Source organism: Camelus dromedarius, chromosome 24 (genome assembly GCF_036321535.1).
Source record: "Camelus dromedarius isolate mCamDro1 chromosome 24, mCamDro1.pat, whole genome shotgun sequence".
NCBI lineage: Eukaryota > Metazoa > Chordata > Mammalia > Artiodactyla > Camelidae > Camelus > Camelus dromedarius.
The window spans coordinates 1,737,178-2,007,764 of record NC_087459.1 but is presented as its reverse complement, the minus strand read 5'-3'; the positions used below and the strand labels follow the sequence as shown (position 1 = coordinate 2,007,764).

The 270,587-nt window shown below is 49.4% G+C and overlaps 6 protein-coding genes, 1 long non-coding RNA gene, 2 other non-coding genes and 1 pseudogene across 11 annotated transcripts; 1 reads left to right on the top strand and 9 right to left on the bottom strand.

Moving 5' to 3' along the window:
• Positions 1-2,328: 2,328 nt before the first annotated feature.
• On the bottom strand, positions 2,329-11,847 carry LOC135319176 (uncharacterized). Of its 2 annotated transcripts, none has more exons than XR_010377630.1 (2): positions 11,593-11,847; positions 2,329-2,572 (listed from the first exon to the last, which is right to left on the bottom strand). It is a non-coding gene; the product is annotated as an uncharacterized LOC135319176 (long non-coding RNA). The 2 variants fall into 2 exon arrangements; XR_010377629.1 differs by lacking the exon at positions 2,329-2,572 and adding an exon at positions 10,314-10,599.
• Positions 11,848-20,664: 8,817 nt separating this feature from the next.
• SOCS1 (suppressor of cytokine signaling 1) lies at positions 20,665-25,236 on the bottom strand. Of its 2 annotated transcripts, none has more exons than XM_064478177.1 (2): positions 25,108-25,236; positions 20,665-21,805 (listed from the first exon to the last, which is right to left on the bottom strand). In XM_064478177.1, exon 2 carries the CDS (start codon positions 21,753-21,755, stop codon positions 21,105-21,107), a length of 651 nt encoding a protein of 216 aa, XP_064334247.1. In that variant the 5' UTR covers positions 21,756-21,805; positions 25,108-25,236; the 3' UTR covers positions 20,665-21,104. The 2 variants fall into 2 exon arrangements, with proteins under 2 accessions (XP_064334247.1, XP_031289105.1); XM_031433245.2 differs by lacking the exon at positions 25,108-25,236 and adding an exon at positions 22,377-22,495.
• Positions 25,237-34,298: 9,062 nt separating this feature from the next.
• On the bottom strand, positions 34,299-34,799 carry TNP2 (transition protein 2). Its single transcript, XM_010980044.3, has one exon. The coding sequence runs from the start codon at positions 34,797-34,799 to the stop codon at positions 34,299-34,301; it is 501 nt and encodes a 166-aa protein (XP_010978346.2).
• A 3,765-nt stretch (positions 34,800-38,564) lies between these two features.
• Positions 38,565-38,831, bottom strand: PRM3 (protamine 3). Its single transcript, XM_010980043.3, has one exon. It carries the CDS (start codon positions 38,829-38,831, stop codon positions 38,565-38,567), a length of 267 nt encoding a protein of 88 aa, XP_010978345.1.
• Positions 38,832-84,355: 45,524 nt separating this feature from the next.
• Positions 84,356-88,990, top strand: RMI2 (RecQ mediated genome instability 2). The gene is made up of 2 exons (XM_010980042.3): positions 84,356-84,680; positions 87,828-88,990. The coding sequence occupies exons 1-2, from the start codon at positions 84,365-84,367 to the stop codon at positions 87,974-87,976; spliced, it is 465 nt and encodes a 154-aa protein (XP_010978344.2). The 5' UTR covers positions 84,356-84,364; the 3' UTR covers positions 87,977-88,990.
• Positions 88,991-115,878: 26,888 nt separating this feature from the next.
• LOC105089063 (uncharacterized) lies at positions 115,879-246,669 on the bottom strand. The gene is made up of 71 exons (XM_064478760.1): positions 246,599-246,669; positions 246,084-246,134; positions 245,646-245,777; positions 238,762-238,913; positions 235,333-235,386; positions 233,855-234,015; positions 233,063-233,133; positions 231,149-231,314; positions 230,938-231,072; positions 230,108-230,288; positions 226,985-227,130; positions 220,450-220,553; positions 218,179-218,344; positions 214,079-214,264; positions 213,824-213,976; positions 212,148-212,292; positions 209,561-209,719; positions 208,712-208,836; positions 206,518-206,712; positions 202,302-202,457; positions 201,601-201,785; positions 200,499-200,681; positions 199,330-199,421; positions 197,741-197,904; positions 195,879-196,038; positions 195,584-195,663; positions 191,266-191,452; positions 190,215-190,370; positions 189,706-189,839; positions 188,347-188,505; positions 183,804-183,984; positions 182,650-182,861; positions 180,828-181,016; positions 180,248-180,387; positions 179,065-179,227; positions 178,870-178,956; positions 175,862-175,999; positions 175,650-175,766; positions 174,371-174,463; positions 171,046-171,263; positions 169,048-169,241; positions 166,402-166,710; positions 165,507-165,736; positions 165,289-165,430; positions 164,339-164,363; positions 164,165-164,237; positions 152,610-152,817; positions 149,784-149,950; positions 148,246-148,358; positions 147,037-147,118; positions 142,717-142,854; positions 140,975-141,137; positions 138,681-138,802; positions 137,974-138,114; positions 136,273-136,386; positions 136,045-136,173; positions 135,264-135,425; positions 133,879-134,043; positions 133,219-133,387; positions 132,614-132,798; positions 132,291-132,383; positions 131,911-132,115; positions 130,431-130,615; positions 130,254-130,351; positions 127,289-127,473; positions 125,511-125,716; positions 125,215-125,383; positions 124,482-124,591; positions 124,094-124,210; positions 123,811-123,952; positions 115,879-117,617 (listed from the first exon to the last, which is right to left on the bottom strand). Exons 1-71 carry the CDS (start codon positions 246,667-246,669, stop codon positions 117,613-117,615), a joined length of 10,293 nt encoding a protein of 3,430 aa, XP_064334830.1. The 3' UTR covers positions 115,879-117,612.
• On the bottom strand, positions 220,943-221,015 carry TRNAS-ACU (transfer RNA serine (anticodon ACU)). The gene has a single exon. It is a non-coding gene; the product is annotated as a tRNA-Ser (tRNA).
• Positions 246,670-246,992: 323 nt separating the features above from the next.
• Positions 246,993-247,074, bottom strand: LOC135319261 (U4 spliceosomal RNA; annotated as a pseudogene).
• Positions 247,075-259,104: 12,030 nt separating this feature from the next.
• Positions 259,105-267,083, bottom strand: LITAF (lipopolysaccharide induced TNF factor). The gene is made up of 3 exons (XM_010980040.3): positions 266,858-267,083; positions 264,138-264,294; positions 259,105-260,845 (listed from the first exon to the last, which is right to left on the bottom strand). Exons 1-3 carry the CDS (start codon positions 267,075-267,077, stop codon positions 260,737-260,739), a joined length of 486 nt encoding a protein of 161 aa, XP_010978342.1. The 5' UTR covers positions 267,078-267,083; the 3' UTR covers positions 259,105-260,736.
• A 2,633-nt stretch (positions 267,084-269,716) lies between these two features.
• LOC116147269 (U6 spliceosomal RNA) lies at positions 269,717-269,823 on the bottom strand. The gene has a single exon (XR_004130802.1). It is a non-coding gene; the product is annotated as a U6 spliceosomal RNA (small nuclear RNA).
• Between the last annotated feature and the right edge of the window lie 764 nt (positions 269,824-270,587).

Genomic DNA, 270,587 nt, shown 5'->3' with positions numbered 1-270,587 from the left:
CTGGACGCTGGTGACACTTCCCCTGGGTGGGCGGGGTTAAGGGGGTGCGGAGGACACGAAGGTCTCAGCCCTGAACAGCATGTCCTCTCGCCTGTGGTTCTTGGTAGGCTGGGAACAGCCTGTCCTGACGAGTTTCCTGTCGCCTCTCTCACTGCCTTCTGGCCCCATGGCTGCCACCCTCTGCCTGGCCCCGGAGAGGCTGGTCTCTGGGACTCCCAGCTTGGAGGAAGGTGCTCTCGGGGCCTTCCTGAGCTGAAAGCCATCACAGCTTACAAACCACCTCCCCTCTCAGATCACCTTGAAAACATTTTTTTTTCAATCCAAGTGGTGCATGGCAATGTGATAAAAGCATGCAATACAGAGAAACAGAACAGATGCCCCAAACCTGGAAATAACTCCCTCCTTCCTTCTTTCCACACACATTTATTGAGCATCTGCTGTGTGCCAGGCACCATTCCAGGCACTAGAGACACAGTAGTAAATAAAACCAAGTCTCTGCTCTTGCACCATTTACACTCTGGAGGGACTTTCCGTGTGTGTGTGTGTGTGTGTGTGTGTGTGTGTGTGTGTGGTGGTAACTATAGTCGGAGATAGTGGAGAATACAAGCTGAGATGTTTGTTGAGCACTTTCTCTGCTGTTCCATGTGCTTTACATATACCCACTCAGCTAATCCTCAGGACATCCCCATGAAGTCGGTGATGTCAGCAGAGGCCCAGAGAGGTCAAGTGACTTACCTAAGGTCACACAGCCAGCCAATGGCAGAGCCAAGATTGAACCCAGATGCTTAACCACTGCACTGAACTGCTGCTGGAGACAGTGGCAGCTGATGGTGGAGATATTAATCAACAGGTTTCTCTTGGCAGTGCAGGCTGGCAGTTCAAAGGCTGTTTTGTCTTGATGGGTTTCGCTGGCCCCCAAATCCTCTAAGCTCATAGTAATGGGTACAAGTGATGTCTGTGTGAAGTCAGCTGTGAAATCCTCTCCTCCCTCAGATAACCTCTTCTCCCCCAGTTCCATTTCCATAGTTTGGAGCATCCACCCAGGCCCGCCAGCCAGGTGGGGGCTGGGAGTGGACGCCACCCTCTCTCTGGGGCCCAACCTGGTTTCTGTTTCTGGCATCATCTGTATCCCCCGCTTCTGTCACCCGCAGCTATTCTCGGCCTCTGGCCCCTTTCACTTTCTGCTCTGCCTCTTCCTGCCTTGGTGGTTCCCCGACATCCCCTGCTCCCCTCTGCCTGCCCTAGCCTTCCCTCCATGCCCCCCTCTCATCGTGGCTAGCCCCAGCTCAGCCTAAAAATCATAGAGGAGGCCAGACGCAGAATGCAGTGAGGTCTGGGTTTGAGTTCCCACTCTGTCCCTTCCTGGCCGTGTGGCCTTGGCAGACCTCTTCTCTGTGAGCCTCATGTCCCCATCTGGAAAGTGGGGTGCTGCTTCTGCCTGCCTCACAGCGCCGTGGGGAGGATGGCAGCTCCCAGGAAAACTTCCCAGGAATCTCATCCTAGCACAGGACCTGGTGCATAGTAGGAGCGCAGGTAGCCCTGCCAGCCCTGGATTGCCATGTCCCACCCCCTATGGGCTGTGGCCCTGAGGAAAGGAAAGCAGCAAAAACTTCAGGAAGGGCAGCAGAGACAGCCCTGGGTGGGGCTCCAGCTTGGCTCTGCCCTGGGCAAGTCAATTCTCCTTTCTGGACCTCAGTTTCCATATCTGTGAAGTGAGGCAGCTGGACTGGAGGATAAAGATTCATAACGCAGAGTGATGGAGGCAGGACTAGAGGAAGCCTAGGGGATTGTGGGAGCCCCAAGGGGACTCTTGACTTGAGTGGGGAGTGATTCTGGGAAGGCTCCTGGGAGATGGGACACCTGAGCTGAGTCTCAAAGGAGAAGAGTGTTTGAAAATCATTGAAGGTGGGCCAAAGCAATCCAGAGGGAGAAATCAGCAGCTGCAAAGGTCCAGGGGCAGAGGGTTGGGGGAAAGGGGGAGGAATGAGGCTGGTCTGCAGGAACCTATCACACAGCCTGCTAAAGCTGGGTCAGATCCTGCTCCCAGGCAGTGGGGAAGCATGGGAAGGCTATAAGCTTCAGCTGACAAGGCCATCTCCCACCCAGTCTAGGGACTTCCTGAGGCAGGGGCCAGGCCTCATCGGTCTTTGAGTTGCCTGCATTTAGCACAGAACCTGCACAGCATAGCCAGGAAGATGCAATCAATCAATCAATGACATTTCCTGCTCCTCTGAAAGGACTAGCCTCCAGGGAGTAGTTAACTGTGTAAGGTGGTCCATTCCCTGTATTGGTTAGCTACTGCTGCATAACCAACATCCCCAGAACGAGTGGCTTAAAACAATCAGCATTTACTATTGCTCATAGTCTGTGGGTTGGCTGGATGGTTTTTCTGGTCTGGGCAGGGCTAGGCTGATCTTGGTTGGCGTACTGTTGCATCCACGGTCAGCTGGTGGGTCAGCCAGGTCTGGCTGGTCTTGGGTAGCCTCAGCTAGAATGGTTCTTCTCTGCTTTGCGTGGCTTCTCATCAGCCAGGAGGCCAGCCTGGGCTCCTTCTCATGACAAATGCAGAATCCTAAGAGAGCAAGTAAAGCCAGAGGCATCTTGAGCCCTAGGGTAGAAAGCAGCATGTCCCTTCTTCACTTTCATCCCTTCCTGTTGGCTAAAGCAGCCCAGGTTCTAGGATGGAGACACGGGTTTCTTAATGAGAGGAACAGCAAAGCCGTATCGTCAAGGGCATGGATACAGGGAGGGAAGGAAAATTGGGGCTTTTTTTTTGCCAATCAATCTGACACCCTCTCCAACACTCATTCCACATCAGTTAAGGAAGTTACAGTCCCTGGTCAGTGATTGTTTCAACAAGGGAGAGATGACCCAATTCTGGCTGATGAGACAGGAGGAAAGCCCACTGGGGGTTTCTAGGAAAGGTTTCCATGCTCCTAAGGGGGAGCCCTGAGGAGAGATGGTTTCTATTTTTCTTCTGGATGGACACCTGGAACTGCACCTGCCATCCAAGGACCAGCCTCTGGTGAAACCAATGCCAAGATGGCAGAGCAGAATGATGAAGGAACCTGGGTCTGAGGTGTCCTTGTGGGGCTGCCGAATCAACCAGCCCAGAAACCTACCTCCTTCTGGACTTCCTATTGAACAAGATATTACATTTCCAGCTTATTTAAGCCAGTTTACATCAGGCTTCCTGTTACTTGGACCACAGGCATCCTCAGTGATGCCCTGGGGCGTATTTTGGTCTCTGCAAATCTGTTCTGCCTGAATGAGCCAGGTCAGAGCTGGGGGCTCCAGGCTTTTCTCTTCAGTGATGTTCTAGGCTCCCAAGTGCAGCCCCCAGGCTTCTGCCTTTCATTTTGCACAGGGACCACCACCTGCCCACTGCAGCAAGGACTCTCAGCCCCAGTGGCCAAACCAACAGTCATCAGCCTGGATGCAGAAGACCTGGTATCTGGTGAGTAGGGCTCTGCCCCTTTTCACTGTGCAGTACCAGGCAAGTCTCATTACCTCTCTGAGCCTTAGGTCACTCTTCCATAAAATGAAGAAATGAAACCTGCCTTTTGCATGGTTAATGCTTAATGAGAGCATTTGAAAACATTTTAGAAGCTCTGTCAGGCAATGAAAATTTGCATCCCTCTAGCTTTTTATAGTTTCCAATTTGCTTCCTAGTACCTAAATAATAATAACAACAGTAATAATGACAGCCAGCAATTATGGATCCCCTACTGTGTGCCAGGCACACTACTGAGTGCTTTATATGAATGTCTCATTTAATCCTCCTGGCAGCTCCTCTGCTCAGAACCCTTCCATGCTCCCTTCTCACTCTGAGTAAAAGCCAAAATCCTTTCAAGGATCCACAGGTTCCTACCTGATCTGATCCTACCCCCATGTCTCTGACCTCATCTACTCTTCACTTCCTCACTTACACTGTACCAGCCACACTTGCCCCGTTCCTTGAACATGCTGTCTCAGGGCCTTTGCACTTGCTCTCACTACTGCCCGGAATGCTCTTTTCACATCCAAATGGGTAACTCATTCACCTCCTTTAGCTTTCTGCTTCTCAGAGAGGCTTCCCTGACCATCCAAATAAAATAGCAACCCATGCTGGTACCTCCTAGCCTCCCACCTGCTTTTTTTCACTCCATCTGACATATACCTTAGCATGGTTTGTAGTTCTGGTCTGTCCCTCTACCTGCTAGATTGTAAAGTCTGAGGACAGGGGACTTGGTCTGTTTTTGTCACTGCTGAGAACCCAGAGGCAGGAAGAGTGTCTGGCACATAGTAGGTGCTCAATAAATACTTGTTGAGTGAGTTAACAAAAACATGCCCCTATAGGAGGTAGATGCCAGTGTTACTCCCCATTTTCTAGCTGGAGTATATGATCTCAGGGAAAGACACGTGCTCTGGTCATGCAACAGAAGGAGCCATGCCAGGACTCTAACTCGGAGCTGGCAGAACCCAGGCCTTGAACCTCAGGGCTGGGACTCACCCTAGCACCTGCCTTAGGTCACTCCCCTCCTCTCCTGACTCTGCTCTTGAATCTATCAAATGGGGCCTGACACAGGGCCAGACTCCACCCTACCCTTCCTGTTGGCACCTCTGCAGTCTTGTGTCCTCTAATAGTGGCATGTGACAGGGAGAGCCATGGAGGCTTGGAGCAGAACCAGGGATCACCAGGGGCCACCCAAGTGGACAAAAACTTTTCTGAGCATCAAGCAGATCACAGGAGGGAGGGGCTGGACCAGCTTCAGAGAGGACAGCATCCCTCACACCTCAGGGATCAGAGTGGAGACTGTTCCATGCTCAATTTAGGCCCCAGACCTTCCCTGATTCCCAGCTCTGGGCTCCTCTTATTTGGGTCTAAGATCTCAGGGATGATTTAGACTTGTGTATTAGAGTGGGAGATGGAGACAAAAATAGGATTCCTCAAAGCTAAGAGATGTGTGCTGGGTCCTGCAAAGGCTGTTATTTTTATTTCATCTGAGCTTTATCTCATTCTTATCCTTCTGGTGGAGAGTATCTCCCCATTTCACAGATAAGGAAACTGAGGCTCAAAGTGGTTAAGGAACCTTCCCTGGGTCACTTTGGCTAGGAAGAAATAGATTTAGGTTGATGACAATGATAATAACAATGTGACTCCCAAGGCCAGGTCATAAAAGGCATGTGGCTGCTATGTTGCCCCCTCTTGGCCCACTTGCTCTGGGGGAAGCCAGCTGTCATGTTGGGAGGGCACCCCAACAGCCCCATGGCGAGGTCCTTGTGGTGAGGAACTGCGGCCTCCTGACTGCAGCCGTGTGTGTGAACCCCCACTGGAGTGGGTCCTCCAGCCCAGGCTGACATCTTGACTGCAGCCTCCTGAGAGACCCTGATCCAGAGCCCCCCAGCTGAATCGCTCCCGGACTCTACACCCACAGAAACAGGTGTGAGATAAATGTCCGTGGCTTTATGCAGCTCTATGGGTTTTTCATTGCTGTGCAACAAACTACCACAAAACTAGTGGCTTCAAGCAACACAGATTTATTATCTAACAGTTTTCACAGGTCAGAAGTTTGGGACAGCACAGTGCAATTCTCTGCTCAGGGTCTCATTGCGCCAAAATCAAGGGGTCAGCTGGGGTTTCAGTTCCCACCTGGAGGCTCTGGGGAAAAATCTGCTTCCAAGCTCATTCTTGATTTTGGCAAAATTCAGTTCCTGTGGTTGTAGGTCTGAGGTCCCCATTTCCTTGCCAAATATCAGCCAAGGGCTGCTCTCAGCTCTAGATGTGACCCACATTTCATCCACATGGGGCCCCTCCTCCTCCACTCCAGCAACAGAGCAGCAAATCTCTCCTGTGCTTCAAATCTCTGACTTCCTCTTCTGGCACCAGCCAGAGAAAACGCTCTACTTTTTCAGGGCTCATGTGATTAAGTTTGAGCCACTGGGTAATCTCCCTTTTGCAAAATCAACCATATAAAATAACCTAATCACAGGAGCGAAATCTATTATATACACAGTATATTATAAATCTTGGGGATTAGTCAGGGTGGTGGGAAATGATGGGGCTATCTTAGAATTCTTCCTACTGTAGCATGAAGAGCTGGGGTAATCTGCACACAGAAAACTAATGCAGTAGTTGATAAGCTTTTGCAATATGGATGCTTATGTCCTTCAGTTTAAGGAAAAATTTTCCCTCCATCTTCTCTGTTCTCTCTTTAGCGCCGATGAGCCAGATGTTGTATCTTGGGGAATGATCCTGTAACCTCCTTATCTTTTATGTCTTGTTTTCAGTCTCTGTCTTTCTGGGATATTTCCTAATCTTTTCTTCCGAAGCTAATCCTGCAGTTTTTCTTTCTGGTCTCACCTCTCTAGTTCTTCTTGTTCACTGAATGTCCTTTTATGCAACCTCTTGCTCTTGTTTTACAGATGCAACATCTCTCATTTCTCTGAGGGTTTTTGTTGTCTTGAGGTTTCCTGCACTGGCCCTGTTTTCTAGGAGTTCTTCTCCTCTGCTGATTTTGATCTCTGATCTCTGACTGTCACTGTACAGACTTGCCTCAGGTGTCCAGTGATCCTCGGCTCTGAGTCCGTGAGGAAGACTGGCAAACTGAAAACAGATCATCAGAAGCTCCATGCTTGGCGCAGGGCGTGTGGGCAGGTGAGTCTCATCCGGGTGACTGGGCAGGATCTGACGGTCATGGTTGAATCCTAGAGTCAGCATCTGAAAGGTCCTCTCCTAGGCAGGTCAGTTTCTCCAAAGAGGATCCCCCAACCCCCTGCCTAGGGGAGGGAAGCGGGGTGGCCAGCTTCCAGGGACCACGTGGAGGGATGTGGAAAGGAGTGTCTCACCGACAAGCACATGGCCTTTTCCTTTACTGCTTGTGGCAGCCTGACCCACCCCCAGTTCAGGCTACTGTCCTCAAGTTCCAGGCCTCCAGCACAGTTTTTATATAGATGGTGTGTTTATCAGTGGTGTGGAGCTACGGCCTCCCAAATTATCCAGATTACCCCTTGGCACCTCCGCCATGCCAGGTGGTGGGCTATAAAAATGAACCAATCAGGGTTGAAGACCTACTAATTTCTAAGCACCTACTACGTACCAGGCACTGCATCTAGATCAGGGTTTTGTCCCTCAGGGAATATTTGGCCATGTCTGGAGACGTTTTTGGTGTCACAGTGGGGGAGGGGTATGGGTACTCCTGGTGTCCGGCGGGTAGAGGCCAGGGATGCTCCTTAATGGCCTACCGTACATAGGACCGTCCCCACAACAGAAAAGTCAGTAGTGCCGAGGTGGAGAAGCCCTGCTCTAGAACGATGAAAAACACGTTCCCTGGCTTCATGGGAAAGGAGCAAAGAATTTCTATCTCCTCAGCACCTACTGTGTGCTTTCACAGCAACCCTCGGGCCCAGGGGTCCTCCGCTCTCAGCGCCAGCAGGTGTGCTGGGTGGAAGCGCATGCCTGCCTTCCTGCCCAACCCCCGCCTCCCCGCCGGGGAAGAGCAAAGGGTGGCAGCAGCTGCCAGGGTGCGAGCTGGCCCAGACCTGTGGCCTTGCTTGACGTTGGTCCCCACCAAGCCATGTGACGAGACCAGGCCACAAGAAAGAGGTTTCAACAAGCGTTATCGCTTCCTGGAACTCCGACTCGGCGACTTCCCCGAAGACCGGCTGTGCCTGGCGGGCGGGCTGTGCATGGTGGGGACCAGGCTGCTCCCTCCTCCTCCGCTGTCCCCGCAGCTGCCACCCTCTATCTCTGTCTGACTACCTGGAAATACTCCACCCCTCCGGGCCCAGCGCCCCCTCAGCTTGGCTGTTAGTTTGGCAACATCTCCAGGAGTGGCAGGGCAGGGCTGATCCAAAGCATCCTTCCAATAGCCCCTTGGATGCCTGGGCTGAGCTGGGCCAAGCTGGGACCCCAGATGTTAGGAAACCCACCCCCTCTTCTCTACTCCTGTTTAGGGCAGTTGGCAACCAGGCTGAGCACAGATTTGCCTCAGTGTTACTGGCAGCAAAATGGACATAAATCTCCCACTCCATTTCATCTGCCCACCAGACAGGGGATACTTGGTCAGCAGATGCACAATTTCTGTTTCTGTCTTACTGGTTTGAGCCTTGGAAATCCAGAGGGGGGAAGAAAAAGTCCCATATTGGCGGGGGCGAGGGGGGCAGTCAGAAACTGAAGGTTTTTGAGTGCCATTATCTCTGGGTGTCTGTGATGACTCTGGAATAAGTCACTTCCTTGAGTCTCCACTTCACAGAAACCCAGGCTGTAAATATAGACCTGGCCGCAATGGGGCGGGGTGGTGGGGGCACGGGTAGCCAGAAAGAGAGGGTGGGTGAAGAGAAGGGAGGAACCAAGGACAAAAATCTGCATCCTCTGAGCAGGCAGACACCTCCACGCCCTGCCAGCCAGCGGGGTTTACTTAATCTGTAGAAATGAAGATACTGTTAGGTTGAACGATATTGCTGATACTCTTGTGTTTTTGACCCACAATAGCAGCAATTTCATGCGATTCAGCCTAACACGATCCACTCGCAAGACTGTTTCAAGAATTAAACGAGTTAGTGTCAGAAGCTGAGCCCAGTGCCTGTATGTAAGCAGTGCTCAGTAAGGAATAGCCCTCATGTCATATGATAGTACGTGCTTTATATCTCCTATTTAATAATATTTTGCTGATGAGAATAGTGACCCTAAATGTTACCCATTCTCTTCCCAATCCTCCCCTCATCAAATCCACAGCAACTGCCATTTATTGAGCATGCAGCGTGTGCCCAGGATGGGTGGAAGTGTTCTTCGTTGTCACCAACCCTGAATGTGGCCTGTGATTTCTGAGCATGCGCCATGTGCAGGCACGAGGCGAGGGCTCAACATGCGTGTACACAGGTGTGTAAGCCAACACTGTCACTACGTGTCACTTCTCATCCTGAACACCCTTGCTGGGAAGGTCCTGTTGCCAACTTGCGCAAGCTGCAGCCAGTTCAGGGGCCGTCTTGAGTTTCCACTCAACCATGGCATTAAGGCCAGAAGTCATCCTGCATTGAGGTGATTGCTTTTCGTAACCCCAGTGTAGGACTTTACATTAATGTCTTAAATTTCACCTTGGCGTTCACTCAATGTCTTTATTCAGGGCTCATTTGAGATCCTAACTCTTTTGCCCAGTGAGTTCACCATCCTTGCGATAAGCAGGTCATCTGGATTCTCCTGAAGGAATCTGGGAGTGTGGAATAGGATGTAGCTGAGGCCAGAGCTCTGTAGCACACCACTCAAGACCTCTCAGCCAGTTGGCGTGCATGCGTGCATGCGTGCGTGCGTGCATGCATTGTTAACAATTTACAAGGTCAGAGACCCGACCGAGATGTTGATGCTTCTGTCTGGATTCAGAACTCACCAAGATCCCATTTTGGTTTTGCCACATGTCAGCTGTGTGGCCCTTGGCAAGTCATTTCACTTCTCTGGGCCTCAGTTTCTTCATCTGAGAAATGGGGATACTAACAGTCCTACCCTGCCGGGTGGTAAGAAAGGTACATGTGATGCCCCCAGCAGTGTCCAGCACACAGCAGGTACTCGGTATGAGCACAAGCATGAGAATTAGCCAGAGGCACAAATGGTTTCTGCACCGGATGGACCCTGGAAATTTCAGGAGTTCCAGCTGAGGCAGGGGTGAGGGAAGGCTGGAGGGACACCTCAAGGGCTCCTGGGAGGGTGAGCTTCCCTCCCCTCACAACAAAGCTCCCAGAGCCCCTGCTAATGTCCTCGCTGCTGGTGAGTGGCCCCTCCCCACCTGCCCAGGGATTTGGGGCCCTTGACCAGAGCAGCTTCTCCTCTCTGAACAGTAGTTTTCCCATCCATGAAGAAGGAACAAAACTTCAGTGGACAGTAGAGAGCATCCAATGGAATGTGGATCACAAAGTCAACATGGGCCCCTTCCCTGCTCCCACTGGGCTTCGGCTTCCTCACTGATGAAATGGGTACCATCATCCCTACCTTGTCAGCTGATGACCTGGAAAACTGCTCACAAAATTCTCAGCGGAAAAGGTGGGTTCCGATATGGGTCATAAAGACCCATACATGTATCTTTTTTAAATACCAGATACATATATCTGTAGAAATCAGGAAAATATATATAATGTATTTCATACTAAGACTATTGGTAGATTCTTTTACAAATTTAACAACAAACATGGAGAGTTAAACACGTGGACTGATGTGGGCTGTTGAGAGTGGAGCGGGGAGGCTGTATGTGTGTGGGGGCAGCGGGGATATGGAAACTGTGCTTTCCACTCAATTTTGATGTGAATCTAAAACTGCTCTAAAAATAGTCTCTTTTTAAAAAGAATGGGAAGGAAAATTTTTTTTAATGTGGAATTTTTTTTTTCCAGCGCAAAACAAGTCAGTTATTAACAACCATGAATCAGGAGGTGTGAAAATGCCCACATTCCAGCTTTCCTTGAGGGCAGACGTCAGCAAAAGAGGAAACTTGTGGTATGTGTAACAGGTAAGTCCAGAGGTGGATTTCAGGCATGGCTGGATGCAGGGGCTCACACAATGCATCAGGGCCCTGTCTGGTGCTCCTTCTCTGCCACTCTTTTGATCCAGTGGGCACAACGGCTAACTGGGGGCCTCTGTTTAGAGGAAAGAATTCCTGTTTGTTTCAGCAGAAAAGTCCCAGGAGGGTCTCAGACTGGTCTAGCTTAGGTCATGTGCCTCCCCTGAACTGAGGCATGGGGAAGTCCGATTGGCCAGGTCTGGCCCACATCCACCTGTGGCCAAGGCTCTGTGACTGGCAGCCCCTTCAGAACCATACAGAATGGGGCAGAGAAACTCCTGAGAGCAAAGCTCTAGCTCACAATACACCCCATGTGGACCCTGCTTTCCAGCCACTGAGGCTTTGTACTTGCTGTCCCCTTCATCTCTTTAGAACATGGGGACAGAGACTGTCAGGTCAGGTCTGTGTTCTGCGAGGGCCTGGATGATTCATATAGAGGAAGGAGGGGGCAATTTGGGGTCCCACAAACCTGAGTGTGAATCCCTACTCTGACCTAGCAGGCTGTGTGATCTAGGCAGGTCACTTTACCTCTCTGAGCCTTATTTTTTTTTTCTCCCATCCACATCACCCTACAGAGCTGTGCTGAGAATTTAAATGAGGCAGAGGGAGCACTCCAGTGAGGATCCATGGTTCTAACTAAGGCTCACTTAGAAGAGGCTAGGCACGGGGGCTGCATTCAGATCTCCACTCTAGCTGTAAGGTCTTGGGCAAATAAATCACCACACTTCTCTGACCCTTAGTTTCTTCAGCTGCAAAAACCAGAGGAACATGCGTACTTCAGGAGCAGTTACACAGATTATGGGAGATACCAATAGGTCACTTTGCACATGCTGTTCCCTCTGCCTGAGATTCCCTTCCCCACCTCGGCTGCCGAGGTGAATTCTTTCCTACTCACTCTAAGATTCAGACAGTGACACCTCCAGGGAGCCTCCCCTGACTCACATTGCCCACCCTCCTCCCCATGATTCCTAGGCTAATTAGCTATTCTTTTCTTGGTGCCACACCCCCCTCAACAGACCCTCCAGCCAGCTTCCTGCTGGGGCCTGGATCAGGCGATACTGAAACCTACCTGAGTCCTTTTTCTCCTAACTCTCTGATGGACTCGGATTTCTCTCTTCCCCTGGCACCTGGCACACGGCACACAGGAAGGGATGAAGGCATGACCCCTGAGCTTTCCGGGGGCTCCCCTCAACTCCAGCACGGGCCTCTGCTCCCGTCTCTGTCGACAGCATGGCACCCACCCGGGGAGGAGGCCGTCAGGTGAGGGAGGAAGTCCAGGCTGCAGCTGACAGCCCTGGCAGCTGATTTCTAAGAAACCAGCTGAGGGACAGGAAGGCTGGGGCAAAGCTCAGGATCACTTTTACTTTCAGTTTTCTGGGGCTGCAGCGGAGTAGGTGCCCAAGGTTCTCGGTTGGGCAGGGAGGGTGTTGCCGGCATGGCATTGCCACCACTTCAGGACGTGGACCAGGCCCGGAGCCCGGAGAGGTACCGCACGGCCCCAGCCTCAGCCATTAGGGTAGGAACGGGGGCTGCCTGGGACAAGAGCCTGCCACGCAGCCTGGCCACTGATACTTCCTCTTCATTCATTTGCCCTTTATTTTGTATGTACTTTGGGTTATTTATTTCTTCACCCACTCATTCATTTATTCATTCACTCATTCATTCATTCACCCATCCACCCATGTGTCCTTTTTCTCATTCCCACGCCCTTGCTGTTTTCTTTCCTTCCTATTTTCCCTTCTGTCTTGCCTCTCCCCTCCCCCCTTCCTCTCCCCTCTCTCCGTCTCTCCATCGCTGTCCCTTGCTCCCTCTCTCTGCCTCTGTCTCCATCCCTTTCCTCCTCTCTCTGACTCTCTCGCCCTGTTTGTGTCTCTCTCTCCCCTTCTCTGCATCCCTCTGGCTTGGCTCCCATTCCTGCTCTGTCGCTCTCATTTTCTTTTCTTTCATTAGTCGAGCATTCTTCAAACATCATCATTCACCTAAGACAATTTTTACCACCTTTGCTAACCAAATGGCCCTCTCCTAACTTTTGAAAAATCTAAATACCTACTTTAATGTCATCTCAAGCAATCATCGGCATGTCTCAGGTTTTGATGTGATAAGTTTTCCCTAACGCGTGTTGAAATAAACATGTATGAGAATTTTTGCCAGTCTTATTCCTCCTATAGCCGTTGGGAAGGAGTGGCACACCTACACCTCGGGGAGGAGCTGCACTAGAACCTCCTTCACCCGTGAGCCCTGGTACATCCTGCTGTCTCCCCTGCTCCTCTGTTTAGCTCATCATCTGCACTCACCATGGGACTGCTATTCCATTTCTGGAGAACTTTGTACCAGGCATGCTTCTAAGCACTTTATAGATATTAACGCCTTTACTCCCCCTAACAGTCCTGGGAGATACTGATGATAATAATGGGGAAACTGAGCCACAGAGAGACTAAGTATCTTGCTTGTATCGCACAGCTAACAGGATAGTCCCTTGCCCTCCTGGCACTCAGAGTCTGGGAGTCAGAGCCTGCCTCTGACTCTGATGCGGGCTTGAACAGAGGCAATGGGGGCCCAGCGGAGTCAAAGAGGGGTTCCCAGGGCAGGTGACAGCTGAGCTGGGAGTTGAGTAGGAGTTTGCCAAGTAAAGAGGAAGCAAGAGAAACATCAAAGACTTTCCCAGCATTGCTCAAAACGCCTAGGGAATGATGAGAAATTGGGGATGATGGAAGCAGATGAGGAATGTGAAGGGAATGGTGAGAGGCTAGAAATGTATATTGGGGCCAGGCAGTGAAGGACCTCAAATTCCATTGGGATAGTGGTCATATTTTAGTATCTAGCAGCTGAGGGCTGCTAGAATGCTCTGGGATCATCTTGCTTGGTTCATATATACTTTTATCAGCTATGAGATCATAGACAAGGAACGTACGTAACCTCTCCTGGCCTCAGTTGCCTTGTCTGTAAAATGAGACAATAATGGGCTAAATAAAGGGGAGCCAGTGACAATACTCATCTGCAGTGGGAGCTAAGGGGTGTGTGTGGTAATCAAACTGGCAATTCAGATAATCACACCCAGTTCCCTCTAGTGCCTGCAAAGGGGCCCAGAGCCCACATCCTCAGTTTCCCTGTCTCGAATCCAGTGAAGGGGAGGCCTCCTTTAAGGCTCAAGCATGCTTTCCCCACCCGGCCACCACAATCCTGGAGGAAGCCTGCCAGGTTGGACATGAGGTAGTTTCGCTTTGACCCATCTTCCAGAAACCGTGGCCCTTCCTGTCACCAGGTTAGCACAGAGGAAACTTGTCAAAAAATAAAATAAAGGGCACATCTGGCTTTCATTTTCAGTGTCCCCAGCCAGGGATGGGAGCAGGACCCCTAACACGGCCCAGACTGCCCTGCCAACATCATGCCTCTTGCTGAATATATCTGTGTGCGTGACAGTTTATAATTACTTCCTTTTAATATTCTATACCCTGTGAGATCCAGACACTTCCCCCATTTCACAGGTGAGGAAACTGAGGCTCAGAGTCAGTGCCCACGGCATGCAGCTGGCAGCCAAACTGGGCAGTGCTTCCCAAGCATGGGATGGAGGGTCCCTGGATGATGGTTTTAAGTGGGACACAGGGACATTCTGGATAAAACATTGAGCCCACCTCCTGCTGTGAAACAGTGATTTTCCTATTTTCCTTCTCTTGTGGTCTTTCTGTTTAAGTCAAGAAGAAAGTCTCATATGGGCGCTATTGTGTCTTAAACACCTCTCTGACACTTAACACGTCTCTCTCTCTCCCTCCCTCCCTCCCTTTCAGCCAAACACAAAGCAGACCTCTCAGAGCAGAGCAAGACACTGATCTCTGCCTAGAACTTACTAACATTGTTTGAATTTCATTGCATTTTTCAAGGGTTACCTCTTTATGTCAGATGATTCTGGCTTTCTTTGTATAGTAATGATATGTTTCCCTCTGAATAAAACTTACTTAAGGAAACCAAGTAACTTGATTTGAAAAATACAATTGAATAACATAACAGCTGGCATTTGGACAGAGCTGGCAAAATCATAAAAGTGGAGCTCTAGGGTCTGATCGTTTGACCACCTCAGCTTAAGAGCTTAAAATGAGGAAATCGCTGTAAAATTGGGCTGCCTGTATTGGAACCCCCTTCGTTCTGCCACTTATCTGCTGTGTGACCCTGAGCACTTTATTTAACCTCTCTGTGCCTCTGTTTCCTCATCTGCAAAATGAGTATAATAACAGTAATACCTGGTTCACATGGTTCGTGTGAGGGTTAAATGCGACATTATGCATGAACTACATGGAACGATGCCTAGCGTCTAGCGGGCATTTGGCATGGATGAGCAGGTAGCTGAGAATGGAACCAGGTCAGTCTGGCTTCATGGCTACTCTGGTTCAAATACCTCTAGGCAGCCCAGGTGATGCAAAATAATAATTGTTATAATAATTCCTCTGTTTGGGTGGTGATCCATTTTGTTTCCACTTATATACAATCATTTGATCCTTGTGTCTCTTCTGAAGCAAGGCAGAGTGGGTCTAATTGAATCCAATTCTCATTTTATAGATAATCTCATTTTATAACAGTCACACAGTTGACAATCAGGACTCGAACCCAGGTCCTGAGTTCCAGCTCTTTCTGCACCTCTGTGCTGCCTCCCACAGTGAAATGTTGGCTAGGAGGGGCCCTCCAAGGCTGACTTATCCAGGCCTTGCCCCCTCCCCTCCGTCATGCCTCTGTATGCCCCTCCCAGCTGCATCCAGGTGTGGGAGGTATGGGAGGGAGTGTCTCACCACACAGGCCTCTGCAGTTCCCCAGGTGGGGCCAGCCCTGAATGCCAACCTCCCAGCCCTGCAACCGCATAGAATCCAGCTGTCTGGTTCACACCATCCTTGTCCTTGCCCATTCTCATTTGCATCCACAGCCCTCCACCAACTGCCAAGGCTGCCCTGGAGCCACTGCCCCAGGGTCCTTTCTGATCAAGCAGCCTGGCCATTCTCTTGGCTGAATTCTGGTGCAGCCTTGAAGGTAAATTACCAGCCTACTGTCTTGCCTGGCTTCCCAGTCTGTGTTGGGGGGAAAGGATAGGCTAGTGAGGTGCTCTGAGCCCTGGCTGGTTCTATGCCTCTGAACATCCTTCAGGATGGTCCTAAGTGTCAGAAGCACATCAACCCTTGAACCCTTGAGCATTGTAGTGGGTAAGATGACCTTGGGCTTAAACACCTGGATTCTAGGTCTGGCTTTGCTGTTTACACATTGTGGTGGCAATTCCTTCACCTTTCTGAGCCCATCTCCTCACGATGCAACCTGGGTGAAGTATTAGCTCACTTTAGGTGCTCAGTAAATGGCATTATTTTAAAACAGCATCAATGGAAAAATCAAGGAGCAGAGAGGCCAGTCCAAATTATTGGATACTTATGTATTAAGCACTGTACAGTCACTCTCTTACTTAATTTTGTCCATGGGGTGGGTACAGTGGTTAATCTGATTTCCAGGTGAGGAAAATAGGATTCAGGACCTAAGGGCTGTGTGAGTTGGGGCAGCAGGGGTCTGTGTGGACTGGGATGCGGTGGAAGCGCTTTTTGGTCTCTCAAGACTGGAGGGGTGGGGAGAGCCAGCTATTATGGTTTTGACCTGACATGTCCTTAGGATGTGCGCTCTCTGCGCCAGGATGGAGGGGTTTGGAAGATGGAGCCTCCAAGCTGGCAGCACGCACGAGGAGGCTTAGAACCACGCGGAGGCCAGAGGGGCCAGGTAGCCCTCAGTGGCTCAGAAAGGCCGAGGGGAGGGGAGCCGAGCGCGGGCCGAACGGAGCCGAGCACTGCCGAGCAGCAGGAGAGGGCGGGCTGGTGACGTCATTAGCGCGCGCGGCACGTGGCGGCCTGGGCGCCCAGCAGCTGCGAGGAGCGGTGAGGCGCTCCAAAGCAAGGGCAGTTGTACTTGTGTAAGCCCTTCACCTTGAAACTGCATGAGGCGCGGGAACAGCATGTGCAAAAGCCCAGGGGCAGGAGGGAGTACGGTGAGTACTGAGGCCAGGAGCGTGGCCAGGGGCCCCGTGCGGCCTCGTGGGTGGTGAGCCTTCTCTTGAGTGTGGCCGAGAGCCATTGGAGGACTGGGGCTTGGAGATGCCGGACCTCACACGGGGTGTGTGTGTGGTGGGGAAGGTAGGGGGTTGTATTGGGGCCAAACATTGGGTGTTGAGCATGGAACCCCAAATCTTCTGAAGGCTGTGTCAGGTCCCAGGTCCAGGACCAGGTGGGAGGGGCAGTTGAATGCCCACACTGGGCACCATTGTCGCTGTGTGAATTTGCTTTGTTGAAGACTGCACTCCCCTCTCTGAGGGATCTTGAGACACCCTCCCCTCAGTCAGGCCAGGTCCATATTATTCCTTGGAAGTCTCCAGCTCTGGGAAGTCTCTGGATGATGGTAGTGAGGGGGCTGCCCAAGTGAGGCGGATGCAGAGCAAGCCTCCAGGTGGTGCAGGTCACACCCACCATGTGTCAGGTCCAGTCTACCTCCATTCAGGTCCTGTGCATCCTTCCCCAAAGTTGAGGCCAGCTCTGCCCTGCACAGGTGACCACTGCTCCAAGAAGCCTTTCACTGGAGTCTGGGGGGCCATGCCCTGGGGCTCTGTTGAGACCAGAGCTTTGGGTCTGGTCATAGTTGTGGTTTCCTGCCCCAGGGCTGGCCACTTCAGGCCTGCCCCACATTTGGTCCCAGCATTGGGCCAGGCAGGTCCTGTGGCTGGCCCTGCCTCACTGTTGGCCTGATTGGCTGGAGCTGAGGGGTCTGGCCAAGAGTGAAACACTCCTTCCATCCCAAAATACACACATAAGGCAAGAAGCCTAAGGCCATCTCACCAGGCCTACCTGCCTTAGTCTGTCTCTACCTAGCAGTCAGAAGATCTGGTCCTACAGATTAGATCAGGTCATGCCCAGGCTCCCAAACACACTGCAAATCCACATTCGTCTTCACAGCCTACAGGGCTCTGTAGGGCTCTGGCCCACGGCCCACCCATTCCACTTCATCTCCTGCCACTTGCCTCCACTCAGTCCCCTCCAGTTTGGGCTGACCTCATTCCCAACTGTTGACCTTTGCACTTGCTGTTCCCTCTGCCTGGAATGCCCACCTCCCAGGCTGGCTCCATCCTGTCATTCCAGGCACAATTTCAGTGTCACCTTAGAGGAGCTTTCCTGACAATAGCCCCACCCACTGTCCAGCCACCTTGTTGAGTTTTCATCTGAGTACTATCATTACTTGGAATGTTCCTGTTCCTTTAGTTTCACACTTAAGTTATTTATTTACTGCCTTGGGCCCTGAATGTGAACTCCATGAGAGCAGGGACCAGACTCTCTCAATTTTGTCCATTCCTGTATCCTTTGTGCTTAGAGTAATGCCTGGAATATAGTAGTTGCTCAGTGAATGTTATATGAACCTCATTATCATTTACTGAGCACCACATCATTCAGAGATATATTGCCAGGCTCTGTGCTAAGTGCTTTATGTGCATCACCTCAGGAATAGGCTCAGCTCTCTACTTCCTGGCTGTGGGACAATACCAGTTCCACTCATTAAACTGGAAGGATCACACAGGCTGAGCTGAGGCCTGGGACTATGCATCTTCACGGGATTTCTCCCTCTTCCCGCCTCCACTCTTTAAGAAACCAATTGGTGTAAGTCTTGGCTATCATTTTTGAGCTGTGAGTAAGTGACTGCACGTCTCTGTGCCTCCATTTCCTGATCTCTAAAGCAGGGTGCAGAGTCCCCAGCTCAGAACGGCTCTGATGCTGGTCAGAGGCTGTCCTTGCACCTGCATGCAGTCCCCATTGTTCAAAAGAGCTGCCCCTTTCCCATTCTGCACGCCCCACTCCCCACTGCCCAGCTCACCCGCTGTCAGTGGAGAGGATACCTCAGGGGCACCTGGGCCCCCAACTCAGTCTCTCACACACACACAAACCCTCCTCTCACTTTTCATTCTTGTAAATTGACGTCAGCGCTGCTGAATCATGAAGCTGAGGTTTGAGAGAATCTGTATCTCAGGGAAGCCACACAGTGCATACTGCTCCCCCCACCCCCACCCCACAGTGTGTCTGCACTGGTGTGTGCCTAAGATCTGTCACACAGGACCTGGAGTGCAGCTCCCGGGGGGCTTTTAGGTCACTGTATGTATGTTAGTATAGATTTCTTCTTAAATGACTCACAAAGAGAAGGGGCCAGCACTGGGGAGTGTGATTAGAGGAGCCTTTATTCTTAGCTGTTTTGCTAAGGGGAAGGGGTTTGTGTATGAATTTGTGTAATGAAGATGTGACTTTTGAGCGTTTTTTGAAAGGAGGAAAAAACCCTGAAAATACTATCAAGTAACTGCTAATTTGTCCCTGTTTAGATGAGGACCTGTTTCCTCATCTGCAAAATGGGGGTGTTAGTAGGACCTAATCCTAAGGCTAGGGTGAAGGTTAGGTGTTTAAATATAGGTATCTAGGCACTTGGAACGGTGTCTGTACAGTAACGCGATATATAAATGTTTGCGGCTGCTGCTGTTATTATTATTCAAACATTATGCCCTCTTGAGTTGCCTAGTGGTACCCAGCCTCTGAAGCAGTACTGTCCAAGTTAGAAACTCCGGCTCCACCACTTGCTGTATGCCCTACTTTGCCTCTCTGAACCTCAGTTTTCCCATCTGTAAAATGGAGAGGTTTCTAACTCACAGGCTGCTTGTGAGGATTAAACAAGGTAGCACAGGCCCAGCATACAGTAAGCACTCACGAAGTGTCTGTGGTATGCTCAAGCACTCCTTCTTGGATTTCTCCCAGCACTGCCCAAGCTGGGTAGGAGACAGGAAAGTCAGAACAAGGACAGGACCTGATCCACACAGCAGAGAACAAAGGGCAGGGAGATGGTTGCAAAAGAAAAACCAGTGATTCCTTGGAGGCACAGAGACAAGACGTCACCTCCTTCCCTCCCACCCCACTTCATTTAAGGATGAAATTGCCAAAGCTCTCTGAGATCCTAAATCTCTCCTGGCCATCCCTTACCTTGAGACCTAGAACCAATTTAATCCCCAAGACAAGCCTGGGCCTCTCCAGCTCTCTGACTATCAAGTTAATTTTATGCGGCACTTTCAAGTCTGAAAGGTATTATTAAAAATTAGGACACTCCATTATAAGCATGTCCAAAGCTGCAGAGGGCCATCCTAACTTCTAAAAAGAAGTGTGATGTGTCTGCGAGGCTGCTTAACCCTAAACCTGAAAATGGCTCAGTTTCACCAGGTGCAGCAACACAGCCCTGAGTGGCCAGCAGGCTGGCCACTGATATAGGAGTAACCATAAAACTCTGGCATTCTCTGGTGATGCTGGCTCCTGAAAACATCACCTCCTCTATCCACTATGCATCAGTGCTTACTACTGAGGGTTACAGCAAAGCACCTCTCCCAGCAAGCCCATTGTAGAGGTAGCCACTGAGGCCCCGAGAGGCAAAGGGAATTGCCCAAAGCTGTCAGCAGGGCCCTTCTGCCACCACAGACCACAAAGCGTCTGTCTCCAAGTTGTGGGTTCACCAGAAAGTCCATGAGACAGAACAGGGGAGGAAGAAGTCAGACCCAACCCTATATTCCCATCCCATCTAAAATATGCCTCCCTAGATGCTGAGTTTCAGAATGTGCCACTCCTCCTTCCAAAAACTCATCAAGCCCCCACCCCCACTCTCTTCCTGGAAGAAGTTGTGGTCATAGAATGAAAGAAGTTTCCTCTCTGTCATCCATTTCAAACAGATTTCTGGGAAGACAGCCAAAAAGGCCCAAGTGTCTTCTCTGACACAGGAATGACCACAGGCAAATTTACCCTGCCTCAGTTTTCTCTTCTGTAAAATGGGGATAAGAGCCTTGCTTCATAGGGTTGTCTTTATAGATTAAGTAAATTTAAGCACAGAATAGGGCCAGGCACACATTAAGTGCTCAAATATGAGCTGCCATTTTACCAAACACACCATACCAAAACTAGACTGATGGTTCCTCTCCCCCTAAGAACTGTGAGTGGAGCCATTCAGGTTCCCAGCCACAGAACATGGGCCACACACCTTCAGCCAAACGGATCAGTCTTAGGACCTTGGACACACTCAGAACCATGGAAAACCTTTGACCAAAGCACACTCTCTAGAAACCTTTTCTTAAAAAAAAACTTTTATAATAAAGTTTATTACCTAAACTGGTGGTAAAAAATATAAAATAGGATTCTGCACAGCAGAAAAATAAAGCCAGAGACCCTCCCCCAACCCCTGGTTTGTGCAAAGATACTGGGTATATGTAAACATGAAGAGGTAGGAGGTACGAGTTCAGGTCCTGGCCCCAGACACAGTTAAGTTAAGCTGCTACGACAACCAGGGGAACCCAGAGGGAGCACCAGGAGGGGGCATCCCCACAAGAGGTGGGGAAGGGTCTGCAGCCCTGTCTCCAGCCCAGAGCAGGAGGCGCCTCGCCCCCTACACCAGCTCCCTCCAACCCAGGTGGGGAGGGCACCCACGTGGTTCCAGAGAAATAATAATTAATAATAGAAAATAAGAAGGCGCCCCAGTTAATGCTGCGTGCGCGGCGGGCGCGGCCGGTCAGATCTGGAAGGGGAAGGAGCTCAAGTAGTCACGGAGGACGGGGTTGAGAGGAATGCGCGCCAGGTTCTCGCGGCCCACGGTGGCCACGATGCGCTGGCGGCACAGCTCCTGCAGCGGCCTCACGCGGCGTTGGCGCAGCGGGGCCCCCAGCATGCGGCGCGGCGCCGCCACGTAGTGCTCCAGCAGCTCGAAGAGGCAATCGAAGCTCTCGCGGCTGCCGTCCAGGTGGAAGCGGCCGGCCTGGAAGTGCACGCGGATGCTCGTGGGGCCTGAGGCCATCTTCACGCTGAGGGCGAAGAAGCAGTTCCGCTGGCGGCTGTCCCGCACTAGGAAGGTGCCCACGGGCTCGGCGCGCAGCCGCTCGTGCGCCCCGTGCACGCTCAGGGGCCCCCAGTAGAAGCCACAGGCGTCGAGAAGCGCGCTGGCCCGAGTGATGCGCCGATAATCCGCGTGCGAGCGGAACGTGCGGAAGTGCGTGTCACCCGGGGCCGGGGCCGGAGTCGGGGCCGCCGGACAGGGCCGCGGGCGAGCCGGGGCCGCAGGCGAAGAGGAGGAGGAGGAGGAGGAGGAGGAAGGTTCTGGCCGCCGTCGGGGCTCTGCTGCCGTGGAGATTGCATTGTCGGCTGCCACCTGGTTGTGTGCTACCATCCTACACGCAGGGCCGGCCGGAGGAGTGGGCCATAGCGTCCGGGGGTGCGCTGATGGGGTAGACAGGCAGTGAGCGAGGAGTCTGGGTGGGGCTGGGCAGGTGAGGGCCCGGAGGCAACTTGGAAGGGGTGGGGCTGGGGCTGAGCCGCTCCTAAAGGGTGAGGGCGCAGGATCAAGTCGGCGCGGCCCTTTGAGCCTCAGTGGGCTTATCTAGAAAATGGGCTTCCCCGTCCGCGGAGCACTTCCAGGTGGGAGCTTGGTGGGGCAGAGTGCAGCCTTGGGGTCTCTCGGAGTTCGGGTAAGAGAAGGGGGCGTGGAGAGAGGTGCTAGGGAGAAGCCTGCCCCAACTCCGGCTACCCGGCCCTTGGCTCACTGCCCCGCGGCCGCCGCCTGCTGGCCAGGCCGGGGACTGGAGCATCGTCAGGGAGATTTGGGCAGAGGCAGGAGAAAAGCTGCGCTGCGGGAACCCCACGCGCGGGGTCTGCCATGGTGGGGCCAGCGGGGGCCAGGGGCGTGGCGGCTACGACCCCACCACGCAGCCCCGGAGCCCGCCCTGACACCCGGCAGTCCTGTGCTTTCCTCCCCTCTCCCTCCCGCTTTCTCACCCACTGCCCCGCTCACCTGGCGGCGGGGCGCGGGGCGCCGCGGGCGGGGCGGCTGGGGTCTCCGGGGCGGCTCTCGCGCATGCTCCGGGGCCGGGAGCCTAGCAGCTGCCACGGCCGCAGCTCGCTCTGCTCCGCGCCCGCCCCCTGCACCAGTCTTTTAAACTGGCTTGGAGGCGTGGCCCGCATACGGCTCCGCCCCCGCAGGCCCCACCCCCCGCAGGCCCGCCCTTCCGCGCCACTTTCGGTTTCTTTTTCTGCGCGCGATGGAGACCAGGCCGGCTCGACCTTTTCCAGAAAATCGGGGAGCCCTTCCCGGGAGGCCCCCTACCCTGGCCTAGCCTCTCACCTGTCCTAGGACCCCCTCCATCAAGGTCTCTAGCCCCACCCCTGAATCCCTTGGGCCCTTCTCAGACTCCCCCTTCGAACCTGGCGGCCCTACTTTTGCCCCCACTACCCTTGGTCGCAGATTTCTGCATCTAAGCCCTTTAGGATACTCTGGACTGACCCTGACACACCCCTCTCCCCTGCACCCATCTCAAGTAGATTTCTGTCCTCTACCCTGGAACCAGACACCTCCACCCGACGCTGGAGTCCCGCCGTGGATCCTCGGCACTGCTCGCACCATTGTCCTGCCTTCGTAGTCCTGGGCTCTCTAGATGGCCGCCTCTGCACCCCTCCCTGCCTGTCTTGGGCTTCCCAGGAAGCAGCATCCTGACCACAGGCTTCATAGGAACCCTTTGGCGGCACGGGAGGGGCACCTCGACTGCAGGCCCAGTTCCTCAGAAACCGGGCGGGGCCTGGTAAGGTCCCCGGTGGCCTTGACTGGCCCTCTCCACTATACAACATCTGGAGAAACTGAGGCCCGGGGCTGAGGGGCTGTGATTTGCAGTGACTGGCAGAAGGGGAGCCCTGAACAAGATGTGCCCTCTTCACTTTTATTTTGGGAAGAGAAGCAGCTGGGCACCTCTAAACACAATTTGGAACCCAGTGAAAAGATCGTTCATTTTCAGATTTGATAATTCCGAAAACCTACTTTGAGTTTTCCTGCTCAGCCCTCCTTTCTCCCCCATCTCTACTACTTAAGATTCCCCTCCCACTGCTTGAATCGGGCCCCCTCCCCACACTCAAACTTCGCGCTTGGGATGATGGGGTACCAGCTATGACTTGTACACTTGTGTGTGATCCTGTCTGTCTTGGAGAGGTACGGAGTAGGTGCCTGGCTGCTACATGTATTTTTGAATGAAAGAAACAACAAATGAGCATTGGGACTGGTTAGTGGTGAGTCTCAGAGCCTGGAGGGGTCATGGGAAAGATGCCAGGCTTGGAAGCTTGGGCCACACACTGGCACACACTGCCCTCTACAGGCAGCTCTCAGACTGCAGCCCAGCTAGCTCTGCTCCAAGCCTTGGCACCAGGTCCTCCTGCCTGCCTCTCTGGTGCATTCCTTCCCTAGCCCCAGAGAGCCCGGGCCCCCTGTGTTTCCTCATGAACACAAGGGGGTGGCTCAGAACCAGCCTTGCTTAGGAACCCATTGGCTGCCTGAATTCATGTTGATAACAGCTGGTATTAGTCATTGATGTAGTGGTCCTGGAGTGTGTGTGTGTGTGCGTGTGTGAGCACACAGGGGAGTGAGAAGATGCAGAGCCATGCGTGTGCCAGGGGTCAGGTGCTGTGGTCATTCTGGAGTCACAAAATATAAAGTAGCACTTAAAAGCTGGATTTTGGACCCAGAATTGGTTACCGATTCTGCAACTTTCTGTCCTTGTGACCTTGAAAATGTGGTTAACTCATTCGCCTTGGTTTTTCCATCTATGAAAGAGGTTAATAGTACTATCTCCCTCATAGTGCAGGGATTAAATGAGTGATTACGGGTCAAGTGCTTAGAACAGTCCCTGGGGCATAGTAAGCTGTCAGTAGGTGTTTGCCATTGTTGCCGCTCTTCCTTAGCTGCTGTCTGTGGGTGTGGCAGGGTATTGGAGCACGCAGACACGTGGCTTCATTTGAGAAGCCCTGGTCCAAGGAGTGCAGGCCATAGAAGGCATGGGTAGAGTAGAAGGAGAGTTTCACAGAGGTAAACCAGGCCCCTGGATGCTGGCAGTGGGAGGCATAGCACCTCCTCACTTGAGCTGGGAGCGGGTGGTCCAGACCCAGCTAAGGAGGCCAGGCCAGGCTGGCTCCTGCATGACTTGTCTTCCTGCCAGCATGTCTCTTTGGCAGGCCTCTGGGCAGAGGGAAATCTATAAATAGCTGATGGCCCATATCCCCTCTGCACCCCCCACTGACAGCCCAGATGGCTACTTAGGAGAGCCACCTCTTTTCCCCAGGGGCTAGGGCCTCGTCCTCTCCGCCCCCCACTTGCTGGCACACTCCCACCCATCTGCGTGGAGCCCCCTCATTTATTTCATTTACTGACATCTGTGATGTATTGGCCTAAACTGACTGTATGCTAAATGCTTTATACTTAGACCATTGGGTTGAACACAACAGTCCAATCTGCCCATTTTACAGATAGGGGTTAGAGGGGGAGTCACTTGCCCAGGGGCACATAACTCAGAAGGGGCAGAACAGATATTCATACCCAGGATGTAGGACCCCAAAGCTTTTGCCCTTATCAGGTGTGCTATAAACTCCCTTCTACCCCCACCCCCAACCCCCAAGATCCCTGGTGATCTCAAATCCCCGTCCATCTTCTAGAAAACAGTAGATGCCAAAGAAATCAGAGAGATTCATTTGTGTCCTGAGCCTACCTGGGGAGGAGTGAGGACAGTTCTGCCGACTTCCCTCTTCTTGGTAAGATGGGGAGGCTCCAGGTCTTGCCAGGCAAGCCTCTGTCTCACCCTCTGTGGCTCTGGGCCCTTCGGCGTCTCAATTTCCTAGCCTATACAATGGGCCTGGCCTCATCCTCCACCCTGACCAAATCCTGGTTGTGCAAGCCTTGGTGAGTGAGGCACAGTTGCTGAGAACACGTGGGTTTTCCTTACCACCAGCAGTGACAGTTACTATAGCTTTGGTTTCATTTTCTGAAATCCTGAATTCAAAATGAAACCAAACCCAGATGCCAAAAGGGAATAAGAAATCTGCTGATTGACAAGCATCTGTCTCCTGGCCCTTTCTCCCTGGAGGAGTGGCACTGGACTCATACGAAGCTAGGGAGCATGAGAGCCCTGAGGAGCTCAGACTCGACAGATGTGGAGCTCACAGGCAAGCAGCTTGCCCTCTCTGGGCCTCATTTGCCCCATCTGCAAAATGGGCTTTGGACGTTTTGTACCTCACAGAGCAGCAATGGAAGCAAAGCCAAAAGTGAAGTGCCAGGCACAGAGAAGGTGCTTAGCGTAGCTGACTTCTTGTCACAGGGCAGCTGGGTCAGCAGTATGTCCACAGCTAGACATGTGGGCTAGTTCTTCAGCTCTGGCAGCCCAGATGTGAGGGGCCCAGCCAGCAGCTGGGGAGAATCAAGATCTTGACCCTTGGCGCTGGTTTTCAGTTTCTCTTTCCAGCTTTGGCAAAGTCCTGCTGGGAAAAGCAGCCCCTGGTCAGGTCGTGTAATCCTGAAACTGCCCTCTTCCCCAGTGCTCCTCCGTGTTTTTCATAGCCGAGGCTCCCAGGGGACTGTGCGCCTCTCAGGAGCCCCAAGCTGCGGGGCTTAGCACAGGGATTCTCCCCTCAGCCAGCCTGGGTTTAAATCTGTCGCTTAATAAGCACATGGCCTGGGGCCAGCTTTTTAGCTTCTCTGTGCCTCAGTTTCCTCATCTGCAGAATAGGGGTAATAACATTTATTTCACTCTTTCAGTTTTTATTCAGTAGGTAATTATTGAGTGCCTACTGTCTGCCAGGCACTGGGAACTCACGGGTCTTCAAGTAGACATAGGGGAAGCAGACAATGAATTCATAGGATCATTTCAGATCATGGTTTAAGTGCCATGGGAAAATAAACAGGGGAAAAGGGAGCAACACGATGTTTGTGGGGTGGGGGCAGGTGTGAGGTAAGGCAGTCAGGGAAAGTCTCTTGGAGATTAGAGTTGAGGCCTTTCTAAAAGTGGGATGAAAAGGATTCCAGGTAGAGAGAACAGCCACTGCAAAGGCCTTGTGGCGGGAGTGATTGGCATACTTGAGGATCAGAAAGGAGACATGTGCAGTTGGTGCAGAGAGCAATGGGGTGAGTGCTGGGGTGAGGTATAGAGGTTGATAGGGGTCCAATTGATGGGGCAGGGCTTTGTTGGGATGTGAGAGGGGTTAAGAGTACATCCTGATTGCAGGAGACATTCCTCCAAGCCCAGGAGACACTATAAGACTGGGTGTAGAAAAAACCCTCTGGCTGCTGACTTTCCGGACAGCTGGGGCTATAGCCACAGTGACCTATAGTGGGGGCCTTGGAACATACCTCATGACTGTCCCTCACACACGAGCTCCCCACCGCCCCCTGCCCAGTTCACCACACTAGCCCCTGAAATGGGTGCAAAGACAGTCCCAAGGGAAGCCAGGACATTCATGCTTTGTCGTAGAGAGCACTGCTTGGGGAGCCCAGGGCCTGAGTTCTGGGGTCAGCCCTCACTCCCTGGAGACCCTAGAATAAGAGCCACCATTTGCTGAGCTTCCTCTGGGCCAGGTCTTGATCATTGTCTCATGTGAGGTAGAAGCTGTGTGTTGTCATTTACGAGATGAGAAAAGTACTCCTTGGGGAGCTGGCGGAACTTGGTGAAAGCAGTTTGGAGAGCTCTGGGGCTTGGTGGAACGCCAATTAGAGGCCTCTGTCCAGAGAGGTTGCTTTTTTGTGTGAAGTGGAACCTGGTCCCAGCTGGTCCCAATAGCAGGAAAGACAGTGTGTTTTGGTGGTGGGAAGGGGTGTGTGGCTGGGGACACTCAAGCCCAAGGACAAGGCTCTCGTCGGGGACAGAGGGGGAGTGATGACCTAAGCTGGTGGCCGGACTCCAGAGTCCTGGGGAGACTTGGTGAGAACATTCCAGCAGGCCTATTATCCCCATGTGACAGGTGAAGAAAGGAGAGATTAGGTCAGAGATTATGTGAAGTATCCAGTATGAACCAGCTTTCAGAAGGCAGTCGCTGGTATTGTGTTAATAACTCCAGAACAGGAGGTGCAGGAAAGAGGAGTTCTGAGAGCCCTGGTTGTGGGGTCCAGACACACCAGATCCCAGGCCCCCTGCTCCCACCCTTGCTGTGGCTTCAGGCAAATTGTCTTAATCCAGTGGCCAAAAGAACTGTCACGAAGCCCAAATACGGCAGACCCAGCACCTTTCATCAATAAGTCTCTCAGGACCTCGCTCAGAGCCCATTTGTTCCGTTTTTCCACACTGTTCTAATAGGCCAGTCTGGTTCCCACCCTACACCATCCCGTAACTGGCAAAGTAGGTCCCAGCAGCTAACAGCAAGTTCAGTAGCAGTCACATTCGGCAGGTGACGTGGCAGGGAAAGGAACTTGCAGGAGCTGTGAAACTGACATAGGAACTGACCAACAGCGGGTAGGAGCACTGAGAGCAGGGGCAGGACGACACCCCTCCCCTCCAGCCCCGGCTGTGAGAAAGCTGTTGAGAGTGGAGGTCAACTGTGTGCCGGTTCTCTCGGCTTAAGGCCTGTTGTTTCAGGGCACACAGACCAGTAGTAGGCTTGACTGTGGCCCAGGACGTGGGAAGCCCAGTGTCTGCAGGCTCAAGAGGAGGCACCTACCTGGCCAAGCTGGCAGGGCTGAGCAGGCTCTGGGAGGAGGTGACATTTGACCTGAATTTTAAAAAGCACGTGAGACTTAGCCCAGGAAGGAGAACAGTGTGCACTCCTGGCAGAGCATGGCCCCAGCAAAAGCCTGGAGACCAAAATTTGAGGGCCCGAGTGGTGGGTGGCAGGAGATGACGCTCAAGGAAGTAGGGGTGGCCCTGGTGCCGCCCTGATGGGGAAGGCAGTGGGCTGGCTGTAGCCTCCCCTTGCTCCAGGGCAGTGAGTCCCTCTGGAGAGAGCCTTCTGGGTCACCTTTCCTGGACCAGCAAGTCCAGAAAGGACGGATGCCCCTGAGAAAAGATAATAACAGCACTTCGCTGACAGAGTTTACATTCAACACTCTTATACTGTATTTTCAGAGTCAACAGAGCTTTGCTGAGCACTTATTAGGTACTTCACTGATGCACATTCCTTTTCTCCTTAATTTACTTTTTCCTTTCTTGATAAAAAAGCAAGCATTTCCCCTCCCCAGACATACCCCCAGGAACCAGCTTAGTCTATGTCCTTCTAGATTTTTTTTAAGCACTCACATAACCTGCATTCTCCCACATAAAAGTATCATGTTGCTTTGTGCAGAATTTTTCCCTCCATCAATGGTCCATCTTTCTCCATCTTTTCCTTTTCACCCAACAACACATCCTGGCAATCTGCAGAGATTGCACAGAGATCAACCCCATTCTTTTACAAATGGCAAGACAGTCCTCAGTGAACCTGTGGGTTCATTTAGCCATCCTGTGGATGGACACATAGATTGTTCCCAGTTTTTTGCTCTTGCAACCGTGTGACCCTGAACCCTGGCACACATGTGTGAGAAACGTCTTGCACATTTTAAACGTTAGACACTTCCACTTGCCTGCCAACACGCCTCTGCATCTTTGTCCCCTTGGAAGCTGCATTTGACCATGTCTGCCTCCCTGTGCGCTCCTAGTACATGTTATGAACCCTTTTCCGGTTGTGCCCGTTTAGTGGGCACACGAGTGGTGTCTCACTGTCGCTGTGCATTCTTTCATTTATTCAGCAAATATTTACCGATCTCCTAATGTGTGCCGAGCACCGTGCTAAGTACCAGGGATGCGGCTATCAGGAACAGCATGGCGCCTAGGACCTCTTCACAAAACCCAAGATGCAAATAAGGCTCTGGGAGGTTAAGAGACAGGCCTAAGGTCACCCAGCGAGGGAATGAGGGAGCTGGGGGGTGAATCTACAGAGTTTGAGGTATTCTTCTTCCTGAATCGTGCCTCAAATGGACATCTCAACGCAGGTTCTGTCCCCTCTTCCCTGGCTGCTTGCCCTCCCCCCAGGACTGCTGGGTCCCCTCAGTGACTACTAGGGCTTGCAGGAGTGACAGCTGAGAGAGCAGTCCCCCCACAGGCTGGGCTGTCTTTTTCTCAAACCTCACTTCACTCCAGTATCCCACTGAGATTAAGTCTCTTGGCCAGAGAGGCAGGTTAGGTTGTGTTCAGAAGATGCAGAGCCTCTCGGTGGCTGAATTTAGCATCTATTTCTCTGTGTTTCCTGAATTTGGGTTTCCAGCAGGCCTGTCCCCAAACTACTGCTGCCCTACCCCAAACCAAGGAAGTGAAAGAATGAATCTGTGGTTTGATTTTTCTCCTCTTTTCATCATGTGTCTGACTGCGAGAGGGGAGCTGTGTGCTTGTAAGTGCTTGCTTGTGCGTGTCTCAGTGTGTGGGAGGGGAGGCATGTGAGAGCCTGCGTGTATATATGTGTATATGTGGTGGGGGATGTCTGAGAGTCCGCACCTGGCCCTTGGGCTTTGTGTCTGAGTGGGTTTGAATGGCAGTGTCTTTGTATCTGTAACTGGGTGTCTGTGTGTTTGTGCCACTCTTTTCTAAGTGTTGGTTTCAGGGAAGTGTGGGCTTAAGGATGGGTTCATAAAAAACACAAATGACCCAGTCTGTCTGCTTCCCAGTTCACTTCCTGTTACAGAGATCGTGACTCCATAGTAGAAGTGCTCCTACCTTCAGTGATCATATCATAAAAGGACACTGTCCAGGGAATTGGGAAGTCCTTTGGTGAGTGGGTCTCAGAGTCCCTGACTTATCCTATGACCCTCTGTCTCCACCTCCTCCCTCAAAACATGCTCTCTAGAAGCACTTCCCAAATTCTTTTGTACTGAGGTGTCGGTGCCTATCATGGCATTATGTGGCCTTATGTTTTTAAACAGGGAACCAGGAGGTTTGGGGCAAAGCATGAATCTCTGATCTCAGAAGATGATTTCTGCCCTCCAAGAGACCTTGATCAAATCACTTCACCTCTGAGAAATGCAAATCAAAACTGCAATGAGATTTCACTTCACACCAGTTAGAATGGCCATCATTAAAAAGTCTATGAACAATAAATGCTGGAGAGGGTGTGGAGAAAACAGAACCCTCCTACACCGTTGGTAGGAATGTAACTTGGTGCAGCCATTGTGGAAAACTATATGGAGATTCCTCAAAAAACTAAAAATGGACTTACCATATGATCCACCAATCCCACTCCTGGGCATGTATCTGGAGGGAACTCTAATTCAAAAAGATACGTGCACCCCAATGTTCATAGCAGCACTATTTACAATAGCCAAGACATGGAAGCAACCTAAATGTCCATCCACAGATGACTGGATAAAGAAGTTGTGGTATATTTATACAATGCAATACTACTCAGCCATAAAAAAGAATAAAATAATGCCATTTGTAGCAACATGGATGGACCTGGAGATCATCATACTAGGTAAAGTAAGCCAGAAAGAGAAAGAAAAATACATGATATCACTCATATATGGAATCAAAAAAAAAAAAAAACATAAATGAACTTATTTACAAAACAGAAACAGACTCATAGACATAGAAAACAAACTTAGGGTTACCAGCCGGGAGAAGGGGTAGGAAGGGCTAAATTGGGAGTTTGAGATTTGTAGATATGACTATATATAAAATAGGTACCAACAACAAGGTCATATGTATACAGCACAGGGAACTATATTCAATACCTTGTAGTAACCTATAATGAAAAAGAATATGAAAACAAATACATGTATGTATACGTATGACTGAAACATTATGCTGTGCACCAGAAACTGACACAACATTGTAAACTGACTATACTTCAGTTAGAAAAAAAAATCATTTCACCTCTGAGTCTCAGCTGAGTTTCCAGGAGGTCACAGGACCCACCAAGGGCAGACTGCATGCCAGGCTGTTGACGCATGCATTATTTCAGTGACCCCTCAAGGGAGGCACTTCAGTCTCCCATTTTACAGAGGAGGAGACTGGGGCTTGGAGAGGAAGTGACTTGCTCAGGCCCCATCAGCTGAGATCTGAAAGAGGACCTTGTACCACACGCCATTGCCCCGGGGCCGGCTCTGCTGAGCGTAGAGTCCTGCAAAACTCAGCCTGCCTTTTTTGTTTACTTGAGATGTAGTTGACCCATAACATATGAGTTTCAGGTGGACAACTCAATGATTCGCTAGTTGTGTATATTGCAAAATGACCATGCAATCAGGCCTTCCTCCAAGGCTCCCCTGCGCTGTTTCTCATTCCCCTCCCCTCCACCGCAGATACCCATCATTTCCTCGAGTTCCACCTACTCCTTTAGCCCAAATGCCAAGTGTAATACAAAAGGGAATAAAAAGGCCACTGAGCCCTCCAAGGTTGGAATCATTACCCTGTTAGACAGAGGAGGTGCATGAGTCTCGGACATGACTAGTCCCCCAGCAAGAAGTGCAGGAGCCAGTGTGAACTTGAGTCTGACCCTAAAACCAAGGCTTGTGGGTTTGAAGATTGGAAGGCAACTTACCTGGGACCCTGGCCATTCCCTAATCCTATTATCTGACAGCTAGAGTTCCTTCAAAATAATCTAGCACTTTATATGACATATTAATAACAACAAAGTCTCATTGAGTGCCTGCCATGTGCACTGGGCCTTGACACCACTTCACTCGCATGACCTCATTGAGCTTTCCCAGCCCCCTGCAAGAGCGCCCATTTTACAGATGATAAGACTGAAGTTTGGAAGCTGTGTGGGCCCAGGGCTCTGTCTACTGTTGTCTTCCCTCTTGGCCTGTAGCACAACGCTCATACGAGTAGGTACTCAGTGTTTGCTGGGGGAGGAACTCTGCCTCGGAAGATCTCCTTTGCCACCCTCCGGCCAGGCCACACTCCCTCCTTGCTGGCCATACCCTGCCCACAGCTTTTCCTCTTGTCCCTTCTGTCCCCATGCATCAGACACTAGACCCTCCTGTCACTTGCCTGATTAAGACCCTCCTGTGACTTACTGCACCAAATAAAATGTCCAAGCTCCCCATGACCTGCAAATCCTGTGTGGCCTGGCCCCTGCCTGGTGCTCCCATACCCTGGCTGGCCACCTGTGTGTCCTGTGCCAGCCACTCCAGTGTTTGGAACACCGCAAGCTCTTTCCCTCCTTGGGGCTTTCATACATGCTGTTCCCTTGACCTGAAATACGCTTCCCTCAGGTCTCCACTGGGCCTTCCTTGCCCTCCCTCCCCACCCCCAGTCCTGGCCCATCAAAGTTACTCTGCATTACATCATCTTGCTCCTTTGATACCACTCATTGTGACTGTCAAATCTTGTGCTTACACATTTGTGTGTTTTTTCCTCTGGACAGAGCCTGTGTGTCCTCTGTGTTCCCAGAGCCTAGCACAGCCTCTGAAAACACTTGGTCCCTTATTAAAGTTTGTTGAAATGACAAGTGAGGCTCAGGGAGGCTGATCACAAGCCCAGGGTGACACAGCAGGGAGACAAGGTGAGCCAAGTTTCAAATTCAGGATGCTCTGGACTGCCAAATGCATATTCCTAGCCCCTCTTCCTGCCTACCTCCAGCCATGCTCCCGAGCTGCCTCCTGCATGTTGGATCACATGCACAGTGTGTGGGCCCGTGGGCATCCCAGGTGTGTGCACACATATGGGAGCATATGGGGCAAAGGAGGCTCTGCTCCAGCAGAGCGCTGCCTGTCTACTCCAAAGGCTTCTTGGTGGCTCCACCTCCCGCCATCTCTGGCCCTGTGCCAGGACTGGCCCTTTACGCTTTCATGAGGCCCCATCACAAGGCGTGTCCTTCGTCCCTACTCACCCTCTTCCCTGCTTTGTGCCTCCACACCAGGCCCCAAAACGCACGGCACCTTTAGTGGAATCAAAATGCCGACCCAAGGATAAGTCATCCAGCGTACAAGCTTTAATCGAGGTTGCATAGAAGTCACTGTAGTAACATGTTCCTGCAAGGAGTTTGCCTTTTCCTTCTAGTGTTCCATGTCCACTGATGGTGGTTCTCATGTGGGTGAAGCTGGCACAGGAGCGAGCAATGGGGTGCCACCTCAGCTGTGTTTTCGTCCTGGGATAGGAATGGGAAAGGGAGCCTTTAATAGCTGAGTGCTTCATGAAGCTACTTAACTGGCTTCTCTGGGTTCTGGACTACCCATGTGTAATTGAATATAGGGCGTGGATATAACTTAAGACAATCAAAGACCTTATGACTTGTGAATCCATCCATTCATCCCATTCATTTCTCATGCATCTGTAAATTCACCCAATCCAACATTCCACCAGTCTACCAGCCCAAACATCTTCCTTCCATTCATTGGTCCAGTTATTCCATTCATCCATCCAGTTTGCCATCCATTCAGTTCATTTTCCCGTTTATCCATCCACTATCACTTGATCATTCATCCACCTCGACAACCATTATTTAACCAATTCATCAAACCAACCATCCTCTCAACATTCATATCTTTGGATATCCAACTGTGTTCAACCAATTCACCATCCCTTCACCAACCACATCCTTCCAACCATATCCAACTAATCTACTCAGCCATCTACCCGACCAGCTGAGTCATTTACCCTACCAGTGCATCAGTCCATTTCATCTAATCCCATCCATTCTGCTTTCCAGTCATTTAACTGATGCATTCCATCCCTTCTTCCTTCCTTCCATCCATCCACTCAAGCAACCATCTAACCCTCTATCACCCTTCCCTCTACCTAACCAACCTTCTATTTAGCCACCCAGCTCATCTTCCCATCCATGCTTCCATCCAGCTAATCTGCCATCTGCCCATCCTTCCAATTAACCTGTCCAGTTTATTGGAAGAACTAATCATCAGTGCATCATATGTACAACTGCTAGAGTTTCTTCTCCCTCACCCTTGCCTGTCCTTCCTTTGTGCTCTGGCTTAGAGGCCGCAGTCTTCACCTCACTGCCCCTCCTCAGGGTCCAGCTGGGCTGCTCTCCTTAGTCTGGGGGCCCCTGTGGCCCTTCCCCCACTAGCTTGAAAGATACCTGAGCTCCGCCTCTTCGCTTTGTACACCTGCCGGCTCCTCTTGACCAGTTTCCTCTTGTTTACCTTTCCTTCCAAGTTCTTTCTGTTCTTGGAGTGGCTGCAGGAATGGGTGGTGAGCCGCATAGGGCAGTGGTGGGAGTGCATGGTGTGTTTGTAATGCCTCACTGGTGGGCTAGGGCTTGGACTCTGGCTCTGGTAGCCAGGTAGGCTGCGGTGGCCTGTCGGGCTCTGGCTGGAGGTCCGGCTCTGGCTGGAAGTCCGGCTCCGGCTGCAACTCTGGCTCCGGCTGCAGCTCTGGCTGCAGTTCTGGCAGTGGTGGCTGCAGCTGCACTGGTTGCAGGTGTGGCTTTGGGGCCAAGAGTTGCTGCGGGGCTGGGTGTGGGTGTTGGAAAGGCTCTGTGTCTTGGTGTCCATGGGAGGACACGCTTGGAGAGGCAGAGGCCTCCTCCTCCTCCTCCTCTTCCAGCACACCCAGCTTTACAGAGGCCCCGGCAGCCCCTGGTTATATAGTTCGGACCGATTGTGATGGCATAGGCCACAGGGGTGTAACAGATGTGGCCCACCTGGGACAAAGCCCCTACCCTTACCCTACCCTGCAAGGTGGGGCAACTTTCAGGGAGCACTCTGGGGTAGTCCCATCTGTTGGTTGAGAGTAGGGACCCCTGGGTCAGATCCAGTTGGGTCCACCTCCCAGATCTGCTGTTCCCTTCCTTCTGGTCACTCCCCTGGACATTCTCCTCTCCAAGTCCCAGTTTCTCTATTCTTTGTTGAATGGGGATGTAAGAATATCTACCTCCACAGGACATTGGACGAAGTCAGTGAGAGAATCTATGTCCAGCAGTTGCCTCAGGGCCAGCCCACAGTGAGAGTGCAATAAACATTGTCCAAGCATCCTCAGCTCTTGTTCTTATCCCCCACAGACAGCCTCGGAGCCAGGAGCACAGCCCTGACCCCAGCAGAGTTGTCTGGGTGGGTGGTCAGCAAGGCAGAGGGCTAGCGTGTGGGTGGGTGTTGAATGACCAGATGGCTTATCGGATGGATGAATGATGAGAGTAACCATATGGACTGATGGTGGTCCTTCCTGGCAAGCCCAGCTCCCCAGCAAGATTTAAAGCTGGGAGATTTAGAGCCAGGTTCAAATTCCACTTTGTGCTGATGTCCAATCTTAGGGAGATCATTTAAGTTTTCGAAGCCTGGTTTCCTTATCTGATAAAGGGATGTCACTCCTTCCTTCCTGGTATTCTTGTGAGCCTGAGATGCCTGTCAAGCCGCAGGAGGCCCTTGAGAACTGTCTTCCTGCCTGCTGACTCCACTCCTCTCCCTGCTAATGAGGCCCTGCCATGTGGTGGGAATCACACTCCATCCCTGCTCGGACCTCCCAGCACATGTTGAAGAAAGTCTACACCTGGGTGTGTGCATGAGGCCAGGTCAGAGCGCCCTGGATTCAGGTGTTCTCTCCACGGCCGCCCACCGCTCCCCACCCCTTAGCCAATGCCCTTGGTCTTAGCTCTTGGCCACTCTCAGCCTGCCCCTCCCCTCATCTACCCTCAGGAAACTCCATCTCCATCTCCCCTCCCCCGGCAGTCTTCCCAGCCCATTTCTATGTCTCAGTCCCTGTTGCTCATGCACAACTTTGCTTTCATCTGCTTTTATTGTAGTTTATTTCTTAATAAATGTGTCATATTGCTCACGGTGAAAACTGCCCTCATTTGCAGAGTGCTTCCTACATGGCTGGGCTCTGGGCCCCATATTTTCTAGGCAGCTTTCTCCCTGAGCCTTGCAGTGATCCTTTCTAGTGAGCTGAACAGTGGCCCCCCAAAAGTTGTGTCCACATTCTAACCCCTTGAAACCTGTCTGTGTGACCATATTTGGAAAAAGCCTCTTTGCAGGTGTAATTAAGGATCTTTAGAGCATCCTGGACTACACAGGTGGGCCCTCAATCCAATGACAAGAATCCTTACAAAAGACAGGAGAGAAGGCACAAGGAGAAGAGACCATGTGAAGGCAGAGTTCAGGGTTAGAGCCATGTAACCACAAGCCAAAGGGCACCTGGAGCCACCATGAGCTGGACAAGGCAGGGAGGATTCTCCCCTAGGGTCTCTGGGGGAACTGTGGCCCAGGTAACTCTCCCTGATCTTACACTTCTTGCCTCCAGAGGGTGAAAGGATAAATTTCTGTTGTTTTAAGCCCCCAAGTTTTTATAATTTGTTACAGCAGCTCTGAGAAGCTAATGTACTCTGTGAGGTAGGTACAATTGTTACATTTTACAGAGAGGGAACTGGCTCAGAGAGGTTGAGTAACCAGCCCAGAGTACCACAGCTACTTAGTGTTGGAGCCAGGATTCACCTCCAGGCCTGGCCCCCTCTAATCCAGCCTCGTGGTCACTAAAGGATCTGCGGGGATTAAGGAGGCATGTGCGGCCCTGCCTTGTGTGGGCTTAGTAGGGCTGGTGGGGGCAACACTGTGAGGACTCTCTCTGGGTCTCCATACCCTGGGCCCTCTACCCCACCCTTCCCCACCCCTCCACTCTGACTCCCCTTTTCCCCACCCTCAAGTGCACTGGGGGACAGAGACTGTGTTTTATGAATTCTGGGACCCATAGTGACTGGCACAGTGCCTGGCATATGTCAGGGACCCGACGAATGTTTGCCAGGCAAATGAAGGGATGGGTGGATCTGTAGGACTTGGACAAAAGGACAAAGCTGCTGACCAAGTGGCTTGGTTGGGGTGGGGGAGGGTGGTCACAGACAGCTGGGCCTCCTCCTGTGGACCTCATCTGCCCTGTGCCTCTGCAGACCTCAGTGGTGGCCTCCTCTTTGAGTAACCCAAGGCCTCTCCTCACCCCTTACAGAACCCCCAAAGAAATGGAGGCTTCCCTGGAAATGCTGCCTCCCTGCCCCTCCCAGCAACCCTCTTCAGGTTCCTTCCCAGATAGCCAGTGCTTAGGGGACTATGAGGGAAGAGGACGGAGACCACAGTTGTTATTTCTGTTGGAAAGAAATGGATTAAGGGAGCCAGGCCCAGGATGGGCAACAGACACATTATGATGCTTCTGGAAAGAGGCCAGACTGAGTGGACACAGGGAGGGCCTGGGTTCCGCATCTGTCTCACCCTTTCTCTGGGCTTCCTTTGCTCCTCGCTCTAATGAGGGCATTGGCTCTGCTCTAACAGCTGGACCCATTGACAAGGCAGAAGTGAGCCTCTGGTTGGGGTACAGATGGTCACCTTGAGTGTGAGTATGGCAGCAGAGGAGTCAGTGGCTGAGAAGGACTCAGACCCCTCCACTTGCCCTGACCCCAAAACCAGGGTCTGCGAGTTGGATGGAACCACCATGCCTCCAGCAGCAATGCCGGTCTCTGTTAAACACTCACTGAGGGCCAGGCTTGGCCCCACCCAGCATTTCGGTTAGTTCTCCCAACCGACTGACCTGTGGGAGAGCTGTTAATCTCACCCTTAAATAAGGAGGGCAGGTTGAGGTCCAGAAACAGTGACTCACTCAGTGTTACACAGCTAGCACAAAGAAACTGGAAGCAGGTCTGCTGAGCTCCCAAGCCTGTGCTCTTTAAGGCTGGCCATGGGAAATGGTATAGCTCAACAGGTAGAGCACATGCTCAATACCCCAGAGGTCCCGGGTTCAATCCCCGGTACCTCCTCCAAGCCGAAATGAATGAAGAAATCTAGTTACACCCCACTCAAGAAACAAACAGTACCAGTAAGAAAAGACTATCCATGGTTAGAGCAGGAAGATGGGGGTTTTACTAAGGGAGGTTATGCTGGTCCATTGGGTGCTCTCAGCCTGTAGGCTCAGACTGGGAGAGGAATCTTTCCAGAGATGGAGTGGCTAAGATGACTTTCTAGCCCAGACTACCACGTTCTCCACCCCCCAAAGCAGGGGAGGGCAGCTGAGAAGTCGTGGGGAGTGGACCTTGTCAGATAAATAAATTTTGGCCAGAATTCAGAACAGAGGTCACTGACTCCTGCTTTTCAACCTCTACATGCTCATGCACACACACACACACACGCATGCACACACGCACACACGCACATTACCCCAGCCATGGGGATGGGGAGACCAGACAGGAGGAGAAGAATTCCTTGGAGACTTTTTATTGACTCTTTTCTGAAAGTTCTTCTCTTTGAAACAGCGGCAGGCACCTCTTCCTGGGCCGTCGTCATGGATCAAGAGTGCGTCTGCTCGGGCTCGGGGCCCTGCTGGACCACAGCGTCATCTTCGGCACCTTCCTCCTGCTGCTCAGGCTCCATCAGCAGCAGCTTGCCCTGCACCGGGAGCTCCTCTTCCTCTTCCACTCCCTCTCCCTCCTCCTCTTCCTCACTCTCCGACGACAAGGAGAAGTTGTCCTGACTCACGCAGGCCACAAGCTTCTTCATGGAGGATTCGTGGCCCCGGCCATGGCCTGTGCCGAGCTTGGCACAGCGGGAACCCATCACCTGCTTTGGCTGCCTCTCTAGACTGGGAGGAAAGGCCACTGGTGGGGAGCGGAGGGGCCACTGAAGGTGGTAGGCAGGATGCTGATGTCACAAAGCCCCTCCCACTCTGGAGCCTCCCACCCTCGGATACCTGAGTCTGGGCCGACACCCAACTCAAACCTTGGCCACCAACTGTCCCACAGAGCCCCTGCCACCTACAGGGCAGGCAAAATGCCAGGCCTGTGCCCAGGAAGCCTCATCCTGCTGTGTTGCCTCCTCCATCTGGCCTCATTTGCCCTGGCAAAAGTCCCCCTTTTAGCTGAGATGAGAGTTGGGGATAGAATTTCCAGAAGTAGGAGAGTACACAGACTCCTCCCCACATCCCTGTAGTACACAGCCCAAGAGCTATTGACAGTGTGTGTGAAAGGGACCCACGAGGGAGCCTTCCAGGGAAACTGAAAATGTTTGGTTTCTTGACCTGGGTGGTGCCTTCTCTAGCAGACTTAAAACCAGTGCACTGTACTTTTATAAAACTAAAGAAAACCAACCGTACTCACTCTTCCCTGTCCTCCAGAGTCACCCTTTAAATGCAGTGGATCCTAAGCTTTTGGGGTCCCTAATCTCTTCAGCCACATGTGCCCATACAGCACAATTTCAGCCTGAGAGAGGGACTCAAATGCCCTTGGTCATTTCTGAGCACTAGGAATCCGTTTTCTGACACATAATTCAGATCTTGTCCCAAATCCTCAGTAGCTGAATAATGACCCTCCAGGGACCCTGAGCAGGAGAATATCCTGGATTATCCAAGTGGGCCCTGAAGCAATCACCAGTGTCCCTACAAGAGTGGGGCAGAGAGACTTCATACAGGAAGCAGAGATTGGAGATCTGGCCACAGCAAAGGAACACCAAGAATTACAAGGAGCCACCAGAAACCAGAAAGAGGCAGGACTGGCTTCTGCCCTAGAGCCTCCAGAGGGAGCATGGCCCTGTTGTGACAATGAGGGTGCTACCTCAGAATTCTAGCAGCCCACAAGGCCTCACCAAATTCAGCCTCTTGCTGGAGCATGCCAGACCTGCTTCCCATCTCAGCGCAGTTCACACCTTGCCCAGCTTCTTCAGGTTGGGAAGATGGAAGTGGGGCCAACAAGGAAATGGGAAGTGGCCTCTGGCATGATGGCTCCAAGTGACAGGACGCCCAAAGCCCACAATGTCACAGGGTAACACACCAGCACTGTACTTGAGGGTGAGCCCCCTGACCTTGCCACCCCCCCCCATGTTTGTGCCATTTGAATAAAGATCACCCTGACAGGCCAGCAAGTTTCTTATCTCAAGCTTTATTTGGCAGATGACTTTTGCTCATTTTACCCAAGATCTCATGGGCTCCTTGCAAACTCGGGGCTTGAGCATCCGTGGAGGGTTGCCATGGTCTCGTGAGGTGGTTCCTGGCAGATGACTTTTTCTTTCCCTTAATTTCCAACCTGGGGTGTGATGGGCCCAGGAAGGCTTACAGCCGCCTTCTACATCTTCTCCTCCTCCTAATCCTCCTGCAGCCTTTTGGAAAAAGTTCTAGTTACCATCTAGGGAACCTGGGTGGGTATGGGGTGTGAGGGCTGTCGGATGGGGTGGGGTCCCAGCGCTTCACGAGCCTCCCGCTGCCCTTCTGTGCCAGGGCCCAGAGGCAGCGGGGGTGCCCAGAATGGGGGCGAGGTGGGGGCTTGCCAAACCTCTGCGGTGCCTCCTGTGGCTGCGGGCACGTCTCCGGCGCCTTGGGCAGGAGCAGCGCCGTCTGTGAATCCTGTGTCTGTAGCGATAGCGGCCTCTGTGGGTCCTTCCGTAGATGCGGACGTCCTCCGGCCTCAGCTCCTGCTCCTGCTTCTGGGCATCGCTTTCTCGCTGCTGCCTGGTGTCCTGCTGTGGACTTTCACTGGGACTCCGTGGGCGGCACCGGACCATTGTGTTTGCAGGTCAGGAGGCTTAGGCTGAGGCTGCAGCAGACCTTGGGGGTTGGGGAGGAGGGCTCAGGCCTGCCCACCTGCTCTTGCTGTTAGTAGTGTTGGCTGGGTCTGTCAGCCACTCCTTGGGGACTTGTATATAAAGGGGACCCCCACTGTGACTTGGCAGCCCCACCCCACCATTGTCCCCACCTGGTCCCTTCTGTGAAAGCAACACAGAGCATGGCAGCCACCTCTCACCTTGCCCGTAAAACGTGTCCCTCATCCCCCCCAGCTGGTGGGAATCCACAAGTCATTCCCAAATCTTCCTCACTGCCTTTGCAGCTGTGCTGTGGTCTGGGGTTTTACAGAGCACAGGGGATGGGAGCGGGACTTCTCTGTCCACAGTTATCTAGTGCTTACTCTATGCCAGAAATTCCATACATTTACTCATTAACTGAGGCCCAAGAGGTTAAGTGACTTGTTCATGGTCACCGCAAATAAGGAACAAGGCCAGGCTTCAGAGTCCATGCCCTTGGCCCTCTGCCCCTTTCCCAGCCCCGGGGACACTTCCCTCCCCAAAATGAGTCGTCTTCCCTCCACCCATTAAAATCCAGAATCAGAATCACAGCAACTGCAGGGAGGATGTGGTAGACAGTTGAAAGCCTCCCTCCCAAAGACATCCACGCCCCAATCCCTGAACCTGTGAATGTTACCTTAGGTGCAGAAGGGATGTGCTGGATGTGAGTAACTTGAGATGGATGGATCATCCTGGATTATCTGTGTGTGTTCAGTGTAATCACATGGGTCCTTATAAGATGCAAGAGGCAGGCAGGAGAGACAGAGGGATGTGAAGATGCTATGCCACTGGCTTTGAAGATGGAGGTAGGGGCCCTGAGCCAAGGTTTGCAGGTGGACTCCAGGAGCCGGGAAAGATGAGGAAGATGCTTCCTGAGAGCCTCCAGGACTTGTCCACACCTTGATTTTAGCCCCGTAAGGCTCATGATAAATGTGTTTTAAGCTATGAATTTTGTGGTAATTTGTTACAACAGCAATAGGAAACTAACACAGAGGCTTCTTTATCAGTGTTGTCAGATTCCCCCCAGGGCACTTGCTAAAAATATGAAAGCCAGGCCTTATTCCAGACCCTGCTAAATCAAAATCTCATGGCTAGAGCTTGCCCTGTTTGTAAAAAGCCTGCCCAGGGGGGTCTGTGTTCAGCCATCCTGCTGAACTGGGTGTGGAACCAATCTAGTAGTGGGGTGAATGGGGCCATGGAAGCAAGTTCAACTCCCTGCTCAATGTCCTCACCTGCGAAGACGGGGCCATCAATACTGGCCTCACAAGTCTGGTGTGAGACCTGGATGGGGCGCCCGCAGAATCCCTGTGCTCCACGGTGGTCACTAAATGGAAGTCGTGACCAACCGCCACTCTTGGGTACTGGGTAGGTTCCTGGTCACTGATGAAATGCCCTGGGCTTTGCCACCACGAGTTGATTGTGACCCAGGCTCATGTCAAAGACCTGAGCATTCTCTTTGAGCCAAGGGGATGGAAGTGTTTTGTGAAACACCTTCACATCTCTATCATATGGGTTGAGTTACCTTGTTTCCTCAACTAGGGATGATATTGTACCTGAGAATTAAATGAGCTTCTGGTCAAGTTAATATCACTGTGCCCAGACAGAGCCATCTTTTTAAAGTGAGAATTTCAGCTTTGGGCACTTTGGGGATTGGTGGGATGTAGTGGACTGGTAAATTAAGCTGGTAAATGTTTACTGGCTCTCAGGGGTTAGGGGTGGTTGAGCAAGCCCTGATTTGTAGCATTTGCCAATTTCTGTGGCCCATTTCAAGCTGCCAGCAGAAAAATCACTGAGCGCAGAATTGGGGAGAGGTGTGTTCAGAAGCTAGCACGGCTTGGCTCCTGTGCCCACTGGGTAGGAATCTGTAAAAGGAGTGGCTGTGAGAGGCAGATTTGAGTTGGGACTTGGGAGTAGTCAGGAGTTTGGAACAAGATCCAGTGCAACAACCATCACTCACGTCCCCTCTTCCCAGCGTCCCCAAGCCCTCCTCTCCCTAAGTCCCTCAAGGCAAAGAGATGAGAGAGAAATTTTTTTTTCCAACATTTATTGACAGGCGGCGTTGTTCGTTAGCAGGCTCCTGTTCATTTCATTGGAACGGTGGCATGTTCAAGGTGTGGCAAGAGGGTCTTGAAGGCTGGTAATAGTTCAGGCAGGAGTGTGGTGGTCTTGCTGCTGTGCATTTACCTTCTTCTACACCTTATGATGGTGTAGCGGCGGCAGCACACTGCAGAGAACGAGAGAGAGGAAATTTCAGCACAGGCTGAACCCCCAGCTCCGCCCCAGCTCCCCAGCCCACACCCATAGGGTGGACCCTCTACCTCTCCTCCGCCGCCTCCGACAACATCGCCTCCTTCGTCTGCGACATCTTCGTCTCCGGGGGCGGCATCTGCTCCGGCTATGGCTGCGGCAACATCTGTATCTGGCCATGGTGATAGGTGGATTCGGCCTGGATGCTCAGAGCAGGGGCTACCACCTTGGTCGAGCCAGCCAACCTGTGAGCAGGTGGAACTTTGTGGGCTGTGAGCCAGGGGCCGACTCCTGGGCCTCTTATAGACGTGGGGAGGGCCCTGGTCATTGTGAGGTCGCAGAGGCCTGGACCTCACAGACCAGGGCCAGAGCTGGCCTGCATCATGTCCATATATGGGCATGTGGGAAGTCCTTGGCGAGGGAGGGAGGGGCCGTGATGCGCTGGGGCCTCCATGTCACCGGCCGAGGGGAGACAAGGTGATTTCTCTGTAATGACTCACTCATTTGGGCAATTTCCAAAGTACTACTGAGCACCTACTATGTGTCAGATTCTGGGGCGGCCCCAGCATACAGTGATAAACAAGGCAGATATACTCCTGTCTAATAAATGTTGTAATCTAACTACAGGAAACATGACTGAAATTACCACATAGAGTAATTATAATTGTGAACAATGCTGAGGAGAGAAACTTCGGGTTTTTATGAGAGTGTATGTTGGGGGGGGGGGCTTGACGTCAGGGGAGACCCTAGGAAAGCCTCCTAAGGAAGTGCTGGTGAAGTGAGGATGAGTCAGAGTTGGAGGAGGGAAATTCATCTGGGAAGAGGGAACAGCTGGTGCAAAGTCCAGAGGCAGCACGTAGTGTGTGATTCCATTTATAGGAGGTATCCAGAGGGGGGAGTCCCTAGATGGATTGGTGGTTGCCCCAAAGCGGGTGGAACGCAGAATGACTGTTCGGTAGGTACGGGGTTTCCTTCTGGGGTGACGAACATGTTTTGGAACAAGAGAGTGGTGATGGTTACCCAATATTGTGAATGTACTCAATGCCATTGAATTTTCACTATAAAGCGAGGAGTTTTACATTACGTGAATTTTATCTCAATTGAAAAAATGTTCGGAAGCTGGACAGGCCTGCAGGAGCCAAAGGGAGGCCCAGGTGATGGAGCCGAGGGCGTGGGGGGGGGCGGGCCAGACCACTCGTAGCTTTGTCTGACCTTCCCCGCATTCCCGTGAATTTTTGGGATAAAGAGGTCAAAAGTTAGAATTAGATTTGGTTGCTTATAACAGAAAACCAAAATAACTGACTTTTGGTAGAAGTTATGTTTCACTTAAGAAGTCAAGTGATTCAAATGGTCAGTAGATTGTCCTGTTTGGGGGATCTACACACTGGAGGATTTGGGGGTAATGGGCATCATGTTTGCCAACTGCTTTCATGTGACTCAGAGAAGGAACGTTAACAATGGGTGCATATTTACATAGAGCAGGAGGGAGAGGAGGGGAGGAAGAGAGGAGGGTGGAGTAAATGGAATAGAATGTTAATCGACCAATCTGGGCGAAGGAGAGTTCTTTGCATGGTTCTTGCAACTTTTCTCTAACTTTGAAGTTTTTACAAGATAAATTATTAAAAAATTTTTTTTAAAAAGCAAAAGGAAGAGAAGTCAAGAGGAAGGCCTTCCTTGCAGGGCTGGTGTAGGGGCTCCACCCTTATCAAGGGCCCAGACTTCTTTCATCTTTCACCTCTGCCCAAGGCAAATGCTTGCCATCTTCAAAGTTGCCTCATAGTCCAGAATCAGGGCTGCCATGGACCATTGTGCAGGTCATGTACTGCTCAAAGCTCTGAGCCAAGGGATTGAATAGTGTAGGCCAGGCCCAGCACCCATAGGCATGCTTCTGCCGACGGGAGCTGTTGTTTTTCTAATTCAACTGCTCACAGTGGAAGTCTTTTTCTAATTTGAACAAAGGCACACCAAGGGCTAGCCTCAGCCCTGCTGGAAAATCAGCTATATCCACTGTCCAAGAAGGAAGAAGAAGAAGCGGGGGGAGCTTCTGGGGGGGAGCAAAGAAGTCATAACCCTAGCAGGGAAGGTATAGCTCAGCGGTAGAGTGCATGCTTACTTAACATGCACAAGGTCCTGGGTTCAATCCCCGGTAGTTCCATTAATATGCAAACAAACAAACCTAATTATCACCTCTCCCCCTAAAAGGAGTCATAATCCTGTAAAGAGCTTTCACAGAGACCCCACCCAGCAACTTCTGATCCTTTGCCTTACGGCAAGAGCTTGTTAGTAGTCTTTGCCTCAAAGGGGATGTAACCAGAAACTCCCAAGACCCACCCCCCAACCCACAACGAGGTGGGAAAGCCATGGCTTTGAAGCTACAGTCCAGTAGGTTACGAGAGGCCCACACCTGGCGCCTAGCATGTTGGCAAGGAAGTCTCACCTATGACTCATGTCTTGATCGATTTAAAATTATCAGCCCCCAATTCTGTGACACTTAAGACTTCCTGAAGATAACCTACACAGTCCCAGAGGAGCCCCGTGAGATGACAGAGATGGGGATTTGCCCTGCTTTGCAGACGAGGAATCTGAGACATGCAGGCCAGATCCCTCCCTCACTCAGTTGTTTATTACGACCTGCCCTGTGCCAGGCGCCCTTCTAGGTGGTGGGAATACAGCACGAGCAAGAGGGGCCAGACTTCTTGTCCCCACGAAGTTTGCGTTCTTAGGGCAGACAGTATTCAAGTGAACAGACAAAGGAACAAAAGACTTTGAAGTTTATTACGAATATGCATAGAATCGGTTGATGTGACCCAGGCTGACTAGAGGGTTACTTTAGGGTGCTGGGGAGAGGCCTTCTTGAGAAGGCGACATTTGAGCTGAGAGCTGAGTGATAAGAAGGAGCCAGCTGTGCCAACATCTGCCCAGTGTGGATGTCCCCACTGGGGAGGGAGTGAGTGGCTCTGCTCCACACAGTCACTTGGGCCCAGGCGACCACAGTGCTGCCTTCAGGGTCACCTGGCTTCCAGTGCGCCCTGGACATCCCTATCCTGCCTCTGCACGGAGGGAGAGGGGATAAGGAGGGCGCCTCTGCTTCTTAACTGCCTTGGCCTGGAAGTAACACACTCCACTCCTGTTCCCACGTCATTGGTGAGCCAGTCCCGTGACCCCGTGGATGCAAGGAAGGCGTAGAGGCCAAGCTCATGGGCTGCGTCTCCCAGCAGTGTCATGCTGTAGAAGGGACTGTGGCTCTTTGGAGTGCTTCTCTCCCTCTGCCACAGAGCTGGAGGTGCCACAGCGGCTGGCAGGAACTGATAAAACAGGGAGATCTGAGAAAACCGCTCTGAGGCAGGGATGTGTGAGCTGAGACGTGGCTGGTGGGAGAGGCCCGTTTGTTTGAGGACTCAGCAGGGAGGCAGGAAAAAGCTTGGGACGAAAGGAAGGCCCCTGTGGCTACAGAGGAGGAAGCAAGTCTTGGGCTTAAGGTTTAGTGGAGGAGACAGGCATTAATCAAATCATCACAGAAATGGGTTGTAAGGGCTGGCAAGAGGAGGCCTGAGATGGGGCGTTCGGCCCGGTCTGGAGTCAGAGGACTGCGGTAGCCCCAGCAGTGCTGGGGTTTGTGGGTTCCAGCAGCTGGCTGTTACCCTAGATAATGCAGCACTTGCCACTAACTCATACTTACTGCGTTTATTATTTGTCTCCAAGCAGAATAGAAGTGCTGTGAGATCAGGAGCTTAGCTTTGCCCACTGTGGCAGTCCTAGCCCTGCACGTCATCAGTACACAAAAGAAATCCAAATATTTGTTGAAGAACTGAACGATAAATGGACGCTTTGTATGAGAAAATGCTTTCATTGTCTCTTCCAAATATGAAATCATGGTATCGTATTATGATTTTTTTTAACATTTTTTATTGAGTTATAGTCATTTTACAATGTTGTGTTAAATTCCAGTGCAGAGCACAATTTTTCAGTTATACATGAACATACATATATTCATTGTCACTTTTTTTTTTGCTATGTATTATGATTTTTGAAATGTCACACACCCTCTCCCTGGCTGCTGCCCCAGGCTGAGAAATCTTTGAGACTTCTGCCATCTCAAACACACGCTGACTCTCAGAGGGACATCCAGTTCTGTCCCCTGAGGTCCTGGTTGGTCAATCACATGGTGTGTCCTGCCCTCCCCCCACCACACATCCATGATGTCACAATGGCCACCCATCACCTGGATCAAAGGAAGATGTCACCAAAGAGATGAAGGGAGGGGAAGGGGCTACGTGCTCCCCTCTGCCTTCGGGAAGGATGGAGCCAGGCAGTTGATCCTCAGGGTAATAACGATTGGCAGTAGGAAGACAGCGCTTTAAGTGTGCCGCTGCAGCCACAGTTCTGCAGCCAGGGGTCTGTCCTGAGGGAATTGCCGCACGTGTTCATGAAGGTGTGTGGAGGAGGGTTCTCACTGGAGCATTGTCTGTGGGAAAAAAATTGGCATTACATTACTGTTCATCTTAAGGAAATGGTCAGTTGTTACATCCATATTGCAGAACAGCTTTCGGCCGTTCAGAAGAACAGTATGGAGTGATGTGTGGACAGAGAGATGTCCACAATGTATCAACACTAAGCAAGTCACTAAAATGTAGGATGTCATCTCATGTTTGTAAAAAGCTTTTTTATGTTCACACATGCATAGGGAAAAGTCCAGAATATAATATATTGACTTAGCAGTGAGGAGTGGAATCATGGAAGATTTCACTTTCTGTTTTATTCATTTTTGTATCATGGAATTTTTTACCTGTGTGAGGGCCATGGCTTTGCTAAATATTGAATGAGTTATTTCCATCATCAGAAAAAAAAATGGAAAATCATAATCCCCATTATCTTGTTATCTGAGCAACTGCTGTGATCCCATTGAGTTGTCAGGTTATTTTTTTCTTTAATAAACTTAACTTTGGGGAAAAGTGGAAAAGTTAGTTACAGAAAGCTCCCATCTACTTCTCACCCAGTTTCCCCCACTGTTAACGTTCTACACCACCATGCACATTTGTCAAAACTAAGGAACCAGCGCTGGTGCGTTACTATTAACCAAACTCCAGGCTCCATCTGGATTTCACCAGTTTTCCCCCTAACGCCCATTTTTGTTCCAGGATTCAGTTCAGGGTGTCACATCCAGTTTTCCTTATTAGCAACATCTTATTTGGGATGGTGTGTTTGTCACAATTAATAAACACATTTTGATGCATTTTTTTTAGTAACTTTTTTTTTTAATGGAGGTACTAGGGACTGAACCCAGGACCTCATGCATGCGAAGCACGGGCTCAACCACTGAGCTTTATCTCACCCTCCCTGATGCATTATTATTAACTAAAGTCTATGCCTTATGCAGATTCCCTTAGTTTTTCCTTAATATCCTTTTTCTGTCCCAGGACCCCACCCACGATCCCATTTAATCATCATGCCTCCTGAGGCCCCTCTGGGCTATGACAGTGCTCAGACTTAATTTGTCTTTGATGATTTTGTGACAGTTTTCAAGAGTACTAGTCAGTTATTTTGCCGAATGCCTCTCAGTTAGGATTTGTCTGATGTTTTCTCATGATTAGATTGGGGAATTATGTGTTTTGAGGAGGAACAGCACAGGAGCAAAGGGCCATTCTCCTCGCTCCTAACCAGGGCACACGCTCTCAAGCTGACTCATCACGGCTGATTTTGACCTTGGTCACCTGGCTGAGGCACTGTTCCTCAGGTTTCTCTACTGTAGAGTTATTCTTTTTCTTCATCCATTTCATGCAATATTCTTTGGAGGGAAGTCACTCTGTGCAGCCCATATGTAAGGGCTGAGAAGTTATGCCCCACTCCCTTGAGGGCAGAGTATGAACATAAATTATTTGAACTTCATCCGCACTGGAGGTTTGTCTGTGCGCTCTCGTTTATTTAATCATCTATTTACATCAGTGTGGACTCATGGGTATTTCCTACTGTGGGCCATAACCCAATACTCCTTTGTTGAATTGCTCAAGTTGTTCCCACTTTGCCATGAGGAGCTTTTCAGCTGGCCCCCGTGTCCCTTTGACACGCCCCAGCATTGTGGGTTTCTGAGTGCCTCTTTACTTTCTGGCCCTGTGGGATGCCCCAGGCCCGTCTCGTATGTTTCCTGCTTTAGACCTAGAATCGGCCATTTCTCCAAGGAGCCCTGGTTCCTTTTCTTGGAGAACGGTGTTAGAAACCAAGACCTGGGTGCTGGGTGTGTGCATTGCTGTGGAATGCTGTTGCTTCTAGGCCCTCTGAGAAAAACGTGTGTCCGTTAATCTGTGTATGTATATAAATCTGTATTTCTACCTGTAGCCGTCTGTATCACCATTAAAGTGAACGTGAGTTCATGCTGATGTCCCCAACTCTAATTCACCCCCTCATGGATCACTCCAGCCTCTTCCCCTGCTTAGCTGTAACTTCCCACCCCAACAGTGGGAGACCTGGTTCCTATTATCCACCAGCCATTTTCTTTTCTTTTCTTTTTTTTTTTTAATTGAAGTATGGTTGATTTACAATATTGTGTTTGCTTCAGGTGTACAGCAAAGTGATTCAATTATACATATACATATATGTGTTCTTTTTCAGATTCCTTTCCATCATAGGTTATTACAAGACAGTGAATATAATTCCCTGTGCTCTACAGTAGGTCCTTGTTGTTTATCTATATATAGTAGTGTGACTAGCCGTTTTCTTAATCATTCAATTCTGGTATACATGCATAGCGGTTTTAGGATTGTTTACCTTTACCTGGATACCTTTCCGTTTATGAATTTATTGAGTTGGTAATCATTGAATGCCCTTTGTGCTGAGCACTGTTCTAAGCACAGTAAACAAAACCAAGATCCCTTCCCTCATGGAGCTTATATTCTAGTTCAGGTGATAGAGCAGTAAGTATGATCACTAAGCAGATTGTGTAGTATGTTGAAAGGAAAAGAGAAGAGTAGAGCAGGATGAGGATGGCTGGGCTTACAGGGGGTGGCTGGGACAAGTGGCAGTTCGGGGTGATCAGGGCAGACCTTGCTGATAAGGTGACATTTGAGCAAGTCCTGAAGGCAGTGAGGGAGACAGTGATGTGGATATTTGGGAAGCGTCTCCTAGGCAGTGGGAACAGCCAGTGCAAAGCCCGGGGGTGGGGCAGTATCTGCTGTGTTCAAGGAGCAGTAAGGAGGCCTGCGGCAGAGAGAGGAGGGGTTAAGGGGAAACGAGGTCACAGAGGTGGGGGGACTGCCACATTATGGACGGCTTTGTTGGCCACACAAAGAATCTGGCTTTTACTCTGAATTTACTGGGGACCACAGGTGTGACGTTCTCTGACTTAAGGGCCTCCCTGCTGCTGTTGGGAAGGGGGACAGGGGTGAAGGCAGAGGACCCAGTTAGGAGGTTGTGTCCGTCATGCAGATATGAGAGGTGATGGTGGCTCAGCCCAAGGTGGTAGTGGTAAGCGTGGTGAGGAGGGGTCAGATTCTGACCCAGTTTTGAAGATGGAGCTGACAGGTCTCACCAGCAGCCCTGAATGAGGGGAGCAAGAGAGAAAGAAGAGACAAGGACGGTTCCGAGGCTTCTGGCATGAGCACCTGGAAAGATGGGAGTTGCCCCAGGTGCTCAGATGGGGAGGCAATGAGTAGAGGAGGCTTGAGGAAGAAAGTCCAGAATTCAGACATTTAAGCAGAGGTGCTGAGTGGGCAGTTCAATACCTGAGCCTGTCATCTGGGCTGGAGGTGATACATCAGGGCGTTGTCAGTGCTTAAATCGTGAGACTGGATGAGATCGCCGTCTTCGTTTCCCTATAGCTGCTGTAACAAAGTGCCACACACTTCAAAGCTTGAAACAACACAACTGTATTATCTTACACTTCTGCACTTCAGATTTCCAAAATCGGTCTTATGGGGCTAAAGTCAAGGTGTCCGGAGGGCTGTAGTCCCCTCTGGAGGCTCCTGGGGAGAATCCATTCCCTTGTCTCGCGCAGCTCCTGGCCGCCCACTTTCTTTTACTCGTGGTGCTTTCTTTCGTCTTCTTCAAAGCCAGCAGCGTAGCGTCTTCAGATCTCTCTGACTCTACTTATCCTGCCTCCCTCTTCCCTTATCTGGGCCCTTGTGACTGCACTGGGCTCAGCTGGATCACCCAAGATAATTGCCCCATCTCAAGATCCTTAATTTAATCATATTTGTAAGGTAACATGTTCACGGATTCAAGGATAGGATGTGGACATCTTTGGGGGCCCAATACAAGCACCGAGTGGGTGAGTGGAGATGGAGACGAAGACCGTCCCAAGCACTATGCTGGGGCACCCAGTGTTAGGAAGCTGGGGCTCTGAGGAGCAGCCAGGGAGGTCTGAGGGAGCCAGGAGAGTATACAGGGGCCTGGAGAAGGGGCACTGGGGAGGAGGGGAGGAGCGGCTGCGTTCTCCGTCAGAGGCAGACAGAGAATTCGCCCATGGAGCCAGCAACGTGGCGGACGCTGGTGACCTTCAGAAGAGTTCGTGTGACTGGTTGGGTGGGGAGAGCCTCATGGGAGTGGGGTTTAGAGAGGAGAGGAGAGGAGAGGAGTCAGAGAGTGGGTACTTCCATGGCCAAGGGGGACGGGAGAATTGGGATGGAGCTGGCAGAGGAAGTCGGGCCGGGACAAGGCTAACTTGGGTTTGGTTTGGTTTTGAGATGGGAGAATAGAATATGATTGTTTTCTGGTAGGAATGAGAATGAAAAATAGAGACTGAGGAGAGGGTGGCTGGGCCCCTGTCCCAGAGCAGGCGGGAGGGAGGGGCTTCCGCAGGACACAGGTGCTGGGGCTGGCTCTCAAGGAGCGGGAGGGGAGGGGCTGCGGTGGGCTGGTGCAGTGTGAGTTCCCTGCCAGAGGCCTCACTTGCTCAGTGAAGGATGCAGATCGCAGGTTGAGCCTGCTAGCACCGCTGCCAGGCCTCTACCTGGCTTTCCAGCTTACTGGTCAGGAAGGATTACTACCCTCTTAACAGTCAAGGCAAATGAGGCTTGGGTTTAGGGAGCTCCCAGGTCTCACAGAGTCAAGGTTCAGGCTCAGACTGAGTCCAGCCCCTGCCCTTGGTTCTGCGCCCACCTGTCCCTCCTGCCACCAGGACCCAGGTGCCCGCCTAGATCTTCCTGCTTTGGAGCGGCAGGGACTCCACTTAGAGAACCGCTGCCCAAGACAGGGAACTCCACCACCTGTTAAATGCATGTATCTTCTAAGACAGTTGTTACTTAGCAAATCAGGACAATCTTGTTTAAATGAATTCATACCATTCAGAGAGAAGCAGACAGCAGTGGTCCCGATTCACCAGCCCTTCTTCCTGGGGAGCTGGCTGAATAGTTTGGTGGATCCTTCCAGACCTTTGCCGGTGTGTTCATGTTCTCTCTCTCTGTCTCTCTCACACACGCAAGCACACACACACACACACACACACACGAGATTGGTTGTCTTTAGAAAGAATAAATAAGTAGACCCTACCCCATTTCTGTAGCTTACTTGTGTTCACTTAATCACGTATCTCAGCAAAATTTCCATAGGCATTATTGCCCTGAGCAGTTCCACGTGCATAAACCCATCCCCTCAATCAGGGTCAGCCAACAGAGAAATAACACAAGCCACAAATGTGGGGTGTGTGTCATTTTTAATTTTCTAGGAACCACCTTAAAAAAAAGAAATGAAGAAACAAGTGAAATTCATTTTAATCTTTTCATTAACCCAGTATGTCCAAAATATCATTTTAACATGCCATCACGATAGAAATGGTGAGATAATTTACATTCTTCTGTTTGTACCAAGCCTAGGTAATCCAGGTAGATTTCCCCTCCCTGCGCATCTCAGTTCAGACAAGTCACATTTCAGGTGCTCACCTGCCATGCGGAGCTCACGGCTCCCATGTTGGAAAGTGCAGCCCGCAGTGATGAGCTGAGAGCTCTTATGGATGGGCAAGGACTAGGTGACAGGTCATCACAGCCCTGCTGGCCAGAGTAGGAGCCAGCCTCAGAGTCCATTGGCAGGGGCTGGCTGGACACCTACAGCTGGTGAGTTGGAATGCTGTGCTCTGAGAATCCTCCCATGGAGGGTGGGCTCCGTGTGTTGCGAGAGCTGCTTTGCACTTAAAAAAAAAACATTAAAACATCCATCAGAGAAAACATTCATTTGGGGGTTAATTTATTTCTTTAAATTAATTGTTTATTTTTAGAGCAGTTTCAGGTTTATAGATAATTGATCAGAAAGTGCAGGAAGTTCTCATATACCCCCTTTCCAACCCCTCCCTGCCCCCCCCACTGCCTCAGTTTCCCCTGTTATTATTAACATTGGTGTGGTATGCTTGTTACAACTGATGAACCGATACATTGTTATTAACTACAGTCTGTGGCTTCTATTAGGGTTTTGATAAGAGACATGTGTCCACCACTACAGTATCACACAGAATAGTTTCACTGCCCTAAAAGTCCCCAGTGCTTGGACTGTTCATCCCCCCACCGATCCCTCACCCCAGCAACTACTGATCTCCTTACTGTCCTCAAGTTTTGTCTTTCCCAAAATTTTACATTATTTTTGAAGGAATACATAGACCCAATCTTGCAGGTATATTCACCAAATATTCAGAGTAGATGGGTTGAAATGAGCGGTCCTCACTTTTAATTTTGTGTGGGTGGGTCTCTATGAGTCACTTTTAAAGAGCATGCACTCATTAAAATGTTAAGGAAGTCTCTCAGGCATGCAAATTATCTCATCTCCAATCGCTGGCTTAAAACATAAAATGTTTGAGGTAGATCAGAATTCCCCCTTCAACTTCTTCTTTCCCCACCTTTCTCTTTCTCTCCCTGAATATTGGTGTCTCTCATCCCTGGGCCCATCTTTAGATCCATACGTGTCTGTTCCCACCCAGAACATTTTTGGGTGCTGAAACTTTTGGCTGGCCTCATACCATATGTATCTCGTAACTTGCCTTGTTTGTGAGGTTATGTGTGTGAGACTCACCCCTGTGGACACACGAGGGTGCAATGAGTGGTACTGAGCCCCCATTGCACTGTGGACACTGCCTTTTCGCTCCTGTCTTCATTTCCTCGTGATGGACACGTAGGCTGGTTCCAGTTCTCTTTGTGATCAGACTTGAGGATTACTCTGGAACGCATTCGGGGCACTAGCAGCTCTCAAACTTCAGCACACATCAGAATCACCTGGAGGGCTTGTGAAAACACCCATTGCTGGCACACAACCCAGGGGTCTGGGTTGGGATTTTTGGTTTTTCAGTTTCTCTGGGGCGGAGCCTGTGGATCTGCATTTCTAACAAGTTTCCAGGTGATGCTGATGCTGCTGGTCTGGGAGCCACAATTCTGAGAGGCCCCGCAGGGGAGTGTGGGGTTGCTGGATAGGCCGGTTTTGAACTTGACCCCAGGTGCTAACTGGTTTTGCAGGATACTTGTTGCACTTCACACACACACACACAGACACACACAGACACACACAGACACACACACACACACACACACACACACACACAGACATACCTGCTGTTCTCCGTGTCCTAAGAGACGTTTGGCATTATCGGTCTTTATCTTTTTTACCAGTCTGATGGGTGGCTTGCTTTTCTCTCCTTTTTCTTTAGTTTTTTAAAACCAAACTTCTTAGATTTATAGGAAAGCTGTCAGGGTAGTACAGTGAGTTCCCATAAATCCCCTCACCCAGTTGCCGCATTGTTCACATCTTACATCATCACGTGACATTTATGACAGCTAGACACACAGTGTTGGGACATCCCTGTTAACAATACTACAGACTTCCTTCAGACTTTAAGTTTTTCCACCAATGTCCTTCTTCTGGTCCAGGATCCAAACCAGAATTCCACATTGCATTTAGTATTCCTTTTAAAATTAATATAATAATAAGCAAACGTGGGGGAACCCCCACAAGTGCAGATGTGTTCAAGTGAGGAGTGAGGAAGGGGCAGTGCTTTGGGGCCAGGGGCTTGGCTTCCTTGGTCCTCTCCAGCCAAGGGGCTCTTTCCGTGGCTGGCTGGCTGGGACCAGGGCTTTGTCATCCCCACAGGACCTGGGGTGAGTGGGCTCCCAGTAGACTAGAGGAATCAGCTTTTAGATCTTGGGAACCTAGGAGACGTGGAGGGAGGGGACTCAGGGTCCCCTGTGTAGGAGGCCACGGCGGGGGATGAGGCTCGGAGGGGCTGGACTTGGAATCCAGGTCTTTCACTCCTGTTGTAAAGGTGGGGCCAGCACGGTGCTGGTGCTGGCGCCGGTGCAGGGAAGATGGCAGGGTGCATGGGCCTCCCGGGGCTCCCATGTGGGGGGACCCTCGGTAAACAAAGATTCACACAAATACATACGTAAAATGAGTTACCAATTGTCTTAAATGGCACAAAGGAAAAGGTCATGGTTGTAAGAGGGAGATTGAAGGGAGGACCTAGTTTAAACTGGGGGATGCAGTGTGGGAGCTGTCTCTGATAAATGACATTTAAGCTGAGACCCCCACAGGGAAGGTAGGAATTGGCTGGGAAAACATAGAGAAATGTGTTCTTGACCTTGGAGCAGCCCTGAGGAGGGAGAGAGTTTGGGGAGTCAGAGGACGTACAAGAGGACCAGCAGGCTGGGGTGCAATGAGGGAACTTGGCACAGGTTGCCAAAGGACCTTGGACAAGCCACCTGCCCCTTCTCTAGTCTCCCACCCATCCGGAGGTGTGGGCAACACCTTGGCCTCTTGGGTTGGACTTGGAGGTACCAGACTGCTGCTATCCAGAACTTCGCAACCCTAAGTCCCATGGGCCCCCACAGCTGGCCTGAGACCAACCGCCCCCCCTGGCCCCACACACATCCACCTTCACCTCCTCCACTCTGCATGCTGCAGACACCCAGGATCCTGAGGGCCACCTGGCCAGCCTTCCAACACTGCAAGGTGTCCCAGCCTCAGGACCTTTGCACTGGCCATTCCATCTGTCTGTAACACTCTGGCCCACAGCTTTGGCTGGCTGCTTCTTGTCATACAGGTCTTTGGTTCTTCAGAGAGGTCTTCCCACATCTCCCTGTTTCATTTGTCATACCCCTGATATGATCTGAAGTCATCTTTATGTGTTTGCTGTTTACTCCTAGACCTTGTCTGTCTTGTTCACATCCCTGGGACCCAGTGCAGGGAGCAAAGGTGTACTCTAAATGCTCATTAAATGAACCCTCTCTGTTCCCTCCCTTGTTCTCCATGGTTACAAGTCACCTGTATTCTCTCCCAGGGAACACTCCTTCCAGGGCCATCAGAGATTCTCCCCCTCAACTCTTTGGGGGTCATAGACAACTTCTCAGAGAATTAGAAGAAAGCCACAGCCTTTGCTGCTAGCACTAACATACATGTTCAAGGTGGTACCAGCTCCTCTGCCACCCAGCCCTGCAGTTCTGGGAAAGGGCACCCGAAAGGGACAAATCAGATCAACAAACGTGTGCCAGGCATCCAGGAAGGTATGAGGCAGGCCCTGTGCTCCAGACATAGGCTCCTCAGTGCACTGACCATGATGGTGCTCAGGGCTCTCCTCCCAGGGGGCGTGACATCAGGGTCACACAGCAGCCTCTGGACTTGGGGAGGGAGATGGAGCGAGGCTGCAGTTGTCTACACCTAGAGGCCTTCATGGAGGTGTGGACCTTTGAGTGGGGCTTTGAGGGGTAAATAGGTGTTCACAAAGTGAGGAAGGTTAGGACATTCATTAGGTGCTAGATGTATTATTCATAAAAACCTCACTGCAAATGAAAACCAGTTGTCTCCTTTGTCAGACTGCCCAAACATGATTGCTGAGGAACTCCGGCTGACCCCACAGAGCAAGTGAGTTACTCAGAGCCAAATAATTTCAAAAAGCAGAATTAGAAAAGCCTCTGAAAAATTATTTTTTACTCAAAAAAAAAATGTTTAATGTAGTTCACAGGCTTGCTGTGATGTGGAGTAGGGTCTCCTCAAGACGTCACGCCAGGGCCTCTGAGGTCTTAAAACAGCTCTGGGCAGCCAGAGAGGAAGACCTGTTGGCAGTCTTGTGTGAAGCTAAACATACACCTACCTTATGACCCAGCAGTCTCACCTAGGTATTTACCTAAGAGGAAAGAAAGCCTCTGTCCACACAGAGACCTGTATACACATGTCACAGCAACTTTGTTCCTAACCGCCCCACGCTGGAAACACCCCAAATATCCATCAGCAGGAGGCTGGATAAACAAATTGAGGTACATCAGTGACACGTCTCAGCAGTAAAACGGAGCAGACTCTCCATCATGCAGCATCTCACATGACCCTCACCCACATCACACTGGGCGAAAGAAACCAGACGAGAAAGGCTCAAACCATGACTGACTGCTTTGTACACAGTTCACAAACAGACACAGGTAACTGGTATTTCTAGAAGGCAGGGCGGCGGTTAACTCTGCTGCAGGTGTAGCGGGAAGGGGCGCAAAGAAACTTTCTGGGAGGCTGGGTACGCCCTTGATCTTGATTCGAGTGGTGAATGTCTAAAAAAAACTCATGGAGCTGGACGCTGACAGTTGGTACAGTTCATCCACTTCATGATGTAAATGTTACTCCTCAAGAGAAGCAGAAGCAGCCCTGGTACCCACTGCACCCGTGGCCCAGGACGATAAGGCACTTGTGTGGCAGGAAAGAGAAACTCAGCCGCCAGCCAGGGCTTATTTTCACTTTCCCGCCTGGTCTGCGGTGTGCGGCGGTGCAGCTGCTGGTGCGCCGCTGGGGCAGGGGAGGCAGGCGCGTGAACCAGGTCCCCAGGGGAGGGCTGCAGGGAGCCCAAGAGGGCCAGGAGGTCCCGAGATCACCTCCTCCGTGTCCTTCAGGCAGCGCCTCTGCTGGGACTCACTCCAGATTTGGCCTCCGTTTCCCCTAATCCCCTCCTCCGTGCTCTGTGTATCCACGTTGCGGGCTGTCAAAAAAAGGACGCAGAAAACGTGAATGATTATGAGCCTCTGGGTTTTTTTTAATTAAAAATTTTAAAACATCAGCCATGAAAAAACGAAATTTTGCCATTTGCAGCAACATGGATGGACTTGGAGGGCATTACACTAAATGAAATAAGTCAGACAAAGACAAACACTGTATATCACTTATAGGTGGAATCTAAAAAATACAGCAGGTCGGGGGAAGGTATAGCTCAGTAGTAGAGTGTGTGCTCAGCATGCACGAGGTCCTGGGTTCAATTCCCAATACCTCCATTAAATAAATAAACACATAAATAAACCTAACTACCCTCCCAACAACAAAAATAAATAAATAAAATTTTTAAAAATTAAAAATACAACAAATAAAAATACAACGAATATATCAAAAAAGCAGACTCACAGATACAGAGAACAAACTAGTGGTTACCAGTAGGGAGAGAAAAGAGGGGAGGGGCAAAATAAGGGAAAGGGATTAAGAGACACAAATTATTATGTATAAAATAAGCTACAAGGACATATTGTACAACACAGGGAATGTGGCCAGTATTTTATAATAACTATAAATCGAGTATAAACTTTAACAATTGTGAAGCACTATATTGTATACCTGTAACTTATGTGATATTGTACATTACCTATACCTCAATTAAAAAAAAAAAGACTAGAAGAAAGAAACCCACATTAGGTCCAAATGTGTTCATCTGAGAAGAGAGAAAAGTGTGGAATTTGTATTACACTGAGCTGTTCCTCTTGCTTTTTCCCAGAAGTTTGGATTAAAGGGAGGGAGAAGGTGAGCCCTTCAGTGTAGCTGCCTGGTCCAGAAAGCCCTCGGGATCCTTGTCCTCATCCCCTGTTTAAAGGTGAGGACACTGAGGCTGGCCCACACTGTGTCTTTTCCCCAAAGCTCCCATTTTACAGATGGATCAACTGAGGCTGAGGGGCATGGACTGACTTATCCAAGGTGAGGGCCAGCTAGGGGAATTTGAGTCTGATGTTCTTTTCATTCCCTGGGGAGAGCCGGGCGCAAGGGGAGCTGTGGCCCCACCCCCTCAGTCACCTCTCTCTTCCCTGCAGCCTGGGAAGGCATGGCCTGAAATTCAGATGATGGCCCTTTGGCTGTCAGGACGAAGGGGGGCCAGTAGCCATCCCTGCCCCTGCCTTCCGGACCAGCGGGAGGCCTCCCTTGCTTTCCTGCTGGGATAATGGGCGGGGGTCAGTCTGCTCTGGGCAGGCAGGAAGCCAAGTAAACACCGAGGCTCTGCTGCCTGGACAGGTACTGCCACTCGTCCCTCCCGGAATTTTGGACCAAAGGACGCTGCAGAGGGAAGGAGAGGAAGCCACTTATGGAGTCAAGTGGAAACTGGACAGGCATGTTTAGCCCTCTGAGCCTCAGTTTCCTCACCTGGAAACAGGGCTGATAAGAGCAACCTTTAGGTTCCATGTAAGGATTAGGAACATCACCAGAGCAGGGCCTGGCTTGTGCACTAAAAGGCAGTAGAAGGTGGTGGTTATAGCTGGGGCTCTGGAGCAGGGCTGCTCTGGTTCACATCCGAGCTCTACCCTAACCAGTCTTGTGAGCTTGGGCACAGGACTTAACTTCCCTTCTGGGCATCCAGTTCACACTCAGCAGATATTTACTGAGCGCCTACAGTATGTGCAGGGACTCCTAGGCCTCGGTTTCTCCATCTGCCAAATGGGGATAACAATTCTGCCTCACAGGGTCGTGGGGAGGATTAAATATCACTGTGCCTGTGAGCACTTGGTTTGCTATTCCAGGAGCAGCAGCCCTCCCGCAGTGGTGGCCCGATGACCGGTGGGCAGGGAGCCTGGGCTTGGCCTGCGTGGCTTTCAGAATCAGGCCTCTCTGCTCCCTGGCCGGTCAGGGTCCTGAAACTCCGTGCTTGGGCCACCCGTGCCCTCTCATTGCTCAGCTTCCACCCCTCACTGGGGTCACTTGCCCAGGGATGCTTTCTCCGTAAAAAAGAAAAAGTAAAGCCATCTATTGTGGCTGCATTTGGTATGCAGATGGCTGTGATGCAGGCTGGAGTCTTTGTTACATATTCATTACCACCAGTTTTGTTTTTCCCTCTTACTTTAAAAACACTCAAATTTAAAACAGTTCAGTAGGCCCCCAAGAGTATTCTGGCCCCGGGTGCTGCTCCCGCTGAGCCCAGTGGGGAGGTCGGCCCTGCTCAGGCTTTTCCAGACCATAGATCACCTCCTCACCTCCTCCTGGGAGGCCTCCATTGCAGGGCTGGAAACCGGGCCCAGAATTTTCCAGGGAACAACATTCCCTCTGTGGAATCCCACCCAGCTTTACGCCATCACCCCTGAAACGTGCTCTCTCCACTCCTTTCCCGAGGGAGCAGGGTCGAGGCGGTGGACAGGGCTTGCAGAAGCCAAAGCCACGACAACAGACCTCCTAGCAGCTGGGGACGGAGGCCTCCTGCATGCCTGCTCGCGGGTCACCCTCACATCCAGTATTTCATTTAACCCACTGGTCACCTTGTTGGACAAATGAGGCAGCTGAAGCCAAAAACCAAAGAACTTGTCGAAGGTTACCCAGTGAGGAAGATTCAAAATCAGGCTGGCTAAGCAAGGGATCCCCAAAAGTTTTTGACCTCCGTCCCCGTATCAGTATAAAACACCAGCAGGAGCGCCTGTGTGTACTTGGTAATAAATCACATGTGCTGTATTCTTTCCTCGGGCTGCTGTAACAAATGACCACAGACTGGATGGCTTCAACTGCAGGAATTTCTTCTCCCATGGTTCTGGAGGCCAGAAGTCTGAAACCAAGGTGTCCTCAGGGCTGGTTCCTCCCGGAGGCTCTGGGGGAGAATCCCCAGGTCTCTCTCCTTGCTTCTGGTGGCCGCTAGACGTCTTTGGGGTCCCTTGGGTTGTAGATACATCACTCCAAGCTCTGCCTGCATCTTCACATGGCCTTCTCTTTTCTTATAAAGACACTTGTCCCTGGAGTTAGGCTCACTTGAGTCCAGGATGATCTCATCCTGAGAGCCCTTTTTTTTTGCGTCTTTTTTTTTAAGTACAGTCGGTTACAATGTGTCAATTTCTGGGGTACAGCACAATGTCCTAGTCACGCATATACATACATTCGTTTTCATATTCTTTTTTCATTAAAGGTTATTACAAGATATTGAATATAGTTCCCTATGCTATACAGAAGAAATCTGGGTTTTTTTAATCTATTTTTGTGTGTAGTGACTAACATTTGCAAATCTCAAACTCCCAAATTTATCCCTTCCCACCCCCTTTTCCCAGTAACCCTAAGATTGTTTACTAAATCTGTGAGTCTGTTTCTGTTTTGTAGATGAGTTCATTAGTGTCCTACTTTTTTCTTTTTTTGATTCCACATATGAGTGATATTATATGGTATTTTTCTTTCTTTTTCTGACTTCACTTAGAATGTTGATCTCTGGGTCCATCCATGTTGCTACAAATGGCATTATTTTATTCTTTTTTATGACTGAGTAGTAAAGTAGTCCATTGTATAAATATGCCACAACTTCTTTATCTAGTCATCTGTCAATGGACATTTAGGTTGCTTCCATGTCTTGGCTATTGTATCTAGTGCTGCAATGAACATTGGGGTGCATGTATCTTTTTGAATTAGAGTTCCCTGCAGATATGTGCCCAGGAGTGGGATTGCTGGATCATATGGTAAGTCTATTTAGTTTTTTGAGGAATCTCCATCCTGTTTTCCATAATGGCTCCACTAAACTACATTCCCACCAGTAGTGTAAGAGTGTTGCCTTTTGCCCACACCCTCTCCAGTATTTATCGTTCATGGACTTTTGAGTGATGGCCATTCTGACTGGTGTGAGATAATACCTCATTGTAGTTTTGATTTGCACTTCTCTAATAATTAGCGATATTGAGCATTTTTTTCATGTACCTACTGACCATTTGTAGGTCTTTGTTAGAGAATTGCTTGTTTAGGTCTTCTGCCCATTTTTCGATTGAGGTTTTTTTTTGTTGTTGTTGTCATTAAATTGTATGAGCTGTTTATATATTCTGGAAATTAAACCTTTGTCAGTCACATCATTTGCGAATATTTTCTTCCATTCTGTAGGTTGTCATTTTGTTTTGCTTATGGTTTCCTTTGCTGTGCAAAAGCTTGTAAGTTTAATTAGGTCCCACTTGTTAATTTTTGCTTTTATATCTATTTCCTGGATAGACTGCCCTAGGAGAACATTGCTAAGATTTTTGAGAGCTTTAATTACATCTGAAGACCCTATTTCCAAATAAGGTCGTCTTCACAGGTTTTGGGGGTTAGGACAGAGACATATCTTTTTCGGGGCCACTATTCAACCCACTCCACGCGAGATGCAGACAAATGCCAAAAGGACTCAGAAGCAGCTGTCTGAAAAATGACAAGGCTATGAATAATAGTGATATCTTAGCATATGGCCCAGTGTCAGGCACAGAGTGGGTGCTCAAAGCTATATATGTTTATCTACTTAAGAGAAAATGTTTGTCTCAGAGAAAACATTCAAGTGCTCTGGTTTTGCCCAGTTTAGAAGTTTTAGCCAACACCAGCAGGTCTGAATGCAGCTGGGACCCTTTCTCACGGGACTTGGTTGAAAACACCTTTGGTCTCCTTTTCTGCTTGGCAAACAAGCACTGTTCCAGCTTCAGGTTGGTACAGGCCCCTCCTGTGACACTTTACCTGCAAATGGACCTTTGTTTGCCCAGCCTCAGGCCTCTACTCCTGCCTACACGGTGCCCCTGCCTTCAACCCACCGGCTGTTGAGAATGTGTTTTATAAAAACACTCGCTCTGTTCACCTGCAGCCCTAAGAAGACTTGGCCTGTTCACTGCCACATCCTCTCACCTAGAAAAGAAGCCAGACACAGACATTTGTCCATTGAATAGCTGAGACCTCTCCCCCTGCCCACCTCTCTGACTCTGGCCCCCACCCACCCCCTCACCCATTATGTATTGCCCCCTTTCAGTTCCTGGAATTGCAATCACATTCCTGCCCCAGGGCCTTTGCTGGGCTATTCCCTTTGCCTGGAATGCCCTTCTAATCACTCAGATCTTAGCAAAATGTCACAGGCCTGCCCTGCCCTCCCAGGCACAGCACAGCCTTTCCCAACCTACTCACATTCTCTGTCTGCCCCACACCAGGACCGTCCAGCCTCCTCGCCTGCCCACCTGCGCCAGATTCCAGTGCCCTTGAAAGCAAGGATGTTGACATGTTCACGGCTGCAGCCCCAAGTCAGAAATGCTCAGAAAAGAACGTGTTCAATGCATGGTTACATTGTTACTATGAACCAGAGAGCTTCAAAGGATGGAGAATTCCCTATAATTGTGGCAAAACATGGTCCCTGGGAAAGCATTTCGCATTGTGTCCATCAGATCTTCCGTGGGGTGGGCACTCCCCAAAGACTGAGCTGCATCACTTTATTTTAGCCACTGATTAATGCATCACCTGCCCTTGTAGTCGCTCTTCCTTTCCATCCGCATTTCACTCAACTTGCGGTTAAACAGAGGCCAGGCTTTCTGTGCTGGTCCAGGACACTAAACAACATGAAGGCCTGTCTCGGTCATTGGGTTATTTGGATCTTATAGTGCCAGGCATACAGTGGTGCCTCATTAATGTTGGCCGCTTGGAGGTAGGAAGTCACATCCTTTCAGCAGTTCTGTCTGTGGCACCCTGGGCTGGTGATGTTCCCTCTCTGAGCCCCAACTTCCTAGTCTATGAAACAGTGCTCATAAGGCCTTCCCTGGAATCCTTTTATTTTTAATTTATTTTTATTGAGGTAAAATTGGCTTATAACATTAGATGTTCCACGTGTAAAACATTGTATTTCTGTTTCGTTATATCCTACAGCACGCTCACCACCAAAAAATGTAGTTTCTGTCCCTCACAATTGATCCTATTTGCCTGTTTCTACCCCCACCTTCCCCTCTGGTAACCGCCACTCCATTCTCCGTAACTACGCGTTTGTTTTTGTTTGTTCATTGGTTTTGTGTGTGTGTGTTGTTGTTTTTTAGATTCCACATATGAGTGAAATCATCTGTTTTTCTCTGACTTACTTCACTTAGCGTAATACCCTCAAAGTCCATCCACATCGTCACAAATAGCAAGGTTTTCTCTTCCCCCACCCCACATTGGAATTTTGAATGAGTGACAGCAGGAATTCTCAGCCAGGCTGCAGACAGCCCAGGCTTTACAAATCTCGTCCAGTCTCCACCCCTCCAACTAATTGGATCAGTCTGGGGTGGGGCGGCCACATCTGTTTGTTTTAAAAGTTCCTTGGGTCTATGATAGAGTATCATTTGGCGATAAAAAAATGAATGAAGTTTTGACACTTGCTACAACACGGATCAACCTGCATGGAAGAAGCCAGACACAAGAGACCGCATTTTGTATGATCCCATTTATAGGCAATGTTTAAATAGGCAAATCCGTAGAGACAGAAAGTAGATTAGTGGTTGCCTAGTGTGGGGGAGGGGAGATGGGGAGGGGCTGTAAATGGATGCAGGGTGTCTTTTCGGGGTGATGAAAATGTTCTGAAATTGATGTGGTGATGGTTGCACAATTCATACACTAAAACCACTATTTTTTTTTCTGCAGACACTAAAAACCACTTTAAATGAGTGAAGTATATGGTATGTGGGTTGTATCTTAATAGAGCTGTTATTTAAAAAATTTCCAGAAGAGAAAAACTTCTCACCATGGCTGAGAACCACAGAGCTGGGGCAGGTGAGCACGGAGGTTCCGGCATCCACAGGCCCCCAGGGGCAGAGGAAGCTGGGGTGGGGTGGGTGCCGTGTAATTCCAAGTGTGGACTCTGGCCTCTCCTACAGTTCTATTAAAATACAGATTCAGGGTGGGGGGGTCCACCCCTGCATCCGATGCTGTGGAGAAATGGGGCTGGGAATGTGAATTTTAACCTCCATGTGAAAGGACTAAACCCTCTGGTTTAAGACAACTGTGTGCGAGTGAGGGGGCCGAACTACTGAGCATTACAGATCTTCTGCCCAGAAACTGCATGCTGCCGGGGGGTCGGGGGTCGAGGACCCCTGGGCCCTGGGGACACAGGACACAAACCATGAGTAACCCTGTGAGAAATCAGCTGAGTGGTAACAAAGGATTGGAGGAGAAATAAACTAAAGCTAAAACTGTCTCATTTTAAATGACCCTCAATACCTCACTTAGTTCCTAGTAAGGGGCCCTTCCCCCACTGAAAAAACAGATCCTAACATTTGGGAAAAGAAGGCAGCCTTTGCATTTTGGGTTTTTTGGGGGGAATTTTACACGTGTGCATGCTGGGGTGGAGGCCGTCAGACTGAGGCAGGGAACATGCAGTCCCAGCGGCTCCCACGGGCCCTGCACACCAACACCTCTCCATATATAGGTCCCCCTGGGATCAGACTCTGTCACCAGAGTCCCTCTCCCGTTCATCATATGAATAGCGCTGATCTGAGCACTCCTGTACGTGCCTTTTGACAACCACACAACTGCATTGCTCTTGGGCGCCAGGACTCAGAGGTGGGGTTGTGGGATCATAGGCCATGCATGCGTCCAGCCTCAGAAGATGCTGCCAGACAGATTCCCGCAGTGTCATATCGACTTCACCTCCAGCAGCAAGCAGTGGCTCTCTGTCCTCAACACACAGGCCGTGGGGTGGGGGTTGGCACCCATAAGACCTTTCTCAAAGAATCCCTGGTCTCAGGGCCTTGACCACCAGCTCCCACCTACAATATCAGGAACTCGAGGTGGGGCCCAACCCCTCAGGGGCTGCTGGAGCTTGTCCACGTGAGAGCCGCTGCCCACAGCTTCACGGTGAGGACGAGGGCTCTGCCCCTCACTCGCTGCATCACCTTGATGTGGTTCTTAACCTGTCAGGCCTCAGTTTCCTCATCTGTGGTAACCATACCTACCCCACAGTCTGATTTCAAGAATTATAATGAGCTAATGTCTGGACAGTCATTGGAACTGGAAACGGTCCTTGGCGCCCAGCTAGCACTCAACAAATGGTTGTAAAACTAAAAGACAGATCTATGCCTGGCCCAAGGGAGTGGGTACCAACGTGGCCTGCTGCGTCAGTGCCCTGTGACTATTGGTTAAGTGACACACAGAGAATGTGCTGCTGCCTTCTTGGCCCTGGTCCAAGGGAAAGGTCAAGTCTGAGGGGCTTCAAGGGATGTGTGTGGGGTCGGAATGGGGCAGGGCCATCACCCTGGATGTTCATGGAAAGGGCAGCTCCAGACCCTTGTCTCTGGAGAAGTAGCTGCACAGCCAGGTCCCTCTCTCTCGAGGGGCCTGAAGTGCCGCTAACACCTTTCTCTGGTTCCACTTCAGTTTCTTGGAAAGTACTTACCTTTCCTACTTTGGCCCCTCCCCTCAACCCCACCCAGGATCTGGGCACCAGAGGCGCCAGGCATCTTGAACATTGTCCAAGGCTGACAGATAAGAAGTGCCCCTTGTATCTGCCAAGGCTGAAGTGACACACACCCAGGGCTGGACGTTCCACCTCTGGGTGGCATCGCTCATAGAAGCTCCAAAGAACTAGAGTGTGAGGGGACTTGGCACAACAATGCTGTGGTCATAAAAGGCTGAAGATAGCCAGTGTGCCCGGCAGTCTGGAAGCGGCGAGGTGAATTACAGGCAGCCCATACCATAACCCAGGTTTTATGTGCTGATAGGGAGATGAAGTGCGGGGTGAGAAAAGCAAGCGGCAGGTCTGGATGCAGAGTATGCTTTCGTTTGTATACGTGAGAAAAAACAGTGTGTGTTTCCATGTGCTGGTCCATGCAGAGCATCTTTCTGAAACAGGGCATATGAAATTGATCACAGGAATTGCCTCCAAGGAGGACAGCTGGGAGGCTGGGGATGCGGTGGGAGGGAAGCCGACTTTTTTCTGCAAGCCTTTGGATGCTTTGAATTTTTGTTCAAATCATATGCATGCATTGTTATGGTAGTTGGGTTTTGTTTTGTTTTCTCCCAAAGGAAGAAAGAGAAGATAGAAGCTTGCTTTCTTAAACTAGGTTGCTGGAGGGACATCCTCTGTTACTCATTTTCTGAATGATTTAGGTCAACATCAATTAGGGTTCTGGACTCAGACAGTCTGGGTTCAAATCTCAGCTGCACCACTTCATAGCTAACTTGGGAAAGTTGTCTAACCTCTCCAAGCCTTGGTTTTCTCCCCGTAAAATGGCCCATTATTGATACAATATATTCATATCGACTTGGTGTTGATATTAATAATAGTTCCTGCCTTACACTCTTGTTGGCTTAAATGAGGCAGTGCACAGACATGCTTGAGAAAGTGCCCATGGTGTGGCACAAGGCCCCAGGGTTAAAAGGTTCCCACTGCAGTGGGAGGCAGGTCGAGCAGATATCATTACACCTATCTGCAGATGGGTAAGTTGAGGCACAAAGTAGCAATGTCCAGGGCAAGAAGCCTGGTTAGGTGACTGGTGCCCTACACCCGTTAGTCACCTGCTGTGTGACTGACTCCCTTCCCTCCTCAGTGAATCCAGGGTAGGGAATGCAGAGCGTGGAAGGGCTCTCTGAGGAGCCCTGAAATGCTGGGCCTCCCACTGCCCGGTGTGAGAGTGAGGTCCGGGCACGACTGAGCCTGCTTCCAGGCCGGGGACGTGATCCCCTGGGGTCTTGTTCAGTGGAAGCAAATTCTTACCCAGGAGATGCTGGTGGGGCCTGCAGTTCTGCATTTCCAAGAGCTTCCTGGAGAAGTGAGTGCTGGCAGCCTAAGGACCACGCCTGGAGGAGCCAGCGGCCAGAATCTTGATCTGGGTCATGGTTTACAAGCATATAGGTATGTGTAAAAATTCATCAAGCTGGACCCTTTACTGTATGTAGGTTGTGTATACCTTGATGAAGAAGATCACACTCACACACACACACACACTCACACGAGATTTTAGGCGCTACGTGGACAGGGAATCAAACAACATTAAATAAGAAGAAAAAAATCCAGCCCAAGAGTGATGTCAAGAGGAACTCAGAATGGTTAATGAACACTGCCTGAGCCTGGCCACCCACAGTGCCCCTCAAACCCTCCGCCTTCCACTCCCCCTTCTCCGTCCTCTCCATGACCCCCACCTCGCCTTCCCCCTCCATCGACCCTTCCCACCAGGTGCTGGGGGCTGGGCCACACCTCACACCCCAGCAGCCTTGCCTTTCTCAGGAAACGCGTGTGGTCCCTGGGCTGGCAGACAAAGCCACCCTCTTAGCAGCTTAGCCCCCAGGAGGAGGAAGGGGAGAATTTCCTTAGGAGAGTTTCCAAGAAGTGGGATTATTGCTTCGAAGGGAGTGCACAGTTCAAGGCGTCTGATAAGTGCGGTGCTGGTCTGATAAGTGCGGTGCTGGTCTGATAAGTGCGGTGCTGGTCTGATAAGTGCGGTGCTGGCCTCAGGAAGGGGCCCAGACACACCCTCCTTTGTGGCCCAGGCGCGGGCTGGTCCTGTAGCAGGGTCCACTGTCCCGCTGTCCTCCCCTCCCTTGCTGTTGGAGACCCCTAGGGCCTTCTTCCCACCCCACTGCTCCCTGCCTTGGCCACCCTCGCTGTGTCCCGCTGGCTCCTTCCCTCACCCGCCCCCCACTGCCTCTCTCTATTCCTTTATTTCCTCACTGAGTCCCTGGTCCCCTAGGGCTGCTGAGCTGAGTGGCGCAGAATGTGGGCTCTGGAACAAGCATGTGAGGTCAGAATCGCTCTGCACTGACCTGCTGTGTGAACCGGGGCCATTTATTAACTTCTCTGTGCCTTGGTTTCCTTGCCAATAGAAACCCGTTTGTGAGAATGAAATACACAAATACAAGTGGAACCCTTAGAATTCTCAACACATAGTAAGCGCTCAACAATCACCCAGCTGGTGTCCACGTGGTCAGGTGACGTGCTCCCCTGAGGTTTGGCCACGCCCCATCCTTCATCCATAGTTCTGGGAAGCTGAACTCATCCCAGCACTTCCCTCCTACTGGTCCCAGCCCCCCTCCTGTCTGTGGAGGCCAGCAGCTGCTTGACAAGGATGTCCTATTCCCAGGAGACGCCTGGCTGCATTCCCAGCACCCCCACCACCTGCCCGCAACCTCTGAGTCGCTCCGCCGTGTTCTCTGGGGACCACAAGCAGAGACCAGAATGACAGTGGAATGGGCGTTGCCTTTTCTGTGGCTTCCTAGAATTCTGAGACTCCCAGGTCGGAAATGTGAAAGCAGAAGCCAAGGGCTGAGGGGTCTGCCACAGACCCGATAGACATGCCCTTCAGTCTCTGGGTCAGGGGACTGGCACTTGGTCATGTGTCTGAGACTGTTGTGTCTGGGTGGCCTGCCCAAGAATCAGATGGGGTGGCAGGACCCCCAAATCCCCCCTGTGATAGACGATGAATCTGCCGAGGCTCTGCTCCTCTCTTCTGCCTCTTCTGTCTGGTGGAGAGGGATGGAGGTTGGGTGTTGGGACCAGCCTGGTCAGGTCAGGGGTGGAGCTTTGGGAGTGGCAGCTGGTACCCTGAGGCCCCCAAACCCAGCCATCTCTGGGCTGTGAGGTTCCACACACCCAGGTTTGAATCCTGGCTCTGCCACCTAGCAGCTCTGTGACCCCAGGCCCCTGGCTTTAGCTTTGAGCCTTAATCTCATCTGTAAAGTGGGAGTGTTCCCCTGCAGAGGAAGCGGTATGAACGGCATCTGGTATTTCTGCTATTATCATTGTCATCATCCCTGCAGTGCCTCCCCAGACCCAAAGCTGGCTGTGTTGTGGCTCTCTGTGGGTTTCTTCTGCCCAGGTGAGGCTCCTGGGGTTGGCCTCATCTCCTGGAACTACCCTTTCCTTCCAGGGGCAGCTCAGGGAAATTTCCATGGAAGCCACAGGTTACTTCCTGTAGAGATGACACTCCAGGAGAGGCCCAAGAACAAGCTCCCGGGGGAGCCTCGGTTTACCCACTTATTAAAGGGCTTTACTGACCTTTGGCCTTAGAGCACCGGTTCCCTGATTTTAGGATTTCAAGGATCAGAAGACTTAATTGATAAGATTAACTACCGACTTTAAAAATGTATCAAGTATGGAGTTTTGGAGAAACCAACTAGTATCTACAGTTCTCATCCTTTCCTAAAAGGAAAGATGTTCCATGGGCATGTGTGCATACGCATATACACACACACACGTGCACACGCACACAGAAGCTCACAATGTCAGATGCAGGCTAGTCCCTAACAGAGAACAATGACAGTGATCAGTGCTTGCATGGTGCCAGGTCTGATCTCACTGAGGCCTTGATGCAGCCCCTGGAGCCAGACTCGACCTTCCAGCTGAGAGGTGGATGCCCAGGGATGTGAAGAGATGTGCCCAAGGCTATAGAGCTGTCAGGTGCTGATCCAGGATTCTACCCGAGAGGGGCTGGCTCTCCATCTGCATTTGCACCGCTAGGCCAGTGGTCCACCAGCTTCAGCAGGCATCAGTAGGGAAGTGCATTCCTAGCAAGTCCCCAGGTGGCACTGGCTGGGACCACCCTCTGGGAGCCACTGGTCTTCGTCATGCTGGCCCTATGGTTAGTTTTACCTCTAGGAAACACCTACTGATTTATCCTGCTTTTCCCTTTTTGCTTTGAAGACATTGTCAGACCTAGTCTGGGAGCCAGCATGTGGGACCCTCAGCGGGGCGAGGACACAGGTTTGGGCTGCCCCTTCCACCAGGGCTCAGTGTTGCCATCTGACAAGTGGGACTGTGGTGACTTTCTCTGCCTCTCTCCAGGGGCAGGGGAGTCAGGAGGGGAACCCAGGGAGATGGTTGGTGAGGATTCCTTTTAAGTAGCTGCCCTCAGATGATAGTGTTTACCGAGCATTCACAGTGTGCCAGACATGATTTTATGTGATTTTTTTTAAATCAAACATTTATTAAGAGCTTTCCAGGTCCCAGGCAGGCACTGTTCTGAGGTTCTATGTATATCAACCCATTCAATTTCCATTACAAGGTAAGGACTATCTTATCCTTGTTTTACAGGTGAAGAAACAGGGGGACAGAGAGGGTAAGTTACTTGCCTGAGGTCCCACAGCAAATAAGAGGTAAGGTCAGGATTCCAAACCAGGCTCAAAGACTGCAGAATCTGTCCCTTGTCCCAACTGTGATCTTGGTAATGAGAGCCTAGATCAGGGCTGGGATGGAAGGAGGGCTCTGCCTGGCGCTAACCCTGGCTTACTGGGTGTAGCGGGTTAAAAAACAGTGTCCTCCACAGAGACAGGTTCGCGTCCTAACCCCCAGAATCTGTGAATGTGACCTTACTTGGGGAAAAAAAAGTATTTATGGATGTAATTAAGTTAAGGATCTGGAGATGAGGACATCTTGGATGTAAGGTGGGCCCTAAACCCAGCAACAGGTGTCCTTATAAGAGAAAGTCAGAGGGAGATTTGAGACACACAGACACAGGGGAGGGGGAAGTATGAGGCAGGTGGGCGGAGGCCATGTGAAGGTGGAGGCAGAGATTAGAATCATGCAGCCATCTTGATTTCAGACTTCTGGCCACAAGAACTGTGAGAGAATACATCTCTATTGTTTTAAGTCATCAAGTTTGTAGTACTTTGTTACAGCAGCCCTAGGAAACTGACATGCTGTGTGACCCCGGGCAGGTCTCCTCTTCTCTCTGGGCCTCTCTCTTCTCACCTCAATCCTACCGTGTAGCTGCCAGGCCCCCTGCTCACTGGCCCCTGACGCCAGCCGGCCAGGGACCCCTTCAGGACCTGTGGGGAGTGTGGTGGGCCAGGGAGTCTCCCCTGGGACGGCACTGGGTAGGCCCCGGTGGGTTTGTGCCTGGACCTGCCTCCCATGCAGACACGCGAGGCTGGGGTCAGAAGATGTGGGATCTGCTGCAGACCTTGTGACTGGGACAAGACACTCTTACCCTAGGTCTCCTCTTCTGTGAGCTGGGAGCCCTCTGGCCTCCTGGGGTTGCTGCGAGCGTTCGCAGGGCTCCACCTCGACATGGTGGCCCTCGATCTGCCATGAATCTTGTCCTCAGTCCTTTAATGAGCTTTAACCAAGCACCTCCCACCTGCTTGGCTGGCCACGTGCCCCCCTCAAGATGAGGGTTGTCGTTATGATTATAATCATCTCCACTTTAGCGATGAGGGAGACTAAGGTCCAGAGAGATCACATCCTTTGTGGAAGGCACCAAACTCACAGAGAGAGAGACAGGACCCCAGCCCAGTTCTCCCCCGACTTCTGAGCAGCCGTGATTGCCAGAGGGGCTTCCTGGTAGGTGGGGGTGGTAAGAGCTGGCCATTTGGATTGGGGATGGTTTGTGCAGAGAGGAGCATGTGTGCCTTGTGTGTGCATGCCTGGGACCATCTGTGTGTGTGCCTCTGTGTGTGTGTGTGTACACATGTAGGGTGTGCATACAGGTATGTGCCCGTGTGCATGAGTTTTGCTTTCACATTCAGTGCTGCTCAGGGGCCCTGATTCCTGTAAACCCCATGGTCTGGTTTCCAGCAGACACTGCAGAGCAGCGGTGGTGGGCACCTGACCTTGGCTTGGTCTGATTTGCGGCTTCCCATTCTTACTGCTCTGGCTGCGGTGTGTGGAAGGGATGTAAATGAGGGCAGGGCTTCTGCCCCCACTGCCAGCTGCATGCCTCACCGGCTGTGGCATCTGCGGCATGAACCCAACTGTAAGAGCCTGAAGGAAGTCACGCACTCCCCGGGGCTGGTGAGGGCAGAGCAGCCTCAGGAAATGTGGGTCCATCTCAAGGGCCTCCAGGGCCGAACTGGCCAGAAAGAAAGATTGGTGAAGAAATTCACCTACAGTGTATCCAACTGTGTTGTCCCAGGCCTCAGTTTCCCCTCCTGTAAAAGAGGGATAGTAATTTCCCCTGTGCAGGGATGCATGCAATCATTCGTGTGTCCATCGGCGAGACCTTGGAGACTCAACCATGAATGGGATGTCCTCGTGGGCGCCAGCCTCTTCATATGCTCATAAGTGCTTCCCCCAGTGAGCAGAGGTCCGAGTGCAGAGCATCAAAGAGGGGTTGCATCCTCACGCCACTCTGTTCTACTCAGAAATAACAAATGAATTAATGCTGCTTCGTTAATCTTGTAACTACCTCCACGTGGTGGGTACTTTTATTTTCAACCTATTTTGTAAATGAAGAAGTTGAGTCCTGTTAAGGAATTTGCCCAGGGTCCCGTGCTAGGAGGTGGTCAAGCTGGAATTCCAGTCAAGGAGGGACTGGCTTTAAGCTGCTTCAGAGGCCTCCTTAGAGGCAGTGGGGCTTCCACTCAGCCCAAGGAGGAGGGAGGGCCCTCAGGCAGGAGGGACGGAGTCAGCAGAGTTGAGGAGGTAGGACCAAGCATGAGCACAGTGTGTCCAGGGAGAGAGTGGGGCAAGTGCCTTGGGGAGCAGCATGAGATCAGGATGAGAATGGAGGGGCCAGAGGAGGTAGGAGCATAGGGGTCCTTGAATGCCGGGGTGAGCACTCTGGGCTTCTCTCCGGGGGTGACGGGAGTCACAGTGGGAAGGGTGGGTAATCAGTTACTGGCTGGGCGACCTTGCTCACATCTTCTCAGTCCCCCAGTTGCTCAGCCCCCAAACCAGGGCATCTTCCTTGACTCCTCCCTTTGTCACCCCTTATCAGGCCACCAGGGAAGGTGGGCAGTAACCAGCCACTGTTTCTTATCTCTTCATACCCCCCTCCCCCAAGCCTCAGCATCTCCAATTACTGCAGCTACACCTCCTGGCTGGCCGCCCTGCTCCTCTGCCCCCACAGCCCATTTTCCACATAGCAGCCATGAGCATCTACTAAAAATGACAATCAAAGCACACCTCTCTTTCCTCTCTCTCTCTCAACCCTCCAGAGAGAATCCCCTTTGCGTTTAGAACAAACGTGAATCTCTCCCTGATCAGGCCCCCACCAACTTCTTGACCCCGCCGCCCACTACCCCTTCACTCACCTCATTCACACACAGGGTCATTCCCACCTCAGGGCCTTTGCACCTGCCAATCCCTCTGCCAGGAGTGCCCTTCCTTGAATCACTGATTCCTTCTCATCCTTCAGGACTAAGCATCACCAGCTGACAGAGCCTTTCCAGATAAAGATGCTCTCCCCAGCCCTGTGCATACACCTTACCCCAAACAGCCTCTGTCTCCTCACCCTTCACAAGCTATACATTTCATAAAATCAGAGTCGCCGTCTGTTTGTTTACTACTGTATCCAAGTGCTGGCATGTAGCAGGCATTTGGTGAAGTATAGTTGATTTACAATGTTGTGTTAGTTTCCAGTGTACAGTACAGTGATTTATTTATACACATATATGTTTATTGTTTTTCATTATAGGCCATTATAAGCTATTGAATATAGTTCCCTGTGCTATATAGTAGGACCTTGTTGTTTATCTATTATGTATATAGTAGTGTGTATCTGCTAGTCCCAAACTCCTAATTTATCCTCTACCCCCACTTTCCTCTTTGGTAACCTTAAGTTTGTTTTCTACATCTGTAAGTCTGTTTCTGTTTTGTAAATAAGTTCCTTTGTGTCACATTTTAGATTCCACATATAAGTGATATCATATGGTATTTGTCTTTCTCTATCTGACTTACTTCACTTAGCATGATGATCTCTAGGTCCACGCATGTTGCTTCAAGTGGCATTATTTCATTCTTTTTTATGGCTGAGTAGTATTCCATCACATATATTTATATGGCATATATATATATACCACTTCTTATTGAATGAAGGAATGAGCAAAGAGATCAGACTCAGTCTTTCTCTCTGTAGAATGGGGTCACACCAGACCTCCCTGTTAGGGATGTGTGGCTCAGAGGTAATGCTTGCACACAGCCAGGGTTCCTCTCCCCTCATCCAAGGGCTCCCCCACCATGCCTCCTAGAGCCTGGCTTCCTCCAGCTCCCTCAAGCTCTCTGCACTGGCAGCAGGTGCCTGGGCAGAAGGGCCATCCTACGAGATCCTGGACTGGCAGTACCCAGCCCCTCTGTCCACAGGTCCCTGAGGATGGCTGGGGGCTTGGCCCCCACAGCCCAGCCCCAGGCTCATGCAAATTCTGTCTCCCAGCACAGCAGCTGTGGCACCCAAATACAGCCTTTTTAGAAGAATCTCTTGGGGTTGACTCACACTTCCTTTGTTTCCAGCTGGGTTCACTCAAGAGTGTTGCTGTTTTGCAAGGCTGAGGTTTGAGTCCTTCAGAAGCAAGTGCCCGGGCGGGAGTGCTGTCTGCCTCAGTGAACCTATAAGAGGGTCACGCCCCGTGCCGAAAACCTCAGTCTCAAGACAGTTGGGAAACAACTCTTTCTGGCAGTTGGGGCATTCCGGTTTGGAGAAACTGCTTTGAGGCTTCCTCAGACGGTCATCATGTGCATCTCTTTGCCTCCCAGCCTAAGCCTGCCCGAAACCCACCAGAAAAAGGGACCTGCTGCCCTTGAAGGGCCATTTTATCATCTTGTGTCCACCAGGTTTCCTTCCTGCCCTACAAAAGATGGCATTCCTATTCCCTGCCTTGCTCAGCAGGTTTTCCTTTCTGTGCACACATGCACAGTGGTGCTCGGTCTCATTTTTCTAGAACAGCCCCACTTTCACAGAACTATGATCCGTTTGGGAAAAGGGTTCATTACAGGTACAATATATCGACCCAGGTTTCTTGTTTACAACCCTGGAGGAATTTTCACTTAAATCACGTCACACAAGGGAAAAGGAATCCTGGACTGGACTCTGTGTCCCCATTTTTGGTTTGAAAATATGTTCTTTGAAGCCACATATATACTGATCAGAGGTCATCTTTGGCAAAGGAGAAAAATCGGCCAAAGCTTCTAGGTAATAACCAGCCACCTTTTTTGGTAATGTTTAACCCATTTTATCACATCTGCACATGGAGAGGACTCAAGCTTTGGAGGCAGACTGATTCGGGGTCAGCCTCCTACTGGCTGTGTGGCCTTGGGCAAGTTACTTAACCTCTCTGAAGCCTGGGTTCCTTGAGGGTAGATTGAGGGCACAGTGATCCCTGGATACTTTTATTTTTCCTGGTTTGAAACTTTAAAAAAAAATAAAGATGAAATTCACCTAACATAAAATTAACCATTGTAAGGTTAAAAATTCAGTGGCATTTAATACATTCACAATGTTGTACAATTACCACCTTCATCTAGTTGTAAAACATTTTCATCAGCCCAAAAGGAGACACTGTACCCATGAGCAGTTACTCCGCACTCCTCCTGTACTCTTTAGGCATTAATCTGTACTGCTGGACTTTCCTGGGTCTCCTAGGCTGAGACCTCTGAAGATGAAATGGTGTTTTCCAGCAGGACCACAGCCAGTGACAGCAGGGAACCTGCTGTTATTTGCATGGAGTTGTCTACCCCAGGTCTGGGATTCTGCTCTGGGTGTGTGCGTGTGCGTGTGCGTGTGTGTGTACAGTTCTACGAATTTTAACACAGGTAAAGACTGATGTAACTATCGCCACAACTAGCACACAAAATAATTCCAGAACCCCAAAAAGTTCCCTCCTGATGCCCCTTTGTAGTCAGGCCCCTCTACCTCCCCCAGCCCCTGGCAACCACTCATCTGTTTTCGGTCCCTATAGTTTTAGTCATTCCAGAGTGTCATATAAATGGATTCCTCCACTGTGTGAAATTTTGAGTCTAGAACTTCTTTTGCCCATAATGAATTTGAGATTCATCCAAGTTGCTGCAATTTTCAGTCATCCCTCCGTCTTTATTGCTGAGTAGTAATTCATGGTGTGTTTGTTTCTCCATTCACCTGTTGAATGACATCTGGGTTATCTCCAGTTCTGGGTGATCATGAATAAACTGTCATAAATATCCGTGTTCTTGTGTGAGCCTAAGTGTTCCTTTCTCTAGGGTAGATACTCAGGAGTGGGAATGCTGGGTTGTAAGGTGAGTGTATGTGATTCTTCCTTGTTGGATCCTGGGTATGTTAAACCACACTGGGCCTCAGTCTCGCACATCTGTTAAATGGGCATAATAGCAGCGCCTGCCTCATCAGGTTATTGTGAAGATGAAATGAGGTGACGTATGTAAGACAGAATAAATGGTCAGTCATTATTGCCTCTAGCTCTTTTTTGGGGGGTGGGGGAGGTCATCCATGTCTTTGGCCATGTTTTTGCCTGCAGTGAGTGGGGGTCACCAGCCAGGGTTTTCATGAGAGGTGAGGTATGAGAATTTCCTTGGGACCAGAGGATATCCTTTCTGGAGCTAGAAGTTGAAGTCCTGGGAAATTTATTATCAAGTCTGGTGCAGACAGAGGTCCTATCTACAGGGGAGCTCTGCATTAGGATGACCTAGCTTTTTAATTTCACAGAAGGGGAAACTGAAACTCAGAGAGGAACAGTCTTGCCCAAGGCCACCCAGCCAGGCAGTGGCAGAGAAGGACCTGGCCCCAGGGTTCCTGATGTGTCAGCTCCCCATTTGACTGTTGCTCCTTTGGGGCAGGGGCTGGTTCTGGCTTGTAGGTCTCTATAGCCCCAGAGGCCAGCACAGTGTCTGCCAGATAGTAAGTGCCCGTTACATGCTTGGTAAGTGAACGCATGCATGTCAGTGGGAACTGCATGTGGCTGAGCTGAACTGAGCAGTCAGGAGGGAGAGGACAAATTGCCCGCTGCAGTGGCCACCTTGGTGTGTGCCTGGATCTGCCTTCTGGACTGAGGTGCTCGCTCCTCAGCTGCTGAGAGAGTTGGCATCCAGCTGAGTCCCTCTCCAGGAACGACCCTAATTCACATACCCCATTCCAATGGCTGGTCCGTGTGGGGGACAAAGACCCAGCCCCCATTCCCCCAGGTAGGACATCCCTGTGGGGCTGTTCCAGCTAGACCAGCACTCATTCATTCAGGAAGTATGTACTGAACAACTACCGTGTCCCAGGCGTTGTTCTGGGGTCCAGCAGTGACTCCAAACAGACCAGGACTGTTTGTTTGAGGGGCATTGGCTTTCACATTTTGGGATTTCACCGGGACCAACTCATCTCGCAGGCCCACCATTGCCAGCTCCCCCACCAGCTCCTGGGGCTGGCCCTTAGAGGTCTTTAGGCGCTGTGGGCTTACATTGGGAGAAGGAAGCCGACCCAGGATGCTCAGGTCTCTGGACAGACACATCCAGGCTCAAATGCCAGCTTAGTGCTTCTTTGCATTTCTCTGATGACTAATGGTGTTGAGCATCTATTCATGTGCTTATTGGCCATTTGTATATCTTCTTTGGACAAAATTCTATTCAAGTTCTTTGCTTTTAAATTGGGTTGTCTTTTTGTTACTGAGTTGCAAGTGTTCCTTATATATTTTGGATACTGGACTTCAATCAGATATATGATTTGTAAATATTTTCTCCCATTCTGTAGACTATCTTTTCTTTCTTTATAATGTCCTTTGATTAAAATGCCAGTATTTTAAATTCTGATGAAGTCCAGTGTATTTTTTTCTTTGGTTGCTTGTGCTTTTGGTGTCATTTCCAAGACTCCATCACCATATCCAAGGTCATGAAGATCTACCCCTACATTTTCTTCTAAGAGTCTTACCTCTTTCATGTGGGTCTTTTATCCATGTTATGTGTGGTGTGACGTAGGGGTACAACTTCTTTCTTTTGCATGTTGTTCTAGCACCATTTATTGAACAGGCTGTTCTTCCCCCACTGAATGATCTTGTTGGCCCTTGTCAAACAGCAGCTGGCCCTGGATACATGAGTTTGTGTTTGTATCCTCAATTCCATTCCATTGATCTGTATGCCTCTCCTATGTCAGTACCACATGGGTTTGATTACTGTAAGCTTAGTACTTTTTGAGCCTCATTTCATCCTCTGTAAAGTGGAAGGTAGGTCCCTGGCAGGGGTTTGTGAATGAAATGAGCTGATGTAGATATAGCAGCTGGCAGCACGCCTGGGCTGGAGTGGTTGTGGCAAAAGAAGTTGCTGTTGTTATTATTATTCGCCTGGAAGGATGGCTCTTACTTCCAAAATGTGGGTTGTGCTTCGGGGCTCCCCTAGGAAGCTGGAAAGGGGGATGGGCACCTTGAGTGTGCAGCAGTGAACAGACATCACTGTTGGTGCAGGGGGCCCAGCAGTGCCCGCCATTATACCCTGAGGCACAGAACTCCACATATGCTACTGATCTCCTCTGAGCCCAGCCCAGGGCTGGCCTGGGCCTGCAGCTTCTGTGGCTGGGGCCTGTGGTAAGGAGAACCCCATGCTCTGGCGTAGAGTCATGAAAAATGGGCATCAGAGACAAAGAAGCAACAGTCTGTCCAGCGACCTTCTGATCACATTCTGTGAATGAGAGAGTAGGACGCCTGCTTGTCACTGAGTTGGGACGGGTGTTGGCTGGGCCTCAGAATCACTCTAGGGTCCCACTCCCCAGATCCTGTGTGGGGAGGCTGTGGTGCGGCCCTGGAACCTAGAATCATCCTTCATCATTATATTATTAACAGAACTGTGCACTGCCTCTCCATGCATCCACCACTTAGATTCTACAATGAAGTTTACTCACCTTATCACACATCTGGTCTCCTGTCCTCCCCTCCCTCCACTGTGAATCTACTTTACTTTTTGTTGACCTTCAAAGCACACCCACTCATAATTCGTCCTGCATTTTGTTAACCAAAGTTCAAGATGTGTCTTTTTTTTAAACTGAAGTATAGTCGATTTACAATGTGACAATTTCTGGTATACAGCATAGTGATTCCTTGATACATACATATTTATATTCCTTTTCGTATTCTTTTTCATTATAGGCCATTAAAGGTATTGAATATGGTTCCCTGTGCTATGCAGTACGAACTCATTGTTTATCTATTTTATATATAGTAGTTAGTATCTACAAATCTCAGTTCTCCCCCAACCCCGTAAGTACAAGTTTGTTTTCTGTGTCTGTGAGCCTCTTGTTTTGTAAATAAGTTCATTTGTGTCCTTTTTTTTTTTTTAGATTCCACATATAAGTGATATCAGATGGTATTTTTCTTTCTCTGACTTACCTCACTTGGTATGATAATCTTCAGGTCCATCCATGTTGCTGCAGATGGCATTATTTTATTCTTTTTTATGGCTGAAGGATATGTCTTTTTGATCGAACCTGTACTTGAAAACATTTCCCCAGGAATTCATCCTGGTGATGACCTAGGTTAGTGGGTAAGAGCCCACCTTACCTGGGGCACTGATTAATTCAAAGACGGGAGCGGGACCTCCATGTCCCCAGGTCCTGATATGCAACAGGGCTTACTGTGCCATCCAGCACATGCACAGTGGCCTGCCAGCCTCGGTCGGCGGGGGACCAGTTATCCGAGGCCAGTGGAGCCGGGTCCTGCAGCTCTGTCCTACTGTTCCACCTGGGCAGGATTCAGTCATCATCCACAGATGGTAGCTTGGCCCCATTGGCTCCTCAGCCAAGCACATACACCAAATGTCAGAACCTGCACTTCATCCTACTGAGCAGGATTACCATGGCAACAACACATCGTCAGTGGGGTAAAACTAACCTGTCTCACGACGGTCTAAACCCAGGTCACGTTCCCTATTAGTGGGTGAACAATTCAACGCTTGGTGAATACTGCTTCATAATGATAGGAAGAGCCGACACCAAAGGATTGGAATCCCTGGCCTTACTGTACCTCACCAGCTGTGTGGTCTTGGGCAGATCACATCATCTCTCCAAACCTCAGTTTCTCCACCTATAAAATGGGCTTAAGAAAAGCACTTACGTCATAGGGTTGCTCTGAGGAGTTGCAGACTCTGCACATGAAGCACCTGGTATGATGCTTAGTATGTAGTAAGCGCTCGGCTAATGACAACTTTTGCCATTTTGAAGATGTTACTGCATGGACAGTCTCCCAGAACAAACCCTTTTCTTAGCCACTAGGGTTTGGTCTTTGTTCTTGGCAACCAGGAGCGTTTTTGGCCTGATCTGCCCGGGAACTGGTGAATAGGATGGTTGAGTGCGAGGCCAAGGCCCTGAATTCCCCTGGGCTTACCTTTGCCCTCGGTGGCAGGAAAGCCCCTTCCAAGGGTCTTTGATCTCACTTGGAAGCTGGGGCCCAGGAAGGCCTGCACAAGGGTTGCTTCCAACCCAGGTAAGGGGGGGCAGGTGGGAAGGGGGATGATGCTCCAGAGGGGAGGCTCACCCATCGTGTGAAGACAGACCCCAGTTGTCTGCTCATGACAGTCATTTATGATGACAATTTCGCAACTCCTGGAGCTGGCAAAACACGCAGCTCCCTGGCTATTTTGCGGAAGGTACCGAGGTGCTTCCCATTAAGTATCACACACCTGCTCAGGCACCGGGACAAGAGCTCGCATTCTAGGGACCACACTTGCTGACTGGCTGCCCGTGGGCCAAGGTCACCCACAGGCTGCTTTCAGGGACACACAGCCTTCATTTATTGATTGATTTGAGAATTGAATCCATTGCCAACATGTTTTAAAATATGGAGGTTATAGGTCAAAATGCCTTAAAAAATCAGATCTGGCAACACTGGGCCCACATTCCCATGGGGTAACCATTGGCTGAGTGTGACTGGCTCCTTGATGGGGGTACACGAAAGCCAGTGTGTCCCTGCTACACCAGGGTTACTTGCCTGGCTGCCTGGCATGGTAGTTTGGACACCTGGTCTGCTGGTGAGGCTGACTCAGACTCAAGTATTGATGGTTAAAGACAGAATGTGATGAGTATGTAGATAATGACAGTGGCTCTCAGCAGGGGGTGATTACACCCTCCAGGGGACATTGGCAACGTCTGAAGCCACTTTTGGTTGCCACCTTGAGGAGAGCGCTACTGACATCTAGTGGGTGGAGGCCAGGGATGCACATCCCACAATGCACAGAGGACAGCTCCCTCAACACAGAATTCCCCAGCCCCAAAGGTCAATAGGGCTGAGGCTGAAAAACCCTAGATTAGGGGTGCCAGCCACCTGGTCTGGAAGAGAGAGTTTAACTCCAGTTGTGGGCTCTAGAATGGCTCCTTGAAGAGAGGGGATTTTGGCGGTGGCAGGCACGTGGTGACTGAGGTAGGTTTCAGCTGGGAGAGATTGGGGGAAGGCACTGGGGGCAGAGAACAGCATGAGCAAAGGTGTGGAGCCATCTTTGGTGGGGAGGTGGGCGATAGTGTGGACAGTGAGATGGGAGGTGTGGTTCAAGGAGCACGAAGTTTGGGGTCAGATGGACTTGGGTTGAGTCCTGGCTCCACCGCTCACTAGCCGTGTGGCCTAGGCTTGTCATTGGCCGGAACCTCAGTTTCACATCTGTCAAACGGGGATAAGAAATGAGATTATGTTTCTATGTTATGTTTCTATCACCACTCCTCTGTTTGTACTCTGTGTCCCCATTCTGAAATGCCAGCAATTTGCTGAATGCCTTCTGTCCTCTCTCTCCTCTCTGGGCCTTCCTCATATGGTTCCTTCTGCCTGGAATGCTTACATTCCAAGTGTATGGATTGCACCATCAGGGGGTTATAAACCAAGCACTGATAAGTTTAGATTTGTGTTTGTTTTTTTAATTGAGGTACAGCCTATTTATAATGCTGTGTTAATTTCTGGTGTACAGCATAATGATTCATTTATAGGTATATGTTCTTTTTCATTATAGGCCATTACAAGGTTGAATATAGTTCCCTAGTAGGACTTTTCTTTTTTGGTAGGCGGAGGTAATTAGGTTTATTTATTTATTTTTAAAGGAGGTACTGGGGATTGAACTCAGGACCCTATGTATGCTAAGCATGCACTCTACCACTTGAGCTATACCCTCCCCCCAAAAAGGGCCTTGTTGTTTATCTATTTTATATACAGTAGTTAGTATCTGCACATTTCAAACTTCCAATTTACCCCTCCCCACCCCCAGGCTTGTGTTTTGGAAAGATCACTCTGCCAGCAGCACAGCTTGAGGGGTGTGTGTTTGTAGAGTACGAGAGAATGCATGTGCAAATTTGAAGGCCAAGAGAATGGTGGGTAATTCCTTGGCCTTTACTCCATCACTTCCCTGGCCTTTGGGTGACTTGGGGAAGGCCAGTCATACCCAGCAGGCTTGAAGGGGTGGGATTCTCTCTTGGTTAAAATCCCTGCTTCCTTTTCAAGCTAGGACTGGTTACTCTATAGGTTAGAGTTGAGGCATAGAGGCCAGGACTCCACAGAAGCTACTGCCAGAGAGGCCATGGGCAAGCCACCTAGCTTCTGTGAGCCTAGTTTCCCCATCTTTGTAGAACAATTTTTATAGGGTGTGGGGGTACATGGGACACTCCCTACAAAGCTTTTAGGACAGAGCCGGGCTCAATATGTCTTAACTGTTTTATAGAAATTGAGCTCTTGCTGAATACCTTCAGTAAGCCTCATACTACAGGAGGCCCTGGGAGTACAAAGTCTCCTCGAGACTGGTCTTGACTAAAAGAACTGCTTGGTTTAGGATTTGTGGATTTTACAGATTAGAGACATGCAATTTTTAAGGGGCAATCCCATTTCTAGAAATTTATCTGAAACATATGCACAAAGATTTAGCTCTAAATGTAAGTTCACAGTAGTGATTTATAAGGTGAAAAATTGGAAATAGCCTAATGCCCACCCACCTCTAGGATACTGGTTAGATAGGTGATGAGACAAATTAAATCTTGTGCAGTCATTCAAGAGTAAGCAGGTAGTTGCTGATATGAAAAGATGTTTATTATAAGTGAAAGCAATATACAAAACAGTATTTGTGTATAAAACACACATACGTGTGTATATATTTTGAAACTTGGACACTAATATACCCAAACGTTAACAGTGAGTTGATATCTAAGTGATTTTTACCATTTTTTCTTATCCTAGATTTCCTTTTCTAAGTTTTCTACAATGAATGTGTATGTCTTTTCTGAAAAATATAGTAATGTATTTTATGAACTTTTAAGTTATTTTGTTATTAAAATGTAATAAATAAAAATAGTAATAAAAGAAATCAGTTTTATTGGCTGTCCCTGTCCCTCTTTCCAGCCTTATCTCTCGACTCGATTCTTGATCACTCCCAATAAACATGGGCTTATCAATACTACTATTCATTTCAGTATTTTCTAGTATTTATCAGCTTCAGAGAACCGTACTATGCAAGATGATGTAAAGATGAATACTCACATTCTCCAGGTGATTTGCGTGCACGCCAAATTTTGAGGTGCGTGGAAACGGAGTTCGTTACCTCCCTCCTTCATTTGTTCTCTTTTAATTCATTTCATCCATTCATTCCTAGCTTGGGGGCGTTTATTTACTTTACGTACGCATGCGCACTCCTAGAGAATGGGAGGGGCCGCTCTCTTCAGCGGTCCCGCCTCCCGGCGCTGACCATTGGCCGGCTCCGCCAGCGCGTCCCTGATTGGTGGTCGCAGGCCGAGCCTCGCCGATCAAAGTTGGCGGGAAAGGGACTGCCGGGCAGAATGGCGGCGGCGGCGGCGGCTGCATCTCCCGCGGACTCGATTTCCGGCGGCGGCCCTGCGGCCGTAAGGCTCCCGCGGTCGCCGCCGCTCAAGGTGCTGGCGGAGCAGCTGCGGCGCTACGCGGAGGGCAGCCCGGGCTCGTGGCAGCTGTCGCGGGCGGCCGCGGGCCGTGGGCCGCTGGAGCTGACGGCCGTGTGGATGCAGGGCACGGTGGTGGCGGCGGGCAGCGGCGAGGCGCGGCTGCGGGATCCTAGCGGGGCCTTCTCCGTGCGCGGCCTAGAGCGCGTGCCGCGTGGGCGGCCCTGCCTCGTCCCAGGTAACGGCCAGATTCAAACCCGAGGCAGACCCTCGGTTTGTACCGCCCGAGGGCGGGGCCTGGCAGTCCCACCTCCCGGTCTTTGCCCAGCTGGCCCCCCGCCTGGATACCCTTCCTTCCTGTCCCCTCTCCAGTCAAGCGCCACCCAAGATGATCCGATGATAAGCATTACCTGCAGCCGTTCGAAATACACAGATTCCTACCACCACCAGCCCTCCCAGATGGAATCTCCTGGGAAGGGACCACCAACTTCTGTATTTGTAACAAACCCCCGTCCCCACGGGTGACTTTTTCCCCCATCGAGTTTTGGAAAATACTGTGGGAAATTTTTGTTCATTCTTACCGTCTGGATTCAAATATACCTTCCTTAGAGGAGCTCTCCCTGATCCCCAGGAATGGGGAGCCCTGCTGTACCCCTCTTTCATGGAATTGCCTTAGGCTGTAGTTCATTCCTGTTTCCTTTTAAAACAATTGTGTTCAGACTTGAGCCTGTATCAGACTTACCCTAAGGGCTGGTTAAAACTCACACTGCTGGGCCACAGCCTCAAAGTTTCTGTCTGTTTGTCTGGGTGGGGCTGAGAATTTGCATCTCTAACCAGCTTCCAGGTGCTGCTGGTGCTGCTGGCCTGGAGGCCACACTTTGAGAAGCCCTGGGCCTTACTGCAGCAGGGTGGGGACCGTGTCTTTCTGACAACTATTCTTAGGGTTAGGTTGAATTCCTGGCACTGGCTCCATCCGGCTGAGCTCCGTGGAGCGCTTTTCTTAACCTTTCTGGAGCTGTCCTGCCTCTTTCTGAAGGGACCAATAATTCCTGCCTGTGGTGTGGATTCAATGCATTTTTTTAAAAATAGCTTTAACACAGCTCCTGGCTCACAGTGAGGGTTCCAAAATTTGTGACTTTTGTTTTTAACTATGCAATGCTCCTGCTCCCTTCTCACCCCACCCTTGCCCCATCCTTTCAGCCTCCCTCTGTCTGCCCTCCATTGCAATGTTAGTCTACCACAAAGTCTGCAAACTACAGGCTGCCAGCCCTTTTTCCATGGCTCGTGAGCTAAAAATGTTTTTTACATTTTCAAATGGTTGAAAAAAAATCAAGACAATTTCATGACATGTGAAAATTTTATGGTGGGAGGATATCGCTCAGTAGTAGAGTGTGCTCAGCATGCACGAGGTCCTGGGTTTAGTCCCCAGTACCTCCATTAAAATTGATAAAATCAATAAATACCCAATTACCTAAATACCTAAAACCTAATTACCTTCCCCCTCCATAAAAATGATTTTTTAAGGAAGTTTATGAAATTCAATATCAGTGTCCATAAGTAGTTTTATTGGAACATGGTCATTTAGGTACTGTCTAGGGCTGTTTCCCACTACAGCCAGACTTGAATAGTTGAGACAGAAACCCCATGGCCTGCAAAGCCTAAAGTATTTAGTCTCTGGCCCTTTACAGAAAAAGTTTGCCGACCCTTGGCATAGATGTGGTCCCTTGCTGTTTGGGATCTCACCCCCCAGACAGTGCTCTTAGAAGGCAGGCTGTGGGGAGGGGGGAGCTCCCATATGGTTGGCACCAGTAGGTATCCTTAGTGGGCATTCTGTGTTGGTGAACCCATCTGATTCACCCACTGGCCTGAATGCCTGCAGGCTGGGGTCTTTTGCCATTTCTTCTTGCTGCTTAATACCAAGGTCTGACTGACAAATTGGTTACTGCCTTCAGGTAGGGAGGCAGAATAGTAAGCAGGCCACTAAAACAAAATAATGTCGTAGGCTTGGGCTTGAACACAGGGAGCCTTGGGCCCAGAAGAGGGACAAATGATCCAGGCCTGCTGGGTCAGAGGGTGAAGGCCTGATGGAAGGGAGGGGCGTGGTGGGGAAGGAGAAGGGGAGACAGTGGAGAGGGGAGGGTGTGGGTAAAATGAACAGGACTAGTAACCAGACTGTCTAATCTCAGGAGGAAAGAGCTCAGGCCTTTGAGTTCATCTGTCTAGTTGTGTTATGCGCCATCGTGTGTGTGGATTTCCTGTGTGTGGATTTCATGTGGATCTCCTGTTTACCGCTCCTGCTGGGATCTCCGTGGGCTTGTTCTTCCTTTCCTGGGTCTTCAGTCATTTTCTGAGGGTTCCATCTCCACCAGCAGGTTAGGGCCATTCACTGGGTGTGGCATGTGTATTTTTAGACCTAGCCTCACTGAGGAACCCCATGTTACTTGCCCAGGTAGAATGTAGAGATGGGTTCAGGAAAACCTAAGTACATGGTGCCAGACATTGAAGACCAGAGGGTATGGTGTCGTCTGGCCTGGCTTCCTTCAGTCAGTGCCCCAGGGCCCAAGGGCAAACCCAGCCTTGCTGTTGGAAGCAGTATGATTAAAGTAGCCTCACAGGGGCATGCAGTGGGGGCTGGCAGCGTGCCTGCTCTTCCTGCTGTGTTTGGGGTTTTTTACACAATTGAGTTTTGTGTGGTTAAGACTGGCCAAGTTTTGCTTTCAAGGAGAGCCACTTCCCTAAGGGAATGGGAAGAGAGTCGTGGTTAATATGTCATTAGATCATTGTGATGGCAGCCTGCCCTCTTGTTGATTTGCTTGCGTGTGCCCAGCTGGTGGCAAGAGGTGGCAGGGATCCGTCCCAGGCAGTTGGAACAGCAGGGTGGCATAGGGCAGCTCCCGCCTGCCCAGCTCTTTTGGCAACATGAAGGGAAAATTGGATTTGCTTTGGGGCTGTCAGGGTGTTGTCTTTGCAGGAAGAGGACCAGTCCTGTGCACAGAAACCAGTCACAGACACTGACATTGAGCAAGGAACAAAAAGAGAAAAGCTGGGGTTTTCTGGCCCTGTCTTAGAGCAGTCTGTCTAATTACAAACTCATCCTTTGATGTGAGAGTCTCTTCCATTCCTTGGACATGTAGCTTTGTACAGCAGCCTGTGGTGATTTTGTTCTAACATTTTAACACCAGAAACCAAAGAAGATGCAGAGGTCATCCTCCAGGTTCAATGTGGAACTCACTTGGCATTTTGATATCTACTCTCCACATTTTTCAGTCTCCAGTTTGCCTCTCTGATAAAGTTCAGCCCTCTCAAGGACTGCGTTCTGTTTTGTTTTTTTTGTTTTTATTTTCTCTATCAATGTGAACTTTCTACTGGGCTTTTCTTCTTCTAGGAAAGTATGTGATGGTGATGGGAGTGATTCAGGCCTGCAGCCCTGAGCCATGCCTCCAGGCTGTGAAGATGACAGACCTCTCCGATAACCCTCTCCATGAAAGCATGTGGGAACTGGAAGTGGAAGATCTACACAGGAATATTCCTTAGATGATGTTGGAGCCCTCGATAAAAACAACCAACATTCTGAAGCAACTTAGGTTCTTATACCCTGTGGATTTCATGGACATTACTCAATATATATTTCTCAAAAGTTGATTAGAGAGCTTTGCTCCAAGGAGCCCTGATGTAGGATTTCTAAATGCTGGGACCCTCCAGTGAACTCAGCGCCTGCCGCCCCTTGCTTTGACTATTTGCTGATGAAAAGCAGATGTTTCGTTTTGCTCTCTCTTTCTCCTCCCCACACACTCCCTCCGTTTTTTTGTTCTTTGTTTTTTGTTTTATGTGTGTTAATTCCCTTTCTAAAGCACACAGAAATCTCACGTTGCATTTTCCAGGTTTGACAAGTGATGATACTTTTTCCGTTACTACCGTGACCCTATTTTACGATGCAAAATTTGTATCTCAGTCATTGCCTGCAGAGATTAAAATGTGGTTATGGGCAGGAAAACAGACTGTGTGAAAAAGGAATGATCTCATGGCTCGAGTCTTCTCCATCAACAACTTCCAAATTATTCAGTTTGCAAGCCGAATGGCATCTTCTAACTGCAGGCACAGCGCCTCTCAGAGACAGCCCCCTTTCTGTTTCAGACGCCACTCAGCCCTTGAAGGTCCATTTCCCGCTGAAATGGACATGCCCACCGTTCCCTTCTTCCTTCACTTGGGGATGTTGAAACACTTCCAGAATTTCTCGTTGAAACTAAAAATCAAGATGAATAACGGCTTCTAGGCATTAATTAAACTTCTGTCTCATCACTCGTGTTAAGACACTGCAAGGGAGCGACCTCCAGAATCAGTTTGTACGTTGTTTTTGGTACAGAATGCTGTCTAGCTGTGATTGCACTGAATGTGGGGCCGCTGCTCCCTGCTTCTTACCTAACCTTCATTTTTCCTTAGATTGTAAATCTCAGGTGGGGGTCAGGTTAGGTTCCTGATCGCTGGAGAGTTTTGCTAGATTACTGATCTCTACCACTAATAAATTGTTTTATTGATCTCTACTACTAACTAATTGTTAATTGTTTTATGCTGTGTTTTAAAAAAAAATCAGATTTTATTTTTTTAGACAGCTCAGATTTATAGGAAAAAAAAAGAGCAGGAGGTATGGAGTTCGGATACAGGATAGGCGCCCTCCCTCAGTTTCCTCTGTTATTAACATCTCGCCTTGCTGTGGTACATTTGTTACAATTGATGACCCAGCAGCACTGATACATTGGTAACTAAAGTCCATAGTTTACCTTAGGGGTCACTCTTCGCAATGTACATAGAGTTCTATGGGTTTCACAAAGGCATAATATCATGTATCCCCCATTACAATATCATACAGAATAGTTTTGTTGCCCTAAAAACTCTTCTGTGCTCCACCTAGTCATCCTTGCCTCCCCTGGCAACTACTGATTTTTCTACTGTCTCCATAGTTTGCCTTTTCCAGAATGTCATGTGGTTGGAAGCACAGTCTGTAGCCTTTTCAGACCGGCTTCTTTCATCCAGCAATATGCATTTAAGGTTCCCCCGTGTAGTTTATAACTTGGTAGCTCATTTCTCTTTATCCTAATACTCCACTGTCTGGATGTACCATAGTCTGTTTATCCATTCACTTACTAAAGGACATCCATCGGATTCCAGTTTTTAGCAGTTATTAATGGGGCTTCCGTAAACATTCGTGTGCAGGTTTTGTATGGACATAAGTTTTCAACGTACTGGGGTAAATGCCCAGGAGCACGATTGGTGGGTATATGGTCAGCCTATGTCTAGCCTTGTAAGAAACTGCCAGACTGTCTGTCTCAGTCCATTCAGGCTGCTGTAACAAAGCACCATAGAACAGAGTGCAAGTGAGTGGGGGGTGGGGAAGAGGGGCTTAAAAACATCGGAAACGTACTTTTCACCATGCTGGAGGCTGAGAAGTCCACGGTCAAGGTGCTGGCAGATTCAAGATGCCGCTTTCTTTCTCACAAATGGCTGTCCTCTCACTGTGTCCTCACATGGTGGAAGGGGGCAAGGTTGCTCCCTGGGGTTTCTTAAAAAGGCATTAATCCCATTCACCTCCTAAGGCCCCACCTCCACATACTATCACACTGGGAGTTGGGTTTCAACATATGACTTGGGGGGGGCAGTCTGTAGCACTTTTGGGGGGGACCTATAGTCTGGAGCACTGACTTCCCAAGCACTGCACCCTTTTGCCTTCCCCATCAACAGTGTCTGAGAGTTCCTGTCCTACAGCCTCCCCAGCATTCGGTGTTGTCAGTGTTGTGGGTGTGTTCTATTTTTAAACTCTAGCATTTTCTTTTGAAGGTGGGGAAACTGGAAAGTGCACACTTTTTATTACCGATCTGGGTCTGTTGACTGCTTGAAGCTTGTCTCGAGCTGGTTTATGTTCAGAGTTTGGAGATTTTCAGGCAATGTTGCTGAACTTCATCGGGTGCTCTGTGAGCCCTTCACCTGTTGTTAAAGTTGCTGTGTGACCATAAGCAAGTTGCCTACCTTCTCTGTGCTTTTATTTCCTTGTCTATAAAATGCAGATTATACCGAGCTCATAGCACTAGTGTGAGGATTAAGTGAAGATGTGTGTGCATGTTCCTGGCACTTGGTAGACACCAAATAATTATTGCTGGGAGTAAGTTCACACTCATATCCATCAGTTGTCTCTTAAAAAAAAAAAAAATATATATATATATATATATATATATATATATATATATATATATATATATATATTTAGAATAGTTTGAGAGCCACAGAAAAATTGCAAAGAGGGTCCGAAGGGTTCCCATATGCTTACTCTCAGTTTCCCTTCTTATTACCATCTTAATGAATAGGGAACATTTGCTACAACTGGTGAACCAGCAATGAGATGTTGATATTAACCACAGTCTATTATTCTTTATTCAGATTTCTTAGTATTTTTTCTCATGTCCTTTTTTGGTTCCAGGACCCCACCCAGGATACCCCGTGACATGAAATCATCGTGTCTCCTTAGGCTCCTCGTGGCAGGGACAGTTGACCAGTTGTTTTTGATTACACTGACTCTTAATTTTGTTATACTCCGTGGAATCCCTGTTATTGGATTCTTAGGTCCACACTTTATTCCAAAATTATTATGGGTTTCCCAATAGTAGCCCTGGAGCTGAGTGTGGGGTAGACTCCCGGACACCTTAAACCAAAATCAGACTTACTGAGATTCCCTTATCTGAAGCCTGCTCTTCTGCTCGAAGACCGACTGCCAAGAACCATATCCTGCCCACTTTGTCCTCACCTAACTTCTGGTAACGAATGCCTGATTGAAAATCGCTGATGGGGTGGATATTGTCGCCTGGGCAGGGAACTATCTCAGGCGTGTGGGAGGTGGGAAGATGAGGGTGCCCCGAATTTTTCCAACAGTCCCCGCAGACTGCCGATGGCTCCCAGTGGCTCCGAGCTGGACGCGTGCCACCTCAGCATGTTAGCTGTTAGCTGAGCTGTTGTGGTTTCCCTGAATATTAATAACTCTCACTGTTTCGGCTCGCGTTTCCTCCTTGACATCACCAAATGAAAACGCATCTCGGGCGGGGGTTTTAGTGTTCTGATGCCAAATCAAAGTTGGTTTATCAGCAAGCACCCCTCTCTAGACAAGGGCCAGCTCTGTGCTCTGGCTGCAAAGCTTCCCTTTTGAAATTGGCTCTTTTCTAAGAACTGAAAATAAGCACCCTGGGCCGTGACTTCACTTTTCTTGGAACTGCTTTACATTAGAAGAAAAAAAGAAAAGAAAAAACCCTCATTTAGCTGGTCTTGGATCACTGAGTTCCCTAATTCTTTCTGTTGCATATTCTTGTAAAGCTGAAGTTTTACCGCAAAATTCTTATGCATCAGGTGAAGCAGGAAGAAGGAATGACCACGTGAAATAATCGGGTGTTTTGTCCCCTGGCCTGTTTGTGTATGATTTAATGATGAAGAGGAAAAGAATCTGGAAGACAGTCTGGACAGAGTCATCTTCAAACCCCAGGGAACCACGGCCCTGAGATCTGTTGGGCCACCAAACGGACTGGGGCCAGTGTTGCTAAACCTCAGGCCACAGTACAGACTCACTGGGCAGCTGCCTGTGTGTAAGGATAAGGGGGAAACACGAATCTTCGGCCATAGTGACCTACATCTAGCAGACATCTTGGAGCCTGTGTGCAAAGGACGACCCTCAGGGACCCCTGCCCACTGAGGATGAGGGAGAGGCTCAGCCACACCTGGGCTCCAGGTGGTCTGACCTTGGGCTTGGAGGCCGGTTTGTGAAGTGGGTGGTATCTGGTAGGGTCACAGGAACCGGATTAGATGGCCCCTCTCAGTGTGGATCTGTAGACAAGCACATAAATTATTCTGAAACGTGCTAGTATCTTTGTCCCCATCGGAGGGGCCTCCAGTAATGTGACAATGTCTTACTTACAGATCTCTGTCTGTGCCTAACACACACGGGCAGTCAGTAAATGTTCTGTGAGTGGCTGGTTTTTAGATAGAAAGGCAGAGGAAATACACACACAAAGGCATGATGTTCTTGAGTTTACACTCGGCTTGCAAGAGCTTTCAAGTGAAAGGAGACCCCTCACAGGCCCTGTGTAAGAGGACATTTTGAATCAAGCATCCCCGGGAGTTTATAAGCATCCTGAGGGCGCTTGCCAGAATGTTTGAGAGCATTCTGAAGTAAAGCTAGGGAAGACTGTGTAAAAACATAAAAGGCTGCAGGAAAAGGAAAGAGACAGCTGAGTCAAAATAAAAGATTCATGTGATTTGGGCAGAATTTGAAATTACAGTCCTGTGAGAATCATTCAACATCTCTTGATAAAGAATGCAAATTCAACCAAGAACTACAAGCCAGGGACAGTGCTTTCCCCTGTTACTGCATTTTACTGTGTCAAGGCCCCTGGGAGGTTCTTTCCCCCTCCTCAGGGAGGACTGCCGCCAAGGAGATGAAGCCCTTTGCCCAAGGACATCTGACCCACAGGCTGGAGCAGAGATGGGTTTCCAGCCAGTTGGTGTCCCGCGCCGTGGGGGAGGCGGCCAGGACCTTCATTCTGAGAAACTCCTCAGACCCTCTGGGAACTCCAGGTCTATACACTTGGATACTAGCGCCCCCTGCTGGTCTGTCCTGGGCACATTCCGTCAGAAATGGGCTGACAGCCAGTGACCAGAATGGAAAGCCGCGGAAGGAAGCAAAGGAACAAAACGGACCACGAGAGGCTTCACGGCTATCCACCCCGGGGGTTTCACCCATTATGGCCAAGTCCTAATGGGGTGGGGGCTGGGGTGGTGTAGGGTTTGGCAACCAGATGGGTTCTGATTTTTGAATCTCAGCCCTGCTGTTTATTAACTGGGTGACCTTGGGTGGGTCACTTCACCTCTCTGAGACTTATTTCTGTCATCTGTAGAAAAGGGATGGCTTGGAGTCAGAGGGTAGCTTGTCTTCGTGGCTGTTATGGGATCCATGCAGTCTTAGCAGGTGCTCAGTGTTCACTTCACTGGTCTTTCTGTCACTAAGCACTTCCTGCTGGGTTCCAGGCTCTGGGGACACACATGGTGAACAAAAGTCATGTGGTTGTCTCTCTGACCTCCCACTCTGCCTCATGCCTCATGCATCCTGCTTACTGTTCAAGAAATTTCTCTGCTTTTAAGGACTCTTGTGATAAGATTAGGCCCACCAGGATAATCTCGTCATCTCAAGGCCCTTTTGCCATGTAAGGTAGCATGGTCCCGGGCTCCTGGCATTAGGACCTGGACACCTTTGGGACAGGACATTCTGCTTACCCAGTCTGCCCTTGGGCCCCCACAAAGATGCACGTCTGTCCCAAACGCAAAACATATTTACCCAGTCCCAAGGTCCCCGAAGGTCTCATCCCTTTTACAGCACAATTCAGAAGTCCCACAGCAGAGCTGAATCTCACTATCTAAGTCACCTGTGTCCGCTGTGGGGCGGGTCTGAGTGGAGGTCCTCTCCATCTGTGTAATCCCAAGGAACAAGTTAACCTCCCAAAATACGATGGATGGCAACACAGAGCGGGTGCAGGATGCAGTCTGGCTCTGTCCCTGATCCAAGGGACCAGAGACGTGATATAGGCTAGAAAGATAATGAAGAAGGAAAAGACCACGAGGCTCCTCTGAATAGGTGAGTATCCTCAGCGCTGGGCTGCTGCTAAGGGTAAGGTAGCACATGGAAATACCAAACTACTATGCTTCCCATTCACCTGGGCAAGTAGGAAGGGGAAAGGAGGCTCTCAGAAGGGTCTGTTAGCACCTAACTCTGTGTCCACTGAGGAAAGAGCAGAAATAGAAGTTTTCATCAGTTAGGTAGCACCTATTTTAAAAAGTCAGACTCAGACCCTACCCTGGGGTCTTCAGTGCAGACTTCGGCAGAGTACGGCCCAGTCTTGGCCTCTTGCTGGTCAGCCAGCCTCAGGACTGTCTAATGTGGCTGATTATCAGCTCCACTGGGCTGACTTGAACCTGCTCCATTTGAATCCGTGTGGGTGGGGCTCAGGGAAATAGAAGCATTAGAGAGCTCTCCAGGTGAGCCTCATAACCAGCCAGGTGTGGCCGCTGCAGAGCTACAGCTTCCTGGTCCCGAGGCACCAGGCGGGAGTCAGACCTGCCCCGGCACTGCTTGAAGGCTGAGCCCTTTGCCTCCTCTGATGGGGACACTGGAGTCCAGAGGAAGCACAAATGAAGAACTCAGGAGCCCACAGGACCAGGACCAAGAGGGCCACTCATGCCCCGTCTTCCCTGAGGAGGAGGAGAAACAGAGGATGGAAAAAGCCAACAGGGAGGAACTGGGGGCCGGACCACCTACCGGCACTCTTGGACGACCTGGAGTATCCTCGGTGCTGGACTGCTGCTAAGGGCGTCGCAAGGTACTGATATCTGGTTGCTTTCTTTCTTTTTTAAAGTGAGTCCTTTTTCGGGGGGCGGTGGTTTGGGGGTGGATTAGGTTTATTTACTTAATGGAGGTACTAGGGATTGAGCCCAGGACTTCATGCGTGCTGGGCATGCGCTCTACCTCTGAGCTATATCCCCCCACCCCAGAGATCTGAATAGAGTAGGCATTTTAGTTAATATCAACATATTAGCATTGGTCCATTAATTGAACAGATGTACCATTTGGATCAAGATATTAATAATGGGGAAACCGGGTGTGAGGTATATGGGAACTCAGTGCTATTGCCACAATTTTTCTGTAAATCTGAAACTTCTGGAAAATGAATTAGTTGAAAAATAAGGCTGCTTAGTTAAATTTGAATTTGATAAATTTTTTTTTAGTTTATCTCATGCAATATTTGGAACTCAGTTATAATAAAAAAAAATCATCTATTTATCTGAAATTTAAATTTAACTGGGCAGCCTATATTTTATCAGGCAATCCAACTCAGCAAACAATTTTTAATTCTACATGACTTTCATGAATTTGGATTTAAATAGTCATATGTGGCTAGTGGCTACGGATAGTATTTGGTGTCACAGGTGTAGAGCTGTCTGGCTTGCCCCAAGGTCAGCAGTTAAGAAAGCAGGCGAGGCCCTGAGAAGTTCAAGGCTTGCTCAGAATCTTCTAACTCCAAGGCCAGTCCTCATCTCACTGCACTTACCTGGTTCCTACAGAGAATAACGGTGCTCTAAGGGCCGGTGGGAGCCCAGTGGGGCAGTGTTGGGCCTCTTGGAGGCCTGGAGAGGCATGAGGATGCAGAGTCTGGTAGGTGTGACAGCCTGGACTGATGCTTGAGACCATTGGTCAGGCACTGTAGTGCATTGTGATAAATTGGCCCAAACTTAGCATCCTGCCTGATGCAGTATGGTTGGTTCTCTGCCCAAGGCCTCAGTGGCTGAAATCAGAGTGTCAGCTGGCTGATTTCTTTTCAGGAGGCTGTGGGAAGAAGCCATTTCTAAGCTCACTCAGTTGGCTTTTGCAGGATGAGGTCCCTTGCTGGCTGTAAGTCGGGGATGCTTTTGTGATTTTCTTACCCCAAACCTATGACCCCCAGTCTACTCTTGAGAAAACCCCGAGGCCCCCTTCATTCCTTGCCATGTATTCCCCCTCCATCTTCAAGCCGGGAACAGTGTCAAATTCTTGTGCTTCCAGTCTGATTTCCTCATCTGTCCTCCTGGCCCCAGTTTAAAGGGCTCATATGATAAGGTCAGGCCCATCCATCTCAAGGTCAGTTGATTTGGGATTTTCATGACATCTCCAAATTCCCCTCACAGCCACACCTAGATTAGTCTTGGATTGAATGACTGGGAAAAGATGTGTACATGCCAAGGGTGGGACTTTTGGCAGGAGGCATCTTAGAATTCTGTCCACCCCAAGGACCCGCGAGACACAACAGCGTAAGGGGTAAAGCAGGTTCTAGAGACAGGCAACATAGTTTCAAAGCCCAGCTCCACCACCACTCAAGGTGTGTGTGGCCTAGGACACACAGCCTCTTCAAGGCTCTGTTTCTTCATCTACAAAATGGGAATCAGAATGACCTTGTCAGCTCGCCAGATGGCCTGTATCTGACAGATGGATGCTCTGGGCTGTGATGATGCACCTTCCTGCTGTTCTCACTTCCTGCTGCCAGAGCCACCCTGCCCATTGCAAGACCCACTTTGTCTCTGTAGGCGTGAGAATGGCGTTTCCCCTGCTATCCCCACATTCCCTGCCTTTCTGGCTTGTGACAAGTCTCTTTAAGGAGCATGAGCTCATGGTTCAGGATCTTGGTCTCCCCTCGTTGGCAGGCTGGATCAGACTTGGCAAGGGAGAGAAATGTCAGCGGAGAAAATCTTTTTAACATGTTGATTGCCCAACACAAATGGGGTGTGTTTCCTGCGGGGCCCAGAATCACACTTCACTGCAGTGTGATGCACTAATAGTATATGTGCTTATAGTTAACTGTTTTTCTAGTATGATTGGAGTTGTTTTAAAAAACAATTTCTTTTTTTTTCGATTTTTGATTTTTTATTACTTTTGTTTTTGTTGTTGTTTGGGGGGGAGGTAATTAGGTTTATTTATTTATTTATTAAATGGAGGTGCTGGGGATTGAACCCAGGACCTCGTGCGTGCTAAGCACATACTCTACCACTGAGCTATACTCTCCTTCCAAAAAAACAATTTCTTATTTTCAATTTTCAACCTCTTTACAGTTTTATTTCTTCTTGGGATGTCATTATTCTGCATGGAATAAATTCGGATAACGGAATAACGTGGGATACTGTGGCGTTACTTTGATATTTGTTAGTTTTGTTAGGGAACTTTTAGTTAAGGAATGGTTATAGTCTCTGAATTTTAGGTCCAATAATACGCAAAGGGATAAAGGAGAATTGATTCACAATTTACAAATTAGAAAAAACTCCACAAGGCAAAACAATCAGAAGAATGTGCATCCTCTGTTGTCAGAAAAGCAGGCAAACTTTGAAACAAGAAACTAGAAAAAATGTAAAAAAGACAGGAATATATTGTTCTAGTTGTCCCCAAACACCACAGCTTTGTATAAATTGTTTCAGCAAATATTATAAGAAAGTAACATAGTATTAGATAGTTTTGTTCAAAAGGAAATATTTTTATCTGTGTATATACTTATATGTTGTTACTATTAAATACTTGGGGTTTTGTTAGTTGAAATGCAGTCAGTTACAACGTGTCAATTTCTGGTGTACAGCACAATGTCCCAGTCATGCATATACATACATATATTTGTTTTCATATTCTTTTTCATTAAAGGTTATTACAAGATATTGAATATAGTTCCCTGTGCTATACAGAAGGAATTTTTTAAATCTATGTTTATATGCAGTGGCTAACATTTTTGCAAATCTCAAACTCCCAAATTTATCCCTTCCCACCCTCCTACCCACCTGGTAACCTAAGCTTGTTTACTATGTCTGGGAGTTAGTTTCTGTTTTGTAGATGAGTTCATTAATATCCTCTTTTTTTCTTTCTTTTAGATTTCATGTATGAGTGATATCATATGGTATTTTTCTTTCTCTTTCTGGCTTACTTCACTTAGAGTGATGATTTCTGGGTCCATCCATGTTGCTGCAAATGGTATTATTTTATTCTTTTTTATGCCTGAGTATTATTGCATTGTATAAATATACCACAGCTTCTTTACCCAGTCATCTGTTGATGGACATTTAAGTTGCTTCCATGTCTTGGCTGTTGTGTATAGTGCTGCTATGAACATTGGGGAGCATGTATCTTTTTGAATTAGAGTTTCCTCCGGTTATAGGCCCACGAGTGGGATTGCTGAATCATATGGTAAGTCTATTTTTAGTTTTTTTGAGGAATCTCCAACTGTTTTCCATAATGGCTGTGCAAAAGTACATTCCCACCAGCAGTGTAGGAGGGTTCCCTTTTCTTCAAACTCTCTCCAACATTTATCATTCACGGGCTTTTGAATGATGACCATTCTGACTGGTGTGAGGTGATACCTCATTGTAGTTTTGATTTGCATTTCTCTGATAGCATTTTTTCATGTGCCTCTTGGCCATTTGTATGTCTTCATTGGAGAACTGTTTGTGTAGATCTGCCCATTTTTGGATTGGGTTGTTGGTTTTTTGTTATTAAGCTGTATGAGCTGTTTATATATTCTGGAAATTAAACCTTTGTTGGTTGCATCATTTGCAAATATTTTCTCCCATTTTATATGTGGTCTTTCTGCTTTGCTTATGGTTTCCTTTGCTGTGCAAAAGCTTATAAGTTTAATTAGTCCCATTTGTTAATTTTTGCTCTTATTTCTATTGCCTGGGTAGACTGCCCTGGGAAAACATTGCTAAGATTTATGTCATAGAATATTTTGCCAATGTTTTCTTCTAGGAAGTTTATCGTGTCTTGTCTTATATTTAAGTCTTTAAGAGATTTTGAGTTTATTTTTGTGTATGGTGTGAGGGAGTGTTCTAACTTCACTGATTTACATGCTGCTGTCCAGTTCTCCCAACACCACTTGCTAAAGAGACTGTCTTTTCTCCTTTGTATATTTTTGCCTCCTCTGTCAAAGATTAGTTGACCATAGATCTGTGGGTTTATTTCTGGGCTCTCTGTTCTGTTCCATTGATCCATATGTCTGCTTTCATGCCCGTACCACATTGTTTTGATTACTGTAGCTCTGTAGTATTGTCTGAAGTCTGGGAGGGTTATTCCTCCAGCTTCATTCTTTTTCTTCATTATTGCTTTGGCAATTCTGGGTCTTTTGTGATTACATATAAGTTTTAGGATTAGTTCTAATTCTGTGAAAAATGTCATAGGTAATTTGATAGGGATCACATTAAATCTGTAGATTGCCTTGGGCAGTATGACCATTTTAACAATATTGATTCTTCCAATTCAAGAGCATGGACTAACTTTCCATTTCTTTAAGTCATCTTTAATTTCCTTAATCAGTGTTTCATAGTTTTCCATGTGTAAGTCTTTCACCAGCTTGGTCAGATTTATTCCTAAGTATTTTATTGTTTTGGATGCAATTTCAAAAGGGATTGTTTATTTTCTTTTCCTGCTATTTCATTGTTAGTGTAAAGAAATGCAACTGATTTCTGTATGTTAACCTTGTATCCTGCTACCTTGCTGAATTCTTTTATCAGCTCTAGTAGTTTTTGTGTGGAGCTTTTAGGGTTTTCTATATATAGTATCATGTCATCTGCATATAGTGACACCTTTACCTCTTCTTTTCCAGTTTGGATCCCTTTTATTTCTTTTTCTTGCCTGATTGCTGTAGCTAGGACTTCCAAGACTGTGTTGAATAGATGTGGTGAGAGTGGGCATCCTTGTCTTGTTCCAGATTTTAGTGGGAAAGCCTTCAGTTTTTCACTGTTGAGTATTATGCTGGCTGTGGGTTTGTCATAAATAGCTTGTATGATGTTGAGATATGTTTACTCTATACCCACTTTGGTAAGAGTTTTTATCATAAATAGGTGTTGAATTTTATCAAATGCTTTTTCTGCATCGATTGAGATGATCATGTGATGTTTGTCCTTTCTTTGGTTGATGGGGTGTAGCACGTTGATTGATTTGCATATGTTGAACCACCTTTGTGTCCCTGGGATGAATCCAACTTGATCATGGTGTATGATCTTTTTAATGTGCTGTTGGACTCTGTTTTCTAATATTTTGTTGAGGATTTTTGCATCTATGTTCATCAATGATATTGGCCTGTAATTTTCTTTTTGGCAGTGTCTTTGGTTTTGCTGTCAGGGTGATGGTGGCTTCATAGAATGAGTTTGGGAGTATTCCCTCCTTTTCGATCTTTTGGAAGAATCTGAGAAGGATTGGTATGAGTTCTTCTTTGTACGTGTAGTGGCATTCCCCAGTGAAGGCATCTGGTCCTGGACTTTTGTTTGTAGGGAGGTTATTTATTGCTGATTCTATTTCATTTCTAGTGTTTGGACTGTTCAAGTGGTCTATTTCTTCTTGATTCATTCTTGGTGAGCTGTATGTTTCCAGAAACTTGACCATTTCTTCTAGGTTGTCCAGTTTGTTTCCATGTGTATTCCATGTTCCATATATTCCATGTTCATAATATTCTCTCTCTTTTTTTTTTAATTTCTGTGATATTGGTTGTAATTTCTCCATTTTCTTTTCTTATTTTGTTTATTTGTGCTCTCTCTTTTCTTCTTGGTGAGCCTGGCCAGAGGTTTGTCCATTTTGTTTACTCTTTCAAAAAAACAGCTCTTGGTTTGATTGATTTTTTTTCTATTTTTTAATCTCTATTTTATTTATTTACTCCCTGATCTTTGTTATTTCCTTCCTCTGCTGACTTTAGGTTTGGTTTGCTCTTCTTTTTCTAATTCTTTCAGTGCTGGTTAGGTTAGGCTGTTTACTTGAGATTGTGCTTGTTTTTGAGGAAGGCCTGTATTGCTGTAAACTTCCCTCTTAGGACTGCTTTTGCTGCATCACATAAATTTTGTGTGGTTGTGTTTTCATTGTCATCTGTCTCAAAGTATTTTTTAATTTATTCTTTGACTTCATCATTGACCCACTGGTTTTTTTAGTAGCATGTTGTTTAATCTCCATGCTGTCGTTTTTATCTCTTTTTGTGTGTGTGTGGCTGACTTCTAGTGCTGTGGTCAGAAAAAGATGCTTGAAATAATTTCTGTCCTCTTAAATTTGTTGAGGCTTCTTTTGTGCCCAAGTATATGATCTATCCTAGAGAATGTTCCTTGTGCACTTGAAAAGAATGTACGTTCTGTGTTTTGGAGAGGTAATGTACTAAAAATATCAATGAAGTCCAACTGCTCTATCGTGTCATTTAGTATCTGTTGCCTTATTGATTTTCATCTGGAAGATCTGTCCAATGATGTTAATGGGGTGTTAAAATTCTACTATGCTTGTGTTCCCATCAGTTTCTCCCTTTATGTCTGTTAGTATTTGCTTTATGTATTTAGGTGCTTCTATATTGGGTGCATATATGTTAACGAGTATAATATCCTCATCTTGTATTGCTCCTTTAGTCATTGTATAGTGTCCTTCTTTATCTTTATGGCCTTTGTTTGAAAGTCTGTTTTGTCTGAATCAGTGTTGCTACTCCTGTTTTCTTGTCGTTTCCATTTGCATGAAATATCTTTTTCTACATTTCACTTTCAATCTATGTGTGTCCTTCACCCTAAAATGGGTCTTTTGTGTGCAGCATATTTGAGGCTCTTATTTTATTATCCAATATGCCACCCTGTGTCTTTTGATTGGAGAATATAGTCCACTGACATTTATGATAATTATTGATAGATGTGTGTTTATTGCCATTTTGAACTTAGTTTTCCAATTGATTTGGTATTTCCTCTTTGTTTCTTTTTCTTTTTGTGGTTTGGTAAATTTCTTTTGTATTATCTTGGCTTCTTTTTGGTTTTTGTGACTCTTACATGCTTTTGATTTGTGGTTACCCTGTTTTTAAAGTATATTAATCCATTACTATATCTGTTTGCTTTAAACTTATCGTCATATAAGCTCAAATATATCCTAAAAAGGAATGAAAAAAAGAAAAAAAATCTATATATTCTTGCCCTTATCTTCTATGTTTAATATTTTTGATGTCCTCTTTTACATCTTCATATTTATTCTATTGCAACTCATTGTAGTTGTCTCATTTCCAATTATGGTTTTCTCCTTTCTATAGCATCCTGCTTCTTTTCTATTTATAGTAGAGCTTTCAATATTTGTTTTAGTATAAGTTTAGTATTGCTGAATTCTTTTAGGTTTTAAATTTTTTAGTTTTTACTTGTCTGTGAAATTCTTTCTCTCTCCTATTCTAAAGGATAGTCTTGCTGGATAGAGTATCCTAGGTTGCAGCTTTTTCTCATTCAGGACTTTGACTATATCTTCCCACTCCCTTCTGGCCTGCAGTGTTTGTGTTGACAAATCAGCTGAAAGCCTTATGGGGATTCCCTTGTAACTATTTTTCTCTTGCTGCCTTTATAATCATTTCTTTATCTTTAATTTTGGCCATCTTTATCATAATATGTCTTGGTGTAGGTCTATTTGAGTTCTTGTTTAGGACCCTCTGTGCTTTCTGTACTTGGATATCTGATTCCTTCTTTAGGTTTGGGAAGTTTTCAGTCATGATTTCTTCAAATACCTTTTCAATCCCCTTTCTCTTTCTCCTCCTTCTGGGACTGCATACCAATGAATATGGTGTCTTCTCCTGAGAACACGCCAGTGATGGTGACACGGGTCTGAGGAGACAGTGGCTACGGTCCAGCCACATTGCCCCTCCTCCCATCTCACACCAGCAGTGTTGCTTTTTGTTTTAATTGGGGACCCAGGCTATTCTATTCTGTATACGCTCCCAGCCATGGCCCACAGCACACTCCAGCCCCATGAGGCTGCCTCTGTGCAGTCGGCCGCAACCTTCTACCCAACTCGGGCAGCCAGTCCTGGTTGAGGAATCTTGGGTAATGTAAAAGCAAGCTGCAGTTTTGCAAAAGTTCCAACATGAGTGGTTTATAACTAATTGGAAAAACATCCCTCTTCTCAGTTGCTTAATCCTTTTTGCAGTGCTCAGGCCTTAAGTGTTCCCAGAAGGTTGAAGGGGGTGTGATGGGCTCCCAGAGTGGTCAGCACAATGACAAAAAGGGAAAAGAGCTCATGCCTGCACCTGAGGGTCCTAAGGCTGCAGCCAGCTTGCTCTGGGGGAGCAAGGATGCAGTGGGTCATTAGCCTTCCTGGCAAGGGCAAAGGGATAAGGGTCAGGCATAACAGAGAAGAGGGATTCATTCTGGCTTTAAATTTAGCCTCTGGAACTGAAAATCCTAGAGGCAGAGTTTGAGACCCAGACAGAGAAAGGAGACTGCCAACAGTTAAGTCCTCTCTGAGCTGAGGAGCCCCTGAGCCTTCGATGATAAGCACAGCACTTGGCTCCTTCCATTCTGTTATGAAGTTATTTTCAGAGACACAGAAGTTGATGGTCCCACGGTCGCTTCCTTTTTGGGTTTCTCTGTAAGAGAATGTTCCCAGGGACAGATGATCTGGCTGGGACCTGGTCCCACCAGTGTCCTTAAGAGGGAAGCCTCCGTCAGGAGACTGGAACTCAGCCCTGGCTGACACCACTGGCTCCTCTGTTCCAGGTGCTGCAGAAACAAATGGCTGACCTCAGGCCCCCAGGTCAGAGAGACCCAGTGTGTGTCCCCGTTCCAACTTTGCTGGTCTCTCTCAGTCTCTGGACCTTGTCTCTCAGAGCTGCTATGGTGTTGCTTATAAGATGGGAGAATGATACCCTCCCCTCCCCGGGTGGTTTCAGGATGAAGGACAGCACGTGCAGCATCTCCCCCACAGCATGTCACCTGGAGGGGGCCTTGGGCCAAAAGGTGGCCCTGCTATTAGAGTTATAAGCATTTGTGGTTTCCTCTCTCTGGCTTCACTTCCTTCCTGAAACCCCAGAAGAGGCTTCTTGGGAAATGAAGGGACTTTCAGATCCTGGCGCACAGCTGGGAGCTCAGGTGACTGGGCTGGGTGGTGGGATTGATCCACCAGAGCCACTGAGGCACAGCTGACCAACTGTCAAGTGCTGCCAGCCATCCTGCAAACACTACCTTTGTTCATCCTGGGCGGTGTGCCACCACTGAACGAAAGGATTGTGAGGTCTTGTTCTGCTCAGGACAGGCCACTTATAATAACACTGTAGGGACAGACCAGGTCCTGTGCCTCCCAGGAATTTCTAGCACAGAACGCGTACAACAGGTCCCAGCCCTTTGGCACTGGCCCCTCTTGTTACTATAAATGCCACAGTTATGTGAAATGGACCTTCTCTTGCAGAAGTGGGCTGCCAATCTTAAAATAGTCTCAGGGCAGGTTACCAAGCTGTTTTAAGGCTCCATTAGAAAGAGGCTTATTCTAGAGTCAGGGATGGGTCTCCCCATTGGGATGGGCTCCATGGTTGGCTAGCCCCTTTTTTTATGGAAATTCTGACCTGTTCCAGTCACCTGAGAAGCTGCACTAAATGGCTTCAAAGCAGGACCTGCTACATATTCTGGGGGGACCCAGGATAAAGTGAAAATGCAGGGCCCCTCATTCAAAAATTAAGATTCAAGATGGTGACAGCAGAGCATCCTGGAAAGTGTAGGGGTGCTTCTGAGCGCAGGGCCTGGCTGTATACATTGCACACCTATGAGGCTGGCTGTGGTCTAGAGAGAGGGCACGAGGCGGGCGGCTGTTCCACGGCACACGGGAATTTGGATGAATTGACTCAGCTCTTTTCTAGACCATTGGTTGGGGAAGGCTGGTGAGATGAGCAGAGCTGAGAGGTGGGCTGAGTGTGACATGCAGTGACAAAGAGGGGGCAGGCTCCAGGCAGCATCTTTTCTCTAGAACGGGAGGTTCCTAAGTGTGGACACCTGATCTGATCGTCTGTCACAGGGCTCAAAGCGAAACCCAGAAGACCAGGCAACGATGCGTTACAACTGTCACTCCCCAAGTCCAAAACCATATTTTTTTCTAATTTATCCTATCTGTGGTTTTGGATTATGCATCTCTTGTTATTGCTGTTGGAGAAAATGGACCAAAATCCATCACTGCCAGACCTTACTAGCCGTGGGCATGGAAGGATAAACTGAAAGATGGTGAAAGCATTTACTCCTTGTTTCCTGGGCCTTTGATCGTCAGCCCTGGGCATTCCTACAAATACTTTACCCATGGCCAATCTTTGTGAAAAACCCAAAATTCTCTATTTTAAGTGATATTTCAAAATAAACTTAGACTGGCTGGAAAAGGACAGTCCAACTGGAGAGCAATTTGTACCTGAAGAGAATGGGTCAGAAGTTGCTAAGGAAACTATTGTTTACAAAGTTTGGCTTATATAAATTATTGGTGAAAAAGAAGAACCAGTGCCATTTGATTCTTTCTCCTAGATGGTAAACAGGAAGGGAAGGCTGTTACTGGGTAAAATGAGTCATGGAACGTGGGAGGCTCAGATCCAATGGGCCGAAGGACTCTCTCTTTCCCTGGGGCCCATTTCTAATTTACCTGCCAGGCTCCAGATTAAAAGGCAAACAAAAGCCCTTTATCTGGTTGGGCGGGAGCAGATGAAAGATTCTCTGGGTGGGTGGATGGGTGGAGTAAAGAAGTCTGCAGAGATTGAGATTTTTTTTTTTTTTTAAAAAGAATCCCTTATTTTATTATGAAACCAAAATATCATTTGCAGTGTGTTCCTTTTCATACTAGTCTTTCTTAAAGAATTGAGATGTAATTCACATAGCATAAAATTAACCCCCTTTAAAGTGTACACTCCAAGGTGGTGGTTTTCAGTGTCTTCACAAGGTTGTGCAACCATCACCACTGATTCCAGAACATTTTCATCACTTCCAAAAGAAACTCCATACCCATGAGCTGTCACCCCCACCCCAATCCTCCCATCCTGCTCATGCTCTGACAACCAGAATCTACTTTCTGTCCCTATGGTTTTCTCTATTTCTCTCTTTCATATATATGGAATCATATAATGAGGCATTTTTTTAATCTGGCTTCTGTTGACCTAAAACAATAAAGCAGTGAATTATTTTACCGGTAAAATTGCTTTATTTGGGAACAGCAGAGAATTGCAATTCAGGATATGCAATCTATGCAAACCACAGGCAGGTGTGGAGAACAAAGGAGAGGCGGATTCTTTTATAAGAGGGGAAAGGGGAGTTGGGTGGGGCTGTTATATACAAGGAGTCCATTGGAGGAAACTGGGAATTTGAAGTGTAGTGGCTTTTCATTGGCTGAATTGGGACAGTCTCTCATTGGCTGGAGGAGAATATCTTCCTTTCTCCTGCAGGAGGAGTAAAGTAGTAATGTGGAGAGGCAAGGTACATTTCTTCCTGTTGGGTCTGAGGTTGATATTGGGTGGTGGGATGTGAAAACCCCCTCTTCTGGCCTCCCAACTCCATTTCAAATGAGGTTTCTGTTTTAATTTTCACACTTCTTTCCTTAGCATAATGTTTTCATGGTTCATCCATGTTGTAGCATGTGTCAGTGTTTCATCCCTTTTTATGACTGAATTATATTCCATTGCATGGAGAGACCATATTTTGTTTATTTATCAGTCAATAGGCAGTTGGTTGTTTCTGTTTTTTGAAAAAAGAGACTTCCTGATACCTAATGAAACTGTAGGAGTCCCAGAGCTGGGCCAGTCCTAGGAAACAGAAATACTTATCTGGAAGTTAGGAAGAAGACAGCATGGTATTTGGTATTTCTCATTTAACAACAACAAAGCCTTTTTCTCAGTGTTTAATCATTATATCCAAAACTACTGAAAGGTAGCAGATATGTCATCTCAAAATATGTTTCTTTGACATTGGATTATTTTGAGCTGATTATCTTGAGAAATAATAGATTTACAGAAGCTCTAAAAACAGAGTAGAAGTTACTCTTTTGTAAGGGAAATTTACATTTTTAAAGGAAGTCTCTATTTATAAGGGTGTCTCTCTCTCTGTACCTGAATAGAAAGATGACTAAATCACAAGAGAGTCTTTATCAGTGGACAAAGTCCTTAAATCTGCATAGCAAATCTTACCCTTGTTAACATGCTTTTCCTGATAGCCTTCCCATAATGGCTTTCCCACATCTTTCTTTTGTCTTTGGTATTTAAGCTGATAGCTTAGGCCACCTTTGGTGTTAACTTGTTTTTCCCTGGTATCTCCCATGTTTACAAGAGGTAGACATGTTAATAAACTTCCATTCATTTTTCTGTTATTAATTTGTCTTTTATTACAGAGGTCTGAGCCAAGAACTTAGAAAGGTAGAGTGAAAATTATGTTTTCTCCCTTTGTTTCTGGTGACCCATATATTACCCACTGGGACATGCTACTTGCTCTGGAGCCTGCAGTTGGGATCCTGAGTAAACTGGCAGAAGCCAGTGGAGGGTAAAAATTCTTAGCAAAGTCAGCTCTCCCAGATCCCATAATGCCTGGTGGAGAGAGGAGAGTAAAAAAAATTCTCATCGTTTCCTTTCCCAACTTAGATTAGTGGGAGAAAAACATTTGTAAAAATTAGTTATTTGGATTGTTTTTTCATCCCTTTCTGCAGATTTAGGCTTCCACATAGCCTCATTTCTCTTAGGTGTGAACAACTTCTTTTAATGTCTGTTGCATTGAGGATCTCATGGTGACAAGTTCATCTTTGCCTGAAATTTTCTTTATTTTGCCTTCATTTCTGGTGATGTTTTTGTTGGATGTAGAATACTAGGTTGACAGTGTCATTCGATTTTCTTCTGGCTACATTGTTTCTAATGAATTCAACTGTCATTATTATGGTTATTCCCATGAATGTAATGTCTTTGTCATATAGCTGCTTTTAAGATTTCTTTCTCTCTCTCTCTCTTTTTGTTTTTGTTTCCATTAGTTTGATTATGATGTGCCTAGGTGTGATCTTCTTTGTATTAATCCTGTTTGGCATTTGCTGAGCTTCTTGGATCTGTGGATTAATATCTTTATTCAATTTTGATAAATTATTGGCTATTATCTCTTAAGATATTCTTCTGCCCTATTCTCTCTCTCTCTCTCCTGCTTTAAGAACTCCAATTACATGTATATTAGACAACTTGACACTGTTCTGCAGGTCTCAGGCATTTGTTCTTTTTTCTTTCTTCCTTTCTTCCTCTCTTTTTTTCTCTTGTCATTTTCATTTTTCATTCTTGCTTCTTTCTGTGCTTCAGTTTGGATAATTACTAGTGACCTGTCTTCGTAGTCACTGATTCTTTCTTGGGCTGTGTCGTCTGCTGTTAAATCCATTCAGTGGATTTTTCACTTCCAATAGTTGTATCTTTCAATTCTTAAACTTCTATTTGGTTCTTTCATAGAGTTTCCATTTTCCTTCTAATTTTCCATCTCCTTATTCATTGTCTGGTTTTATTTCTAAATTCTTTAACATATTTTAAAGTCCTTTTCTGCTAATTCCAACATCTGGGTCATGCATGGATCTGCTTTTACTAACTGTGTGTTCCTGTTTCACATAGCTAGTAATTTTGGATTTTATGCTGACCATTGTGGTTAACATGTTGTAAAAATTCCAGATTATATTATCTTCCTCTAAGGAATATTAAGTTTTGTTTTTATAGACAATTAAATTACTAACTGATCACCTTTGAACATATCAAGGCTTGGTTTTCAGCTTTGTTAAAATGGGCTTTCCACTACACCTCATATAGTCTCATCCTATTCATGTATGGTTTAAGATTTGGCCAAGGATCTGAGGTGAACCTCTGTGCAGATTTCTGGAGCTCCTTCTCTGTGGCTCCTTCCCCTCTTGTGCCTTGTCCTGAAAGTCCCAAATACCCTAGCATCCTTGAATTCTGATCTCCATTTCTCCCAGTTAACAAAACTGCTGCTTTCTAAGCTATACATCCTCACTCAGCAGTTTGGAAACTGCTCCTTTCCAAAGAAAGCCATGGTGAGATTTCATCTCAAATACTTCCCTTCTCTCAAGTATTGCAGCTATGTGCTTCCCTGCCCAATTCCTGCAAACAATTGTTTTATATATTCTGCTTAGTTTTTGAGTTCTTTATGATGGGGGAGGGGTAATCTTTTGGGGCTGGCCATGCAGATTTTTAAAACTTTTTATTAGATCATTATATATTCTCTCTCTCTCTGTCTCTCTCTGTGTGTGTATATGTGTGTGTGTGTGTGTATATGTATGTGTGTGTGTGTGTGTGTATATATATATACATATATATATATATATATATATATATATGGATTTCTGCATTTTGAGTCATGCTTAAAAAGGACTTTTCCTAACAAGAAATGGTTTTAAAAGTTTCTTTGGGTTTTCTTCTAGTACTTTTACTGTTAGTTTTTTTTAATGTTTAAACCTTCTAGCATTCAGAATTCATTTTGATGGAAGAAATAAGGTAGAGGGACCTAACAATTTATTTTCCAGATACTACCCATGTTCTAATACCATTAAGTAGAGAGTGCTTCCCTCCTACTGATTTGAAATTAAGTTTTTAGTTATAACTAAATCCTAGAGTGTATTATGTATATTTGCCTTTTTCTTCTGTGCCACTGATTTGTTATACATATGTATACATATACATACATATATATTTGTTGGTATGAAATTGTTTTAATTACTGTAGTACAATCTGACATGGTATCTAGTAGGGTTAGTTGTTCTTCATTATTCTTTTCAGAAATGTCCTGGTTATTGTTGTTGTTTAAAATTTCATGAACTTTAGAATCAGTTTGTCTAGTTAAAAAAATGCATGTACATATACACACACATTCATGTATATCCTTGTAGCGTATTTATATTGAGATTATGTTACTTATAGGTTAAATTTTAGAAGCTAAATTTTTTTCTTCAGTCTTTTTTTTTGAGGAGTTACTTTTTTAAAATATTTTTTATTGATTTATAATCATTTTACAGTGTTGTGTCAAATTCCAGTGTAGCACACAATTTTTCAATTATACATGAACATACATATATTCATTGTCACATTTTTTTCTCTGTGAGCTACCGTAAGATCTTATATATATTTTCCTGTCCTATACAGTATAATCTTGTTTATCTATCTACATTTTGAAATCCCAGTCTGTCCCTTCCCACCCTCCGCCCCCTTGGCAACCACAAGTTTGTATTCTATGTCTATAAGTCTGTTTCTGTTTTGTATTTATGTTTTTTTTTTGTTTTTAGATTCCACATATGAATGATCTCATATGGTATTTTTCTTTCTCTTTCTGGCTTACTTCACTTAGAATGACATTGAGAAGTTACTTTTTTAATGGCTTTATTTTTATATTATAAAAATCACTCAACTGAAGTGTACATTTCAGTGATGTTTAGGGTGCTGCCATCTTTACAGTAGTTTTAGAACATCTCCATCACCCAAGAAGATTCCCTTTGCTCATCTGCAGCCACTTCCTGTTCTCACCTCCAGCCCCAGGAAGCACCTAACCTGTTTTCTATTTCTATCTAATTTCCTTTTCTGGACATTTCTTATAAATGGAATCATACAGTATGTGGTCTTTTGCCTCTGTCTTCTGTCACTTAGCATCATGTTTTTGGGACACATCTCTGTTGCAGCAGGTATCAGCACTTTCTTTTTATTGCTGAGTGGCATGCCGTGGTATGGTCGTACCACAATTTGTTTATTCACTTAACAGCTAGTGGGCATTAGCGTACAAGTCTTTGAGCATACGTTTCCATTTCTCTTGGGGAGACACCTACAGGTGGAATCACTGAGCCATCTGTAAATTCATGTTTCACTTTTTAAGAAAGTGCCAGTTTTTCAGAGTGGCCACACCATCTTATACTCCCATCGTCATGTGTGAGGGCTCCTGTTCCACGTGCCCCCAAACACTTGGTATTGATAGTTATATCTTTTTAGTGTTGAACCTTTCTAGGTCAGACTGATGCAGGAAAAATGGATTTGGGGCGTGAGAAGGGCTGTGTCCCAGGCTTCAGTTGAGCCCCTGGGATGTGCCCTGCCAAGTGTGGGTCCTTGGCTTGGGGCAGGAAAGAATTCAAGAGCGAGCCACAGTTGAGTGAAGGTAGATTTATTCAGAGAGATACACTGAAAGGCAAGAGAAAGGCCACGAGGTGTGGGGGTTGGGTGCTCAGATTAAAAGTAGGTACACACTCCAAGAGTGTGGGCCCTCTCTGAAGAGGGAGAGAGAGTGAGCGGGAGGCTGCAGCTGTGAGGCACTGTGTTGCCAGTTTTTATAGGCTCAGTGGCTTCATATGCTAGTAAGTGGAAGGACCAGTCTAATTAGTCTGGGGAAGAAGGGGCTTGGGTTCCCAGGAAGTTGGCCATCTCCCACTCTTTGACCTTTTGTGGCTAGCCTTGGGGCTGTCATGGCGACTGTGGGCATATTATTCACCGTGTTAATATATTACAATGGGCCTATAATGACGCTCAAGTTCTACTAGAAGTCAAATCTCCCACCATCTTGAGCCTCAAGGCCGACTAGGGGTTGAATCTTTCACCATTTTGATGTTGATTGCTGTAGCCTTCCTTAAATGGCTGTGCTCTGCCCCCTTCCTGTCTCAAGATCATACGCAGTATGGCTTTCTTTGCATTTGAAATGTTTTACATCTCTCACAGCTTTTAATATATTTCTTCATATAGATTGTACACATCTTTGTGCATTTATTTCTGGGAATTTTATTGGGGCGGTGCTGTTGTAAAGTGGGATATTTTCTTCTGTTAACTTTTCCAACTGCTTGCTGTTTGTACATAGGAAGCCTAGGTGTTTTGGTAGGTTACTTTTGTATCTGACCCCTTAGAAAAATCTCTCACTGCTTGCCACATTTTTCAGTTGCTTCTCTTGGAGTTTTCAGAGTAAACATAATTATTTTGCCTCTTTCTTTCTCCTTAAATTTCTTATTTTTTTCTCTTGCCTACTTTCATCAGTTAGAAGTTTTCAAACAAAATAGTGGTGATAGAGGACATTTTGTTCCAGAGTCTCATGGAAACTTCTGTTGCTTCCAACCATTACAAATGATGCTCATTTTGGCCTGATGTGTATGCTTGGGTCTCTGTATGTTATTTTACCTTGTTAAGCATCACTTTTCTAATTTGATAAAAAGATTTTGTAATAAATGGTAGATGTCAAATGCCTTTTTTTTTAATGATTTTTTTTTCTCTTTTTTCTTTATGGGGGGTAGGTAATTGGGTTTATTTATTTATATTTGGAGGAGGTACTGGGGATTGAACCCAGGACCTCGTGCATGCTAAGCATGTGCTCTACTGCTTGAGCTGTACACTGCCCCCCTCAAATGCCTCTTAATACCTGTTACGATCATGATTTTTCTCCTCCAGCATGTAAATATAAAGTGGATTAAAAGATGTCCCAATACTGAACCATTTTTTCATACTGTGCAAGTCTCCCTTGGTTCTGGTGATGCTCCCTTTCAATGCTCTTGTGAATTTTATTTGCTAATATTTTACTTTGGATTTTTGCGTTGATTTTTTTACATAAATGAAGTTCACCTATGGTTTTCCTTTGTTGTGTTGTAATTGTTGGCTTTTGACATCAATGTTCTACAGGTTCCTGATATAGAATTTGGAAGTGTTTCTTATTCTAGGCCCTGGAGCAGTTGAAATAGCATTGGAAACCATCCCAGCCTGAGGTCAGGCTCCCTTCCTCCCCACCCCCACCTTGGGAGCTTGGGAAGTGGTGGTATCTTTCTCACAACTTCCTCAGTTTCTTCTGGTCTAGTTAGGTATTTTCTCCTTTGGTATTTGTTGGTACTTTTTTCCCCTTAGAAAATAACCATTTCCTCTAGTTTTTCAAATTTGTCTGCATAGACAGGCTTGCTAGTCTCCTTCTTAACTTGATTAGCTCAAGACCCCCAACCCCACCCCAAATAAAACTTTTGGGCTGACTTCAGGTCATCATTTTCCTGTTCACTTATTAATTCATGGAAACTTTTACCTTCAGGAAATGCACACCTGCTTCCAAGGAGAAACAGGCTAAGGCACACATCACACCCGAGAGCCCCCGAGGCAGCGGGAACTCACTGGAAAGCATCCTTTGCATTAAACAAGGGTCCTGCTCCTCTCCGGGCAGCTGAATTCCAAGTTTTACTGGCCAGAGTGCTTCCCTGTGACCTCATTTCCACCCACTCCTTCCCTGTCTTTAAAAGATAATTGACAAGTGAGGTTAGGTAATAAAAACTGACTCGGTTTTTCCTAAGATGTGTGTTGACGGAGTCACTTCCCTCCTCACTTTGACGAGGGTCAACATGAACTGGTTTTCCTCTTCCACTTCTGCTGTAAAACTCAGGCTCACACCTGAATTAATGGCCACACTATAATTTGGTCGTAACCCCAACATATGGCAAGAATGGGACTGATGGAGGTAAAATATGCCACGTTGGTGTAAGGGTTATTTTGAGCTGAGGTCAGTTGAGAAGATGCAGATAAAAGAAAAGCTCTGCCCTCCCTCTATTTGCCTAAAACCAAGACATAATTTGTAAAGGTGCCCCCTCCCCCCGCCTTTCTCTAGCAGGACAGAGGCTAATCATTGGAGGCGATGCTAGACCCTTGTCCACATAGACAAATTTACCTAACAAACCCTGCCCCAAATTAGCCCTTCTCTACCCTTAATTCCCCATATATTTACCTTCCCACCACAATTTACTTCCCCTAGAAGCTCCAAGTCCTATCCCTTTGTCTTGTCACTTCTCTAAAGATGTATTGTTCTTTTTCTTTTATTGAAGTATAATTGATTTACAATGTTGTGTTAGTTTCTGGTGTACAGCATAGTGATTCAGATAGATAGATAGATAGATAGATAGATAGATAGATAGATAGATAGATAGATAGATTGATAGATTCTAGTTCATATGCTTTTTCATTATAGGCTATTACAAGATGTCCTGATTGTTCAAGTTCTCACCACCGCTTGGAGTTACTCATCGCTGAGTTTTCCCATGTGCATCCGTGAGGCAGGTGCTCATGTACTTGTTTGTTTTTCTCTTGTCAAATCTGTCTTTGGTCGGTCTCCTTGGCAAGCCCCCAGCCAATGAACCTAAGATGGGAAGGCGAAAAGGATTTTTTTCCCCTCCCCTACCGAAGTTTCTTCCAGCTTGCATGTTATTCTCCCTGAAGCTAAAACTCCAGCCTCAAGCAGGAAAGGGGACTTGCCTCCTCACCGAGGAGCACCCACCTCCTTCCTCCTCTTCCTCGCTCACTGCTGTCCCCACCTTCGCACACCCTCTGGGCTTCTGTCCCTATAAACATGCACTGCTCACTCCTCCCCTATGACTCGATTTCAGAAAAAAAATTCTTTGAGTCTCTTATTTCCTTTCTTTCAGAAAATTGTAGTAAAATACATATAACATAAAATTTACCATTTTAACCATTTTTAAGTGGGTAATTCAGTGGCATTAAATACCCTGACAGTGTTGTACAACCATCACCACCATCCATCTCCAGAACTTTTTCATCTTCCTCAACTGAAACTCTAGACTCATTAAACCTTAACCCCCCACCCTCCCTCTCCCCAACAACCACCATTTTATCTTCTGTCTCTATGAGTCTGACTACTCTAGGTGCCTCAGAGAAGTGGAATCCCACAGTATTTATCCTTTCATGTCTGGCTTACTTCACTTAGCATGTCTTCAAGGTTCATCCATGTTGTAAAGATAGGTCAGAATTTTCTTCCTTTTTAAAGGATGAATAGTATTCCATTGTCTGGAGAGACTTTTTTTTTAAACCCATTCATTCATTGATAGACATTTGGGTTGTATCCTTCCTTCCTCCCTCTCATCCCCCTTTTTAATTTTTAAAACATCATAATTATAAAGGAAATTTTAAAAGAAAAATAACCAGCTACACGCCACGCCCTTCCTATATAAACTCTTTCCATTTTCCCCTATTCTCTACCAGTTTTTTTCCATATGCAGTCATTCTTAGTGCAGACTTTTATTCAGTCTTGTCTTTTCTGTTTTACTTGGGGCCGAATCCTTTTTTTTTTTTCCTTCGTGTTAATACACTGCCTCATGCTGAACTTTTTGACAATCTTGAGTTCAAGACAGTGTTGGCAACTAACACACCACAACTTTAAAAAATCATCTGTTGACTGTTTTTAATTTTGTATTATCTTGAGTAATGAAATTATTTTGAAATCTCTTGGAATCATTCATGTCTCCCTTCCCTCCTTTGTTTTGGACAAAGGCCCAGGAGTGGGCTTGTTAGGTCAAAGGAATAAATGGTTTTAAGACTTTTGAAACATACTGCCAAGGTTGTACCATTGAAACTGTCCTTTACAGGATTTGAAGGGAGGGGTTTTTTGACCGCCTCACCCATTCTAGGTATAGTCATTTATGTACCTATTTTGCAATGTAATAGATTATAAAGAAAATTTTCTGTACTTGTTCTTTGTATGTTGTAGATATGAATATTTATAGGTATTTTTTAACGGAATCATTCCCTTTCTGTTTCTCTTTAAACTCCGCACATACGTGTGCACACTCACTCACACACCCCAGATTGCCAGGCGGTGATGTCAAGGGAGACGTGCCCTCCCCCCGGGGTCCCTGCCGGTGCCCAGCCCACTGCTGGGTTCCCGGTAAGTGTGTGAGGGACAGAGCTGAGAGGCAGGCTGGGAAGTCTGCAGTTTCCTCTCTGGACTGGAAATCACTGAATCGTCGCACAGATTTAGAAACTTACAGGAGGTGTCATTGCAAACTGTGGGTGCCCCAGTCTCCAGCCCGCTCAGGCCCCTGCATTCCAGAGATTTATCTTTCGTTGTGAACTGTCTCCTTCCCTCCTCCTCCAGAGTTCCCAATAACAAGGCCTAGCACAGAACCTCAGATGGTTGTGGGTGAATTTCCGACTGGGTGTGACATGGCTTATGGGCCATTTTGATGCGTATTAGGACAAAATGAACAAGCGCTACATATTATGGTTTGGGACATGGCTGAAGTTAATTTCACTCTTTCTCAAAGTAAATGGCAGACTGCAGGCACACCTCAGAGACAGCAGGGGCTGGGTTCCAGGCCACCGCAAGAGAGTCACACAAAGTTTTTGGCTTCCTACTACGTATAAAAGCTACGTTTATACTATACAGTAGTCTATTAAGTGTGCAATAGCATTGTGTCTAAACAAACAATGTGCATCCCTCAATTAAGTACTTTATTGCTAAAAAATGCTAACTAGCTGTCATAGTAACATCAAAGCTCACAGGTCACCATAATACATATAATAACAGTGAAAAAGTCTGAAATATTTTGAGAATTACCAAAATGTGACACAGAGACATGAAGCAAGCAGTGCTCTTAGAAAAGGTACTGATGGAGTTCCTTGATGCAGGGTTGCCACATGCCTTTGATCTGTTAAAAAACCCGCTGTATCTGCAAAGTGCTGTAAAATGAGGTGCACCTGCGTGCGGCACAAGGCTAATGTGAAAGCAGAAGAGGGAAGGTGGAGGCTGGGCAGCCTTGGGGGCAGACAGGCCCAGATCATGCCAGCCTGGCCGTCTGCTAGCTGTGTGACCTTGGGTAAGCCCCCTGGGCTCCCTGAGCCTGCTGCTTCTTCCATTACACGGGATCATCCACCCCTCATCAGGTTATTAATAAGGTCTGAGAAGAGAGCAAACATCTTTCAAAGAGCAGTGCTTGGACTCTGGGGTCTTTTGGTTGTAGCCATGGCAACACGGTGCAAGCTCAGTCATGGCACCCCTTCCCCCTCTCTTCCTTCCGGAGTATGGGAACGGGCAGTTCTGGCTTCCCCATTCCCATTCACTCCGGAAAACGCTAAGAGTCTCTAGAGTTCCTTCTTCTCATCTTCACTGAGCACCTGCTGTGGGTCAGGGAGGCCAGGGACAGCCGAGCCTCGCGTCTGGCCTTCTGGTCACCCCACTCCTCGAGGCTGACACTTCTTCACCTGTCACTCTGGAATCTGGACACTAGAACTCAGTTTCGAGAGGGCTCTGGGGGCCCCCTACTGGCAGGAGGTTTCACAGCCACTCAAGGCCCACCCCGCATCTCGCCAGTGGATGGCTGACCCCAGCAATCTAATGGATGCCTTCTTGGATTCTGCCAGCTTTATTTTTCAGTTGAAAACTCAAGGGTAAAGCCTCCCCCCGGCCCCCCCCCCCCAAAAGTGAACAGCTTTGAAGGCTGCATACTTGGGGTCTGAGTGCCCAGGTGCCCATAGCATCCACTGGCCCTTCTCAAGTGCCCCCTGAAACAATGAGACCGAGAGTCAGGATCTAACCCAAAGAGGGAAGCACCCAACCAGCCTTGGGATTAAGGGATTTGGGACCATCAATTCCCTCAAGGAGCCTCAGGCCTTAGGGGAGACCTGTGCAGAGGGCAGGGGAAGCCAGTCCTGGTCTAGAAAGACCCTGGGGCAGTCTGGCTCATACAGCAAAGGCTTTGGAGACAGCAGCTGAATGAGTGAATAAACATCTTGGACAGGAAGAGTTGCTGGCATGGCTCTCTCCCTCCAGAGGTGGGTCCTGCGGGTTGGGCTGTCTCCTAGACCACAGTGCAGGTGCTGAGGAAGGTGGAGAATTATCCAGACCAGTGTGGGCTTTACTGCTCCCAGAAAGCATTTTGAAATCATTGACTAATGGCTCTTCTTTCCTGGATCTGTATTTTTCCTGATCTTCTCTGAGCTTCCTGTTTTTTTATGCTGGTCATTCTGCCCCAGACAAGAACTGTGACCTTGGTGATGGAACGGGTTTGTGGTAGGTGAGTCTGAAATCCTTGGCAGCCTGGTGCTGGCTCAGGCAAAATCTCAAACTGCAAAGAGAAGAGAAGAGAAGTAATGCTTTGCTTTGGGCCCAGAAGGCAGGCAGTGCCCTCTGTTTCCCTGAATTGAGCTGGGGGCTCCTGTTACAGCCCCTGGCACTCTGCAGGCCCAGCAGTGTCAGGCCTAGAGTGGCTCTCACTGAAAGGACATCTCCCCCTTTGGAAGAGCAGCAGGTGTGGTTAGATGGCTCCCTGTACCTGCAAAACAGAGAAGCAAGATGTGCCCCCCCCCCGGGTGCCAGGAGTCCCCAACTTGGAGGAAGGCTGATCCCTAGCACGTGATGCTTTGGGAGCATGGAGGCTGCACCCAAATTAGGGGGAAAGGGGAGTTCAGGGGCTGAATCCTGATGGAGAGAGGGTATCCAGGTCATGAAAGTAGCAGGGACATTCAAGTGTTTCCAGAACATTTGGTGACCTCTGAATGACTTCTCTGCACTTTCAGAAGGAACCAGCCTTACCTCTTGGATCTTCAGCCCACACTGGAGCATGGACCTTTTCAACGTAGGGGTCATAGACCCAGGCACCCTCTGCACCCTCTCTGGGCAAGTCAGGTGAGTTTTAATCCCTGTATGTCATTTCTCTTTTTCTTTTTTGATCTTATAAAGTGGGATGGGGTCATTAATACAGTATATAATAGAAGCAGAGACAGAGTCTCTTTATCTTCTTGCTGACCTTAAAGGGACTGCTTCTGGTGTTTCTCCATCAACTGTGACGTTAATGGCTGGATACCCAATACCTTAAGTTATCAGGTTAAGGAAAGTCCCTCCAAATCCTCATTTGCCAAGAGAATTTTTAAAAAAGAAAATATGAGCATCAGAGAATTTCATTAAGTGCCTTTTCTGTCATCTGTTGATACTATATTTTTGGTTCTTTTCCAGATATGATATTACACTTCTAATAATTTCTAGTTCCCTGCCAGCATTTACAGTCTGTGTTAGATAAACCCTGTTCTGAATTCCTGTGGGTGTCTATTGTCTGTGCTGGTTCTCGCTCTTAGAATTTTGTCTCTTTAAGTGTGTTCATTTTTTATAACTACAGCGTTTGTAAGTACAGTGTTTATAGTTGTATTACCACGCCTAGCATATGAAGTAGATGCTCAGAAAAAGTTTTTTAATTCAAAAAGTCCTTGGTTGTGGCAAAATATACATAACATAAAACCTACCACTTAACCATTAAGTGCACGGGTCAGCAGTGCTAAGTACATTCACATGGTTGTGCAACCCGTCTCCAGAACTCTCTTCATCTTGCAAACCTGATCCCCATTAAATAACTACCATTACCCACTTAGACTAGCCCGTGGCAACCACCACTTTACATTCTCTATGAATTTGACAACTCCAGGTACCTCATATAAGGGCACTCATAGACTATTTGTCCCTTTGTGACTGGTTTATTTCGCTCACCATATTGTCCTCAAAGTTCACCCATGTTGTAGCATGTGTCAGTATTTCCTTCCTTGTTAAGGCTGCGTAATATTCCATAGTGTGTGTATACATACACACACATTTTATTTATCCATTCAGTTGATAGACGCTTTGTAACTTTTGGCTGTTGTGAATAATGATGCTATGGTGAGTGTACAAATACCTCTTTGAGATCCTGCCTTCAGTTCTTTTGAGTGTATACCCAGAAGTGGAATGGCTGGATATGGTAATTTAATTTTTAATTTTTTTGAGGAACCGCCAACATGTTTTCCATACTGGCTGCACCATTTTACATTGCCACCAACGGTACACAATGGTTCCAATTTCTCCACATCTTTAACACTATTTTCTAATTTTTTGATAGTAGCCATTTTAATAGATGTGTTTGTATCTCATTGTGGTTTTGATTCACATTTCCCTAATGATTAGTGATGCTGAGTATCTTCTCATGTACTTGCTGGCCATTTGTACAGCTTCTTTGGAGGAATGTCTATTCAACTCCTTTGACCATTTTTAAAACAGGCTGAGTTGTGGAAGTTCTTTATGTGTTTGGAATATTAACCTCTTATCAGATAAGATTTGCAAATGTTTTTTCCCATTCCATAGGCTGCCTTTATACTAAGAAATCATTGCCGAACCCAATGTCATTAAAATTTCTAAGAGTTTTATAGTTTTAGTTCTTACATTTATGTATTTGATCCACTTTGAGCTAAGGTTTTTATATGGTATAAGGTAAGGGTCCAACTTAATTCTTGTGCATGTAGATATCCATTTTTCCCGACACCGTTTGATGAAAAGACTACTTCCTCCATCGAATGGTCATGACATCTATGTCAAAAATCGTTTGACCATATGTGCAAGGGTCTACTTCTGGGCTTTGCTATGCCTTTGGTCTGTATGTCACCAGTGCCACACCGTTTTGATTACTGTAGCATATGTTACAAGTTTTGAAACCAGGAAGTGTGAGTCCTCTAACTTTGTTCTTTTTCAAGATTGCTTTGGCTATTTGGGGTGCCTCTGAGATTTCGTATGCATTTTCGGGTAGGTTTTTTTATTTCTGAAAAAAAAAAAAAAAGCCATGGGATTTTTGTCAGAAATTGCATTAAATCTCTAGATCACTGAGCAGTATTCATACTTTAATGATATTAAGTCTTCCAATTCATGAACATGGGCTATCTTCCCATTTATTTGTATCTGCTTGAATTTCTTTCAGCAATGCTTTGTAGTTTTCAATGTAAGAGTTTTTCACCTCTTCAGTTAAGTTTATTCCTAAGTATTTTGTTCTTTTTGATACTATTATAAATAGAATTATTTTCTTAATTTCCTTTTTGGATTGCTCATTGTTAGTGTATAGAAACGATTGATTTTTGCGTGTTGATTTTATATTCTGCAACGTTGCCAAATTTGTTTACCAATTCTAACAAGGTTTTAAAATTTTTCAATCTTTATGGTTTTCTACATATGTATAAGATCCTGTCATTTGAAAACAGAGAAAACTTCTTCCTTTACAGTTTGGATGCTTTCTGTTTCTTTTTCTTGCCTAATTGTTCTGACTAGGACTTCCAATGCTATATTAAACAAAAGTGGCAAAAGTAGGCATCCTTGTCTTATTCCTGATCTTAGAGGAAAAGCTTTCAGTCTTTTACCATTGAATATGGCGTTATCATCTGCAGGCTTGTCACATGTGGCCTTTATTATGTTAAGGTAGGTTCCTTTTATTCTTAGACTGTTGAGTATTTTTATCATGAAAGGGTGCTGAATTTTGTCAAATGTTTTCTCTACATCAATTTCAGAAGATCGTGTGTTTTTTATTCCCTTTTATTCTGCTAATGTGGTATATACTACATTGATTTTCCTATGTTGAACCGTCTTTGCATTTCAGGAACAACCCCACGTGGTTGTGGTGTAGAATCCTTTTCCTGTGCTCTTGATTTCTGTTTGCCAATATAGTCATCCCTCAGTATCCATGGGGATTGGTTCCAGGACCCCCCCCCCCCCCCGAGATACCAAATCTGGAGATGCTTAAGTCCCTTATACAAAATGACACAGTGTTTGCATATAACCTATATATATCCTCCTGTATAGTTTAAATGATCTATAGATTACTTATAATACCTAATATAATGTAAATGCTATGTAAATTTTGCCAGTATGGATTTTTTTTTTTAATATTTCCAACCTGTTGTTGGTTGAATCTGTGGATGTAGAACCCATAGATATGGAGGGCAAGCTGTATTTTTTTTTTTTTGAGGATTTTTGCATCTATGTTCATCAGGGGTATTATTCTGTAGTTTTCTTGAAGTGTCTGTAGCTTTGGTATCAAGATAATTCTGGCCTCATAAAATGGATTTGGAGATGTTCCCTCTTCAATTTTTTGGTACGAGTTTGAGGAGGCTTGGTTTTAAGTCTTTAAATGCTTGATAGAAGTCACTAGTGAGACTATCTGGCCCAGGGCTTTTCTTTGTTGGGAAATTTTTGATTACTGAGTCAATTTTCTTGCTAGTTACAAGTCTGTTTAGATTTCTGTTTCTTCATGATTCAGCTTTGGCAGGTTATATATCTCATCTCTAGGAATTTGTCCATTTCATTTAGGTTGTCCAATTTGCTGTCATACAAGTGTTCATAGTACTTTTTCCTAATCCTTTTTGGTTCTGTAAAAATCAGTCGTAATGGCCCCTATTTCATTTCTGATTTTACTGACTTTTGAGTCGTCTTTTTTTATATTAGTCTATCTAGCTAAAGATTTGTCAATTCAGTTGATCTTTTAAAAAAAAAACACAAACAACTTTTGGGATCATTATTTTCTTTCTTGTTTTTCTATTCTCTACATTTATCTCTGCACTAATCTTTATGATTTCCTTCCTTTTGCTAGCTTCAGGTTTGGTTTGTTCTTTTCCTGGATCCTTAAGGAGTAAAGTTAGGGTGTTGATTTGTGCTCTTCTTTAATGGAGGGATCTACAACGATACATCTCCTTCTTAGCACTGCTTTCTCTAGAGCCCATACTTCTGGTATGTTGTGTTTTTATTTTCATTTGTCTCAAGATATTTTCTAATTAACCTTGTGATTTCTTTGACTCATGGGGTGTTTGAGTATGTTGTTTAATTTTGTACAATTTGTGATTTTTTTTTTCCCAGTTCTGCCATTTTTAGTTTCCACTGTGACTGGAAAATAGTTCGTATAATTTCAATTTTTTAAAAGTTATTTAGATTTGTTCTGTGACCTAACATGTGGTCTATCCTGAAGAATGTTCAGTGTGCACTTGAGAAAAACAAGATACCCTGCTGTTGTTGGGTGGAGTACTGTGTACATCTCTGTTAGGTCCACTCAATCTGTCATGTTGTTCAAGTTCTCTAGTTCTTTATTGCTTGCCTCTCTATTCATTCTTGGACTGTGCTTTTACTGTTACTGTTTTTATGGAGTATCTTTTTCCATCCTTTCACTCTCAACCTATGTGTGTCCTTAGATCTAAAGTGCATCTCTTGGAGGCAGCACAAATTATTGTATTTTTTAGCTCCAGAATGTTTTGGGTTCTTTGTAACGTCTTTGCTGATACTCTCAATTTGCTCAGATACTGTTTTCCTGGTTTCACTTAGTCGCCCACCCATCCTTCTTCTCCTGCTGACTGAACATATTTAAGATGGTTATTTTAAAGTCTCTGTTGAGTCTCAAGGCCTCTATTTTTTGAGTTTGTTTCCAGAGATTTACTCTGTCTGGGCCCTGTCTCCCTGTTTCTCATTTAATCGGGTTTTCCAGTTAACAGAATCAACAGCAGAAGAGAACATTAGTTAAGTTTTAAATCTCAGGGAATATTTTCATTTCTAGAAGTTATCTTTGATAATCCCTAATTCTAGCATCCAAAGATTTTGGAGAAAGATTTTCTCCTTGACCAAACTCTACTCAGGTTTCTTAGAACTCCTCTCAACTAGGCCCTGATTTTTAGGCTTCCATTGTCATCTCTGCATTGTCCAATTTTGGCAGGAATTCTGTTAAGTCAGTTTAGCAGAATTCCCACCCTCCACAGCTGATCACCTCGACATCTGATAGGAGTCCTCACCTGGTGATGTCTCATCACCGTGGCCTGCCTTCAGCAAGAATCCTGTTAGGCCAGGTTAGCCAGAATCTCCCTCACCCCTGATGTTTCTTCTTAGTAATTTTCCATCCCCTGATCCCCACCCTGCTCCTGGACTATAAATCCCCCCTTTTCCCTGTTGGACTAAGAGCTGAGCCCAGTCTTTCTCCCCCTACTGCAGTGGACCCCTATACCTATCACCACAGATCCCCGAATAAAGCCTGCCTTACTGTTCTTTCATGAGTGTTATGGGTACTTCTAACAGGGTTACACTGCTGTGGTCTGGTGCAGTTGCTGACTTCCGTGTCTGTGTAGTGGGGCTTTAGCCACAGGAATCATGCATGACATTGGGGACCCCTGGGCACACATGCACCCATTGTAGAGTGTACATTCAAACCTCCTAATGGCAGGTCTGTGGTTATAAGTTTTCAGGAGGTGACTATCTCTTATAGCTGCCTGACCTCCCAGAGCTATTGTCTCCTGTGCCAGAGGTCACAGGGCTTGCTAGACGTGGCTGGACCTCTTTTTCTTAGTAAGTACTCCTTTGCACATAGCTTTGTTTTGACTCTTATTAGCTCACTGTATGACAACTGAGTGCCTATCCCCTTGGCAGGAGCTAAGAGAAAGGACCTGGTTTTCCCTCTGGGCTGGAAGGCAGGGGTCCTAGTGCTTGCTGGCCATGCAGCTTACCACACTGTGGAGGAGGGTCCATGGGCACGAATCCCCGGGCACACAGGTGAATGTAGGTGGCCGCCAGGGTGCAGGCAGTTTGGAGCTCTTGGGTGCCACAGGTGTCCTGGAGGCACAGGTTGAGGAAGGGTGTGGGGTCCACCTGAAATCGAGCTGCAGTCAGTGTCCTTGCCCACCACACTCTTGGGAGTAGCACAGAGGAGGGGTGTAGGCTAGACGGGGGCAAGGGCCTTCTTTGTCCCGTGGTCCACCTGCTGAATGGCCACCACAGCCTCACACTCACCACCCCGAAGCAGTTCCCCAGGCTGGAGTAGGGGTCCTGGAAGAAAGCCTGGCAGGTGGGGCTCTGTCCTAGGCATGCCAGCTGAGTCTTCTCCACGGCCCTGCAGTCACTACCCACCTGGCGGGATGAACCCAAGACTCAGGCCTCTTGCCTGGACCTCTTTCCTCTTGGGCAGCTCCACCAGGTGCAGCAGCCTTGAGAGGGGACAACCATCCCTCGGCTCGGATGGGGGCCACACCTGCACCCTGCTCTGGTCCATGGCCCATCCACACAGACCCTTCCTGCTCCAGGGCACACCTGACCACACCTGTTTCCAATCTCCACCCCCAGTGGCGTGCCCTAGTGATGACGCCCAAGCCCGAGGGGGAAGGGCTGCCAATCGGCTCACCTGCCAGGCAAGCGTGAACTCCTCCAGGCTGTTGGCCACCGAGCCGTCCGGCAGCATCAGCTCATTGTCTGCCTCATTGTCATTGGTGCCCAGGAAGCCGGCGGACAGGCCTGTGGGGCAGGGAAGGGAGGGCAGGCCATGAGAGCCTGCTGGACAGGGTCAGTGGTGGGTCTGGCTAAGCCCTACGCCCTCCACGCCTGACCCCTGCAACACCAGCCCTCCGAACCTTCACCAGAGGGAGAGGAGAAAAGGGACTGAGGAAAGATTTGTGCTCCGCCCCAGGCCTCCCCTGTCCAGCATCCCCATCCTGAGTGGCCGGGAGGTGTTCCCAGAGAAGGGGGAGAAACGCGGGGCCACAGCCCTGGGCTTAAAGCCCGGCTCTGGGGCTCGTGGCCGTGGGAGCAGGGGCCAGTAAATTAACCTCGGTCGGGCCATCTGTCCCAGGGGACGACAGTGGGAGGCTCACGCAGAGAGGCTCGGACTGTGTGTATTATAGCGCCTGAAGCAGGGCCGCAGTCACCCAGCAGGGCTGCATCAAGAGCTGCGCTGCCCCTGGAGTAAGGAGTGTCCCAGTGCAGGAGCTCAAAGGTGGGAGAGACAGCCTTTGACTCTTCCGGTTGCGAGCCCCCAGCCTCCCAAGGACACAGAGTGCTGTCCACCGGGATCTGTCGGTCTCAGCCCTGGAAGCTGACCCCGCCCTGGCTTAAAGCTGCCAGCAGGGGCCCAAACCCACCGTGCTGCCAGACGCCCAGAGTCAGGCTGCAGAGGCCGGCTTGGACGTCACAGGCGATGGAGACGCCGTCCTCACTGGTCAGCTCGATCCTGGTCTTGGCAGGAGGCGGAGGCAAAACCAGGTCCAGACAGCTCTCCCCAGGCAGGGAGTTGTTGTACAGCCTGTAGGTCTGTGGGCCAGACAGGGGCTGAGCAGGACAGGTGATGTGCTCCACGGGGCACAGGCATGCGGGCGTGACAGCCCACAGGGCGGCCTGTGTCCTTGGTGGCCGGCCCCTCCCACTCTCGCACACTCACCTTCAGGCTGGGGTAGAAGACCAGGGTGCTGCGGTTCAGCGCTACAGTCAGGGACGTGAGCCCTGAGCCTGCCCGGCTCAGCGTCAGTGAGAACGTGTCGTGAGCGAAGTCCCTGGCCAGCAGCAGGCTGCCACAGTGGGTGCTGAGACCCCACACCCGGCCGTCAAAGGTCACCACGTGCCTGGCCCCAGCCACCACAGCATGGTCTGGGGGAAAGAGGCCAGAGGCAGGTGAGCAGGGCCCACTGTGCCCACTGCATGGGGGCCCTGAGCCCCCGGGGCACCCCAGGGTGTCCAGGTCCTGCTCCTTGGCCTGTGTGTCCTCAGGGGCAGTCCCATGTGGGGAGGGGGGTGTCTGTTCCCAGGAACCCTGGGCTTCAAGATGACTTGAGGTCTAGAGGTGCCCCAAGATGAACAGTCTACAGCCAAGCTGGCAATAAAAAGGGACCAAGGACTGGTACACCCTCCAGCACGGTAAGCCTCGGAAACTCTGCACTGAGCGAAAAGCCCATTAGAGACGAGCACGGTTCCGTCCACACACAGTGTCCAGAATAGGCAAACGCTATCAGACACAGAGACAGAAAGCAGGCTGGGGGTAGCCAAGGGATGGGGGCACTGAGAGCTAAGGGATGTGGGGTAATGACGATGTTCTGCAGCTGACTGTGACGGTGGATAGACGCCTCTGTGAAGAGACAGAAGCCACTGAATCGGTGACTTTACATGGGCAACTTGGGTGGTATGTGAATTAGATCTCAATGAAGCAACTGCAGGAGACAGACATATTCACCGTTAAAAATTATATATATACACACATATATGGGGCAAAAGGCTCCATCCAACAGGAGGAGGTGCCATGTTGGCTGGGCTCTGCCCTCTTCACCAGAGAGGGTTGGTTCTGAGCCATCACCGCTGCTTAGGTCGGGGGTGGGGAGTGGATAAGAGAATCACCACCTGTTGAACACACGCCAGGACCAGGTACCTGCCACTTACTGGCCGTGATGGCTTCTCAGGGTGTCAGAGCCGAAGGTCACAGGCCAGCCCGAGGTCACACATATGGAACCGAAAGGCCAGGCTGTTTCCAGTCAACGCTTTGCATAGTGGATAAGTACCCTGACTCTAGGAGGGCACCCCCCCACCCACCCGAGCCGCCGCGTTCCCACCTGGGCGATCACAAGACCCCACACTACACACCAGCCCTTGCCAAGGCCTGGGAGCCACGACGGCCCACCGACTTGAGACCCTCCCCGGCACCCAGGGTACATGCTTGGTACCACACGAGTGAGCCACGCTGCCTGCTCCAGTCCCAGAGAGGTGCGAAGGCTCACCAGAGCACACCCAGGGGAGGACCGAGGCAAACTCCCAGGGCCTCCAAGCCCCCTGAGCGGGTCCCGGCATTGCCTGCAGCTCCAGGCCTTGCCTGACGACAGTCTGGACTCAATAGTGGCTTCTGGCTACAACTGGAGGGTTGCCTCTTGCTTCTCCTGCAGGGTCCGCCGGGAGGAAGCTGGCCTGGAGCCCTCAGCCACTCACCACACCTCCCTGCACGCTCCAGGCTCTTGTTCTGGATGAAAGCCTGAATCTGCAGCCCCACCCTAGTCCTGTTTGACCTTGGGAAGCCCAGTACCCTCTGGGCTCAGCTGGGGACCAGATGGGCCCAGCACAACAATGCTAAGCCTTCCCTGGGTGACCGAGGAACAATCCCACTGTCCGTCTGCCCTGCCAGGTCCTCCTCCCGCATCCCGCAGGGGCTCCCAGGGAGGAGGGCGGCGCAGGACGCACATCCAGAGGGGCTCCCCTGCAGGTGGCGTCTGAGCCGGTGGTACCCAGCCAGCATGCTGGTCCTGTACAGCTCTCGGAGCGGCCGCAGCAGCTTCTCCTCCACCAGGTGGCTGGTCACGCGGGCCACATCCAGGGGCTCGTCTCCCGCAGGCAGCAGCGGCAGCGTCACCACCACTGAGCGGTCCCTGGAGGGAGCACGGAGGAGCTGGGAGACCCCAGCCCAAGCTGAGCCTGTCAGAGCCTTACTTTCTGCAGCTACAGAACAGCCACGTGGAAGTCTGGCATAAGCTTGACCTCTGCAGACCATCAGCCTCTTAGGGAGGAAACGGGCTTTGTTTTGGGCGGGGGTATAATGGGGTGGAGGTTGGCCATCCTATTTTAAGGATGCAGGTGTCTGATCTCGTGCTGGGGCCCGAATGTATGTGCTGTCCCCGAGAGCCTCGGATCAGCACGGGAACAGCCTTGTGTGTGGATCCCGAGGGACCGATGAGGGCAGCAAGGGTATCGGCAGAAGCAGGAGGTCAGAGCCAAAGGGAACCTGGAGCCAGAGGTTCCGCACTGAGGGAGGACACTGGCACTTTCTAGGGACGTATAAGACTGGTCCCATCGACCCCGGGGATCTGAAGGTGCAGGGAGACCCAGGCCACCTTGGGGTTCCCAGGGGACAAGGGATGCGTCACACCCTCCTGTAGGTGGGCCAATGGAGGGGGCAGGAGACATTTACCTTCCCCCCGAGCAGCCCAGGGAACCTGCAGTTTGGGGCAGGAGGTGGCCTGAATTCCTCTTATGGCACCAGCATCCGGTTGTGACCCTGTGCTGGGACACCCCCAGGGACAGGATCCCACTGTGTCCCCAGCAGCCCCTTCCCTTTTCAAGCAGCCTTGTCTGGTCCATCATTCTGCATCTGAACTAAAACACTGCCTTGCCTGCAGCGCCTCACCAGTAGCCTACGTTCTGACAGCAGCCTGGGCACCAGCTCCGGGGCAGGAATTTACACGCCCCACCTTTCCTATCTGGAGGGGAAACTCAGACACAAGAGCCGATCCAGGGTTGCCCCAGTTAGAGCTGGATTCAAGCTCAAGCTGCCCGCTGTGAGGCTGCCAGCTGTGGAGGAGGGACCTGTCACGGTTCTAGGCCCCCGTTCCCGGGAGGGCCTCCCCATGACCTGTCACTGAGGCTGGCTAGTAACTTCTCTAACAACTTCCAAACTGCTCTACGGCCCAGGCTTCCAAGTCAGCTGCCTAGGAAGGTCTTGATGGCTTCTCACACTCAACAAGTCCAGAAAAAAGCTCACCCACTCCCACCATGGTAGGCTGAACAACGGTCCCAAAGACACGCAAGCCCCTGTGACTGACAACTGCGTTCTTAGATGGCCAAAGGGACTTTGCAGGTGTGACTGTGTTAGGGATTTTGGGAAGGATTATCCAGGTGGGCCAATGGAGTCACAATAGACCTTATAAGAGAGGCAGGGGGGTCAGAGAGGAGATATAAGGACAAAAGTTAAAGGCGAGAAGGCGTTGCACTCTAGGCTTTGAAGATGGAAGTGGGGCCACGAGCCAAGGAAGGCAGGCAGCTGGAAAAGGTAAAGGAATGATTCTCCCCTGAGCCTCCGGGAGGAACCTGAAATTCATTTCAAATTTCTGATCTCCAGAGCGACACAAGAATAAATTTGTTGCTTTAAGCCACTGCACTTGCAGTAATTTGCTAGAGCAGCAATAGAAAACTAGCAAAGCTCTAGTCTGCACCCCCCCACCCTCATCATCCCCATTGCTGCATAAACAGATCCTCCATCCTAACAGCTGTCAAAGCCAAAACCCTTGGAGTCATCCCTGGCTCCTCTCTTCCATCACCTTCATTCAGTCTGTAAGGAAATCCTAGAGGCTTATCCTGAAAACATCCAGAACCTGACCACCTCATACTCCCTCCACGGCTGCCATTGCTCACAGAGCCACTCTCCTGTCTCGCCTGGACAACCACCACCAGGACCATTCTAAATTGGGCTCCCTACCTCTATGCTCCCCGTTCCTGTCCCCAGTCTTCATTCTCAACACGGGGGGCCAGAGGGATCTTTTTAAGTGAAAGGTAGATCATGTCCTTCCTCGGCTCAAAACCTCCTAAGAGTTCCCACTTTTGAGTAACAGACAAAGGTCTCGGGCTGCCTGGAACCCCATTAACTCTGAATCCTCCACCCTGCACTTCAGCCGTCCTGGTTTCCTTCATACTCATCAAGCAGGAGGTGCATCCCCACCCCTGGGCCTTTGCACCGGCTGTGCCCTCCTCCTGGAACTCTCATCAAGTGAAGAACACACGGCTCGCTCCCTCACCCTTCAAGCCCTGGTGCAAATGCTATTTTCTCCTTGAAGTCGACCACAGCCATGTTCCTTACAGCGCTCCTCCCTCAACCCACTTGTCCTGTCTTTTTTTTTTTTCTGTAGCATTTGGCACCTAACATACTAGCTGAGAGGCTGGTAGCCTACAGCCTGTGGCCAAATCCAGCCTGTGTCCCATTTTTGGACAGCCTGCAAGCTAAGAATATCTTTTACATGTTTAAAGGATTCTTTAAAAGACAAAACCAAATAAACAAGGGCTATGTGAGATACCATCTGGCTACAAAGCCGGAACACTTCACTCTCAGGTCTATTATAGGAAAGGTGTGCTGGCCCCTGGGGTCAATAACCTGGTCCCTGTTTTCAGTGACCATCTCCCCAGTCACCTGTGGACTCCATGATGGCCAGATCTGTCCCGTTCACCACTGCATCTGCAGCACCTAAAACAACGCCTGCTTAGAGGGCATACTCTTAAGATAACCTGTGGAATGAAGTCTTAAGTCTCAGTTTCCTCATCTGTAAAATGGGTACTGGGAAGGCCTCTGTAGCAGGGCTTTTGGGAGGAGCGAATGAGATGGAGGCATCCAGCAGGTGCCTGGGGTGGGGCAGCCCCTCAGGGAGGGACACATCCAAGTCACCTGGCCGAGAAGCGGTACAGGTCCAGCAAGGGTTTGCAGAGCCTCCTCAGTGCCTGTGAGATCACAGCTTCCATCCAAGACAGCATCTGCTCAGCGGCCTGGAGGGGTCGGGGTGTGAGAGCCAGCAGCGCCATCCCCGCCTGCAGGGCCGCCTTCCGCCCCCTCGCCCCACCTCACCAGCTCCAGGGCGCCCCTCACGGACTCTAGTGCTGCCCCGATGGGCCTGGACACCCAGGGCCCCGGCATCCGGGACACCCAGGCCTGCAGCCACTGCATGGCCTCCTCGGCCCGCTCCCGCCACACCTCGTCCAAGGGCCGCAGTGTCACCTCCAAGTAAGCGTCCTTCAGCGTGGCCAGGGGCCCTGCAGAGGCAGCCACAGCCCACCGTGAGGCCTCCCGGGGTCTGAGGACAGGGAAGATGCCATAGCCTGCATCCCAAGCCCAGACAGGAAAACCAGCCCCCTGACGACCAGGGATTCCAAGAAATAAAGAGCCTGTGACCTGGAATGAGGTGGCGGCACTAGAGATGGTGGAAAATAGCCCCGTGAGCCTGGGACTTCCCGCCACAAAGGCCTGTTCACAGGGTCGGCCCTGGGCTGGCGTCTGGGAGCCTGGATTTCAGGAGGGTCCCCATCCTTCCCAGCACGGATAAGGGGGCCTCGCTGTGCCTGGACGGCACAGGCAGTGTGGTTTAGGCTGAACACCCCTTCCTTCTGCGAGTCTGGAAGGTCAGTCTGTGCCCAGCAGAGGCTCCTGTGTGACCAGCCGCCCCCCCGGGAACAGCCTGGGCATGGGGTCTCCAACGAGCTCCCCTGCTGGACATTTGACAGGTGTTGTCACAATTCAAAGCTGGAGAGTTGAGGCCATCCTGTGTGCCCCCTGGGAGAGAAGACTCTGGAAGCTTGTATTTGGGCTCTCTCGGCCTTTGTCCTGCACATGGTTCTCTGCCAACCTGGCCCTGTATCCTTTCCCTGTGACAAATCACAGCCTTGCTGAGAACTGGGAGTCCTAGTGAATCCGCTAGGCTGGGGGCGGCCCTGGGATTCCGAAACAGAGGCACAAGCAGGGATGAGAAGACATTTAACAGCCAGTCTGGCCCAAGCACCAGTCAGTCATAAGGACACCCGCCCTGGTGCCAGGCAGGGTCCTGGGGGCTCCACGCTGGGCCAGCCGTCAGCCCTGGTGCTCCTGGACGGGGGAGAGGCCGGAGGTTCCAGCACCGCCAGGAGGGCTCAGGACAGCAGCTAGTCAGTACCCAGGCAGAATCCCTAGCCCCCTGCATGGCCTCACTGGCGCTTATCATCACAGAGCCCGAAGTAGCCCCGGAATGCTACAGCGGCCAGCCTGTTAGAAATAAGGCTGTATCCCCAGAAGAAATCAGGTGGGGACTGGAGAAACTCGGGTGGCAGTCCCAAAAGAAATAAGGCAGCGGGCATGAGGGATAAGAGCTTGGAGACCTACAAGAATGAACACGTTGTACTTAAAGAGAAATACGGCAGAGGGTCCATGAGAAATAAGGCAGAGGGTCTAAATGAAGTTGGGCTGCAGGCCCACCAGAAATCAGGTGGCCTTTCTGATTGAACTAGAGCCCCCGGCCAAGTGTGAGGGGACTGGGGGCAGGGGCCCTGGGGTTGGGCATGGATTTGGGTGCACTCACGTTCCAGCTCATTCCGCAGCTGCTCCAGCCCCTCCTGCAGCCTCTCCAGGTAGAGCGGCACACGTTGTATCAGCGTCTGCCTGGCCTGGCTCTGGCCCCACAGTGTGGCCACCGCCCGGCCACTCCCCCACACGGCCCCCAGGCCCTCCCGGGACAGCCACGGAAGGGGGCCTGCTGCACTGTCCAGGGTGCCTGTCGGCTGCATCTGGGCAGGGAGATGGAGGGTCAGTGGGAGGGTCTAGAGCACAGAGAGCTCCAAAGACCGTCTTGTGTCTGAGGGGCATCCAGGATGGGCCAGAGGGGTAACCCCATACAGAGGTCCCTCCCCCCCGTCCTCCCTCACATTCTCCAAGTGTGCCCTGATGCCCAGTGCCACCCACCAGGCGCTGGAACCTTCTCACATAGGCGTCCAAGTTGCGGATCTTCTCCTCCAGCCGAGCTTGCACCTGGGACCCGAGAGCAGCAATCCGGGACTGCGGACAGAGGGACGGGCTGGGGCTCATGGGAATGAAGGACAGAACACACTTGGTGCCAGCAGTAGGGCCCAAGGATGTTTGCCACACTACTGGACGTCTGCCTCTGGTTTTCCCAGCATGGCTGGGCCCAAAGGGCTCAGGCATCCTGGCGCTGTGGCCTCTGCTAGGCGGGGTGGGGGAAGGGGTTGGGTTGGGGGGGCAGTAGGAGTAGCCTCCAGCCCTCTCACCTCCATGTGGCCCAGCAGGGTCCCCTGGCAGCCGAGTGCGGCCAAGCGGAGGCTCTGGTTGGCAGCCTGCAGGGTCAAGCGCCCCAGGGGCTGGACAGGCCGCCCACTGTCCTGGAGCAGGGCCTCTACCTCAGCCGTCCACCGGTGGGCACAGGCCCGCAGCACCACGCTCTCCTCTTGGCTCCCTGGGACCAGGACGGGACCTGCTGCTGCACCCAGGACTCATCCATCTGCCTCCCAGCTGCCTGCTCCCCCTGCACTCCACAGCCTTCTGTAGCTCCCCACTGCCCTTGGGCAGTCTCAAAGGCCCTAGATTTGAGGGTCTGCCTAAATCAACCTCCCCAACCCCCTGCAGCCTGGCTTCTTCCCTGTCCCCAGCCTCTGCCCACCTCTGTCCACACACCTGGACCTCGTCCCCCCTCCTGGCATCACAGTCAACGCAGGCGGCCACAGGGAGCAGCATCGCCTCCACGCTGCGGGTGCCGTGAAGCCCTCCCAGGGTTTCCTTTGTCTTCTAAGCTCTCAGCACCCCAATCTCTGTCCTCCCTTGGGCCAGGCTGGGGCCCTGCCCCAGCCACTGAGCCACACCAGGCCCCCCCACTCACCTTGCTCTTGGGCCACTGAGGCCTGGAGGCAGTTCGGGGCCTGGGACACCGACAGCCTCACTTTCTCGTCCCCATTGTCCACATTTCCCTCCAGCTGGATCAACCTTTGGGAAGCCGAGGTGGACACCCGGCCCAGCAGACCAAGCCTCTGAGCCTTGGGGCCACGGAGCTGGGAGGGGGAGGGCAGAGGCCTGAGTAGGGCCGGGCCCCTTCCCCTGGCCTCTGGCCCCTGCTGGCTCCAAGCCCACATATTAACATATTTAACCCTGCAATATTAATCCCACCGGGGGTAGTGTAGGTGGAATGACTACACCTCACTTTATAGGTACAGGAAACCGAGGCACAGAGGGGATGCAAGTTGCTAGCTAGGAAGAGGTTAGGCTGGGATTCAAACCCCAGCAGTCCAGTCAGTGCCTCTCAGTTATAGAAAGGGCTCATGCTGGGGCAGCAGGGGCGCTCTGTCTCAGGGCTGGGGCCTGGCCCCGGAGGGTCCCACCTACAGTTAAACTCTGGTCTCTACCCGGTGTCTGCCTGCAGTTCCAGGAGTGGCCACGAGATGGCAGGGCCGCCCAGGCAATGGTGGTCCACTGGCCAGACAGGGACAGAGGGACACCAGGGCATCTTGACATTGGGGTGGGCAGCTTCGACCCAGCCACCCACCTCTAATTCCCCAGAGAAGTCAGGCATTCGGGGCCTGCTGTGGTTGCGGAGGGTCAGGCTGAGGTGCAGGCTGTGGTCTGGGTCTGGGGCAAGGCCCAGCTGGCATTTGGAGTGTAGCAGGAGCCTACCGCCACCCAGGGTGTGCTCCCCAGAGACCAAGAGGGCCTAGAACGAGAGGGTGAGGTGTCAGTGGTCAGAGAGGTGCAGGTACACAGCGTCCTCTCCTCAACATGCCCTGGTCTCATGCTAAGACTCAAAATAGCCTCCACTTCTGCCCCAGCTTCTCCACTTGGCAGCCAGACTGACCTTAAAAAAAAGCAAATCAGACATTATCCCCCTGCTCAAAGCCTCTGCCTTCCCACTGCACTCAGAGGAGAAACCAGTCTCTGGCAGGTCTTATGGGTCTCTGTTATCTTCCTAACCTCACTTCCTTGCTCTATGAGGGCCACCCTGTGTTCCTCAAACACTGGCAGTATGCTCCTGCCACAGGGCCTTTGCACTGGCTGCTCCTGCTGCAGTTTGCATTTGTCAGCAAGGCCCCCTGCAATCCTTTGTCCACTCTCCCTGCTTCATTCCTCCACCACCTTCACCACACCTGCCTGCATATCATGCATCTTGTTTATCTTCCTCTACCCGCTGGACTGTGAGCTCCAGGAGGGCAGGCACCTGGTCTGTCCCTTTCACCATCCTTGTCCCTGCACCTAGAAGAGAGCCTGGCATAAGACCCACAGATGCTTTCTGAGGGAACGGATGAACAGATTGGGGATTGGCAAACTATGCCTCATGGGCCAAATTGCTCCCTGCCTGTTCTTGTAAATATGTTTTTATTGAGAATGGCCATACCCATTTGTTTACATATCATCTATGGTGGCTTTCATGACACAATGGCAGAGTTGAATAGTTGCAACAGAGACCATATGGTCTGCAAGACCTAAAATATTTACTATCTGGCCCTTTACAGAAAAAGTCTGTAACCCCTGGGATGGAGGGAGAGATGGGAGGATGTGGGGATGGATGGATCAGAGGGTGGGCAGATGGATGGATGCGAAGATGGAAGGAATGAAAGACCAATCAACCAGCTAACAACCCCAGGGGAAATGTTGGGGGAAGGGGTCCCAACACCTCCCCCTGACAATGATGAGGACCAGAGCAGCTTTCGTTTAGGAGTTGAGCACTCTCCCTGTGTCACGTCTTAAATCTCACATTCACTCTCTGTGCTGGAACCTCCTGTGTCTTCCATCCCTCAGACGAAACACCGGATGTTCAGAGAGGAGACAGCCCGGCCCGTGACCGCCCAGCAGCACAGGCAGAGCTGTGACCAGGTGGGCACCCTCCTCTCTCCTCCCTCCCCGGGGTCCTTGGACCCTTCCCCCAGACAGACTCACCCTGGGGAGGCGGCAGAGCCCCAGCTGCAGGGAATGGCGCAGCCAGCGAGTGTAGTCAGTCTCCACGTCTCCCCGGAAGCTCTGCGTGGCGCAGGAGGCCGTGAGGACGTGCTCCAGCCTGGCCTCTGCGCGGATCTTGTCTGGCCGGGACGGCTGGTGCCTCTGAAATGAGAAAGCACCATGGGATGGGGGCTCGTCTCATAAGAGAGGATGCCCACAGCCTGCTGCATTCGGGAGACTCTCAATGAGAGGATAACAGGTGCCAGAAACGCCACTATTAGAGCCCTGGGCAGCCTCACTGCAACATTTATGCTCCCAGCAGGGAGCCTGAGGGACCGGGCCTAAAGAGATTCAGAAGGGGCAAGGGACTTTCAGGGCTAGCTGTCCCCATCTCTCCATGGCCCTGTCCCTGCCCCAGGGTCTGCAGAGCAGCATGTGGCCCCATCAGGAGCCCCAGGCAGGTGGTTATGCTGGGGAGACCTTGACCTGACACCTCTGGGAACCTGAGCTCCCACCCCTCCCCATCCGTCCCCAGAAGCCTGCTGGCATCACTAGCTCCTTCCCTGTCTGCTCTCTGAGTGCCTGCCTCGTGCTGTGCGCCTTGCTCCAGTCAGGGAAGGATTACTGCACCCATTTCACAGATGAGGAAACCAAGGCTCACAGTGGAGAAATGAGTTGCCTAGGGTCCCCAGCACAGCTCGCACTTACCCCCAGGACCATCTGGCCCCAGAGCCAAGCACTTTCTGCAGTGGGTGGGGCCACCCCGCTCCCCAGGCCTCACCTCATATGTCAGGCTCTGCTGCACCCGGCGCCGGTCCCAGGACAGATCGAGCCACTCACTGAACACAGTCGAGGACTGTGTTAAGGCCCCACAGGCCCTGAGGGCACCCAGGCCCCAGGTTTCCTGGAGCTGACGGGGAAGAGGATGGAGTATGTGACGTGGGAGCCAGCACAGGGCCCGGAGTTAGAGAAAGCCCTGTGCCTGGCCAGCCACGCAGCCAGTGCCTACCTGCCCCGGGGAGGCGGCCAGGCAAGCATCCCAGATGGTGCTGTGCGCCAACGACCTGTTGGCCCAGGTGAGCTGCACAGTCACAGGCTGCCCTCCGTTCCAGGCAAGCTGCACCTGCGTGGAAATAGGGCCGGTAGCAGGGGGAGGGGAGAGGCAGGGTGGAGGAGAGGCTGATGCCCCCATCTGTGTGTGGGGGGTGGAGGTGGGTAAGAGGGTGGGGGGGATAGAAAGGCTGGTGGGAGGGGGCGTGGGGAGGGTGGAGAAGCTAATGTGCCCTTGCCCACCCCTCCAGGGGACTGAAGGGGTGTGGGGGGAGCAGAGACACCGCCCCCTTCTCCCGCTCTTGTCTGCAAGAGCTCAGAACCACGCTCAGCCCAGGAGGCTAGAAGTGTTTGATGGAAAGCTCCTCATTCTCAACATCCAGACTTGTCACTTCCCAAGACAGAATGAAATCTGAGCCCCTCACTGGGGCCCATGGGGCTGCTATGGACTAACTTGTGTCCCCCCCTAGAAATTCCTATGTTGAAGCCCCAATCCCCAGTGTGATGGCATTAAGACGTAGGGCCAGTTAGGAGCTGGTTAGGTTTAGATTGGGTGGGGGGAGGTCAGGACGAGATTAGTGTCTTTATAAGAAGGAACCCCAGAAAGCTCTCTCTCTGGCATGTGAGGACACAGTCAGAGGGCGGCAAGCCAGGAAGAGGTTTCTCACCAGAACCTGACTGTGCTGGCACCTTGATCTTGGACTCTAGCCTCTAGAAGTGTGAGAAACAGACGTCTGTGGTTTACACAACCCATCCTGTAGTATTTTGCCATGGCAGCCTGAGCTAAGACAGGGCCCTGCCCAGTCTGCCCCGCTTACCCGACCTCACCTCCTTTGTCACCTGCCCCACCCCGTCACTTTTGTTCTGGTCGTAATCACCTCTGGCTCTTCCCGAAGCACCCAGCCTGCTCCCATCTCAGGGCCTTTGCACTTGCTCTTTCTTCTGCCTGGACTGCAGCTGTTCCTCCAGCTTGCCACAGGCGGCTCCTCCTCTTCCACAGGTCCTCAGCTGACCAGCCACCTCCTCCAGGAAGCCCTTACTGACCACCTCATCTAAAGCAGCCACCACCCCCCCCCCCAATTATTCTCTCTCTTAGCATCCTCCTTACTTTCTTCATGGTGCTTATCACAACATTAATTTTGTAGTCATTCATTTGCTTGAGTTTTGGTCTTTTTGCCTGTTTTGCCTGGCACACACTGGCCTGCTCTCTCCCATTTCACAGAAGGAAAAAACTGAGGCTCAGAGAGGTGCTGTGAGCTGCCCACAGCCTCCCAGTTAGATGCAGAGCCCAGCGCCCTGCTCCAACCCCAGCAGTTACTGACTAAACAAACAAGCACATAAATGATGAATTAGACGTGCTTGTAAGCTGTTCCCCCCACTGCCACGTGAGCTCCATCCATGCAGGGACTGTGTCTGTGCTTCAGCGGTGCCTGGCACACAGTTGGTGCTTAATAAGAGATCAGTGAAGAAAGGAAGGAAGGACCCCCGAGGGTCCCAAGCTTCGGGAATCTGATTCCAGAGGCATCCTTGTCACTGATGAGCACACAGTATCCTCTTCCCCTGCACATGGTCCCAGATGCCCCACCCATGGGCTCAGCCATGCAGCTCACAGACCCCCAAGACTCCGACACCAAGGGCCGCCAGGATGCTCCCTGCTCACCTGCCGGCTCTGCCTGCCGCCCCTGCTCTCAGCAAGGCCACTGGCCTCAGCACGCCGCCAGGAGAGGTTGAAGGGGTGAGCCACAGCCAGGCGGGCGGCCAGCGCGCCCCTCCCCAGCCGCAGAGAGGAGGAGAGCGCCACCTGGGGAGGGGACAGGCTGAGAGGCTGGCCCCTTCCTGACCCAGGGCAGACAACGTTCTCCATCAAGGCCTTGGGTGTGAGGGCCGCTGGCTCTGAGCACAAGGCTCCAGCCCTGTGGGAGCCCCTCCAAGGGCTTCAGACCATTTTGCAAAGGAGTAACTTGAGGCTTGCAGAGGAGCCAAAGGGGATAAGCCTGTGACAAAGATGGGACTGGGGGGACACGTGGTGGCGAAGGAAAGAGGCACTGGAGGCATTTCATGGGTTCAAAACCCAGCCCTGCCTTCCAGGAGGTGCGTGACTCTGGGCAAGTCACCGTGCCTCTCTGAGCTTCCCTCTCAGCTTCTAGAAATGGGGCTGACGTGCCTGGCACATGAGAGGCCTTCGGTACAGGTCAGCCTTGGGTCTTCCTGTTATTACTCAGGTGGTTTGGGACCCAAGGACCCTCCCTCCACCCAGGGACTTTCCTGTGGTCCCCTGGGGACCAAGCCCTGCCAGGTTGACCCAGTTGTCCAGCTCAGGCTGCAGAGTGGGAGTCCTGGGTCTCCTTCCAGCCCCGGCATGCCTACCTGGTCCTCGCCATCCCAGCCCACGACCAGCGCATCCTGGTGGCCACGTCGAGAATGCTCGCAGGACAGGCGGAGGCTGCAACGCCGCGGCAGGGAGAAGGGCAGCGCGTGGGTGAGCTCCGCTGGGTGGGGGGACACAGGGAGGGGCAGGCGCATGAGCTGAGGACATCAGCTTGAGATGGAGAGGGGGCAGGTGACTCTGAGCTGACACAGGTACCAACTCAGGGAGGGGACCATTTGGGGGCCGCATGCTGAGGTAACCTGCACAAAATTCAGAAGCTCCACCCTCACTTTGTCCCTGTACCACTCAACATTGTCCCTCGATGTCCCTGTGAGAGCCCCAAATCTCCACACCTATGAGGCCTCATACTTCCTCCATCAGGAGGTGGAATTTGTTCCCCTGGCCCTTGAACCTGGGCTGGCCTTGTGATTAGCTTCTGGAATTGGGTGAAGTTGACACCGCCAACCCCCAGTCCAGGACTTAAGAGCCCTACTGGCTCTCGGGGACCTCTGCCCAGCCACCACGAGAACAAACCCAGACTGGCCTGCCAGATGGTGACGCCACACAGAACAGCACCTGGACATTTCAGCCAAGGCTGTCCTAGACCAGCTGACAGATCGCCAGCCCCCAAACAAGTTAGAAGGCCCAGCCAAGACCAGTACACCACCTACCCAACTTGGGGCTGACCTTGATGCTTGAGTAAGACCAGAAAAGCTGCCCAGCTGACCCCTAGGCTCAGGAGCAATGATGAGTTTTGAGATATTTGTTACACAGCAACAGCTGACTGATACAGTCCCCTACCTATGCCACTCTCAGGTCCCTGACACAGTTACCCAGGCCCCTTGGGATGCCCCACACCCACCTGGCCACACTTTGCTGTCTTCTGCTCTCATTCCACCTTGGGGTGTGACACTGGTGGTACCCCTGTAGCTGAGACCTCACAGCAGATAGTCTCCTTGCCCTAGATTTTCTTCCTTCATCCCCTAGGGCTGAGTCCAGCTGCCCTGACCTCCTGTACCACCTCACCCCACTTTGTGAAGCCACCAACTGGTCCCACCTTCCTAGACCCCCACCCCAGAGCAAGAGTCCACTCAAGACCCCATTGCAGACACCCTGGTGCCCTCTGAGCCTCCTAGAAAGGGTGCTTCCAGTCCCTGTACAGACTCTGGGAAGCTGTGCCCAGAGACAGTGGCACTAACTGGTTTTCAAGGTGTCATCCTGTCATCAGCCCAGGGAACGCTGACCACGCTTATGTACCCCCCCCCAACACCTCCTGATCTGCCACCTCCTTCACTCTGTAACCACACAGCAGGGTCCATGAGCTGCTCAGCCCACCCCTGGGCCCCCTGAGTGTGCACACACACACACACACCCTTGGCAAGCTAAGGATCATCTCATTTCCTCTGCCTTTTAGGGCACACGGGTGGCAATTGTGACCCTGGGGAATTCCACTGGGCTACCCAGTAAGCCGTGTGCTGTGCCTCCCATTTGGCAGGCCAGCAGGTCAGGCTTTGCTCTGTGTAAGGGGCCTCCTCCAACACAAAGTGACAGTCTGAGCGTCTGCACAGCCCCTTCTTGGGGGGCTGTTTCCTGGAGAACCTCAAAGGTCACAGGTGCCACTGTGGGAGGCCCCATGGGACAGCACTCACCTCCACTGCCAGCCTTTAGTCCGTCAGCCTCAGCTCCGAAATTCCACTGAGGATGCTCGGGGTTGCCACCACTTCCACACGCTAGCCCGGCCCTCTGGTCTTATCACACTCAGGTAAAACCCAAACACCTCGTCAGGGGCTGAGAACCTGTGTGACCTGGATCCCTCGACCTCTCCTGGCTCATTTCCCCACTTCTCTTCCCTTCTGTCCTCTCCAGCCCCACTGGCCTCACTGCTGTTGCTCCAGCCATGAAGCTCATTCCCACCCCAGGGCCTTTGCACCTACTGTCCTTCCTGCTTGCAATGTCTCTCTCTTCAGAGCTCCACCACAGCCAGCTCCTTCCTGTCATGAATGTCACCTCCTGAGATAGGTGACACCACCCCACCTGGGGGAGACCCATGCCCCCAAACCAGACCCCATTTGTTTTCACAGCCCTTCTCGTTTGTGGAAACACCCTGACATTCTTGCTCAGTGCATGTCTCTGCTCACTGCCTTCCTCCCTGCGGGTGGTGACCTGGACCATCTTACTTCCTGATAGATTCTTAGTGTCTGGAACAGCTCCTGGGACAAGCAGATGCTCAGTGATGGTACTGTGAATGAGCAGGTGAACAGGCCACCCCTGCTAGCACCCCTGGGACACTCACCCTGCAGGCCGAGAGTCCTGGTGGGCTTGAGGAAGGGCCCAGAGAGGCTCACATTGAGGGCCACCTCCTGGCTGTCCCACAGCACCATGTGGTGCAGGACGCAGGTGCCACGGGCTCGCTCGTATGAGGTCTGCAGGACCAGCTCCCCAGGGAGAGTGCTGAGCTGGAAGAGGAAGATGGAGCTGGGTTACCGGGAGCCTAGCCCACGTTCCCGCTTAGGGTAAGAAAGGAGAGAAGCGCTCAGGAGAGAAAACACAAGGAACGTCTATGGAGCTTAATGGCTTACTAGGCTGGGCAGATAATGTAATGGAGGAGTGCGTGGGAGTGGAAGGGGTGCGACAAACAGGAGACTGACGCCCCCTGTAAAGAGGACAGCTACCTCTCAGCTCCACAATTCTGAGCTGTGTGGCCTTAGGCCAGTTTCCTAACCTCTCTGAGCCCCAGTTTCCTTGTCTATAAAATGGGGTAAGAATAACAGTGTCAATGGTGAGATAACGGGAGTGGTGTGCTCAGCTGAGGGGTAGACCCCTGGAGGGTGCCATGTGGGCGCCACTGCCATTGGTAGTAGGAGTTCGTAAACCTTTAAGTGAGCAGGTAGTACATTCCTGCCCCAGTGCTGGGCGTCAGGGTAGAAAGGTAACCAAGACTGGTTCTGGTCCCTCAAGGTTTCCCCAGCTGGTGGGGAGAGTCACAGAGACAGAAATGGTGAGACAAGATGACAAGAATAGTTAAGGGACCAAGGAACACAGAGAAAGAAGTCGGTGGACAAAGCAGGGAAGGGCATTCTAGGCACAAGGAACAGCCTGTGCAAAGGCTCAGCAAAGGGTACTCTCCCTGCCGGTGGGTGCCACAGGTGGAGGGTGGCTCAAGGGCACTGTAGGGGGACGCTTGTGGGGAGGAGAAGAGGGGTTCACTCTTAAAAGTCTCTAAAAACCCATCGCTACTGCCCCCACCTTGGTCCAAGACACTGTCATTCTTGCCCTCCTTGCTGGCTTCCTCCTGCCCTCTGTAGGCCCCTCTCCACAGAGCAGCCAGAGGAATCTGAAAGCATCTCTTGGTTCAAGTCCTCAAAAGGCCTCCAATTTCAGAGAGAATAAACTCCAAACTAGCCTCTGTGGCCTGACACGCCCTGCATGACTGGACTCCCACCACGGCCTACTGTTTCCCCCCACCCACTCTGCTCTAGCCCAGTGGCCATTCCTCAAACAGGCCAAATTCATCCCTGCCCCAGGCCCTTTGCACATCTTGGTCTCTCTGCCTGGAATGCCCTTTCACCAGATTTTCAAATGGCTGATACTTGCTTGTGATCTGGGGCTAGCTCAAATGTCACCTCCTCAGTGGGGCCTTCCCTGGACATGTAAATAACTCCCTGTAATTCCCACTCATATCACTCCATTGTGGTTGTTTTGTTTTTTTTTAAATAGTATGTATTGCCATCTGGTATATTTTTTATTTGACTTTTTCCCCAATCTTCCCAAGACTGTACACTTGATGAGAGAAAGGATTCATCAATCCTGTTCTAGGCAACATTCCCAGCTTCTGGAACAGTGCCTGGCCGGAAAAAATAGCAATAGGAAGGAAGGACATACGGACATTGAAATCAGCTGAGAATCCATTCCAGTAAATTTTGCCTACTTCACAGCCCGTGCTGCACGAGGTCCTCCCAGGAACCAGGACAATTCCTCTCTCCTCAAAGGGCCGCCCCAGGAGCCCTCCAGCCTGCCCTGGCCTCCTCCACGCACCTGGGGGAAGGTCTGTTCCAGCTTGATGATGTTGGCGAGACGGTTCTTAGCAGCCACCAGCCTGGTGCTGACGTGGAAGTGTCGCTTCTCCACCACCAAGACAAACGTGCTCTCGGCTCCACCCTCAGAGTATCGTAGCTGGGTCAGAAGAAAAGCCAGTCAGATCTCCTCATCCAGGTCTCTGGTGGAACATTCAGGAAGATGCTGGCTCTGCCTGCCCAAGCCCACAGCTCCCTGGACAGGATGAACTCTGATGACACAAGGGTCCAGAACCTCAGTTCAGATCACCAGGTGTGGCCATGACAAAAATCTCCCCCTGCCCTTCATGCTTAATGCTGACTTGAACGTAGCTACCCATCTGGGGCCAGCAGGCAAGAATTCTAGTTGTATTACCACTACAGACAGCAGGGGGCGGCCTAGCACAGGGGACAATGCAAAGGCATTGCACCAAACAGACCAGGGCTCCAATTCCAGCTCCACCGGGTGTGGGGTGAATGAACCCTGGCTAGTTCCTCAACCACCTGAGCCTCCACTTTCTAACCTCATAAACTGGGATAATGATACCTACTTTATTAATAGGTTGGTATGAAAACCATATGAAATAATGTGCTAACTTCCAGGCTGGCTGAAGAGCAGAATCACTCTGGACACTTGCTAAAAATATAGATGCTGGGCCTCCCCCTAAGCCCTGGAAAAACAGAACCTCTGGGAACAGGGTCAAGTATTACTAAGAGCTCCCCAGAAGCACCGCTCTCCGAGTGAGCCCCCTGTCAAAGCTGCTCAGCCCGAATCTCATCTTTCACAAACCATCTGACAGATTTAAACGGAGGATTTTCACAAAACAACTGCGTGGACCCTGCAAAACTGTCAATGAAGGAAGTCTTCCTGAAGGTGATTAATGATAATGAAATGTTTGGCGGGGGGTGGATATCAGTATCTGCGATTTACTCTGAAGTGCATCAAAAATTAAGAAGGATAGAGAGCGAGGTGAGAAAGCAACTAGAGAGAAATACGAATGAGAAAATCTAGGTGATGGGTATGGGGGGGTTCACTACAAAATTAATTTTGCAGCACCTGAAAAGTTTAATACAAGGTTGGAGAGGGGAAAAAAAAGGTAGGCAGTGGGAGGAGAATTTCTAGAACAGGGGCCAGTCTTTGGGTCAAATTTGGCCCCTGCCTGATTTTGTAAAGAAGAGTTTTACTGGAACACAGCCACGCCCATTGGCACATTGCTGCTTTCTATTACAACGCAGAGATGAGTAGTTCGCAACAGAGACAGTATTGGGGGTAAAGGCTAAAATATTTACTCTCTGGCCCATGACAGGAACCTCTGTTCTAGATTAAGAAAGTAAAGAGACATGGCATCTAAATACTCTGGGTGATCTTGGACTGCATCCTGCATTTAAAACAAACAAAACAAATCTTAGCAATGATCTCCTAGGGCAGTCTACCCAGGCAATATAAATAAGAGCAAAAATAAACAAATGGGACCTAATTAAACTTATAAGCATTTGCACAGCAAAGGAAACCATAAGCAAAATAAAACGACAACCTGTGGAATGGGGGAAAATATTTGCAAATGATGCAACTGACAAAGGCTTAATTTCCAGAATATGTAAACAGCTTATACAGCTTAAGAACAAAAAACCAAACAACCCAATCCAAAAATGGGCAGAAGACCTCAACAAGCAATTCTCCAATGAAGACATAAAAATAGCCAAGAGGCACATGAAAAAAATGCTCAATATTGCTAGTTATCAGAGAAATGCAAATCAAAATTACAATAAGGTATCACCTCACACCAGTCAGAATGGCCATCATTCAAAAGCCCATGAATGATAAATGCTAGAGAGGGTGTGGAGAAAAGGGAACCCTCCTACACTGTTGGTGGGAATGTAGTTTAGTGCAACCATTATGGAAAAAAGTATGGAGATTCCTCAAAAAACTAAAAATAGACCTATCAGCAATCCCACTTCTGGGTACATATCCAGAGGGAACCCTAATTCAGAAAGATACATGCACCCCAATGTTCATAGCAGCACTATACACAACAGCCAAGACATGGTAGCAACCTAAATGTCTATCAACAGATGACTGGATAAAGAAGCTGTGGCATATTTATACACTGGAATACTACTCAGTCATAAAAAAGAATAAAAATAATGTCATTTGCGGCAACATAGATGGACCTAGAGATTGTCATTGTAAGAGAAGTCAGCCAGAAAGAGAAAGAAAAATATCTTACGATATCATTCATATGTGGAATCTAAAAAAAAAGGGACACTATGAACTCATCTACAAAACAGAAACAGACTCATAGATATAGTAAACAATTTTATGGTTACTGAGGGAAGGGGGTGAGGAAGGCATAAATTTGGGGGTTTGAGATTTGCAAATGTTAGCCACTATATATAAAAACAGATTTTAAAAAGTTTCTTCTGTATAGCATAGGGAACTATATATTCAATATCTTGTAATAACCTTTAACAAAAAAATATGAAAACATATGTTTAAGTATAAAATCTGTATTGTGGGGATGGTTTCACAGGTGTATACTTACCTCCAAACTCTTCAAGTTGTGCATATTAAATATGTACAGCTTTTTATGTGTTGACCATACCTCAATTAAGTGATTTTTTTAATTAAAAATATGAAAACAAATACATGTACATATATGCATGACTAGGACACTGTGCTGTACGCCAGAAACTGACACATTGTAATTGACTACACTTCAATTAAAAAAAAAAAAAAAAAAGCTCGAAAGAGCATTATTGCAAAAGAAGAATTATTGCAACAACTGGGAAATTTTATTACAGACTCTGTATTAGATAACAGTATTACGTCACATGTTAAATTTCCTGAATTTTGTCAGTCTATTGTGTTATACAAGAAAACACCCCTGTTATAGGAAACACTAGCTGAAGTATTTAGGAGTAATGAGGTATGACTTCTCCAGGAACATCTCAATATTAACCCACAATAATACAGAAGAAATATGTATGTGTACAAATAAAAGTATACAACATATGTAAGTATCAACAGGAAGATACAGCAAACTATGAACAACTGGTGATGTAAGATAAATAAATAGCAGGTATGCGTGTACTGCAGGATGACTATAGTTAACTCTGCTGAATAGTATATTTGAAAGTTAAGAGAGTAGATTCTAAGAGTTATCACAAGGAAGAAAAAGATTTTTTTATATATCTCTGTGAGATGTTGGATGTTAACTAAACTTTCTGTGGTCAGTTCACAATACAGGTAAGTCAGATCAGTAAGCTGTATGCCTGAAGCCTTTATAGGGCTGTATGTCAATTATATCTCAACAAAACTGGAAAAAAAAAAAACCCAGTTCGTAAGTTCACTGTCTTACAGGAACTTTTCTATAGGTTGGAAATTATTCAAAATAAAGACCGGGGGAAAACTAAGAGGTTCTCTGAATGATTGCACAGTGAAGTCTAGGGAGCACAGAGGTGGTGGGTGAACATGCCGGTACAGGGCCCGGCACACAGTAGGTGCTCTATAAAGAAAGACAGCCTGGGACAGGGCAGGCAGGGCTTTTAACAAACTGGGTGGCTGGTGGGATAATGAAGTGACCAGTCGGTGAGTGTAATCACTCAGTCATCTACTCACCCAGTCATTCATTCATTCATTCACTCACCATCTTTCACTGGGCACCTACTATGTGCTGGGCCCTGTGCCAGGTGCTGGGCACACCCTCCAAGATCTCCTGACTTGGGCGAGAGGGGCAGACAAAAATAAACAACAGCTTCACAGAGGGAGGGGGGACCCCAGCCTGGGTCTCACAGGCCCTCCTGCTTCCCCCTAGTACCCCTAGATGCCACATGCACAGCACAGATGCATCGATGAGGGATTCCTGGGGGTTCCAGGTGAAAACGGGATTCGCAGACAAGGGCAGGAAGACAGAGACCCTGGGCCCTGGGCAGGCAGATGGGACACCTGGGAGGTGATGCTGGCTCAGCTCAAAAGGCCCGTGTCATCCGATCTGGCAGCCAGGAGCATGCCAGGCCGGGTGAGGCAGTGCCAGGTGCCAGGCACTGGGTGGGCAAGCCTCCCCCGACTCCTGAGGGTGTCGTGGGCCCGGCTGGGGGCTGCAGGGGGCTGGCCCAGGAATGTAAACCTGGGCCTGTTTGGGAAAGCTGGAGCCAGGGGTATCAGAGGGTGGCCCACAGGGGCCTGCTGCAGGCCGGCAGACAGATGTGGATGTGTTAACACTCCCTGTGGCCCCCCCACCCCCAGCCTCGGGCAGGGCATCTGGAACCAGTTAGGAGCTCAGGGGTGGCGGGACACAGTTACCTTGGCAGAGGCCGAGGCTCTGCTGGGGCAGCCACCTAGGAGGATGGGGAGGTGATGCTGGGCCGAGAGCTGCAGCTCTTTGCTGGAAAGAAGAAAAAAGCATGAGAGGCCTGGCATGAGGGCCCCTGTCCAGGGCCGGGTCATACCAAGCCAACCTCCCCAGCAGAGGCTTGGAGATCCGGGAACACAGCAGCAGCTGGACGAAAGGTCATTCCCACGCCCTGAGGCCGGAGGGCCGTGGGGCTAAGTGGTTAAGGCTGGAGCCTGGCACCAGGTGACCTGTGTTTGAATCCCAGCTCAGCCTCTGCCTTTCTGGCACACTGGGCAAGTGCCTCAGGTGCAGTCTCCAAGCCTCAGCTTCCCCTTCAGTACAGGGGCCAGGGCAGTACCTACCAATGGCCACCTCGGGTTTGGTCAATGGGAACTTCAGCAGGATCTGGAGGGTGGGATTTAAACCTGGGCTCCCTCCCGGCAGCCCTGTGCACACAGCACCGCTCCCTGGATCCTTCAGGCCGGGTGCTCACAGCTCCCCACTGCTGCTAGCCCCGGGTGCTGTCCCATCCTGATGGTTCCCCTACCCCAGGGTGTCTCAACATCAGCATGGCTGACATCCCAGGTCACGTGATTCATCGTTTTGGGCTGACCTGTGCATGTACGAAGCACCTCTGGCCCCTGCCCATTAGAAGCCAGGAGCACCCTCTGCCCAGTTGTAACAACCAGACATTTCCCCAGGCATCACCAAATGCCCCTGGGTGGGCACACTTGCCCCTAGGTGAGAACCACTAGTCTAAAACTGTAACAGGTGGCTTACTCATCTTCAATGACCTGGTACGTATGCTGGAATCTGGTGACCCACCCGACTTCATCTGAATGTAAGACGCCCAATCCCTGAGCCAGGCGCCCAGTAGGTCCCCACACTCAAGGGCCGTAATAGTTATGAATACGTATTTGAGGCCTGGAATGCATTTAGTTGTGAGACTAAGAACTCCACATGGATGTCCTGCCCCCAGAGATTGAAGTTATTTTCTTAGCTGTGTGACCTTGGGCAAGTCACTTGGCCTCTCTGAGCCTCCCCTTCCACATCGGTGCAGTGGGGCTGTGGGGAAGATTCAAGGAGGTGCTGTGGGTTGGGGATAGGGGTGCTCAGCTGAAGTCTCCCTCACCTGTTCCTCTCCTTTCAGGACCCCCAAAGTGTAGAGAACCCCTTACCTGAGCACCTGGTTCTGGCCACGGACATGGAGGACCAGGTTGGCTTGAGAATCACAGATCAGCTGCAGGGAGGAACTCATCTCCTCCTCTGCCCAGAGCTGCCAAAACAGGAGCTGAAGAGGGAGCAGATCGGGGGGCTGTGAGGCATCGGGAGGGGCCCAAGGACGCTCACAGGCCAGGCCACGACCTGCAACCCCAGTACCTCCCCGTGCCCCGAGCCCAGCAGGGTATGACAGCCCCTCAGCAGGCCTGGCCCCATCTAATAACCTCTTGGATGGTGAAGACCCGTGCACAGGCCTGGGTCTGTCCCTCACTGCAGCCCAGGTGGCCCACTGTGGGCCCCCAACACAGACCTGCACCCCAGGCATCAGCAAAGAACAACCTCCCCGTGGGTCTCACCACCTGGCCCTGAGTCCAGGAAGAGGGGATTCAGATGAAGTGGGGGAGAGGGAAGTTGGGGGCGCTCAGTCGCGGGTTATAGTAACACCAGCTCTGCATGAAGAGTGACCTCCTGGCCCCGGGGGCCTCCGCATGGCCGAGTGGAGTGAGGGGCAGGGGGATGGCTGGATAATCCAAAACAGGAGGTTGAGAAAGACGTTCTAGAATGTGCTCTGTGACTCGCGGGGTAGTGGGAGGGCCCAGCCAAGCAGGGTGAGTTCACTCCAAGTGACAGTGGCTAGGGCAAAGCCCCGGGCAGTGGGGGCCACAGCTGATTCCCCTTCTCAGAGGTGGGGAGGCCAGCATCTCAGGGGAAGACCCAGAACCAAGCCAGAGTCCCTATTTCAATGCCTACTTGCTCTGTGACCTTGGGCAGGTCACTTCAGCTGTCGTGTGTGACCCAGAGATGATGATGGTGGTGGTGGTGGTGGTGGTGGTTACAGTGACCATCATCAGCACCATCACCAGAGCAGCAAAAGCTTCTAAAGCATCTGCTCTAGGCCACGCACCAGCCCAGGTGCATCAGTGGTGTTAACTCATCCCGTCCTCACAATCCCCACGTGATCAGTACAGTTATGAGCCTCATTTCACAGTCAGTACAATTATGAGCGTCATTTCACAGATGAGGAGACTGAGGGCACAGAGAGGCTAAGGAATTTGCCCAAGGCCACACAGCCAGCAAGTGCAGAGCTGGGACTGACCTCTGGAGATGGCGTCAGTAACAACTGAGCTGCTCTGTCCCTCGCTGGGGAGCAGAGCACACAGTAGGCACTCTACAAATGGAAGCTGGGCTTTGATTCTGATTAAAGAGTGAAATAGTGGGAAAGCACACAGGACCGGGAGCCAGAACACAGGGCTGCAGGGGGCCAGTCCACACCAGCCCCACAGCTGGGAATACAGAGGTTGCTCAGCAGACACTGCTCACAACTGTTATTAACAATAAAACCTTTACAAACTGTAAAGTGATGGAGAGACACAAAGCAAGAGCAGCCACATCAGGATCGTGCACGTAGTGGTCCTCTGCCCCTGGGAACAGGATGGGAGTTGACAGAATTAGGAGGGAGCCTGCCTTGCCTGAGGCTGGCCCACCCACTCCTCACCTGGCTGGTGAAGGGCAGGCCCAGCGTCCGGAGAGCTCGCGCCGTGTGGCTGGCATTCACCATCAGCTCCAGGGAGCCGTTCATAGGGCGGGCCACCAGGACTGCCACGTCCACGCTGACCCCAGCTTCCCCGCCTCGGAAGGTCACACAGGCCTGGGCTTGCGTCTCTAGGGGCAGAGAGGCAAAGGCTGCTGGGAACTTGGGTTCACCTCCCTTCCGGGCTTAGGGAGGTACCAGAGGCTGTGGGAGGGGCCCTGCCTTGAGGATACCAGTGGGATCGACCCTGGGAAAGCCTTTCACCTCTCTGAGCCCCTGTGACATCATTTGCAGCAAGGCACTCCCCTCCCAATCTTGATCTGGCCAGCTCCTTCTCTCAATGGGGTCACTGCTGAAATGACACCTCCTCCGAGTAGCCTCCCCTGACTGCCCATGCAAAGTACCTGCCAACCCTTCCTGCTCTCTCCCCAGCCAAAAGGTCAGCCCCATGAGGGCAGGGCCTTTAGTCTGTCTTGCTCCCTGCTCTGTGTCCCCAGCACTTAGCACAGCTCCAGTCACATCACAGGTGTCCAGTACTTGTTGACAGGATGAATGAATGAATGAATGATACTTCTCTCCAGGGTTAATCAAATATCACATCAATATCCAATGATACTGACCTGCAGCGAGCCTGACCCAGACTGGAGGATCTGTGCCCCTTCCCACCTTGTATGGGACTCTCTTCCAGTCCCCTGCCCCCGAGCTGGGCCACTTCTCATCTGGGCAGGCAGGTAAAACCCTCCAGAAAAGGAGATTCCAGGTTCTGGCCCAGCCCCATCACCTGCCACCTGGGCCTGGCAGGGCGGGTGGCCCCTCCTTGCAGACACAGGCAGGCCTGGCAGCTCTGGGCCTTAATTCCCTCACCTATAAAGTGGGCACTGCCTGCTCACCTCAAAGGACATCACCAGGATTAACTGAGATAACACACGGGTGAATACCTGCGCATGGGGCACACAGTGTGTCTCAGAAAGGGTTTGTTTCCTTTCATCATTATCCAACGTTCACCCAGTGTGCCTGCTACATGTGGGCCATGAGGAGGGAGGGGGCACAGGTGGAAGGGGACCCAGTCCTCTTGCTCAGGGAGGTTCCTGACTGTGGGGGACACCAAGAATGTTGACACCAGGCAAGAAAATGTCCCCTGAGGGACTGGGACAGCCCAATGTGGATGGCGGTGGGGGAGGTGGGAGGTCGCCCTGGCTGGAGGCCAGCAACACCAGGCCTCCTGGGCCCTAGGAACTGGGGCGGGGTGGAAATTATCCCTGGGATGACTATTCCATCACCTACCCACCATGTCCCCAACAAACCCTTCCTCAGAGTAGTCTGTGAGGTCAGCTCACACTGAGACAGTCCCCTGTCCGATCCAGGCCCCCACTCGCCCCCGAGGAAGCTAAGAGCCAGGGATGGAAGAGTGAGGCCAGAAGAGAATGACCCAAGGTACCTGGGGGCCACTCGGGGACCTTAATCTTCACAGTCTACATGGGGGTCAGAGGGTGGCTTTGGAGCCATACTGCCTGGGTTCATCATTAGCCAGCTGGGTGGCCTGGGACAAGTGACTCAACCTCTCTGAGCTTCTATTCCTCCCCTGCAAAATGGGGATGCTGTCATCAACCCCGACCTCATATGTTCATGCATTCACTCAGCAGATGATTAACTTAACACCTACTATTACCACTCCACAAACAGACAGACAAAAGCCACCCCTGTCCTTGTGGAATGTACATTCTAGTGTGGGCCCTGGGGGAAGATAGGCGATGAGAAATAAAGATATTTAATAAGTAAATCACACAGTATCTCAGAACAACAAAGCCAGGGAGAGGGATGTAGAGAGCTGGAGGAAGGTGGAGGTGCAAATAAATGGGGTGAGTGAGAGAGGCCTCACTGAGAAGATGACAGCATCTGAAAAACACCCAAAGGAGGTGAGGGAGTGAGCCAAGCAGATACATGGAGGAAGAGCATTCCAGGCAGAGGGCAGCCTGTGCAAAGGTCCTGAGGCAGAAGCCAGCCTCTAGTGCTGGAAGAATAACAAGGAGTGGAATGAGCAGGGGCCAGGAGAGAAGTCAGAGAGGTGAGGGTGCAGATCCTGAGGGCCTAGAGGCCCCATGAGTAGCTTTGACTTTCCCTTGATGTGAATAGCATGTCTGAGCAGATTCATTGAGCTCCTGCATAGCAAAAGCTTCCCTGGTGTGTATGCAGTAAGCACTCAATCAATGCCGGTTCTTACTACTGTTATGTTCCCCTCCTCCTCCATTTTGGGTTAAACTGTTTCCCCCTAAAAAATCATGCTGAAGTCCTAACTCCCAGTACCTGTGACCGTGACCTTATTTGGAAAAAGGGTCTTTGCAGAGGTCATCAAGCCCAGATGAGGCACTGGGTGAGGATGGGCCCTAAACCAGTGACTGGCATCCTTATAAAAACAGAGACGAGGTAGAGACACAGGGGCAGAGACTGAAGTGACGGGGCCCCAGGAGCTGGAAGAGGCAGGAAGGAGTCTCCCCTAGAAACTCTGGAGCCATCATGGCCCCAACAACACTTGATGACTGATTTCCAGCCTCCAGAACTGTGAGAGAATTAATTTCTGTTGTTTTAAGCCACCTAGCTTATGGAGTGCTGCTTTGGCAGCCCTGGGAAATGAATGTACCCTTGGGAATCAGGCTCCCAGGGCAAAGGCGTCCCTGGTTAGTCCTGGAGCTCAGGGTCCCACTGGGCTGGTGAGGGGTGGGTCTCAGGGCCCCTGGGTCCAGACCTGAGGCTGGCAGGCAGGCCCCAGCCTGGGAGAAGCCGGCTCCTTACCACGCATCTGCAGCTCAGCATCGAGGTGGGCCTCACCCGGGAACCCTGCCTGCAACAGGACCAGGCTGTTGTGATCGCTCCAGCCAGAGAGCTCCAGGTGCCCATTGTGGTGACGGCAGCTCACGGAGTAGTTTAGCGACGCAGGCCCTGCTGAGACGCGTCCGGAATTCTCAAAGCCAGAGCCACCGTCATGAATGTCCATGAAGAGCTGGAATGAAACCCAGGAGACGCTGGACCGCCCCTCACAGAGAAAGCCAGCCCGGCCAGCTAGCCCCAGCTCCCGCAAACCCTAGGGTTTTGTGCCACCCACGCCGCTCGGATGGGGAGAACCAGGACCCCATCAAGGGAGCAGGTTAGAAATAACTGTTACTCCCAGGGCTAACTACACATGTGCTGTTTTACTGGAGGGAGGATGCTGGCTGAGGAGTGGCTGCTCCTGGGTACGGGGTTTCCATCTGGGGTGATGAAAAAGTTCTGAATTAGAGAGTGGATACACAAATTTATGAATGTACTAAATGCCCCTAAATTGTACTCTTTTGTCCAAATGGTAAACAGCATACGTATTTTACAATGAAAAAAAGTTAGGTGATCAGAGAGGCTTTTGTTCTAACGAGGTGACTCTGGGTGGGCTCCCGGGTGGGGGCTGATCACCAGAAAGACCAAACCATGATTAGAAGCTTAGGCAGAATTAGAGCTCCGGTAGACGGTGTCAGAACTGAACTGAGTTGGAGAACACCCAATTGGTGTCTGAAAGTTGGCTGATGTAGGGACAAACCCCAGGCCCTGGTCAAGAAGTGTTCCGTGTGAGAAGCAGGGAGAGATGAGGGTTTTTTCTTTATGGAGGCTTGGGGCATGGGTGACACTGGAGGGGGGCCTGTCTAGGGGAGGTCTGAGAAAGGCAGAGGGCACGGAAGGGAAGGACATCCCACCCCGGGGAAGGGGGGCACGAGGAATGGGAGGGGCAGCACGCACGGCTGGAGGGGAGACGTGGGAGGTGGGCTCAGAGCAGGGATGGGGCTAAGTCCGTGCAGGAGGTTCTCGGCTGCTGGGCTGGACTCTTGAGTGAGGGGCTCAAGTGGACCTGGGGGTTGCTGGGTGAAGATGAGACCAGAGGGGCACAAGGTGGAAGCGAGAGAGACAGCCAGTGGGCTAGGACCCAGTGTGACCCGAGGTGGCCTGGAGGTGGTAAGAAGGGGCTAGGTTCTGGGTGCCCTTGGGAGGCAGCACTGTCTGTCAGCATTTGCTGCAGGAGGGATACTGTTTGTGGGCAAAAAAAGTATGACTTCAACGGTTTGACTACATGGCTGGAAGGATGGACGAGGAGCCGTTTGCCGAGTTGGGGAAACGGAGCGGGGCAGGCTTGGAGGGGTCAGACTGTCTGGTTTTGGAACAGCCAAGTCGGAGTTTCCCACCAGGCGCCCAAGTGGAGACACAACAGGCAGGTGGGTCTACTTACGGGTCTGGGGTTCAGGGGAGGGAGACATGAGGGAGATGGTGATGCAGAGATGGCACGGATAAGAGAGACTGGAAAAGACCGTGACTGGAATGGAGTGTGCGTGGATAAAGGGAAAAGGGTCTGAGGACAAGCACTGGGGCCCTGGGAGTGAGGAGGGGGAGGCTCTGGAGAAGGTCTAACAGTCCCAAGGGGTGTGGCTGGGTGTGGGAAATGAGTGCAATTATCCCCAATTCCCAGATGAGGAGACTGAGGCTCAGAGGGAGGATGAACCTCGTTCTACCATCCCCTTGTCTCTGCAAACTTCCAAAAAGGTTTGTTGAGTGAATGAATGAACACTTGCATGGATTTCCGTCATCACCGCCGCCCGCCAAGGCTGACCTGCAGGCCCAGCTTGTCCTCCACCCACAGCGCCCGCAGCGTGGGGATGTTGTGCTGGAACACGCAGTCCAGGGAGATGTGCTCTGGCCACCGAGTGAAGGGCAGCTCCTCGGACGCCTGCCAGGGTGGATGACCGTGGGGCCTGGGCGCTTGGCTGGGCCGTCCCCACAGCCCCCAGCCCCCACAAGAGCCCTGCACCTGTGTGCCATCCACTCTGACCCGCAGGGTGTGTCTGTGGCTGGGCCCGAGCCGCCCGGTGGTCAGGTCCAGCAGGCCGCGGGCTGGGAGGCCCAAGGGGCCAGGTTGGGGCAGGTTGTGCGTGAGCAGCACGCTCACCTCTTGTTGGGTCCACAGAGGAGCAAGAGAGACTCACATACAGGGGAAGTGGCCAGACTGTCCCACAGAGAGGAAAACAAACCACTCACAGACATGACATCAAGCCTCTTTTTCCCCCCTCCCCATTGGCCATCACACTGTGGAAAGACAGCTGGGTGGATTTTCAGGAAATACAGTGTATGCATTTGGGGCATCTGATATAAAGTAAGTGGCGTGGATGAAATTCACCGGGGAGGTGCCCATGGGAGGAACCGCACTGAGAAAGACTCCATGAGGTACAGGGAGGCACCCATAGAACATCCAAGAGAGAGATGCCTTCCAGGGTGGGACGCAGTGGACGGAGAAAACCATCAGCAGCCCACAGGAAAATTCGAGACGCTCGGAATGACGCTCAGAATGACGCTCAGAATGACTCAGGATGGAGCTGCTTCTCAGGTGGGCAACTCTGCATCACACGCCCGGGGTGAGAAGCAGCAGGGACTTTGAGGTTAAGTAACGGTTAGAGAATCTCCCAGGGAGCTTTGGGGAGGCAGCTAGTTCAAGTAAAATTGAGTAAGTGGAGGTGAATCCACACAACACCCTCCGATTCAGCGACTCCCCTCCACGCATACGTTCCCTAGGAGTCAGGTCCTAGAGCGTGAGGCAGCCCTGTTTGTAATAGGCAAAAACCTGACACAGACATGCAGAAGAACTGAAAGTGGGGTCTGGAAGACGTATCTGCGTATCCGTGATCATAGCAGCATCACTCACAACAGCCAAAGGTGGAAGCAACCCAAGTACCCAAGTGTCCATTCACAGATAAATGGATCAACAAAATGTGGTTCATCCCTATGATGTGATAATATTCAGTCTTAAAAAGGAAGGGAATTCTGACCCCTGCTATAACATGGGTGAAGCTGGAGGACATGATGCTAAGGAAATGAAGCCAGTCACAAAAAGCCAAGCACTGTATGATTACACTTCAGTGAGGTTCCTAGAGCAGTCAAAGTTATAGAGACAGAAAGTAGAGCAGTGGTTGCCAAGAACTGGCGGGAGAGGGAAACAGGGAGTTATTGTTCGATGGGGACAGAGTTTCAGTTTTGTGAGATGAAAAGAGCTCTGGAGATGGGTGATGGTGATGGCTGCACAACAATGAATATACTTAATGCCACTAAACTGCGTACTTAAAAATAGTTATGATGGGAAATTTTGTTATGTGTCTTACACCACAAAAAACGTTTTAAAAATAGAATTAAAATATTTACATGATTAATTAATAAAATAGTATGCAAGAAACTGGACACCACCCAAATGCTAACTGATAGGATGGGTAAATAAATTGCCCACAAAATAGGGTCACATCATGGAATACTATACAGTCATGAAAAGGATAATCAACACAGCATGGGTGAACCCCACAAACATCATGTTGAACAGAAGAAGGTGGACACAAAAAGGAACATGCTGTGTGCTTCTATGTACTTGATATTTAAAAAGTTGTATGGGTGGTGACTCCTGGGCGAGTTAGGAAAGGGAAGAGGCAGCTGAGGGACTTCTCCCCAGAAGCCTCATTCCTCTACTCATGGCTTTCATCTGCCAGGGCTCTCTGTGGAACTGGGAGGGTGTTTGAATGTTTCTCCTCAGGCCTTGCAAGCACGTGGTCCCAGCACCCCTTCTCAGGCCGCCCTCAGTACCCAACCTGTCCACATCCTCACCTTGGTGGTCTTGAGGACAAGCAGCCCCTGTAGTGTGCTGGCATCCACAGTGACCAGCACCTGGGCGCCCATGGCCGTGGAGTTCACCACAAGGTGCCCGGAGCCATTGACTTGGCCTGGGACCCCCAGGGCCTGGAGGGGTTTAAAGAGACATGGAAACAGGGCTTCTTAACCAGGGTGGGGTCTGAAGTGGGCATCAGGGCTCCCCACTTGAACTGCCCATAAAATGGGGCAAGAGTATGCACACGTGAGTCATTCTGGCAGAGGGTCTATGAATGACCAGGTTCTCAAAGCGCCTGAGGGTCCCACATCTGTAGCCCGGTGCCATTCAGTTTCTCCCACCCCACCTCCCACCTCCCCAAACCATGAGGGATCGCTTCTTTGCACGCAAGAGAACCAAGTCCTGGGAAACCAACTGGCAGCTGCGGAACGTGCATCTCCCCACCTCTTCTCTCCCTTCCCCTCCACCTCCCTAGGCACAGAACCCAAACACCTGCTCTCAAGAGGCAGATGGGGGCCCATCCGGGAAGCAGGCTGCTAGGCTGGCCCATGCGGGCATCTCTTTCCTGCCAGCAGATCCCAAGTGCAGCATGTATCTGCTGTTTCGTCTAATCCTGAGAGTGGAAGAGATCTTTGCACCCCATTTTATGGACGATGAAACTGAGGCCCAGAGAGGAACAATGATTCGCTCAAAGCCACCAGAGACAGGGGCAGAACCGCAGTTCCGTCGGACACTTCCTGGCCTCACAAGTGGCCTTCCCAAGCGCCTGGTACGGCTGCCTGACACAGCACCCACCCCATTAACCCTCCTCTCCTCTTGAAACCCCCTCCTCCCCAGCCTCGAGCCCTTCTCCCTTGGGGATCCTCCTTCTCCTGGCTTTTTCTTCTTGGTACCCTCGGCTGCTTCCCTCCCACGCCTCCAGATTTGCAGCCTGAGTGGTTAGTCTCCACCCACCCCAGAGCCATCTCGGCCAGTCTGTGACTTTAAATGTGACCACCTAGAGGTGGAGGCCTCCAGTCCAGATCACAGCTGACCCCCTGACTCCAAAGCACCCCCAATATCTCCACTTGGGCGTTTAACAGTCCTGTCAAATTTAACACGTCCACAAGGGGACTGTGAGTCAGTGACATCCCCACCCCAACTTTCCTCCTCCGCCCACCGTTCTCCCCATCACGGGGAACAGCAGCCCCCACTCTCTTGTCACGCGGGACAAAGCCAGAGGTGCCATCCGGCTCCCCTCTTTTTCTCACACTCACATTCAACTTCCAACTGATCCTACCTCTCCTCCTGTGATGGATCCGGAATCTGAGAGCTCTCCCACCTCATGGACTTTTTATCAAACAGGAGTCAGCAAACGATGGCCCATGGGCCACATCCAGCCCACTGCCTCTTGTCGTAAATAAAGCTTTACTGGAACACGGTCACTCCCACCCCGTGCATGCTGTCTATGGTGCTTTGTGCAGCACTGAGTAGCTACCGCAGTGGCTGAATGGCCGGCAAAGCGGAAGATATTTACTATCTGGACTTTTATAGAAACAGTTCACTGACCCCAGTCCTAGAGAATGCCCTTCCACCTCTAGGGCCTTTGCACAGGCCGTAATTAGAATACCCTTTTCTCCAGATATCTACGATGCCACTCTCTCCTCTCCTTCAAGTCTGTGCTCATCCTGTCTTGGGGCCAACCTTGACCAACATATAAAATTGCAGTATCTGCCCTGCTTTTCATGCCCCCGTACCCACTTTCTCTCTCTCCTTAGCCCTCACCACAGCTCAGCGATTTATCCTGGGGGCTGCCTGTCTCCCTGAGGCAGGCAGTCATCTCTGCTTTGCTTATGGCTGTGTGTTCAGGGCACAGAGCCAGTGCTGAATAAGAATTTGATGCGTCTATTCCTCCTGGTTCACCCGATCTCTCTTGTGTTGGCAGTGGTCAAAAAGAAGGCCCCTGGACTGCCTCCTGGGGACCCTGGTGCCCTCCCCTCTCACCCACCCACAGCACACCTACCTTCAGGGCCTCACAGGAGCTCTCGGCCAGCACCCACCACTGCAGCTGGCGGTCCAGCTGCAGCTCACCACTGCCCTGGAGCTCGCAGGCCCCCATGTGCAGCTCCGCGCCCAGCCGGTTCCTGGCCTTCCACCCAAGCTGGACGGCCAGCGAGGTCTCTGGGGGGACGGCATGCAGTGCAGACAGCGTGTGCCTCAGCTTCACTCGAAGTGTGGCCTCAGATGGGTGCACAGCCGCCACCAAGGTCAGGGAGGCGGTCTGGCCGGCTACTGCCAGGGCCCCTGACGCTTCTGCTTCCCCACCCGAGGCCTGCAGGGAGCCGCTGAGCTGTGTTCCCGCTGGGAGGCCCAGGCCCTGCCAGACCAGAGAGAGGGGGGTCAGAGGGCGGTCCCACGTTGGGAGTGACCCGATTTTCCATCTTCTGCCCTCTTACCCCTCCAGCTCCCCCACCCACCAATCTGTGCCCCTCCCCCATTATCGTAACAACAAAACAGCAGTACCAAACGTAATACACAACTATCCATCACAGGCCACTGAGTACACCCGCAGCCTCAGGCTAAGTGCTGTATAAGAAGGTTCTCTCTTCACCCCATTTGATGGCTCTGAGGTGGGTAGTCACTGTCCCCATATTACAGATGGGAAAACTGAGGCTCAGAGGTAAAGTAAATTACCCAGAGTCATACAGCTAGTAAGCAGCAGAGCCAAGGTGCAAATCTGATCTGCCTTCAGTCTGCTTCACATCTAGGCTGTCCAGTAGGACAGTCACTAACCACATGGGGCTGGTTCCATTTAAATTAAAATGAAGTAGTGGGGAGGGTATAGCTCAAGTGGTAGAGCACATGCTTAGCATGCATGAGGTCCTGGGTTCAATTCCCAGTATCTCCTCTAAAAATAAATAAGTAAACCTCATTACCTACCCCCCTCAGAAAAACCCAACAATAAATTAAAATGAAGTAAAAGTAAGAACTCAGTCTCTCTGTAGCACTAGTGAGCTCATTTGAAGTGCTCAGTAGCTACACGTGGCTACTGGCTACTGTCCCAGAGAGCAAAACACAGAATATTTTCATCATCATAAGAATTCCTAGCGGGCTGGCTCGCTTTATCCCGGGATGCTCTCCTCTCTCACGGCCCAATCCTGGGGTGACCTGATTACTGCTGACAGAGCAACTGCAGGGCTCAGCCCTATGCTCGGGGATGCTGAGTGGACCGGACTGTCCCTGTGCCCGGGAAGCTCTGTCAGGAGACAGGGGGGTGGCCTGTCCCACTCAGACAAGGGCACCAGTCCTGACTGCTGACCAGACTCCAGCGTCCCCTTTTCCTGAGAGTTACAGATTCCCCACCCCCAAACATCACAGGACAGTTCTCACATCATCTCTCAGCCCAGATAAAACCCAGCCTGTGGTTTTTAACGGGTTATGAAACCAAGATGTGACTGTTCCCCACTGTCAGCTGACGAGAGCTTCCCTTGTCTCCTTCCTGCTCTCACAATTTTACTAAAAAGATAAGACTCATAAATTCCAAATCTGTGGTCCTTGAGTTTCACTGCACTGCATGCCTCTAATCTCTCCCAGCCTCAATGTTCTCATCTGCCAAATGGGAACATGCGATTACAGAAAAGAGGGGCCAAGTATCCAGGAGGGCATTTGGGAAATAGTAGCTGGGATCTTGGGAAGCCCCTGGAGGGAGATGCCAGCCAGGCTCAGGCCTCACACATGGGTTCTGGAAGCTGCCTCACTGGTCACCCTGCTGGCTTGCCAGACGCACCTCCAGCAGCGGGCAGCCTGGCTGGGTGGCCAGCATCCATGTGCTTTGGTCCCCAGTGCGCTGCTCCAGGGCGCCCTGCAGCTGGCACGGCCCCAGCTGGAGGTCCAGGGAGCTGTGGGTGGCAGGGCCGGGCTGGGCAGTCAGGCTGATGGTGCTCCGGGGTGGTAGGCCCAGGCGGTCCAGCAGGGGCAGGGAGTGTGTCAGGCGCCCGAGGACCGAGGTCTGGGGCCCGCAGGTGTGGGCCAGCTGCAGGTGGGCGTCTCCATGGTCACTGTGGAGGTCCGTAGCCAGGTCAAACTTGCAGGGGCCCCAGGTCAGGCTGCCCTCAGAGTGCAGGGCCTGCGGGATTCCTGTTGCCTGAAATGTGGGGAAAATGGCTGGATTTAGGCGCAGCTTTAGAAGCCAAAATCAGAAAGATGGAGATGGGCCAAGGTGGAAAGAGGGCAGCATTGGCCCTATGACCTGAACTCTACCAGCACCTCCCTCTGCAAAGTACACCATTGAGAGATGTGGGCTCAAGTTCGGGCTCCCCCACTGACTCTGTCTTTCTAAACCTGTGACCTCAGTTTACCCATCTCCAAAATGGAAGTGGACTCCTAAGTTGTTAGGAGAGGTAAATAACGTAGTATCTGTGACTTGTGAGCCCAGAGCCAGGCACCCAGGAAGCACTGATTCTTGGAAATAGGTCATTTACATCAGTGTTCGTCGGCTGGATGGCGGAGACCCCAAGCTATTCACTCCATTGGGGCCCAAGACACACCCCACATAGGGGCACCAGCCCGAGATGGGAATGAGAGGGTCCCCCCACCTCTCTGGGCTCCAGTGCATCACCAGGGACTAGGGGTAGAAGCAGCCCCTTCCTCCTGGGGCAGAGGATTTAAGGAGCATGTCTGTGAAGCCTCAGAGAACACTCAGTCCATGTGCCCAAAAAATGTCAGCTCTGACTTTTCACTATGCTCATTCCTGCTCCTGAGTCCTTAACCCCAGGAATGGCCTAAGTGAGGTCATGAGAAACCATCAACTTGAGCCCCAGAAAGGGAGAGAACCAGTATCTCAGGAGGGCCCTTTGTGAAAGGGGAGAAAATTCAGTTCAGGTTCCATTTTTGGCTCAAAGCTTTGAAGTCAATGAGTTCCCCAATTCAAGTGACAATAGTAAAAAAAAAAAAAAAAAAAAAAAAAAAAAAGACAAAAGTTTCTCATGCCAAGTGCAGAGCTGGGCATACAGTAGGCAGTTAATAGCTTGTGGAGAGCACTGACTGGTGGGGAAGGGGCTTACCTCCAGCTGGGGGCAGCAATTCACCAGAGACAGGGTCCAGTTGGTGTGTGTGGCATTGGCCTTTGTCCTGACATCCCCATGGGTGGTCAGGGTACAGGGGCCCAGGGCCACCTCCAGCTGAGCCCTGGGGGGGTCGTCTCCCCCAACAGACATTCGGATGTGGTTGTCAGGGGGAACCCCCAGTGCCTGAAGTGGGGGCCACGCATGCTGGAGGCTGGTGTCCAGATGGGCATGGTGGCCACAGGCTGTGCGGACGTGGGCCTGGGCGAAGGTGTCCCCAGAAGATACCCGAGCCACCAGGCTGGCCCCAAGAGCGTGGACCAAGAAGGAGCCATTCAAGGATAGCACGGCCGGATTCTGCCACCAAGAAAGGAAAGGTGAGGCCAAGCGGTGTCCCACAGCACCCCACTAAGTGTGCAACTCTCTTCTTGGCCAGAGGCAGTCAAGGGAGCCCCCATCCCCCTGGGCATCCATGACCCCAGTTAACCGGCGATGCTCCTACAAAGCGCTTCTCTCTAAAGAGCTGAAACTGGCCTCCCAGGGAGTCACGAAATCCGACTTTCAGAGCCCATCAGGGTCCCCAGCATCCCCTCCCCTCTGTTTCCTCCTCTCTCTTCCGCGATAGTCTCAGGCCTCTCAACCTCTCTCACGTGGCTTATCTGGACACGTCCTTCCTAATGCCCGAAATGGAAGTCACCTCAGCTCTACGTGGTATGTTCTCAGGATCTGTGGGGTCCTGGGGCATCTACCCCCCCATGAGAGAACCAGGAGCTGCTCTCAGCCTCTTTCTGTCACCCTGCGCTCATCTGCCTGGGGAGGGGACAGAGCCACCAACAGGGCGAACACCCACATTAGCCCCACTGCAGCTAAGTGGAGACCACCAAGGGGCCACATAGCTCGGGGGTGGCCAACCACGGGGCCCAGACCACGGGTTCTCTCGCCTGGATGTCGCTGGCCAGCTCTAGGACTAAGGAATGTCTGATTTCTAGCCCTTTCCTGGAGTTCCAGACCATGTTTTGTTATTTATCTTTCTTTTCTTTACTTTTATTGATTTGATGAATCTTAAAATTGACTAGTTTCAATAAACCAAACCAAATCAAAAAAAAAAAAAAAGAAAAAAAAAGAAAGGACCTTCCACGGCTCTTGTCCTAACCCTCTTGCAGTTAGTCTCTCCAGCAATCGCCTCCCCTTCAGTCTCTCTCACACGTGTAGCCGTAACTCCCTGTGCCCCTCTACTCTTGAGTTTCCTCTGGGGGGAGGCAGTCCATCCCACTAGCCCATAGGATCCTTTCAATCCTGATCCTCAATTCTCTTGGTTAACCTTCCTACCATTCAGGCCACTGTGTGACCTTGGGAAGGTAACTTCACCTCCCGGAGCCTCAGTTTCCACATCGGTAAAATGAGATCGTGATTCACTTGGTAGCTGAAACCAAGGCAAAAGAAAGGATACCAAGCTGAGAGCATCACTCGAGGTGCGCTGGCTCTATCATGCTCAACGCTTATAAGGTAGGTTTTGCCACCTGCAGTTTACAGACGATGTGGCTGAGGCTCAGGGAGGTTAAGATCTGGCTAAAAGTCACATAGCAGGTGAGCAGTAGGGCAGGATGGAAAGTCATGTTGGTCTGAATTTCTGGTCCTTGTGTCTCCCTGTGTTGACTGAAGCTGCTACCACTGCCCAAGCTGGTGGCACGAAAGCATCGCATCTTTCGTGCTCACAGAGGTGAAGCTGGCAGAAACGGTCCTCCCCCAGGACGCCATGTTCCCCCTACCTGTACAGCCAGGCAGTAGCACCAGCTCCCAGGGCCCCCAGGCAGTGCCCTAGGCTGGACACGCTGCAGTGCTGACTCACAGCCTCCAGGCTCACGTCTCTCCAATCCCCGAGCAGGTCAGCTCCCTGGACCTAGCTCCCCCAAGCGGGTCCCAGCAAGCAGCCAGGCCAGTGTGCTTCAGGAGCAGAAACACCTCTGTCCTCCTCCCCCAGGCAGTCCTCAGGGCTACACTCACTGGCCGGCTCCCCATAACCAGCTGGGCTGAGAGCGCAGCCGAGTCAGGCCTACAACCAGCTGGCTGCAAGGCAGCACTGACAAGGTCCCCAGGCAGCCCCAGTGGTCGCCCCGTGACCAGTTCACCCATAGCTCTTAGTCCAGGAGCCACAGAGCCCCACTGGAGATCAGGGAGTCCGGCCGTGCACAGGAGAGGGCCTACTGTCCGCCTCTTCCCTGGCCTGGGAGAGCTCAGAAATACCTAAGCTGGGCTGTGCCCCAGCCCAGGCAGCACGTGCACTGTGAGCCCCACAGTCCATCTGCCCTAAAGGCCCAGGTGTGCCCATTCCCAGCGCAACCCCCTGTGGCAGAGGCTGGCTTGAAATACTGAGATACTGGGTCAGTGTCTTAACTGTGTTAACAGAAGGGACCACCCATCTGCTGTCAGGTTGGGCTGGGTGCCCACTCAGGACTGGGAGCCCCGATGCAGTCACTGAGGATGTGGAAGGTTTGGAGGAGGGGACCGTGTGGGTCAGCCTGGCAGTGGTCCCAGGCCCCCAGCCATTCCATAGGCAGCCCCCAGTACTCAGGCCATGCCTGCCCCCCACCCCAGAGGTAGACTACCATCTACTACCACTGCCCTGCCAGTGACAAAGACCCCTGTACTTCAAGAGGCCACCCGGTGACATTTCCCCAGCAGTACCCTGACAGCTGGGCAGGTGAGGCGTCTCCACTGCAACTGACCTGTAGAAACCAGTGAGGTGGGTTAGGGGCGTGTATAGGCATGAGGCTTCTTTCCCTGACCTTGACCTCAGTCAGAGTACTAAGATCCAGCTCGACCTCATCTCCCTTTGTGAAGGCCTCCCTGGCAAGAGAGCCCCCGAAGAGAGGTTTGTGTAGACCCGAGTGCCACCCCACAGCATCGTCAAAAACAGAAGCAACCAGAGCTCATGTCCTCACAGGGCCTGTGTGGGCCAGGATCTAACTGGATCCTCATCTGATCCTCAAGGTAACTATAGGAGGATTGTTAACAGTCCCATTTTGCAGATGAGAGCACTGAGGCACCGAACGAGTAAGCAACTGGCCTGAAGTTGCACAATTGGTAAGCAATGAAGCAGCCTGGCTTGGAGCCCCCACGCCTTGATCACTCACCCGGCCTCCCGCACACTTTGGATGGTTTAGCCACGCCACCACGCCTGTGATGGGCACAGAGGTGGCTTCCTGCTTTTTGTTCTTGAGAACAATGCAGAAGACAGCTGTGTCCGTGTTTCCTCGCCTCGTGTTCTAGGTTCTCCGGGGGACGTACCCAGAACACGAGCTGATGGGCAAGAGTCTCAGCAGTTTTAATTTTGCCAGACAGACCAAGAGTGCCTCTGAGGTGGCTGCCTCACTACACTTGCAGTTAGGGGGGCGGGGGAGGAAGCGCTGACAAAAGGACAGGAGGACAAGTGGACAGAAGAAAGAGAAGAGGTGAAGGCAGGGTGGGGAGGAAGGAAGTGAGGTGGGTAGATGGGAGGGGAGGGTGGGAGGAAAGGAGAAAGGATGGATGAGAAAGGAGGATGGGGAATTTGGTGGGAGGCTGGGAGGGAGGGTGGAAGGGGCTAAGGCAGTGGGAGGGGCTAAGGCAGTGGGAGGGGCTATGGCGGCAGGTGGGGTTAAGGCAGTGGGTGGGCTAAGGCAATGGGAGGGGCTCTAGCAGTGGGATCTGGGTAGGTGACCAGGTAACTTGCAGAAGCAGCAGCCCTCCCATGGGCTGCTTTGGGCCCGCCTACATGGGGGCCTTGAGTCACTCACCTGGAGCTGCCAGAGGCCACGGTGCAGCCCTAGGGCCAGCCCCGGGTGGCCACTGGCTTCCCTCTTCTCCAGGGCTACGCGCAGCTGCTCATCCTCCACGCTTACTGTCAGCCCGGCAGCCAGACTGGGTCCCGTGCTCTGGGCAGAAGCAGAGCTGTGGGTGTCCCTCAGACCCACTGCCCCCATGGGGCCCGGGTCCAGCCCTCTCACCCACCTGCAAGTGTCCGCGGCCGTCCACGGTGAAGGGGAGGCCCCAGAGCCTGAGGCCGGGCACCGTGTGGCCAAGGCTGGCATGGAGCCGGCTGCCCAGGGCGCTGGTAGCCCTGCCCTCCAGGCCAAGGGCGGCATCCAGCTGGGCCCCCAAACTACCCAGCATCACACGCACTGAGAGGTTGGAAGCCACATGGGTGTGAGACAGGAGAATCCCTGCCTCGGAGGGGAGTCCTAGGGGCGAGAGGAGGAAGCACAGAGACAGAGGAGCCCCGTATAAGGTCCACCGGAGCCAGAACGGGGGTCTCTGAGAGCCCACCTTCTCTCTGGTGGGGCCCCTGAGCCCTGAGGCAGACTCACCCCCAGGTCCCACCTAACAAACACCACAATGGCCACACAGAGCAAGTGATAGGCCCAGTGTCCCCTTTGGATTTCTAACCCCTCAAAGACAGGGACTGGTTCTCAGAAAGCAAAAGGGGTGTAGGGGTCTGCGTCTGCGCTCTCCCCTCACTGCTGCTCCTCTGAACCCCTCCAGGACTCATGGAAATGTCCCCAAGAAGTGTCAAAGCTATTTCTGAACTGCCATGCAGGAGCACATCCTGGAGGCCCTGCTAGCTTCCAAGCCGGGGAAGCTGGACTGGGAGGGCGGTGGGGGGAGTCCTGGGGGAGGGGGTGGCAGCAGGGTCTGTCAGCCATCTGGTTTGGAAGTCTGTCTATACTGGGTAGCAACTGGTGTTGAGTAACATCCCAAGGAAGATGGAGGTACTGGGAGGCACTGGTAGGGGGAGGAGACAGCTGGAAGGTGGATTTGGGGACTGGGGGCTCCTTTAACTCCCTTAGCTTCAGGCCCTGAGAGTCTCTGGGGGAGGAGGTCACTGGGCCCTGTCCATCCCTCTTACCTGCTTCACTCAAGGTGCTGATGTTGTGACTCAGGCTGCCTGAGAGCTGGCCATGCCCAGGGCCCCAGGTGCAGACTCCACCCAGAGACAGGCTGGCCGCATCAGCCCAGAGGCTGGCCTGGCCCCCAAGGCTCCCCATCTGGGCTTGCAGTCGCCCCCTTAGTCGGAGCTCTCCTGGCAGGGTCTGGCTGCTGTTCTGGGCAAGGATGCAGGTCACACTGTGCACAGTAGTGCTGTTCCCTGTCTTCTCATGCTTGTCCCGCAGGAGGAATCCTAGCACTGCTGAGTCAGCAGTGACCTTGATGGTGCCTGCAGAGGATGGGAGAGAAGCCGTACAGAGGAGGGGGCCAGCCCAGGGGACTGGGCTGCTTCGGGAAGGAAGGTAAAGAATCCTAGGGCAGAAAGTTCCTAGGTCCATGATGTAATTCTAACGCACGTCAGAGAGGGCATATCTGAAAATGGACCAAATTAAATCAGCTCCCTCCCAGGATGCTCTGAGAACCAGCCAAACTAATTCACAAATAAAGGAGCTTTGGCAAAAAAGCAGCAAGTCTGATAAGGCATGTCTGTTAATATCAGTGCTCAATCCTGCTCAAGAGTGACAGACCACCGTGACGGAAGGGCTCCATCTTACAGACAACAAAACTGAAACCTGGGAAGCCCTGAGGGCTCCGACCTGGAATTCTAGGGATAGAAAAATGGCTCAGAGGTCTCTTCCATCCAAAGGAAAAGATTCCACACCACTGAGCCAGTCCCAGGCCCATACATGACTCATGCGTTAGGGAAATTCTTGCTCTTACCAGAATCATTTAGGTGTCCTGACCCCACCGGACTCCAGTAGGGCCTTAACGTGGTCCAAGTCCCCTTATATCTCCCTCCGTGTCATTCAAAATATGACTGCAGGGTCACCACCTCCAGAAAGCCTTCCTTGGCCCCTCTGCACACCCAGGTTGGGTTAAACACCATTGTTCTATGCTTCCAAAAAAGGAACTCATGCTAAACTCTATCACAGAGTCTGGAGCACTTTCCATACAGATAGAACTTTCTTGCAGAATCTTGCAACCATGGTTTTACAAATTCCTATGTTGTAGGGCCTTAGGGTTAGGGTGAGGGTTAGGGCAAGGGTGAGATCACCTCACACCTGTCAGAAAGGCTGTCATCAAAAAGAACACAAATAAAAAATGTTGGCGAGGATGTGGAGAAAAGGGAACCCTCGTACACTGTTGGTGGGAATGTAAATTGGTGCAGCCAATTTACAGTACAGCCAAAGCAGTATGGAGATTTCTCAAAAAACTAAAAATAGAACTACCATATGACCTAGCAATTCGACTCCTGGGTGTATATAGAAAAAAAATGAAAATACTAATTCCAAAAGATACATACACTCCAATGTTCACAGCAGCGTTATTTACAATTGCCAAGGTATGGAAGCAACCTAAGTGTTCATTAACAGATGAAGGGATAAAGAAGATGTGACTACACACACACACACGCGTGCGCGCGCGCGCGCACACACACACACAATGGAATACTACTCAGCCATAAAAAGGAATGAAATTTTACCATTTGCAGCAACATGGATGGACTTGGAGGGCATTATGCTAAGTGAAATAAGTCAGACAGAGAAAGACAAATACTGATGATATCACTTAAACGTGGAATCTAAAAAATAAAAAAAACTAGTGAATACAACAAAAAAACAGATTTACAGATATAGAGAACAAACCAGTGGGTTACCAGTGGGGAAAGGGGAGGGGTGAGGCACAAGATAGAGGGAGGGGAGTAAGAGATACAAACTATTATGTATAAAATAAATAAGCCAGAAGGATATATTGTAAAACACAGAGAATATAGCCATATTTTATAATACCTAAAATGGAGTATAACCTTTAAAAATTGTGAATCACTATGTTGCACAACCTGTAACTTATATAATAGTGCACATCAATTATACTTCAACTGGAGAAAAAGAAGAGATTAGATTTGTGGTTACCAGAGGCGGGGATGGGGGACTGGATGAAGGGAGTCAAAAGGTACAAACTTCCAGCTATATTATAAATAAGTACCAGGAATATAACATACGACATGATACATATAATTAACACTCTGTATGTACACAGAAGTTGTTAGGAGAGTAAATCCTAAGAGCTCTCATCATAAGAAAAACATTTTTTCTATTTCTTTAATTTTGGGTCTGTATGAGCTGATGAATGTTCACTAAACTTCTTGTGATAACCATTTCATGACGTATGTAAGTCAAACACTATGCTGTACACAAACTTATACAGAGCTGCATGTCAACTATATCTCAATAAAACTAGAAGGAAAAAAAGCATTAGAAAAAAATTGTCTGGGGAACACTGCACCCAACTCTCCCTCTTGGATATTTCCAAAGTCCATTAGCAAGTTAAGGCTCTGACAAGTCCTGCATGAGGAAGCTTGTTTCATATTTAGATAGCGGAAGATTCACTTTGTCAGAATGGGTATTAATTTCTGACAAAAGGGTATCACCAGTGTGTGAGAAGCTGAAACTGAGCTTCAGTGGACTAGAAAACGTGCAGGATTTAATCTACCCTGTGGATGCATAGAAAGTGCTTGCCCCAAATCCCCACTGCCCCTGGCCCATGGCGTTCCCCATTCCCTCACCCTCTCTGAGCGTCTCCTTCTGCTTCAGCATGCCTGTGAGGGTCAGAACGTGGGGCATGGCTGCCCAGGCAGCCACTGTGTGCTGGACTTGGCCCTGCAGGGTCAGGACCTGGCCTCCCCTCTGCTCCTCGGATGCCTTGAGGAGCAGTTGTGCTGTGTTCTGGTCCAGCAGTGCCTTGGAAAACAGCCACATCCTAGGAAGGAAAGTGATGGAGAAGCAGGCCAGATGAGCAGGCCAGGCCATAAGAGGTGCGTTCCAGAACCTTACTGTCCAGACCCATCATAGCACTGCCCCTCTGGGCCCTCAGCCCACAGGGATGCAGTGTAACAGGGGGTTAAGATCATGGGCTTTGAGATCAGTCAAACCTGGGTTGGAATCCCAGTGCTGCTGTGGCCTTGCATAAGGACATAACCTCTCTGAGCCTCAGTTTCTTCTTCTGTAAAGTGGAGGATAAAATGGAACTACTGATGTTGAACTGGTATTGCTAATGAGTTATCAATGCATGTTATTATGGTGAGGGATGAGAATAGTAAAAACAGCCCCAAGAAGCCTGCTATTAAACTTCCTGAAGAACTGGGGCAGGGGACATGGTCCCTATCATCCACATGGTATGCTCTTTATAGGATACCACAGGAAATACTCCTCTTGAGTATGAAGACCAGGAACAAGATAAGCCATGCTTTCCTTGTGCACACTCACACAAGAATGTGAGTGTGTGTGTTTCCCCATAAGGAAAGGCATTATTTGCAAATAATGTTGCTGGTTGGTTTCTCTTTTTGCACTGGCTACTAGGAAGCTCAGAGTCAAATCTTCAACTCAGCTCTAGAAAATAGCATGCATTTCATTTATTGATGCCACTTAGAACACCTTCCCATTTTTCTTCTCCCCTCACCCTAATTTCCTCACGTATTTTTTAAAATCCAGAACAAGAGTTGGCAAATTATGTGCATAAACTAGCCCACCACTTCTCAGGAAATAAAGTTTTACTGGAACTTGGCCACACCCATTCATTTACATGTTGTCTGTGATGTTTTTGTGCTATCACAGCAGAGTACTTGCAACAGGGACCATATGGCCCACAGATCTGAAAATATTTACCATCTGGCCCTTTAATGAAAGTTTGCCAATTCCTGACCCAGAACAATATACATTTTTATAATCTGCCTCAAACAATTTTTGGATTGGGAATAGGATGGGCAGCTGGACAGATGGATGTATAGGTGGATGGACAGATAGCTGTAGATGGTAATTCAGGGGGCAGGGTTATCTAGGACCACGTCCAAAGCCCTAGACATCCTTGAATTCAAAAAAGCTGCCAAAGCTGGGAGTGTAAAGGAAAACGGGAACTAACATTTAATGGAGACCTAATTTGTCCCAGAACCTGCCATCCTTGGAGTAGCATCAATAATGGCAGCTGGTAGTGACCATTCTCACTGGCCAGATGCTGATTTGGAATTCACATGTGCAGTTCAGTTAATCCTAGGACAAAGCTAAGAAGCAGGTTGAGAAACTGAGGCACAGAAGGGCACAGCGTCTTTCCCAAGGTCTGAGAGGCAGTGATGGCAGAGCTGGGATTTGAACCCAGGCTGGCTCAATACCCCCAGGTTCTTGTTGGCCATATCATAGTGGATGTATCAAATATGTGAAAATGTAGTCAGAGATGAAAGACTGGAGGGAAATACATCAACATTATTCCCCATGACTACCTCCAGTGATTTTTGTTTTATTCTTTATATGCTATTATAATCTTTCAAGTCATCTACAGTGAATGCTCTTACAACTGAAAAAGCAAAGATAAAAGTGGAAAATTGAATGCCTCCTCCTTCCATTCCCTCAATGCCTTAAAATCAAGAGAGGCACAAATGGGGGTAATTTTAGGCAGGGTCCCAGAACGACAGAAGAGGGCACCTGAGTGATGTCTTCCCATCTCCCAGGACACCAGCCCTTTGACCTTTGGAGCCCCATTCCCCCCTCGCAGGCCACGTGGGGACCGGCACCTGGCTGGGGAAACCTTGCTGGACAGCTGCAGCCGAACAGCCCTGGGGGCTCTGAGGACCTCCTGGCGGAGGAGGACGCTCACACCCCAGCCCTGGCTGCTTCTCCAGGTATCCTGGCTGGCGTTGGCCTCCAGCAGAACCAGTTCCTTGTCAGACGTGTGCACAGACAGGGAGCCATTGAGGCTGCGCCCTTTGTAGTGCCCAGAAGCTGCCTGCACCTGCAGGGAGGCAGGAGAGGGCTGAGAAGCAGAGAGGGGACAGAAAGGGTCTGTGGGAGCTGGATACACAGGATTCCCCTTCTTCCAGGAAGCCTTCCTGAGCCACTCCAGCTCTGAGCATCACCAAACGTAGCACAAGCAAACACTCAGGAAGAGAAATGAGACAGAGGGAAGAATGAGGGACAGCCTTCCCTGACCCCAGCTCCTGGGCCAGGAACAGAGTCTCATCTTATCCTTTACAACACATGAAGAGGAATTTCTGTCTTACAAATGGGGAAACTGAGGCTCAAAGAAGTTTCACATATTCAGCCTGGGCCTACTTGGCTCTAAAACTCATGCTTATGCCTGAAGGGAGATGCTGGGGGAAGCAGAGGACCCCCATGCAACTGAGTTACAGAAAAGGATGCCCCTAACACTGTCCTTGGGGGCCCAGAGGACACCCAGAAACTCTGGAGGTCAAAGGGGAGTGTGTTGGAGCATAAAGAGGGGCCACACCTGGGGTCAGGCTGGAGCAAAGGCTTGGCCAGGCCCACCAAGGTGATGGGGGGAGGAGCGGGTCAGAGGCAGGGAGGCTTTCCCTGCTTTCCTGACCTGTGCCTCAGTTTCCTCATCTACAGGGTAGGAACTGGCCTAGCCTAGTCTGCACATTGCAATCACGTGGGAAGCTTTAAAAAGTATGCCTGGCCCCGCCATATTTGAATTAATGAACTGTAGTATATCCGTGCAATGGAATATTACTCACCGACAAAAAGAAATGAGCCGTCAAGCCATGAAAAGACAGGAAAGACTGTAAGTGCATACTACTCGATGAAAGAAGCCAACCTTTCATGTCAAGCCTACATCCTGAACGACTCCAACTAGATGACATTTGGGGAAAAGGTAAAATGGAAAAGACAGAAAGTGGCTCGGTGGTAGCCAGAGGTTAGGAGGGAGGAACAGGTGGAGTCTGGAGGATTCTGGGGACAGTGAAAACACTCTGCGTGGTACAGTAAAGGCTGATATATGACATTATGCATTTGGCAAAACCCACAGAATGTGCAATACAGGGAGGAAAGCCTTAAACTATGGACTTTAGTTAATAATAAATATCGGTCTATCAGTTTTAATGAATGTTCCACACTGATGCAAGATGTTATCAAGAAGGGAACCTGTCCTGGCGGGGAAGGAAGTATGTGGGGAACTCTCGTATTTTTGGCCCAATTTTTCTGTAAACCTAAAACTGCTCTAAAAGTGAAGTTTATTAATTTTTTAATGGTTGCCAGGGACCCCTTGACCAATCAACTCAGCATCTCCAGGCTGGGATCCAGGTATGTTCTAACACCTCTCCAGGTGGTTGCAACACGCAGCTTGGGCTGGGAACTTCTAGGCGACACTGCGGTTTCTCCGACTGGCCTCTGAGGGCTGAAGGGTCCTGCAGACCAGGCCTTCTCAGTGAGGGCAATATTGCCCCCAAATTCACAATGGGTTCTCGGCAGGGGGTAGGTTAACATTTCTTTAATATATATAGGGCATAGATATGCATCAGCTCATAATAGAAATACAGGACATCTGTGGAATTACAGAAATTCTTAGTGAGGGCAATTAGGAAAAAATGTCTAAAAAGCCTCTTTGGTTTGGGGAAGTGATAAAGAAAATCAGGTTAAAAGCACCAGCGTGGGGACACTCTGGGAGAGTTTCAAGACGGTAAACAGGGGCTGGCAAGGCTGGGCTCCTGCTCCCTTCCCCCACCCCCACTCAACCAGAGAGATAAGTTAAGTAAAGGATTCTGCTGCTTTTAAAAGTAATAGTAAAGTCAGAAGCCATTAGGTGACCCAGCATCCAAGCTTCCAACGGGACCTGTCCCTGCCCTGCATGAGTGGCCTGGGCTCTGCAGCCAGACCGCCTGGGTTCCTGTCCAAGACCCCCTACTTATGCCCACGGTGACCTTGTACAGGTAGTCATCTGGCTATGCCTTAGAGTCATCTGCAAAATGCCACAACAGCACCATCACGAGGCATGTGTGAGATGATCCACATGACGGGTTTAGAACAGGGTGGAGGGTGTAGCTCAGTGGTAGAGCGCGTGCTTAGCACACACGAGGTCCAAGGTTCAATCCCCAGTACCACCATTAAAAAGAAAGAAATGAACAAACCTAATTACCTCCCCCTCCCAAAAAAGCTTTGTTTAAATAAAAGGTAAAGGGTTTAGAACGGAGCCCAGCACACGATAAAGACTCAACAGATGCCAGCTCCCGCTATAAGTGATTACAATGATGGCACATCTTAGAATCTGAGATGCCATGATTTTATACGTCTCTTCGAAAGCAAAAAGGCTGCTAATGAAACAACGAACCTATGGTGACCTGAAGACACATCCTGATTTCAGAGATACCGACACGAGAGAGAACGTGCCTCTGAGAAAGATCACTTTCCATAATTCAGGCTCCACTCGAGTTTCTGAAACCCACAGGCACAGGGCTGAAGGCCCAGCAGGCATTTAAAAACTGCTATTAAATTCCAGTCCTCATCAGTGTTCAGATTACCCATCTATACCTCCTTGTCCCGGCCCACCGTCTAATTTCTGTATCCACAGCACACACAGCTTCCTCAGTGAAGCAACCAAAGTAGGGGGCTTTCTAAGGAGCCGGCCCTGGGGGAGCAGAGCACAGCCTTTCCGCCTGATCTCCCTTCTCTGACCCTGTATCTCCTTGTAGAAACCCTTTAGTATTTCTACCCAACACTGGGCAAATTATTCTAGGGTCAAAAACCCATTTTGAAGGCTCATACAGCTTCTCCGAAGCCCAATTACAAGACAGGGTTTGGAGGACAATTCTGTTTCTTTCCATTTTCAAGGGTGAAATGTGATCCTTTCCTCCCCCAGGGAGCTAAAAACCCTTCTTGCCTTGACAATCACTTCCAAATGATGGATTTGGAAACCTCCCTTCCATCTGTTCTTGATTCTGGAGGGGCCGTCTGGCTGAGCTTAACATCGTGGGGCAGCATCCCCGCTGCTCCCTCCGTGGGGCCTCCATCCTCCCGTCCTTCCGCCCCATCTCCCAGCAAGCTGACTACTCGGAGACAATACTTGGCAGGCAACTGAGGTCATCCCAAAGGGACCACCATCTGTACCTGTAAGTTTGGAGGAAATGCTGGTCTCTGGGGATGTCTGAGCAGGAAGAAAAACACCACCTGGGAGTCAGAGCCATTCAGCTGGACCAAGACCTGTTGGGAGGGGGAGATGGAAAAGGGGGACGTCAGAGGGAGCAGAGGAGGAAGAGGAGAACCCCAGAAGGTGGCTGGCTGGGCACCAACGAGGGACAGGTCATCCCAGAGTTTGCCCCAAACCCAGGCCCCACAGCAGATGCCAGAAACCAACATCTTCCCTCGCTGGTTCTCAGCCCTAAATTTCACCCAGGCTCAATTACTTGGGAGGCGAGAATTCTGCCATTGAACTACCAATGCCCTCAGGCTGCATTACTTGGAAGCTTGAGAAGTGTGGCCCCAGGTATGGAGCTGGGAGGACAGTTCTGGGACCCCAGACTCCCTCCTTCCCCTGTCATGGTCCCTGCTCATGCCTCCCATATCCATGGCCACCTTTTATTTAACCCTGACCATGAACCAGGCACTAGGAAGCTGGCTTTACAATTATCATCTTATTTAATCATCAGCCCTGCTCTCATAGGCTGATATTATAACTATCCCCATTTCACAGCTAGAAAAACTGATGATCAGGGGGGTTGAGTAATCTACCCAAGGTCACACAGCAAGTCATCAGTGGAGCTGGGATTTGAGCTTGAAAGCTCCTTGGAGATGGGAATAGCAACAGTCATTTGTGCAGCCCCAGCATACTGCACAGAGCCTGGCACGCAGCAGAGGCACAATCTGTATATGGTGAATTAATGAATACGCCTACGGTGGCTGCCATATAGTCACCAAAATGCATTTCCTTTTCCTCCAGGACACGTGGCTAAACTGTATTTCCCAGCCTCCCTTGCAGCTGAGTAAGGTCATGCGATGAGTTCTGGCCAATGGAATGTGGGCAGGAGTGGCATGCACTACTTAGGGGCCTGGCCAATGAAAACCTCCTGTATAATTCTCACCCCCTCTCTCCCCATCTGCCAGCTGGGGCAGAGCCACAAGGTGGAGGGAGCATGGGTCCCTGAGTGACTACGTGAAGCTGAGCCACACTGAACTGCGACAGGACTGGAGGATAAACTTTCACAGTAAAGCAAACTTTTATTACAATAGTGCATCTTGATCGATCACATGCACACTGACAAAATAAGGGCTGTGTTGTTATCTTGCCAGGGCCACCCTTCCACCTCCTCAGCTGTCCCATATAGGACACCTGCACACTAACGTCAAAACCCTCCTCCCTCAGCACGGAGGCAGAACTCAGCCTTCTGACCTGGGATGTGATGTTGTTGACAGCAGCCCATGCATCCACCCTGCAGTCGAATGCTCCCTGGGGACTCCGTCTGAAGATAATGTCCCCATTCAAACTCAGGGCCTGGGGGAACCTCAGCTGCGAAGGAATAGACAGTACCCTTTACTCTCGCCAACAGTCGAGCTCTGCCTGGGGGCCACAAACCAGCCCTTGCCTGACCTGGGGACAGGTACCTGGGAGGAATGAGCCAAGTCCAGGGCCAGGCTGTGCCAGATTTCCTCGCGCCGAGATCTGTCATAATGCAGGCCCTTCAAGTGCAGCAAGACTTTCTGGTTGACTTTCAAAGTGGCCTCAAGTTCCCTGTTCTGAGCCTGGGTGTACAAGAGCCAAAGGCCCTGAGAGAGGTGACTTCCCATCACTCAGAGCCTGCAGAAGCCACCCTAGGAACCCAGCAGTCCAAGGGGGTCAGAAGATGGATGGGTGAAAGCACAATCTACATTGTCCCACCCCCAGAAAAGGAAATAGGGGCAGGGGCAGGTGGGGTCTTTGAACGGGGATGGTAAACCCCAGTGCCCACAGGGAGGGTTAGCAGAGTGGGCTGGAGGGATCATAGCTGAGGGCCTGTGTCTCACTCACAGGGCACCTGTTCTATTCACTAACACTCAGCATGGGTCCTGGCACATAGTAGGTGCTCAATAAATACATCTAGAAGAATGCAGAATCACTACTTGCAGTTATACCTGGAAACCCCAAGGCCAAAGCCATGCTGAAGTGGAAGAACATTTAATTCACAGTGTGGCAGGCAGAATAGTACCTTCCCTGCCCTCAAATACCCACATCCTCAACCCCGCAACCTGTGAATATGTTACAGGGCAAAAGGGACTTTGCAGTTAAGGATCTTGACATGGGGAGATTATTCTGGATTATCCAGTGGGCCCAAGGTAATCCCAAGAGTTCTTATAAGAAGGAGGCAGGGGGCTGAGTCAGAGAGAGTGGAAGATGCTACTCTGCTGGCTTTGAAGCTGGAGGAAGGGACCATGAACCAAGAAATGCAGGTGGCTTTTAGAAGCTAGAAAAGGCAAGGAAACACATTCTCCCCTGGAGCCTCTAGAAGGAATGCAACCCTGGCAACATCTTGATTTTGGCCAAGCAAAACCCCGTTTGGATTTCTGATCTCCAGAAACACAAGATAAAGTTGTGTTGTTTTAAGCCACTAAACTTGCGGTAATTCATTATAGAAGCAACAGGAAATGCATGCACATATTTAATCATTTATTCACTCAACAACCATTTAGCTTCTGCCACGTGCAAAGTACAAGTAGCAGGTTACCATCGTTTCCTACCTGTGTTGACTGAGAAATTTAAAGTGTCTTGCCACAGAATTTTATCGTGAGTGTATGTCTTTAAAGGCATATGCAGTTTTATTTTAGAGCCAAGATGGAGAAGGAATAAACAGAGGTCCAAGAAAAGAGAAAGATGTGTGTCATTAAGCAAAGACAAGGTTTTAAAAAGAACAGACAGCTAAATTAAACTAAACTAAAAGATCCCCAACTAGTTGGTTCCAGCCTGTTGTTGTCAGGTGGGATTTTACGCCCAGTGGGTCAGATCTTCGGATTTTTTTTTTTTTAATTAGAAACAGAAATCTGGGTTTTACCCTAAATCTTCTAAGTGTCGACATTTTTTTTTTTTTAAATTTAAATGTGCAGCAGGCCAAACAAAACACATCTGCAGGTTGGATTTGGCCCACATGGCCATTTTGCAATCTCCGGTTTAGAAAAAAAGCACTCATCCTGGGAAACATTTCTGCAGGTGTCCTGGGGTGTCATCCTGCCCGTTCTTTCCCCCCAGGAGCCCTAAGGACTTCAGCTACCAAACGTGGGGGCCACTCATAGTCCCGTTTAACTGGTAGGGAAGTGAGGTCCCAGGTCTCTGTGCTCAACAGCTGGTCAGGCTTCACCATCCTTCCCACAGACCTCTGGAGACCCCACAAGGGAGAAACCACCATCATCTTTCTTGTCCAGGGCCCGGCACACAGTAGGTGCTCACTAAGTGCTGGCTGGAGAATGGGGTCAGCTCCCAAAGCTTCTACTCCTAGAGAGATCGAGGAGACTTGGATGAGGGCCTGCAGGCACATCTTAAGTACTTGACAGAGATGGCCGTACTACACTCTGATTCTCACAACCACTGCACAAGTGACAGGTGATGCTGTCTCCACCGTACAGATGAGGAAACTGCGGTCCAGAGACCTGACATCCTTTGCTAAGGACACACAGGCACAAACGAGTTTCACCACTAGAAAGACAGATGCTAAGACCCTCTAAGTCAGAGGTTAGCAAACTACGGCCCTGGGGCCAAACTCGGCCTGTTTTTGTAAAGAAAGTTTTCCTAGTTCAGATGCTATATCGAAAATACCACAGATTGGGGGGCTCGAAGGACAGACATTTATTTAAGGCTGGAAGTCTGAGATCAGGGTGTCTGTGTGAAGTCTGAGATCAGGGTGTCTGCGTGAAGAAACCTCTTCCTGGTTTGCAGACAGCTATGTCCTCACACGTGGCGAGAGTGAGTTAGCACCGTTTCTCTTAAAAGGACACTAATCTTATCATAAGGGCTCCACGCTCACAACCTAATCACCTCCCACAGACCCCACTTCCAAATACGATCACATTAGAGCTTCAACATATGAATCTGGGGGGGACACAAACATTCAGTCCATAGTGAAAGCTTTAGGGACACACAGTCACGTCCTTTCATTGGTGCCTCCTGTCATGTTTCTGTGCTACAAAGGCAGAGGTGAGCAGCTGCGCCAGAAGCTGGATGGCCCTCAAAGGCTACAACAGTTAATATCTGGTCCTTCATAGAAAGAGTTGGTCAGCCCTGCTCTAAATCAGGTATATAACGGATTTTCAAGAGCATTGGAGCAACAGTGATTCATTAAGTACTGACCATGCGCCAGGCCCTGCGGCTACCGTGATGACAAAGCAGATATGGTCCCAATCCCGCATCTCACAGATTAGCAGAGGGTCAGGCTGGGTCAAGAGAAGCCATAGGGGGTTTTAAGTGAGATAGGATTATGCTGGCAGGTTGAAAAATTCCCTCAGGCCTGTCAAGTAGATGGATCAGGCAGAGACAGAGTAGAACAGAAAACTCAGGCAGGAGAATGCTTTGTTTGTCCATCTGACGGATGATGGCAACACGAACTGGGGACCTCTGGCGTGGAAAGGTCTCTGGGATCCTCACTTACGATGTGCCGACTCCAAGCAACCACGCAGCCCTCCAAGCTCCTGGGGATGGCCTTGCTGTTGTATGGGTGGGAGAGGCCTGCACAGACCTGGGAGGGACAACCACACACATGCACACAGGCAGAGACAGGTCAGAGGAGATGGGGGCTCCCTCCCGCCCTCAGGCCCCTCCCCGCCGCACCCTGGAGCCCACTCACGTAGGGGTGCCCGGCCTGGTAGCCCAGGACTGTGGTCTGCAGGGTCTCATCCTGGCCATCAAGGACAAGCCTCGTCTCCAGGGAGTAACGCTGGTGCTGCTTGTCTGCCATGAAGGTCTCCTGCAGGAGGATGCTCTGCGGGATGCGCAGAGTCAAGGGATGCCTGGCGTGGAGTGGGGGATACAGGTCGAAGCCATTAAAGCAGCTGGGAGGGGCAGGGGACAACTGTGCCCATGGGCTCAGATTGGGCCTGTCACCAACTTGCAGAGTTAAGACTTGGCCACAGAGAGAAGAGGATCAGGACGCACGTCAGCCCTGTGAGTTACACTTGCCAGTCAACACCCAGTCCCCATCCCACTGTGTCCCCTCGACAACCCAGCTCACTGGGCAAAGCTGGGGTCAGCATCACCCCTTGGCAGCAGAGAGCCCATGGGGTCTGGAGCCACACAGACTGGGGTTAGGATCCAGTCTTAGCCTTCCACTAGCTGTGTGACCCAGGGCCACAAAGGACTGGACTGACTTCTCTGTACCTCAGTTTTCCCATCTGTAAGGTGGGGGCAAACATAACAATACCCAGCTCACACAGTGGTGGGGTTATGAGAGATAACGTATGTGCCAAGAATGCAAACTTCCCAAGAATTTCTGTCCTTTTTATTCTCTGCTGTTTTCCACAGGCCCAGAAAAGCGCTTGGTACATAGTAGGTGCTCAATAAATAGAAACAAAATAATGAATCAGATCTTTGCAAATGACAGCTGCTGTTACTTTTGGGTTATTGTTGTTGTTTGACAGAAGATGACTAAGGTCCCAGAGCTGGACTTCAGGCTGTGTCTGCTGATTCCAACCCTGTGCCTGTTCACCCCCGACAAAGAACAAGCTTTTTAACCAGCTGTTCCTGTCGGAACTGATGTGGATGCCCAGAGCAGCGCTCAGGCGGGAGCGAGGAGACTGATTTCTGTGGCCCCCTTAACACACTAACAGAAGGGAACGAGGGATGTGACGGCTCTCAGGGAGGCATCTTGTGTCCGAGTTCTGGGTTCTGTCTGGGCCCAGCAAGCCGGCGAGGGTCCCTCCAGGCAGCAATGTACACCCTGCTCCCCAGTGACCCTCCACGCCGGAGAAGGGGAGACCTGGGCAGGCACCACATCTCAGGGGAATTGGCTTGGAGGAAGGGGCCACACGTACCTAAAGAGGAATGTCCCCCGCTTCTGGTACAACCTCCCATCTTGCATCAGCTCCTCCAGCTCGCCCTCCAACTGCAGGCCCTGAGGCTGGCCCCTGGCACCAGCCCCCAGAGCCGTCAGCAACACGTGGATCTTCCACGGCTGCAACAAGGAAACTGACTGATGAAGAGGGATGGCCCACAGGGACCAAGCTGCTAAACATCCTGCCCTGGGGGTTCCTAGGGGCAGCTCCCACCACCCACTCATCACCTGGAGAACGACCACCCAAGAAGCACTGCTGAATAGGGCTGCAGCCTCCACCCCATTGGACCACGAGATTGCACAGGCACGCCACTGTGACCAGACCTCCTGAAGCGCCCAGCGGGAACAAAGGACCCAGGCTTCCAGCTCCAGGTGGCCAAACTTTGCTCTGGGGTCTGTGCTCATATGGCTGGAGTCCATTTTACAGATAAAGAAACTGGGGCTCAGGCAGGCCTGAGATCATAGCCGAGCTAGTAGCATTAAGCCCTTTTTTACCCCAAGAGAGGGAATCAGGGTCTCTTGATGGCAGAGCTTCCAGCACAGCTCGCTCGGATCCTTACCTGCTCCACGTGCCTGTAGGCCGCTGTTAGGTTCAGCTCCCGCTGGGGACCCTTCAACCAGCAGTGAAGGATCTTAAGGTCCCGGCTATTCTCAGCGTGGATCTCACTTTGTATTGCTGCACTCCAGGCTGATTCTACTTCACTCTGGCTGCGAAAGAGGTTCTGTGCCAAGGCTGTGACCATGGAAACCTGCAGTGAGGATGGCAAGGGTAACCGAGGCCTCTGGATACCCTATTTCCTCCTCTCGGGACACCTTTTCTCCCCATTCCCACTTGGTGAACTCCTACTCATCCTTCAAAACCCCTTGCATGCCATCTCAGCTAGAACTTTCCTGATTGGTCCAAGCAAAATTGGTTGTTTCCTACAGCGTCTTGAGGAAGGAGGAAAAAACAGATCTTCCTCTTTCACCCCTGAGCAAAGGGAGCATCAGAGTTATCAGAGAAGATCACTCTCTTCCCCTCTCTTCTTCCACTCAAGGAGGGAACATGATCTCACTGGGCCCTTATTATCAGCCAGCAGGGTCTTGGTATCCTGAAGAGCACACATTTGTAGGTGGCCTTGTCTCCCTGTCATGGTCTTAGAGCCCTGGGAAGAGCTGGGTGTTATTTTGGCTTGTACTGGGGCTGGGGGAGGGAGAGCACTTCGGCCTTGTGTTAGGCCCTGTACCCCAGCTCATTGCCCTTGGCACGAGCTCCATGAGGAATATCATGGTGCCTCGTGCCCTGCTGGCCTCTGTCCCTGGTTCACACAGCTCCCTCAGGACACTCACAAGGAGAGGTGATGGGGCCAAATACAAGAACTCCCTAACACCTTGCCCCGTCTGTCACTGCTGCTCAGGTCTCTGCCTAAGAACCTGCGGGTCCCTCCCTGCTGGATTCCCCATTTCAGCAAAAGGCAGCTGGCTGGGCCAAAACTTTGGGGTCATTTGTCTCTTCTTCACACCCTTACCCCCAGTGCCAACCCATCAGCAAATCTATCAGCCAGTCAGTCAGCTACACCTCCAAGCAAGTTTTGGAATCTGATCACTTGCCACACCTCGACTGTCATCTCCCAGGACGGGCCACCACCCTGCTTCTGGGCTGGGTCACCCACGGGGGCGGGCTGGCCAATCTCCACATGCACGCCTATGCCGGCTTTTTCTGTCACAAAAAGACCTCCTCCAGGTCCCTAAGCTTGCCAGGAGTGACCTGTTTCTTCTGACCCTACCCTGGAGCCACCCAGCCCCTGCCTCAGAGGGGACCCTGCGGTCCCCAGGAAGGCCCACTGACCGCCTCTTTCTGGGCCCAAGTCAGGCCTGACCACCCTCTGTGTCTGCTGGTGATCCCAACACAGGGAGAGGATTTATGTTCCAGGGAAGCCCTCCTCTGGGTGGTTTTCTTCCAAACTCTGCTACGCTTCCGCGATCAAACATGTGAAAGGAGCAGACTTAATTATACTCAGCAGTTGGCGGAAAACTAACCTACATCCTTGAAGTTTCCAAACTGGTTTATTGGCAAAAACCTGATATCTACTTGTTTCCAAGGTACCAGTTCAACCTGCTTTCCATGTTTTACTTTATCGGCCGCTAAGCAAGAATATGGCAAATTGAGATTTATTCTGGGGTCCACTCTCCCAAGTTCACTTGGCAACTAATTCTGAAAAGTGCCACCACTGGGTGAGCCTGACTTTACACATCTGTGACCTGGTATTGACGCCCAGACCTCGGCTTTAACCCTCTGCACAGCAGGGGAGATCTAGAGGGCAGGAAATCGGGCTCCCTGGGGCGGTGGAGGGGGCGCGATGCCAAGTAGGAGAGGGTGGAGGCGTGGCCGAGCATGCGCACCCGGAGGTAGGTGGTAGCTGGGGTGTAGACGTGAATCTTGCCCTCTCTGTAGAGGCCCTGGCTCCTGCAGGCCACATTCATCACCAGATTCTTGAGGATCCAAGCCTTGCCCAGGGTCAACTCCAACACAGCCTGGAATGTGGCTCGGTGGGGCCAGTACAGCCTGTGAGCCATGGAGACCATCAGCCACGGACTACCCAGGTTCAAGGCTCCTGCAAGGGGCAGAGAGGGAGGAGCTGGTATCCTGGGCAGGAAGGGAGCTTCTGGCAGGCACTAAGAGACCCCCATAATCTCATCATGGTCACTGTGGGCATATCTCAAAACTGGGAAGGACTGGGAGGGGGCATGAAGGAACTTTCTAGAACAATGGTAATGCTCTGAATTTTGACAGAGGCTTGGGTTTCCCAGGTGTGCGCACCTGCCAAAACTCACCAGATGGTACCCTGGCAATATGTGTATTTCACTCTAGTGAATGATGCAATACTGAAATGTACTGAGGTCCACAATTTACTCTGAACAAAAGGTATTTACACTGGTTGCCATTTTAAGCAAAATTTGGCATGGAAAGACATGAAGCTGAAAATTAGTGTATTTGTCATAACTTCAACTTTTTAAAAACTTAAAATTTCAAGTACATACATGAATACAGAGAATATGACGAGCTCCCACATAACACTCACCCAACCTTCGACAATTATCAAGTCATAGTCTGATTCACTTCTCACACTATGTATTACTTTTCAAACTACGTATTACTTCAATCAAAATAATAATCAATTCAAAAAATTAATTCAAGGGTAAACTATGGTAAATCTGTTTTTTTTTTTAATGGGAGAAAAACTGTTTCAGGGAGAAGGAACAGCAAGTGCAAAGGCCCTGAGGTATGTTTGGGGAACAGAAAAGAGTCTAGTGGGACTGCAGGATAATGGTTAATGGGGAAAGTAGGGTGAGATAAGGAAGGAAAAACAGGCAGGAGCGTGTACTGTAGAGCTCTGTCAGCGAGGGTAGGAAGTCAGGAGGTGATTTAAACTTTCCTGGGACATATTAAAAGTGAGACTTGAGTGAATCAGGCAAACCACAGGGAAGGGTGTTCCAGGTAGTGGGTATGGTTTGAGCAAAGACTTAGCGAAGGGCACTCCCTAGACGACACTCACCTTCCCACTTCCACAGGGTGGCCCTGGATGTGTCCTTCCACTGCAAGCCTGCCACAAAGGGCAGCCGCCCATTGTACTGCACCTTCAGGTGCGTGCTGCTCTCCACATGGGGTTGGCGGAAGCTGAAGTGGTGCAGCTGCATACGGTAATCCACCTGCCTCGCTGGCACCTGCAGTACAAACTGGAGACCCACACCCAAGATGCTAATTAGATCATGCTGCTCCAACTTAGGACATTCTACTGGCTTTCCACCACAGTCTGAGCTCCCTGGCTACAAGGAACTGCCCCGTCCACCCCAAAGAGAAATCCTCTACCCATGAGCAGTCATTCCCCATTGCCTTCTTCCCCCAGCCTCTGGAAACCTTTAATCTACTTTCTGTTCCATGGATTTGCCTACTCTGGACATTTCGTACAAACAGAATCATACAGTATGTGGCCTTTTGTGTCTGGCTTCTTTCACTTAGCATGATGTTTTCAAGGTTCATCCATGTTGTAGCACATGTCAGAACTTCATTTTTTGTGGGGAGGGAATAGCTCAGTAGTAGAGTGTGTGTTTAGCATGCACAAGGTCCTAGGTTCAGTCCCCAGTACCTCCATTAAAATAGATAAATAGATAGATAGGTAGATAGATAGATAGACAGACAGACAGACAGACCTAATTAACTCCCCCCCCCAAATTTTTTTTACAAAGAACTTCATTCATTTTTTTTACTGAATAATAATCTATTGTGTAGATAAATCATACTTTATCTATTCATCCATTGATGAACATTTGGACTGTTTCTACTTTTTTGGCTATTATGAATAATGGTGCTAAAATCTTCATGTACAAGTTTTATGTGGACATAAGGTTTCAATTCTCTCGAGTACCTAGGAGTAGAATTGTTGGGTTATATGGTAACTCTGAACTTAACATTTTAAGGCAACACCAAACTATTTTTCTAGTCACATCATTTTACAATCCCACCAATATGAGAGTTCTAACTTGCCCAAATTCTCACCAACACTTGTTATTGTCTGTCTCTTTTCATTTTAGTCATGCTAGTGGGTTTGAAGTAGTATCTCACTGTGGTTTTGATTTGAATTTCCCTAATGACTAACTAGGTTGAACATCTTTTTATGCGCTTTTTGGCCATTTGTGTGCCTTTTTCAGAGAAATCCAAATCTTTTGTCTTTTTCTTGTTGAGTTATAAGAGTTCTTTGTATTTAGATACAAATCCTTTATCAAACATGATTCACATGTGTTTTCTTCCATCCTGTGGGCTGTTATTTCACTTTCTTGATGGTGTCCTTTCAAGCACAAATGTTTTTAATTCTGGTGAAGTCTGATGTATTTTTGTCATTACTTATACTTTCAGTGCCATAGCTCAGAAACCCTTGCCTAATCTGAGATCCTAAGAATTTACTCTTATGTTTTCTTCCAAGAGATTTATAGTTCTTAAATTTATAATAACTTCTTCTTAATTTCATAGTTCTTAAAATTAGAAATTCATCATCTATTTTGAGTTCATTTTTATATGTGGTATGAGGTAAGGGTCCAACTTCATTCTCTTGCACATGAATATCCAGTTGTCTCAGCATGATTTGTTGAAAAGACAGTTCTTTCCCTTCCTCAATTATCTTGGCACCTTTGTCAACAATCAGCTGTCTTGTGGTTACCGGGGGTGGGGAAGGGGTGGGAGTTAGAGATTTGCAGGTACTAACTGATATATATAGAATAGATAAACAACAAGTTCATGTTCTGTAACCAGGGGAACGCAAATTCAAACAACGAGATACCATTTTCATCCATATCAGCAATATATTTCAAATGGTAACACTCAAGGATTGGTGGGAATATGGAGATTGCTCCTCTTGGACATGGCTGGGAGGTGGGTGATTGGTACAGACATTTTGGAAGGCAAAGTGGCAAAAGCCAGCAAATTTAAAATGCACACATTTCTGGAAATTCTACATTGTGACATCTGCCCCAGAGCCCCCCCCCCTCACACATGTGCCCAGGGAGGCGTGCCCCAGGATGTTCAGGTATGCACACTTAGAAACCACCAAGAGTGAAATGGCCAAATAAAATGCAGGATAGACGCACACAGAACATGATGCAGGTATTAAAAAGGATACAGTAGATTTCTCTAAAACAAGGGGAGTTCTCCAAGATCCATTGCCGAAGGACACACAGCAAGACTCACCGAACAAAACTAAGTGTTTGTGACAGGTCCACAGAGCAAACGAATACAAAAAGGCCCCCTCTCCTGTGCTTCAGACCATAACCCTGGTTCTCTCCAGCTGAGGAGGGGGCCAGGAATGTGGATGGTAACTGTGAAAGGGAATTTTAACCTTATTTTAAATTTTACACTTTTTCAAAAGGAGAATTTATTCATGGAGTATTGGTATAATTTAAAATCAACTTAATACTTAGGAATGAAGTTAAGCAAGGAGGCAAAAGATTTGTACACTGAAAACTACAAAATACCACTGAAAGAAATTAGATAAGCCAGAAACAAATGGAAAGACACCCTGTGTCTATGGATTGGAAGACTTAATATTGTTAAGATTCAATACGAACCAAAGCAATCTACAGATTTAATGCAATCCCTATCAAAATCTCAATGGTATCTTTTTTTTGATAGAAATAGAAAAATCCATCCTAAAATTTACATGGATTCTCAAGGGACCCCAAATAGACAAAACAATCTTGAAAAAGAACAAAGCTGAAGGTCTCACAAAGCTACAGTAATCAAAATTGTATGGTATGAAATCAAAACTATATAGTAGTGACCTAGAAGACAGACATACTGACCAATGGAATACAAATGACTGCCCAGAAATAAACTCCCACATCTGTGGTCAGGGAAAAAGACAGTCTTTTCAACAACTGGTACTGGAAAAACTGGATATTCACATGTAAAAGAATGAAGTTGGACTCATACACCATATACAGAATTGAACCCAAAATGGACCAAAGACCTAGACGTGAGAACTAAAACTATGAAACTCTTAGAAGAAAACATGGGATTGAAAGGCTTCGTGACACTGAATTTGGCAACTGATTTGTTGAATATGACACCTAAACCACAGGCAACAAAAGTAAATAAACTGAACTACATCAAAATTAAAACCTTTTGTGCATCAAAGGATACTACCCAGAGAGTGAAAACACAACCCACAGAAGGGGAGAAAATATTTGTAAACCACATATCTGATAAGGGGTTAATATCCAGAATATGTAAAGAATTCCTACAATTCAACAACAAGAATAACCTCAAACAACTTCATTCAAAATGGGCTAAGAACTTGAATAGGTATTTCTCTAAAGATGATACCCAAACGGCCAGTAAGCACATGAAAAGATGCTCAGCATCATCAATCATTAGGGAAATACAAATCAAAACTGCAGTGAGAGCCTCATATCCATTAGGATGGCTAGTATCAAAAAACAAACAAACAAACAAAAAAGCCGAGAAAGCAACAAGTGTTGGTGAGGATGTGGAGAAACCAGAACCCTTGTGCACTGATGGTAAGATGTAAAATGGTGCAGTTGGTATGGAAAACAGTGTGACAGTTTCTCAGAAAATTAAAAGTAGGACTATTGTATGATCCAGCTATTCCACTCCTGGGTATATACCCCCAAAAATGGAAAGTGGGAACTCAAACAGATATTTGCACACCTGTGTTTACAGCAGCACTATTCACAAAAGCACAAGTGGAAGCCAAGTGTCCATTGATGAATGAATGGATAAATAAAATGTGGTCCAGCCGTGTACAATGGAATATTATTCAGACTTGAAAAGGAAGGAGGTTCTGACTCATGCTACAATGTGGATGAACCTTGAGGACGTTATGTTAAGTGAAATAAGCCAGTCACAAAAAGGCAGATACTGTATGATTCCACCTAGAGTAGTGAAACTCAGAGAGAGACAGAAAGTAGAATGGGGGCTGCCAGGGGCTGGGGGGAGCAGGGAATGGAGAATTACTGCTTAGTGGGTAGAGTTTCAATTCTACAAGATGAAAAAGTTCTGGAGATGGACCGTGGTGATGGCTGCACAACAACATAAATGTGCTTAATGCCACTGAACTGTACACCTAAAAAATGGTGAAAAACAGTCAGTTTTATGTTATATATCTTACCACAATTAAACATTTTTAAAAATGACTTAAAAGGAAACTCAGAAAGGTAACGTGTGCCTTGTAACAGCACAGACCTGTTCAAGGGCTAAGTACTCAGTTAGTTCTGATTTACCAAAAAGAGTTCATCTCCTGGAAAATGGGAGGATGAATTGTTTCCAAAATGTATTTTTACGGCTAGAAATCTGCATTTTCCAAGCCCCCTTGCAAACTTCCCCGTGGCTGTCCTTGCCACACCAGCAAACGTTTAACTCCCCCAGGGGCCTAGAGGCTGGAGATGCAAAAGGTAAGGTCGCAGAGCCTGAGTCTTAGCTGCCTGCATCCTTGCAACCAAGACCTGGAGGGACAAGCAGGGGGTGTTGTCCAGCTGCCACGTGCAAACTAAGCTCAAGAGACACAGCTCTGCGGAGGCTGGGCTCACCTCCATGAAGTGACTGCTCAGGGCTGGGCCCGAGTCGTTCTGGAAGGTCTGGCTGACGCGGAGACGCCTCTTGTTGCTGCTCTCACCCCAGTGCCTCCCGTAGCTCACTTCCAGCTGCGAGTGCAGGTGGCCTGAGTCCTCCTCGTGCCGGAGCTGGACCTGGGGACACAGCCCACCAAGGGAGACCCCCGAGGAAGCCTTGTGTATCCATTCCTGAGCCTCCTCACTGCCACCCACCCCGAGATGCAGGCTTGCTTCTCTGGGGAGAGTTCTACAAGAGGTATGAATTTTTCTTGCACTGACTTGGATTTTGTAAAATAATATGTTAGAATCCAATTCACCTTCATGACTATGTTTTTAACGCCCCCTTAAATCCTGGGCTTGAGGTGAAAAACTAATGTGCCCCACCGTGGTCCATGCCCCGATAAGGAGTGGAAAGAGCCAGCAGCCATGGGAAGGTGACTCCTGCTCTGCTTCACACAAACCCGAGTCCTCCTTCTCCCCATCCTGACTCCCCCACAGCAGCCTGTGGCCCCCTGGACAGAACCTAAGTGGATCAGAGCTTCCCACCTGTGGGTTTCTAGCATCCCGCTGCCTCCCCCTACCACAAGTCCAGGTAATAGAGTCTCATCCATTTATTCATTCACAAAATACATTTTACCCCAAGTATCAAGAAGGTGCCACACTGGGCACCAAATAGCCAGCAATGAAGGAGCCAGAAACCCCTAACTTTCTGGGGGCAACAGTTCAGAGGGAGGGGCAAACTTAAAACAATGTTTCAAGTAAGTAAATTTAAAAAAGAACGGCCACTTCTCCCTTTCGCTCACCCTGCCAGCCACTTGGGTGAACTGCCAGTTTCTTAACCACTCCAATCACCCTCCAGCCCCAGGACCTTTGCACTTGCTGTTCCCTCTGCCTGTAGCACACTTCCAAGGGAACAGAGCTGTCTCATATTTTAACTTCCAGCTTAAAATTTACTTCCCCCAAAGAAGCCTCCTCTGTTGTCCTGTCCAAATTAGGCTCCCTTGTGTTACGTGCTCTCAGCCTCTGTCCTGTTTACCACCCATGGCATTTATGTTCCCCTTAATTTGGTCCATGTCTGTTGCTCTCTGCCCCAGCCCAGCAATGGGATGGCAGAGACCAAGTGCTGCCTTGAACACAGCTCTCCCTGACTACTGGGCACAGGGTGGGTGTTTATTAAACACCAACTGAATGAGTAGAGAAATATGAGACTTAAGTTCCAATCCATGATCTGTTCCCATATGTGACCTTGAACTAAGGACGAGTTCAGGATGCTCACCCACCATTTTTCTGACCCGGGGAGCTCTCTCCAGACCCCTGCCCAGCCCAGGCACCTACCTTGTGGCTGAATGCTGGGATCTGTGTGCAATGGAGCTCATGGCCCAGCTCCAACTTATAGGTGGCCTCTGAGCCGCTTTCTGCCCAGAGCTTCTGGCTGGTGCTGCACTCTTGCGCCAGCTGCTTCGCCTGACCTGTGCAGGACAACCCAAAAACCCCTGCCCTTCCTCTGCCAGGCAGCCCTCCATTCTCATTCCAAGCAGAGGAAGGTCCAGTGCAGCCCAGCTTCAGCCAGCCCCCCATCTAACATGACTCATTGGAATCTGTCAATGGGGAGGTTTTAAGAGACATACTTATGTTGTTCCCAAACACATACATGTATACATATATATTTCTTTTCTTTTTAACAGGCAGGTGCTCAGCTCCATTCAAAGCCAATGGAATGACTAACTGGCTAAGGAGCAGTGCAGGGAGGCCAAAACACCCAGGATGACAGTGGCACAGACCCAGGAGACGGTGCAGGTCCAGCCACTCCCCACCTCGCCCCCAGCCAGCACGTGGCTTCATACCCAGCAGGCCGTACTTGATCCTCAGGGAGCTGGTCCAGAGGCGGCCTCGCTGCTGCAGCAGACCCAGGACACGCAGTCCCACGAGCTCCGGTACGAAGAGCTCCCCATCCAGGGCCACCCCCTGCAGCCCGTTCTCCACCTCCTTCTCCAGCAGCACTGCAGGGAGAGCGGGTAGGGAGCGGGCAGGCACGGTGTGGTCATCCCACACCCCAGGCACTGACACCCCATCCCCAGCACCAGGCAAGGAAAGGAAGTGGGAACCACCCGTGGCGGGGGCAGTGGGGTCCCTGCTAAAACAATGCCTGAGTCTCTGTGGAGGGACGCTGGCATCAGGGCCACTGACAGTGTTTTGCACTGTCCAGGCGGCAACCCCCCAAGTCACTTTTGTGGGTCCCAACCAAAAGTTTTTAAGGAAAGTAAAACAAAACAAAACAGAATGGAACAGAAGAGAAACGACAGCACATCATGGGTCCTCACATGAATTTCACCCTCTGAAACTTGTTTCTGCTACACTGACATTTCAGCCAGATCACACAGGTGCACGCACACCACTTAAAATATCAAAAATGCCCAGGCCAGCGGGTGGACACCCCCAGCCACTCACATCATTCCCCTGGAATCTCCCAGAGCACCCCACAAAGAGCATAGCCAGGGGGGCTCCACCCCAGCTCCGGCACCAGGATGGGCAACAGGTCAGACTGGTCAGCACCCAGGCCAGGCCGTGTGTTCAAGATGTAAGCAGTGTCCCGTGTAATTCAGATTAAAATACAAATTGTGTTTGTTACACACTGTGTAACATGTAATGTGGGTCAGAATCAAAACAGTCCAAAAGGTGCCGTTTCATGGTTTGTTGGGGGCAGTCAGCATGTGGGAGGGGTTGTCTGGGAGACTCAAGCAGAAGCTGTGAGCAGATGCAGAGCTTGGATTTTCCTTAGATGGAATGTTAATATTGGGGGTCAGGGTTATGAGGACTATAAGTAAGGCACTCAGTCCTCCCCTCCCAAAGCCTGGCCACCAAGGGAAGGTGGCAGGAGGGGATCCCTCCTCCTACCTGACATGTGGGCCCGGTCACTCAGCAGGTTGCTCAGTGACACAGAGAAGGCCAGCCTGCCGCCCGCCTGCCGGCTGAGGTTCCCAGTGAAGACCACGGGGATGCCCGCTGTCACCAGCTTCGCCTCCAGCTGGGCCTCGAACCGCTGGACCTCACCATCTGCTGCTGGCCACAGGTTGCTTTGGCCCTGGAAAGACCCCAGCATCACTTGGGGGGATGGGCTCAGCCAGTAGACCTGGCCTTGACCACGAGAACTGGGACCGGACAGAGGGCAGGGGACGGAGCCTCACTAGTGGCCTTCTAGGCTGATCCTTCTCCAATCTCTTAAGCTTGATTATTTTTCAAAGTAGGTAATCCCTGTTAGAAATTCAGACCTAAGTATGCAGGACTCTTCCTGCCTGCCCCCTGTCCAATCTATCAGGGACTCTGGCCAGCTCTCCCTGCAGAATATTCAACCACTTAGGCCACCTCCACCACTGCCCTGGCTTGAGCCCTGCTGGTGGCACCTGTGTTGCTATGACATCCTTCTCTCAGCTCTCCTGGGTCCCACCAGAGCATGCCTTTCACACATGTAGGTTCACAGCATGCCCACCTCCCTCAGGGTAAAAGCCGAAGTCCTTGCAAAAGCCAACAAGGCCAAGACTTTCTCCAGGAGTCGTAAGTGCGGCCCTGGCCAGTTAAAGGCAAAACTGCCCACAGGGGGACACTGGCAGGCAGGACACACGGACAGCCCGAAATATGCTCTAGGTCTCCATGATTGAGGTTTGCTGGAAAACCCACAGCAACTGCAACTGTCAACTGTGGACCAATCTAATGCATCTCTCTGCTGGCTGCCAGCTGATCTGTTTACCCAAAAGATATAAAAACAAACTCACTGTTCCCTGAGTGCGCACTCTTTTATACTCTTGTAAATCCTGTTTTTTGCCTTTGTTCCTGGACAATAGTCACAAGTCACTGCTTTCTGACTGCTCTTTGGCAAAGCCTTACGTGATCTGTCCTCCCACCTCTCTGTCCCTTCTCCTATTCTGCTCCAGTCACAGGGAGCCTCAGGCTGTGCTTCTAACACTCTGTGCACATTCCCACCCCAGGACCTTTGCACATGCTATGCCTATTATCTGCAATACTCTTCCCCCTGAGAACCACCTGGCTCTCTTCTCCACATCCTTTATGTCTTCACTAAAAGTACAGTCAGGCTTACCCCATCAGTCTATTTAAAACTGAAGCTAGACAAACAACATGGTCCTACTGTCTAGCACAGGGAACTATATTCAGTATCCTCTAATAGCCTATAATGAAAAAGAACATGAAAAGGAATATGTATATATGTATAACTGAATCACTATGCTGTATACTGGAAACTAACACAACATTCTAAACCAACTACACTTCAATAAAAACAAAAATGGAAGCCAACCCCCAGACCCTTCTTCTCACGTAACTATAGACCCCTGCACCAGCTCGACGATTCCCTTTTCCTAGAGCACTTACAGCCACCTATCACTGTACAGTTTCCTTATTTATTTTACTGTCTCTCCCATGAGAATGCAAGAGGAGAGAACTGTGTGTGTCTCTCTCTCATTGAGCCGTCTTCCCAGTACCTGGCACATTATAGGCACTTAATAAATAGCTGTTGAATAAATGAAGAAAAGACACTGAAAAATATAGGTTTCATTTCCCTCCTTGGTGTCCTGGTCTCCTGGTCTCCCTCAAAGGCAACCTCTGTGTCCAGCTTCTTGTGAACCTGCCAGGGACAGCCTGGGCCTGTGTGAGTCTGTATGTGTGTGTATACGTGTGTGCACACACGTGTGTATGTGTGTGCATGTGGGCACACACGCGCACATTCCCTCCTGCTTTGCACAAAAGCAGATGCAGGCTCTCCACTCCGCTCTGCTTCTCTCACTTAATAGTGTGTCTCAAAGGGGAGCGTAGAGCTCAGTGGTAGAGCCCGTGCTTAGCATGCATGAGGTCCTGGGTTCAATCCCCAGGACTTCCATTAGAAAATAATAAAATAAATAAAATTTTAAAAAATAATAATAATAATGGTGTGTCTTGGCGATGGTTTTCCCTGGGCAGTAGCTGTGGTTTCCTCAAAGTGCAGCCCGTGAATAGGATGACTGTAGAATTTCCCATCCAAACCAGGTCACTTAACAGTTAAAGAGACCACTAGTCATAACTGAGCTGGGCTAATGGTAAACGGGGCCTCTGCAGGTAACCCAGGATGTGGGGTGCTCTATCCCTGCACCCCCAAGGGAGGGGGGTACTAATATATAATGTTCTCCTCCACCTCATCTTTAAACCCCATCAACTCTGAGCTAGGTTGAACCCAGCTTTGCTGCTTTGTATCCCTGAGCTCATGTGCCTCAGTTTCCTCATCTCACCTGGGCTTACTGAGAAGACCAAAAGAGGCATCTTGGGCCAAAGCCACCCCAGGGCCACCCCTAGAACAGGAAAGTTTCAGAGCCCCAGCTGTTACTGTTATTGTGATGGGTCTGAGGCAGCTGGAACTGGAGTCCCTCTAAAGGCAAATGTTTGCAGGCTGCAGACAGCCCTCCGGAGAGCCGGAGAGCTGCAGGAAGGTCTGCAGGGAGGCGGAGGCAATTAGCACTTGTGCACTTAGCAAGCACGGAGGGGTCCAAGGGCTCTGGGGAGTTCTGAAAACAGTTCGCAGTCTCAGCTGCCAGGCAGCTGGGGCTTTAGGAGGAAGATGTTCTCCCCTGACACTTGGTCCTCTCCCCACCCTGGGCAGGAAGCGGATTTGGGAGCTGAGAGTGTGTTTACACAGCAAAAATTCCAGCCCAGGTTCTCCACACCGGACCTCCCTGAGGATCCACAGGGGATGCAGACTCGGCAGACTCATTGCCAGAGGGACTCAAAAGTCCTGCTTGGCCGGAGGGAGTCGACAGCAGCTGTTTTTACCCTTTTAGGAGTCACAGACCTGCTTGAGCATCGGATCTAAGGTCTAAATCCTCTCCCCAGAAAGGTGGATAGACACAAAACCATACAACTGCAGGGGCTTCAATAGACCCACTGAATCCCATCCAGGTCCCCCTAGTTGAGAACCTTAAAAAGTACTTACTAGGAGAAAAATGCAAGGGGGGAGGGTGTAGCTCAAGTGGTAGAGTGCATGCTTAGCATGCACGAGGTCCTGGGTTTGGTCCCCAGTGCCTCCATTGAAATAAGTAAATATCCCCCCTTCAAAAAAAAAAAGTAAATACCTCCCCACGAGACAAAAAAAATAATAATAAAATAAAATATTTAAATAAATAAATAGTCACATGTGATAGGAGCCACCATACTGGCCATTTAGTTCTAGACTCTTCTGTATTCTTTGAACTTGGAATCATTTAAATGCACTACCTTTTTTTTTTTTTTTTAACTAAATTAAGTTGTACCAGCACGGGCTGGTATAAAAAGATTGCCAAGATATATTTTTGAGTTAAAAAAAAGAAAAAAAGCAAGATGTAAACAAAGAACAGGGTGTGATCCTTTCATATTAAACAAACAAAAATTAAGCTCAAAACTAAAAGGTTTTGCAAATCTATAGTATTATGGGTTGAACTGTGCTTCCCCCTCAAAGACGCGGAGGTCCCCAGTACCTGTGAATGTGACCTTATTTGGAAACAGGGTCTTTGCAGATGATCCAGGGAGGATGAGGTCATTAGGGTGGGCTCGAGCCCAGCATGACTGGTAGACTTATTAAAGAGACAAATGTGGACACAGATACCTACAGAGGGCAGACAAGGCAGAGATACAGGGAGAAGACAGACATCTACAAGGCAAGGAACGCCTGAGGCTCCTAGAAACCAGGACAGAAGCGTGGACTATACTCTCCATCACAGCCCTCAGAAGGAAGCAATCCTGCCAACACCTTGATTTTGCACTTCCAGCCTCCAGAACTGCGAGAGGGAAATTTCTGTTGTTGAAGCCATCCACCCCATCCCTGCAAATTTGAGGTGCCTTGTTATGGCAGCCCTGGGAAACTCAGACAGACTCTTTGGTGTGCGTCTGACACTTCTTCTGGAAATCTGGGGGGTGGCACACTTTAACCTGGCATTTTATACCTTTCTCTACTCTGAATTTTTGAAAGCATGCTCCTGAGTTACTAATATTATCAATTTTTGACATTGGTGATGGTGAGATCTGAGCCCATTTTTTCTTCTTCTGGGTAACAAGAAGCCACAAATGGTATTGGGAGGGGGGAGGGGAAACACAGCTAAGACACCAAAGGAGGTGGCGATTATTAAGCAGAGACTGGGGCCGGAAGTACCTGGGGAGATGGGCAGGTGCTGACAGGGTGGGCTGAGGACAGGGAGCAAACCTTGATGTAGTAGACATCCCTGTCGTCCAGTATCAGTTCCAGGTAACCCAGGCGAGCACTCTGGAGAGTCTCCATCTTTCCTGAGACACAAAACAAGAGCTTAGAGACCGGGGTTCAACATCCTGGATCTGGGGCATCCTGCTAGCTTCCTCATCTGTCAGCCTGCGGCTCCTTGACCATAAACAGGGCTACAGAGAATGCTGACCTCAGAAGGTGGGGTGCTGCGGGCAACCAGCCCTGCCTGGCTCTGGCACATGGCCCCAGGCATGGTGACGGGAAAGGGCACTGTCATTACCATCCAGCTCGATTTTCTTCTTGGGATGGAGAAGCTTGAGCCGAAACTTCCTCTGGGGCCAGCTGTAGCTGACGTCCACCCCAACGTCCCGGGGCACTTCTGACTCGGGCGTGCCCATGAAGAGGTGGGCTGAGGCTTCCTGAGGGAGCCAGCTGTCCTTCTGGAAACACAGCCAAGTCCTCAAGATAAAGAACCCAATTCAGGTCCTGAGGCTCCTCCACCTTCAAAATCTTGAGTTCTTATGCTCATCCTTGAGCTCCCAAGACAAGAATCCCCAAACAGGAAATTTGGGGAGCTAAAGTATAATCCTGGAGGAGAGCAGAGTCCTTCAGGACAACTCAGGACCACAGGAGCAGAGTCTCAGTTCGTTTGCTGAACAGCCGGGGTGAAGGCGCAGCGCACACCATCAGCCCTCTGCCCAAATCCCCTCAGACCCCTCAACCAGCTCTGCGGGCTCATCTCCCAGTTTCTGTGCACTTTGCTCTCAAGGCCTGGCATCTGGGGCCTCCAGAGCATTGCCCTCTGGCCCAGGAGCTAAAAAAAATCCCAGCTCTTTAGCCTCACGGGAACCACACCCTGAGATGGAAGTCCTGCTCCAGGGCTGCACAGGGACCAGGCTAAGGCTGCCACCTCACCTGCCACCGCTCCCACTCAGCATCTTCCCCTTCCCCATCCTATTTCCTGCACCCTCCTACTGGGTCCTCCTGGAGTCTTTTCTCCATCCATCACTTTTACCCAAATCCTTGGCTCTGGTCTGCCTCCAGGAAAATGCAGCCTAAGACATGAGTCCCCTTTAAAATCCTGCATCACTGTACGTTCATTCAGTACCAACAAATGTTCACAACTGTGCATAAGGCACAGCTGTAAGCACAGGGACTGGGACTGAAATACAAAGTCCTGCACTCCTGGTGTCGACATTCTAGAGGGGGAGGCACAGGAGCTTCAGACACAGAAGGAGGTGAGACGGCAGACAGGGGTGCTGAGTACTCTGCTGATAAGGTCAGAGGGTCAGGGATCCTGATGGGGTCATTGTTCTGGACTGGGTGGTCAGGGAGGGAAGCTGTTCCTAAGGAGGGGGCATTTGATAAGACCTGAAGGAAGCAAGGGAAGGAATCAAGTGGATGTCTGGGAAAGAGTGTTCCAGGCAGAAGAAACAGTGAGTGCAAAGGCCTTGGGGCAGCAATGTGCTTGGCATTTTTTTAAAAAGGAGGTCAGTGTGTCTGAAGCCTGATGAGTTGGGGTGATGGGGAGGAGAGGCCAGCATGGCTGGACCACTGAGGGCCTGTCAGTCAGGGTGCTTGGCTTCTACAGTGACAGGAGCCGCTGAGAGTTCTGAGCAGAGGAGGGACACCATGCTTTTGGGATTTTGGAGTCTGGCTGCTGGTGGAAAACACATAAGGAGACAAGAGCAGGAACTGAGCGATCAGACAGGAGGCTATTGAGTGCCTCTTCTGTGCCAGGAGCTGGGGACACAGGGTTGAGATAAATGGCACTGGATCTGTTCCCAGGAACCAAGTGACTTAATCAACTAGCTTCAGTAATAAACATAAAAGTGATCTATGGGAAGGAACGTGGTCCTCTTGGAGCATATAAAAAAAGAACATGACCACTTTGGGGCAATAAGGGCAGGATTCACCCCTTGACTGAGCTATGAAGATTGATTCAGAGTTAACAAGTCACAGAGCCAGAGACAGGATCAGCATGTGCAAGGGTCCTGAGGCAGAAGGGAGTCTAGAGCAGAAGTCCAGCCCGAGGGCTCCAGGGAGGAGGCCCAAGTCTTTATGAGTGATCCCCAAGGCTGATCCCTGAGTAATAAGACCTCGGGAGACCTGCAACCCAGCTGGGAATTCCATAGCGCTTACCTGAGGGCGGAGCGTATAGGCAGCTTCTAGCAGGTACTGCTGGAGCCCCCGGTCCTGTTTCTTCAGCATCACAGCCACAAACACAGGCACTGAGAGCAGGTAGGGCTGACCAGCTGCCAGCCAGCTGACTTCAGTGCACAGCTGCCAGCCCCAGATGCGGGACACTGAGGACACACAGGAGAGCAGGCAGCACTGGTCAGTAGAGAGTCAGAGGGCTGCTCACATCAGGGAAGAAAGAGCTTCTCTATTTTCTTTGTTTAGGTTAATTTCGGGAGTGGGGAGGTAATTAGGTTTATTTATTTATTTTTAATGGCAGTGCTGGGGATTGAACTCAGGACCTTGTGCATGTTAGGCACGCACTCTAACCCTGAGCTATACCTGCCCCCCTATTTTCTTTTGAGAAACAGTATTGTGTAGACATCAATAGTCTGAGGCAGTCCTGTGACATACTGACCCTGCTGACATACTGGCCTGGATGATTCTTTGTGGTGGGAAGCTGTCCTGGACTCTACCCACTGGACGCCAGTAGCACCTCCCACACTTGTTATGACAACCAAAAATGTCTCCAGGTATGGCCAAATGTCCCCTGGGTGACGAAATCGCCCCCAGTTGAGGACAACGTAGACTATCAGTGTCAGGTAGTACCGTGCAGAATGCAGGCTCTGGAGCGAGACTGCCTGGATCCAAATCCCAGCTCTGCCATTCCCTGGCTGTGTGACCTTGGGCAAATTACTTAACATCTCTGTGCCTTGGTGTCTCTCATCTATAAACTGGGACCCATCCCATGGTGTAGCTGTGAGGATTAACAGCGCAGTAAGTGTCTAGGACAGTGTTTAGCCTAAAGTAATAATTTAAGTAGGCCCCTCCTCCCACCTAAGCCCTCAAATGATTCCAAGATCTGTGACTGTTTGGTGTATTTCCTTCCCTTTTTCAATTTCATTGCCTTTCACCTGATGTTATTATCAAAGAATTTGCGCTATTAAAGTAGGTCTTTTGCTATAGGGTTTAAAAGTTACAGGGCATCTCAACAGTTTACTAAACCAGGAGCTGGCAAATGTTTTCTGTAAGTGGCCAGATAGTGAACATTTGAGGTTCTGCTCTTTATATGGTCTGTTACAACTACTCAACACTGCTATTGTCAAACAAAAGCCACAGACAATGGGTGTGGCTCTGTACCAATAAAAAACTTCATTTCTGGACATTAAAATCTGAATGTCACACATTTCTCACATGTTACAAAATACTCATCTTTGGATTATTTTTCAGCACTCGAAAAAATGTAAAGAAAAGCTGATTCTTAGCTCACAGGCCCTTGTAATAAGCCATTCGTCTACTGTTGAGTAGTTGAGTTGCTTCCTATTTTTTTGCTCTGTAAATAATGATGCAATGAACATCTTTGTGCACAGGGCATTTTTAAAGTGATTTTGGTTTATTGTCATACGGTAGCGTTCTAGAAGCAGAACCACTGAGTTAAGGGGCATAAATACTTTTTAGGGCAGAAGAGGAACTCAGGAATTTGGAACAGGATCTTCCCCTCAGTCCTCAGGATACCCATCTTTGGACGATGACACAGAGGCCCTGCTGCCTACCTTCCTTGCTGGTACAGGACTGGGCCTCAGAAGAGCTGTGAACATGACTGAGGCTCCTCACATCATCCCCAGTGACGAGATACAGCTTAGAGCTAGGTGGGAAGGAGGAAAGTGCCAGGCAAGTCATTGTCGTTCATTCCTAAAGCCACCAGAGCTTGGCACTGGGGCCAATCCCGCTAGGAACAGGACAGGCCTTTGGGGAGTCTTCATGCTGGTGGAGGAGACACTCCATGAATACAGAGGGTGACAAGTGCTATGAAAAACCTAAAATGGGGGGCTGCATGGGCACAGCGTCTAGCGTGGGGACAGGGCAGGGCATTCTTTAGTTGGGGGTCTGTTGGGGGGGCGGGCAGAGGCTCTCTGCAGAGGTAACCTTTGATCAGAGAATCAAAGGATGCGAAAGAGCCAGCATTCCAAACAGAGGGAACCAGCAGGTACAAAGGCCCTGGGGTGGGAGTGAAGGGGCTCTTTAGGAGCACAGAAAGAAGTGTGATGTGAGAGGGTAAGAATGGAGTGGGGGAGTGAGTGAGGGGCAGGAAGTAGTGGCAGGAGACAGGTGAGAGAGGTGGGCAGGGCCTCCATCAGACAGGACAAGCATGTAGACCTGGGTTATCTTAGAAGCAAGCAAGGGACTTGAAACAGGGGTGTGGCATTGGGGGTGGTTTATAGGACTTAACTGACATCTTAACAGACCCCACTGGCTGCTGTTGGGAGAGGGTCAGGTGGCAGCAGGGAGGACAGAGCCTCCAGCTAGGGTGGGACACAGGGAAGGAAGCACCCGGAGGTGGGGGCAGCCTGGCTTCTCCTGTTTCCTCTGAAATCATTGTTCTCCAAGTGTCACCTCTCCAGCAGACGGGGGACAAGCAGGCCCCATAAGGGAACCCCATAAAGAGCTAAGGAGTGTGGGAACGCCCCACCTCTCGGCCTCCCTCAGTCCCTGTCACTGACATGCCCACCCCACCCTGACCACCACACACACAGATACACCATACTCACGGACATGTGCACACACAAATACGCCCACAGGCACACATTCACATACACAGACTGACAGACACACGCGGCCAGACATGGGTGCCCGTGCACACACAGGTGATCATGTGCACACTCACACATGCACACAAGCCCTCAGGCAGCACCCCGCCCGCGCCCACCCGGCAGGAGCCCACCTGAAGCGGAGCAGCTCCACAGCCTCCTCAGGCGTGTTCAGGTGCACCTTGAGGTCCCGGCCCTTCCTCGCCCGGATCCCGCCGTCCAGGCTGGCAGTGCTGCGGATGCCGGTCACCCACCTCAGCCCGGCCTGCCCCAGGGTGCCCACTGTGCCCATCTGCACCGAGATCTGGAGCAGGGCGCTGAGGGAGAGGCAGACACCGGCTTGCACCCTGCAGGCCCAGGCAGTGGCCAACCCACCCGTCACGCTGGCTGGGTTCCGCGGTCCTGAGCCAGAGCAGCCCCTCCAAGCGACCACCACTGACACATGCTCCATGTGCGCCAAGCCCTCTGCACGCCACCCAACCAGTCTCGTCATGACCAGCATCATTTTACAGATGGGGAAACCGAGGCTCAGAGAGGTGCTGCCACCTGCTTGGGTCCCATCATTGGGAAGTGGAACAGCCAGTTCTAGAATTCCCGGCCAGGGACCACATCAAACAGCAGCCAGCACAGGACACCCACGTTCCCCACGTCAGACCCAGAAACCGAGGCGAGGTCAGCTTAGTGGCCAGGACAGTCGCCCGGCAGGCCTGGGACAGACCCTGGAGTCCAGTGAGTACCGTCAAATTCTATTCAAAACCCTTTGCACTCTGTGGCTCTGCGTTGGCTGTGTACCCGCCTTGAGTCTGTTTCCTCCACCCTTACTGGGAATAAGAAAAGTGCCTGCCTTGCGCGTGGCCATATGGGTTCAGTGGGCTCGGAGCCCATGTGCCTTAAATGCTCCTCCCTCCCCCTCCTCCCCTCCCTGCGGAGGCAGAAGGGGCAGAGGGAAGAGCAGGGCTGTGGCATAAGACTGGAATCCCAGCTGCCTCACCCTGCTGTGCGACCTGGGGCACGTGACCTCCACCTGGCTGAGCCTCAGTCTTCTCACCTGCAAAGCGGGCATAACCACCCAGGATCTCCTCACAGTCTCTTGGCACAAAAACACCCAATCAACAGTAGGTGGTATATTGGGTGGTCTGCAGAGCCGGGATCCCATCCAGCCCACACTGATGCCCCAGCTCTCTGCAGAGGGAGCTCCCCACCACACTCTTCCCCCAGCTCTGAGGAGCCAGCTACCTGGGCTTGACATAACCATTCACAGAGAAATCTGAGCGCTGCTGGAAGTCGGCTGTCCCTCGGACCCGGATGCTGATGGCAGCCGAGGCATTTAGGGCCAGCCGGGCCAAGAGTCCAGACACAGTGGGAAAGGTGAGCTCCTCCATGGCCAGGGTCAGCCTCCGGTTCACCTGCACCTCCTGCCCCTGCATCAGAGAACCGGAACAGTGCACATGACCAGATAAGAAGACAGCTCATGGATACAATCACCCAGCCAAGCTCACATAGCTAGAAACAGGCAGAGTTGGATTTGAACCAAGACATGTTACTATGGGAAAAGGTCAGAGGTCAGGGATGCAGGATCGGTCAGGTAAGGGGCGGTGTGGGCCCCGTTCATGGTCCAGAGCATTTAGAATGTGCCAGGCACGCTCTCAGCACTTCGTTGCATTTTTACTGCATTAAGTCATTTGATTCACCAGCTCTATGAAGCCGATATTATTACTATTACACCATCCCCATTTCACAGATGCAGAAACTGAGACCGTGGCAAGTTAAACAATACTCCCAATGTGGTCAGTGGTGGAGCCAGTTTTTTAATTTGGGCCATCTGGCTCCAAATTCCATGCTCTTCAGTTTGGAAGTACTTTACTTCTTCTCCAAAGCATCAAAGGAAACATCACGGGGCCAGAGGGCAAGGAGCAGCCCAGCCCAGCCTGAGGTACCTTCAGGAGCTTGACGGCAAGCTCGGCCAGGTCCAGGGACTGGCGTTTTACGTGGCTCCCCATCTTCCTGCAGCTGACAAAGCTCAGCTCGTGCCCAAAGACCTTCACGCTCAGCTCACATCGCAGCGCCTGCCGCCCCCTGCGCCTCTGGGCCACCTGTGACCAGAAACAGTCTGGGTTAGCCGGGCAAGGCACCTGGACTTTGGGACAGGGGGTGGAGGGGAGCTTGAGAGAAAGGTCGAGGGTTTGTGGGGTCCTGAACGGGGCTTGCAAAACTCATGGCCCACAGGCATAACCCACAAACGTGTTTTCTTGAACTTGCAAGGTCTATTCATGCCCAATGCAGAGAGAGAGAGAGAGAGAGAGAGAGAGAGTGTGTGTGTGTGCGTGTGAGCCCATGTACCCCTCACCCTGTTTCCTCCATTGTTAACACCTTACAAAACTAAGACACCAGCACGTTATTCACTGAACTCCTGACTTCATCTGGATTTCGCCAGTTTTTCCATTCCATCCTCTTTCTATTCCAAAATCCAATCCAGGTACCACATGGCATTTAGTGTTGTGTCTCTTCAGTTTCCCCCGGTTTATGATAGTTTCTTGGACTTTCTTTGTTTTTCATGCAGTGTGTATTTTTCAAAATCTGTTTCTAATATTTAAAAATTGAAAGATTTTATATAAAATCCGGATACCCAGCTTCTCAACAAAGAGAAATATTGGCGTGTCTTCCCCCCACGGCTCCAGCTCCTGCCCCAACAAGGGGCAACAAGTGCTCAGAGCTCAGCAGTGGCTGCCACTTGGAGCTGAGGCCTGTGCTACACATCCGTCTGCCACAGTCCCCATCACTCCCTACTGTCTCTCCAACACAGAAGCCAAGTACTGTTGCCAGTCATCACTGTGCTTGTGCAAAATATACCTTGGGTTGTGAGTCTCGATCAAAAGTGAGAAAATAAAAGACCAAAGGGATTGTGGATTCTAAGAAAAATGTTTACACCCAGCCCACCACTCTCATTCAAGTTACCCGCTGGCCCCAGATCTAGTCCAAGAGCAACCACGAGAGCAGGGACCATGTTCTGACCATCTCTGTGTTCGGGCTCTGGGGTCACAGCTGGTGGTTAGTAAACGTGTGGACATGTGAACAAATGCCCCAATCACCACCTTGATTATTACCCCCAGATGTACGTGGAAATGATATTTATAAGAACAAAAGATGCTAACAACCTAAACATCCACCGATGGGGGAGTGGTTATGTACAGTCTCCACCCACAGAACGGGTATTAAAATGTATGCATACACCGAGTTTTCAGTAAGAAAATACTCAAGTAACAATATGAAGAGGGAAAGCAGGCTAAGTGCAAGTGCACACACATACACACATACACACATCATGCCCAGCAATTCCACTGCTAGGTACATGCTGGACAGAAATGTGCACACACATTCACCAAAGAGATGAACAGAAGAATGTTCACCACACTACCTGTAATCAGCCAGAAACTGGAAACTACCCAAAAGCCATCAAAAGTAAATGGATAAAGGGGAGGGTACAGCTCAAGTGGTAGAGTGCACACTTAGCAGGCATGAGGTCCTGGGTTCAATCCCCAGTACCTCCTCTAAAAAATAAATAAATAAACCTAATAACCTCCCCCAGCAATCAATCAATCAATCAATATAAATAAATAAATAAAACTTAAAACTAAAATTAAAAAGTAAATGGGTAAAGAAATTGTGATATGCTCACCCCGTGGAACACAACACAGCAAGAAAAAGGAACAAACCACAGGTATACACAGCAACATGGATGGATCTCACAAACACATTTTGAGCCAAAGAAGTCAGACCCAAAAAACGGAGGATGTGAGCAGCATTAGTCACAATCGCCAAAAGGTGGAAACCACCTGAAAGTCCATCAGTGGATGAAGCGACACACAAAATGTGGTCCATCCACACGATGGAATATCACCCAGCCTTAGAGAGAAACGCAATACTGATACCTGCTACAACAGAGGAATCTCAAACATATGCTTCGTGACACAAGCCAGACACAAAAGGCTGCATATTGTCTAATTCTGTTTATATGAAATGTCCAGAAAAGGTAAATCCAGAGACAGAAAGCAGATTAGCGGTTGCCAGGGACCAGGGAAGGCGGGAATGGGGGAGGGGCTGCTAATGGGTGTGGGGTCTCCCAGGGGTGATGAAAATGTTCTGGAACGAGATAGAGGTGATGGTTACACAACATTGTGAAATGTGCTAAACGTCACTGAATTGTATAATGTAAAATGGTGACGTTTATGTTATGTGATGCTATGTTATATTTCATCTCTTTTTTTTTTAGAAAAAGAGTACATGGTGATTGATTCCATCTATATAAAGTTCACGAAAGGAGCTGGATGTGACTTCTGCTGCCAGTCAGATTGGAGTAACAAGGACTTGGATTTATCTTCCCATGTGAAGCAACCAGAAACCCAGATGGTACAGATTAAATAAAAGTTCCCAAGACATCAGACACCAGGTAACAGGAGACAATGAACCCATGAGACAGGGAACAAGCAAGGTGCGCCCTAGCTTCCTGCCTGGAGAGAGTTCAGGCTGAGGTGCCAGGAGGGGAGCAGAGAGGGTAGGGCAGGGAGCCGAGGATGTGGGAGTCCGGGGGGACCAAGGTGGCTGGGCTGTGCCGGGCAGAGTACGGAAGAGGAAAGAGCCACACTGAGAGAGAATTCTGGAGATCTCCACGGGGTCCTACGAATCTCTGTAACATTGCATTAGGCAAAGATTTCTAAGAGCGAACACCCAAAACACTAGGCATAAAAGAAACGGACAAACTTGACTTCATCAAAATCCACGGACTCTGTTCTTCAAAGACACTGTGAAGAGAATGGAAAGACCACGCCATGCACTGGGAGGAAATATTTGCAAGTCACATATCTGATAAAGGCCTGGTGTTCAGAACAGAGCAAAAAGGCCCAAACTCAGTAATAAGAAACCAATCCAATGTTTTAAAAAGGACAAAATATTTGAACATTCACTTCACCAAAGACATATGGATGACAAATAAGCACATGAAAAGGTGCTTAGCATCCGTAGCCTTAGGGAAACGCACGTTAAAGCCACGAGATATGACTACACACATTAGAAGGGCAGAAACTAAAAAGGCTGATCCTGGTGAGGATGGAGAGGAACTAGGGCTCTCCTGCACTGCTGGTGGGGGTGCAAAATGGTAGCCACTTTGCAAAACAGTTTGGCTAACTCTTAAAAAATTAAACATACAACTACCACATGATCCAAGTATCCCATTCTTAGCTATTTACCCAAGAGACATGAAAACACATGTTCATATGAAGATCTGAATACACATGCTCACAGCAGTCCTATTTGTAACCGCCCCAAACTGGAAATAACACAAACGTCCATCAGCAGGTGAATACATACACAAACTGTGGTCCAGCCATACCACGGACTACTCCTTGGCCATGAGAAGAAACTGTACCTACAACATGGATGAAATCCAAAATACTTACGCTGAATTAAAGAAGTCAGACCAAAAAGGAGTATGTGCTTAAAAAGAGTATTGCTGAGTGATTCCATTTACGTAACGGTCCAGAAAATGCAAACCAATCTACTGTGATAGAAAAAGCCGATCTCAGTAGGGGCAGGGGTGGGGCAGGAGGAAGGGATTAAGGAGCAGGGAGAAATCTTTGGACTGACAGATATGTTGGTTTGGCTGGTGATGGTTTCTTGGTGTATACGTGTCAAAACTATCAACTTGCACGCTTTAAACACATCTCATTTACTGTAGGTCAATTATACCTCAACAAAGCTGATTTTTAAAAAGTAGAGCTAATTGATGCTGTTAGGAGCCAGAACAGTGGCTACCCTTGGTTATGGGTGAATAAACTAGAAGGAAGATGCAGAAAGGGGCTTCTAGGCTGCCAATGATGGTCTGGGCGCTGGTTAGAAGGATGTGTTCTGTTGGTGGAAATGCACTGAGTATTAAATGCACTTACAAGGTGGGCACCTTTCTATGTATGTGATACTTCAATAAATGGTTTTTCAAAATAAGGCAGGACAACAGCTCACTGCTCGGATCTGGACCAGCAACTGGTTTCAGTAGGGGGTGGGAGGGCAGGGTCAGAGTTCACTGACGCCTGAGTCCCCAGTCCCCAGAGCCCAAGCTGGCACCTGACAGCACCCTGGGGTGGGCGCGGGTGCTTCCCTTACCTTCTGCTGCAGGTCTCTCATCTTTCTGGACTCTTCTCCTGGACAGTCGGAGTCCGCCGGCTCTGGGGTGGGCCCTGGTTCTGACGCTGGGGGCTTCTCTGACTGGGCCTGTCTCTCCTCTTCCTGCCCCCAGGATGCCTTCCGGCCAAACAGCCTGCGAGCCACTTCCTCAGCATTTTCCAGCCGGAGCCCCAGCTGGGAAGGAAAGCCAGGGGCCAGCAAGAAGTGACCCAGTCACAAGGGTAATCAAGAACTGTGGGGCTGGGGGCTTCAACAGGGCGTCCAGCAGCTTGACCAGGGTGCCCTGGGCCCCCCGGGTCCACCCAGGTCCAAATAAAGAGGCACGATCTTGGGAAATCATCCAGCTCCACATCTGCTTGGCAAATGCCACATAGCAAGAATTTCTACAGACTCTTTAAGGCCTGCTTCAAATGCCACCACCTCTGGGAAGCCTTCTCTGAATTCCCACATCACTCCCTTCACATATCCCCAGCCAAATTCATCACTCCTTCTTCTGTCAAGTACACCACTCCAAGGTCACACTCAGACTAATTTGTGTGTGTCTCTTGCAAAATCCTGAGCTCCATGAGGACCCTTGTCTCTTTCACTAAGCACACTCAAGGCTTGGTGGAAAGGTTAATTCCGTGTCCACCTGACAGGGCCAGGGGGTGCCCAGATATTTGGTCACACATTATTACAGGTGTTTCTGTGAGAGCATTTCTGGATGAGTTTAACATTTAGATCAGTAGACTGAGTCCAGCAGATTGCCCTCCATAATGTGGGTGGGCCTCATCCAATCAGTTGAAGTCCTGAATGAAACAAAAGGCTGACCTTTCTCCAAATAAGAGGGAATTCCTCCTCCCCGACTGCCTCCAGACTGGGACATTGTTTTATTTTATTCCCCTGCCTCCAAACAAGAACTACACCATCAGCTCTTCCTAGGTCTCGAGCTTGCTGAGTGCAGAGCTGGGATTTGTCAGCCTCCATAATCCCACTGGTTCTATTTCTCTGGAGAGTCCTGACTAACCGATGACCTGGTTGATTCTCAAAATCTGATGGATGAATGAATGAGTCCCTCCTTCCTTCTATCTGCCCCTCCATCCGCCCATCTGTCCACTCATTTTCCATCCTTTCCACCCATCCACGCAACCTTTTATCCCTCCACACACCTTTCCTTCCATCCTCCTATCCTCTTGTCTCTGAGAGCATCTGTGGAGAAATCACCAGAGGGTCAGCCCTTGGCAGTTCTAAGCCCAGGCACCCAGTTGGCAAAGTCTGGATGATAGGTTCCCTATTCTCCATAAATTAGAAGGGGCTGGGATAGGGCACAGAGCACCCTCCCTCAGATAAGCTCCAGGGACTTGGGTGGAAGAGATGGAAGAGGGCAGGGATTATGTCTCTCTTGTTCGCCATTTTAATCAGAGCCCAGTACACAGCACATGTCAAGTAGAAGGATATGTGTGCAATAGATGACAGGTGGATGGATGGATGGATGGATGGATGGATGGATGGGTGGGTGGGTGGAAGGGTAGATGAATAGATAGGTGGACAAGAGGTTAGATGGAGAGATGGGTAGAAGGGTACATAAATGAATAGATGGATGAGGACAAAAGAACGGGTGGATGGATGGATGGATGGGTGGATGGATGGACAGATGTATAGATGTATGGAAAAGTGTGGATGGATGGGTTAAGGTGAGTGGGTGGGTGAATACGTGGATGGATGCATGATGACTGAGAGAACAGATGAACAGATGAGTGGGTAAGAGGGTAGACAGAGAGATGGGTGGGAAGGTACATAAATGGATGAGAGAGATGGATGAGATGAACAGATGAATGTATGGATGGATGATTGATGGGGTGATGGACAGATAGATAGATGAATAGGTATGTGAAATGGGTGGGTGGGTGGATGAGTGTATGACTAGGGGAATAAACAGGTTGGTGAGAGGGTAGATGGAGAGAGATAGGGTGAGAGGGACAGAAAGAGGGAGGGAAGTAGGGCTGGGTGTTGATGTATGGATGCGTGAGTGGGTGAACAGATGGGTGGAAGGGCAGATAGACGGGTGGGTGGATGGCAGGATACAAGATACAGGAGTAGATCAATAGATTCAAGAGATGATGGATGGAAAGATGGACGGATGGGATCATCTCTGGAGAGGCCCTGAGGAGAGTGAAGCTAGGCCCCCTCTTACCTCCAGGAGGTTGAAGGCACGACCAAGGGCATGGATGGTCAGGTTGGCTGTGGCAGAACGGGGGAGGAAGGAGGCAGGCGAGAAGAGAAGGGTCCCCTCCAGGTTGGCTCCCAGGCTGCCCGATGCTGGGAGAGAGGATCAGTACACACCACACGGCTCACAGGGCCGGCCCTGTGACCGAGGGGCCGTCGCCTGAGACAGGGCCAGACATGGGGAGCACCCTCTCGGCCAGGACAAGAAGCTCGGACTTAAGCCTTACCAAGGGCAGAGGGAAGGTCAGGGCAGAAGGGTCACAAACACGCTGATAGACAGAGAGGGGGCAGCCAGAGCCCCACCCCACGCCCAGACTTGCCAAGTAGCTGAAGGGGTTGGAGTAACTAAGCTAGAACGGGGTCCCTTTTTGATCCTGTTTAATTACAAGGAGGCAGCCGTCTCCATTTGATGCTAATCTCTCTTTTAACCCAAGGGAAAAGCAGTTCTCAAATTCACAGCCCTCGGCAGGCGAGAATCTACGGGAATCCAACAACAGTGTGTCAGGGTCATTGTATTTCTCTTGAGGATTACCTTAGTTTTACAGTTAAACTGATCTTCCACTAATGGTAGAGATAGAGAGTTTCCTTTTAGAATAAGTTAAAAAGAGCATGTTTAGAGAAAAGATGAAAGTATCCTGAAGAAAGCTATGAAATGGCTCACATTTAACTGATTTTTACCTTTTCTGACAAAAATGACAGGTGCTATGGAATATAGCAAAAAATCGAGCAGGTGGCATGTCCGCAGGAGTTGGAACTCAGAGCTTCTCAAGCCTCTGTGGTCCCAGGGCAGGACAGCGCCCACCCCGGACGGCCGTACCTGAGCGGAAGGTGACGTCGGAATAGGATGAATGTTTCCAGGTCTCTGGATGGAACTCCCGGCTGAGGACGTCTTCAGGGAGGGCTTCCCGGAGGGCCTGTTTCAGGGGGTCATCCGTCTCCAGCAACTGCAGGAGGTGACTCCAGACAAAGGAGCCCACTGGAGTCCAGTTGTGGCCAGCAGGGAAGGGAGGGGAGAATGGTGAGGGAGGACCCAGGGCTAGCACAGCCCAGAGAAAAAATCCCTGAGCCCCTATCCTGAGTCCTGCTATTTCCACACACCAGGGGCTTCTCAGGAGCCTAGCTACTGAGAACACCACATCCTCTTTAAAGAAACAGTGACCAATAGCAGTACGTTAATGGAACTTGGAAATCTAGACCCTGCAGAGCATTCTGACGAGCCTTCCAGAAGAGAAAGGGAGGTATTGTGGGGAAAGCCCTGGCTTGAAAGTCAGACCTGAGTCTGATTCCCAGTTCTACCACTTATAAGCTGTGTGACCTCGGGCTGGTCACTCCACCTCTCTGAGCCTTAGTTTTCTCATCTGTAAAATGAACTGTAATGACCCATCTCCCAGGGCTGTTTATGCAGATCAGTCAAGAGCAGAGCCTGGGGGAGGGCATAGCTCAGCGGTAGAGCACATGCTTAGCATGCATGAGGCCCTCGGTTCAATCCCTAGTCCTTCCATTAAAAAAAAAAAAAAAGGAATAAATATCCTAATTATCTCCCCCTCTAAAAAGAGAATTAAAAGAAAAATAAAAAGACCAGAGCCTGGACCTAAAGAACTGGGTATCTTTCAAGGTTGGGAAAGGGGTGACATGAAATCTGTGATGGGGACCTTCTCCAGCTCTCTGGAAGGGTGAAAATAAGATGAGAGCACCATTGGGAAAGAGTCTCACAGAGGATATTAGTCTAACTGGGAACCCCAATCCTCTTGCTTGTCCCAGGTTCTCAGAATGCCCAGCAGGGAGCTTCTGGAACAACATATCATGGAACAGAGCTGAGTCTGACTTTTGCTCCCATCAGGCAACACAAAAGCCTGGTACCTCAGGGCCTCCACCAAGGCTGCCCCTTGGCTGATCCCCTCTGAGGGGCTTGGCTTAGTGGCCTGTTGATGCAGAACAGCCCCTCCCCAACCCCGTCCTACCCTCAAAATTGTCAATAAGGAACTGCAGCTTCTAGGAGCACCATTTCCTTTCCTTTGGGTGGGTCAGGTGAGGGGTGCCATTTCTTTAGAAGGCAGTTTAGCAGCATCCATTAGACTTTTATTTATTAATTTTGGGGGGAGAGGAGGTAATTAGGTTTACTTATATATTTTTTGGAGGAGATACTGGGGATTGAACCCAGGACCTTGTGTATGCTAAGCATGTGCTCTACCACTTGAGCTATACCCTCCCCCTAGTCAGACTTTTTAAACGTGTACACCATCATGTTGGCTAGTTTTCTTCTGGGAAATGATCGTATGGCTAGATTAGCACAAGGGCCCAAAGGCGGATGCACAGGGAGGTTCCTGGTGGTCGTTGTTTCTCACAGCAAAAGATCAGAAACAATCTAAATGCCCATCAGTGGGACTGGTAACATGGATCATGCTTTAAGCTTCTAACGGGGCACCACAGAGCTGTAGATAAAGAGCCCGAGTGCCCTGATGTGGAAGGAGCTCGCGGACACACCGGAGGCAGAAGCATCAGAGCACACACGACATGACCCTGAGCTGCTGCTGTTAAAAGGATGCACGTCCAGGCTCATACGCGCATACACGTTCCGACAGGATGGATACACAAGGGAACTGGTGATACTCAGTGCCTTCGGGACCTCGGGATCAGGAGAAGAGGAAGACTTTAACTTTCCTTCTATAGCTTGCTGTCTGCTTTGAAATTTGGGCTATATACTAGTAACAGCAGTAGTGATAATCACGTTAAAAGCAACAGCTCTGCACGGAACACTTACGATGTTCTCGGTGTCTTCCTGTGTTAACTCATTTTATGCTCCCTCTGTGAGGGAGGTACTGTCATTATCCCCATTTCACTGATGTAGAGATGGAGGCTCAGGAAGTTTGAGCCACTCGTCCAAAGGCACACACGTAGGAAGTGGCTGAGCTGGGACTGGAATCCAGGATGTCAGGTCCCAGGCTCTCAACGCCTTGTGCATTATTTAAAAACTTCTTGAAAATTGGTTGAACCTATTTTTTTGAAGTTACACCTTTGGGTTTAGGAACTAGGACCAGAGGCTCCCTGTTTAAGGCAACTCTCTGACCCCAGAGGGATCTGAGATTTGTAGACATTCTCCCTCCTCCTTACAGGTCTCTATTCCAGGTCCTGAGCTGTGAGCTGGCCAGAGCTAGAAGGGAACTCAGTGACTTCCACCCCGTTTTACAGATGGGGAAACTGAGGACCAGAGAAGTGACTTCTCCAAGGCTATTCAACCACCACATGGTTGAGGGGAACATGCAAGTTCACTTGTCTTGATGGTGTGGAAAGAGATGAGGAAGGGGAAGGGAACAGAACACCCGAAGGGTGGAGGGAAAGGGTGCTCCTCAACCCCTGCACCCACCAAGTGGCCCCCAGGCCAGACCCCACCTGCTGCTGCTCACCCTGGGTGGACTGCTCTCCTGCCTGGGTGCGCCGCACCTGGGCAAACAGCTCCTCGCCAGGGCACCTCATCAGGGCCAGGTAGGCATTGATGCGGATCTCAGCATCCTCCTCGGGGCTTTGGTACAAGCGGGAGAGCACGGATCGCTGGCTCGGGCAGAGGGAAAGTCATCACCCAGGAGCTCGATGTCCCCACATCTTCCCTGGCTCCAGCAGGTGACCCTGCTGCCTGGCCCCAGGTCTCCCGATGTCTCCACTGCTCCCTGACACTGTCACCTGTGGCCCAGTTGCAGGAGGTGGTAGGTTCCCCAGTCACTGCTAATTCCCATCCTCTCACAGCCCAGCCCAGAGCCGGTCAACTTCCATACAGAACAGGTAGCAAATGGGCATGGCTGCATTCCAATAAAACTTTATTTACAAAACAGCCTGCCTGCCACACAGGAGGTATTTCCTCTAAAGGTATTCCTTGGTACCTCCTTTCCTTAGCAAGCCACCTCCCCTACCATGTGACTCTGTCCCCCAGCACCTGTTGGTTTCCTTCACAGCGCAGCCAGCCACCCAGCCAGTCCCGCAGTGGTGATTACTGAGCACCTGCTACGTGTCCGGCACGATGCTACGTGCTGGGCGACAGCCGTGGGCAAGACAAACCTAGCTCTCGTCCACCCGAAGCTGACATTTCAGTGCAGGGAGACAGTAAACAAGGCTAGTATGTGAAATACAGAACACGTGAGCTGGTGATAAACGCTCAAGAGGGAAAAATAAAATAAGGAAGCAGGAGGCATGCGGGACCTGAGAGGCTTAATTTCAGGTAAAATTCAGCCAACAAGGACACTCACACTAAAGTGATTTCTAAGCAAAGGCCTTCAGGAAGGAAAGGAATAAAGCCTGGGGATATCCAGGGGAAAGAAATTCCAGGAAGGGAGAACTACATATGCAAATGGCCTGAGGCCAAAGTCATTCACGCACGTGTATGTGTGCATGCATGCGTCTCTGTCTGTCTGAGAAACAACAGGGAGACCAGCATGGCTGGTGAGGAGTGGGGGGAGGGGGGAGGAAAGTAGGAGATGAAGCCACGAGTCGCTAGCGGGTCAGTGGCCAGCTCACATGGAGCCTGGCACGTGCACCCTGTAACAGCTCACTGTAACGGCTCTGGCTTTGACTCAAAATGAGAGGGGAGCTGCTAGTCCAGAGTTAGCAAGCTTTTCCTGTAAAGGAAGAGGTAATAAATTTTTTTGGCTTTGCAGGCCATGTAGCCTCTCTTGCAAATACTCTGCAGTTGTAGCAAGAAAGCAGCCCCAGACCACGCATAAATGAACAGGCACAGCTGTGTTCCAACAAAACTTGACATTCAAGGACAGGGAGTCAGCTGGGCGTAGACTGTGGACCATAGCTTGCCAACCCCTGAACCAGAGGATCTGCAGCACAGGATGGCTTACGTGTCGTCTGTTTGTAATTATATGCTTGGTTGTGTGTTTGTTTTATGACTATCTGCCACCCACAGCAGACACCGGCTCTGTGAGTACAGAGACCTGGACACCCATTCACATGAGTGCCCAGCCCAGTGCCCAGCACACAGAAGGCACTCAGTAATAGGTGATGAGCAAACGAAGATGTGTATTAACGTCAAACCCACTCCCACCTGATACCAGCCCCAGTGAACTAACATGTAGGAACTCACATCCACAGAGCAGGGAACCCTCCGGAAGGCCTGGATGGCCCCCAGCCGGATCTCATGGGGGCAGCTCCTCAGGGATGCACAAGTGCTCAGCTTGGGGGTGAGAGCTGTGGCTGCCAGGCCGGCGTTGCCAATGGCCTTGAGCACGATCTGGAGCTGAAACAAATGGCCATGGGGCTTTGAGGCCTGGTGCGGGGGTGGGGGTGGGCTCCCAGCCCACTCCACAGGGGCCATGCCCAGGATGCAGACTGTCCTCACCTGCTCAGCATCCGAGGGCTCCTGGAAGGTGCAGTTGGCTCCTAAGGCGTCTCCCAGGATCTTCACAAGGGAGCTGACACCAGGCAGCTGCCCGCAGGGCCCGTCCAGAGACACACAGAGGTTGTGCACAAGAGCTGAGATGCCCAGGAAGGCACCTGGGCTGGCCCCCGGGGTCTGCAGCAGTGGCTGGGGACATAAATTTGCTCTGAGTAATTAGAGAGTTTGTCTTTTATGGATGTGGCCTTGGGTCCAATCTGAAAGAACCTAAATGGAAGGATGTGGCCAGTACTGGGGTAAACAGTTAGCCACTGCCCAGCCCGGTTACCCACCCAGGAAATATAAGAGCCCGTCTGTATAGCGCTTGCCAATTTCCACGGTGTAAATGCTCCCACCCTGGTTGATTTCAGCTGTGTCGCTGCAAGGGCGCTGGGACGAGACAGGGAGTCAGCAGCAAGCACACATCCTGTGACAGGTCCACACACGACACAAGCAAGGTAAAGAAGCCCGAAGGCGTGGACGTGGTATGGTGTAGTGAGAGCATAAGGAATTAAATATCTCTTACTTTTGTTTTAATACAATCTCTCGAATTGCAAACTTGGATCACGTAATTTTTAATAATAGCTGTGTTTATCAAGCAGCTTGAGAAGTGCCTGAAAGTCAAGACTGTCTCTTTTCTCACCCTACCCTGACGCACATGCTGGGGCCCCTGGGGTCTGATTCCCCGAGGAGCAGGAGGAGACCCAGCCCTCCTCTGGGGATCAGACTGCCCTACTTGACCAGTTCAACCAGGCTCCTCTCTTCCAGGGGCCTCACAGTGGCACAACTCGGGCCAGGACAAGTCAGATAAGGGCCATTTCAGCTGCTCAGCAGACCTCCACCCAGACACTCAGCCACTCTCATACCGGGGAACCGAAGCCTTCAGCCGAGAGGAAGGCAAAAGTGGGGGGCACAGGGGACTCAGGACAGAGGAGCGCTGGTTCCAGGCCTCAGAGTCAGGGGAAGAAGAAAAATGTATTTTATTTAGTAAACACCTCCACAGCACTCCCTATGCAGCAGGCTCTGCTGTTAACAGGGCACGCGTGTTACTTGCTTAGATCCTGAGACACAGAGAGGTTAAGTAACTGGCCTAAGGTCACCCAGCCAGAAAGAAGTGAAGCCAAAACTTGCCCCTGCAGAGTCTGGCTCTCAGTCTGGGCATTACCCCTATACTTGCTGCTTCTCAGAATACATGTTCCGGGCTCACTCGTGAAAACCAGGCCTGGGCACTGGGCAACAGGGAGTGGCCTCTATTATCCCTACACACTAGAGCAGGGACCGCCTGGCAGCCCAGGGAAATACAACCCCTGAACCGGCTCTGTTCTTCCCTGGGACTCGTGGTCTTAACCAGGTCAGTGTGCCCACGCGAGGGTGCCTGGCTCGAGCATCTGCATGTGTGCATCTCGGTGGATGTGTGTTTTAGCATCTGGGTGTTTGTGTGTTCCTGTGTGGGTGTGCACGTGTCTCAGTGTACACGTGTCCTGGTGCGCATGTCCCCATGCGTGTGCGCACACCTGAGCATAGCCTGATGTGTGTGCGGACACGTGCACTGATATGGGTGCGTCCCCGAGTGTACACATGCAGGTCCCAGTATGTGAATACACATGTCCCAGTATACCCTGGAGGTGTGTGTCCAGATGTCGGTGGCTGTCCCCACTTGTCCGTGTGTGTGTGTGTGTGTGTGTGTGTGCACGTGTGTAGTATGTCTGTGTGAGTGCATCTGCATGTCCAGGTACATGTATGAGTCTTGGTGTGTATGTCTTAACATGTGGGTGCATGTCCCCACCTGTTCCTACGTGGGCGTCCTCAGGGTCTCTCTCTGTGAGTCGGTGTGTGTGTGTTTTCTTTGTGGAAGGGGGGACGTGTGGCTTGGAAAAGCACATTCGTTGTTATTCCAGATTTGGCAAATGAAAACAAACTCTGTTTTCTTAGTACAGTGGAGGAAAATCAGGGCCCAGCAGGGAGGGCAGGGGTTATGAAAAGATGGAGAGAAGCCACTCGGACCCGCAGGAGGAGGGTTCCTGCCTGCCGGAGGTCTTTGCCTCTGCCCGCTCTGCCCCAGGCAAGGAGGCAGGCCAGGATCAGGTCCTCCCAGGGCCCGAAGATGGAGCCAGATGCCTAGGAGGGCCCTGTGGGGATGGCGGGGTGGCTGGAGCCACTGGGGTCCCTGGAAGCCAGGCCCCTGCTGGGAGCCACAGGGCCAGGACAGCTGGGTGAACCTGAGACCTGGGCTCCGGGAGGGTCCAAACAGTAACAACCCTGTTCATTCGCTAGCTCTCCTGGGGTGCTGCCCAGAACCGCCAGCCGCCTTGGATTCCACAAGAATCAGAACACCAGATGTGAATGTCAAAACCTCTCGCTTAAAAAGATTTGGTTACACGTTAATTAAAAATGTTCAAAATGTTCCCTTTCTCTTTTTTTATTTTTAAAGATGGAAAGATAAAATTATCCTCAAGCCTGTGACCCTCATTCGACAGATTTCACTTTTCCAAAGTGACCTTAATGCTCACTCACCCTGCCCCAAACCCAGTTCTTCATCTCCAAACCAACACTCCCTGAAAGGTCAAACAATCAAGACGGTAGAAAAAAACACAGGAAGCACCATGGCCTTGGGGAGGTGAAGCGCTTCCCGGAAAAGACTGCCAAGCTGGACCTCACCAAAACGGAGAACTTCTGCGCATCAAAAGACACCATTAAGAGAGCACATGGCCAAGGGGCAACGGAATACAGTCCAGCAATGGACCAGACCAAGGTCCTAACACACACACACACACACACATGCGGCATAGACAAGTCTCGCAGAGAACGTGGGAGAAAGAAGTCAGACTCTAGACGCACACAAGCCTAGGGTATGAATGTCAAACACAAGCAAAACCTAGCGATGGCCTTCTAGTTGGGGTCGCCAACTAGAAGGGGCACAAGGGTGCCTTCTGAGAGCCAGAAACGTCTACATCATGTTCTGCGGGTGGTTACACAGGTGAACACGAGTATAAAAAAGTCAAACTGGATACTTCAGAGTACTACAATCTCCTGAATATATCATTTTAAATGTAATTAAAAATATACACCCTCTAACTGCAACGTGAGACTCTGGGTGGGACGCTGGAACAGACAGTGGGAAAAACAGTGGGATCTGAACTGCTTTAGTTTGGTTAAATATAAGGTACCAATGTCAGTTTCTCAGTTGTGACAAATACTTTCTGGCAACATAAGAAGTTATCAATGGGGGAGCGGTGAGGGGTATGCAGGAACTCTTTGCACTATCTTTGCAATTTTTCTGTCAGTTTAAAATTACTCTAAAATTAAAACTGCATGAAAATAATCTTCTGTCTTCCTCCCCTCTTCCCCTCTTGTCTTCCCCTCCCTCATTTCCTCCCTCCTGCCCTCCCCCTTTAGGCTGCACACAGCAAGCCCGCATCCCCGGCACATGCCCAGCACAGCACACAAGCACCCTTGTGACTGGACGAGAGAACAAGCAAATACAGGCCAGAGCGGTGCAAGCCCTGGTCCAGCGGGACCAGAACCCGAGGGAGGCAGGTGAGGGCAGGTCCTGCTCTGCTTCCAGCGTGTCCTTGACAGGTGGTCAGAGCAGCGACACCAGCCGCGTGCATCACACTTGGCCCATGTTACAACGGCTATCAGTCCGCACGCTCAGCCTACAAATGACCCCCGCTGCACAGATGGGAACCGAGGTGCAGGACAGGGAAGCACCTTGCCAGAGGTCATGCTGGTAAGGGACAGGGCTGGGAGCTGAAGCGGGGAGATGGAGAACCAGAGTCTGCCCTTTCAGCTACCGCCTGCATGCCGAACAAAGGAGCAAGAGAGAGGAAAGAAGGAAAAGGGACCCTGGCCCTGCCCAGCACCAGCTGAGACCTGGCAGGCCCTGCATGGCGCTAGCATCCCTGTGGCCAGAATGTCACTACTAGACCATGAGCTCTGGTCCCTTGAGGCACTGGAACAAAGCTGGGAGGAGACCAGCTCCTCCCCCCACTCCCCATTGCATCCAATCAGCAGTCGAGCAGGGGAGAGGCCACACGGGGCCGGGGCGGGGCACAGGAGCTCACCAGCAGCACTTGGACCATGGCATCTGTGGGCTGCGGGAGGAAAGCCAGCGACCAGAGCCACGCCTCTGTCTCCTCTGCCTCCACCTCCCCAGATACGATGAGCTCTGCCATGAGTCCCACGCAGGCTTCGGTGCCACAGGAGGGCAGGGCATCCACCAGCGGTTGCCTGAGATGGAGAGAGACCCAAGGAACCTCACGATGGTGAGCCACACACCCCAGGCGCCTTCCAAGACTCCTCTCGAGTAGCCACAGGTCATCTGGGAGCAACGGAGGCTCAGAGAGGCACAGCAGGGACGTGTCCAGGATCACACACTCCGGAAGGGGCCGAGCTGGGCCTGGGCCCCAGGCAGCCTGGCCCGGGGCCGGTGCTCTTAGGGCCTATGGGGACACCAGCAGTGCAGTCTAAACCCTGGCAGTTCTGCTCCCCCAGGAGGCACAGCAGCTTGGGGCAACATAGTGCCTGCCCACTGCTCTCCCGAAACCAACCACAGTCGCTGCGTCAGGTGAGACCCCTTGTGTAACACAGGAACCAGCAACTGGCAGGCCGCCCCTAATTAAACCTCTAATGCTTTCAGTCCAACGGCAGGATTATTTTATTTATTTATTTGTTTATTTATTTGATTGATTAATTGATTGATTGATAACAGAAAGGTTGAGAAGCTCAGGAAAGGTTTTCAACATTTGTCCAACGGTGGATCTAAGCAGGGAAATGAGGACTGAACCAGGATGGGTCCCTGGGTCACAGTAGAAATGAGAGGTTCCCAGAGCTGGGGGCTACACGAGGCAACAGGGCACACGGGGTGGGGGGTGGTGTGTGGATTAGTCACCCCCACCCCATCAACCCTGATGAGTGACACCCATGGCCACAGAGGACCAGGCATCCCCTGCTCCACACATACCATCAGCCCATAAACAGTCTCTGGCCTCAATCTGCTCATCTGTAAAATGGGAATGCTGATGACTGGACCTGTCCCAAGTTGACTGTGATCCTTCAGGCTACTTTGTCTGAGGAATGCCCTACCTGCCCTTCTCATCTCTCACCCTGTATTTCCTCTTTTTTCCTTATAGACTTGGACCCTGGGGAACCAGGCTCTGGGCAGAAATGGAGGAGGTGGTGAGGAAAAGAGAATTCTCTCAAGAGTATCAGTCCTCTTGGGAACTTCTAGGTTTAGGGATGGTCTCCTGTCTCCTTGACTCCTGACATCTAGGTAGACAACTGAGACATAAGAGCTTGTGGGAAAATCCTGAGTAACAAGCAGGGTATGTCACCAGGGGAACAGGCAGCTCCATATGAAGAAAAGGAGGGCCCCTCCCTATACCAAAGATAATTAAAATGGGCCCAAGTCAAACATCACCTATCTTTAAGCCCATAAGGATTGGATGGAGAAGCACAGACCATCTGGGTTCACATCTCAACTCTGCTCTGTGACTTTGGGCAAGTCTCCTAACTGCTCTGGGCCTTGGTTTCCTTCCACAGCTGTTAACATAGGAATAATAGATCTACATACCTCATGGGATCATCGTGAGGATTAAATGAGTGAATACAGATAAAAGGCTTGAAAGGAATCTGTGTGTTAACAGCTACTAAGTTTTGTAGGCATTCCGTTAGACATTTGGTGATGTGAATTTGGGGGAGGGGAGCGGTTCTTTCATATTTCAGAATCGATAAAATTCTTTCAGGCCTCAAAATCTTTTTGAGAGCCTTTGAAAAACTCACAGGCTTGAAATCTGTAACCCAGGGGCCTGGTGAACAGCTAGACATGGGGACAGAGCCCAAAGCCTTCCCCTGCACAGTCCTCAGCCAGTGGAGTTAGTCCTCAGAGTTTCCACTCCACACTTGGGGGTCTCTCTACAGCCTTTGCTGGCCCCACATCAGCAGGGTCCAAGGTGGGATCCCAGCCCTGCCCAGCACCGCCCCCCAACCCCCCCCCCCCCAGCAGAAGGGTACCCAAGGCGTATTGGAATGCTAATTCCAGCGCTCAGCAAGAGGGTCCCTGTGTGGGGAGGGAACAATGCCTGTCTTTATCCCACCAGCCACTTCAGCTTCCGGGCTCCTCACGCCGCCCCGTGGGAACCTCCAAGCTCCCCACTTAATCGCCCTCTTGGCCGACATCCCTCAGGCTGGAGGACAAGTCAGTACCACAGGGATGAGATGAAACGTCGCCATCCATCCCTCAATGGGGACCTGGGAGAGCATCAGGATGACCCGGCCCCACCAGGACCCCCAGCCAGCTCCTGAAACAGCCCCCAGGCCCAAGGAGAGGCCCTTACCAGTTGTCTCGGCATCTAAAAAAAGAATGTCCCCAGAGTTCCATCAGTTCGACCGCGGAGAGGCCCCGGAGCTCAGACACCAGTGACAGGAACAGCTCTGCAGCCTGGAAAGCCGAGGGGACAGTGGGAGAGGCCCGACCCCCAGGGGTCACCTCATTTACCCCCATCCCCACCTCCAGACACCCCTGCAGAGAAGGTGGGAACAGTGCTAGTATCTTTTTTTTTAATGGATAATGGTGGCTATTAAACACTAGTTTCCAGCCCATCGGCCACACTTTTATTTCAAAATATCTATACTTACAGTATGTCAGATTTTTACTCTTGCCAGCTATTTAAACTTCAGCTGAAGTCTTTCAGATATAACAGAAACATGTTTGAGGAAGTCCATCATTGCACAGAATTTTTTTCTTAAACAGGATGTGGGGTTTTGGGGTTTTTTGTTTTTGTTTTTGTTTTTCTGGTGGGGCGGTAATTAGGTTTATTTTCTTTTTAACGGAGGTACTGGGGATTGAACCCAGGACCTCACGGGTAGTAAGCACGCGCTTTACCACTGAGCTATACCCTCCCCCCACCCCAGTGCTGGTATCTCCTACCTACTGTGTCACAGACCCAAAGAGAAGAGGCTGCTCGTTCGGGGCTTCTTTCCACTGAATCCCAAGCCCCTGGCACACAGGCTGGCCCATTTTGATTCTTTAACAAGCTTTTATCAGGTACCTACTGTGTGCCAGGCATGCACTGGGGCTAGGGACATGGGCGCGAAAAGAGACATGGTACCTGCATTTGTAGGCTTCACACTCTAAGAGCTCAGTACACACTCACTGTGGTTGTAATCTGGCTATTGTGATAAGTAAGCGCATCTCACAAAGCCAGTGAGGTGGCAGTCTTTTCTGGTATTTTTTAATGAAAAAAATATGTAAATGCCTTTTAGAATTAGTAACAGTGACAGCTACTGAACAGAGGTTGGCCCCTTGTCTGCAAATCTGACCAGCACAGTCACCCAGTGTCCAAAACCTCACAAGGAAATAAAGGACTCTATTCAGAGCCTGTACCTCTCGGGTTTCAGGAGATAGCTGTTTTGAGATGCAGGCTACATGCCCTGCCTTCCCTTCCTAGGGCCTCTTCAGTCTCAGACTCATTGCCTTGGCCTGAACCCAGAATCACAGAAAGAGTGACAAGGTCCTGGCTTCCTACTGGCAGCCCCCAAGCTCCCCTCCACCACTCACCCCCACCAGCCAGGGGTCCAGTGAGGCTGGGACGGGCTTGCCTCATCCCCGGCCTCCTTGGCTCTAAGGAGCTGGGACCGAGTCTCTGGGCACACAGCTTGACCTCAGCAAGACGTAAGTGTGAAACAGGCCCCTCAACCAGCCAGCATGGCTCACCCATCCTACCCACCAGCAAGTCTGTTCCCAGGGTCTGGGCAGTATCCCTAAGGTGTGCCTTCTGCCAGTGGAGCAGATAGGGACCCTTAATTCTGCCTTTACTTCCTCGTGCAGGACACACAAGCCAGCCCCCTGTATGGACTCACTGCCACCATCACAGTGGCCCTGACCACCGCCGGCCTCAAAGACTCTCAGCCATCCCAGTCTGAGGCAACCGCCCACCTTCCGGAAGGACTCAGCCACATTTCCCTCCAGCTGGTGGCTGCCTTTCCCTGGCATCATCCGTGATTCCCTAGACTTGGAACGCACGTGCTTTTAAGATCTCCAGCAAGTGTGCAGCAGCTGGGCCTGGCCGGGCATCCTCCCGCCTGCAGAGAGCCAGGCATCTGCCCGGGAGCACACCTCCTGCTCTGGGAGGCCTCAGGCCACAAGTGTTGGCTTCAGGACTAGCTTTCCCCAGCCAGGCACAGCGGGAGGGATCAGGGCAGCTCATCCCGAGAGGCTCTCGGGATGGAGGAAGGGCAGGGCTCCTGCCTCCTGGGTGAGGAGCCTGTCACTCTCATCGCCATTAACAGCAGCCACGCACAATAGTAACAGTAACTATAACAACAGTGGTGACTTTGTGTGGAGCCTCGACTGAGTGCCAGGCACTGCTTTAGGCGCTTTGCAGGCACCACCTCACGTGACATTCACCACACCCTATGAAGAGGGGCTGGCATTATCCCCACTTGACAGAGGGACTGAAGTCAGGTGTCAGCGGCCACACAGCTAAGTGGCAGAGTCGAGACCAGAACCCACACCCTTAACCAGTGTCCTACACTTCAGGCCATGAAGAAAAATAAAAGTCCTGATTTGCAGCGTTTGCCAGTCTCCGTGGCGTGATTACTCGCACTGCGGCCGGTCTCCAGCCGCCCGAGAGCTCTCACTGAACGCACATGTGGGAATCGCTGCGCAGAAGCACAACATCTGTCGTATTTCCACCCTAGGGGACACGCAGACGACCTCCAGGGCGAAGACAACAGTGTAGTAAAATGACCAGGTAGTGACGATTTTGAGTGCTCATCCCCTTTTTTCTAGTATGATTCATTTTCATTGTGAGTCAGTCTAATTTAATCTTTAGTAATGTCTGTTTAACCACCAGCCTGCAGGACTCCTGGAAATCTAACCATCGGCTCTGGCAAGTCGGTGCAAGCCAGCTCTGGCACGGCACCGTCCACACTGTCCCTAACGTGCTTGGCTGTGACTTGGGTGTTCTATTCTGAGCAGCCCAGATGGTGGTCATGAGCCGTGCCCTCCCCCAGGCACCCTCCCTGGTAGCCGGGGGAGCCGACCCGCCTGCCTCTCTCTGTCTCCTCCATCATTCCGTCAGGTTCTTGGCCATCCCACCCCACTGCCCCCCTCGTTGAAACACCAGGGCCTGTCTGTGGAGGGTCAGGCTGGGGAATTTGCTGTCTATTGAATGCTAAATCTTGGTTTTTGTTTTCTGACTGAAAAAACCAATCTTGTCTCCTGCCCACCAACAATGGGGAGGGGCGAAGGCATTCCCAGCTGAAGCCCACGGGTCGGTGTCCCCGGTAACCGTCAGGCCCTCAGCTCTCCCGGGGGGCCGAGCTGCTGCTGAATGTGCACTCAGGCATCCCTGAAAAGCCATTTTCAGGAACAAGGTCCCCAGCAATTCACCCCCAGCCCAGGGGACCTCCCCGGTGGAACAATCCACTACCCTGTTAGTGCTGTAAATACAGGACAGCCGCCCTGCGCCCTCTGGGGCTGTCACTGCCAGTCTCTGGGAGGGCATGCCTGGCCCTGAGCCACCTCTGCCAGGGGAAATGCCCGGTCAGGGGACCAGACGGTGGGGGCTATGGGGACCAGGTGGGAGGAAGAGGGCCTGGCCTGCAGCTTCCTGGCATTTCATGAGGTCCGGCAGCGCCACAGTTAGAACACAGGCTGGAGAGCAGTGGTTCTCAACGGGGGTGACCGTGCCCCCCAGGGGACTCCGGCAATATCTGGAGACACTTTGAGTTGTCACAGCTGGGGTGGGGAGAGGCCAGGGGTGCTGCTGAACATCCGACAGTGCCCGGGGCGGCCCCAGGTGACAATCCCTGCTGTGGGCCGGCCGGCCGGCCAGCCAGCCTGGGTTAACAGCCGGCTCTGTGACCCACCGGCCAGTGGCTTGGAGCGCCACCTCACCGGGCCGACGGCCCTTTCCTTTGGGCTGCTCTCTGACTCCCGTGGGGCTCCCTGAGCAAAGCCCACAAGATCAAAGATTTGAGAGAGCAGTGAGCTAGGGCCTCGGCTCCTGGTCACAGAAACAGTGAAGCCAGCCGCAGGCACGCCTCTGCTATATATACACAAAATGAACAATGTATGTGTATACGTGTGTGTGCTCAATATGCATTTGATACACATATGCATTCTACGTTCAATATATATTGTATGTGTACTCAGAGAATCAATAGATACACCCAATATACATATTCAATATATTACAAAATCAATATATTATATACATATTCCATGTGTTTTATATATTTTTTTCAATGTATACCTGAATCTGACCTTCTCCCCACCCCTCTGTGACCTCCCGAGACCAAGCCTCCATCTCCTATCTGCGTTACCGTAACAGCCTCTTAACTGGGTTCCTAGCATCCCGCCCGGTCCTCAGTCTATGCTCCACCCTCAGCCAGAAGGTGAGCACTGTAATGTACCTCGGAGGGCAACCTCCCTCCTCTGCACAACACCCACCGAGGCTCCCCATTTATCCCGAGAAAAAGTGACCTGTGTGCTCCGCTAAGGGAGTGACCCTGTCCCCTCACCCTCCCCAGTCTCCTCCAGTCACATGGGCCTCCTTGTCACTCAAAGTTGTGCTCAAACTCAAACTCACGGTGCAGCTCCTGCCCTGCAGCATGTGCTGGGCCTCCCCACCCATACCCACACGCCTCACTCCTCACCTCCTTCAGAGTTTTACTCAGCGTCACCTCCCCAGTGAGTCCTTTCCAGGCATCCATCATTTTAAATGTATCCCATGCTACCCCCACTCTGCCCTCTTTACCCCTCTTCTCTGCTCTACTCGTCTCCCCAGCCCCCTGGGGGGCTCAGGACCCCAGGCGCACTGTGTACCCGTCTCTGTTTCCTGCAGCCGAGCAGGACACAAGGGTCTGTGCCATTCCAGCCCAGTCCCCCAGGGACCGAGGCTGACTACCCCAGTCAGGATGCCTCCCGCCCATTCTCTCCAAGTTCCTGAACAAAACGCTTTGCCTCACACAGGCAGTGCCACCCGCAAGGGCCTCGGATGCTGAGAATTCCGAAGGGAGGCATTTCCAGCACTAAAGGTACTCCCGGATCTGAGGCTGCGGCTGGATGGGCACCGGCCTCCCAACATCCTTCTCCACTGACTCTGCATGAGAAACACAAAGCTTTGCACCCAGATGCCTGTTCTCGGCGCAGACCTGCCAGGCCAGAATATGGAGGGTTGCGGTCTGGGTATCTGTGTATCTGAGAAGCCCCCTTTCCCAAGTGCTGCCGGGAAAACAGAGCTTCCAGAGGGTAGGGGGGCACCTGGCACACCTGGTACCATGCCGAGAACCGGGGCTGCTGCCCAGCTCTGTCCACACCTGGAACAACCTATTTCTGTCCAGCTGGGCACATAACAGCCCCTAAGTCCTTGGTTCTATGAAAGCAGCCAGTGAAACAGGTATTTATAAATCTGCAGCATCCCAAATAAACAAACAAGCATATTTGGAGCCCTCCCAGGCTGTTGTGCGATTAAAGCAAAGACACCCCATTCTTCTCTCCTTGGCCCCCAGTTCCTGGGGCTTCAATCTGAAAAGCCCCAGCATCTTTAATGCCTTCTGGGAAACGCCACAGTTCTCACGCTGAAGTCAGGAGCAATGCTGAGATGGGCAGAAATAGTGGATGCAGTGAAAGTCCCCAAAATGCCACTGGTGCCATCCAGCCCTGAGCTGTGGATGGCAGGGATGGTACATAAAAGATTTCTATATGGCAAGGATGTTCTGGAAGGGATTATGAGGCCCTGTAGGGGCTGGCCCCACTGGTCCTCGGTGTCTAGCTCCAGCCTGGCTGGGCTGCCTGCTCCCCAAACATACCCATAAGGTTCAGACTCGGGACTTTGGCGCACTCCTCCCCTAGATGCTCAAGGGACCACCCCAGGTCTCAATTGAAGCGTCTCCTGCTAGGACCCTGGTCTAAGGCGTCCACTCAGCCACATCCCTGCTCTGTTCTCCTCACCTCGCTCATCCACAGCTAAAACCCTCCTCCATTTGCCGTGATTATCACCCATCTCCCCTAGGCTGGATTTTATGCTCCAGGAAAGCAGGGACTGTCTGTGTCTCATTATCATAAGGGCCAACTGAAGAGTCCACATGTTGGGCAAACCAGCCACCCTGGGTGCTGCCGATGGGAACATCGGTCCTGTGAATGTGGAAAGTCCTACCAGGAGGGCAATGTGGGGAGGCAGGCTCCACGCGGGGCCCCAGCGCATCATTTTCTTTCCCTAGGGAGGGTGCTAAGATTTCCTCCTGGGCGCTCCTCTTACACACAAGTGGAGGGCTTGGTCTCAGGACAAAACAGGCAGGGAGAAGCACATCACAGCCCAGCCTTGGCACTCTCAGAACCACCATCCTCAGTCACAGAGCAGGAAACCAGCCAGATGTCTCAGAGCCTTCTGAACCTCTCCGAGCCATGAGACCTCCACATGGTGTCCACCCCTTGACTCAAAACAGTTGAGCATTCCAGGGAAGGCCTGGCCCGTGTGTTTTTTGACTTGGTGGAAAGTTCTCAGTGCTGAGGCTTGGGTACGGTAGAGATTTCCTGAGAGATCTCCAGGACAGGACAGGTTCAGAGGGTTAGACTGGGGGCCCAACAGGACTGTTTGCCCATAGACAGACAGATGAGAAAAAGGTCTCCCCCAGGCTCACCTCCAACCTGCAGTGGATCACACACAAGCCAGATTTCTTCCCCTTCTTTGCTTTCACAACTAGGCACAGTTGTGCAGTGTACAACCTGCCCAACTGTACACAGCAGCCCTGATACTGAACACCTGAGAGAGTAGACCATAAAGAATCTGACAGGAAGAGGACGGTGTCCCAGGGACCCAGGTCCCAGGCAGATCCTGGCCTAGGGCTGGAGAAGCCACTTACCTCAAAGCTTGTGGTCTGAGCCAGGCACAACTTCCTCACTGATGCAGCCACTGTGGCCACCGTAGCCTGGGACAATGTCTCCTCCCATTCGTACAACAGGCTGCTCAGGGTTAAGTCTCCATCATCTGGGTCTGAGATGGGAAGTGCTAGACAGGGACAACCGTATGCCACAGTGAGTAGAAGGATCCCTGAGGGCCACCCCAACACCCTGCCAAAGCTTCCATCAGTATGTTTTGGGTAACAGGGGAGGGGGACCTGCCCAAGGAAAATCATAGCAGTGTTACTGCTAACAGCAAAAGACAGGAAACAACCTATGTATGCTAACTAAAAACTGGCACTTGCCATCTGCCTCTACAAGGATTGGGTCATGTTTGCCCTTGCCATCCAACTCTGCTTGGATTAAATCATGAGCCACTGCAGCCGCTGACCTCCAACACACCCTGAAAGGAGTTCAGGATGGAGATCAGGAATGAGGGGGCTCTGTGCTCTGGGAAAACTGGCTGAACGGGCCTTCAGATAGTTAAATATTTTCATGAAAAGATCTTATGATCCCAATTCTTGCGTCTCCTCGTATCTAGAAAAGCACTAAAATCATTAACGGTGACATCTGCTCCTCGTGACTAGCAGCAGGCCTCTGCCTAAACGTATTCTTGACTGCACGTCCTCCCTTCACTGAAGTCATTTATAATACTGAGTCCTCCCCCTGCCTCTTTGGAGCAGTTTCTCAGAGCTTTCTGGGATGCTGTCTCCCGGGCTACGGTCCTCATTTTGCCCCAAATAAAACTTAACCCACAACTCTCACACTGTGTGATTTTATTTCAGTTGACAGTACTCATCAGTAAGGGATAGCCAAATAACCACGGCCAAAGCCCCCTTGGGATTGACAGAGATATCATGAAAACCTCACCTACACAATGGAAGATTAATCAGCAATAAAAAGAAATGAAGTCCTTTACTTACAAACCAGAAATAGATCCAAAGACACAGAAAACAAACTATGGTTCCCAAAGGGGAAAGGGCTCGGGGGAGGGATAAATTTGGAGTTTGGGGTTAACACATACACACTACTATATATAAAAGGGATAAACAACAAGGACCTACTGTAACTTAGGGAATTATATTCAATATCTTATAATAACCAACAATGGAAAAGGATCTGAAAAGAATATATATGTATACGTATAACTGAATCACTTTGCCACACACATGAAACTAACACAACATTGTAAGTCAACTATACTTCTATAGAAATTAAAAAAAAAAAAAAAGAAGTTCTGACACATGCTACAACATAGATGAACTTTGACAAAATTATGGGAAGTGAAAGAAGCCAGACATAAAAGGTCACACACTGTGTGATTCTATTTACGTGAAATGTCCAGAATGGGCAAATCTATAGAGGCAGAAAGTAGATTAGTAGTTTCCAGAGGCTGGGGGAACAGGAGATGATGGCAAATGGGTGTAAGGTTTCTTTTTGGAGCGATGAAAATGTCGTAAAGTTGATTGTGACAACAGATGCACAACTCTGACTATCCTAGAAGTCACTGAATTGTTCACCTGAAATGGATGCACTGCACTGTATGTGAATTACATCTCAATTACAGCTATTTATAAAGAAAATGAAAAGCTCATTCAACTCAGTGGGGAAACACCAGGTCCTGACACTAGATGCCCCAGTCACTGCTAGTATCTGTGCCTGCAGGGAGGCTCAGCGGGCAGGTCAGCCTGGGAGCTCAGCCTATGTTCCAAGGAGCTGGAAGGAATGCTGGGAAGCCCCAGCGCTTCCGTACCCCCAGGCTGGGTTCTCCCTCGGGTGGAGCAGTGAGTCTGTCCTCCAAGACAAACGTGATTACCAGCCAGGGCTGCAGAAAAGACTGCACAGGTATAAGTCCCAGCTCTCCCTCTTGTTAACTGTGTCTTCAGACACGTCATTTTATTTCTTGGAGCCACAGTTTCCTTAGGTGAAAAAGATAACTAATTGTAACAGAAAAGAACAAATCTGACTCCATATTAGATCTGTTCCTTTGGCTTTACCCCTGTGCCCTGTTTTCTAGGCTCAGTCTTGCCAGCTCTGCACTTTTTGTAAAAGAATATTGTTGCCTTTAGCCTGAAATAGACAGGAGAGCCTATTCTCAAGGTTCCAACCTTTGAGCCCTTACATAAAGATGATAAGTTGCAAAATAGAAAATAACATTTGTTTTATTAGAGGTTTTACAGAGGCACCACGGCCTGACCCACATGGACAGCTACAAGATCAAAGAATTCCTACACCAAGAAGTTTGCACCAACCAACCACACCTCCTCCCCTTTTTAAGTATAAAAGGAGCCTGAATTTTGATTTGAGTAGGATGGTTCTCCAAGACATTAGTCTGCCATCCTCTCGGTCTGCTGGCTCTCTGAATAAAGTCGTTATTCCTTGCCCCAACACCTGTTTCCTGATTTATTGGCCTGTCAGTGTGGCGAGCAGAACGAGTTTGGATTCGGTAACATAATAATAACAGTAACTTCCTAATAGGGTCATGATGAGAATTAAACTAAATAATAAAGCATTCAGCACAGCTACTGGCCCACAGTAAATCCTTCCAAATAGTCAGCAGTAAGAATTAACCATCCTTATTTCATTATTCAGGGAAATAGCCATTTTCCATCACACACCCACACACACACAAAGATCTCTTTACCTCAGATGCATGCCTTGCTTGTTTCCTTCTATGCAAAAACTCATAGGAGGGAACCAAGCTCCAGGGGATGCTATGTGTTGGCAGGAACGTTCCAGAAAATTGGGTAACCTCAGTCAGCCCCCCTCCCCCAAAATGGTCAGGCTGAGAGGTCATCAGATGTAAGGGGGATTATCCCACAAAAACTGAAAACCAGAAGGTTCCATCTCCACTCAAGACAACCCAGGGAAGAGGCTAAGACCAAGCCTGAGCCATGTGAGGCAGCAGAAACGTTCAGAGAAACTTCTAGAAAAAGAGGCTGACTCTCCTGACAATGGCCATTCTCAGAAATAGTTCAAGGATATCCAGACGGGGACAGACCAAAGGAACCTAGGCCTGCTTGAGCTCCTCTGGCCAGAGGAGGCTATGAGGCTCCCCTAAGGGTCCTGTGCCCACCCTCGGTCACCTGTGACAGCTGAATCCAGGGGCATCTCATGCAGCAGGGTGAGCGAGGAAAGGGTCCGCATCTGCACGGCACTGGCCTCCTGGGAGAGGCGCCCCATGGTGTCCAGCTCCACGCAGGATGCCTCCCTCAGCACGTCGGCCTGGAAACTCTGGAGGCAGGTCAGGTGGGAGGCCAGGCCCGGCTGCAGGACGATGTGGGGAAGAGGTGGCGGCTCAGGCTAGGCCTCGGCTGTGACAGAAACCCCTTGGGGCCCCTGATACTGGCAGCAAGGGCCAAGGCTGGGGGCAACTCACTGGGGACTAGAGTGGAGCTTCAGGATAGAGGGAGGAGGAAGGAGAAAGGCCGGGGGAAGCAGGAAAGTGTAGGAAACAGTAACCCAAGGAGACCAACCACAGAATCTCCGTTGGAAAATAAGACCAGAGACCCCATGGTCCCCCATCAGCCTCTAGATGCTGGGACTTTATTTAACAGTATTAATGTTGACAATGACCATCTCTTATCCTTGCTCAGATGCTTACCATTTACACAACACTTCCATCTGCAGGGAGCTAAGGACAGGAGGGGAGGAGGGGAGGAGGGAGGAGAGAAGAGAGAAGAGTGGGGATTGAGAGGAGGGGAAGGGAGAGGAGTTGGGGAGAGAGAGGAGGAAGTGGGGGGAAGGGAAAGGGGAGAAGCAGCGGGAGGGAAGCAGGGTGGCGGGCCCAGGAGCTGAGAGGTGGAGGAGGGGAGGGGTGCAGAGAGGAAAGAGACAAGGGAGGGACTAAGGAGAGAGGAGGGGAAAGAAGGCCGATGAGGACACAAGATGGGAAGGGCGCCCGCCCAGCACTCACCTCCACGGAGGGCAGAGCCTGGGAGCGCAGGGAGGAGCGCGCCCTGCGCAGGGAGCATCGCGCCAGGTCCTTGGTCTTGCGCAGCCTGGTTCCGCGTTGCTGGTATGTGGTGGGACACCTGCCCAGGATATCCTCCTGGGCAAGTGGGGCCCGATCAGCGTCCTGCTCCCCTCTCACTCCACCACCAACCCCACCCAGGCTCAGACCTCACCTCCTCGACGGTCTGGGGGTCTTGGGCACCCGGGTGACCCTGCAGGAGGCTCAGCACCGCGCGCTTCACGTTCAGCGCCCAGCGGGGCTCAGCGGGGCCGGGACACAGGCGGGCCACACGCCGCGCTTGCAGGACGAAGCGCAGCGGCACGCGGCCCAGGGAGGCGCTATGTGGTGGGGAGGGGGACGGGCGTCAGGGGCGACCCTTCCAAGAGCCCAGGCCGCCTCTTCATTAACAGCATCCCTGGCCCTCGCGCCTGGCCCCTTCCCACAGGACAATCCCATAAAAAGCACCCAGGTACCCCCACATCCCTCCAAATGGTCTTGCTTCCCCCCTCAGCTCAGCTCTCCAGCAATTTCTCAAACACAAGAGGCAGACGACTCCTGGGCTCAAAGCTGCTCCCAGCCTTGTCACCACTTAAAATGTACATGCATGCGCATGAACCCAGAATGAAAAATAAACTGACCTTCCATGGGCTTCCTGCACTACAAAGCTGCTCATTTGCCAGCCCACCAGGGAGGCACTTAGCAACCCTCCACTCACACTCTATATGAGGAAACGTGAGGCAGAACTATAAAGTGACTTGTTCAGAACCACAGCTGGGATTCAAACCCAGGCAGGCTGGCCCTGGCCTCCCAGGTCTCAGACCTGAGCTGGAAGTGACTTAGACTCCAGTACTGTGTGCAGGAGGAAATGAAGCCAAGAGAGGGGGAGCTGCTGGAGGGGGTCACACAGCAAGCGTGGGAGGAGCTAGGACCAAATTCAGCCCAGTGCTTTTCCCACCATCCCTCACCTGACAGAAAGGAGCTTGCAGCTGGTATCTGCCAGGTGAGGGGATGGGGACTTCGGGGCCTTTGTGCATGGGGGTAGAAGAGACAGGTGCCCCACGATGTAGGGGAAACTGCCAGCCAGCAAGCAGAACCTTGAGAGACACAAGTGTCCCTACTTGACCCTCCCCAGGAGGTCACTGCCCCCTCTCCAGCTCCAACTGCAGTCTGAGGGCCTGTTGGAGGCAGCTCCCTGGATCTCAGGCCTCTAGCTACAGGGAAATGCTAAAGGCGCCCGCCCCTTCCAGAATAACTAACGTCAATCTGCTCTCTCAAGGAGCTGACAGCCCTGCCCACTGACTTAGCATTTGATGAGAAGCCCAGGACAATAGCCCTGACTGCCCCCTCGGAGAAGACCACCCTAAGCTTTTCAGCAGGGATCCATCTGCCCCTCGAAGGCATCCCCCATCCCTATATTCCTGCACAAAGGCTTTATTTTTTAACAAATGAATTTGCAATAAAAAAGGAAGAGGAATCTGGAGATGGGCTTGTCTTCAGGCTGCGGGGGTGGACTGAGCTTTGAGGCCACTGAGGCCACTGGCAGGGAGTCCTGGGAAACAGGCCAGAGGGAGAATTCCAGGCTTGGCTGGGTCACAAAGGCGAGCTTAGCTTGGGAAGGGAGAAACCATGGGTCTCGAGGAAAACCCCCATCTGGGCAGAGAGGGGGAGGGTAGAGAGGCTGGCTTCAGTGGGCGCCCAGTGTCTTCCAAAATGTTTTCAAGGGTGATGCCCAGAGGGTGCTGGGTAAACATAAAATCTGGACATGCTGGGGGTGACAGGCAGGAAAATATGGGGTAACTTCCTTCCAGCAGATAAGGGAAGGACACCAGAGGCTATCTGGAGTCACTCAAGTCCCCCATATCAGGACAGCTCCCAGTGGTCCTCATCCATGGTCTGGTCTGGGTGCTTACCCGGTCAAAACAAAGATGGAACTATCTTTGAACTTCAAGGTGACATCTTTCTGCTGTAGGGGGTCACCCTAATTGGGTTCTTCCAATATAATTTGGTGTCTCCAGTTCCTGGCAGCCAGTGGAAGGAACAGGGATCACATATCTGGTCCCACTGGGAGCAAAGCCCAGCGTCTTACCTCAACGTCTCTGACTCCTTCAAAACTTCTGCCTTGGACCCCAGAATGGATGTCATCTGGAAGTTTTGGAGCTGAAGCAGAATGCACTGAGAATTGGTGACCTCTCCTGGGATATTCCACACCAGCACCCTCACCACCCACAAAGTAGTTCTGGGGCCCAGCATGATACATGGTTGGGGGCCTGGCAGAGAGGTCCATCCCTTGAGCAGAAGGGTCTAGTGTCGGGGTGGTAGATGCTGAGTATCTCCAGGCACCTCTGCTCCCCACTAAATGTACAGAAAGTTCTCTATGCCCCAGAAGGCCCTGCAAGTTTGAGTGAGATTCATATGGCTATGCAGTACAAACAAAAATAAGTTAGGATAAACAAGCTTTTACTGTACAGCACAGGAACTATATTCAATATCTTGTAGTAACTATAATGAAAAAGAATATGAAAAATGCTAACTAAAAATTGGCACTTGCCATCTGCCTCTACAAGGATTGGATCACGTTGGCACTTGCCTTCTAACTCTGCTTGGATTAAATCACAAGCTGCTGCATCCACTGACCTCCAACACTCTGAAAGGAATTCAGGATGGAGATCAGGAACAAGGTGCTCTGTGCTCTGGGAAAACTGGCTCAACAGGGAGGTTCACACGTTACTCTCTCTCCAGAGGCCTCACTTGCTGAATCTGAGATCCCTCAGAAATCTCGTCTCCATTTATCAGACAAACTGGAAATTTAAGGGGCTGTGGCTTCCCAGTGGCTCTCCCCAGTGTCAACATGACCTCCTGGTTACCCAGAGATACTCACCTGTAAGGCCATCTGGCAAGGGCCAAGCACATCGAGGGTGACCAAGCCTTGGAGGCCAACACCACTCCCCTCCACCTGGACCCCCTGCAGGCCGGTGCTGGTGTTGGTGGAGAAGTGATAGGTGTATCTGGTGCCCACGGGGAGGTGGGGATCAGCTGACCCTGCAGGGCAGACAGAGGGCGTAGTGTCACCTGGACAACATGACACCCTCTAAGAACCAACCCCACCTGGACTATTTAGGCATCCTTGCTCCCATGTCTCTCGCTCATCTGGCTCATGAGCTGCCTGCTCCCAGCTCAAGGGATGGCTGGGTGGCTGCAGACCCCAAGAGAGCGAGGAAGAAAATAAAGATAATAACAAGTGATTAATAAATGTTACCCAGTGTTACTTGTGCTTGGCCCTCTCCTAACAGATGTATACACGAGTTTCTCAGCCTCAGCAGTATTAATATTTTGGGGTGTATAACTCTATTGTGGGGGCTGTCCTGGACAGTGTAACAATGTTTAGCAGCATCTCCAGCCTCTACCCATTGATGCCAGTAGCACGCCCCAGTTTTGATAAGCAAACATGCCTCCAGACACTGCAAAATGTCCCTTGGGGGATATTTGGGGGTGTGTGTAAAATCATCCTGCTTGAGAACCGTGGATCTATATTTACATAAACTCATTTAAGCCTCATTACAACTTTGAGGTGGGAACTCTTATTTTCTCCATTGTACAAGGTTGGGAACTGAGGCTCAGAGAGGCTAACTAACTTACTCAAGGATGCACAGCTGGGATCCAAACGTTGGCAGTCTGATTCCTCACCTACTGCCTTGGTGGGTTGGGGAGACTGTCCTGATCTTTGCAGAGGACAGAGCTGTAGAGCTGGGCAGCCTTGGGGTACTGGCGGTAGTAGGGAGGAAGATCTGGGAAGATCTGATCTAGAGGGCACAGTCTGTTGATTCTCTAGCCTTCCATTTAGACCAGGGGACCAATTGCAAAACACCCCATCCATCTCCTGGGCTTGTGATTGATTTAGCGTGTTCATGTTGATTTCTTTGTGATCAAATACAACCATATCTCACATCCCCAAAATGCTTCTTTCTGAAGAATTTGCCCCCAGTTTCTCTCATCTACTCCACCCCAAGATGCAAACAGGATCACTTGGCTAAAGACTTTTACGTCACCTGGGGACCACAAGGTGTGAGGGGAAAGCCCCAGGGCCTTGGGGCTGGGATGGCTTAAGGCCATTTTAACCTGGGTGTGCTATTTGCTTCTTTAAGTGCTGATAACTAGGTGGCCCTTGCAGAATGGGCCTTGCTCCTCCCAACTGGCCTCTCTGGGAATGTGGACGAGGCCCTCCCAGGTTGTTCCTAGGGTCACACCTTGCCTGTGGTCAGTTTCACCTCCCCTATCCCCACCCCTCTCCCCACCTTGCCTTATCTCAGGTTCATGGTCACCAGAGATGTGATAAGGTCTATGGAGAGACTCACTCACCTGCGCACGAAGTCATGCAGGAGGCCGCCTGCCCCACCAGCAAGTCTGGACTTTCTGAAATCACAAATCAGATGGAACCAGGACAAGGCCAGGAAGAGCCATAGGACAGCCCCACCCCACGGGCCGCTGACCTGCTTACAAAAGAGGACATTTAAGGGCCCAGGGGGTGAGGGGACAAAGAGAGATAATCCAGCTCTCCTCTCTCTCATGAGGCTGGGATTGGCCTCCCTGCCTCCCCTACATCCATTCCTCTCTGTCTTGGGTACCAGCACCACCATCCCCCCACTGCTTGAGCTAGTAACCTGGGAGTCATGTGTGTTTCCCCTCTTTTCCCTTATCATCACCCCAAGTCCTGTGTGTCAGCAAGTGCTGCGAATTCCATCAGGTCTCTATCCCTCCCTGTGTCCTTTCTCTCCATCCATGTGTCTCCATCTCCATGGCCATCACTCCAGACAAAGCCACATCTTCTCTTGCCTGGACAACTACAGTAGCCTCCTAACTCCCCGTGTCCAAAACCCATCCCCAACAATTATAGTTATCTTTAAAAAACCTAAGTCTGATCACACCACTCCCTGCTAACAGCTCCTAAGTCTCCCCCCTCCACCCCAACCCACACACACTCATAATAAAATCCTTTGCATGAGAGCCAGCCTCTGTCTGCCCCTCTGGCTACATCTCACCCCACTCCTGCCTGCCAGCCATGCTGGTCCTTCTCCAGTTCAAGGCTTCTGCACATGCTGTTCCCTCCAGCCTGCACACTCTTCCTCCTGCTTTCCACATCCTAGGCTCCTAGGATGTCTCTCCCCAGTGGGGCCCTCCCTGACAACCCTATCCAGAGTAAGTCCTCACCTGTTAGTTACTATCTTGGCACCCTATTCTCTTCAAAATGCTTGTGAATTTTTAATGATTTAATTATTTGGTCATCTTATTCAAAACTGTATCCCCCAGCTCCTGAAAAAGTACCTGGTCCTCAGTAGAGACTGGAATGAATGAATGAATGAATGAAACTAACATTTATGCAGCATTTACCATGTGCCAAGCACTGTTCCAAGCAATTTATACATTCAACTCCTTCAATCTCCTGACTATCCCCTGAGTAAAATGTGATTATTACTCCCATTTTACAGATCAAGACACCAAGGCACAGGGACCAAAGGCACACAGTTGGGAGTAGAGCCAGGGTTTCAACCCAGGCACCCTGAGTCCACAGCCTTAACCACTGCATTATTATGAATGAGTGAGTGAGAGTGAAGAAAAGAATGGACGAACCAACAAAGGCAAGACCAAGAGGCTGCAGCAGTAAAGGATGGTGTGTAGCTCAGCTCCCTGGGATGTCTTGTAATACCTTACTTACCCACCCTCTAAGCTGCAGAACAACCAGAGTATGAACAGAACAGGCCAGGGACCTCCTCCACCCGCTACCTCAGGCAGCTGAGGACGCTCTGCCGGGGATCCCCAGACCTCCTCCCTGGGAAGCGCCAGCATCTCTTCCTCTGCCCATCCCAACCCTCACCTGAAGCCTCCGCATTCCCACCTACCATCACTCCTCATTCGTCCTTCCTTCCAGCCCCTTACTTGGGACTTCCCTGGGTACCATCCACGCCCTCCCAGAACAGCCTTAGCCAAGGGTCCATCTGCCATCATTTTCATATGATGGCTTTTCACTAATAGCATCTTTATCCTCAAAACCACCCTACTGTGCCTCAACTGGTAGTCATTACACATGCCAGCCGGTTTAATCCCTTAAAAAACAATAAGCTTTCCCCAAATGGGGGGTGGGGGTGGGGGGTGGGAAGTGTGCACTTAAAACCGTTCCATATAAACCCTTTGGAACAATAGGCTGTGCTAGGGTATTTGGCAGGCCTTTTTTTCCCCTGAATATTTTGGCTCGTCCAACAAAATGCTCTTTGCAATAAAGTAGAAAAAAATCAATGGATAAAACCACATCTCAAAGACATTTAACCCAATCGATGTCCCTTCCAACTTTCTTTCAATTATTTGATCACTTGGACCCTGGGCACCAAATTAAACATGTTTGTGCCTAATCGTTAAACTCCCAGTTGTGCACAGATCCAGCATTCTGCTTGTCCGCTTGACCCACAGCCTGCCGTGCCAAAAGCCATGATGCCTGCAAGCCCTAGTCCACCAGGGGCTCCCAAAAGTAAAAGGTGGGTTCTGAGAACAGTCTTCTTGAACCAAGTCCCTTTCATTTCTCAAGCACTTAAAAATATATATCTAAAGTTTAAAAAAAAAAGTTTCAGAAAATCAAAGATCATTCAGTGATCTTCCTAAATAGATCAACCAAGGAGAGGAAAGCTGAGTGCTGGGTGGTAATAAACCTTTCCATCAGATCCTACTCACTTCTAGGGAAAGATCTGAAATAAACAAAAATTAATGTAATCTCTACAGCCCAGAAATGAGATTGATCCTCATTTCAGCTTTCTAAGATGTCAGTGCTGACTGCCGTTCATTTATTTATCCAGCCAGCACAGATGCACTGAGCACCTTCTGTGTGAAGGGCAAACAGGTGCTGAAAATACAAGTAAGACAGCTGTGATCCGACCTGCACTGTCTGGGTGTGCTGCCTACCAGCCACATGTGGCTATTGGGTATCTGAAATGTGGCTGCTGTTAAGAAAACTTCCATTTTATGCAATTTTAATTAAATTTAAATTAAAAACTATACTCAAGTCAGTTATTGGAAAAATTTTAAGTATGTTTGAAACAACTTGGTCGATGAAAATATTTTCAACTCTAAATTTTAGGAAGTCTAAATACAGATCAAGTATGTGCAATGAAAATTTAACATCCAAATTGAAATATGCCCCAAGTATAAAGTACACACCGGATTTCAAAAAAACAGGAAACGTATCTTGTTAATACTTTTTATATCGATTGCATTTTCTAATATTTTCGATATACTGAGTTAAGTACAATATATTGTTTAATTTCACCTGCTTTTTTATTTTTTTAATAATTTTTTAATGTGGCTACTTGAAAATTTTAAATTACATGTTGGCTTGCATGATATTTTTATTGGATGGCGCTGTCCTGTATCCTCCTGCAGTAAGTAGACAACAAATAAAAGTTCATTTGACATCATCATCCTGCAAAGAGGGCTGTCAAGCACAGCCTCTAATACCCCTGCAAACAGCTAAGCACCCCTGCACGCAGGCTCGGGGAGCCTGGAAGTCAGCGTGTCATCACTCAGGATTTCAGATCCAGTCTCAGTTTCCAGAGGATACTGGTGAAAGATGGGAGTGAGGGGTAAAGCATCCACCTGTGACCTCTCCCTCCTTCTCTCCCTGGAAGGCAAAACCAAGGAGGGCAGCAGAATGACAGGTAAACTGGCTGTAAAACACTGTCCCGAGTGGATCTGGCTGCCACCCCTTCACCCCAGATAGAATAGGGTTACAGCTGCTTTACTTACTCCCTGAAGTCGCTGCCGCCAGCACCCAGAGCAGGACCAGACCGAGGAGCCCCATGGGCACAAGCACTGCCGCTGGCCCGAGGGAGCCCCACGCCACCAGCCTCTCTCCAGAGCGGCTCAGAAAGGGACCTTCTTTCCCAAAGGGGAAGGCTCTGCTTCAATCCACTCTCCCAGAGGAGGAGCGGGGGACGGGAAGGGGAGGAAGGGGCTTCCAGGGCAGAGACCGAGCCAATCAGAAGCCTCCAGTAAAGCTCTCAGCACCCCACCTCGGAGGGAGGGGGCTTCTGACCAATGAGGGGGAAAAAAAAATCCCTTTTCAGTCTAGGAAAAAAAAAAAAGCTTTGCATCTTTTAGCCTTGTAAATGGAACTAGGGGCGGGGGCAGAAGGCAACAAGAATGGTTTGCCTTTTTTTGTGTGTGGTCTGATATACATAGCACAAAATCTTCCATCTTAACCCATTTAAAGAGGCAATTCAGCAGCACTGAATATACACGACTTTGTGCAACCAACACCACCATCTAGTTCTGAGCTCTGATTTTTGGCCTGTCTTTCCCACGTCTCGGGGTGGGCGAAGCAATGCTTCAGGCCCGGGACCTCCCTCCTGCACACACATTAGGAGCCCAGCAGCGAAGGCCATCCTTTGGGAGGCTGGGAGTCTGCTCACACATGCTCAGTGTCCTCTCCCAGGCCCCCCCTCCACCTGTACCCTTTAATTTTTAGGCTCCAGGCAGCCAAGCTCCTCAACCACCACTTCTTTCAGCCCCCGCAGGCCTCGTGGACCAACCCTCCTCTTACGCACCTGCTTCCCGCAATAAGTATGCCTTGCTATAAATCGCTTTATTGAGGTGCAATATATATCATACCATTCTCCCTTTTAAAGCACACGATTCAAAGGGTTTTAGTACCTTCACAGACTTGTGCAACCCACCCAAGAACCAATTTTAGAACATTTTCATCACCGCTAATGACAACCCGTCCCCAATAAGCTGTCATTCCTCATTCCTGTTACCCCAGTCCCTGGTCTGCTTTCTGTCTCCATGGATTTGCCTCTTTGGGACATTTCATAGAAATAGAACCAGGCAACGTGTGGCCTGCTGGGTCTGGCTTCTTTCACGGAGCATCCTGTTTCCAAGGTTCAGCCATGCTGGGTGGCCTGTGGCCTTACTTCATCCCATTTTATAGCTGAATACTGTTCCACGGAATGGAGACATTACATTTGTTTGTTCACTCATCCTGCGATCGACAGTTAAATGTAACGTTCTTAAAGTTAAAAGCAGACACACTTGACTGGTTGACACATGAGGTTGTATGGAAATCGTCACTTATGCTCTTAGACTTGGGCCCTTTTCTTTTATATTTTGCAACCAGAGATTCCACCTTGGCCTCCTCTAGCGCAAATACTTTCACTGGTGGAGCGCAGAAGCCCCCAACCCATTGGGCTGAAGATCTAAAAGGCCCTTCAGCTTACAGCTGCCTGGGGGCCCATAATGTGTGGTGGTGGGGGTGGGGGCTGGTGTTAAATGCTGAGAGGTAGAGCAGAAAATGACATCCCACAGGGCTGGCCTGGGGAGCTGGTGGCTAAAATTCTTCACGAGAAATGAAATGCACATGCAGGAGATGAGAAACCCACTTAGGAGTGCTCTGTTTCCGAGAAAGGAACTGTTATTGTGCTGGGGAATCACTGGGAGCAGTTTCTAAACAAGAGATTTCCCGGGGACTTCAAAGAACAGACAATAATGTTACTAGAAAACTCTATACTCGCAACTAGGAAATAAATAAATCCTGGAGACCTAATACACAGAACAGTGATTACAGACAACAATCATTGAACTTGCTAGGAGACTAGACTTTAATTGCTCCCAACACTAGAAGAAATGATAATTATATGATGCCAGAGAGGTGTTCACTAATGTCACGTTGGCAACTGTATTGCAATATAAATGTATCAAACTAATACGCTGTATGCCTTAAACTGACACAGTGTCATATGTCAAATATATTTCAATTTTTAAAAAACTGTCCAGCAATCCCACTCCTGGGCATACGTCCAGAGAAAACTCTAATTCGAAAAGATACATGCACCCCAGTGCTCACTGGAGCACTATATACAATAGCCAAAACATGGAAACAACCTAAATGTCCACTGACAGACGAATGGATAAAGATGTGGTGTATATATTATACAGTGAAATACTAGTCAGCCATAGAAAAGAATGAAATAATGCCATTTGCAGCATCATGGACGGACCTAGAGAATATCATGTTAAGTGAAGTCAAACAGAGAAAGACAAATAGCATATGATCTCACTTATATGTGGAATCTAAAATATATATTCATAAAATTTTTATTTACAAACCAAAAATAAACTCACAGACATAGTAAACAAACTATGGTTACCAAAGGGGAAGGGGCTTGCGGGGAGAGGGATAAATTAGGGGTTTGGAATTACCAGACACACATTACTATATATAAAGTAGATAAACAGCAAGGACCTAGTGTATAGCAGAGGGAACTATATTCAATTTCTTATAACATCATAATGGAAAAGAATCTGAAAATATGTATGTATGTATATGTATAAATGAATCGCTTTGCTGTACACCTGAAACTAACATTGTAAATCAATTACACTTCAATAAAAAATTAAACTAAAAAAAAATCAAAAAATTTTTTAAAAACTGTATCTTGTCCAGGGCAAAGCAATCTCTTTTTTTTTTTAAACATTTTTTTTAATTGAGTTATAGTCAGTTTACAATGTGTCAAATTCTAGTGTAGAGCACAATTTTTCAGTTATACTTGAACATATGTACATTCATTGCAGCAATCATTGAATATTAACTTATTCAATCAAACCTTCCTGCTGCCCCCTCCCACCAACAACAGCCTGCAAGGTTGAACTAGCAGTATCCCACTGTACCGATGAGGAAGGAGAGACACCGCGGCAGGGCTCCCGGCATCTCTGGCCTTGCTTCCCTGTGTCTGTATCAGTGCTGGACATAAACCTGATGCACTGATTGGATGGAGCATCAGGGACCAAGGACGACATGATTTTGCAGAGCTACAGGGAAAGATACTCCATGGTAGAGAAGAATTGACCAGTAGGGGGCGCAGTGGGCGCTTCTTACATGGGTGGAGGATTTCACATAAGAGTTTATCTTTTATGAACTACTACTGCCAATTTTTCAAGACATTATGTTTCAGAGGAAGTTTAGGTTCACAGCAAAATTGACAGCAAGGCATAGACATTTCCCAAATATCCCCTGCCCTCCTGCATGCATAGCCTCCCCTATTGTCAACATCCCCCACCAATGTGGTACATTTGTTACCATTAATGAACCTACACTGACACATCATTATCACTCAAAGTCCATAGTTTACCATAGCGTTCACTCCTGGTGTTGTACATTCTATGGCTTCGGACAAATGTATAATGACATATAGCCACCATTATAGCATCATACAGAGTATTTTCACCACCCTAAAAATTCTCTGCTATCTTTCATCTCTCTCTCCCCCAGTGCCTGGCAACTATAGATCTTTTTTGTCTCCATAGCTTTGCCTTTTCCGGAATGCCATATAATTGGAACCACACAGTACGTAGCCTTCTCATATTGGCTTCTTTCATGTAGCAATGTGCATTTAAGATTCCTCTATGCCTTTTCATGGTTTGATAGCTCATTTCTCTTTAGAGCCAAATAATAGTCCATGGTCTGGATGTACCACAGTTTATTTATCTATTCACCTACAGAGGGACATCTTGGTCACTTCTAAATTTTGGCAATTAGGAATAAAGCTGCTATAAACATCCATGTACAGGTTTTTGTGTGGACATAAGTTTTAATTCATTTGGGTAAACACTAAGGAGCACCACTGCTGGATCACATGGTAAGTATATAATTAGTTTTGTAAGAAACTTCCAAACTTTCTCCCAAAATAGCATCACACATCGTTGGAAAGACAGATTAATAAGTGGACAAAGTATATGAGCATCCTGTTCATAATGCATGAATAGATTTTCATCAAATTAAAAGGGGCTCAACCTCAAGCATAAAAGAAATACAAAATACAGCAGCCAAGTGAGTTTCTTCAAAAGCTCACCACACACCTGCTGTTTGATCCAGCCACTCCATTCTGAGATATTTAACCAAGGGTAAAGAAAGCACACATCCACGCAAAGACTTGGACATGGATGTTCATAACAGCTTTGTTTGTAAAGCTCAAAACCGGTAACAACCCAAATGTCCATCAGTAGGTGAATGGGCAAACACATCATAGTACATCCATACAATGAAATACCACTCAGCCATAGACAGAAACTATCCGTACATACAATGACATAGATGAACCTCCAAATAATTATTCTGAAAGAAGCCGGAGGGAGAAAAGTATTTACTATACGTCTCCATTTATAGAAGATTCCACAAACTAAAAATTCTAGAATGCAGATCACTGGTTGCATGGGGAGGTATGGGACGGGGAATTTACAGAGAATGAGGAAACTTGGGGGTAATAAATGTTTTCCTTATGTTGATTGTGATCATGGTTTCACAGGTATAAACATGTCAAAATGTATCACAGTGTATTCTTTAAATCCGTGTGGTTTGCTATATGTCAATTATACCTCAATAAACTTTTTTAAAAATCTGTCATGGGCTATCCTGTTCATCTGCCAGATAGACAAAGAAAGCATTGTGCCAAATGGTCTTCCGGTTAAACTGTGGGGAAAGACGCATTCCATGCACTGGTGGAGCAGAAATGGGCACAACCTTTGAGGAGGAAGTTTAGCAGCTGCTAAAATTTACATGCACTTTTCTTTGACCCACTTCTGGAAAAGATACTTTTTTTTTTTTTTAAAGGAATTTACCTACTTTTCTATTGCTATTACAACACATCCTCATGAGTTGAATGGCTTAAAACAACACCCATTTATGATCGCAAAGTCCTGGAGGTCGGAAGTCCAGGATCAACATGGATCAGCTGCTTAAAACCTCACAGGCTGCAATCAAGCTGTGGCTAGTTCCTGGTGGATCCTTGCAGGGAATTTTACAAGTTGACTGACAAACACATGTATTTTCTCTCTTCCTCCTGTCTTTTCCGTTTACAATGGTGACCTAAAATATGCAACACGCTGTACCTTGCTTTTTCCTTTAACAAATGTCATAGATCCGACTCATCCTTTTCTACAGCTGCATACTACTCCACTGTGTGCCTCCACGTACCATTTATGTAATCCACCGAGGGCTGTGTTCCTTTCTGGAGGCTCTAGGGATGGATCTGCTTCCAAGCCCATTCGGGTGGTTGGCTGGACTCAGTTCCTTGTGGTTGGAGGACTGTGGTCTCTGTTTCCAGCCTGGAGCCTGGCTTTACTCCCAGAGGCTGCCCACATTCCTTTTCAGCTTTCCTCTTGGCCCCTTACATGCTTCAGATATTCCCTTCCATTACATCTTTCTCTGCAGTGGAGGGAGGAATTGGGTTTATTTATTTTTAATGGAGGTACTGAGGATTGAACTCAGGACCTCATACATGCTAAGCATGTGCTCTATGACTGAGCTATACCCTCCCCACTTCCATTACACCTCTCTGCCTCCAGCCAGAGAAAGTTCTCTGCTTTTACCAGCACGTGCGATAGATCGGGAGTATTAGTTGCCTATACTTGCTGTGATAATAAATTATCACAAACTGAGCGACTTAAAACAACGTGCATTTATTTTCTCCCAGTTCTGGAGGTCAGAGGTCTGACAAGGATCTCACTGGGCTAAAATCAAAGGTGTTGGCAGGGCTGATTCCTTCTGGAGGCTCTGAGTGAAGAGCATCCATTTCCTTGCCTGTTCCAGCTTCTGGAGGCTCCCAATACCATTTGGCTTATGGCCCCTTCTTCCATCTTAAAGTACATCCCTCCAGTCTCTGCTTAGCCCTGGTACATCTCCTCCTCTGACTCTTGTAATAGGGAAAAACAGACCTGACTCCATATTAGATCTGTTCCTCCACATCTCAAGGTTTTTACCTTAATCACTTGTGCAAAGTCCCTTTTGCCGTATAAGGTAACATTCACAGGTTTGGAGGATCAGTGTGAATGTATTTGGGGGCCCATTATTCAGTTTACCACACTGAAACCACTCAGATAATCCAAGATAGTCTCCCTGTGTTAGGGTCCATACACTTAATCACATGTGCAAAGTCCTTCCAACCGACCTTGTGCCCTAACATAGTCACAGTTTCCAGGGACTAGTGTGTGGCCATCATTGGGGGTCACCTGCCCACCACATTATCCTCCAACTGTCCTTGCTGGTGGGAAAAGCAGTCGATCTGTTACCTGAAAACTGGGTTTGCCTCTTGGTGGGTGGAACCAAAAGACACAACCAAGCAGAAGAGCAGGAGATGGAAGGCTTTACTTACTTGCAAATAAGGAGAACACTGTAAGTCCTTCACACAGTACTGTCTCCCCAACAGCAAAACTGGGGAAGTTTTAAGCTAATGGTACATGCATATTTGTGAAGGGGGTGGAACAGAGGAATATTCAGCATAGAATAGGGGCCAAGGTCCACAGAGTCTAAATTGTACTTGATTGAAATCAACATCATCATTCCGTCCCCCACCTGGGTGGGAGCCTTCATTCCTGTGGAACGCAAAGACTGTATCAGATTGTCACATACATGCCTTGAGGAAGGAATTGGGATTCTGTTACATCGCTGAGATATTGTTTCTTGACTGCTTTTCCCTTGTTTCCTTAAAATCATTAATTACTGAGATCTGTTCAAAGGCAAGCATTGTGGCCAGGCTTAAGATCACAAAATGGCTTAGACTAAAAATGGCATCTCTTATGTTAGGAAAGCCATGCCAGGTTCTCTTTCTTCAGGGACCCCCCCTACTCAATCTGCTTACGAATCCACAAGACCATTCACAGCATCATTGCCTGTGATAGCCAAAGACTGGGGACCACCGCCATGTCCTTCATACATGGACTGGTGAGTTCCATAAATGACATGTACATCCGCACAGTGGAAGAGGATGTAGCTGACAAGAGCGGGTCAGATCTGTATCATTTCGTCAAAGAAAACAAAAGCAAGAAGTAGACTGTTGCATGTTTCATGCCACCATAACATTGCATGTTAGAAGAGAAGCAAGAGAGAAAATACACTTGTTAACGTACAGAACTCTCTGGAAGGGCCCACCGGGAACTGCTAAGAATGGTTTTGTCTGGGGGAAAACTGGACCGGGGCCGGAGATGTGAAGCAGAGCCCATCTTCACTGTGCCATCTGAATTCTCTTCTGGGGCACATGATGCTTATTCAAAAATAAAGTGTTTATCAGTGAACAGACCAGGAATTCTGGCTGCAGTACTGGCAGCTGGCGAAGAACATGGACACAGTGCTACCAGGGAACAGAAACGTGAAAAGGTGTCTGGACGGTATGCAAGTCAAAGAGGGAAGACTGATAAAGGCCACGGATGTGAAACTCTTGAAACCATACAGTTCATCTCGTCAAGGGTGAAGGCTGCCCCTCGTCCCCCAGCGCCCCTCCTCAAGCGGTCAGCTGGTGACGAGGAAATGGCTATTTTGAGCTGTTGCCTACTGTCAACTGAAAACAAAAAACCTCACACAACCTGTAAGTTGCCCTTTATATGTTTTATTCAGGGACCTTACTGAGGACCATAGCTCTCAGAGGAACTGTTCCAGAGAGGTAAGGGAGGAACCAGAATATATCTTTTTTTGCTGGAAAAACAAAACATGGAACTGAGTATCAAGAGATTACTGCTAATCACAAAAGACAGACATCTCAAGGCAATGATTTTAGTGCTTTTCTATGTATGGGAAGACGCCAAAGTCTGGGCTCACTGAATTATTCCTTTGATATGCATCTTATCCAGGGTGAGTACTGTAATAGGGAAGAACCAATCTGACTCCATGTTGGGTCTGTTTCTTTTACTTTAACCTGTTTTTTGTTTCGTTTTGTTTTGTTTTTGAAGTATAGTCAGTTTACAATGCTGTGTCAGCATCTGGCATACAGCACAATGTTTCAGTCATGCAAATACATACATAATTCCTGTACATTTTCTTTTTCATTACAGGTTACTGCAAGGTATTGAGTATAGCTCCTTGTGCTACACAGTAGAAATTTGTGGCTTATCTCTTTTACAGAGTAGTTAGTATCTGCAAATCCCGAACTCCCAATGTATCACTCCCCATCTCTTTCCCCTTCCTAGTAACCACAAGTTTGTTTTCTATGTCTGTGACTCTGCAAAAGTTTTCTATTAGCAATAATCACGCCTCAATATGCCTCATTGGCTATAATACGGCCACAGCGCAAAGCTAACCTTTGTTTCTATTGCTTTTGCTACAAGTTAATCACTAAAGTAAGCTTAAATTACACACAATGGCCCATCTCTAGGAACCCTGCCTCCCATGTGAAGAGAATTAAGCTGAAATATCTTTGTTTAGCTCCCAAGAAACCTCCTGACCAGGCCCACCTGTGAACGGCTGCGGGAAGGAAGACGTGAACACATCCCTTCCTGGAGTCTGACGTAAAAGCAGGAAACTCACAAAACGGCTTCCCTGATGCTAAAGCTACTTGCTGATGCATTCTGACTTAAAATTCTCGCAAGTGGTTTTTCTCTCTTCTCTGACAAATCCCCATCTCTGCCTCACTTGCTCAACTGCTTTTGTGCTGAACACAACCTTTCCATTACGTTCTCCACTCCCTATACATTCCTTACCCAGAATAGCTCATCCTTTAACCCAGAAGCTGTATTCCAGAAAGGCAGTCATGGGCTGATAGCCTCAGGAGAATGAACAGATCCTCCGGAGCTCCTCCTGACGCCAGATGGATCCATCAAGATTAAGAACACAGCATCCCAGAAAATGCTGATCGTTGTCACCTTTCGGTTCCATCCAGTTTTTCTATAAAACCTCAGGATGCCAACCCCAAGGAGGAGTCACAGTGTCTAAGGCAACAGCCTGCTGTGACTCCCCTTTGCCTGGCAAAGCAATAAAGCCAGTCTTTCCTAATTCTCCCAGAACTCTGCTTCCAAGTCTCAATTCAGCTATCAGGGTACAGAGGGCGGTGTTTTGGGCAACAATATGCATGTTGTCTAGGGTCACTATTGTAATAGGGAAGAACAAATCTTATTCCATATTGGGTCTGTTTCTTTTACTTTAAGCTTTGTTTCTATTGCTTTTGCTACAAGTTAATCACCAAAGGGATGTTGCCTGTAAACTTAACTTATACAGAATGACTCATGTCTTAGGAACCTTGCCTCCCAGGTAAGGAGCATTAAGCTAAAGTACCTTTGTTTAGCTCAGAAGAAACCTTCTGATCAGGCCCACCTGTGAATGGCTGCGGGGAGGAAGAAATGATCACGTTCCCTCTGGAGTCTCACATCCTCTCATCTTAGTATAAAAGAAGCCTCAATTCTAACTCAGGGCGGATGATTCCTTGGGACACTAGCCCGCCACCATCTTCTCCGTCTGCTGGCATTCTGAGTAAAGTCACTATTCCTTGTCCAAACAATTCATCTCTACATTTATCGGCCTGCCCTGAGGCCAACAGTCCAGAGGTTGGGCTCAGTAACAGTACCCTGTTTTCCTCCATCCAGAGTTCCCCTCAGGGCGCTCCTCAGAGGCCAGCCACATTGTTTACCGAAAAAGCAGGCAACAGTTTTTTATCCACACTAAGCATTTTACACGATGACAACCCTGCTTACAACCAGTCTGGATTTTGAGAGTACAATCTGTGTTTAGGATTCCCCCTGCCCTGCCCCAACCCCACCCCCTCAAATTCCTGCTTTGCTTTTCCCGGGGCACTTTTTAAAAATAACCACTTAGAGTTAAGCTGAGAAAAGTGCGTGACCTCCGCCCCATCCATAGGTCATAAATCATAGGTGCTTGCTGTCGACCTGGGACCTGGGATGGCAGAGGACTGCCCTTCCACCCCTCACTGCAGCATTCCCCCCCCACCCACTGCTTCTGTGATGATACATTTGTGAGTTTACTTCCTTTGTGTGAATGTATTGAAACTATACCTTGAATCAAAACGACCCTGGAGTTTTCGCTTCCACAAAGTGGGAGCTGCCTGCCTACCCATGGGTGGCTGGTGCCTACTTCAGCCAGTCACAATCTACATACTCTTAATTTAACCCGCCAGCTCCAGGCCCCCCCAACACAGACACTATTTCACCATCAAAGATCTAGGATTCCTTCCAGCTGCAGTCAGGAGGGCAGCCTCAGCTGGGCGGGAGCGGGCTGAGCCACCTGATGTCAGAGTGGTCGGCTAAAGCAACAAGCCAAAAATGAAAGAAGACGTCCATCACTGATGGGCTCCCTTGGTCCCACTTTCCCCCAGGAAACCAGCGCCCATTGAAAGTCGGGTGGATCAGCCCAGACACGGGGGTGGGGGTCGGGGGGGGGTTGCTGGTCTTCTCCCTATTGAGGAAGCCCTTTGAAAAAAAAAGAAAAAGGCTGTGACAGTTTTATGGACCCTGAGCTGGAGGCGGTGGGAGGGAGGAGTGGAAAAGTTCTGAGCCCAAGTGGGCAGAGTTGTGTTCAAACACTCCCCCTCCCCACCCACCATGAGGAAGCCTCAGCAGAGGCACCTGAAAGAGACCCCTGCCTGAGGCCTCAGACAGAGATACAGGAATGCAGGTGCGGGGTTGAGGGGGGACATGGAGGGCTGAGCCCAGTCTGCAGCGCCCCTCAGAGACAGCAACTCGCTGGCCAAACACACCAGGGAGGGCAGCGTCCCCGCCCCCCTGGTCGGTGAAGGGGGGAGGGGCTGCCAGCTAGAGCCTTTGTAATCACTCTGGTCAGGCCTGAAAAATCACTTCGGTTTCTCCAGGGGCCGAACTCCAGCTCTCCTATCTAGGGCCTCCGGACCAAGAGCCTCCACCATCCCTCTCACTTGGCCCACGAAGGAGGGCGTCTCGAGCTCAGGTTTGCCCAGCACAGCCCCAGTGCATACCTGTTGCCTGGTATAATTCTAAACAGCCGCCCCTTTTGTCCTCACAAGTTCCTACCTCGCTTTGCCCCAATAATAAAAGATTTTAAAAGAACACAGAAGGAAACTAACAATCATTTTACTGACAAGTGGCCCTCAGCTCATTCTTTTTTCCAAGCCACTACAATGAGGAGCCATTCTAGAACCACAAACTCCTTAGGGAAAGCCAGGCGTCAGCAGACGAATGGATGAACAAGATGTGGTTCATCCATCCGACAGAAGACAACCTGACCATAAAAAGGAACGAAGTACCCACACCTGCTACAACATGAACCTTGGAAACATGTTAAGTGAAAAAAGCCAGACACACCGAAAAACATACTATATGATCCCATTTATATAAAATACCCAGAATAGGCAAATCCAGAGACAAAATTGGTGAGTGGTTGGTTGCTTACGGCTGGTGGGGGAGATGTTGGGTGACAACTAAAAGGTTTGGGATGTCCTTTGGGGGATGATGAAAATGTTTTAAGATCGGTTGTGGTGATAGGTGTAAAATTCTGTGGATATACTTAAAAAAAAAAACCCACTGAATTGCACACTTTAAATGAGATGATTACGTGGTATGTGAATTAAATCTCAATAAAGCTCTTACCAAAAAAATTAAAAAGTTCTTACCTACAAGCCCTTTGTCAGTGGTTGTTTACAGAGGAGAGTCTACAGTGGGGTCTAAACATGGCTTATGTATCGGGAGGCCCGCCGCTCCCGGGGACCTTCTGCCTCGCTGCCTGCTACTCAGAGACCCATCAGCCACCTCGCCTGGGCCTCAGCTCCGCGACAACGTGCTGCGCTTCCAAACTCCACCTCCTCCAAACAGAAACACACCAGCTGGGTGTTCCACTCACACCAGCTGCAGTGTAGTAAGTGCGGTCACCTGAGGCCTGTAACCCATGTCCAGGCATTTAATTGTTCCTGCTTCCAGCAAATGGGCTCCACTAACCACGACCCAAGGAAGAAACACGTCACCTTAGGTCAGTGAATGCAAAAGAGTCCCTCTAATGTGGCGTCCTCCGGCAGGACAGGGAGGGAGGCAGCCCCTGTGGACTCCTGCAAAAGGAAGGCTGCGTCCTCCTGGTGAGCCAGGTGTGCTGCTGATACCTGGCAGCAGACGCAGGAAGAAGACACAAGTGCCACACCCTGTGGTTGAGTCTCACTTGTTTGGCTATTCGGATTCTGCTTATCAAAGCAGGACACACACTACCTGGTCCTAATCAAGACTCTTAGGTGCCAGGCCTGTGTCTTGAGGGGTTTCCCAGCTCACCCAGGAGCTTGCCCCTGATATTCCAAGAGCACCAGCTCCTGGAATGTTCCAGCATGTCCTGGCATGTTCCAGAGCCTTCCTTTGGACCTGCCCATTTCCCAGCTCAGACTTTTAGAGCTGGAAGGATCCGCCTGCCTCTTTTTAAAGAGAGGAATTCAGCTGGGGAAGTTGAAACGATTTGCCTCAACCATACATGCAAATCATACACGTTGCAGGTGGCTAAGTCAGTCCTGGATGGAATGGCTTTCAGTGCTTTTTGCTCCTCGAACTCAACAAGCACAGACTGCACACTTACTCTCACCCTGCACTGTACCCGTTCCACAGATGGTAATACTGAGGCCCAGCCCTCAAATTCTATCCTTGCTTTTAATATATCATTTAAATATGTTATATTCTTATTACACTTGTTAATGGTTATGACCTCATTTAAAAACCCTCTCTGATTTACACTACATCCACAGTTCCCTCCAGCCCCATCTTGCCAGCTGTCACAGTAAATCCTACAAACTGGGGCTTTTTTATTGAGATGAAACTCATGTAACATAAAATGAACCATTTTACAGACTCGCAGACATAGTAAACAATCTTATGGTGACCAGGGGAAAGCGGGTGGGAAGGGGTTACTTTGGGAGTTTGAGATTTACAAATGTTAGCCACTATATATAAAAATAGATTTAAAAAACGTTTCTTCTGTATAGCACAGGGAACTATATTCAATATCTTGTAATAGCCTTTAATGAAAAAATATGAAAACAAATATATGTACATATATGCATGACTGGGACACTGTGCTGTACACCAGAAATGACACATTGTAACTGACTACATTTCAATTAAAAAAAAATCAAGCATTTTAAAGTGAAAAATTGAGTGGCATTTAGTACGTTCACGATGTTGTGTGATCACCACCTCTATCTAGTTCCAAAACATTTTCGTCACTCCCAAAGGAGACCCCATGCCCATTAAGCAGTCATTCCCTGCCCCCACCCCAAGCCCCCTGGCAACCACAAATCTGCTGTCTGTCTCTATGGAATTACCTTATAGGACATTTCATATCAACGGAATCATAAAGGACGTGGCCTTTGTGTCTGGCTTCTTTCATTGAGCACCACGTTGCCCAGGTTAATCCAGGTGGAAGCAAGGATCTGTGTGCCATTCCTTTTATGGAACCATTTCCATATTCGAAAATGTAACCACATGCTTGGGAGGAGAGAGGCATCCCAACTACCAAACACAGAAAATATTTGTTTCAACCCGTGTGCTAAGCAGCAAAGATTCAGGCGTGGTGGCATGGAATGGTGTTAAGGGGATGACTGGGGAGATAAGAAGACCTGCTAAAATTGCAAAGGAAGGGAAAGAATTCTGCAAAAAGTAAGAAAAGAAAAAAGGACGTAAAAGGAAACTCTGTGAACAGAAATACGAATCATTCTATAAATGTATGACTTGAGGTAATGAACCCTGATGGATTAAGAAAGGCAAAATCTCTGGGAATCAGATGCCTATCACACTAAAATGATTCAGTCATGGTTACATGTAAAAATAAAGATTCTTTTACTGAAATGTTTATGGGGTGGAGGAGGGGATGCTCAATGGGGTGATTTTGTCCCTTGGGGACATTTAGGAACATCTGAAGACACTTTTGGTTGTCACAACTGGGGCAGGTGCTTGTGGTATCTGGTGAGCAGAGGCCAAGGATGCTGCCTACACCCTACAGTGCACAAGACGGCCCCCACCACAAGAAAAGTTCTGGACCATGGTGCCAACAGTGCCGGGATCAGGGACCCTGCCTTGGCCTGACATCAGCTCCTTCTCTCTGGCTGATCTGGTCCCAGACTGCACGGAGCATCATTTTTCCAACTCACTTGCCCTTAGGAACCACCTGGGTGCTTTTATTTAAAAATGCATATTCCTAGGTCCCTTCCCAGACCTTCTGAATCCAAGGCTCCAGGAGATAGGCTCAGGAATCTGTAGTTAACAAGCCCAAGGTATATGTGAGGACCTGAAGGCCTCACTCTGCAGTGGGGAGCTTGGTAGCCCTGTGTCAATTATGCTTACACTGTGTCTGCATGATCTTACCTGTAAAATGGTGAAGACGTTTTTCTTTTCCACCTGGAAGAATTCTTGGCAGGATTGGTGAGACCAGTATGAGAGGAGGCATGCTACACAAGATAACTTTATCATAACATGCAAACAATCCCAAGACAAGGATGTTCTTATTTAAATTCCCCAAGAGCCAGGAGGCTGCCTCCTTACCTGTTACACACGCAGTAAGCATTTACTGAAGAAGAGGAGCCACAATCAATTGTCACATCAACGACAGAGCTTCGAACACTAAAACCAAAGTCCAGATCCGGGCCTGCAACCTGGAGCCACGTGCTGACTTCCCTGGGCCCCTCCCTCCTTAAAATATCTTCAAAAGTGGATTTGAAGGCTGCCTTGAGAGAAAAGAGGTATATAATCCTGGTTGGATTCATTATTATATATTTATGACTATTCAGGCTATTCCCTACTGATTAAAAACATTAAAAAATCAAGCATTTCCCTGGGTCCCTAAAAATGTCATGGGTCCCAGGTGCCCAGTCGGGAAGGTAGCCCAAGGCTTTGTTGCAAGCACCCTGGGAGATGCTGATCCAGTTGGTCTAGGATGTGGCTGGAGGCTGGAGGTTTATACATGCTCCTCCAGGGGTTCTGGTGAGCAGCCCAGGCTGAGTGCAATGGCCAGAACTGGTTCAGTTGTGGAGGATTCAGTAAGAGTCTTTCCCACCTGGAGTCACCTGCCCTACCATGGGGAGTGATTGACAAGGTAGGGGAGGCCAGGCCTGTCCATGCCCATACCATATTCCAAGCAGCTTAAACGTAGGGAGTGAAAGGAATGACCATTTTGGTCCCTTAGTCCCCAAGATCAGAGAGATAACACCATTCTCCTGCTAGGTTGGTTGGCCTGAACTCCTTGGAGGCCTCCCAAGCTGGGGGACTGAAGCCGTCTTCAGGGAGTCCAGGGAGGTGCTTCCAGGAGGGCACAGCTCTGTTGCTTCACTTGCTTTTGCTCATACCTAGGGACATATATACACACCCACACACACACCACGCGTAGAGCCAGATGCTCATGGTGACTACAGAGACACTCAGAGCCTCCCCACATACATCAGAGACACCTAGAACCACCCCCAGTAGCCCACAGACCCCCATGAACCCTCACAGAGGCACACCAGCACCCAGGTATATGCACACACATGGGATCTGGTCACCGATAAAGGCCTGAGCTAATTAACACTCTGGTACAGAGTGCAGAGAGAAGAGAAGAAGAGGAGGAAGATACTTAGGAAAACAACAAAGCTGGAATACTACTCAGCCATAAAAAAGAATGAAATTTTACCATTTGCAACAACATGGATGGACCTGGAGGGTATTAAGCTTAATGAAATAAATCAGAGAAAGACAAATGCTTTGTTATCACTTATACGTGGAATCTAAAAAATAAAACAAACTGGTGAATATAGCAAGAAAGAAACAGACTCAGATATAGAGAACAAACCAGTGGTTACCAGTGGGGGCGAAGGGGCAAGATAGGGGCAGGGGATTAAGGGGTACAAACCGCTATGTATAAAATAAATAAGCTACAAAGGAAATATATATTGTTCAGCACAGGGGAATATAGCCAGTATTTTATAGTAAGTATAAATGAAGTATAATATTTAGAAATTGTGAATCACTATATTGCACACATGAAACTTACCTGGTATTATAAATCAACTATATCTCAATTTTTTAAAAAAGGAAAAAGAAAAATAACAAAGCAGGGAAAGTTAAACCAATACAACCACACCGAAAGGCTCTCAGGGAAACTTGGGAAAGAATCATGTAAACACATCATTGCAGGCAGCGGAGATCAGATTCAGCTGATGGAGAGCGACACGCTCTCGGAGATCAGAGGCCCTCTGAGCCACTGGGAGTGCAGTGCTGTGCATGGAGTTTCAGGTTCAAGCACATGCAGAAAGGGGAGACCCCAACCCACCACCTCTCCACCAGGCTTATAAGCCTTTTTTTCCCTACCACTTTCATTTCAGACATGAACAAGAAATGCAAATTACAGCTCAGAAAACAACCCTAAAGAGCTGTTTGTGTTCTTAGCATACACACCCGTCCTGGCTCTCGGCCGTGGACAGCCCCCACACCCCCAGAACAAAGCAACAGAAACACCTCCACTGAAAAAGAAAGTGACAGTCAAATGTTTCCCACTTGCCCTTTCTCCACAATGTCCTTACTGAGGATGGCCAGGTCTAGCTCAGAGGAGCCCAGGTTTGAGACGGGGTCACGGGCTGATGCCTGGAAAACCCTGTGGCCCTGTGGGCAGACGGGACATTTTCTACTGACCACACTTGGCCGCAGTCCACCCACTTACTTGAAACCAGCCTCGCCCTTCCTGCTTATCAACAGGAAATCAGGAGACAAGATCTAGGGAAAAGGATTACGTTTCAAGGACCGTCACTCTTCCAGAGAATATGGAAGGAATCCAGCGATTCCACCCAGAGAGGGAGAAACAGCTTAGGAAATTGCACAAAGACACGGAACAGAAAGAAACTTTCGTAGGGCAGCTTTCAGATTCATTTGGCAGCGAAACCTAAAGATTGCCCCTAAAGTAGAAGAAATCATCAGAATGACTTGATAATTTGCGAGGATGAGGAGGCCCTCTCCACAAAACACAATCACTCCAATACGCTGTTTTCCTGCACTTTTCCCTCCTGGTTTGTAACCAGTTGGTAATGTTAGGTTTTCTCATCTGATGTCTCTCTCTCTCCCCTTCTGCCATCAATTCCACAAGGGAGAGGGCAGCGGCCCCTTTACTGCTGTATCCTGAGCGGGGTGTACAGGTAATAAAGGACCAACAGTTGAACACCTTAGAGAGTCCACGCAGAGGGGCTGAGATCCACCATCCACCCCTCCTCATATTTCAGGCTCAGTGGGACCCCCAGAGGATTGAATGGGGACCAGAGCAGCTGAGGGGTCAGGACAGGCCAGCCCGGGGCACAGGTCTTCTTGCTTCAAATCCAGCTCTGTTGCCGCCAGGCTGTTCCAAACAGCCCTCGCTGCAAAAGAGGGCACAGTTCTCCAGGGCAGGGCAGTTTCAAATGGTAGCCTGTGCCCATAGGAAATATTCAAGAAGCCAGTAGGCAGTTCCTCAAAAAGTTAAAGTGAATTACCGTCTGACCCAACAATTCTACTCCTAGGTATATACCCAAGAGAACTGAAAACATGCTCCCACACAAAAGCCTGTAAACAAATATTCACAGCAGGATTATTCACAAGTGCCAAAAGCTGGAGATGACTCAAATGGGCCATCAGTGGATAAAAGGATAAACAAAATGCAGCATATCCACACAACGGGATGTTATTCAGCTACTAAAAGGAATGAAGCACTGATAACAGGCTACAATGTGGATGAACTGAAAACATGATGCTCAGTGAAAGAAGCCAGACACAAAAGGTCACATATGATGACTACATTTATATGAAATACCCAGAATAGGTCAATCCAAAGAAGTAAATTGGTGGCTGTCAGGTGCCAGAGGAGGAGGCATGAGTGACTGCTTAATGGGTGCAGTTTTTTGTTGGGCTAATGGAAATGTTTTGAAACTCGACAGAGGTGATGGTGGCACAACAGTGTGAATGCACTAAATGTCACTGGATTATACACTTTAACGTTACGTGAATTTTAGCTTAAAAAAAAAAGCCACCAGAAATGTTGGCAGGGGAGTGCTGGACCCAGTGCTCATTATTCCCAGGCAGGGCTGTGTCCCAAGTTGTGCAACACCTGGAACGCAGCAGGAGTCAGTCCGTGATACATGAAACCACAGATGTGCCAGACCACAGGTTCCCAGATGTGGCCCTTGGTGCACACTTTGTACTGTGATCCCGCCACAGGTGTCACAAACAGCCCTGTGCTCTCTGATGACACTGTGGTACTGGACACACAAGCCACGCTTATTTTGCCCATCTGGGAAACAGGGTGCAAGATCACTGGGACACTGCCGTACGAAGGACAGTCTAAGTACTTAAATGTGTGGCCCATTCAGACAACAGGATGGTACGTGAACAATAAAGAAAGGGGCTACCAAGCCGTGAGAAGACATGGAGGAACCTTAAATGCACACTGCTAAGTGAAAGAAGCCAATCTGGAAAGGCGACGCACTGTCTGATTTCAACTCTATGACATTCTGGGAAAGGCAAACTTAACGATGCCAATAAAGAGATCAGTGGTTGCAGGGGCCAGTGGGGAGGGAGGGATAAAAAGGCAACACATAGATTTTCAGGGCAGGGAAAATACTCCATACGGTATTGAGAAGATGGGTCTCATTTGTCCAAATACACAGAATGCACAACACTAAGAATGAACCTGAGTGCAAACTATGGACTTTGGATGACAATGTATGTTCATCAATTATAGCAAATGTAAGGGATGTTGAGAATGGGGGAGGCTGTGCATGTGCGGGGGTGGGGGGCACATGAGAAATCTCTGTACCTTCTGCTCAGTTTTGCTATGAACCTAAAATTGCTCTAAAAAATAACTTAAAAGGGGGAAAAAAGGTACTTAAATGTGTGAACATTTTCCTAACACTACAGAGAACAGTCCCGAAAGAGCTAAATGCATTAGACTACATACTTGGCCATGAATTTTTTTTTCTGTCTTTCTTTTTTAAAAATCTTTCCGAGCCTCCGATTGTTTCTTTAAAATTCTTAAGACTGAAAAAAACAAAATACAAAAAAAAAAAAACAACCTCCTGGTTTCTCTTTCATCACCCTTGCTGGACTGACTTTCAACTCTCTCACTCACTCACACACTCATGTGCCCATGAGTCGCCTCATGGTAAAAATCTGAGTCCTAAACGCAGGCGGTAACTTTACTAGGATCCAAAATGCAAATCAGAATTTTGTTTAAGTAAAATCCCAACGTCTACATCTCCTCCTCAAGCGAGATCTCTGAGCCCAGAAAGTAAGAGAGGATTTTAATATCCCAAACCCGAGAGGCTGCCACTGGGGAGAAAACCGAGGCCAAACTGTGTGTGAGTGTATGAAGCCACGTTTATAAATAGTTCAGGGCCCAAAAGAAGTGTTCTCGGTAGCAACTGGGAAGCCAGTTGTCCCAGAGAAAACATTTTCCTGGGTAATGCTGTGGTCGGCCAGGAATCAGTCATGTGCTGAAACTTGGCTAAAATAGATGCAGTAACTGAATACTTCTTGTTAACGAGACACAAACCAACACTTATGTCCAAGGCCTAGACGGACTCACAGTATATAAGATATACAGCCGTTCTGGGTTTGAGATTGGTAAAAATTCTTCTTTGCGGTCCAAGTAGATATAAAATAAAGCTTTCATTTACTGAATGTGATTCAGTGTTTGTTAAAAAAAAAAAAAAAAAAAAAAACTAACCCCGAAGCCCCCAACAAACAGGGGCAGAACAAAAGAGCCTTTTAATTTCTAAAACTACATGAGTAAGCCCCTGCTTTGAACAATAAAATGGAATGTCTGACGAATACTTCATACTCCAGGCATCTGATGTTATTTTTAAAGTTCCATAGAATATATATTCTACGGTCCTCAAAATAGGGCTGTTTTGAAGACTGTGCATATGTAATTAATAACAGCTTGAGACCATTTATACGCCACCATCTGAGCAAAACTGCTCAACATGCACGGCCTTCAATTTCATCAAACGAGAGAAAAACACACCATCACAAATGGGTGAGCAGCAATCTTCCAAGGCCAGAAGTTAGGCTTTAAATGACAACGTTGCACAAGATGACATGATTTTCCAGCACCTTCTAAAACAAAGCTTTATCATCAGGTAGCAAAAGAGAGGATGACATTCATATTCCTGGCGAGTTACAATGCCCTCCTTCTAGCATCTCACATCTACCCCCGATCAATTAACAAAGCTCGTTTTGTTCGGCGAATGAATGAGGACGGCTTTCTTCTGTGCATTTTATTAAAACTTGAAAGGCATGGCTTGCTGCCATCACTGATGCCTATTGGGTTGCAACAGCCTAGTGTTCAAATCGGACTCGCTAGCAATCCACCCAACTCAACATCGGTCATCTTGACACCGCAGGATATTCAGCAAGTCTGAAGTTGTTTTGTTTTTTTTTTTAAATCATGAAGGATTTTCCTACTGTTATGGAGCAAATAAAAGTTCTTTGTAGCAACAGCTGGAAACAGGACATGAGACGTTTCTTCACACTGTAAGAATTGATAAACAGTTCACAGAGTGAACCAAAGACTTTATTTTTGAAAAGCAGATAACACCAAAGTACTATGTAGTATCCACAGTCATTGCAAAAATAATTACTGGAACTTTCGAAACATCAAATGAATAAGCTGAATCAATGGTTATGACTCTATCACTTTCAACCAATATACAGATTTTCAATCAAGGTCTAGGCTTGATTTCTACATCGTATTATTCACATGTGCCTATTTATTATCAAAACGGGGACTCCTGAAAGTTGAGCCAGGCTTTGTTCTTGATTTGGAAGATGCCACAGCAGCTAACCGAGAACTCTGGCTCGCTGCTTGAGTCCTAGAAATGTCTCCCAATGTTATACGACAAATTGTATTTCTGAAAAATAAAATCCAGACTTCAGATTCCCTTGAAACAGTCAGGTCCCCAAGGTTTGCAGCACCATGGTACCCAGATGGGCTCAAACACGCTTTTCTCTGTCTTTCCAAACACACCGTTGGGAACTCAAAAGGGGCCCTCCTTTAAGAGTTCAATGATGGAGGTTTTTTAAGAACCACACTAAACCCAAGTAAAGGCAGTGGATAAAATTATCCATTACTTTTTCTGTTACGGGATTAAAAAAAAAGGTGAGAGTGCATTGGCAAATGGGAAAATGATACCAGTCACATGGTTACAGACAATGGTATTAAATCCCACCTCTCAAAATTATACTCAGAGGTGTTTACGACCAAAAGGAGGTCACAAAAACTTGTTAATACAAATAATTCCTCTACAAGAAAGAAGCCCTTCGTGGAAAGTGGCTGAGGAGCTGATTCAAAGAGGGCAGATCAGTGGTCAAATCCAGCCTTCTAATTCTAGCCTGCGTCGATGACCTCAAGGCTATGTGTCTGGTAGGTATGACTAGCCCCTTCTTGTACTTAAAAACAAATCAAGAAATTAAAGTGAATTTGTGTGCTAATTAAAAGCCTGCGGTTACAGAATCTGAGAGCCAAGTCCTTAGTCTATAAGGCAAGATTTCTGTCATCAGAAGTGGGGACAGATGGTAGGCACTAAAGGTTGGTTCAGCCACACTGGAGTCAGAACAGGCTCAAAAATAAGGCAAATCTGGGGCTTCTCAGCTTGAGACCAAGAGAAAGGCCCACAGAGGCAAGAAAAGGAGCCGGCCAGAGGCAAATCACCAGGAGATACTCGGACAGGACAATGATCACAGTTGGATGGGATGACTTGGGGTCACAGGTAGGCAGAAAACCCTTGAACCAGCACTCAAGGAGAATGTCTTTGCATGTCCTGTGCACGACTCCAAGCAGCAACTTCTGGGGTTTGGAGGTGTGTTACTTCTGTGATATTTCCCCCCAAAAGAAGACACAAAGGTGGAGCCCCTGGAGAGATGAGACCACCGAGGTGGAGCCCCCACCAGGGGCAGGGCTGGATCAGAGGCGGAAAGGCCTTCCTGCAGCACATGGCTCCCTCCAGGTCCAGCCGAGTCCTACAAACGCTTGTAGGTGCCCAGGAGAGCTTTGCAGTTGGGACAGTAGTGGTCCACATCCTGCAGGGCGTCCACGCAGAAAGGGATGAAGCAGCAGCCAGCTACGCACCTAGGAGAACAAAAAAGATCACACACAGAGCGTGTTACCGACTGTCTGTCATGGTTTGGATGGTAGCCGTCAAAAAGATACGTCGGAGACTTAAGCTCCGGAACCTACGAATGTGACTTTACTGGGAAAAAGGGTCTTGGCAGATGTAATAATGGATCTCGAGAAGGGATCATCCTGGATTATCCAGGCGGGTTCCCTAAACTCAAAGACTGGTGTCCTTATAAGAAGAGTAAAGGACACGCAGAAATACAGGGAGGGACAAAGGCCCTGTAAAGACAGAGGCAGAGATCGGAGTGATGCAGGCACAGCCAAGGAACGCCAGGACGACCAGGAACTGGAAGAGGCAAGGAAGGATTCTGCCCTTAGAGCCTTCGGAGGGAACAGGGCCCCTTGATTTTCGATTTCTGGCCTCCAGAATGGTGAGAAAATAAATTCCTATTGTTTTAAGTCACCAGGTATACGGTAGTTTGTTATGACAGCCCTGGGGGACTAATACACCAACCAAAGACGGGGCACTTGCACAGACCGTTCTGGGTGTACTGTCAAGTCTTGGGTCATTTGGGCATCTTTCAAAGTCAGCCTGGAGTCAGTGAACTTCTTTTGTAAAGGGCCAGAGTCCGTATTTTTAGGCTACATGGGTCTTGTTCTGTCATTGGAGCCTGAAAGCAGCCACAGATAATCCATAAATAAACGGCGCGACGTGTTCCAATAAAACTTAAAAGGGGCTAGATCTGGCCCCTGGGCTGTAGCTGGCTGACTCCTGTCTTGGACTGACCACTTTTCCATATAGAGAGGTTGCTTCTCACAGCAACAACCAAATAAAAGTTCTCCAGATAATGCCTCTTAACCAACGGAGTCCATCGTCAGCACATGCAGGCAGGACATCCACACACCCCGAGGTATAAGAAGGAACGTATTTGGTCTTTGTCTCTGGTTCCTGGCACGGAGCTCCAAAACCCCTGGAACTTCCTGAGTGACAGGAGTGTCTTTTGCTATTCACAAGGAGCCCCTTTCAATCACACCTGGCATTTATGCTAATGATGCAACTTGGGTGGGGCTCCTAGACAGACCCAGGATGGGCTGGTCACCCCAGAAAAACCAAGTGACTGGAGGGCTGGAACTTCCAGCCTCAACCACAGACCTCTGGGGTAGACTGAGGGGCCAAGGACTGGGTTACAAAAACTTTTTTTTTTTCTAAACAATCTTTTATTTGGGGGAAGCGGTGTAATTAGGTTTATTTATTTTATTTATTTTTAGTGGAGGTACAGGGGATTGAACCCAGGACCTCGTGCATGACAAGCATGCACTCTACTGAGCTACACACACTCCCTTGGGTCGTAAAAACTCTTGAACGACTCTTTGGAGAGCTTCTGGGTTGGTGAACACATTCATGTGCTGGGAGGGTGGTGCAGCCCAAGTCCACGGGGACAGAAGCTCCTGCACTCAGGGTCCATTTGGGCCTCACCCTGTGTACCTCTTTATCTAGCTGTCCATTTGTCTCCTTTATAATACCAGTAAACATTAAGTGAGGTGCCTTCTTGAGTTCTGTGAGCCATTCTAGCATATTATCAAACCTGAAAAGGGGGCAGCAGGACTCCCAACTGGTAGCTGATTGACCAGAAGTACAGGTAGCCTGAGCCTTGTGCCTGGCACCTGAAGTAGGGGGCAGTCTGTGGGACCGAGCCCTTAAGCGATGGGGTCTGTACCAACTTCAGGTAATTAAGTGTCAGGACTGAATTGAGTCGCTGGACTCCCAGCTGGTGTTGGAGCGTTGGCTGGTGTCAGAAAACATCAACCAATGTTTGCCAAAAACGTAGTTGAAAGTCAACATTTTACAGGAAGACACTGATTTATATAAAGCAGAATCAGGAAGTATCCTGATGAGGAAATAGTCTTGTGAGAGGAATTTCCTATTGCCCAAGCTTACCTGAGTTCAAATAAGGGCAGATAGTGCATTTGGGGATAATCTCAACCTCTGGCTTACCCATGTGGGTGGGCGTGGCTGCAAGCGCACTGCACGCATCACCTACTTTGTCCTCAACACACTCCGACATGGGCATAACCCCTCCCCCACTTCACAGAGAGATGAAGTCACTTGCCCACAGTCACACAGCAGGGAGAGGCAAGATCTGAACACAGTACTACATTTAAAAAAGAAAAGGAGGAAGGAACAGAAAAAGCTGCCAAAAATTTGAGAGGCAGAGGCTGACTCTCAATAAAAATTTCCATTTTCTTTCCCTAATTTCAGAGATAAAACTTAGTTTCAATAGGAATGTCCAAAGGTAGTGAACTTTTAAAAAATTTTATTATGTTTTAATTTTTTTAATTTAAAATTTTAATATTTAATTATTTTTTAATTTTTGCATTTATTTTTAATTTTTTAACTTTTTTAATACAATGAACTTTTATGTAGCGCTGTCTCCTTTTGTCCCCACTGAATGCATGTCCTCAAGGAAGTTAATTAAGCTCTCAGGGGCCTTGAGCATCTCTTCAAAATTAGGAAAAGAAGTATCGTTCCTCCTCCAACTATGTCACCAGCCAACGCTGCGCAAAGAGCCAGCTGTACAAGAAACAAGGGCCCCTGAAAAGAAACGCGCAGAGTTTCCTTCAAGGAAAACAGAAGGCCTGTGGTTTTCTAAGTGACTACAAGGCCAGGAGTAAGGAAGCTGCCTCTATCTGTTTGGAAAAAAAAAATTCAATTGTGCTTCCTCCAATTTCTCCCAAAACAAGAAGTTTTATCTCCTTCAACATAATACTGTTGGTGCAGACGTAAATATTTACACACTCCTCTTGTGTAGCCAATAGAAAACTAGAGGGGGTCATAAAACGATAAGAAGTTATAAGGAGATGACTACAAAATATTTTAATGAACAGATTGTTTAAAGCTCCTCTCAGAGTCAAGCAAACATTATTACTTAGGTCATGAAATTCTAGAAGAAAAAGACATCGCTGAGGGTACCAGCCACGACACAGATGCAGGCGGATGCTATGCCTGTCCCGACTTGTAGGGAACAGTTTGAGAAGAAACGAAGGGACAGCAGCTCAAAGGGGCAGATGTGCTCGAGGGCAGTGGTTCTCAACTGGGCGTGATTTCTGGCTATAGCAACGGGGCTTGGGGAGCTGCTGGCAGCTATCGGTTAGAGGCCAGGGATTCTGCTCAACATCCCACAGTGCACAGGATAGGCCCCCACCCCGACACACACACACAACACAGAAGTAGGTGCTGCAGTTGAGAAATCCTGCAAGAGAGGAATTCAGAAGAGCCCGGGGTCTGAGTGGGCCCGAGACTTACCCCAGCAGGCAGAGACTCCCGCAGGAGAGCCAGGTAAGGGCGCCAGCATTATAGGACAGCTGAGTCACAATCATCTTGTTGCAGGAAGGACAACACATCTGGACTGGGCGGTCGAAAAAGGAGATGGGCTGCTGCACGTAGACTGTCTGCACAGCAACTGATGGAAAGGAACAGAACAAACTGGCTGATCACCAAACAAAGCCGGCACTCATGAACTGACAAAAAAGTAGAGGGAGGGTCTCGACAGATATTTGCACACCCACATTCACAGCAGAACCATTCACAGGCACCAAAAGGTGTCTGTCAATGAATGAACGGATAAACAAAATGTGGTCCATCCATACAACGGATTATTACTTAGCCTTAAAAAGGAAGGAAATTCTGACACATTCTTACAACACGGATGGACCTTGAGGGCATTATACTAAGTGAAATAAGCCAGTCACAAAAAGGCAAACACTATGATTTCACATGTATGAGGCACCTAGAGCATCCAGATTCATAGAGGTAAACAGAATGGTGGTTGCCATGGGGAGGAGGGAACAGGGTGTTACCATTTAGTGGGCAAAGAGTTTGTTTTGTAAAATGTAAAGAGTTCTGGAGATGGAAGATGGTGGTGACTGCACAAAAATGTGAATGGACTTAATGCCACTGAACTGTGCACTTAGAAACACTTAGGGTGATCAATTTTATGTTGTATGTATTTTGCCACAATAAACAAAACTGGGGAGGAAAAATGACAAAAATGGAAGAAGAAAAAACAATGGCAGATTTCCATAATCATCATTTGAGGGTCTCCCTAAACTTACACACACACACACACACACACACACACACACACACGAGGTAGGAAAAAGGACTGTGTGTTCCTGGAAGAGAGATTTGGCCCAGCTCCACCAGGCTTTCAAACTCGACTGTCCATGGGCTCAAGTGGGGAGCTTACTGAAAAGAATGCAGATTCCTGGACCTTGCCCCCAAGACAGTCTGATTCAGCAGGTCTGGGGCAGGGTCCCCAAACCACTTTTTAAGCTCTTAAATGGTTCTACGAAGGTGGTCTACAGATGGTAATTTCAGAAACAGTGATGTGATGGGTTTTTAGCCCCAATGTTCTTCATCCGTAGATTAGTGGTTTCCAGGAACCAGGAGGAGGCGGGATCAGGGAGTGACTGCTAATAGGTATGGGGTTCCTTTCAGGGGTAATGACAATATTCTGGACTCAGTGATGATGGCTGCACAACTCTGTGACTAATGCCAAAACCACGGAATTGTATACTCTAAAAAAGTGAACTTTATGGTATGGGGATCCTATCTCAACAAAGCTGCTACTAAAAAAAAAAAAAAAAAAAAAGGAATAATGGAGTTGTCGCTAGGATTAGATGAGACCAAATGACAAAGAACTTCACCCGTGCCTGGTACGGAGTGAATCCTGCATAAACAATGCCTTCATTTCACACAATTTCCTTAATAAACTCCAATGCCCGGCGATAAGGCTGGCATTTACCAAGCCAGGGGATACTGGCCTGGTTCTTTATGACAAGTCAGGGGATGCGCTGATACATGCAACGTGTGTATAAAATCAGACTAAAAAGAGAAAACTATGTGAAAAACACACGCAGACATTCAAAACCATCAGGAGAGCACGCAGGGTGATGGGAACCTGGAGCTTAGCATGTTCTGTTTTTTGGCAAAGCTGTTTAAGCTCGTAGCTCTGTCAGAATGACTTCCTTCTGTTCTTTTTTTATGTTGTTGAAATGCCATTTCTATGACCTATGTATTAGGGGACACTAACTACCACCCAGAGCTAACCAGACAATGTTCCTAGAAAGACCTGGAAAGATCCCCCCACCCCAACCCCTGCAGAAGAGCAGTATCAGAGCATAATTTAGCACTTACATGTACATTTTAATAAGTTCTTTTTTTTTTTTGGTGCAAGAATGAGTTATTTATTGATCAGAGTGTGATCTAAAATACTCTGAAGTCATTATCTTGTCCTCTTCCATCTCAAGGGGTCCGAGTTACTTGAGCTCAATGACAACAGTTCATGTTTAGCCAATGATTACTCACAGAACTTTATTTAATCTTAACAGACCCCGGATGTAGGTATTTGACGAGCCCATTTGACAGATGGGGAAACTGAAGCACAGGGCAGTTAGGTGAAGCCAGGCAGCCTGACTCACGGGTCCACTCTCTGAGCTGGCTATCTCCTCCTGAGCTGCTTGTGATTCTGAGTCAGATTTGTACCTGGACAGCAGGAGGTACCAAGGTGCGAGGCCCTGAAGAAGTAGCTGGAAGGTGGGGCTAAAGGTGCACTTGCACTAAAGGTGGGCAGGGGTGGGTTTCAGCTCACCCATTCCTCATTCACGGCTGCTTCGTCCCCCTTCCTACTCCAGCTCTGGCCTCGGGGCAGGGGTTCTCCCGCCGGGAGCCGTCAAAAGTAAATTCCCATTCCCAAATTCCTCTGGGACAGTTGGTTGTGCCTCTGCGTTAAGTGCCAAAGGATTGGTCTCTGGTGGACTTGGGAAAGCTCATCCAACTGTACTTGACTATGGAAGAGCCATGAGCCTCACTGACATGGAACCTAAAAGACCAGATGTGAAATTTCAGGACAAGGGGGAAAGTTGGACCGACTGGCACTTCACTTAGCCCCTCGGGCAGAGTCACTCTGGCTGCTCTCCTGACTCTGACGGAGAACCACGGAGAAGCTGGGAGGCTGTACGTACTTGCATTGGGGTTGGGGACAGGCACTGGCTGGGTATAGTACGCAGGAGGATTCATGCCCTTCCCATCCGGGCCCGTCATGAGCCCCGTGGCTGGCCCGGGCACGGGAGCTGGAGGCGTGGGGTAGTAACTGTTAACGGCCACTGTCTCTTCATAGGACGGGGGTGCAGTTGGCCCCGAGGAAGGCCCAGCGGCCGCCTGGTAGGATCCTGGAGCAGACATTTTTACCTAAAGCAAAACCAGAAGATACCAGGTCAGAAATTCAACTGACATCTCTCCCTCTCTCTTTCCCATGCTAAATCTTTCATTTACTCCCTAACAAACAGAAAATCTGAGGAAATCACTTGTGTCCAGCCTTGTCCAAAAGCCAGAAAAGGAGTTTACATCCCTTCCAGCTCCAAGAATCATAACCTTAACAAGAGACTCCCTACATAAAGATAAAAGAGATGATGACGACGAAAGAAAACCACCCAAAGCTAGAAAATCCCAAGGGCAACATTAGCCAAATTTGAGCAGAAGTTTTTTCACACTTGAAACCATCACCCAACTGAGACCTCTCTTTCACATCTAGTCTTTCTTTTCTTTTCTTTCTTTTTCTTTTTATTAACTGCTGCAATTTTTACTAACAGTGTTTCAGGTGACAGAAAAGACAGACATTCAAAACCCAACCACAAATTATGGCAAATGTAAGAGTGAGCAAAACAAGCCAGATGCCGAAAAATGCACACCGTGTGGTGCCATCTACCTGAAGTCCAGAAACAGGCAAAAGGAATCTTGGGGCTAGAAGACAAGAAAGTGGTTACTCTTGGGAGGGGAAGCTGAGTCTGGAAGTGGCAGGAGAAGGGCAGTCATGATCTCTTTCTTCATCTGGGGGTGGTTATATAGGAATGTCCACTTTGTAAAAATACGAGTTGTACAATTAAGTTATGTGCACTATTCTGTAAATATGCTATAGTTAAAAAAAAAAAGTAAACATAGTGTCCACTGACAAATGGATGGATAAAGAAGATGTGGTATATTCATACAATGGAATATTACTCGGCCATAAAAAAGAACAAACACCATTTGCAGCAACATGGATGGACTTAGAGATTATCATATTAAGTGGAGTCAGTCAGACAGAGAAAGATAAATATCATATGATATCACTTACATGTGGAATCTAAAAAAATGATACAGGCGAAGGGTATAGCTCAAGTGTTAGAGCACATGCTTAGCATGCACAAGGTCCTGGATTCAATCCCCCGGTACTCCTCAAAAATAAATGGATAAATAAACCTAATTACCTCCTCACCCAAAAAAATTTTTTTAATGATACAAATGAACTTATTTACAAAATGGAAACAGATTCACAGACATAGAAAACACACTTACGGTTACCAAAGGGGAAGGAGGATGGGGATAAATTAGGAGTTTGGATTAACAGATACAGACTACTATATATAAAGTAGATAAATAACAAAGTCCTACTGTATAGCATGGGCACTAAATTCAATATCATGTAATAAACTATAATGGAAAAGAATCTGAAAAGGTGTATATTTTTAAATTTTTACTGTATTTTAAAAATTATGCATATATAACTTAATCGCTTTGCTGTACACCTGGAACTAACACAACATTGTAAATCAACTGTACTTCAATTAAAAAGAAAAAAAATTTAACTGGCATTTGTAACCAATAAAAATCAACATGAAAACACACACACACACACACAGAGATACACATACACCAGCAAGTTCCCATTTTGAAAAATGAGAATCAGAGCAGCCAGGCACATATTTTCTTTTGTGAAGGCAAAGAAAGGGTTTTTTTTTTCCCTCCAGCAAAGCTGATGCCCGCCTAGAATTACATGGCCTGGACCCAGGGTGTGTTCCTGTCTGCGGTCCCATGCTCAGCAGCCCCTGGGCAGCCAGAGAAGGACACAGTGCCGTCCTTTGTCTGGTTCTGTTTTTCCAATGGGGCAGGGCTAACGCTGCGTTGGAAGATCCATTCAAACCTGTCTCAGGAGAAACAGGGCAGTGAGCTCCGAGGGCAGCGAGCCATGGTCCGGGGGCTTGGACGGGCCTGCCGCCACTTCCCACGCACTCTGCTGCCTCTTCTAGAACCCGTGGGAAGCAGAGGCAGCAATTCATTCTGCTGCAGGGAGAAAGGGAGAATCCTTCAAGGATGCTCTGCCTTTCAGCTGAGCCCGAAAGAGGAGATTTCTCTGCGGAAAGAGATGAAAGGGCTTTCAAAGTGAAAAAAGAGGCATGGGAAAGTGACTAGGCATAAAACACAATCAATCAATAAAGCGAGATAGGTTGGGGCTGGGTTCTAGAAAATTTTGAAAGTCCTATGGAGATGTTTGGACCTTATTCTGTAAGCCTGTGCTGTCCAAAGGAACTTTCTAGAAGGATGGAAATGTTCTCTATCTGGGGTGTCCAATACGGTTGCCAGCAACCACACAAAGCTCCTGAAGAACACTTGAAATGTGACCGAGGAACTGAACTGTTAAACTATATTTAAGTAATTTAAATTTAAAACCTAATACACAATTCATTTATCAGAAAATCTTTATGTAAGTCTGGGATGCCGTGGGTAAATCAATCTACTTTTTCAACAGCCAATTTAAGGAACCCTGGATTGAGATCAAATGTTTTTGGTAAAATTTTAGCATGCAATTTGGGAGAGGATGTCAACGTGAAACACAGCCTGGATTTCAAAACGTTTTTAGAGCGTTCATGTGAAATACGTCGTGTGCAATTTTTTTATGCTGGCTGTATGTTGAAGCTATAATATTTTAGCTAGCTAGAGTTAAGTCAAATGTGTTGTTAAAGGTCATTTCATCTGTTTCTTTTAACTTTCTATTTATTTTATTTTTTTTAACGGAACGCTTCACGCATTTGCATGTCATCCTTGCGCAGGGGCCGTGCTAATGTTCTCTGTGTCGTTTCAGTTACAGTGTATGTGCTGCCGAGGCGAGCACTCTTTCTACTTTTTAAAATGTGGCTACTAGACAATTTTAAGTTGCCTATGTGGCTCCCTTTCTGGTTCAGTGGGGCAGTGGGAGCCATGGAAGGTTATACAGAAGAGGAAAGGTCCAACCCTAGACAGGACAGATGAAGCAAGTCTGTAGGAGAAACAAGAGGCAAAGCCCAGAAGGCCCCTGTGCGTGGGTGGAGCAGGGGGGCTGCCGGTCTACAGGGCAGTCTACAGAGGGGGTTAACCAGGAGTGCAAAAGTGGGGTTAACAGGACCACACGACATCTTCGTGAAAACAGGTTCAGGTTTAAAAATGACAGTAACTGTGAAAAGTGGTTAAGGTGTTCCGTCAAGTTCCTCTGACACACAGGAACAGAAACGCAGAAGGAGGAGGGAAGACGGGCCACAGACACCAGCCCCAGGACAACTCTACCAGGCTCAGTTCCCAGGTCGGCCGATGTCCCCTCCTAGCTGGCCCCAGGAGCCCCCCTCAGTCTGTGGACTGGGCTCGAGGAGACTTCATCTGGGGGAACACGGCCGCCTCGTGCCCCTGAGTAATTTACATCCATGCTGAACGGCAAGAACTCACTGTCCCTTCCTGTCTCAGGAAAGGCAGACCCAGAGCTGCCTGCACGATTTATTATGAAAACTGAGTCATACAAAAAAACCCACAAGGGCAGAAACCGCTGTGTGTCCAGAAAGCCTAAAATAGCACAGTTTGCCGTGGTTGCAAAGGGAGTGCTTTGGGTGGGGAAATAGAAGGTCTTGG

Coding starts and splice junctions, on each gene's coding strand:
- SOCS1 (XM_064478177.1), bottom strand. CDS start 21,755: ATGGTAGCACACAACCAGGTGGCAGCCGACAATGCAATCTCCACGGCA.
- TNP2 (XM_010980044.3), bottom strand. CDS start 34,799: ATGGACACCAAGACACAGAGCCTTTCCAACACCCACACCCAGCCCCGC.
- PRM3 (XM_010980043.3), bottom strand. CDS start 38,831: ATGGGTTCCCGCTGTGCCAAGCTCGGCACAGGCCATGGCCGGGGCCAC.
- RMI2 (XM_010980042.3), top strand. CDS start 84,365: ATGGCGGCGGCGGCGGCGGCTGCATCTCCCGCGGACTCGATTTCCGGC. Junction 84,681..87,827: donor GCGGCCCTGCCTCGTCCCAG/GTAACGGCCAGA, acceptor TTCTTCTTCTAG/GAAAGTATGTGATGGTGATG.
- LOC105089063 (XM_064478760.1), bottom strand. CDS start 246,669: ATGGAGTCAGATTGGTTCTTCCCTATTACAGTACTCACCCTGGATAAG. Junction 208,837..209,560: donor CGACGTCACCTTCCGCTCAG/GTACGGCCGTCC, acceptor CCTCTCTCCCAG/CATCGGGCAGCCTGGGAGCC. Junction 169,242..171,045: donor AGCAAGGTTTCCCCAGCCAG/GTGCCGGTCCCC, acceptor TTTCCTTCCTAG/GATGTGGCTGTTTTCCAAGG.
- LITAF (XM_010980040.3), bottom strand. CDS start 267,077: ATGTCTGCTCCAGGATCCTACCAGGCGGCCGCTGGGCCTTCCTCGGGG. Junction 264,295..266,857: donor TGTCCCCAACCCCAATGCAA/GTACGTACAGCC, acceptor CCTTTCCATCAG/TTGCTGTGCAGACAGTCTAC. Junction 260,846..264,137: donor GGGAGTCTCTGCCTGCTGGG/GTAAGTCTCGGG, acceptor TTGTTCTCCTAG/GTGCGTAGCTGGCTGCTGCT.